This window comes from Apteryx mantelli, chromosome 7 (genome assembly GCF_036417845.1).
Source record: "Apteryx mantelli isolate bAptMan1 chromosome 7, bAptMan1.hap1, whole genome shotgun sequence".
Classification (NCBI taxonomy): Eukaryota; Metazoa; Chordata; class Aves; order Apterygiformes; family Apterygidae; genus Apteryx; species Apteryx mantelli.
Genome location: NC_089984.1, coordinates 15890080 through 16178437, shown reverse-complemented (window position 1 = coordinate 16178437; position 288358 = coordinate 15890080). Strand labels below are relative to the sequence as shown.

Below are 288358 nucleotides of genomic sequence, written 5' to 3'. Positions count from 1 at the left end.
GAATATGCTTTAAAATGACCGCATCCACATTAGATAATGCTCATACTGATAGAAGGGATGTAAGAAGGAAGGGGTAGTGGGTTTCTGCATGATCCCCTGGAAAACAGCGTTGTGTACTTCTGAAGCAAGGTGTGTCAAGAGGCAGGTTAGCTGAAGAACTTCATGATGCTTTGCTAGACCTGAAAGGTGGTAGCAACCATCTCCTGCTGAGTCCCTCAGCTTCAGCAATTTCTAGCAAGCGATGCACAGATGCCAGAGGGTTAGATGCCACATTTCAGATGGACAGGACTGTTTCTTGCTTTTATTTGTGCTGAACTTCAATACTTTTCTTATCTATTTAATAGTCTAGATATGACAATGAGATATTTCTCAGTGTACCAAATTTCTGCGGTTGGCCTCTGACCTTTGCTTTTGCTGTTAGTTCCTTCTGATTTGCTCATGCTAAGGAATCCACAGCCAGATGGCAGGACAACTCGGGAAAAAGAGAGTACATATGTACTCTATGTACCAAAAAGCTGTGTTATAGAATCTGATGATTTTATAGAAATCCTGGAAATATGAGTATAAGGTATATACACTGAAGTAACAGGAAATCATGGAGAAAGCAAGTCAAGCAAAGGCCACGATCTGTTGAAATAAATATCTGCCTTGTTCTTCAGGTATTTCTGTTGCTGTAGGAAATAAAGAAAAGATATATGGGAAAAATCTGGCTCAAGGCTAAGGTTCTGTTTTCACATGTTAAGTAGTTAGGCATGTTGTTTTCTCTTTTCAATTTCTTATGCAAAACTTTACAATTTTATCTTGTTATTTGTTTCTTTTGCCTTTCTTTATATTGTGTTACACAGGATATGAATGCAGTTATTCCATTTTAACTAAGTCCTTAATGAAACAACCTCTTACTGAATTCGGTTGGATATCTTCCCGATCCAAGAGTACCAATATGATCCAGCAAAAAGATGCCTATATTTTTGCCTGTTAAAGTAACGGCATTTTCTGCAGGATTAATAAGTATGCCCTGTCATGATCTTAAAAATCTTAGAAGAAAAATAAATTTAAAAGAGTAAACCCGCAAAATCCTCATTTTTAAAATAGATATCCTAAAGCAATTTGTGGAAAGACCTTGAGCTGGATGAAAATTTCTAGCTAAACAGTGGTGGTGTTTGCCATTTGATAGAATTTCTGTGGGCACATGGTAGTTTCATTTTCTGCTTTTATCAAATGCAATATTTTTGGTTTTGAGCAGTGTTGTTTTGAAAATTCTATTTTATATTATATTTTATGTTTCAGTTTTGATATTTAAATATATTTTGTATAATGTTTCAATTAACATGAAAGCTTATTGAGAAAATCAGTAACTTTTGGTATTTCTATTTTGAAATTCAGTGAATTGCTGAACTAGACTCCTCCAGAGTCAAAGGGTGCCTGTTTGTAGTTCTCCAGGAGGTTATTGGTTTTGATTGCCTGCAGAAACGGGAAGATTGCACAATGTTTAATCATCTTTTAAAAATTGTTTTGCAAATGTTAAATCTAGGAACTCAAATTCTGCTGTTTCACTCTACTTGTTATGTAAGAAATTAAGTGTTAGTGAACTGTAAAGAACATCTCAAACTAATCATTTGCCTATAGGGCTCAGAGACAGCATCAGAGTAGCAGTATTAAAATAAAATTCTGTCTAATCATTTTGGTGAGAGAAAGGACCTACTGTGGCATAGTCTGATTTTATATATACAACTCAGTTCCACTTTTAGCACCTTGACAGTTAGTGTTGGCAGTTCTGCTGAAGGTGAAAGAGCAAAGGGTTTCTGAAAACCTTTATGGCTTTTATGCTGGGAATTAAAAGGGTACACAGAAATTCAGAGTATGCAAAATGCTGTTCTCCATTTTACTCCATTAAAAAAAAACAAACAACTTTTGCAGAGGAATAAAAAAATTCATGATAAAACACCTTTCTTGGTTGTCCTTGACTTTCTTGTGGGGAGGATAAAAATAATTAAAATAGATCAGTTTTAGCCTAATCATCAACCCATTAGTCTTTTCTTTTTTCTAAAGCATGTCTGCTAATATCTGCTTTTTTTTTCTTTTTCTTTTTTTTTTCCCTAGGCTGGAAAGATTATCCTATTGCACTGTAAACAACCACTGAGCTTTCTGAAGAGATTTCTCATTTGGGCTGTTTTGCTGGTGAGTTGCTTGAAGCCTGATGCTATAAAGATAATAGAATTAGCAGACCTAGCAGGCCTCATTATTTTTAATTACTATTACTGCTGCTCACACACTACATGTAATTTGGTAAAAGCTGGCCGGGGGTGGGAGGAACCCAACAACTCTGCATTTCAAAATGGTCCGGCATAGAAGTGGCTGTTGTTGTCAAATCCTGCTGTGAATTATGTGTTTTCAGTAATACTTATCTTTCTAATAATATTCTAGACAAATCTCAGAATAACCAACAAAACAAAAAAAGGGAATGCAGGCTATAAATAGGTCAAAATCTAAGTACCTTCAGCTCACAATTTGGTTCATTTATCAAAGCAAAATCAATTGTTATTATTAGCCTATTATCATCATCCTTCCAGTGAGCTGGTTTCATTTTAATCAATATTTCTAATTAGTCTACATCAAATACAGTTTTAAATTGAAGCAACCTAGCTCAGTTTAGGCTAAATATATATGCATATCTCTATCCATTCTTTTCATTCTGTCTTTATTAATAAGAGCTTTCTTTACAAATAAATAAAAAGCAACCATGTTTCAAATAATCTGGAAGTAGTTATACATCAGAGTTGGCAATGGATCACTACTATGTTGAAATGCTGTTTGACTTTTATTTATGTGAAATATATGCTTTAAATAGCTTGGAAACAGTCAGTGAAGTGTCAGGTCTCAATGCAGAGAGACTGAAATCTAATGCTCTGTGCCATGGTCTCTGCTGGCTCCTTTTGACTCAAACTGAGCGTTTATGGAAGTGAACACAAATCACCCATTTCCCATTCCCCGGTATTGCCACTTTACACATACGTTGCTAAAAGCAAAAGCAGAATTAGTCCATACTTGGTCAGTCTCACTCTCATCCCTTGTACTGGTCAAAGCAGGGATTTCACAGCTTCTAAGCGAACAATGAAAGTGAACCTGTTTAAATTAGGTGTTTATTGAGGCTGCCTATGAGAGGATTCTGCAGATCGTCCTCTTCTTACCTGCCATTGATACAAATACAGTAACTGCTATAACTAGGAATAATTGTTTTGCTTCCCTGCAGGGATTTAGACATTTGTTAATCATGCAATAGCAGTTTTCATAAGACACACTTTCTAGAGACAACAATGTGGTTCGAGTTCAAATGTCCTGTAACTCAGGAGTATTCAAGAGCTGGATGTTTGTCCTAACTTACTAAAGCAAGAGAAGGCTTATCTCATTATGTTTTTCCTAACCACATGTGTATGTAGGTGTATGTTTGCATGCATTATGTATGTGTGTATGTGTTTGTGTATAGATCAGAAGCCTTTCTTTGGAGGTCAATGAAAAAAAAAAAGATTATGAGGAAAAGTATAATTCTATTGCCCATGCATGGAGGTCGTGTTGAACTGTGAGGTCAGCAAGGGCACAAACTGTACTGTGTGTTTCCAAATAATTCTGTTATAGTTTAATTGAATGTGACTGCAGGGCCATATTTTCCTTTTAAAAATAATTCTAATTCTTAGCTTATTTACTTATATATCACATCCAGTCATCCAAACATTCCTCTTAGAGATGGAAAAATCTCTCAATAATCAATCTTCCTTGACTGTGGTCTCCTAACTATGCATGTGCACGCTGTCTTTCTAAATGTGCACTTTCTATGTCTTTCACTTTGAAAAGCTATTTTATCTGTTTTGACTCCAGTAATTCCTCCAGTGTGTACTATGAAGTCAGCTGAAGTTTTCAGTAACAGTCAGAATGGTGCCCTCATAAACTAATGTAGGGAGGTTTAAAAGCATAAAGCCAATGTGACCATTATTCCAATGGTAATTTAAGGGCAAATAACCATATCAAAATGTTATGCTCACTTCTATACTATCCATATGTGCAGTCAGTATTTGTACGTGGAGTGTGAAGGAGAACATAGTTCCTACATCAGAAACGGGTAGAGTCTCTAAATGTCTCAAGGCCATGTTTGAATCTTTCTTCCCAAAGTGTCCTCATTCCCTTTCTTCCCAGGAAATTGTACAAACAGTATTGTTTTACTGTATAATCTAATATCACCCCCAGCCTAAATTCGACAGGTCTTGTGGAAGAAAAAGCTTGTAAAAGTCATGTATTCAGAGACTGTATCATGATACATAATATAGGACCAATCTGAAGTTAAAGTTGCAATAATTCTGGCGTTTCTTTACTTTTTAGCACATAATTCACAATGTTCATATTCTTTGTGTTTTTGTATATCTATTTGTGACTGACCGACTGTCACTTATATGGAATATATATGTCTGTGTGTACGTAAGGGTACAAAGGTGCAAGTTTTGTCTCTTGTTCATCCCCAAAAACATATGTGGATGTAGAACTCAGTTGACTCTTAATGCAGCTTTTGCAGACGGGATACATTTGAATGCCACTCATATCAGCTCAGCAAACCGGCCTGCATCATGTCTTGTGTCTCTTCTTCATTATATACACCTGTGCTATCTCTTTCCTGCGGCCAAGATCACAAACATTTGTGAGGGGCATTGTGTTTTCATTAGCACAGGTAAGCTTCCTATCCTAACTGGCTTAACTCCTTTGGACATCAGTGAAATGCACTAGTGAGATTATCATCTTATAGCTATACAGTGGATTTCTATATATAATGAAGTCAATCTATTGGAGTTGAGAATAATTTTATTCATATATGTATTAAACAAAATACATGATTTTGTGTAACTATGTTATATTATTCCTAAGATAACCAGTTGAAGTACTTTTTGAATATTATTTCTGTCCCAGGAGTCCTGTGAGTTAAAGAACTAAATTTTTCCGCTGATGATGAAACTGGTGCCCTGGAATATTATGGCTGAGATATGCGATGCCCTTATGTCAGAGAATTTCAGTGGAATTTCCCTGTGGAATTCCTTTAGGCTCCTTTACAAATCCCATCTCAATAATAGACCCATGATAACACAAAAGTTAATGGAGCAGCTGGAAGGAGAATCAGGAGTCTTTACAGACATCTTAATCTGAGACATAATTATTTGATGAGTTTCATCTGAAGATAGAATGAGCTTTGCAAACTTTAAAGTTGGACAAAATGATAGCATGCACAGTTAAGCATGTGAATAGTTTTTATAATATATTTGAAAGTACCTGTTTCTGTTTTTCTCTTTCCTCTTTTTTCTTTTGAATGTTTTAAAGGCTTTATAAAGTTCTCAAATAAAAATACTTCTGTATGTGGTATAAAACATTCTTTGTAATAATAATTTTTGCTGTTTAATGACCAAATTTCCTCTGGGATCCTAAGTGTTACAGACATTCATGAGGGATAGAGGCTTGTTTGTGATAAGAATTTTAGTTTCATATGTTTTAGAGCATTTTCTTTGTCCGTAGAGATGAAATATGGCAATTTCTCCTTTGACAGTGCTTTATGATTTAGAAAATCATAGTTATTTGAGGGGTGAACTAATCTTAGCACTCAGGACTCTAAGAACAGGAAAATCAAGAATGCTAAGCAAAACATATCCTCTGTAAAGGTCGATCATGATGTTTCTTAAATCATGTAAACACTATTTTGCATGTTTCCAATATACTCCTTAAACTGTTTTGTGTATTTTAGCGATCAGTTGTTGAATTATGGTACACACCAGCACTGATCAAAAGCTATCAAAATCCTCCCAAAATGTAAGGAGGCTTTGTAAGGGCTGAAGGAGCATATTCCGCATCATCAAAGAGCTAATAGGCACCAGCGCGCTTCAGCCTTAGTCCTTCAATCCCGACTTGAGTTTTGTTGCACCCACTCAGAACCTAGATTCCTACGTGCCGGTTTCTTCGTTCTTTTACGCTGTTGATGAGATGAGATGACTCCCTTGACAGAAGAGGGCTATGAGGTTTCTGATGTTTGTAGCAACATGCAGTCTTCTCTGTCAGGTCACCCAGGGTGCAGCTGCACAGCAGCACTGAGTAGAGTAACGTGATACTTGCAAGTTGAAAAAGTGTTGTACTATAGCTGGAAGCATTTTCTGCAACAGCTCGTTCCCTTTGACTCTTGGCCCTTTATCAGGGGTTTCCTTAGCACATGCAGCACAGGTGACTTAATCAGATGGAGTAGTGTTCACTCGCTGATTTTTATCTTAGTAGCTGTTTGTATCATAGCTGTGCAAGATAAGCCCCCGATTTTTTTTTTTTTTTAATATATGGACCTTAAAGCATGTTCAGAAGAAGGGTTAATATAATTTTCCTGATGGATGTGACTATGATGAGGTTATGGAATTGGGTAGGTGGGGCAATAAAGGCAGCAGCGTATAAGCACCTTTGAAAATAGGCTTAACAGCAAAAAAACCCTTTCTTCTACGTCGATCTTTGGGTTCCCCTGTCTTAACAGCCGGTTCAGGTAAGCAGACGCTAGAACTGGTAGCTTGCTGATGTACTTGTCACAGCATTCAAGACCAGGTATGTCACTGGTTGTCATGTACTTTGCCTGTGTACAGACATGCTACTTACCCCAGCTACTTATCAAATAGGTACATACATTCAGAGTTTGTATGAAAACTTGGTGATATGTAATATGGACTCGGGTTCATTTACATGGTGGGGGAGAAGGAAGGAGGGCAAGCAGGAAAGTTTTAGTGCCTCACATGATGCATGCTTTTGGTGTAGCCTTCCCACTCATGTCACAGCTGAATATAACCCCAGCTAGGTGGTGAAGTTTTGTTTTAGGTTGTAAATAGAAAAATACTGGAAACAGTATAGAGACTAAAAGATAATGCCTATAAAAGAAAAAAAACTTTACAAGACATGGATATTTGCTCACTCCTTTGCTTCTGCAGTTTTTCTTCCAGTTTTTGGGATGTTGAAATGATTTTAAGAGCATCTTGAGTCTGGAAGAAAGAAATTTAAATAGAGATTTACATGTTCATTTATGTTTCAGGTTAATTAAAGGTCAATATTTTGGGAGGGATTAAGAAATGAGTAGTTTCAAGGGGACAAACCTCAAAGAGATTTCAGTGATTTATCCATTCATGTGCATTTGTGTGTGCATATAAAGTATGGTACTTAAACACCTATTAGAGAAAACAGCACACTTGGGATTTGGATAATAGATCATTTTAATGTATGAATAGGTTACATTCCTAACTACTAGTTGGGGAAGTGATAGTTCATATGGTAAGGGGAATAAAGTAAATTGCCAAGAAGATTTATAGGATTGCAATTCAACAAAAATATTGATTAGAAGATGAGGAACTCCATTTTTATAAACTTAATCAACAATGATGTTTGATATTCAGCTACTAATCTGTAAAGGAGAAATAAAAGCTACAAGCCTGTGGGGAAAAAACAAGCAAGCAATATTCAAGAGTTCTTTAAAAAAAAATCAAACAAAAACACTAATACAGTTTTCCAGAAGATTCAAAGGATAAAGATTTAAAAGAGCGCAGAGGCAAAATTAGGCTGTCTTTGGGTTTGTTTGGGTTTTTTTTTTTGTTTTTTGTCTTGCTGTATAGTTGCTTGACTGGAAATGCTATTTCAACAAGCAACTGCTGTATTTAGGAAAATCTGGCTTATATTTTATTATGCTAATATTCTGTTAGTATCCTATATTTCCATAGTAATCATCTAATAATCAGATCCACGAAATAGTAGATTGCTGAGATCCGTTTAGAGCATCGAGTGGCTTGGCCAAGGGTCAGCGCCGGGGGAGTTCTGCTCCGTGCTGTGCAGGTGCCACTTGCGTCACAGCCATTAAGCAAGAAACCAAAATCAATTGCACTATGTCTTTGCGAGCTGGCAAACATAGTAGTCACCTCAGCAGAAAAAAGGCACAATTCTCCCACGGCATGCCTTTATGAAGAGCTGGACAGGGTCTGAAGGCAGTTTTAAAGAACCTGTATCGCTGGTTGTGTCTCTGAGAGACGCTGTCATATTTTCCTCCACTGCCACCGTTCAGAATTTCTCTGCTGCATTTTTATATTGCATTTGAAGTGATTTGTCAGTGATAGTCTGATAGATCTGTTTAGCATAATTAGTTTTACAGTGGTATCAGAGAGGAGGTTCTTCAGAATGTGGGCTCTGACTCTGGATTTAAAACTACAAAGTGTGGCTCCTTCTCGATATATAATCCATTGTGACTGTATACTTCCAGGCATTTCCATGCTAGATATTTTGCTCTTTTGGGCTGTAGGGAATGGCTTTCCTACTTCCTCCTCTGGAAAATTGCCTGTCCTCCCATCAGTGGTGTCATAGAGGAGATGAACTCCTGGAAAGCTTCATCTCCTGAAACTAAAATGATTCATTCAAAGGAAAAGTGATGACAACATCTTTCAGGTCGTTCATTGAAATGAGACCCAAATAATTGATATATCAATTAAAAAAAAAAAAAGCTGAACGTCAATTGTAAGAATACACAGTTGGCATAACAGTCTTGGTTATTTTAAAGTCAAAGTCTAACTCATGGTGACAGCAGTTGAACTAAAAGGAGGAAAAAAAAAAACCTAAGCCTGTTTGGGCCGTGAGTGCAGTTTGCGTTATAGGTGTATGATTAAGTTGTGTTCTGGTTCTTATGTAAGTAGGTAATTATTTTTTTCTTCAGAGTTTTTATCCTTACTTTATCTTTGTTGCTTTTATGCATTAGTGATTTACAGGCACTGTGGAATAAAGCACAGATGTATAGGATGCAGTGACAAGGGCCCACCTGCCTGGATTATGTCACACGAGAGTATTCATTTTTTGCTCCAAGGCCTCGAATGGCTTCAGTGCCCTGAACCAAAGGCTTTGGCAGAGCTATTTGGAGCAAGAAAAAAGCTGTAATTTTCCGTGGAGATCCTCCCCCTTTTAAATTATCCTTGGAATGGAAACTGGTCTACAGCTAAGGTGAAGTTAAGGTAGCAACGGCTCCTGCACTTCATGTTCGGGTTTGGGCTTCTCAGGACGCCTGTGTTACCTGTCGTAGTCTCAGCACAGAGAGGCCAGGCTCGGTTGCCAGAATAACATCTCCTCGTTCTCTCAGATACTTTGTTGGTTTTGGACTAACTTCTGCATCCCTTTGGTCACTTTTTCCTTTTGTCAAATTTATTTTGGTCAAGGTGGTCACTACCAAGCACACTTAATCTGATGGGGGTTTTTAGAAGCTATCAACAGTCATGAAAATCCTTATTTATCAGGGAGTGACCAAGCTGGAAGTTGGGTGCTTGCTTGGCCATAGCATAACAAGACTGCAGGACACAATTGACTGCAGTAAACAGGAAAATTCCTGAGCCATGGATCCAAGGGGTCACAAAATGTATGAAATTCAAAATGTAGCCTGTCAGAGGAAGTTAGACATATATTTTAAATTGGCTTCCAAAAAGCTACCCTTAACCATTGTTAATAGAAAACTTAGTACTTTTGTTGTTGTTCTTTTTTCCCCTACTGATAGGGACTGTTTGGGTTTTTTTTGTTTTGTTGTGTTTTTTGGTAGGCCAGTTCCTTTTTCACATTATAGCTTTATGTGTGAGCACATAGACATGTATAGTCATTTACATCAATGCTTTTCAGAGGCCCACACTAAAAAATGTTTATATCTGCATGGTAGGAATAAGCAGTTGGCAGGACAAGAAAGGGGATCAAGATCTGTTTAAGATGCACTGTCACCAAGAGAAATGAGCAGATAACTACAACCTTAGGAGAAGTCTAATGCTCTTCCCATTTGCTTTTATATCATGTTTGTAAATATCATTTGGCTCAGTAGAATTATTTCTGATTAACACACATGTGAAATTGCCCCAGAGACTCTTAAAGGTCTCATATATTCCTTTCCTGCAATTCTTCCCTCTCTTTTGAAGTGTTATTACTGCACCAGTGCTAAATTTCCTAGCACAGATTTCCTCCGAGCTCTGAAGCCTTTGTTGGAAGGTGCAGCATGCTGGCTCGGAGTAGCTTCTCACCCTTGGAATGGATTTTTTGTCTGATGTGCCAAAAGAATATATGAGCAGAAATAAGGGAGCTAGGCTGGGACAGCATCGCTGCCTTCTTGTTTAGTCCTTCTACTACTACTGAGCAGCAGCTGTCACCTTTAGTGTGAACCTTTTTGTCTTACGAAGTGTGAAGGGAACGTTAGCAATCCAGAAGCTGTAATGTTATGGTCTCTCTTCTGCCAGCTGAGGAGGAAGTGATGGCTGGTCAGACACAGACTGCATTTTGTTTGCAATCCTTTTACAGTTTGGGAAAATGTCTTTTTGACTGTATGCCAGTCTTCTACCAAAGTCTTTAGCATACAAAGTTCAGGGTTTTTTTTTTCTTTTTCAGCATTAAATTGAAGTAATGAATCTTATCCATATGTTTTCTTGTTTAATCTGTATGTAATTTGAGAAATCTGTGTTTCTGTATGTTCAGGTATGTACACAGATTTCACAATTTCTGCTATTTAGAGGTGTCTGTCTCTCAGGGAAAATGAAACAGCTTTAATAGATGTTTAATATCAGTGATGGTAATTACATAGAATATTTAAAATGAAAGATTTTCTGTAAAGGGTGAAACTTGCCAAAGAGATGTAACAGCTTGTTCTTGTAGGGCCAGTTAACTTTCACTTAGATTTGAGAATAGAGTATGATCAAAGACCTTCCACTTAACTCTTAGTGAGAAGTAAACAAGAATTCTAAATTGTGTGATGAGTTAAAGAATCAGCTGATGGTGGGAAATAATGAACTGTATCGTAGTACGTTATTGTGGTAAGAAATAGCATCAATTCAAATAATTAAAGTGAATCAGGTCATAAGTACATATGGCTTTTCCTACCACCTCCTATGAGTTTCTTTACTGTTGATTGCGAGGAGCATGGTTTTTAAAATTGTAAATATTCCTTATTCTCAGCAGCTAAGTAATTGACTAGAAAAATCTAGAAAATTATGATTAAATGTCTCATTTTCCATTTAGTGCTTATCCAGGGCACATTAAAATCAGTTTCCCAAGAATTAGGCCAGTCCAGCTGGCCTCCAAAGGTGGCTTTGAAAAGCCAAATGGTGATACTTTCTTTAAAAATTATGCAGAAAAAATCAAAAGTTGTCTTTTAAATATAGTCATTGAGCTAGTCAATTTTTTCTTTAATATTAGGTTCAGGAAAGGAGAAAGAACCTTTGGAGAGGAAAGCTGTAACATTTTCTTCCTTACATTGTGTACCAGCTGTAGTCTACACTCAGAGGCAGAAAGGCTGTACCTCCAAATCCAAAGATATTTACTACAGTTATAATCTTGATTAGAAAATCAGCTAGAGAGAAGTTTTTTATAATCATTTTATTTAAATTTTATCTTCCAGCTTGTTTTATATGTAACTAAACTGAAACTTAGTTGTGCGTGTCTCTAGCCTGTAGCCTTCAATGTGTCTATAAAGATTAGTTTTTTTCACTGTCATAGTGTTTCCAGTATTGCTGGTTCACATAGTCATTTACCCTTTCCATAAACCAAGTAATTTTGGTTAATGCAGTGTAATATAGATAAGTAGGTTTGCCTGGATTTCAAAATGTTCAAATTTTGCATGAAAAACTAAGAAATCATAGTAATTTTAATTATTTTCTGTTTCCCAGGAATGTATCAGATGTTGCTGATGTGGGGTAAAATGGTCCTTGCCTCAAAGATCAGTAACTTAAGTATCTTTATTTTCAGATGTGTGCTTCTCAGAAATTGTTCCAAAATAAGGCATTTTAAACTTTTGTGGCAAATACAGCTAAGGGCTTGCTCAGAACCAGCTTATTTCTTCTTCAAGCATGAGTCTAACAACTGGGGAGGCACAGGAGAATATGCTTTTTTTTGCTTTTGTTAAGTTTTATCACATTATCCAGCTGGGTAGCACTTCCATCATTCCAGGTGGTCAGCAGAGCTTGTTGGGAATTCATTGATGGTTTCATACGTTGTACTTGCTGTACCTTCCTTACATCACATGGGTTTCCTCCCTGAAGGGCAGAGCAAGTCAAATTCAGCAGTATTATACAAAGAGCACCTAATATATTCGAAAAGTCAGATAGGGAAAAGCAGCATGTGGCCCCTCACTAAGATACTCATTTTTTGTTGTTGCAGTGAATCATGGATCTGCCATCACACATTGCCTGATCTCGCCCTTTCAGAGTGCATGCCATTAATGAACATTGTCATGACACAAAATCAAAGCTAATTTCATTTTGTAAGGGACACCCGCAGCTGTGACTCTTGCTGTAAATATGATCATGTTGTTTTTCTGTCATAATGATGGGTAGACGCGTGTAATGTTAATAAGATAGTTAGCATCTCTAGCAATGATAAGTGAGAAAGAGGTCAACTTGTATTGTGTAAAGCTGAGAGTTTATGCTGAAATAGGCTGAGAGAGAAGTTTATAGTTATTCATCATGCTAAGACAGTTCCCAAATCACATGCATTGTTCTTTGGCTGCTTAATTTGAAACTGTTGGATTAAGTGTTTAAAAAAAAATAAAATCAATATTATGGATTATGAAGGAAGCCTACTATAAAGCTTTTTCTACAGCAAAATAGAAGGATAGCTCTGGAACGAGTCATACACAATTTATCAGTTCACCTCTGTTGTTTTTTTGGTGTCAGGTCCTCTGCACGTAGACGATGGCGAGGGCAGGGCCTGTATCTGTGTGATAAGATGGCTCTGTGTTATTAATCGTCCTTGAAACGTGATAAAGGGAATTTATCCTCCTCAGTTCTCAATTGAGTTTATCCACTTCTGAAATCTCCTGTCATCAGAGAGCGTGTTGTTATATCATGGTGTAGACTAGAGGACAGAAAGTTAAAATGAGCAACTGTTCCCAGGATCCCACAATCACATCTGGCCACCAGTTTTTCTTCTTTCTTTTTTTTATTTATTTTTTTCCTGTGACAAACCTATAGGGAAAAGTCTTGCTTTTCCTGTGCAAAACGTGCTCGCACATTGCATGACAGTTACTAGCAATAACTAAATAAATTAGAGATTAATATAACACAGAAAGTCATATCTGAATCTTCTAGCTCTTTCACTGGAGCTTTTTGAGAGTTAATCTTGAATTCCTACCTAAATTTGGCTGATTTGGACTCTAATGAAGCAAACCCATTTTTTCTGATATTTTTCCTGAAGATGATTTTATTAAGGGTTTTGCTTTTTTTTTTTTTTTTTTTAAATGGGCTCTGCTGCTGACCCCACAAATCAATACATAAAGGCTAGGTCAGCTGTTAACTTTGCATTATTTTGAGTATGTATACATTGTTGGCATATCCACACAGTACTTGGCAAAGTGAGAAAGATTTTTTTTTTTTGTTTACTTGCAAGCTTTAACCTTAAAGCTATGTGCCAGAATATTGAAGTTCTTTGAATAACAATATTGGTATTGGCTGAGTTATTCCATACTATAAATCTAGAATAATGCAGTCTATACCAGGGAGTGATCTCAAGTTTAAGTATATGAGGCCAAGATCAGAATTCTGCTCTATATTTAAATATTTAATTTATAACCAAACTGTGACCTGCAAGCTAAGAGCATATTACATTGAAGACCACATTTAAGCTATTTGAATATTATGTTTCCTCTAAGAATATGGGCATATTCATAAAATTCTTTCCCACACAAAAAGAACACACTTTAGACATTTACAAATGGAAAACTTTCTTCAAAAAAAATCCTTATTTTAAAATCTTCTCAGTCATCTTTTAGTTCACTCTTGTGTTGCTTTCTTACTTGCAGATTACTGGCTGAAACAGAGAACTGTTAGAAACAGTTGTTTTTGTTCATTCTCTAATTACAGGACATCTATCCTTTTCCCTGTCAATTGTAACCCCCCCTAGGTTTGATTTCAAAACCGTTGTAACCTTTCTCAGAACATGAAAGTGTTTCAACAAGTCAGCATCAACCATTTTAATCACAAGTCCTTCTTATTTTCTGAATATTGATACAAATAAAAAATAGCATTTGGCCAAAAAAAAAGAAAAGAAAAGAAAAAAGACTAAGAAGGAAAATCTTTATTGCTTTTTCTGAAAAATGATAATTAAATGTTTGGAATTATATTATAGAACTAGTTATTAACGTCTCTTATCTAGACCAGATAACAGATGGTTTTGTTAAGAAGTTTCACTTTCTCTTGAATGTACCATTACAGTTTGAACTTGATCTTGATAAATAGGCTGTTGACTACCAGGATTAAAGAGAAACAAAAGAACTGTTCAACTTCCAATATAAATAGGCTGCAACTATCTCGTAATTGTCTGAGATCTGAAAAGTAATCTAAAACCAAATGTGCTGGACCTCTGCTCTGTAATGTTAGTGTCAGTAAAAATCCACTCTTGATCTTTAAATGCTTAAGAATTGGGGGTTTTTTTAAGTCCAGGCTTTCAAAAATGTCTAACAAATAAAGGAATAGTGAGCAACAATGAATGGCAGGTATAATGATGTACCGAAGGCTGGCAGAATCAAGTTTAAAAGTAGGGCAAATGAGGAAATGTGAAGGCAGAGTAACACCATGCAACTTCTGCAGCTCTGTACTGACCCCGTTCTGTTAGACTGGCTTCTGGGAACTCTTAAATTTTAATACCAACTTTGATCATGATTAATGTTTATCTTAAGGTAGATGCATTACATCTCTTTGCTTCTCTAGAAGCTAGATGTTTCTCTAGAAACAATGAGAATGCAGGCGGGGAACTTGGGAGGTGCGGTGTAGTTGCATGTCGTGAAGTCTCAGTGGGAAAAGAAATGCCCAGCTCGCCCTACACCTTGCGCTCTGTGGATAATGCCAACATTAAGTGACACCCTCAGTAAATAAGGCTGATTTTGTCTCTCTTTTATTTTTTGTAGTGATTAGTATTTGACTAGATATTTATGAGAATGTTTAATATGTTGTCACTATTAATCCCGCTTTCTAAGGCCAGCTTTAACTGAGAAGGGGAGATTTGTCCCAATCTTCTAGCAGCCTCAAACTGTACTCTACAGAGCAGAACATAAATTGTTCCTGTTTGTCATAGCATGGTACTAAAGTATGGGCAGATTCCTGATTCCCTAGTCTTCCTTTCCCATCTGATTCATGTTTTGGAAGTTACTTTTGCAGCTCGCAAGAGCTTGATGACAATTTTCAGAGAAAAGTAAACAAACTGTAATCCCAGATCTATCAAAATAAGTGGAAGGGTTTGTATTGCCTTTGATACACTTCTGGGTGAGACAAGTCACTGCAAATCAACCTTGTCTCTTCAGCATTACTTTCCCCCTGCAGGAGGGGGAGCAGCATGCAAGCAGGTTTCTTCTGCTGAGGATAATGCGGTTTGCCCTGCCCTGTGCCATTTCTTCCTGGGAACCTGACGATGAAAATACAATCCAGGAGCTGCCTATCGCCCTCCTGCTCTCCCAAAGCACCATGTTGTTACTTGAAGGATAAAGTATGGATGAAAGCAGCTCTGGCAGTTCTCAGCGAGCTACCAGGGCTGCCATGAGCAGCGTGCAGGTCCACGCACAGTCGCTTCCCTTGCGGCGGGCTCCCTGGCTGACACTGCGGCCTGCTCCGGGCTTGTCCGCAGGCTCCGCGTTACAAACGTCTATTGGTTGTTCCTAAAGCAATTTCCCGGTCACCTCCATTTTCATCTGGGACATACTGGCTATTAAAAACTCTTTCTGTTTAGTGTCTTCCCTTTCTCCATGTTCACTTTGCATGTGAACAAGGTGAATTAATAAGTTTCAGTTCCAGCTAGCCTAAGGCAGGTGGTTTTGTGTTTACAAGCTGCCTGTGATGCACCAAATGCAGCATGCTTGTTGGTACTGAAGCTTGAGCTTCAGAGGATACAATTACCCTTGTTGAAAGTACTCTGTTTAATGTACAGTATGTAATGAGAAGACATCAGGGAGGACCACTGCACTTCTTAATGGACTACAGTTAAACTTAGAGCCAACTTTTGTCCTCGATTCCACCAGTGTAACACAGGCCAGGATTTTCCTTCTATGAATGAATGAAACGTGCAAGGTACAGTTCTGCAGCTGCTTTGCTTTCATGGAAGGCTTCCTGACAGTGAAGTACTGTGCAGGGAGCAGCTGCAGAATCAGGCCCTTTGTACACATGCACTTGTAGTAATCTTAAAAGAAATAGAATAGGACCAGCAAAATGGCACTTGTAGCTCAGAGAAAAATCCAGCGTCTTCCATCTGCTCCCTGCTCTTGCAGCTGCAGTGAATTATGATGTGCTGTCACATTTATAGGGTGATTTCATCAACTGATTTATTTAATTAATTTAGATTTAACATTGTACAAAGGGTATGTGATAAAGTGGTGTAACTCTTTCCTCAGCTACCGCACCAGCCAAGATTTATTTTAAGTATCCTCTGCCTGACTGTGTCCTCTCTTGTTCTTTTCAAGCTGCAGCCAAGACAGTGTTTGAAATAGCTGATCAGACCTAAAGCTGCTAGCTAACAGTGCTGCCATAGTGTAGAACTGGCAACTTTAATCTTGTGTTATAATGCTAGTGTTAAAGCATCTGTATATTCTCTCCACCAAAAAATTATCCATCACAGCAGTTAGTCCCTAGCGACTCTAGATTCCACAGATTGTTTCATGTAGAACTGTGGGTGCATCTGTGGTCAGAGCATTACTCAGGGTGTTGGTAATCTTAATACTTCTTGACTGTGATCATGAAACAGCATAGACCACTGTTTTTGTATTTGTATTTTGTTTGTGTGGAACAATGGGTGAAGTCTAGAGGTGCTAACAGGATAGAATTAGTAAGCAATATAAATCCACACTTGTCTTGTGTTTTGGTGTCGTGTTGGTTGCAAAAACAAGAGACTTGTAATGGTAATTACCTTGTAAGGGTACTGGTTTTGGTATGGCTGATATTTTATAGCAACTATTATAATAATACTAGATTTATACTGTCCTAGTATCTAATAGCTGTAGTAAAATTAGGGCCCAGGGTTTGGTAGCAGCTGTGTGTAGACATGGAAAGTGATGATTCATATGCTGAAAAGCTTAATATCAAATAGATAAGAGGGCAAGTTAGAGAAAGGAAGTAGTCCAAATCAAAAATATTCAGATATATCCATGTGTGTATGAGAAAGAGAGATGTTTCATTCTGCTTCTTGGCTGTGTGGGTTATAACTCTGAAACTTCAGAGGTAGTTGCAATTAAAAATTGTTCTCCAAGGCTTGCTTAAAACTGGATATTGGGGAGTGTTGTGCATAAGTAAATCCCAGGAATAAGTACAGTTTAAGTCAATTTAAAAATCAACACTTACAGCATTTATTCTGAAGTATTAATCATGCTCCAGTTATGAGCCATAAGAAGTTGGTAATTTACACTTATGATGAAATAAGAACATTATTTTCAGTGAAAGAGAGAATGTAAGGAGTCAAAACAAAAAAAAAAAGGGCTAAATGTTTGTTACAATATGTACATAGAAGGGGTCTGAGCATCTTTTGTGTGCTCCCAAACAATGGGCCATGCTTCGTGAAGCCAGAGCTTGTGGAAATACTTGTGTGCTTCATTTTTGTTCATCTTACTGCTTTTGTTACTGGTCTTGAAGAATGTTGTGTCTTCTGATCTATATTTTGTTGTTTTATTTTCCTATAAATGAATATTTACTAAAATCATAGTTTATTTCTGTGAAGTGAGAACAGAGAAATAAAAGCTTTTCACTAGTAACAGCTGTAAAATAAAAGCCCTCTCTTAAATATTTGTGCTTCATCTGAAAAGCTTAAATGTTCTGTATTGTTGTTAGCTGTTCTTATTTTACAATATTAGATAAACTCGGGTTGAAGGGCAAAATGCTAATACAGAAACCAGGGTTTTTTCCACTGTGCCGGAATTATGGTCATGACTCTAGAATCCTAGGCAGCATTAAAAAATAAATTTGAAATAAATACCAATAATTTAATGTGCTCAGATAATCCTGAAAAGAATCATTACATGCGGTCTGGGAAGGTGAGTAAAGAAAGTGTATGAACTACTACTTAATCTCAAAAGTGAAATGAGCAATTAAAAGTTGAGAATCTCATTGAGATACAGGCTCTCTTAGGCTTTTTGGAAATTCCTTAACTTCATAATTAAAAGGTAGAGATAAGAGGAAAAATTGCATAGACTATTCAGTAATGCTGAATCATGACCTAAGATTAAATTGCACAGAATATCTATTTTTGTAAATAATCCACATTTCTAAATAACTTTTACTAAATATCTACTGCTAAGTGTACATATCTGTGCCACAACCAAATTAGCTTTGCTTTCTAAGTCAGTGCAGATTATTGATCTGAGCAAATAAAATTGTGGGGAAAAATGTGTTTTTGTAATTCTGATGTTGCAAAATAACCACATCTAAAATCAGAGTTGGTTCCCAGTCACTGCTATATAGATTAGCTGTTGTTCTTGTTGAGCAATGCACCTTCTGATTACCCAATCAATAAGAATATTTAAAGCTTGGTATGGATGCTGATCCCTTCCTTCTTCCCTCACTGTTTATTTTCTGTGATTTCTACACTAGATATTGCCTGTCATGGACACATTTCCTGGTCCTTCTCCCTAAGGGAATTGTTTTGGCTGCACCTCAGCGTGTGCAAAGTAAGGATTCATTCTCATTTGAAAAAAAAATCTCTGGTAAGTGCTTTCGAACCCAGTGACTTGTGTGGCTTCAAGGCAGTCTAACTGAAACGTGTGTGATTTGATCCTTATGGGGGTAACAGAAAACGTTATGTTCAGCCAGAAACTATATCTATTAGTCTAGAATGGAGTGGGGGGTGATTTTATGATCATATCATGTTTGGCGGATGCCTTCAGGGGTGTGTTCAGTTTTGTTTAGTTTAATCCTCCCTAGTCCCCCCTCCCTGGTTAAAGTTAGTGTTGAAAACTAGTGCCACCGATATCAGTTCCAAACCAAACTTTGGTTTGTCTAGGAAATGAAAATGAAATGCCTCTGAATCAAAAGTCTGATTTCCATATGATTTCCCTAAATATTACCAAGAAGCTAACAAAAAATTATCCTTGCTTGTCAAACTTAATGTTTGACTTCCACATCTACTTTTGTACCACAGAAACATGTGTGAACCTGTGACATCAAGCAATTCACAGAAATCAACCTAATCAGTCAAAAGTATAACAAACCAACCTTTTAAAAATAGCCTCAAGGTTATCCTTTAGTCTGTAACAAACATCATATTATCACTGGATTATTATTAATATGTTTTACTAGTAGCAATAGTAGTCATCTGAGATGTCTTCATCAAATTGGACCCTATTTGTCTAATGAAGTAAGGATAAGAAATAATGTTATTGCCTTCTACTCCTTGTGGACTAAGTCGGACAGAAGAGAAAAGTGGGTAAGAGGGGATTAATTTTTTCATTTATTTTACTGATATTATGAAAAATCAGTATGGACAAATCAAAATGTTCTCTGTGGACATATCTATGGAATTTGCTTTTTTTTAACTAAACCACTGGAGGAGCTTGTAGAGCAAAAAAAACAAAACAAAAAAACTTTCAAGCTTCTCTCCATAGAATTTAATACATGCTGCTTGAGGAGATAGCAATTGCTTCCACCTCAAAATCAAGTATTGGTACAGCTATTCCAGCAGAAGACTAGGCATTTACATAGCTAACAAAAATATCCAGAGTCGCTGTGGTAAATATTGAAAATCATAAAATGCTTGAAACCACTGCTCACTCGTGGCAGCCAGCATCTAACTATTGGTGACAGAGTAAGACCTTGGTCAGAGTAAGATCATCTCAGCTAAAGCAAACGACTCAATGTGTGCCTAATATGCAGTTTCTTGCCAGCTGTCTCTAAAGAGTAGCATGCTGAAGACAAGACTCTTGTGGATCACTATTTAAGCTCTCTATTTTGCTACTTTTCTTCCAGTACGTATCTCTTTACATTCATCATTTGTGATCATCCACCCTACCTAGATTCCTTTTTTCTACTCTTAGATTTTTCCTGCCTCATGTACTCCTTTTTATAGCTGTCTTCCTACTTCTGTATTATATGCCCATATCCTTTCTCCTCAGTGTCTGCCTGTGCACTCTATGATCACTGGATTTTCTCTCCTGCCTTCAAATCTCATCTCCTGTATTGTACATTTTATTTCCACTGCTGGTTATACATCCGTGGTGAAGGGACCATCCTCTTCCGTGAGGAAAGCACAGCTTTAATGCTCTGTAGCCATCTGTAATGGCAGTACCCTTACGTGTACTTGCCTAGGCTTATAAGCATGCCACGCTTAAGCAAAAGGATTCTATGCATCACATTGACAGTAGTAACATACAGTGACTAATTTTGTCACTTGAAGCTGATGATGTATCATGAGCAAAAATACCCCCAAACCAAAACAAAGACGAAATGATGTGAAGATTGCAAATTACATAGTATTGGCTACTCTTGAGTATTCCAGTTGTGTAAATCCTTCCAATTGTCTTTCAAGAGAGGCAAAGTACCGCTTTGTTTCCGGAGATTCATGCAGTCTTTTGTTTCTTTTTACTTCCCTACCCTACCCTTAGAATTTCATGTTTGAACCTTTGCAGAAATACAAAATAAGTCATCCAAAATTGCTAAAATTTGCTTGGTTTCACATTAAATGATACAAAACCTCTGAGTTCAGCATCATTTCTACCCAAAATCATAAATCTGCTCACGCTCACTCAAGCTGGGATCGTGGAGAAAGTTTTTAAAGGGCCCAAATGTAGGGTTCATAATAAAACCTGTCAGCAGGTTTGGATTTCATTACAAACAGTTTGTACAGTTCTATTTCAAAAGCATACATGAAACTGAGAAACTAGCCAAAGGACAAAGCACAACTGAATCATGCAGTCACCAGAATAAGGACCTCCAGAATAAGGAGTTTTGCCTACTGGTCATGAAAAAAAATGCTAGTAGTGTTCACCACTAGTCTTTTCGGACAGAGCAAGTTGTATCACAGTGTTCAAAATAAGAATTTTGGCAGTTTATCTAGTCTACCAATACAAAAACAAACAAATAAGCAAAAAAGTCAACTTAAAAACTTTCAGAAAGTTGCTGAATATTGCACTGTTATTATTTCTAACATATTCCACAATGTAAAAAGGTGTCAAGTCTACCAGAAAGTAATGAATGCACTATGAGATATCAAACCGGGAGCAAGCTTCCTAAAACTGAAAGAAAGCATCAGGTTAATGTTATGTGTTTGGAAAAATGCCCCCCTATAGAATTATCTGAAACCATAAAGGCTGGAGTTCATCTGTCTGAAGTTTCATGTCTTTTTGTTCAGTATTATTGAGATGATCATTAAAAGAAGAATAATTCTTAAGATTTCTGTCTACTAAGAGTCATGCTGCTATTTTTAAAAATTAACTTTTTAATAAAAAGAAAGGCTTTGACCAAAATAGCTGATCTATTTTAAAAATGAGAGAATTATTAAACTGATGAATAGGATTTGAAAAATTGACATGAAACTACGAGCATTCTTGCAGATATATCATCCGTGTTCAAGATATATGACCAGACTCTAGGTACCTGTGTGTAATGTATCTTAAATGCCTTGCTCGAAAGGTCTTGCTAAAAATTCTGCTGGCTTTGTCTTCATAATTGAATGGTTCTAATAGGCACCTTTTAAAATGCTTATGCCCAGAAATTGTGGTAAGGCTACTGTATTTGTAGGAGTTCCTTATATGGGGAAAAAATTCAACTATTTTTATGTAATATTGATTATTAACACATGATATATCAGTTCACAATGTCCTTCTGAATATTTATTTCTTTAAGGAATAAAAGGGATTTCATTGAAGACAAAATTTCTTTCATGTTCTTCATGAAGCTTGAGGAAACGCATTTCTCTTAACAGAGAGTTAACTAGTTTTAAGACTCTGAGGTTCTTTGTGAAACTCTGTGTCTGTCTGTTATCTCCCAGTACTTTACACTGGGTATCTAAGAATAATATTGGAGAAGTCATGATGGTTTTAAAGGAGAAGTAAAAATCAATAGGCAGCTACTTAGAGTATTGCAGTATGCAGATAAGCAGCTTTGCTAAGTCTGAACTTTGTGCAGCAACATCAATACGACTTGTAGAACAATGAATTTCAGTACAAATGTTGAGGGGAGAGAGGGGGGAAATGCCTCTTACAAACAAAGATGTAAAAGGTGTTAATGCATGTTGACAAGAAACTGCCTGATTTATTTGCTGTGTTCAAGTACTTAGCAAGCAAAATCCTAGGAATAACTGCTTCAGTGAAAAGGGCATAGGAATTGATGTGGCCTACCTGTATGAAGTACTAACTTCTACTGCTACAAAACTGATGTGTTGAATAAGACTGCATTTCCATAGGGTTTATCAAGAGACTAATAAAGATTTTTTTTTAATTGCGTAGGATTCAATAAGTCTATAAATGAAGAGGTATTTTACGTATTATAAGTAAATTATATCCCTACATACAAGATTTGAAGAATTTTGTGTATCACACCTTCTTAAGCGTATGATATAAGGATTCTACTGGCATGTGTCCTGGATAACTGCACTACTCTTATGAGTAGAGAAGGCACAAGTATGTTATTGGTTATCCTAAGGAGAGGATGTGGCAAGGTATAACAGGTTTAAGTACCAACTCCTTATGCCCCAAGAAAATCATTCATTGTAAATCTAGCTATTTGCTCAGCTTTCTAAAATGCTGTACTGACAGTGATCTAGCCTAAAAGCTTTCCAAGTACTGTGCAGGGCCAAAACAGTTAATTCCAGTTGTCAAAGACAACTGTTTCTGTGAAAATTCTAGTGTAGCGTGGAAGACAGGACTCCTAGAAAGTTCTTGGGCAATCTTTTGCATGCTGTGTCCTCATACCTACGTTTGGATGGTCTAATAACCTGCCAAACTTCTGGGCTCTTAATTTTGAGGAGAACCTGAAAGCTGTTTTGCTGAGTTTTTTGTGTTTCTAATATGTTGATCGTAGATGAAAACAATGCTGGAGACTGGTTTGGATCAGTCAAACCAGTTGTTAAAATAGTTACTGGGCTCAGAACAAGCTGTTAAAAACTGCCGTCAGGAGGCTCCAGCTTCTTGTACCTGCTGCCACCCTGCCCTGTAAGCTGATCTGCCGTACGTTGTTAGGTGGGTGCTTCCTCTTCCCCTCTCTGCCCCTGCAAGCTCAGGCTTTGAATCTGCGCCCCATGCATCCCACCCCACCTTGGGAGCTAGCAGTGACAGCACTGCAGGAATTTAGTTTGACCTTCCCTAAGGTGTAGGGTTGGTGGGGGGGGGAGAGTTGTCTTTCTCTGATCTTTGCATAACCAGAATTATTCTTGTTCCCAAATTCTTCTGCTGCTCTATAACATAAGTAAGCACTAGTGCTCTTATCGCTCTTCAATTGTACTGTCAAAATCGGATGGGAAATCAGCCACCCTTTATAATACCAAAAATTAGTTTATATCAAAGGAGGCCCTGTACATATTGATAATGACAACATTTAAGTTTAAAATGGACAGCTATAAAAACCAAGGAAAAAAGTTAGAGGTGTGAAACAAACAATATAAGTATAGGAAGCAATAGTCTGGAGAGTATGCGTCTTAGTTTGATTCCCAAAGTACCACAGATCCTAACAGAGAAAATGTACTTTGTCGACTGTTAGCTAGATTAATTGTAAGCAGAAAATGTTTTCATTTTTATGAAAATGTAACAACTGTTTTTACTATTTATCTATTTCTGCATTTTAAAATTGTGACTATTGCAGTAGCAGGAAAAAAAGTTGAAAGTTGTTTTAATTAAAAACATAATGAAAATGGCACTTCATTATGGCATGAGCAATTGCAGCTACTCTCATTTAAATGTTCAGAATAGATTTAATCTAATATCCCATTTTTAGATAATTGTAGCTTTCTAAAGATTGCAGGTTTCCATGCATTGATCTTGGCCCAGAGAAGAAAAAAATCTTTTAGCAAGCAGTCTTTCCTAAGCTTTGGGGGTGGGGAAGCATGGCCGTTTAGAGTTCTGGAATAATGGATAGTAAGTAAGCACACTGTCATAAAATTGAAAACACACATTTATTTTAACTTATGGAAAAGTTCTAGTAGAAGCTTGTAGTGGAACTTTATTAAGCAATGTTCTGCTTGTTTTAGTAAAATTTGGGTTTGGTTAGACTGAGCTGCAATTCTTTCACTATTTTAGGCTGTTGTTATATAAAATCAAGTTTTCAAGTGGCCCACAAGCAGATTTTCAGAAATGCCATAATCTTCAAAATAGTTCAATTCATCACCCACCAATTCCCACTGTGACACTTGCAGCTGGAATTTTGAAAGAAGATAGTTTCAAATACAACCTTTTTTAAAAAACTTTGAACACTAGTGCTTAAGTAGAGCTGATCCCTTTTGAAAAATATAGCCTTTTATTATATTTTGCAAGATTGCCCTTAGGGTAATGAAATGTAATGTATAAATTAAGTTGTGTTGTTTATATGGGGCTGGTTAACCTGGCTGCACTGTGAAAACTAAAGGGAGAAAAAGAAGAAGCTACATTGCTGTAAGAAGCCCAAGATCAGATCCATGGATTCACTTGGACTTTTGTCCATCCTTGCAGATAATCTGATGTCCTATCACCTCGGAGAATGCTACAGATTTCAATCTTTCTATAAGGTGTTTCTGCCCTGGGGCACCCTGAATGTTGTCCTGAAAGTTGTACTTTGTCTACAGTACTTTACCCAAGCCAAAATGTTGTTTGTTGCTGGGAATAACTCAATTTAAGGTCTTTAAGGTAGTATGACAGTGTTCCAAAAGGGCCAGTTAGATTTTCCAAATTGTCTTTTCAGAAATGATTCTAGTACAGTGATACTTATTTTAACTTATTAAAGCCTTTATTGTTTTATGAGTGTTCATAAAAATATGGACTTATCAGTGTCTTGAATTAAGCACTTTTTGAGACTATTGAAATATTTCCAGTATTTCTGCTTCTACTAAGGTTCTGTGAATATTTTTTTCCCATGGTGTTCCTGTTTGCTGTTAGTGTGGTGTATATATATAACTTCCACTGTCTGTGGTGACAATCAACTGAAAATCAGCTGTTTTCAGCTAGCTGTCTGAATTCTGGCACACGCGCTTGGCTCACACTGATAAGAAAGCTCGGCTGTTCCTTAATGGTGGAATAATTTAAAGCTGACAGCAAATCTCTTCTTAAAGCTGAATCATTCAATCAGTAGCAAGTGCAAATATGAACCACTCTATTTGCTTATCCATAGCTGGGCTGTGTTTATACCCGCTTGAAGATCCAGATCTTTGGATTTTGTTGATCTTGTTAATGCCAATGCAATAGGATATTGTTACTGTGCATGTTATGATTGGTTTGCATACTTTTTCCTCCTGAAAGGGGAAAAGTAAATCTAAATGTGCACTCTAAATGGTGGTGGCTTGTAAGCATTCTCTGCAATGAATCTAGCTAGGTTTTTTGTTTGTCCTGTCTCTGTCCTCTGTGACTACAATGATTTGTTTCTTTTTTATCCTTCTGGGACTGATGTTATGTGATGTTGATTTGAAAAACTGGTAGAGTGGCCAGCCTTTCATTTATCTCGGAGAGAATACTGGAGCTAAATCATTACTCTGTTGCTGAAGTAAAAAGGCATTATGCAGGAGTTGTTCAGCAGTGAGGACACTAAGCTTGTTCCCAGAACAGTTTGGCTTACTGAAAAATAACTGCTGTGTGAATAAGCCCCCTGTTCCTAGTCTAAGATGTCACAATATCCATTCCAAATAAGTGGAAGGGCTGTTCTTTGATGTATTTTAAATGCTTATTAACATGAATAACTATCAGCACGTTGGAAATAGGGTGAATATTTCCAGGGGAAGTCAGGGATAAATCACTCATCATTTGTGCTTAATCCTAAATCTCCTCTAGAGCCATTTGGAAAAACTCTACTTAATTGTTTGTTTGTTCAAGGTTACCAATTTGTAATTTATGGAGCTGTAATGCCAAATGTACTGTTTCTGCAATAGGTCATAATTCAAGTGTCCAAGTACACAGCAGTGCGCCATTGATGCTCAGCCCCAAAACAGGTTTAAATTCGAAAGCCTGATTTCCAGGACTGAAGTCAGCAAAGAAAAATTTACATAATCTATCAGTTTTCATATCTTTCACCTTAGGGATCACTTCCCTTTTAATTCTTATGTTCCTATATAAATCTTCTTTCTAGACAGTCTACCTCTTGGCCTCGGCAAGCAAAGATGTGGGACTTTCTATACGTGTCACACTTTCATGTTTCAATGTACAAAGTTTTTCTTTCAGATTTTTCATTCGTGGTGTCTGTATGTGCAGCATTACTTTTTCCTGGGGAGGAGCAAACTGGTTAATTTTCACAGTTTTACAGGTATGAACTCTGTCATTTTGGGGCAGCTACTTCCTTTTCAACTACGGAATGAAATTTCCAAACATGACTTGCTCAGCTCCTCTTTCTGAGCCCAGTGGGCACATCTCTGTCAGATGCAGTCATGTTTTGAAGAACTTCTCCTCAGTTGCTTGGGAAATGGAAATGGAAGTATCTTAGATATAGCTAAAAGGTGCAATGTACAAAGCTTTGTAATAAAATACAAATCTAACGTGCAGGCTTTGTTCACCAATGTTGGCTTTTGTATGTATCGACAAACTAAGCCAGATTTTAGAGAGTTTTAATTCATGCTTATTCATTTGAGGTTTTGTGGGGTGGTTTTGGAGAAAGTGTTGGAACATGTTGTCTGTTTATTCTTTAAGAAAAGTGATCCTAATACTTTAAATTTTGTAGAACATAGGGAAAGTAATTTTAATTTCATTGCAAGAAATAGCCTTTTCCATCTTATATTTGCCAAACAAATTCTATTTGTGATAAGTAATGCAAAAAGAAAAAATGCTCAGTATTTGAAACTTGTTCTGCAGTAATTTCCCACCTAATTTGCCATTATGTTTTTCCAGAACTGTCTCTGAATGGAACTCTCTATACAGAGTCACTTGTGCATTACCAGCTCATAAGTTACTTGATTTCTGTGATTTTCCTGAGATAAGCAATTGAAACAGGGACATTGCTGCTTGAATTTTATTCAAGCTAATCAATCGGGACAGAAAATGAAGTCATTATTAACATTCAGACTGCATTTTCACTTCCTGCAAAAATGTTTTTTATTATTCTGGCTAACTGTGTCAGCAGTCGGACTAGACATAGACTCATTGCCAATTAATATAAAAATTCCCTTCTTTGATTTACTGGAAGAGACTGAGGGGACAAAATGTGTTTTCTTTCCCCAGGCTTTACCTGATTGAGGTATTGGCTCTCTGGGTCAGTGTACTTTAAAGTTATTAATTATTTCACTTCAATCTATAATACTTAATTAAAGCTTAAAACAAAAATAAATTGGTTGCGTTTGGCAAAAATGTTGTCAGCCAGATGAGATTTTAGCAACATAATAGAGCTGATAGGTTTGTTTTGTTTATAGCAATACTGGATGACCTTGAAATGTTCATCTGGCCAATGTGGCCTCTTTAAGATAAGAATCCAATTTCTTTTATTCTCTTTACCTGGGTTAGGATTAACAGTCTGCATTAGCAAAAGGATATTAGCACATGACAAGCCTACAGATATTTCTTATGTTACTTGGCTTGCTGTTCCTTGGAGCCAGCATGGAGACACTGTTAGCAGAACTCGCACAGGTTTTACTGCAACTCTGGCTTTACAGACAGGAAGGTAGCTTTAATATTCACTCTCCAAGGTTTGCTGTGGCATTTCTTAAAATCTCATTTGATGATTGAGCAGAAGAAAGCTCTGTAGTTTTGTTGCTCTGAGAGACACAACTTAGAAATGGAAAAGTTATTAGATTGAGACAGCCATTTCTTTGCATCCTTAGAACAGAGAGCACCTGGATTAAGAATGAGGTATTAAACCATTCCAACCCTTCCCTTCTTTGCCAGAATAATTAAGGTCCAAAGGGTTTTGTATCTGGGATCATTTAAAATCCACTGCGCAAGAAATGCCCTTTCACAGTGCCACAAAATATCCTGCCCTATTCTAGAACTGAATAAAGCTGCTCAGCTATTTCTGCACTTTGCAGCCACCAGTCAGGCCCAGGAACACAGCTTCTTTCTCTAATAATTACTGAAAAGGTTTTTAGTTTTAACTCTGTCAAATTAGGTGACCTCTTCTGTTTTTATCCCAAAATGCACATGTATGCAACATACCATGAAGCTCTAGCTTATATCCAGCTGTTTCTTTAAGGTAATTCTTTGAGGAAAAAACTTACTATTAATATCCTAGAGACTTTTTTATACCTTTTAAATAATATAAACACTTTTTTGTTTTGAGTAACATCTTTGCTCTCATGAGGTGTTTCCTTCCAGTTTGGTAGTACCTAGGCACTCCTTTAAAAGCAGCATTTGGGCAGAAGTTTGCTCCCACTTACATAAAACCAAATGTTAACAATAAATTTTTAAAAGGTCATTGTTTGGGCTATGAGTGCAAATCTGATGTAGGTGTTATTCAGAATCACATATAGGCAAGTGCCCTTTTGGCTAAGATCAAGTTTAGCATTGGTTTAATATCTGGTATGTTTTACATCTAGCATTTGCAGGGATCATGCTTAAGAAAACTGGTATGTAATTTCCACTAACTTTTGTTGTAATGTAACCATTAAAGATCTAAGATCTAGCTTTTGAAATGTTAGGTACATATCCTTTGGAAGTTGAATACCTCTGTAGCATCTTATAAATCTGACCCCTGAGTTCTCTTGCACTAACCAAACCCTTAGAAATTGGATGGTAATGTAGGTTGCTATCCTACTGACCCTTAAAGATAATCCTACTCCTTCTGCAGTGGCGCTTTCAGTATGTATGATCTTCACACTTGGAACAGTGTGAAGACTCATATTGTCAATATATATCTTGCTGGCTGGAAAATGCTCTCTCCTCCTGCCCCGTGGGACTGCTAACACTTCAGGAAGCAGGCTGAGCTGAGGTGCTAACAGACGCACCGGAAAGAAAATGGAATAATAGGAGTTTAAAGAAGAATGATAGTGTACAGACAGCAAATACTTAAAACATACCTGCATGAAAATCTCTTCTGAGTCTCCAAATCTCATGTTTCTGTCATGTGGCGTCTCTGCGGCGCAGCCTGGCAGGCCCCGCAGTGGAACCAACCCCTGGTTGTCTGGCAAGAGTAGAGGCGCAGCACAGGTTTGCCTGAGTCACAGGAAAGATTTGAAGTTTACTGAAGCACAAATTTGTGGTGTACCTTAAAGGGAAGGTGTGGATGCATAAGCAGAACTTAGCATTTATGTTCCCATTGCGTGAGAGGGATTTTCACAATCTCCACAAATGTAATATGTTACATTCAGTGGAGATGCTTGTCACAGAAAAGACTTGCACAAGGTGTGCAAGTCTATGCCTTCCTTGCATACCTGGCTAAGTTAATGAATATTAAGTCATGTTCATGTATGAGAAAGCATTGAGATAAGATATACAGAGGAACATAAAACTACATATGTATTTTGTACATCTGCAAATTTTTCCTGGGAGCTGACCATGTAATTGGCTTTTTTCTAGAAAAAGTGAAATTGGGAAATAATATAAACATCATAAGTACACACACAAGTGGAAAGTGAACAGCATGCAACCCAGAGAAATGAAACTCCTGTCTGTGATTATTTTTAGAAATTATGTGATATATGTGGTGATTTAGCCTGTGAAAAATAGATAAAAAAGTTCAAAAGATACTGTACAGAGAAAGCTTCCTCAGTTCAGGTTTGCAGTTATCTTCAGCCCAGTAATTACATAATTCTGGACTCTTTCTCCTTGTCCATGTACCCTCACAATTACTTTATTTCCCTTTACCCGTCATACCTTGAATTAGCTGACAATGACTTTGGTAGGGTCACATCTTATGTTTTATAACCTGTTGCCAAGTCTGCATCTGCAGTGGGCCTCATGGTATTGTATGGTGTTAATAAATCCACCCTGAATTTAGAATCTCTAACTGTTGAACACCCAGCTTAGATAAAATAGAAATTAATGATCTGTTGGTTAGATGCTGCTGCTGTTTGAGTGTCATCACCTAACAGGAAAAAGGATACTGAGTTTGTAAATAATTTGATTTCATTAGCCATCTTAGACACTACTAGGTTTTTGTTTTGATGCAAGATCTTTCCAGCAGCTTACTTGAAAATGCTCATATGCGAGTTTCTCAGCTGTATTCCTTTTCTCAGGGGCCATGTGGACAGTGCTTTCGCTTTCAAAGCCTCCTAACCTGGGGAAACAGGGAACAGCCCAGGAAGGATAATACTATCCACAGCACATCTCAAAAGTTGCAGGAAGAGGGACAATATTTTTGTCTAGAAATGGCAAACTTATTGTGAGAAAGTTGATGACAGCACAGCACCTGAATGCTGGCACAGCGGACAGCAGTGATAGATAAAGCAGAACTGCACAGTCAAAAGATCTCCCGCACGCCCAAAACCTGCTAGCAGTGCTATGGCTGACCAAAGGCTCGGGCAAACACTCTGATATTAGTCATATTCTGGTTCTTGGTGTTATAAGTCATACTGCATTTACATAAGGGTCAGTCCTCTGAAGGTGTTGTCATATGATATGAGATGCTGACATTACCAGAGCTCCCCTAACAGAAGGCAGTATGGGGGTGTGAAGAGGGCTTAGAGAACATAAGCTTTGTACAAACATTATGCTCTTTCTGCGGGTTAATCAGGTCTTTAATAAAAGACCACGAAAATGTCAGTAGTCTGAACAAATAAACCGGAATTGTAACTGAATGTTTGTTCAAACAAAGAAATATAAACCCTTTTTTTATTAATGTTCTTCACACAGAGAGGAAATGGATTAGAATTTTAATTAGGAAATATATATTTGTTACATGTTACCCATAGGCATCAGTACATACTTAAATATGCATTGCACATATTAGTCTTACAGACATGATCACTTTTGAAGGCTTGAGGTCCGAAATTTTTTATGAAAAATGTTAATTGGTAAATAGATTAAATAAATGAAAGAATCAACTAATTAAGCCACTCGTATTGGATTAAGTGATGATAATGATAAAACAATTTTTTTTCAAGGCCGAAATACAATCATGTCTGTCTTCTGGGCCGGTAATAGCTCTTCAGCCAATCTTTTCTTGCAGGTAGTGGGGAAATGCAGCTATCTGTGGAAATATTCCCTTTTCTGAGTACTGCATGACAAGACTGAAGGGTGACTAATAATATCTGCTCTTATAAAGGATCTCATATTTTATCTTTAATCCCAAATTAGATGTAATCTATTCTTCTTCCCGTTCAGTATTATTCCTATGATAATCTTATAGGAGTTTTTTTTTATATGGAAACTATCTGACAAGTTGATTTGCTTGCTTGCTCTTTATAAAATAATTACCTTTCTGTTCTTAAAACACTGTAGTCAACTTCTTTCTGGTTTGCATACCTGCAAAATGAGGTCAGAGGAATAACAGATCTTCTAATTGGTGAAATATAGGTGCAAAGAGGAAGAAAAACTAAATTTCTTGTCCATTGTGGACAGGTGGGAATACAGTTGTTAAAGCAGGATGCACTTAAATTGAAGTCAGGAAAATTTAGATGTGGTACAAGGAAAACATTTTCTAATATTAAGGTTATGAAGCACTGGAACAGAAAGCCTAGCAGGCTGTGAAGTTCACATTTTTTAAAGAAAATTAGACAAATATCAGTCAGGAATGACAGTCATGGCTGATCCTTCTCTGGAACAGGGAATAGCCTGGGTAGCCTTTGTAGAAAAATAAGTATTGAAAGAATCTTTGTGCATTTACCTGTCCTAAAAGACTGACAAGAAAGAGTCGGTATGCCTCTCATCATTTTTCGCCATGTAAAATGACTTCTGCTTTTCTTCATGGTCCCCTAATGAAAAGGAACAATTTCTCCAATTTCTCCTAAAGACATGCCATGGACCTTGTCAAAATTGGTCATATATTCAGAAACATGACCCCAGCCTCTGTATCCTCCCTATACTCTCATATTTCCTCCATTTGCATCGTCCAAATGGGGAGAAAGTTAAAATGAAGATTCATAATTAGTGATGCAAGGTAAGTTCTAATTCACATATAGTTTTGTGGGGCTTCTTGCTTTTCGTAAGCCGAACTCCAAGCACTGATGTCTGGGCGGTGATGGATATAGGTGTGGTGTAGTGATATGGTCTGGATTCAGGATGTGTGAGGCAGGAGGCAATAGGCTGGAAAGACAAAAGCAGGCATGGGGCAGGTGTGCCCGTAGTTTGGATCCCCACAGCCAAAGTCAGTGTATTATTTTAAATATTCAGGTTCCAAAGAGCCAGTCCTCCAAGATTTTTCTGATCCTGAGCTCCATTTAATCCATTAAGTTATTTAAGCAATAAAAATATTTATTTGTACTTGTCTTTGTGAGTAAAATGATTAATAAAGAATAACTTTCTGACAGTGTAAGATTTCTTTCTCTTCCTTTACTAGATGCTTTTTTTTCCTTATAAACCTATTGTGCTCAATGGGAATGCAGGTAGGTCTATATGCAAGTAATTTTTAGTCTTATCCTGGTAGTCACCTAACTAAGCTCAGTAGCATAACTAGTGCTGATAATGCTGGCACAGCAGTATGCAGAATGGGAGAGCAAAAGGAGATGCACAAAACAATCTACGGTACAAATAAGGCAGTTGAACTATAGACATTTGCGTATGTGCAAGCAACTAATACTGAAACGGGACTTTTCAAGGTGTCCACCAACACAAACCATGTTTTGAAATCACTATCATGAGAAGTACGTAGCTGGGATCACCAGGTGGGATGTGAAGTAAAAGTGTTGCAGTTAATTGTCTGTTGCAGGCAGACAAATGCCTTTGTGTGCTATGCAGAAAACAGCAGTGCGTATTTAGAAACTTTGTAATGAATTAAAATAACAATATGGAATTCACACAATAACAGATTACAACCCAGTAATGACTAAGTTATTTGATAGGTATCCTGCTATTGGGTAGCCTGCCTAGCTTACTGATTTAGGCCAAAGCTGCTTTTAGCAGTGTAACAAAGTTTTCATCATCATTAGTGTTTGCGGAAAGGTGTTTGATAGTCTAACATAGTTCCTGTCGGGTACTGTCCCTGTCACTGAACGTATTATCCAGACGTTAATGTTGATAGCTTTGCCAGTGTGTTTATCAGAAAGGCCAAAATCTGAAGAGGCACAGACTAAACTAAATCCTTCCTTCCTTCCCTTCCTTGTCAAGCCTTTGATACTGTATGTGGTTAGGCAACCTAATATTACCTCTGCAGTGCCTGTCTCATGGATTAATAGCAGAATTTAGTCTCCCTGCATGTTAACATGCAGTACTCTCTCAGCAGCAATAAATTCACACAGAACTACCAGCAGTTCACCAAAAACATTGAGTCCTGTGCTCTCTTGATTCACCTCAGGTGCACTATGCCTGAGCTTTCATGTGAGTATGTCTGCGTGATGACTAGTGCCTGAGGAGAGGAATATTACTGCTTTAATTACTTATAATGAAGGATCATGGGATGGTGATGTCATCATTTTAAGACTTGCTATGTCGAAGTGCACTGCCAGGAAGAGGAAGATGAATGATGATTTATGTACCTTGGACTGAATTCAGATAAAAACCACTTCAAAAATGTTAATTATTTGAGGTCGTTTTCTATTACATAGGATCTGTTTTTCAGAATTTCTTACAGGTTAATAGAGATGATTCAGGAGTGTTCAGCCTGCGTTGGTTTGACAGGAAAAAGCAGCGACTGTGCGGGGGAGGGAGAAGAAAGGGACAAAGGGTGTGATTTATCCATGTGCACTTTGCTGCTTGGGCCTAACAAAGAGACGGTTCACAAGTGTCTCAGGCTCAAAGCTGTGATCTGTCAGAACCGCTGAGCTGGGGAAATGCTACCATTGACCAAGTAAAAATAGATTGATCAGCTGTTACAGGCTTATCTGTAAGATGGTCATCCCATACTATCTGTATGTGCAGAAGACGGAACATTTTGCTGGGTCAGTAGTGAAATAACTTTGTTGCAGTGTTGTCTGCTATCAGTCAATGGTTTTAATTAGTTACATGATTGGCTAATAAAAATCCCCACTGATTAATTGATTTTTTGATCTGCCTAACGCGTCCGTTATTATGGGGTAATTTTTCCTTTGAACTAAATATTTTATTACCAAAATGCAGAGGGTTTTTATCATTTCTGAGGGAGTGAGGGAGTATAAGGGTGTGGAAGGGAAGGAATGCTGATGGCTGTCAGGAAAAGAGTTAATGATGCTTCTGATCAGTGCCAGCCTGATAAAAGAAATTATTTGGAGACTCTGAAACAGTGTGTGAGGGTTCACACTTTTTTTGAAACCTACTGCCATTTGTCACAAATCATCCTTTTTCCAATGTAAAGGATAGGGATTAATATTGTAACACTTTTCCTACACTCTGTAATTAAGCTAATTGCATCATTGTTTGCTTGTACAGCTAAACTGACCTGTAGATATTTATATATTTACTAAATAATAAATATAACAGTCTTATAGTTTTAGCTAGATAGCATGTTGAATCAAACACAGGTATACATGTACATCCATTCTTTCTGCTTTGAATATGCAAACTATTTTTGTGTGTGTGAATTTGCTCATCATAAATCTGAGCCAGGCTTTGCTAAAGCTAGCAGGAGATACCTGTCACAGTGAACAAGAGCTGACATTGACTTGGCTCTTAAGATCCTGGTTCTCCACACATGTATGTCATTGTATCTTGTGGTAGTACTGATGGAGTGGCAAATATGTTACGTATATTCCAGTCCAGCAAAGAGTTTGCAGACAGCCTGGAAATACCGAAAGAGAAACAATCTATCTTGCATGGAGCGGTTAAGCTGATATTAATATTAGCAATCTATGTGTATACTTAGAACATAAGCTGTTAAAATAAGCCTTCCAGAAGGAATGGACTGAACTGTACTACAAGCAGTTTTGTAGCATTTTTTGGATGCCAGATTTTAGAGTGTGAGTCTTAAATAAAACGGTGTCTAAGTAAATCAAATAAGCTAAGCAATTCTGCCTGGCATAAGGACTAAGGTTCAATTTCATTTTTCTTCATTTCAGTGGCTTACACTGTTCTAGCATTGAATACCTTTTTATTTTACATTCCAGTGACTGTCGCTGACCATGTTGGCTGTTTCACTCAATCAGGAAAATGTCCAGACTCGCTTGTTTCCCTCTTGAGACATGCATTTGATTAGACTAGTGACCCAGGACATCAACACAGTAATGTGATTGAGGTCCTCCAAAGACTAGCATCAATTCATCCACAGGCCTAGCAATGTGAGTAACCCCTGCATGATCTGAATGAATTATATTTTTATGATTTCCAAAGCATGGAGTCTTAAGCAAAAAACATCAAACTGACTCAAGCCAAGGCAACCCAGTGTCCAGTCTTCAGCTGTGTGAAGTAGGAGATGCTTTTTGAAGACTGTAAGACATAGGAAATGCACACAGTAAAGCTTACCTGGGTCTTCCAGGCAACTTTCAGCAGTCAAGTGAAAGTCTTTGTCTCCTCCTGCCTGTCAGATACTGTGGTCCACCAAACAGGTCTGTAGATGAGGCCTCCAGACTCTGTTCCCAGCTATGCTGCTAACTCTGGGCAACTCACTTTGTCACTGTGCATCACAGTCTACCTTTGTGCTTTTTACTGAATCCTGTTCCTGTTGAGAAGTCTAATTCTAATCTAATTGTGAGTAGATAGTGCACATGACAATGTTCATGGAACACCAAAAGCAATGAACTATGAATGAGTTATTTTCATGAGCAAAATTATATTTGTAATATAAATTATAAGCTTTTTCTCATAGTAGCAGCAAAGCAAAATATGTTACTCTAATACTTGCAGCATGTTTGCTCTTCTTCTGGCATCTAGATAGGAAGACATAGTAATGTTTTTGCCACATCAACTGTGTAAATGAGAAAGATTCCCTCGCTGCTAAGGGGCTATGGCTCTTTTCTTCTATCTGTTACCTGATGGTTTAACTGACTGTTATTGGTTGTAGGTTCTTGGGTCATTTGGCTATTTTGGATAGCTAATGAATGATCTACCTTCAGCAAATAAGGAATATTACCATAATTACATTATATGTGTAATATTTCTAGTTGCTAGTATTTGCTAAGCTTGAGATCAGCCTTTTGCAAGAGCAGTGAAGTAGATAATGTGCAAAAGGGAAAACTGTCTTTGCCAGGTCCAGTGTTTTAAAGCATGTCTGTGCACACCATGGTAGTGCAGCACAGCTGTCTCAGCCAAGCTCTGAACCTCAGCTGCTTGGTGCTGAACACGCTGGGTTTACTCACTGGGGCACACTACAGCTGATGAAGCTCTTCTACTTCCAGCTGCGCAGTTGAGGATCTCTGTGCTATGCTGCAGGGGATAGACATTTGAACAGGTGAAATGCTCTTTTGGAAAAGAAATTTCCTGACTCTATGCCCTTTGCTTCTGAATTTGATCATCATTCCTGTCCCAAATGCTGCAGGGTATAACACCTGGGGCTAGCTTTACATGCTGACTGCATAGATGGCAGGCTGATGCAAGCCACATGTGAGCTGCATGCCAATTTGTACTGGCTCAGGGATAGCAGCAAAACAACTCTCCCAGGCTTGCCGAGCAGCTCAGAGTGACAAGGGTACCCTTGTTGGCTTGGTCAGTATGCCGTAGGCCACTCTGACCCTGCTCAGTAGCTTGCAGCTGGGCTGTGGTCACCCAGTACTGGAGTACGGGAGGCAGCTCAGTCCTGGGACACTGAGTTCATCTGGCGGGTGGTCCTGGTAAAAGCTAAGAAGCCCTGAGTTGATCCTGATATTTAACTCAACATTGATGCCAGGCAGATGGCTTGTTGGGCAGGACACAAGCAAGGACTTAGCTTGTCCTGCCTGAGGGTGTCCTGTCGGATGGCATTCTCCACTCTGTTATGCAACTGATACATGTCCTTGTTTCAGGTCACTTCACTACATTGTGCCTCACATTAGCCTTTGTGGCTTGTAGGTATCTGTATTATGCAATTTTCAAGAAAGCATTTAAACAGTTGTTGGCAAAAGACTTGTATACAGGAGCGAAGAATTGTCTGGGAAAGCACAAAAAGATGTAGAAAACTAGAAGGAGCACCCAAAAGTTCAGGAAGCAAGCTGGAAATACAAAAGAGAAAAGTATTGTGAATTCTGATTCATGCAGGATTTTGTAGCAATATTAAGTCACCTGCCTAAGCTCTGAATCATGTTTATGAAGTCACTGCTTCTTTCGAATGGTAATAATCAGTAAAAACTTCTTTACAGTCTTTTATTTCAAGTATTTCCTGGAGGGAAAGCTAGCCTCAGGAGTGTTTCTGTCTTACTGGTAATCAGGAACAGAAAGTTTATAGAGAATAGATGTATTGCTGACCCAGGTACAATGGCAGTTCAGGATTTATTTAGAAAGAGCAGAGTATTGGATTCACAATGAACATGGCAGAGCTGAGAGCAAAATAACTGACTGTTTAAAAACATCCAGCAAATGGTTGGTTCATATGCTAAAGCAAGAGTCATACCATAAGATAACACCAACAGATTCAGCATCTCTGGGACACCATCAGGTGATGTGAAACCCTTGAAATCTAAGGTAGCAGACATCTAAGGCAGTAGGTCCTTTAAGATGATTTTTGAGTTTGTGATTTTGGTTTTTTTGTTTAATAGTGTAGAAGAACCTGGCAGAAGCTCATCAATACTGAGTATTATGAACTTCAAGCTCTGATACTGTGGTTCCAGCTGGATTGTGCTGGAGCATCTTGTCATTTTGTATTTAAATTTCTCCAAGTCCCCAGTGACTTTGAAATTAGTTGTGACAGCAGGCATTCTTGTTTTCAGTTTTTCTGTTGAACAAAATGTCAGCAGGTGACAACCCGTGTTTCTTTAGTGCAGTTAACTTGCTGAAGATTTTTCTGCAGCCCTTTTTTGTGAATGCTTCATTATTCTGGCACTGTTTTCCACTAACCTCTTAGATTGTGGGTATTGAGAACTGTCAGTTTAATGTCTAATCTTCTACTTCACTGCAAACTGCTTAATTTCATGTTCTATTACCTGTGGACCCTTGTCAAGTATTATTATGTCAGGTATGCAAAAGAACAAAAGTAGATTCAACATACACAGTCTCCCATCTAGCTTCTTAGAAGACCATATCAAGCCAGTCATAGGTGCTTAGGTGCACTTAGCCAATGCTTTTCTGTTTTCTGGCCAATGGCATAGAAAGGTACATGTACTTTGTTATAGGCAGGCAGTTTTTTTGTGTGCAATCAATACGTAATTGTTTGATTTGGCTTGCTGCCAAACATCTTTTCAATGTAGGTGTACGATATCCCTTGAAAAAAAGAAAAAAAAGAAAGTGCAACCCCTCTACAACTCTACAGTACTTTCCCAATAGAGCTGGTGTTGTGGTCAGCAGAGGCCAACTAAAATTCCCCTCAGAATGATGTACAAGTTCTTGATATTATACAGGGAATCAAATCAAAAAGATCACCCTTGTCCCTTTGGGCTGTTTCGCTGGCCCTATCACAATTTCGTGCATCCTCAGGAGAGCCACCCTGCCAGTACGACATGGGGCTGAAGTGAAACAGGCTGCATTCCTCTTCCAGCACTCCTGGCTGCAGAAGTCAAAATCCTGTATGTCAGCCTCTCTACAATTCTCTGTTCTGAGTTTTATTTCTTACAGTCTCCGTCATCACTGATTGAAGGAGGATGCAGCTTTTTTAAAACAAGACATGCCTTTCATTCAGTGATGCCCTATGCAAAGTATTAGCTGAGGAACCAACATAAAAAAATTAAGACAAAAGCTACTTTCCCCATAGGAGCACTTCCTAGGTGCATGTTGATGAAACATGTCAAGAGTCTCTAAATAGACTTCTTAGGTTCACTGCACAATTTCTCTTTCAATCACAATCTTTTATCCTCTCTCCACCTTAGCTGTATATATTTTGTTACTCCTTCAACAGCTGATTTATTGGTACAGAGACCAGCTGTGCCTAGTTTACATGAGATGTATTATAGGAGGGCTGAAAAGGTCTGGTTTAACTTAGAAATATTGCATCTGTAAAAATGCTGATTGCATGTTGATAGAGCATTGATTTACCTGCTTTTTGTTTCCCTGGGTCAGTCAAACCAGTTTCTTCCAGGTCTTAACTGAGTCATGTTCCAGTGTAGTAAGTATAATGGAAAAAATGATCATTTCAGAGCATATCTGTTTGCCCATTAGCATGATTTCTGTGTATCAGATTCTGGAGGGCAATAGCCAGTGTTCCAAAACAGTCGCTTCCAAGAGCAAGCGGTGTGCCTGCTCTACAACTATTACCTGTCATCACACACCACTTGCGTGGGCAGCCCAGTAGAGATTCACCCTGAGACAAGAAGGCCCCGACCCTCTAACCATCCTGCATGGCCCTAAGGCTCTATAGAGCCGAGAACATGTTATGGACAAATGGACCATTCTGGGATTTTAGCAGAAAGTCTTCAGAAAGTGCTGGGTTTGTATTTGCTGAGCTCTTAGTTTTAGTTGAATGTTACTGTACCTGCTGACAAAACTGAAACAGCTGTGCTGAATTACTGTGAGTTACCATGTAGTTGCCAGTTAGAAACAAGAAACTGTTTTCTCTATATATACAGCTTCAGAGAAATTCCAAGCAAGACAAGTTTCTCTGAGCTGAAATACAGGAAGCTGTGCAGCCCAAACAGCAGCAAACTTTAACTAGCTGAACCAACTGCACTAACTTAAAAAAGAAACTGTATTGCCATTGATAATAGGAGACATACATGACTGTCGTCTCATCTTGTAATATGCATAAATTAAGAATACAGCATTAACCTACTTTTGGTTATCTGCTTTAGGCATTTAAAGTTCCTCTTTTCTTTCTCCCCTGGGCTCTGATTCCTACTCTTTAAGTTCATGGAAGTCGAGGCACAAAGGAATAGTAGAAATGAACTTAAGTTTTACATTGTCTCTGAATTACACATCATGTGTGCAAAGGTAGACATAACCACTAAAACAGAAGTATTTCCTTCTATCTGAAAACAAGTAACAGAATAAATAGTAAACTGTCATTAGTAACTTAATTCAGTTTGTAATTTCAAGACAAAAAGTCATTTATAATTTTATATTTTTATAATATGTGTGTAATAGGCAGAGATAATAGTTTAAAGTTACATTGTACTGTTGCTGTTTGTATTGCAGCAGCTGCAGCCAGAGCCTTGTGCTAGACAGAGTCTCTGTTACAGTTGCGCATTGTCTCCTCTCCCTAAAATACAATTTATACTGCATTTTGCTCTTGTATATAAGTAAGCATCTTTTCTGAAAGAAATGGTAGGAAATGCACTTTCAGTGTATACTTTTTGAAAAGCTGTAGTGACTCTGACATTTTGAATAGGGAGCTGGGGAAAAGAGGGCTGGATTTTTCCTGTGTCCATGAAAACCAACCCCCATCTGCTTGTGTTAAGCCTCTGACTAAGGTAACTTGCACACCCAGCACTTTCTGAAGACTTTCTGCTAAAATCCCAGAATGGTCCGTTTGTCCATAACATGTTCTCAGCTCTACAGAGCCTTAGGGCCATGCAGGATGTTAGAGGGTCGGGGACCTCTTGTCTCAGGGTGAATCCCTACTGGGCTGGCTATGACTTAGCATCCATTTCTCCTTTTATTGGTCATAATGATTTTTAGAACTTTCTAGTCCTTTTAAAGCTCATATTATGATCAAATTCTAAAGGTAAGGGGCAAGCATGAATCATGTGGCCCGCCTAAAAATAGACCACAAGTTTGTGTTGTGCTTAGTTCATGTCTCATCAGTCACTGCCACATGGCAATGTTTTGTTTGTTTGTTCTTTTAGAAAAAACAAGTTATACCAATGTGCTTAGCGTCTTGTATAAGTGTCGTATATCCTATCTACCTGTAGTAACTGGTCTAACAGACTGCAATTTTCTTTTGAAGTGGTTACTTTCAGCCACTTAAATACCTGTGCCAACTTATGCAGTACTCAGTGTGGCTCCATATGATGCATTTCTGAAATTTTATTTAAAAAAGATTTTAGGAAACGACATACCAGAAAAGTTTATATTCAGAGACAGTATTATAATATTAAGCACCCAAAATACACAGGAACAAAGTTTACATTTTCCATGTGAATTCATCCCCTTTGTGCAGAGTATAAGCTACTGCATATTCTTGCACTTACAGGACCTCTAGCCTTACTCAGTGCACAAGATGAACAGAGCAGAGGCTCATATTAATTGCAGGTATGTTATTTAAATCATTATTAGTTAAATTGTTGATTTCTGCACCTCAGGAGCCTACAAGTTCCAACTCTACTGCTGATACTGACTTCTAACCATTCCTGAGTAAGACTTAAAAGGCATATTAGTGACCAAATAAAAAATGTATGGGCCAATCTCCCTTCTCACATTTCCTCACAGGCAAGCTCTTGATTTCATTTTTAATGTAATGTTCTTTAAATGCAGAGAGTGTGTATATGTGTAATAGAAAAACATATCCTGTTGGATCGATAGAATGTAGGGGGCAATGTGACTCTATAAACCATGGCGTGAATGAAGATGCGTGACCTGACTGTCTGAGTGCTTTCTTTTATGACCATGCTACTGTATATTTAAAGATACATTTTAGTGTGAATGCAGATCTCTTAAACTAGCCTAGGATCATATTTCCTGGTCTCTAATCATTACAATTTTGTAACATATGGTGCTGAATGTAAATCAGGTTATGTAGATCATTTAACCCAATACAGGTTAACTTAAAGGTGAAGTCCCTTGTAAGTCCTGGATCTGATATTTTTATACTAATTCCTATAGTGACCAAATTAATTTTTATTCCACTGAATGTGATCTTCTCTTCATTAACTTTAGTGTGCTTTCATGCTTATGGTCATAACTGAATAATGATCATGAGTTTGTCAGCTTTTCCCTGTCAGAATTCAACTTGATAATTTAGGACACTAAAAACAATCAGGCCACTGTTTCCACTTATGCTATAGGAGCAAATACCCAAGTGATATAAGTTGTCATAGCTCCATTCTGAACCTATGAAAGTTTACATCAGCTGAAGATCTTGCCTGCTATTACCATAAAGCTGTTGTATTACAAACAAGATGTAGACACTTTGCTGTGATTACTTCTGGGAGTAGATCATTCATGGGGGGTATCAAGGCCTAACACTTTTGCTACCAGTGACTTCTTTTGTGGAGGACAGGAAGATTTGAGAGTTCATGTCTGGTTTGTAAATCTGGTTTAGCAGGTAAGTGTCCTATACCACAACAGACCATAGCTATCTTAAGCACTGGAGAGGTCAGAGAGAAGTTTGTGGGAAGGGCCACATCTGTTCAGTTCCTCTGCTCTGTCAGATGTTAAGCAGGACAAGGGGGAGAATTGAAATGGGATGATGATGGGAGCATTGCTCCAACAGGAACGTTACCCACCTTGGACCTGCACACTGTAGAAGCTCTGCCATAGATTTCATTTGGGCACCTGTCTGTTTGGGAGCACTGTAGGGTGGTGGGTCAGCAGCTATCATGCGTTTCTAGCTACCTGATTCTCACCCTTGTATCCCATCAGGGCTGAAGACCTCTGACTCTGGCAGAACCCCATCTGTGGCTGCAAATGATGTTGCCGATGGCACCGTGACATGTACCAAACCGTACTGTGGGCTGTAGGAATTGGCTGGAAGAAGTGCAGCCTTCCCATGGCTGGGAAGTCTCTCTTAGCTCCTGTACACAGAGAGTGAGGCCTCTTCCCAGTAGCAATGTGGCAAAGGTAAAGCTGAAAAGATTTCAGGGCTTCACTGTTGAACTTAAAACAACTCAGATTTTATACTGCTCAAGGAAGATATTATTTTGTCAGTTTAATTGAATTATGTTTCATACTGAACCCAAAGCATTTATATATTTTGAGTTGGTTTCCCTATATTTTTGTGTATTAAGAAAATGCTATATTTGAAACTTAGAATTTCTTTCCGTATTTGAAACCCCTAGGGTATGCTGCGGTCGTGTTTTCCACTTCACTGTCAACTTCTCTGCAGCCAAATGTATTATTTAAGGAAGAAATATAATGAAAGCTGAGATTCACAAATATTTGCTGGGCGTTTAAGAAAGTATCACAGCTTTATGTGGCTGTTACTATTTTTATTAGAGTTGATAATGCAGTATTTTTTAGGATCATATGCACACTTCAGAAAAGGTTCTGGTGAGTAGTGACACGTGGTGGGCAGCCCTGAGTGTATGTTGAACAGAATAATTCTCTAACACATTCACCTCCCCCAGCTCACTATGGGGACACTTCAGCTGGGCAGCGAGCGGGAAGCTTGCCTTGGCAATAGCTTGAGCTGTAATTCCTTTATGAATGAGTAGGGAATCAAGGTTTCACATATCTCAGGTGAGCTATTATATTCAGCACCAAATTCAAAGAAACAAGGATGAAAATAATCTTTTTAACATTACAATCATAGTAGTCTATTAACTACTGGAAATGGACATGGAGAAGAGTCAACAAAGGATGTTTTATGTTTTGTTAGCTGGTTTTAATTTATCAGCTGCCAATTTCAATATATTTCTCTAACTAGTTGGAGAACTAACTTCTGGAAAAATATCTACCCCCTACCATTCAAATTCTGATGGGGGATGTGTGAACATGCATGCGTATGTTCGCAATGTTTCCAGGCAGGTTCAAAATGTTTGTTTAAAAGCTAGAAAAATCTGGTCTTCAAAGTTAGGAAGAACTTTACTGCTCATACTGATGTGGAGAGATTTATCATATTAATGCCTGTTAATACCTCAGGGAAATTAATGTCTCTTGAGTAAGAGAATAAATGTTGAGTCTTGATGCCAAGGTGCCTGCAAGTTACAACTGTTGGGATTATTTTGTAGTATGGTTCCAAGCAAAAATTTATCTGTGCAAATGAGATAATTGTTAGTTATCAGCATGGCTGCTCTTTCCAATACTAGCCTGGGGATATTCCCATGGCAATGGAAAGCCACCGGCATAGTTCCACTGGGTGCTCTGCAACATGCACATCACAGCTTGCAATGTTGTGGGCTGTCTTGCATGGAGCTGGTGTGCATCATCAGTGCCAGAGGTTTACATCCTGTTTTAATCATACTTCTATAATCTTAGTGGTCCACAGTAGTATACAAAATTCAGATCTGTGTTTGAATCTGGATTTTGAAACTCATGCTATTGAAAGTCAGTGTGAATTACAGTGATTTCACACTTTGTGAGCCTTTTAATTGATATCATAGGTAGTATTCATGGCATTCCCAGGACTAACCTTAGAACAATGATATGAAAACTGAGCAATAGTGTTCTGTCGGTTTTCAGGGCTAAAGTAACCGGACAGGTGCAATACAATGTGAGCTTCTTCATGGAAGTGAACCAAGAAAAAACATATTATTCCCAAGCGTTGGAGACCTTGTTTCGTCTTTGCATGGAAATGTTATAACATTGTCATCCTGTACTTCACATAAATCTGCAGCAATAAAGTCAAAAGAGGTAAAGGTTCAGATAAATCAATGAATTCAAAATTATTTTATTAATGAGTTCTGATGGCATCAGACACTGAGGTCTGTTTTGCACAAAATAACAGAGGGCAGATTATTTATGGTTTTGTTATGTTTATAATATGCAAGTTTATGATTTCAGTGAAACAGTCCTATGGCCAGAAATCAGGCGTTGTTGTTGCAGATATATGTATTCAAAAGCTGTATATTATATTGACAGTGATGCAAACTACCCTTTGTTGGAGGAACTTATGATGTTATTGTCAAGAAGCAGCAGCAGAGTCTGATGAGGGTTGTCCCAGTGGCAGCCTGGCATACAGGAGGGATTGCGCTCTCAAGTCTCTAAAGAATTTTGGCTCTTCCTGGTCTAGCCCAGCCCATGACCTGCTATTCTGCTTTCCCTGTCACAGCATCTCCACCACTTTTGCCAATCCCCTCTCACCGTTTTCACAAGACTCTTGGTTTGTCAAGACATACATCTATGTCCTATACATCTATGTATAGGACAATGTGGAGCCCTTGCTTAAATGTCTTGTGATCTGGGCAGTTGCTGGCATTCTTTCTGCACAACAGGCAGATTTGGTTTTTATTTTCTCCTAATGTGAAAGAGACATCATCTTGGTTGCTTCTCCAGGTGCTGTGATGTAGAAGACATCTCTTAGAATAGGTGTGCTGCTTTCTTATGATAACAAGGCTTTCTGACCAGGTAATAGCACTTTTGGATGAGCACTCCAGGAAAACTGCTATTCTTAAGGTCTTTCAGTGATTTAAGCTAGGCTAAAATGAAATAGGTGCTGTGGATTGCTGGATGGTTTAAACGTTAGCTGTATATAACAAGCAGAGAAGAAGGTATCAGACAGAAGAATAGGAAAATAAAGCCTGTATGATGTACAAACAGGTAAACAACAGCTTGAATTAAGTCTGCCATGCAGATAAATCATTTGTGATTGTCAGGATCAAAATATGATCTGTCCCTTTACCATTAGCATCTAACCTCGGAAAGAATATCTATTCAGTGCCATCCTAGATGTAACTGTATGAAAGACTTGACAATTTGATCACAAAGTAGAATTAAGTGTTACTAAGTAATTTTTGGCCTTTTTTAAACTCATTTTTTCTAAAGTGATAAGCAGTATCACTTCAGATTTTAGAGACTCCACAACAAACGACTTCATAGCATGGAGAAATTTTCTTTTTTAAGTCCCGAGCTGATCAAGAATGATATTTCAATCACAATGTTCTAGGAGGAACTTCTATAAAAATCTCTCTGTGTTCATGGCCTGCCTTGATGTTAACTGAGCATGACCTAAGATCTCTGATGCAAGCAAGAAACAGTTATCAATTAACATGAGATTCAGGAAGTATTATCATATCAGGACATCTCAGGGTGCCTTTATAAAAGAAAATATACAATAATTTAATAGCTCAGTCTGCAGTGCCAAATGAATGACTCAAAGCAGAAATAAATGAGTATGAGCTATAGTTTCACAACTGAACCAGCCTGCAGGAAAGTGCCAATTTATTTCCAAAGTATTTTGCTAGGAGAGTGATGGGAGATGCCATTACAGAGCTTGAGTTTGTCTGGAAAATCAAGGACATCTAGATTTTTATTCCCATTTAACAGTGCTGATTTTCACATTGGTTTTCAAAAGGCCTTCAGACAAAGAAACCAAGTGAATGACATGAACATGTATGTTACGTCTATCTGAGCAGAGGTTAGCTGCTCGGAGGAGATAGTTGGCAGTAGGCTTGTATTCCTCTAGTAAACTCAAGGGCAGATTCTTCATAGTCTATGTTGGGCTTCTTAATGAGTGTGGAAACAGGGCTGGGCAGGAACTGTTTTGCTTTGTATTTTTTCTGCTGAAGTTTGAATTCTGGGCAATAGATCAAAACATCTCCGTTTTGATAAGCAACTGCTGCATTTCATGAGATGTGGCAGTTGGGTTATTTCAATCTTTCTGATGGTAGGCTGTGTTTCCGGACCAAGCTACATTTCCTCAATACACCATCACCTTCTCTTGGTGAAGGTGTGTAGTGCATTGGAGAGCACAAGGCAGAACGGCTCCATGAAGGCTCCACTGGCACTGGTGTGATGAGCACGCTGGCTGCATACTGCAGATACTAATATTCAGTCCCTTTCTTATCCAAGATGGCAACTTCTTCCTGCATGTGCTGTGTGTAAGGTATGATCCTCTAAGAGCATATAAACCTGCTTAACCTGAAAGCCTGGAAATCAAATGAAAAAATGCTTGTGGTGACCTTTTTTCTTCTCCTTGTGTGACTAACACAATGGCATCTAGAACCAGGTTTAATGCGCTGGAACAGAGCCTGAAGCTGGCAGAGGAGTACAGCTTTGGCTTCAGTTGCTGAGATGCCAGAAGAGATTGGAAGCCCTTGAAATTCTTCCAAGAAGTCACTTTGGCCTGGATGGAAACTGACATTTATCGGTGCAGATGATAGTGCTGTATTTTAGATGGCATCAGTATTGATTTGTATACAGTGTGAGCTTTTAAATATGATTTAAGATAAAGCTCAACTTAACGTAAGACATTTCTCCACAAAGCATTGATTTAATGTTGATGTTTTATATGTTGCTTTCTTTGCTATAGCCTTTCCCTTGGCTTATGGAGACATCCCAGATATGCTTCTCAGTTCCCTCTACTGGGCATCTCTAAAAGCCCCGCAAAGACTTAGGCACGTGAGTAAGTACTCAAAATTTTAATTTATACCATCTGTCAGGTTGCTTCAAATGCAGTTAACTTATGAGGATTGCTACTGTCCATCTCAAATTCATTATTATCTCTTCGTGTGCTTGCACTTGGCTTATTGTTTTCCCACAACTGGTTAAGAACACAGGAGTTTTTGATGGAGATCTAACAGAGAAGAGTAGGTTAGTGGTTCTATCGGTTTTGTAGGGTAACTGTGTATTTTTGCCTCTTGTAGTGTTGGGTATCTTAAGTAGAATCCTTATACACTGGGCTAAGAAGAGAGAAGCTAGAATTTCCTATTTGATTTGTATTTAAAGTAGTCCATAGCAGTTCTTGCTAGGTGGCATTACATTTTACACTGAGCATCATTCTAATGTGTACGTCTGCTTCAAACGGCAGAAGGTTTGCAAGCTTTCTGTTTGCTCTTGCTTGGGCATTTCAAAGTCTGAAGGTTGGGAAAGATGAGGTCTTTAGCTGCTGATCTGTGTCTGAGTCCTGATGCCCAGATCTCCCAAGCGGCGTCACTGTGGCTAGGCAACATCAGCTTGGGGCGAAGAAAATATTTTTCCAGCAGGCTGAAATGACCTGTAACTGCAACTCCGCGCTGCTCACGGGGAGGAGAGGTGCAATGAGAGGAGCAGGGCTTTCCTTGGGCCAAGAGCTGTGGGCAGCGCGGAGCTCGCCGGGCCCCGCGGCGGGGCTGCGCGGGCGCGGAGCGGGCCTGGCCGAGCCGCCCCTGCTTCCGGGGCCGCGGCCGGTGCAGCCGTGCCGGGAGCGCTGCAGGCGCGCAGGGGCCGCGCAGGGGAGCGGAGCGGAGCCCGGGCGGCGCCGCGGCTCGGCTCGGCTCGGCCCGGTCCGGCCCGGCCGGACGGCGGCCGCTCCAGGCGCGGCGCGCGGCCCCGCTCCCCAAATGCTTGGGGCGGTGTTTGCTGGCAGCGGCCTCGTCGCACCGCTTTCCTCAGCGAGCCCGACCTGTTGTTAAGGGGTGTTTTTGTTCTCCCTCCCGCTTGCGGTTTAAAAGTGCCGTTCGGCTGCTCAGCGCGATGCTGCCTTCCGGGTTACTTTGGTGCCTTGCCAGGTAGAGATGATCTCTTGCAGCATCCTCCTGCCATCAAGCAAAAATTGTCTCCTCTCCTAAGGATTAATTATTCAGCACGTTTAATGTGTTGGGGTGGGGGGGGCACTCGGGCGCATCCTAGCGCCGCAGCGCCTGTCCCTGCTTTGTCTCGCACCTGGAGTGTCTGTGCTGCTCGCGTGTCTTCCTCTCCCTCCCTCCTCCTCCTCCCCCGCCCGCCCGCCCGGCACACCTCTCTGCCTCCCCGGCCCGTCTCCGCGCCCCGCTAACGCCGGTGCGCAGGCAGGGGGAGGAGGCGGCGGGAGGCGCGCACCGGGACGCCGCCGCCGCCGGCCCGCGGGATGCCCGGGGGGCGCTGCCGCAGCCCCCGCCCCGCGCCCCCTCCCTCGCCCCCTCGGGGCGGGGCGGCAAGTGCCCGGCAGCGCCGACCGGCCGCTCCGCTCCGCTCCGCGCCGCGCTGCTCCGCTCTGCTCCGCGCCGCTCCGCGCCGCGCGGCCCCGCCCCGCCCCGCCCCGCCCGGCCGGGGGAGGGACCGGGCGGGCCGAGGGCCGGGCGGTGCCGCCGCCCCGGGCAGCACGCTCGGGGCTTGACGCCAGGCGCGGCCGCACCGGAGCGGCGCTTCCCCTTTGATTTGGGTTTCTTCCCGCGGAGCCCGCGGGGCAGCGCGCTCCCGCCCGGCCCAAGGCAGCCGGCGTCGGGGCCGGCAGGCGGCCCGGTCCGCGCGGCGCTCTGCTCCGCGCCGCGCCGCTCCGCGGCAGCTCGGCCGCCCGCCCGCCGGGGCCGCCCCGGGCCATGGGCCGGCCCGCCTGAGGAGCCGCAGGACACGGCCCGAGGCGGCGGCGCGGGCCGGCGGGGCGCGGGAGGCGGCCGGCGGGGCGCCCGGCAGCGCGCAGCGGGGGACGATGCCCGTCGCGGGGCGGACGGCGGGGCTGCTGCTGCTGCTGCTGCTGCTGTGCGGAGGTAAGCGGCGCCGCGCCGCGCCCGCGGGAGCCGGCCGGCCCCTCATGGGGGCCGCGGGCGGCTGGGGCAGCATCGGGAGAGCGCTTCCAAAACGTAAATATGATAGAAATAACCCCAATACTTTTTCTTTGCCTTTTAAGCGCTGCAGCTAAGTTAGAACAGATGTGCGTTTCCTTGTTCTTTAAATTTATGATGTGAAAGAGAAGAATATTTAAGCGTGTTCCTATTTTAAGTTTCTAAAAGAGTCTTCCTTCTCTGCTGTCCCCCTCCCAGAGCCTTTTGCACCATCAAATTAAATGGGGCTTGGACTGATGAATGAAAACGACCAAAAGATGAAAAGTTATTGGATCGTAACTTAGACGGTGCTATTCGCAGATGTCAAGTTTCTAAAGCAAACAGAAAATCCATTATATCTCTTTCTCTTCCATATGGCTATGTTTGCCAACGCATTTCTGATGTTTACATGAATAAATCAAAGTTGTTGTTTGCTGGAGAATGCAGCACAACCCTACATGTTCACCAAAATGCATTTCTGAAAAAAAGCAAGCCCCAAAACAGCATAGTAAATAGTCTGCTGGTTGATATAACAGAGTGAAGTGCAATATTAATTTGGTACTTGTGATTCTCTGTAAAACGTGCAACAACTTGCTCCTTCTCGGTATTGCTTCAGATTGCTTGCACATCTTACGCTGCTGTCAGTAGCTCGGAAAGATTCTAAAGCCTCTATTTTCATTTCATTTTTTCTTTACTACATGAAAGTACTTTAAGTTGCTGTTACCCTTTTTATTCTTAATACATTATTGTTAGGGCCTTCAGATCATCATAAAAACTTGCTGGTACCCAAACCTAGGGTGTCTGGGGAAAAATAGGTGGAATCTAGTAAGTCTAAACACTCATTAAAATAAATAAATAGAAAGGCTTATATCACACACCATTTCACTGTCAGGAAGAATTAGCCATACTTGTATTACTAATGGATGATCTTTTGTACCTCCTTTACTTTTACCGTTGTTCTTATGGCAAATCTATTTTCTTTAATGTTTTTTGCAGAATTACTAGAAATCTAATTTACCTAAGTTCTTCAGTGCTCACATGCATTTGCTTGAAAATGATTTTCTGTGATTTCAGTTTAAGCTGGACAGATAAACTTGCTCCTGTTCATTTGGTGATGGCCCAGAATATAGAATGTAGTCAACATAACTGGCGTTTAGAGCTCCTGAGCTGCTTTCTTCTACAGTTTTTTTTTTCCTCAATTTTTCCCTTTCAGTGGAACTGTTACGTGATTTTACTTTCAGTTGTATAACTTCCTTATACGAATTGTACTCTGAAAGTTGGAGGGGACAAGGGAGAGAAGAGGGTTGTCTCTGTTTCTCTTCCCACTTTATCCATTTTCTTCTCTGAGTATCAACCCTAAGCAGCTGGGAAATCAATTACGTGAAATCAGTATATTTATTATTAAATACAGCCATAAATTGTTAACTCCTGGATTTGTCCATAGCTTGGAAGGGATATTATAGGACTTAATTTATTTGAGTAGGATAGACTACTGGTTAGGACTTGTATACCATTTGTTTATACTTGTAATTGCAAACATTAATTTTGTTTACACTCAGTTTTGACTGGCAAGGCTTAATACTTGATCCCCCTTAATTTTTACTGAAAATATGGGGAAGAAGGGAAAAGTTACATACATATAAGATCACACTTTAAGGTAATTGTATTCATAGTTATTTCAAGAAGTCTAGCATGTTAGCAGTGTTGTATGGGTGTCTGTTGCTGGATAGAAGTGCTGTTTCACTTTGCTTAGATGTGTGACGCTAGCTCTTATTTACGTAACATAATCTGAGTTGACAACAGGGGTAAGATGAATCGTTATGTCTTGGAGGAATTAGCGAAATCCCTATGTGCCTGGAGTTCCGCTTTAGAAACTGAACTGTCTCCTGTGTGATGCTGCGAGTCTCCGGCGGGGGGAGGAACGCGGTGGAACTTCAGAGGACTCCATCCGAGAAGGGAAAGCCAAAGATCCCGCAGCGGTGACTGTGTCGTGCTCTCACCAGGGGGGTGAGGAAATCTCTCACCCGTACAAAACCTTGTCGCACAGGATTCCCACCCAAGGTTAATACAAAGTGATATCCTTGCACTCAGTTCCTGTTAGTACATCTTTGGTTTATCTGACTATGGGGTTTTTTTTGAAAGCCTAGCATTGCAGTAGTTCTTAAAACACATCCTCACAATTAAACTGAAGATTTCTCTAGCTTGGATAAGATTGGTAAAATACAAGCTGGTGAGCATGCTGTTATCTGAAAGGGTTAGGTCTGATTCTGTCTTGGCAGGTTTCGAAAAGCACACTGGACCGTTTGTTCTGAAACAGAGCGGCTGGACCCTTGCTGCTTTTGCCTCATAAGCAATGCGCGAGTCTCCTGCAGGCATTGATATTAGCATGCGACAGCCTAGAAATAAAGAAAATAAAAGGAATGTTTCTTCTCAAGTTAAGACCTCTGTGTCTTTCAGCATCAGTTAGGAGAAATGCAGATATTTATTATGGACTGTAGTCGTGTAATTTTCAAAAGTTTACAGACTTTCAGTTGTAGGGCTTTGGGGTGTTTATTTGCACAATGCACTGCATGACTGTTTTGCACCAGAGTTTTCAGTCATTTCTGAAAGCTCATATTGATATGAGAAAAGGACCTCACTCAGTTAAGAATGGAAAAAGAGTGGCTGTAGGAAAGACTTAACAAGATAGCGTTGTCTGGAAAGTAATTTTTATTATTAAAGGAAATACTTTATAAATGGTAATGTATTGTCAATGAATAAAATGAAGTTTATAAGAACTACAGTGTATGCATAGCTAGTAAAAGTGGAAGGAAAATATGCTATTATGTGGAAATAACTAACAAAAGTGCTCTTGAATACAAACTGTTTCAAACATTTTGTTATTTCATTGACTGTGATATGAAAAAGTGACGAATGCATTTGTTTTGGTATTCATTTAGGCACTGAACTGGATCAGTTCTTACAGTGCAGTTCCCTGCTGCTAAGGTTACTGTTAATATTCTGTTTTGACTGGTTACAACTTAGGAGAAGTTCTGGCTCAAGTCATGCATTCAGAGCAAGGACAGACTTTAGAAACCAACTGTTCAAATATTGACATTCTTCTCCCCAAATTTTAGATACTTTGTGTATATTTGTATTTCATCACAGGAAAATGGTGTTTTCTGTAGGAAAAACACCTATATGGTTCTTCTAAAAAGATTACCTGGGCATTAATATCTTTAGATCAAAACAGTGCTAATCAGATCAAGTGGTGGAGCACAGGCCACTGAGTTGAGTCAAGGACCAGGCTAAAGACGGACATAAATTTGTCTGTGTGCCTGTCATCTTGGCAGTGATCTGGTCAGACAATATGTGATTTCTATTTTAATTTGTTTAGATTGTAACCCTGACTGTAGGCCAAGAGAAGATGGAATCTGTGGAGAGAAGAAAGTGTGAGGCACTTCATTAAGTCTTACACGTCTTATTTGGGGAGGGTATAGAAATCATGAGAAAATTTCAAACCCCACAGTTCCTGTTAGGAAAAAGAGGATTAATAGGACACTTTGATTCTTTCCTACTCTGTTATTTTTATCTGCCTCTAGATACAGCAACTGCTCTGGCTCTTTCCCAGACACCGAAGAGCCCACTAGTGATCCTAGTGTTTCCCCTCACCAAAGGCACCAGCTTCTGCCTCTGTGGACTGGGAAATCGATGCTCCACTTGTGCAGAATTGGTTGCAGGGTTAATCCCAGCCCTCCTGCTAATGTCAGGGGAAGCTGGCTGGGCCTGCTGTGTCCTCCAGCCTTAGTGTCTCTCCTTACTTTATTCCTATTCCCAGCTCCTTCGCCTTCCAGTTCTTCCACAGATCAGCTTCTGCACTGAAGTTCATAACCTGCAGCCTTTTCCATTTCATAAAAAATTATGGGACTGGGGTTTTTTTGGGGGGGAGGGGATGGAGGAGTGATTTGTTTATTTTTAAACAACAACAACATGCTAATAGGATCCATATTTTGTGTTATATTTAACTACCTTTCCTTCCTATTGTTTGATGGTGTTTTTCTTTTTCTTTTTTTCCCTGTAGCTTCTTGTAATATTAACACAAGCAGTCAGTTCATATGACAGTGTTGGTTCAGCACCTAAATACTTAAATGTACATTCAGTAGCAAAGTAGCATTCAGTTTTCCATCTGTTTGTCATATTAGAGACTTATATATAGTGTGTGTATATGTATATAAAATATATATTATATATATATACACACTATATATATTTATAAGTCTATAATATAATATTTTATATATAAATATATATATATTATATATACACACACATAGTATTATAAATAATGTTTTTCTTGTTACTGAGACAATAGACATGGCTGGTGAGGAAACTTGTATTTTGTTCACTCTGTGTTTCTCCCTCTCTCCTGCTTTGACCCCTGCAGGAGGGAAAGACTTGTTGGTTTGGTGAGGCACTTGCATTCTTGGCACCTGCGCTCAGGTTGGTAACGAGGCAGGTGCTGGTTCTGGTCTTTTTAGGACTTGAACTGAGGTAACTGGTTTGGGGAAAACCAAATAGTCACTAACCCTCTCCCCAGCACCTCATTTGGCAACTTCACTGTGTTGTGCGTGCAGCATATTTAAGGAGTGTATATTAATGGACAAAAATAATCTTTAAGTAAGAATTCATAATTCCCACTCCTCCTGGGCTGCTATCTCCACCATGATGTGAACTAGCAAATACAGATATGTCATGGGTTGGAAAAAATCTGTAATGGAGGAACTCAGTGTTTCCCAGAGAGCCTTTTTGCGTAAGGTCGCTTAGAGTCCCTCCGCAGGGATCAGCAGTTTTGCTCTATTCATACATTGGCATCCTTCAGTTTTCTGGCACCAGAACCGAGAGTGATATCAGCTGGTGATTGACTGGAATTGTCTCTTGTTTTTGAATGTAATAAATTGTCCAACATTGCTTTTTGGGTGCACACATTTATATTAGTAATATTGCAAAACCTATTTTAACATAGACAGTGATTCCCTGAAGCGAGCAAGGTGTATGTTAAGAGTACACTGTTTCAAGACTGAGGCACATTCATGGTGCAGCGCTGGGAACTGTTCTTAGTTCCTTTTGCTTTCTTTTGGTTTGGCAGCAGCAGAGCGTTAATATCCACCAAATCATTCAAAAGAAACTTTTTTAATAGTTGTCATTTGTTTTCCAGATTAACAACTTTAGATAAAAGTCATTACAGTAGGAGAAGATGGATCTGAAGTTCGCATATTAGATTGGGTAGACCAGGATTCAAGTTTAGTTAACAGCTGTGCTACAAATTTGTTTATTCACTCATTCTGTCTTAGTTTTCTCTTCTGTAGAATACTATCATTAATAATAATCTCCTTTGCATGTCATACGTATTGTCAGTTGCATATAACATAACCCCATGGCAAAGTGGGGGGAAAATGTGCTGAAAAACTTTACAGAATTTCTAGGGTGCATCAGATGCATCAAGAAAAAACAGAGCGTGGGAGAAGCGCTAGGTAGCTGGAGAATCAAGTCTGTTGGGAGGCTTTGTACAACGGGATTTTGTCCCTCACCAGTGAGATCTGTTTGCCACTTCTGCAACAATGCATAGAGAATTCACTGTGTTGTGAGCCTTTTGACAAGTTTTCACGAAGAGAAGGTTACTAGTTAATAACGTTATTAAGAAAGCTTTTGTTAATAAAAAATAAAATAGTAAGTCAGGTGAGGCATGAATAGCCAGACGGATATTGCTCTTTTAGAACTCATTTTTTTGAAAGGACCGTGAAGGTATTTAGAACCATGTTGCTCTTCAGATGTTTTGCCTTTTTGTGCCACATAAAGAGAACACAAAACTCTTTTTCCTAATGATCATTTCAAAATAATAGTTGAGTAGTTTCAGATTTCTGGTTCTTGAAATGGGACCATAAACATACCAGATGCCTTTTTTACCTGAAAGAGGTGCTATGTAAATCTGCTGAAATGAAGATGATCAGCAGCACTTGAAAGCTTAAGGGGAAATTGCAGTAATCCCAATCAAAAAAGGGAATTAGAGACTTTACTGAGATAACAGTGCCAAAAATGTTGTTTGACTGAAATACTTTAGGAATCTGGCTAACTAAATCAGGTGATCGTAAAAAGAAAATGGATATATTACTCATAATGGTTGTCTAATGGCTTTTCAGTGTATGCATTTAGCAAACTAATTAAACATTATATTTAACTGATATAACAAAGTTGCTTGTGTTGCTGTAATGGGTGGTTTTTTTTGGTGTCCATTATGGCTTTCTTCTAAGCGAGACAAATTTCACTCTCAGATAATAGAATTAAATCTAGTTTTCTTCCCAATTCTTAGACAACAAGTTGCTGGTTTTCTTATATGGACTTTTTCATTAGCTGTTCTATTTATGTGTGAAGGCAAAACTCGTATTGACATCAGGAGACCAGAATTTCACGTATCTCTGAAGCCTCTTAAAGACCAGTTTCACCACTGAATTAAAACAGGCATCCTTTAGTCCTACAAGTGCTGCTCCAGAACTGTCTTGGAGATGAGACTTAAAACTCACTGTGGCTTAAAGACCCAGAGATGTTTCTGTATTTTTCTTAATAATAGATGCATAATTTCAGGTGGCTCCTTATCCATTTCTATATCAAGAGCTGAGACTTTCAGATTACCAGTGTGAAAATGGTGCCTTTGACTTCCCCACAGTTCCCTTTTGCCAGCTCCCATTGACTTCCTTGAGAGTTATATTTCTGTTGATTGACTTCTGGGGGTTTTTTGCCTTTATTGGTTAGGTGGCCTTCCATATCCTGTCATCTAGAAGTAGGCATTAAAGAGCATTTCTATGCAAGGGGAAATGAGAATGTGAACTATATGAATGGTTTACAAAATGTTGGTGAGAATGGCTTTGATTCTCTTATGTTTTCGCACAGCCTTTCCCCCCCCTCCCCCTGCATTCCTCCAAAGTTACCTTTCAGGCTGAAATCAGCTCTCTGTATTGCTGCTCTGTGGTTGGGAAGAAGCTGCTGACCACTAACGTTCCTGGTGTTCTGCACAGAAGGGAAACAAAAGAATTTAGTTGAATACAAATAAAATGAAATGTAGAGTCAAAGAAAAGCTACAATCAAAGAAAGGCTTACTGAAATTTAGCCCGTATCATTCATCTATACGTATCTAAAGAGCAGAATTTGTTTGAAATGAATTATGTATGTTTGGCTGGGAATACCCAGTATAGAATGATTAATACATACATTATGACAGTCAGTTGTCTCAAAGTAGAAAAGGGTTTGAAATGTGTATGTGCTCTAGGGCTGTAATCAAGCTTTCTTTTATAAAGAATAAAAACAGACACTGGCAAATTGGATGAAAATATTTCTAAATTACATTGCCATTGCTTTGTGGTCTGCAAGACTATAAGATAGAAGGACTCTGTTCACGAAATCTAAATACCAGGGAGGAGAAAGGAAGAGGGTGCAAAAAACATTCATCAGGAAAAGGCTTACAGTTCTCATTGATTTTACTAGGAGAAGTTGTTAACTTTCCAGAACAAATGTTAAAAAAATTAAAATTGGGACTAGGGAAATGAAAGTGGATTTGAGTAGAGGGTATTGTCTGTTTTGATTTTTCAGTGTGGATTTGCGCTGTGATAACTGGGAATTTCTGACAGCGCTTTTGGATAAAGCATACAATGCTCATTTTTCTCACATATATATATGTGTGTGTGTGTATATATGTATATAAAATGGCACTTCTTTGGTACCTTTGATATTAAGAATGTGATTTTGTGAAGGACTTTAATTGAGCCTTTGCATATTTCTGAAGTATTAGGCCAAGTCTCAGAAAGGCATTTAAGCCTGTGCTTAGGGTTATCCTATTCCAGAAGAGCATTTTACAGTAGGATTATATGCTCTGAGTAGATAGGGACTGCTGAATCAAAGCCCTGCAAAGAAATGCACTGACATTCCCCAAGTTAAAGCTGTAGCGGTGCATTCGGGTGGCAGATTGCCCTTACCCTTTGCTGCAGGTACAACGTACCCCTTTCATTCTGTGTATCTGGACTTGCAAATGTCGTGGCTCCCAAATGCAGATTTTGCTGTCCTATGAGTACCACGTCGCGATTAAATGTAACATCTCAAACTTCCTTTGCTGACATTTCTCTGCCCCCAGAATACAAAGATTCAGCTGTTTTGAAAGCAGTGCTTATTTTTGCTCCGGAGCAAAGGTTAGGTGGCTTGCAGTGAGTCCCTGTTGCCTTGTTAGTTTACAGTATCTAGGTTAGTATATTTAGAGCTAATTTGGATAGCTGCGTCCTGCATTGTTTTCTGTGCGGGAGACACAACACGCCCGGCCACTTTCTCAAACATTGCTAAGGTAGGTACTTGGGATACCTTTCACTGACAGCACGAACAAAGATCTGTGCACTCGTTGTTGTCTGCTTTACTGGGTGGCTGCCTTCTTAATGGTCTAGCTGACTCCCTAAGTTAGACTGGGTAAGATCCACCCCCAAACCTTTGTATAAGCCTGTTGTTTCTTTGAACTGAAAACATTTGGCAATGGTTTATGGTGCTCCACTATTTTGGATCACTTGTGCTGCTTTTGAACTGTGGCTTATGGAACATGTGCCATGTTTGCACTTTGATACAGTGTCTTTGGAAAGAAATACAGAAACAAATACGAAGGAAATATAATTACCTATTACTGCTTTTGAGCAATTCAGGGTAGAGGCTTTCTCTAGTTGAGCCTGTGGATGTTGCTGAAATATAAAGGACTGAGGAAGATATTTCTGTACAATGACTCATCTCAATCCCAATTATGGAAAAAAAGTAATAGGAATGTTTAAATTTGGGGTCTGAACATATAAGTTTTAAAGTAATGAGGGGGAGAACGATATGGCTCTAATATAAATTTTATTGCACATTTCAATTTAGCATTGCTGACATGCTCCAAATGAGAAAGTATTATAAACAGTTTTTATTGCTTTGCTAAGCTTTTGCCTTTGTGAAGATCAGAAGAGTTGTCCTAAATTGCTTTGTTAAGGATAGTCAGACAGTTTATAACACACATTTTCCAGATTTCATTATATTGAAAAAAGAAAAGAAAAAAAGGTAATTTAAAACTCAGTTTCTGACAATTCAACAAGCAGGATGATCTCAAGAGGCTGACAGAGGTCCTGTAAAACCTCTGTAAGAAAACAAAAACACTTAAAAAATGATCATTTTCTTATCATGTTTGGGGCATTCAGACCAGCCTGTTGCTGTTGTTATTGGGGAAACAGTCTTTATTTAACTTTTGCTCTTCTTAGATTTTAGTCTAATATAGTTTAAAATGAAAACTGGATTGATTGTGAACTCTAAGTTTCAGGGCAATAAATGCTTAAAGTAGGTAAGAGTAGAAAGCCCTGGGGTTTTATTTCTTGCGTTTTTTAAAATCTGGGTGCCACAGACTCTATTTTTGTTTGGATTTCTACAGTTTTTGAGATTTATTGTAGCCTTGTCTCTAGGCATCATGCAGTTAGGTGACAATTTTCTTTTACTTGGAGAAATTCTGTCCTTTGGCCCTGCACAGGAAGTCTTGGCATCATGACATAGCATATCGTGAGGACCTGAAAACTGGAAAACAAACGAGAAGAGCCTATACAAGTTTATGCTTTGGACTTTCATGATTGCCCATGACATGACTTCTGTGACACATTAAGGGAAAGGCATGTTATTTAAGTATTTAGGTTTTTAATTCCATACTCAATTCGATTGAGCTTGAATATAGTATTTATATATATCAGAGTAACAAGGAGATTGTGACTCTTATTTTATAAAATGTGTTGCTAAAAATCCCTATGACAAAAGATTTGTTCATTTTTTATTTCTGTGTTAATCCTTGGCTAATAGTGACGATGATGTAAGAATTACTTCATGGTGTCCATCTAGAACAGTGTCCTATCTCTTGACTCTGACCAGCACTATCCAGTTTTGAATGGTGCAATCTAATTAGCCATCATACTTCTTGCTGTGCAAAGGATAAAAAAGTAGTTTAGGAAATACTATTTTTGAAGAAAGATCGAAATAATTGGAGACATTTATTCTCAAAGACAAGACTACTGAGGAAATGCTGGATAAAAATTTTCAAATTTATGAAGAAATATGACAAAAGATGAATTGAGTAATGGCAAAACAAGACACAAGGAGCTTAAATTGTAGCAAGGAAGATCCAGGGAAGCACTTTGGTAACGGAGTTACAGGAATCAATTGTCTGCAGTCGCTATAGGATGTCTGTCACTGGGGGTATTTTAAGAAGTGGGACAGCAATCTCTGGTGGTTGATTAGGTATCATCAGTCCTACCTTGGGTGAGGTGTGTGACCTCCTGAGGAAAGTTTTGACTTTATCTTTTGATAATTTTGTGTTTAGAGTGTAAGAAGTAGGGCAAATGCAGTCTCTGTATGTCTGGTGAAGTTGATTTCTGGTGTTTGATTAATCAGAGGTCTTTTAGAGATCATGATAACTGGGGTCTGTGTTCAATGCAATTTGAGAGTTGATGTCGAAATACATATATTGTTAATCATCAACAGCTGAATAGACAGGAGCTAGATGCCTTTGATGTCAAGCCAAGCCTCTGGAGTTTCTGGTTTCCAGAATATCCCCCGGGATATATTTGATATGTGGTGGTCTTTTTTAAAAATCAAGTTCTAATATCATGCTAATCATCCTGAAATCCCGGTAAATGAGCTGAGGACCTCACACTGGTACTGAGCATTTCCATCTAGCGTTTTGAAAATCTGTTATTACTGGGATATGTAAAACTGATAAAGGGCTGGAGTCTTCATACACGTGGACTAACCTTGTCATGCTGAAGAACAGAGGGAGCAGCGCTTTCTTCAGACTGCTAGGGGAATGCACTGAAATAACATTATTTGTTGAAGTCCTAGTAGACGCGGGCTTTGGAGATCCGTTTTCTTAAGAGTTAGAAACTGGATTTGTGGTTTGGTAGGCAATTCTTATGCTTAAATGAGAGTTTAATGATAGCACAAAGGCTGTGGAAAATCAGAGTTTGGATTATAAATGTCCTGTCAATGTTTTCCATCTTGAATCCTACACTGCAATTTGCCAGGACCATTTATCTGTCCTTGACTTCTGCTGAGAACTCTTCTGTAATTTTCCCTTTTATCAATGCAGTGCTTTGCTAGTTTTAAATTTCTGAGGAACTGCAGCTTGTACTTCAAGCTTCCTTGAAGAAGAGGCTTCCTACAAGCTTCCTTGTTGGTTCTGTTTCACAGTTAATATGTTTCACTGTGACAGTATGTTCATTGTAATTCACAGCATTTTCAAATTAACTGTTCAATTTTAAATGATCTTAATTTAAGATGGGGTTTGGGGCATCAGCTACTTAACTGCTGTTGGTTGGCTGTAGTGGTCTCGTGGAAAGAATTGATAAGGTCTTTTAAAAATAATGCTATGAGAAAAAGTGGTGCAATCCTATAATTTCATCCAATTTCCCTTTCTGAGGTGGTCTTCATTTCCCCCATTGATGTGCCAGCATGGCATAACAATACATCCCATCCCATTTTGAATGCAGGATAGAGGCAGAAAATCAGTGTGGAGAAGAAACAGATTATTATTGCTCCTTTCCAAGGACTGAATTTAATCCTAGTTAGTTTTGATTTAAAGCAGAATTGTTACCTCGTCACCTTTTCTGGCATTAGAAGGACAGAAACCTACAAATGTGTGGAACTGCCATTGCAAATGAAAGTGCACCAGGCAAGGTGATTAAGTTTCCAACCATGCTGATAAAGAGTGCAGGCACTATCACAGCATCTGTGATTTTTAGACAGATAATTTTTTGTCTGGGAAGATTTTTTTTTTTCATCTAGCTTTTGAATAGCTTGCGAGTACCATTGGTCTTACAATAGAATGAAAACCGTGAGCTGTAACTCCTTTTTCATTAATTAAAATGATAGGAAGGAGGATTATTCTTACAGATTTGACTTGGAGAAACTGCAGAACACCTCATCTCTCCTTTCTCAGGATAGACACTTCCTCTTAGCAGTTTTAGTTGCAACCACCTTTAGTTTTCACCAGATAGTAGATGCTGATAATACCCACGCAACATGGAACGTGTAGCCTAAACAGTAACAAAGCTGCAGGTATTTTTGCAAAAATCTGCCTGTACCTTTGTTAGAAGCCCATATATAATTTGGCTTGATCAAAACCCCCCAATACAGCACTGCTTAAAAAGAATGAATTTAAAAAAAGTTCTCAATAAGACAAGAATTACAAATTAGTTCAGCTTCCAGCGTATATCTTACCTGTGTGGGGAAATTCCAGCAAAGTTAGTGTTCAAGTGTCCATTTCTTTTCTGTTGCTAATGCCAGATCCACTCGAGCAGGAAAAGCAGACCTATGTGTAAGGGAGATCTCCCGACTTCCTGTCAATGCACAAAGTACTGTCAAAAGCAGAGTGGGCAAGATTTTCATATAATGGTTCACCAGTGCATTTAATGGGGTCATAGTCTTTATCATCATCAGTTAATGAAGACTTTTTTTAAGATACCATGTTTGCTTTGGGAGAGTGTGTTCATTGAGGCTGTAATTTCCATTCCTTCTGCTGTGGTAACTTCTCCCAACAGTAATTGAGTGAAAACAAAATTTAGTGACAACCTCCAGAGTTTGCAAATTACTTTGGAATAAAAGCTGTGAAAGGGATGGATTGTCCCATTTATCTCAATGAGGCAATAACATTAAGTCATAAAAAGTCATTTAAATGTGGTCATTGTCAACACTCTTATTGCTGATAATTTTAGCAGAGTTGTCTAGATAACTGATTTACCCATTTGAATTTTGTGGGAAACAAGCAGACGGTGAAGAGGGCATAGTGATCTCTGCTAGAGTCAGGTGGATATTTAACTGGGTGTTCGAACCCTTGAAAAAGAGTCACTAGCAATCCTACTAATGGAATAAATAAAGGAGATTTTGCACAGACTCTCTGTCAAATATCTTTGGTTGTTTTTAAACAACAAGATGTTCTCAGGTTCTCTCTTGCTCTCTCATACATGAAGTGGAAAGCTGCAAACTGACATAAAATGAGCATGCTAAAAATTAAATTCAGTACAGGGGTTCTGCTGATTGTATCTCACTAAATAGTATCACTGTTGTTTTGAAAATGCAGGAGGAGAATCAGGTGTATTTTAAGGTGCTTCACACTTGCAGAAATCTGGGTTTCTCACTGCAAAATTAAGAGCCAACCTGTCAAGTACACAGAGAACTGTGTGCAAGATTTTTGTTTTGTTTTACTCTTGGTATATCATGTGGTGGTCTTAAAGTATGACTCAGTTCAATACATGATCGAGAGTTGTTGTTGGTGTCTGTATTGTGCCCCGGTAGCTGAATATCCAGGGAAAATACGTTATGTTTTGATCACTGGTTCATCAGCTGTGAGTTTCATGCTACTGATGATCCATCAGCCCTAGTAAAGAACCATGAAGCCATATTAAACAACTATTTCAGCAGTGCTTGCAATTAAAAGTTTGATGAATATGCATATTGGCCTAAAAGAGAGGATGAGAACTGATGGAGTCATATGAAACGTTGGGAACCCCTGTTGTAGGTGGTATTATTCCATAGAAAAATTTTTGCTAATCATTTTTGAATACTGTAAGTCATTAAAATACTGTCATCTTGTAAAAGAAGTTAAAAGAAATATGTATATATAGACACCCACCACACACCCCTACATCTTTTTTTGTTTTACATGAAGAAACTTAGTGTTTGTGTTTAATAGTACAAGATACCTACCAGGAAGAACAAACCTTTCAGAAAAAAGGGCCAAAACAAACAAAAACTTCTGATTGGCAGATGACTTCAGGGCACCTGTCTGCTGCCGTTATTCAGGACAGACACACGGAGCAGATTCTCAAGTAACTTGAAGAAGAAACAGTGCAGCATCTTCATTATAGGAGACTTAAAAATATGTATAAAATAAATTTAGAATCAAGTTTTTTTCAAATAATAAAGGTTTGTCGATAGTGTGTCTGCAGCTGTCAGTTTATTTGGTTTGTTTAAATTAGGAATCCGTAAGGTAAGGATTAATCTGATTAATCTGTAGGGTAAGGATTTCGTCTTAGTACGTTCAGCTCTGTCAGATCTGGTCCAGGGCAGTTTTGGGCACTGCTGTCATACTTTTTGTGTCATATTTTAGTAATTGTTGATTAACACCTATTCCTGTCAGCCAAGCAGGATACATTTGCCTAGTGAGAAAGGGGTGGGAAAAGAAGCTGCAATTTCTCATTATATTGTCACATCTCCTGAGAAGCTGAGTTATTCAACCCTGCTTTCCTCAAATTCAGGGTGCCGAATGACTGAGGCTGTTTTAGTATGACTTCTGTTTTTATAGTTAACTGAGCTTTGAAATAGTCTCCTAAATCGTCTTTGCCAATAGCATTAACTACCCTTTTGCTGGTAGTCAGAGATTATTCTACAGTGAGTTAAATGGTAACTCATCTTCTTTTGTGATGACAGGAAACATGGAGGGATGTAAAAGATAATGGCTAATTCAAAGCAGATCGCTCCTCTCCGCTTCTGGAAATCCATCAATCCTATTCAAACACAGATTTGAAATTTTGCAACAAACTTTGAAGGCTCTTTCCCTTTCACTGCTTCAGTAAATTGTTATCTGGGGAGGAGGATGCAGATGCTCTTGAATTATGATGCCTTTCATTACCAGGGTTGAATTGCATATTCTGTCTGGCACTCAGAAGCCGGAGGGATTTAACCACTGTGCTTTTTCTGCTAAAAGAAGGTAAAGGGGGATGTAAGACTAGTAAGTGGTGTGGTATTAAGGAGAGGTCTTTATCCTTGCTATGGCTTTTGCAGAAACAAAGACCTGAAAATACATCATTTAAAAAGGCACTCATGCAAAGACAAGCCATCTCAGCTGTAAGGCTGGGCTGGGTAGCGAGGGGACGGGGCAGCTGCAACAGCAGGTGAATTGATCCTTGAGTAAACACCTGTGTTTGCTTATTTTTAAAGACAGCTGCTGTAAAAGAACAAGGAAAATCTAATGTAGTAATGAGCCATATCCCACATCCTCCTTCCTTGTTCATCATTTGGGGTTGCTTCTGATACGCAGAAGCAAAGCCTAGTTGTTTTGCTTGACAGCCTGGTTGTTACCATTGTCGTTATCTGCTTCGGGGAAATGATGTTGTTTATTGTGCTCTGGCATTGGGATGAACAAAACAGTCTTGCTAAGTTTGGACTCGGTCTAGATCAAGAGCATTATCCCTTGCTTTCCTAAGTTCTTCTGGAGCAATATGTCTTACAAGACCTAGAGTAAAGCACAGGAAAATTCAGGATCAGGTTGTGAAAAGACTGGTCTGAGACTGGAGCAACCCACTGTCTAAATGCTCCTAAAAGCCTTAGAAAATTCTGTGTCCAAGGCAAAATTTATAAAGAGCCCCCTGTTGTACGGGGCTCTGTTTGAAGATAAGTCCAAAGACCAGATTCTTCTATTACATCCACTCTATCTTTGAGTACAGAACTAATTTACTTAGGCAGCATTTAAGTAAGACAGTCACGAACACTATTTAAAAAAAAAAAAGTCTAAAGTAGATTGTTTCTGCCAGGCTATGATTATAATTACTCACAGCTCTTGATATGTATCATCTACTGTGGACCATTTTTAATTTCCTGAGAACAATGCAACTTAAGATATCTTTTTTCATCAGGCTGTTTGATTTATTAGAAAACTGATAGATCCATGTATCAAAAACTCTGTTAATGATTGGTCTGTATTGTTCCTCCTGTGAAAAAGTGGGAAATGTGTAGCTTGTGTGTGTTAAAATGTGAATATACATTTTAACATGCTGTACATCTCCTTTTAACCAGTTCTGTCAAAGATAAATAAAGCAAATATTCAAAGCCATCCCTCCACAATCATTCTGCAAACAGAATAGAAGAGCTGCTTTAATAAAGTGATACATTTCTATGTCTTCCTTATGCTACCGCAAGCAAAAGAGATTTATTGAAAAAGGAGTGAAAAAACATGAATGAACTAAGCAGGTTTACAGTGAAAATCTTTATCACGTTATAGCTACATTGTTTCATGAATGCTATATGGCAAACAATATGCTATACCAGCAAGGCTGTGTTTTTATTTTTTAGTATTTCTTTACAAGCTGATCGATAGAGCGCTTCATAAAATTAATCTTGCTGTGGTAGATGTATTTTCGTTACAAGTAAGTCTAACTAAATAAATGAACTTGTTTTACTTTTGCCTTACAAAGTCAAAATGTTACTTGAGAATCAAGTGGTTCTTTGTTGCCAGTATTTTAAATTATAGAAAGCGAAGGGAGAAAAGTGGGAAATAAGATAGGCATCCGCCAAAGATGTAGTTTAGGATTTAAATTTTGTTCCAAAGCTTATGATAAATTCTGCTGCCTTTGGGGGCCTTTAGATCAGTCCTTATAAGCCCTCTCCCCCAAGTCCCTGAATGTCTGCATCTACAAATTCATCATCTGTTTTAGGATAAATCAGGAAAGAATATTTTTCACAAATTTCCCATTCTATGAAAAGTTTATAGCTTTCTAATAAAACAAGTAATGGGTATATTTTGAAGAATGTACGGTTGTTGTTTTTTTTCTTTTTCTGGGTAGTACGATTGCATGCTTTCGACTTGTGGTATAGTTCAGACTTTTTTTTTATTGGCAGCTTTCATGATTCATGGCATGCTGAGTGACATTTTATTTCCTATTCAAGGTAGTAACAGCTCAGATTCTTCAATTAATCACTTTGATAAGTAAAACTGATGCACTGGATATTTATAGAGCAATTTTCAGGCCAGGGTCTTTGAGATGCTCAAATTACCAAGAAAACCATGTGGACAAACACAACCTGGTGTATGCAGATATATGTGAGTCAGAGAAGATTAAAGACGGAGGCTGTAGATGTAATGTCTAGACTAGCATTTGGGACTTCTGATATACCGTTAATACAAGTCTGTCTTTTTAAACAGAGATGTTCCAAGGGATCTTAAGGTCTATTATGAATTTTCCCCTTGTGATAGAAGGGAAATAACTTTGGATAGGATCAAGCTTTATAGATTTCAGCAGTAAGGCTCTCATTAACTTCAATTTCACCTTTTGTGTTGATTTGGAGACCCTGTCAGAATTCCATTTGGCACATGGAGTGTAACAAGTTTGGTGAGGAAATAGAGTTTTAGAAACCATGAATGCTTTTATAGCTATGTGGTATGTAAGCTAGTGGCATGACTGCCTATGCCTAAAGATGCTCTAGTTCATTCACTGCATTTGTGATTAGATTTAATTTCTTAATAAAAAAATTAAGCATGATTTAGGGAAAACACTGCAGTGTCAGATGATTAGTGTTGGAATGAAAAGACGTGCTCTTACTGGAAATCAAGTGCTTTCCTCTGATTTTAGGGCAGTGACAAATCTGATACCACCAATGTGCTTTTTTCACCTTGAAGTGTGTTCACTGTTAGCCTTGGAGGTATAGGAACACTTCAGAGCCATGTGACTGTAAATGCCTTAAAGGGAAAAATACTGTAGGTATCTGAGGAGAAAAGGAGGAGGTTTGTTCACGATGTGGAAAATAATAAGAACTTGTAAGAACAGGTTATCGTTGGAGTAGTATGTTGGGAGCTTTTGAATATCAGGATTCTTTGTGTGGAATGAATAACCTGTATGATCTCACAGGATTTTGATCGCTTAGATGGGATTACACTGACTAGTCGAGAAGTGCTGGACAGGCTGCAGTGGACCAAATGTCAGACGAGCAGTTCAGAGAATTGGTTTCCTTGTCATCTCAGTTCTTGGCCAAATATCTTCCATTTCATCCTTCATTTCCTCCTCCATTGTATGGGGATAGAGAGACAATATTGTAAAAGCTCTTTGTGATCCGTGAATGGAAAGGTACCGTATATAATGATGGCTTATAGTTGTAACAACTAAATATTGCAATATTCTTACTTGTTATTTTCAAGTATTGCTGCAGATTTTTTAACCATTTCTGTATATAGCTTAGTGGAAAATCTCATCCCTATTTTTTTCTCATATTTATATTTCTTATCACTTTTATTATGTGAGACTGTGAAATTTATGGTAAGAGTGGTGGAAAAAGATAAATGCTGCCAGTTTGCTCTTTCATTGGTCTAAGCAGTATTTTCTCTTGGGCTTTACTTCCTTTCCAAAGAATCACACAGTATTTGTGTCTGTTATAATATAATGTTTGTTTAAAGGCAGAATTCCAAATACATTTGTTGGCTTTTCTCCTGAAACATGACTGTAACAGGGACATGGATACCTTAGAGAGCTAAATATTCTGCAGTCTGGTTTGCTACTGATGTGCATACATAATTTCCACTGACAGTAATGGGAGCTACATGTGTATAGAAAGCAAAACAGACCCTTAAAAAATGTTGGTCAAGTAATAAAAGCTGGTCTAAGGAGTGTGTGGAAGTAGAGTGTGGGAGGGTGACTTTTTTTTTAAACTTGCCTTCTCTTTAACTTATCCTCACTCCGCTTGTGTTGGCTTAAAATTATGGATTCACTCCTGATTCAGTGTGGCATGAGAAGTAAGATGAGATCCATGTGGAATAGCTAAACAGAAGATGATTTTAAAATATACTTCCTCTAAAGAGAATGAGAGAGAAAATTAAAGAGGCTGAAAAAAGTTTCCCTTCCCTGCCCACACAAGAATCACAAGAGAAGTCTTTTCATATAATAGTTGTATGGTGGTAGAGTTCACCAGAGTGGTGTGGTGCTAAATATTTTTTGCACAGTAGCAAATAGTAACACTAATTTCTGTGCTGCCAAGTTTCTGGGCACAGCTGTTTTCACTGTGGTGCTGTCAGGGGTACATAGAGCCCCAGTATAACTGAATTACTGACACCACAGTATGGCACACTGCCTGCAGGGAAAGCGCTTGAGCATCCCTAGCCACTGCAGTGCCTGATGATTGTGCTCCATGGACGCTGGCCTGGCAGTGTAAAGTCACAAAAGAAAACTTAGTTTCTGTTCAGCAAACTGAACCAGCAGCCCAATATCCCAGTAGCATCTGCTGTCCAGAATATAAAACTGTGTATCCCAGTGTATTGCGAACTTTATTGTACTTCTCATACTGCATATTGTTGTGAACGCTGAAAACAAGAGATGTAATTACTTTGAGTGCAGTCAGGATTTTATAAGCGTTTTCCTTGAGCTTCAGAAGAGAAGGGAGAGGCAAATTCCTGGATAGTTAGACCTGGCAATCTGTAGTCTCTCTCCTAATTAAATTCTCTGCAACCCATGTGTCTTCATTGTTGGTCAATGGACTTCTACACTCAGAAGAAACTAACCCTGGGAGAGAAGAAAGGATAAAACTGTTGAGAAATCCAAATGTCACACAAAAGACGCAAAAATCGAATTGTCTGATTTCAGAATAGTTGAACATCAGGACATCTTAGTAAAGGGAGGGCTAGAAAATGCTCTGCTAATAAACCTCAGTAAAGCCTCTAAAAATAACTGCACAGATATATTCTAAGTTGATTAGCAGTAATTGAACTGACTTAATGTAGTTGGATGATGTCATGTATAATATTCCTCTAAAGTAATTTCTGTAGACAAGCCATTTGAAGTCCTCTTGCAGCCAGCATAAACATCTTCATGTTGTTGAACTGAGTGCTCGGACTAAAGCACTCAGCAGGAGAGCTCTGACATCTGACGGTTTTATCTTGTTTCTCTGAGCTACTGTGGCTTGCCTATTAGAAGCAGCTTTGCAGTGACAATCTCATCCCTGTTTTTAATGAAAATTTAGAAACTATATGATTGTATAACACTTTAAACTTGTTATTTGTGGAAAAATAATAGAGTAATAAAGTTAGAGGTGGAAAGGACCTTTAAAATCATCCGATTTCAGTATTTCCCTGCAGTATGCATTTCCAGTGTTTTGTCCAACTTGGTTCACAGTGTCCCAAGCAATGAGGACTGTTTCAGTCTAATACATCTCACTAGAAGGGAGGTTTGAAAACTATTTTCCTATGTTTTAGTCTTGCTTTTGCATCTACTTATATGTTTCCTTGTAGCTCTACTTTTTTGTTTTTACAGTCTTTAAAACTTGTTGGTTATTGCATATGGTCTGTTCTTCCAAAATTTTTGTAGCTTGTATTGTTGCTTTGTGGAAGGGGTTTCATTGTTTTTACGTGGGGTTTGCGTTGGTTTTTTGAGAACCAAGCCAGCCGTAACTGATTTTAGTATTTGAAGCTTGGTACACTGGGTAAATGTGCCTTCTGTAGAAAGAAATTAGTGTCCTTGCTCTGAGATTCTTTTCTATTTGCTGACCTAGATTGCTTTAACTTAAAAGTGCCTCTCAGTTTTTCTTCATCGGTTCTCTGTGTCATTGATGGTTTCCCTCTTTGTGCCAAGAGATACTGGGGTGTATCAGTCATTCTTTGGCAGTTTTTGACTGTGGCAGCAGTGTATCAATTACTGAATATTCATTTTTGCTGATACAATGGAGAAATTCAACTACCCGAGACTTGCAGCTGCCACCCTGCTCTTTCCCACATCTGAAGTTCAGCAGCAGTGCCTTATGAGCAAACTTCATAATTTTGCTGATATATTTCTGAAACCACAGGAATTTTCTGTCCAGAATGGTCAGTGATTCAGTAAAGCGCCGATGTGGAAATCCTGTCAGAAATTTGCACTACCCTTCTGACACTGTTAAAGTGCCAAAGGCGCTGTTAGTCACAATGCTGCCCTTAATCGAGAGGCCTGGCAAGGCCAGGACTGTAGCTTCTGTTCCTGTATTATTAAATATAAACAGCTAATAGCGTGCTTATTTAGTACTAGTTGATTCTTTAAATGATAGCTTAGGGGGGGAGAACACATCCTGTAGATGAGGAGAAAGTCATTAACTTCCCCTTGAATAATGACATTTTAGGAGCAGGCTTCAGCTTGCTCTCATTTTGCCCCCTTTCCTTTTAGCCTTTGAGGAGGAGATTTCCTCTTTCTCCCATATTTTGTTTTGCCAACTGTCCTGGATTGCCTGCCCAGAGCACTCAGTTAGGTTTTCCCAGAGGGCTTGAGACATGTTTTTCTGGCTCCTGATGGAGCAAGGACCTCACTGGCTGAACAAATACTTCTTTTTAAGACCTTTCTTCTCTGTGTGCTTAAGTGACATGTCAGTTGTGACCTTCTGCAGAATCAGATACATGTCTTATAGATTTGAAGAGCTGCTGGTGAAAGCTATCGTCTTCCTAGGAGTGGAATGCCAGTAGGGCAAGGATTGACAGATTTTGGAGTCTTTCTGTCTCTTAAAGACAAGTCTTAGTCATTCAGATCAGGATTGAACCTATAGCATTTTCAGAGAGGCTGACAATGCCATTTTTATGAGCAACAGTGCACTCTCTATTCATCAAGGAAATGACCACAGAAATGTGTATCCAGCTGTCTCCATATCAGTAGCATCTATGCATAGCAGCTGCTGATGTTTGCAATGATCATTTCCTATCAGACCCTTCTGATTTGGGTAGAAAAGTACCAAAAAATTAGTTAAGATCTTGGAACTCAGGGACACCTAAGAGCCAGCTTCAAAGCTGTTTCCGTGACACCCCTATTGCATTGCCTTAATCCATCAAATTTAAGCCAGCATCGGAAGATGCATCCCCTGGGTGGCAGGGATCTGTGCAGTGTGCCCTGCAGTCTGTGTCCTTGAGTTGCCTTGCTGCAGCCTCACCTCCTGGTCCCTTAGACCAGAGGAGCCCCTGGGGGGAGTGCTGCAGCCCCCTGCAGCCGCCGGGTACTTCTGGAGGTGGCCATGCCATGGGGGAGCACGGGGCTCACACCTCCCCCAGATCCTCGGTGAGGATACCCACGGTGCTTGCTGCAGAGAGCAGCCTGTCCTCCAACAGATAGCATCTGAGCAAAGTCCTGCTCTAACACGCTTTGATTTTGTTGTTGTTTTTAAATCTTTATCTGCTTTCAGGAGACTTTTTTTCGAACATGTTCTTTATATGATTTCACAAGAACCACAGCAAGAAAAGAGATGGTATCGTGGCCAGAGCTTTAATCTATTATTTATTAGACCTCAGTTAAATGAGGTGCCTGTGACAGAGCAGGGTGTGCGGTTTTCATTAAGTCCCCTATGTCCCCTGGTATGCAGTGTATTAGGACTGTCAATGCAACACAGTCTTAGAGAGGAACTTTATATTTGGACCATAACTCCCCCTATTGCTTCTGGCTCCTCTTTGCAATGGAAATTATGCCCTTAAAGACAGAGATTTGTTGATGAATTAAGTCTGTTGAAGATGTGTGGAGACACATCTATGTTAGAGATTTTACCTAGAGATTTTTTGCCAGCAAAAAACATTTGGATTTGGTCCTTAGCCTTTCTGTGCCTCGGTTCTCCAGGTATAAAATGAAGATAAGATTCTTGACTACTCAGGGAGGAAATGGGGATGGATATATTAAAATATGGTGAGACCATTTAGTCCTACAGTGATGGGGTGGGATTCTGTAACCAGGAGATATTATTTCACATTTATATTTTTAAGGGCTTAAGAACAGTAATTGATGCAGAAACCACCCTGTGTAATTATGTTCATTGTTCTATGAAAAACTTCTGCACAGAAGAAACCTTCTGCATCTTAGAATAGCTTATAGCTGTTTGGAGAACAGTAAACTCAAACTGTCCTCTGCTTTTCTGATTGTGCAAGTAACTATCAGTCTGGTTTGGGGAGTGCTTTTTCTTGTCCAAAGTGAAAAGATGTGAAAACAGTACAAGGTTTCTGAAAAGGGATGATATAAATATGCCAGGGGATTTTAAAACTTTGTTTACAGTACCAGACAAGTACAAATGTGTAAACAAACATGATTACTTTTTTCATACTGTTCATCTTTTAGTAAAACATTGGAGTAATCAGCCAGTTGTCATGAAAATTATTTGATCATTTTATGCTCTTGGGGTTTGGGCAGGAGGGAATGTGGACTGAGACCTTGGAGAGTGAGATTCTTTGTGGATGTTTTGACACCCAAAATGGTATTACCCCATCAGACACTTGTCAGACCCAAAGGGGATAATGTTTTTTCTTCACAAGCCTTAAAGCCATCTTTAAGCTCTTTGTTTGAGAACAGAAGTAACATGCTGAATACTTCCAGGGTATTTGCGGCAGAGGAGCAGGTTAGCTCAGGTTTGTCTTTTTCTCAACCAGCTGACAATGTCCCAAACAAATGGAGGCTGAAATGGTCTAGCTGACACTGCTGGATGATGCAGGAGGCCACTCTAAGTAGGTGTTTTCCCAAGCAGCTGTTAGAGCTCCCAGTCCATGTTTTGCTTCCCCAGCGGTTGGAGCTTTCTCTGTTAGATCAGTGACTTGGAACACTGATCAATGCAGTGGACTTCTTACTGCAATGGTTTCCTGACAGGAGGTAGACTTTCTTAATTTCTAAACGCAGATAAAATCAGGACTCAAATGTTATGCTCCAATCCTACATCAATGTCAGCCATGTATTAGTAGGATACCTTGATTTTTCCAAGGTGTTTAGGTTGATACTAGAATGTCCTCAGTGATCCTCCCATGTCATCTTGACAAAAATCCTAATAAACTGTTCATTGAAGTTTATTTTGACCCTCTGTTTCCTATGAATAGTATTTAACCAGTAGCAACAAAATATCTTAATATTTGACTCCCTCCCACCCGATTCAGGGAATAGCTATAGTAGTTACCTGGAAGACTGCCAAATACTGCATTTACATTCATTACAAATTTAGTTCAGAAATCAAAACCTGAAAAGGGGAAGAGTTCATCAGTATGCTTCCCATAATGTTTTTTAAGGATGTACAGGCAGATGCAGGAAAAACTTTGATGACGGAAAACTGGGAGAGCAATTATATTCCAGTAGTATATACTGATTAGAAACAGAGATGTTAGGCAGAAACATTTTTGTATTTAGGCATAATATTTGATGATGTGTACTTATACCTACCTAACTATACAGCAGTATCTCTTGTATGATGCATTACTAAAAGTGTATTATTTGAAATAGTCTGAATATTTTAAGAAAAGTAAAGAACAAATGCATTGAATAGAAAAGTACTCAGAGTATGGTGCTTGCCTGCTCAATTTTTTGTTGTAGTAGCAATGAAGATTGTTTTAATAGTGTTTTCCTCCTAAGAAGTGTTCAGGAAAGCAGTTTCCCATTTTTTCCTAGCATGTTGTCCAGGAAAGCAGAATTGGAATGAATTCTGTGGAAGTTATTGGAAAAATCATGGCTGCTCTCCTCCTGGAAAGAATAATGGCAAATTTCATTGGGACATCTGTTTGGTTATTTGAAAAAAAATTGGCCTGAAGTTAACTTGACTTTTTTTCCAGAGTGGTTATTTAAGATGTTATTTGATTGAAAATAAATATTTTGGATTTTAATTAAAAGTACATCCAATGCTTTTCTGGGTGCACATGTTTAAACACATGCAGGGTAATAAAAAGTAATCTTTGTCTTAGCTGCTGCTTTGTGACACAGTTTTTATTCCATTCATCAGAGAATAACTGGAAAAAATGTAACTATAAACCAAACTTTATTGTGGTAATGCCTTAAACATCAGAAATCATCTGGAATCTGTGGTCAAATTACCAGGTCACTGTTATCATTATTTTAAAGGCCCATTTGATGTTCCCATGTAAATAATGGCGAGCAATATGGAACCAGTATATGACGTAGCACGTTTGTTAGTAATTTTTCGCTGGCATTAAAATAAATAAATTTAAAAAAAAGTAGCTGAGTGTTTGAAGATAATGTTGACTTGGAGTAAGCTGATGATGATACTTCCATTTGGAATGTTCCAGGGAGTGAAGTACAGACCCAAATTAAACTGTAACGTTTTTTAAGGCTGAAGCAAACCAGGGGTTAAGATTTTTCATGTCTGTCTCTTGAATTGTGGTAATTTTATGAAATTGGTTTGCAGCTGATCTGGGCAGGAAACCAAAAGTCTCAGTCCAAAGTCTGATCCAGATCTGTAACTCTGAGGGCAAATTTGAATATATAGGACTCAGTATTACCTCTTCACTCATTCCAAAAGTTTTTAATTAAGGCATCTTTTTTAGCTTGGTTAAAATTTCAGAAGTTTATTCCCACTGATTTGCTAATCTGTCTCTATCTCTTGCCTTTACCAGATTTATGTAACAAACAAATTACCCTCAATATAAAAATACATTCAAATTATTTGAAGCATTATAAACTTCACATGATTTGACCAGCCAGCATAATTTTTAGATGCTTAGAACATGTTGTTCAGAACAACTTCACAAAAATAACTGAAGAATCTCCAACCACACAATACCTTGGAGGAGGAGGAGGAGGTCTCTGTATTTCGCAGTCCATGTTACCAAATTGACATTTTCTTCTAGGAGCTCCTGTAATGTAAATAAATAAGTGGAAATTACAAGAGTGCAGTCAACCTGCCGAAATATTCTCTGAATTCCTCTTGAGATGTTTGCTGTTATGCTTTAAGGTCAGAAAGGAGTGTGGTAGCTATCTAGCCTGACTTTTGAACAGCCTGTGGTGTGCAGCCTTCCCTGAATGAACTTCTGCTTCCCAAGGCCTGTTGCTGGGATGGAGTATATAGATTTCTTAAAAAGCATGATGGAGAATCTATATTATATCCAGATAAGGCCTTCCAATGATGTTAGGTTTTGTGCTTAAAAAAATTAATCCTATTTCTCTAGCTGTGGCACCCAGCTGTTGGATTTGTTTTATCTTTGTTTACTAGAATTCAGTATTTTCTTTTGTCTTGTAGGTTCTTTTGGTTTTTGATGAGGTACCCATTCATACATCTTTGACATAAGACAACGTTCATTGTTTTTCAGTGCAACTGCCCGATTAGATGTTGCATTTCCTCCAGGTGCTATTTTGTAGGTATCCAAACAGACCATAGAGGATTTGGGTATTTTGTCTGTTTCTGAAGTAAAAGAGCTGTAGTTTATTCATTAGGCCCATCAGGCTCAGGGTTACAGATTAACCAGCTGCACTGCCTGCGTTCATGTGGTCACAACCTTCCAAATTTACCCCATCATGAGAGGAAGAATTAATTATAGTCCTAATTGACTGTTTCCTTGGATATAAGCAGGAAGGAACTGCTAGGAGGCAAAGTGATTAATCAGTTAAGCTAGTTACATCAATCAAATGTGTGAGGAAGTTTATCATTCCAAGCCCAGAGTAAAGTAATGTCAAAATACAAAAGCCATCAGTCTGTTCACAGGGGTTTTGCTCTGTTTCTTTTGTCAGAATTCAGAGGAATCATAAAAAAGAAAAGAAAAAAAGCAGCAATTGACCCGTCTGTGCTTGACAGTCTGTCTGGATTACTGTGGAAGAGGTGATGCAGCAATCTGTTCCCTTACTAGACCTCGCATGTAGTCCTCATTAAAAGACCTTAGCATACTTTTTTCATGTGAATGGGCAAGTCACATATATCTCCCAAACAAATAACTCAGTGCAGCTATCTCCTAAATCTTAGCGGTTGTGCCAATGAAGTGAAGTCTCTTGGTTGCTGTCTCAGTGAAGTACTATTGAAAGAGCTTGATCTAGCAAAACCCGTAACGCTTTAGCTCACAGATGGCAGTGCCGTGTGGTGTCTGCACTGCCTGCCTCCCCAGGCTGTCTGCCCTACCCCTCCGTGGGAACTTGCTGCTCTCTGAGGGGCGAGTGAAAAACTTGCAAAGAAATCTTCGAACCATGATAATTTTTAACTCAGGATATTTTGGTTTATCATAATGGACCAGGTTGTTAAATGGCAGCTTTTAAAAGAACAGTTCAGCTTCCCTAGCTTTGGCTGGCAAGCTCTGTCAGAGAGAAAGGGAGAAGAGAAAGGAGGAGTAGCCACTCCAGCCACGGGGGTTAATCTGCTGCCGCACATGAATTGCTCTCTGGATCCCTTATAGTTGCATCGCTTGTCAAATTTGGCTGGGCTCGCCGTTCCTGTCCTTGTGCTGGCTCCTCCTTTGTCCTGGAGCATCTTTGTATGGCGCTAAGAATCCCAGAGCTGAGTTTTCCATCAAACCTTTTTTTGGGGCAAGGTTGATTTAAACCCAGCTCACTCCTTTAGGCAGAGCACAGTTCTGTGATGTGCTGGAGTGCAAAAGACTAATTGAGGGTGAGGACTGCCACCAAAGAACGGGGCTTTGGAGCTAAGGCCCCAGGGCCTTGAGGTGCGTGCTTGAAACAGAGCACAGGAGTAACCACTTCAGGAGAACTACTCATGCGCTTATATTTAGCCACATGAACTGTGGTTTTAAGGTTGGAAACTTCATTGTGGAGCATTATTTTAGAAAACAGTCCAGCTTCACTCACTTTTATCTGTTGATAGCTAGAAGCCCAGTTCAGATGGAAAGAAAAGGCTTTCTGTTTTGCCAGAGCTCTGGAAAGCTGTGGCTGCCAATCTTATGACAATTAAAAGAAAGCCTAGGAAATAAGGCTGCCTAGGAGGCTAGAAGGGATGTGAAACAATATGAAAAATAAGGTTTTTATAAAGTTAACATTGAAAAACTATTTAGGATTTTATTAGATCCACTGGCTGTGTTGTGTATTCATACATAAAATGCTAAATGAATATTCTGTTTACAAAACAGAATGCTAAACATTTCCTGACTGTAGCTAACAGATTAAGGTTCAAAGTCTGTTTGCATATATTTTTGTTACTTCTTTTCATTTTCCCAGATGTGGATTCATGTTCATGAATGAGCATGTATTACCACATAAGTCTAGTGTGTGGGAACAGATGAAATTTAAGTGTCGAGATGTAAATTGTTAAAATTGGAATAGGAGCAATGTTAATCTTGCCCTTGCTTTGTTTCCTTATGTTAGACATTGGGCTCTGATGTGCAGAATATTAGCTAACGGTTTCATTTGTGAACTTTTCAGAGTAAATGAATTGTTTTAGAAAGCATGGTTTTTTACATATTTAAGAAGAGACAGATTTAATCCAACCTGCTCCAGAAGAAATGAAACTACTTTTTAAGAAGCACTTCAGTAAATCTTTTTGCTTATAATTAAGATCTATGTAAGGCTGTCTGCATTATCATGTATATTTATTAAGTGTGGGTTTTATTTATATGTTTTCATGTATAAATATTAAATCCATAGTTGCATGAGAGAGATGTTACTTTTAATCTTTTACTATGGCGATACATCTTTGGCAGGTGGTTCTTATTTCATAAAATGAAACGTTTCTAAGGAAGGTCATTTATCCCTACCATATAACTTTTCTAACTTTCTTGAATGAAAAGTAAAATCTCGGAATTAATATTGTGACTGTAAATATGTCCATGTGATCAAAATGTCTATTTGTTTCAGTGTTCTTTTGGGTTTATGGTAAAAGAGATTATCATAATGACAGTTGTTTTTGAAAAATCTGTAGCGCAAGAGAATATTTTCTGAATAAGTGCCATCTGTTTATGCTTTCTGAGTTTTCCTGTAAAACTGAAAAAGATATTGGTAACTGCATATGCCTAAGAGATGGACAAGGTGTCTCAAAAATACACCCATCTGCCATTACTGAGGCAATACTGAAGAAACAGAGAAATAGTCTGCAGGTGAGCAAGCTGTTCTATTCTGGACCTTAGTCTTGTGACCATGGAGGAGGTCTTCTATTCTGTTCTGGACCTTAGCCTTATGGCCATGGAGGTCTGCTGTATAGCTCCACTCCCTGTCTCTTGCTCCAGAAGAGAGTTATATTTTACTCACACAGTTGTATAAGTTGATTTACTCTGGCTTTATTCAGAGAAAAGTGAATTAAACCCATAATGAATAAATCTAATTTTAAAATTACATTGTTGATCATCACTGCAACAACATGAGAGATCCTCTCTGAGGTTTGCCAATCAAATGCATAAAGAACAATAAAAAATAGAATTTATGCAACTAGGCATTCCCATCAGATGGTGATTTTAGACCAGCTTTTGAGAGTCAGAGCAATGTGATCTGTGTTAAAAGTGGTATTTTAGCAAAATTAGGTCAGCCAAAGAGCTCTGAGTTGGGTAAGTCCACAAAGTCATTATGGCATCCAATAAAAAATGGTGTTTTTAATGATACATGTAGACTGACTGACTCCGCTGGGCTTTTTGATAAAGTAACATTCATTCAAATGGATAAGGATCACTGAAGAATTATAATCAATGTGATATATTACTTTTGGTTTAAAAGAGAATACTGTCCAATTTTAAAAAACAAATATTACTGACTTCCCCTACAGAGAGACACATTAAGCACATTAAACTCTTAGAATAGTGCAAATAGTCCAAATACCATTTTGAAACTAAATTCTGGATGAAGAAGTTTAAAACAACATATATCACTTCCCTTAGAACAGGAATGAGGAGCTGAGAATTTGCTATGAGCTTTTCTTAATATAACTTCTTAAAACTTAGCACTTTCTCTCTTTTTTTTGACTGAACATTTTTATGTGACAGTCATCAAGCCTACATCTCTCTTCCTCAGGTGCCACCTATGCTCACACATGCACATTTTATGTCATTGCAGATATGCTAAAATTTGTCTTCATATCCAGTCTGCAAGTATTTGCAAAGTGTTGTCTATAGTCTCAAACCTGGTGAAGTCTATAGTGTTCTTGACCTCAGCAAGTAATTGTTTTGTTTGTTTTTTTTTTTTAAATGGGTAGTTTCTTAAGATGTGCCTGCAATGCCAGCTAAGAATGATCAGAGTCCATTGTCCAGTACCGACTCAGCTTTATTTACACAGAAGCATGAACTCAAGTGTGGATTTAACCTGTGTTCTTTGAGGAGGAGAGCTGAAGTGGACTGTGCCCAACCTCTCCTCTGTGAAGTTTGGACAGTCTTGGCACAGCAATGCCAACTGCGTTATCTCCTGGTTAACTAGCATACACCTTCAGCTTGGCTCTTCTCAAACTCTATTTTCAGTCTAAGAACCAAGAGCAATGATGAAAAACATGTGGTCCATGTTTAAGGAAGCTTTTGAGCCTACTGTGTGCCCTTTGAGACATAGCCATCAATCTGTGGTTTTGAAGGTGGTTTTCTTCCAACAAGAAGCATGAGGTGGTGGGCTTGAAAATTCCTCCAAAATCTTGACTGATAGCAGGCCTACTCTTATGCCTCCTCTTATATGTAGTAACCAAAATTTACATCCATAATGTAATGGTAACTATAATCCATGTAACACTAAGCATCTGATGTCTATTAGTTGTTTTCTGTCCTTCTAAGCACCAAGTTTTATGTGTAAGTGTACAATGTATGTGAAAGGCCATGCAGTCATTAAAGGAAGCGTGTTGCAGCTGCATTACAGGAAAAGGGGCCACAGGCTGAGCATTTCCACTGCTCTTGGCTTTTTGTTGGATTTTTCTGAGTAGTATAGAAATGTTGTACATGTGATGTTATCCCTAAAAATGTGACTTGGGAGTGGGGGGAGGACAATAGCCCTCATCTAAATTGCTTCCCGCAATTGTCTTGTCTCTCAATGGACTACTGTATCTGCAGAATTAAATGGAACTGATGTGCTGAAATACTTGGACACAGACCTAGGTATCCTCAGAGGATGTGGGCCAGTGTCATCAAGGTGCTAGGCTTAGCTGGTAATTCCCTTGCACCAGAAGCCAAGGTCTTCTGAGTTCTGTGTTATGTTCCAAATGCACTGGCTAATTGGACTAGGTAGCTGAGCAAAGTCTTTTCCAGTGCATAGAAAAAGGTAGGAGGTCAGAACTTTTCTTAAAACATATAAAAGCAAGGGAATGTTCACGGGAAACTACAGTGCCTTTGGACTGATCATGCAAGCCTAAAGCCACAGTCGTATCTCATTCCTTGAAATCAATGTTTATTAGATTGGTAATGTGTTTTTAAAAGTGGAGAAATAAGCAAGCAACTGACATTTATTTATTTATTTATTTTCCTTCTGACCTCTTTGATCTTTGCCAGACAGCATATGGGAACTCCCACAGAGTGTCAGCCAAGCTTGCCAGTGTTCGTTCCAGAACAGAGCAGCAGGAAAGCCACAAAATACTTTTAGCAATTTTGTCATCGCTTTTCTCAAACTGAAGTCTCATTAGAAAAGCGTGTAGTTCTGTCGTTCTCTCGGGAAAATATTTTTACATTAGCAAAAGAAATGCACACCAAATATATGTAAAAACTGAGCCCTGTGGTTGGCTAATGCTCTAGGGAGCATCATTAGCGCTCATCAGAGAACTCAACTGTAGATACTTTCTTCAGTTCTGAGTCATGAAGATTGATTTATGCATTGGACCTTCCCTCTGCAGCCCCAGACTAGGAGTATATTATTCAAAAAATCTCCCAGGTACCTGGTTTGGTCTGTACTTGTACGCATTTTGCATCATACGCATAGCAGCAGAGTTTGGAGTCAATCCAAACCCATGTTAAAGTTGACACTGAGTTCCTTGTTTTCTATAAGGCTTTGGTTAGCAAATGATGCCTTCAGTCAGATTTTTTTTTCCAGAAAAATCATCTCTGTAATTCTTCTCAAGTTTTGAATACAAAAATACAGGTAACATTTTGTTAGGAACATTTCACTATGTTGCAGAGATCATATTGGAGTTCCTTCTGCTTGCCTCTCTCCTTTTTTAATTTTAACTGCAAATAGCAAGTTTGATCAGAAATTCCCTGATCCGGTATGGCTCAATCCAGTGTGGCATGAGAATCCCAGGAGCTTAGTCAAGCAGGTTGTTTTTTCCTAATTCTTTTCTTTCTGTCACACTTATTAAGCAAATCCTAGGAAAATTTAGCTTTAGTCTTGAGTCCTGAAACTGTAAGCAGAGAAGATTTGTGAAGGGAAGAGTACATCCTAATGGAAGTGTTTTATTGGTAACTGCAGCATAGGAAAAAAAATTATAAATGTTTGTATATTGTCGTCTCTTTTTGGCATGAAATTTAATACTATCACTTATGATAGGGCATACTCTTATTTATTCACATTTTAAGATTAAACTCTGTTAAGCTTCTACAGTACATGCTTACTCTTGGAAAAAAGCAGCCAGCCAGCCAGCTATTCATCCTTGCTCCAGGGAAACACTGTTTCATGAAAAGCATTTATGGAAAAGTCAATGCACTTGAGTCTTAGCCATGGCATAAAATCATGTTTGGTATGTTCATGCCACTGTGTTTTTAAGGAACAGGTAAAAGTTTCTGAGCAGACCTATGTTTCTGAATTTACTGTATTCAGTTGAACACTGAACTTCTACTTTCATTATGCATTACTGTCTTTCAGTCTATATTATTGCCTCGATAGGGTAAGAAGGCAAAGGGAGGAAATGAGGTATTTTTCTGATGCTTACATTAAAAATGTGAGCTGTAGGTGAAATGGTGCAGCAACCACCTTTGCAGAGTTGGAAAAACAAAATGTCTTGGTAAAATATGAATGGAGATACCAGGTTGAAACAAGACTTGATTATCTCTTTGTGACTGGAGATGCCACCTGAGGTGTTTCAGCTTGTAAACAGAGCAGAAAGACATAAATTTCACCATCTGAGAAAAATCTGAATGTATAAATTTTGTGCTTCAATTTTCTTTTTGTGTAGGGTTGCCCAGAGGCTAAGTCGCTGAACTGCTACAGTTTTTCTTTGACTCTGGGAATGTCACTTAGACTTTGTCTACACATTGAAATAGTGTGATCAAAATGACTACTTTGGTAGTCTTACAATTCAGAATAAATGTCAACCTCAGGGACTATCTGTGTGTATCAGAGCAATCCAAGACTCAGTTTAGACCTGTATGGAGTAGAAATGACTAATAATTAAGGATAAATGATCAGCAGTCTCCGAACAGAAGTGCTTCTTTCTGATCAGTGAAACCATTTTGGAAAGTGACTGTATGAAAAAAACCACTTGTTACTCATTTTCTGTTTGCTATCTGGGATTACAAAATGTAAAAATGAGAGATATAAATGAATTGTCTTCTATTGTTTTGGCAGTAGAGGATATAAGTGTAGGACAAAGTTCTAACTTACAGGACTATATAATGAAGAAGTCTTAGAAATAGCTGGGAAATATCTTAAGCAAATTCAGTCTTTAATAATCATAGGAGGATTGCTTTGGGTCTTAACATGCCCAGTAGAAAAGGGCTGGGCTAGAACACAGAAGTTCACTTAAATGAAAATAAAACTTTTGTAAAGGCCCTTGCTATCGCACCTGTTGCTGCGCTGTAAGAGTGAACTGCGTATCAGAGCGTGCAAATGTTCTTACCCTGGATATGAAAAGTTAGAGGCAGTTCTTTCTATCTCTGAATATTACTTTGTTTCTTTTACACTTTACTGATTTCTCCTTATAACTTCTCCAGAATGCAATCTATCTTAAAGTCAGTTGGTAAGAGCAGTCTAGAGAAACTGTCACCGTCAAATGCATATCATTAGTGTTACGTCAGCCCTTTCCCAAGCCTTGTCAATACAATTTCTGCCATTTTGCTGACATTATTTATGCTTTAAGACAACAGCTTAATGGCTAACTACTATGGTGTAATGATTAAAAGTTCCCAAAGGAAAAGTTGTTCTGTTTAATTAAGCAGGGATCTTCACAGCTGAGATAGGGGGGTTTCATGTCAATTTTGGTTTTTGTTTTTTAAATGATGGCAGGCGTAATATAGGTTTCTATGAAACTGCTTTAAAAGCAGGTCTGTTTCGTAAGGCACTTAAGAAAATGTATTCTCTGCCACAGTGTGTTAAGGAATTAAAGATTCAAATACAGCTGTGTTGTAACATAATTTTAGGTTTTCTCATATCTTGTCATTTGAAGCATATATATGCATTTCTTAGAAAAGAAATAATATAAATTATAAATGAAAAATAACAAAACAACAACACATTTTCTCCTCCATTTCATAGATTGCCTAATATATAATAATATGTCAGAGTGTTCTGATAATTCATAATAGCAGAACTTTAATAATAATAATAAAAAAAAGCTAACAGTTACAGTGATACTTCACTTCCTGGATTGAAAAATTGAATTGCAGGCTCATAGCTCCCTTGAGTGTTTGGAAGGAGAATAGCAGCTCTTAATAACAGAGCACTTTCCTGTGAGAGGTGCACATTCATGTCATTATTGTTTGTCTGGCAAATTTTCAACCACCAACAGCCAAAGTTTTCATTGATTGCCTCCTATTGTAAGGGAGTAATGATTACTGCTATCCTTAGTTCATGAACTGCATGAATGGGAGAAAATGAGAGAAGCTAGAGATATTAAGTATGGATAAAACACAATTCAGGCTGATCTATTTCCCATGTCACTGCATAGAAGTGACCTATCCTAATTTTTACACATCTGCATTAAATACAGAAAATAGGTTTTCCTGTGCAACAGTGAAAAATCCAAAGTGAAATCAATTGAGATGCTGTGAAGTGGTCCACTCTTCAGCAGATGAGGTGGTGCCACCTGCGCCTGTTCTCTGAAAATCAGACCCCTTTGACCCATGACTTGGGTAGAGAACCCACCGCTGTTGATTCCCTTTGGAAGAATTGGCCATTGTGTCCAAAAACCAAAATCCAAAACTAAAAATGTTACCATTTGGTCAAGGGTTACCTTTTTGCTAATTGTTGAAGTCCAGTCACAAGGAGGGGGAAAAAGCTACTTCTGAGAAACGTCGTTATGTGTTTCACTGGGCTGTATTTGCCATGTTAAAATGGCTTAGGAATAGGAAGAAGATTGAGGTGTTTGCAGCCATTAACTTTGACAGCTCAGTGCAATTTTGATGTTATCTGTGGTGCCTGATTCCATCTATTTATAATTGACAGTAAAACTCGCATTTATTTTGATGATGCCCAATCAAGTACAGCTGGAGGAAAGGAAATAGAGAAACTTGAGATGACGTAATAATGCTATTCAGGAGTTTGTGCATATACAAGTCTTTGTTCTAAATCAACAGATAATGTGAAGTTAATTTTTTTTCATTTGTTTTCATGTCTCATGATTGTGAAAATTCAGTATTTTATATTTATTAAGGAAGCAGCATTGTGATCTAAATCCATATCTTATGCAGAAATGCATTGCAATACTGATGTCATTTTAACTAAGATGATTTAGGCTTACTGGTCTTTTATGTTCAAGGATCCTTTCATCAAGTATGCTGCCCAATTCCTGTGAATGAGGTGGTTCTATGAGTTATTTTTATTTTTTGTGAAAATTAAATTATTTAGTTTTCAGTACTTTGTTCTGCAAAGCACTGCTATAATGCTTACTCTGCCTATGAGCTCAGCTTTTTTGTAAATATATGAGAAATATATGAGAAAGCTAACTGAAGTATAACAAGAGTTTAGAGTGCTTGTATCTCACCACATTATTGAGTATTTTATGATTTTGAGATTTACAACTGAAGTGCAAGTTTTAGTACAGAATGGTGATACCTACATTGCTTGTCTGCTCTGACTTCTCACACACCATGATCTCTGCATGTAGGTAGTGCATAAACACACTCCAGGAGTTACATAGAGTGCAATGCGCATAGAGGGTGAATAGAAAAGAGTCCTTTATTGTGAGAATAAAACAAACAAAAAAACCCTAAAAAACAAAACCAGCAGACCAAGTCCACCTTCTTGTCTTGGGAGACCTCTTGTCATATAAGGCAGAATAATTTCCTTTGCCAGAGATAAGAGCACCACAAATGAACCTAGAATGTGGTGGGTTGTTTCAGTTCATTGAAACTAGTGAGAATAAAAGAAAATAACTAAAAAGAAATGGTAGACTAGGGTGACTTAATGCTTGCAAAGCCTGTCTATAGCAGAGCTGGGAGTGTTACACAGTTGTTACTGCAACATTTATTCTCAGTTTTGCCTTCTTTCTCAGTAATCTTAGCCACTTTCTATGAACCTATGTAATGCAGAAGAGAGAGGATAATTTGAATTGTAAAATGAAGAACCTTTGATTAATTCTTGATTCTCTTGTACATCTCCAGCTGTGCTAGCCCAGACCCCCAGCCCAATCCATCTTCTCTTTTCTGCTGGGATGGACTATGTTGAGAGAATATGTGCTATGAACTGTTAATCTTCCAACATACTTTTAACAAAAAATGCTGTCAATATTTAGGAAAAGAAGTACATTGAACTGTACAAGATGTTTCTTGTGCAGGATCTCAGTGGAGATGCTTCCTGATTTCTGGTGCTTGAAACTGCTGAAAGCTTTGTCTACCTCCAAAGGCTGAGCTACTATTTTTTTAAAATAAATTTTTTTCCTATCAGTGTTGCTTTTGTTTTAGACTGTTTTGCACAGAAGTTGAACCTAAATAAGGTGCTATTTCATTCACAAAATATGATTTGCATTATCTTATGCAAAAATGAAAAATCAAATTTTTAAATATTTCAAATTGACCTTCCAGATTAACATTAGATAAGGCTCCATGGTTTATCAGTGGGGATACAATCTGAACCTATGATTTATCCTGTTTTTTATTGTTTGTAGAACTATTAGACCCACATAGGTGCAACTTCTGGATTAGGTAATACAAGAAATAACAGCTTGACATTTTGGATTTGTGAATTAGGATTTCTTTTATGTCTACAACTGTAGGCTTTATGATCGTGCAGATGACTGCTGAGATGCATGGAAAACCCTTTATATTGGCATTGTAGTGTAACTGTTTCCTCTTGCTTCTGTGTGTATAAAAAGACTGAGACACCTCTGGGTAGTCCCGACAATTCTTCTGGCTGAACTTTTGAAGGAAAAAAGTGGCTGAAAACATAGCTGTGTGTATGCGTGTATACATTCTTGCATATTCATAATCCAACAAAAAATATATATTTTTTTTAATTTTAGGATCTTATTTTAATCTTGTTACATACTTATCTATGTACATGCACGCATGCACACACTGGCTAACTCTACCTTCACAGGTTTTAAGTGCAGATTTTTACCTGCAGTGTACTGTGAGCAAACCCAAACAAAGCCTCAAGGTTTGCAGCTTTTAGCAGGAGTTCCCTTTGTAAGATCTCTTCTCCCGTGCTCATGAACTCAGGGTTAGCTGTCAGAGCAAAACACAGACAGGTCACTGGAAATCCAGAAGTATGTAACACAAAATAAATTGTGTCTATGGAGAGCTAAATTGGAGTGGTATAAAAATGAAACATTATGTCATCTTCACTCTTTTTCTGCTGCCTTGTAAACCCTCTGAACTTGACCCAGATGTGAGTAAATTCCATTAACCATTTATTAATGTAACGTGATGCAGTACGATCTTCAGTCAGTTTGTCTTACGCTGCAGCTCTGTACTCATACAGAGTCAAGTTATACCCAGGTATTCTCAAGCAATTAAGCCACACTTAAAAATAAAGGATTTTTAATCACATAAATAATGAGGAGTGGCAGAATCAGGATCTGAATAATTTGCAGAACCCCCAGCAATCTCTTAGAGAAACCTTTCCTGTGTGTTAATGCCAATTTTTCTATAAAATTCTGACTTCTTTGTCACAAGAGTATCGTACAGACTACAGCATATGATAAAACCAAGTAATTTTGACTTATCTTCCCCTTTTGTCATTTACTTCCTGTCATGGTGTCTAATTCTCAATATAAAATAAAGCCTTAAAAATAATTCTATTGAGAGCACTTACGTTTTAGTAATATTGATATTTAAAGCAATGAAGCATCAAAAATTTGCCTTCTTGCTGAAGCAAAAAATTACGAGCCATAAGAAGGCAACAGAAACGAAGCTTCCAGCCTTTCCTTCACTTAGAAGTTCAGAAGTGCCTTTCTAAAACTTGCCTAATAACGTGGGCTTTGGAAAGAAAGTGTAGGCACAGGTTTGACCCTCAGTCTGAACTGGACACCAGTTAACCAGCTGTCAAGCCTTCGGAGAGTGCTTGCCCTGCTCCCCGGAAGACTGCGTTATGCACACGCGCTTTTGCCCATCTTGAACTGAGACACAAATCAAAATTTTGACAGTTCTTACAAATTTAGAATCCAATTGAAATATTTCCTTTTTGACAACTTTAGGGTCTGTCTTTGATCTTGACTTTTTAAGAATTGTATTCAAAATGCCTGATACAGGAACAAAACATTTTTTCTATCTTACCTATTTGCTTTACTGTGTTTGTTTTATTGCTCTCTTGTGGAATTCATTTCGAGTTTCCTTACTAGCAGGTTAATACAGGTGGTTGACTGAGCGTTTGTATTATATTTGTATCTACTTAATTTCCATGTTTTCAATGCAAAATTCAAATTTGTTTTCAATCCGGGCATGGGAATCTGGTGAGGAAATCACAAGAGGGGCAATTAACTTAAAGCAGGCCAGTTTATCAGGTCTGGAATATCTTCTCATGAAGTCTGGTGTCTGCTTCCCATCACTTTGTAAGGACCTGTTCCCTCTGAAAGTATCATATTCTATAAAATGTGTATTCCACTGTTACTGCTGCTATTGAAACCCATGCTATCGTTTTCTAACAATTGTGCTACTTTTAAACGTACACAGCAGGTGAAATTCAGCAGTTACTTGCCCAGCTCCATAAAATTGGCACATACTTTCAGAAAGCTCCGTATAAAGCTGCACAGTGGCCCTGCCCCAGGCCACTCTCCTGGGCGTTCAGAAGAGCAGCTTTTCAAAAAGCAGTTTCATTTCATTTTCTCTTTAAAACAGTTTCTTATGTTCTCTGGTTCACATCTGTTATAACTTCTGTGATGATTATCTTAAAGATAACGTACCTGAAAAGGGCAGTACGGTGCTGCTGAGCGGCACTGATGGCCGGCTAGCTGCTGCTGCGTCTGCTGGCTCTGCCCCTTGTCAGCGCTGCGCAAGCTCTCGGCGGCTTTGGCGCCCGTACGCAGGGCAGCGGTGCTGCAGCCTGGACGCGGCAGAGTTTGCCTGGACGTCCACCTGTGTGAGACCAGGAGTGCTCTTAATACTTTGCCTAGGCACTACGTGTAAGAGCGACTGAAGGGCGCTACAGGCATGACTGTACCTGCCTGAGAAGTAGTCCCCCGGGGCGGTGGTTGTACACCCTGTGCGGGCAGGGGAAGACGGGCGGCCCTTGGTGGAGGGGAAGACGGGCTGAGGCCTGCCACCACCAACTTGACTTGTGTCCTCGTATGTACTGTAGGTGCTAGCTGAGCTCCAGAGCAGCTCTTTTTGCCAGATTTGGGGCACTGAACTCGTCATTAAAACAGTTATGTCTTGCCTTCAGGAATATTAGTTCTCTGCCTGGGTGTCTCTAGTGCTGTGCAGCCAGGTGTATTGGACATAGTTCCACTTTTGTGATTATCTTTTAAATCAGTCCCAACGATGGCCAGAGCTGCGAGGAGTCCTTCATTTAAAACCTTGCTGCAGAGCTCAAGGTGTGGTTGGAGCAATTCCCTGTGTAAGATGGAGATTTTTCTCTCTGCTAAACCCCCTGTGACTGAAGAGGCATTCATCTACATGCTGGCAGGAACATTTTGATTTTTGTGGCAAATGGCAGGTACTGTCAGTGCCCCTCTTCTGGAATGATCATCCTTGCAGGGTATTCGATCCACATAATGTTTCCAACGATGCTGTTTCGTGCCACCTTTCCATCAGGTGGCAGCAGTTTTTCGAAGTGACTTTTCAGTTTATGAGGATAAGTTTATTTCTTCGTTCTGGAGGGCCTAGAAGGGCATTAAGTGGGCAAGTCCCTTAATTTACAATATACAAGTGCATTGCTGCTCTTGTTTTCCGATGAATCAAACACTGGATATATTAATACTAGTAATGGAACATAATGGCCACTCATCAGGAGTAAAGATAATTATTTCAGGAACACAAAACTAACCTTGCCAGATAATTGCTTGTTGAAATCTGATGCTGTGCCACAAATGGAGGATTATTAATAGCAGACTCCCATGTTCATCTGTTATATCATTATCTCCTTTATCTTACAATGATAGGGTTATCATGGCATTAAAAACACCCTTTTTCTTTGACATGTATGTAAATTCCTCATTCTGGATTTTGATCACAAGAGAGAAAGGTCTGTTCCATTCTTTATAAATTCTTGTGCTGTCCTCCAAAATGCTGAGGCAAGGCTGAGTAAAGTTTGTTAAAGATTTATGTAGGTGTATATCACTTGTTGAAGGAAAACAAATCCTTGTTCCATTTCCATTTCGGTGATTTTTTTCCATATGGCTTTAACACGCAAACAAGTACTTTTGTGGAAAACGCACGTTAATCTCAGAGACCTCATGAGATTTGTGAGGATTTTCATCTAGTGGAAAGAGGCACGACATGAAGCGGTGAAAAGAAGCTGAAAGTCACAAACATTCCTGCTAGAGACAGAGTTCTTTTTTTTTTTTTTTTTTTTTTTTTTTTTTTTTGATGACTAGGGTAATTAAACCCAGAATAATTTTCAAGATGCATTAGATTCTCGGTCACTTGAAGGCTTTAAATCAGGACTGGACCTCTTTCTCAAATACATGTTGTAACTTAAGCCAAGTCATGGTCATTTCAGCTCTTAATTTTCTTCAATGAGCTGTGCAAGACACCTGTCTGCTTAAACTGAGGCTAGTGATTTGGCTAAATGATGGGCTGTAAAGCTGAATATTGGAGTGCTTTGACCTTTTCTGTGGTTTTAGCTCTTACCTTCTAAATCCCAGTTTCAGAAGTGAGTTGGTTGCCACATTTCACTGCCTTTCAGCTCACTGTCACAACCTGCATTGGTTCCTCTTCTAAAGAGGATGTTTGCCTTTGGAGGCCCTTTGGACCAGGGCGGTGGGATGCTTTCGAGTAGCGGCCGGGCAGTGCCCTGGTTGTGCTTTCTTGTCATCATGTCCTGTTTTCTTTGAGTGAAAGATCACCCTGCAAGTGATCCACACAGAGCTGAGACAGTTTTCCAGTTATCTAAGCATGTCCTTTTCCAGAGCAAATCCTGTGACTGGGATAATTCACTTCAAAATGTGTTATCCAAAGTCAGCAATTTTACCTTGAAAGATGATTGCATACTTTGTTTGGGAGACTGCCTTTCACAGTGAAGTCCTCCCATTTGCAAATAAAAACATTTCATGCCACTTGATGGCATGACTAAAAAGTTAAATTATATTTTTCTTCCTCTTGGTTGCTGACAAGAGGAATGGTGCTATAATCAGTTTTCATAGTTTTCAACTCATGTCTATAGTGGTAAGAATAAAAAGCATTAAAAACATGTTTTTCCACTACAGTTTTCCACAGTGTATTTTGTACAAAAAAATCCATATCAAAAAAGGCATTATTTACCTAATCATTCATCAAGGAGAAAAGTCACATGAGAAATTGCTTTATTTCACAAGCTTTGTTTATGTCCGGGCTTCAAAGTATATATAATCTCATTTCTCCACTCTTATTTTTATCTGTTTTCTCTCCTTGGCTTGGAATAATGTCATCATAACTGTATCCCTTTCCTGTAGGAGCTATTAGACGGTCGCATTACATCTGTTTAAACATGATCACTTTTCTCATCTATATTCTGCTGATATGCTATTACCATGTTATATTGCTAATCCATCAGATGCATTGCAATGTTTCCGTGCTGATTGTTTATAGAATAGAGAACTGGAGCATTCTGCAAAAATAAATAAATGATCCTACAGAATTACTTCAGAGAAGTTGAAATGTTACTATATGTGTGTGTGTGTCTACACATACATGTTACTGATTTTAGGGCAAAACCTTCTCATGGTGTATTTCAAGGTTGTGAAATATCTTTCTGCTTTTAATTCATAAGGAAAAGCACTTTAACTATCAGTTTTGAGCTTAACCATCTCAACTCCTATTTATTTAAATGGCAGATTCAATAAAAGCTCCATCTGGCTTCTATAGGAAGCTTGTACAAGTTCCTGAAAATTGATTTTTTTTTTTTTTTTTTTTTTCCAGGACACAAGAAATTGTGGCCATGATTAGAACCTCTTCCTCCTGCAGCATAGTTGCCAGATGGCAAGTTTATTGAATCTGGTTTTAACTTACTAGAGTTTAAAGGAATGAATGCAACTCAGAGAAGTGGGTGCTACATTTTTACTTCAAAGGTCTCCTTCAAAATCATCCTCCATAAATTTATATGCACAGTGCAATTGTGACCTGGGCAGTCTGTTGCATACCTCTCTTTCAGTGCTTGAAATAGAATTAGAGTGACCACTTTACAAAATCCCAGTAATTTCAAGATCAGCAGCATTGGGTGAATCTTGTTACAATAAGAAGGCAAAATCAAATTTTTAATTTTCTAATTATTTTATTCATTTTATGAAGGAATCCTCCTCTCTTTACAAAATACAAAGCATTGTTTTCCATTTCTGTTCTCTATGGACAAATCAGATTTTTATATTACAGGATTTTTTCCCTAGCATGGTCCGTGAAAATTCTGAGGGGGTTTCTGAGAATGGAGAAGATTGATCCTGTGAACCCATGCCAAAGAACTGCAAAGAAGATTCTGCAGCATATGTACTTTTTTTTTCCCCAGTGCTGAGCAGTCAGGACACTGATCTGTGCTGAAATGTAGTTGCAGAGTTCCAGACATTTAAGTAGCAATACCTGTAATAATTATTCACGTGCTTAAAGTTAAATACGATGGTGTATACATTAGCATGTAGCACAGACCAAGAGGAGTAGATTTGTAGAGCAAAGCAGCCAGCACTGAGGAGTTGACAGCCACACTGTCAACATTTCAGAGCTTTTTACTTTGGACCAGCTCTAGTCTGACACCATGGACTGAAGGTGGTTAATGGTTGGAGCATAACTTCTGGTTTAGTTTAATCTGAAAGGAACTGAGTTCATGTGCTCCAAGACCCTTCTGCAACAAGAGCCAAAGCTCTGTGAGTGGGGCCTCTCTGGAGATTCACTTCGAAAGTTTCATTCTAATCCAAACAGACACTCCAGTATCACTGTTGCCTGTTATGTGCATCAGTGTTTGCAGGACTGACTCTGTATGCACTTCTCAATGAAGGTTTTCTACCTGATACAAAGTCTACATTTAGTACATAGACGGTGATCTTATCAGTATCTGTGTGCAAATAAAGGTTAGCACATTTGTTTAAGACAAGGAAATAAATAATTACAACCCTAAAATGCCCTTTTTTTCCTTTTTCTTTGTCTTTTCCAGTTTCACCCTTTATACGTATGTACTGTTTATACAGTACATACTTTCTGTATACTCCTTTTACTGGAGGGGCTTTCATGTCTCTGCTGTGGTGCCAGTTTTCCCACTACATGATATGTTTTTGATGCTGAACAGTCCCCTCCCTCCTTCCTCACTGACTTTTTGTAATTCTAGATTCAAGATCTTATACAAAGTATTTCAGGGAAAATCCATTCCCTTGTGCTAGGGCTAGACTTGCTGTTTGGATATCATCTTACTCCTGTCATTAATGAACCTGTTTGTTAGGACTTCTAGTGGTACAGCTTCCACAACTTTTCCTGCACTTTAAAAAAGGCAGTTGGAATGGGATTCTTTTAACAGGATGTGTGACTGGAAAAAGACTTGAAATTTAAGAATGTTCAAGAATCTAACTTATGAACAAGATGGTGATGGGACAGGAATCAGAAGTAAGTTTTCTTCAGATAGGGGGGAAAATCCTTCAGGAACCACTGGTTAAATTGCTTTTCTAAAACTCTTAAATAGAAGGTGATTGTTGGCTTCTCTTTGAATTAATTACTTTGGAGAAAATTCACCTACTGTATTACTTTAGCACTTTATTCATATATTGCAAAGTACAAGTAGACCAAATAATGGGCAACTGTAAATCATATGGCTGTAATTGCATCCAGGGATTCTGATGATGTCATGAATCATTACAAGGTACAGTGGTTTCTGTGGTATTTCCAAATGAAATTAGAGGTCTCTTGTTTACAGTTTGTTTGCGGTCTTCTCCCTTCTGTAGAATAGTGCATGGATCCAATAATAATAATATAAAATAAACGCCATAGCCTGATGCTATTTTGAAGATGTTTTGGCATTATATCCCCAATTTTATTGCTGTATTACCATCATTTCCAGTTGTATCTGGCTTTATTTTAGCTAAGATAGTCTTCTGTTAATAACATATGGGAGCTGTTATTATTTTCATTTGTTGAGCAGATGTGTGAACCTTTTTTATGCCTTACATTTTATTAGGTCAGAGAAAATGATGCAAAGTTTTGCAAAATGTAAGTGTTCTGTGGGAGCAAGTTCTGGCTGTCAATGCAGACAACAAACAAGAGTGAAAGTCTGTTCCAGTATTTCAGTGTACATGGCACATATCAATGAGTCTCACTGTGTACATACGTTACAGGTGGGATTTGTCTGAGATGCGTTCCAGTAGTGGCCTGGCTGCGCACCCAAAGAAGACGCTAACCCTTGTGCAGTCAGCTGCAGTGGGTACAGAGGTTGGCCTACCTTGTGTTTCTGAAAATCCCACCCAAACCTTAGTTTTTATCTGTGGGCCTTCTTTGCAGCAGTGCTGTTTTTTTTTTAATTTTGAAGAGTGGTCCTGTTTGATGATTTTAACACTATCTGGGGCTCTGTCAGGTTTGCTGCTGTTTATGACAGCTCAGTCAGACTGCTTGCACTGTGTTTCGTGCTTGCTTTTACTGACAGTTCCTTCATTGCATATCAGCCATTCCACTGTGATCAGACTTGCAAGCAGTAGAATTGGATGAGAGGCATAGGAAAGGAATGGAGAAGCAAATGCAAAGTGACCTAGTAAGATGAGAGCATCTGAAGTGACAGGCATCAAGGGGCAGTTGAGTCCTACTCGAAGTAAATGTCTGCAATGGGAGAGAACACAAAACAGCAATGGGTCGATCACAGCCATTGTGTTAAAAATAGATATGCGTTTCCCTCCCCTGTTGAGGCAAGCCAGTTCTGAGCTCCCCCCATCTCTAATACTTAAAGTACTTATAGGATGATAATATTAATTTTTTTTAAACAACTCCTATTTTCTGTACCAAAAGTGTCAGGTTGGCCTATTTAGGAAGGGAGGCAGCCACAAAAGAACTTCTATTTAAGGGAGGTTCTATGTAATCCAGTAAAAGGTTTGAGAGCCATTGATACATTTCTGTGATACATTTTCTTGGAATAGAAAGTGTGTTTAGGCTTTGAAAGTGTGTGATTTCGTCATAGGTTTTTTCTTCTCCGAATATCATCTGTGAGATAATGGAAGAACAGCTGAGAGTTGCAGACATGAACTTGAGTAAAATCTGGCAAGCAAAGCTTCATTAAGCATTCTGCTCCAGCTATGGCCATGTTTACAGTAAAGCAGTTCTACTCCTAAAAAATAGGAGATTTTGTAACTTGAACATAAAATGGGCCAAATTTTTGCTGGCTGTGTCTCTGCACTGAGTGCAGTAAAACTATACTGATTTATGCCAGTTGAGGATCTGCCTGTTTTGGTGTCTTCTTTAATGCAATTACAAAATGAAGCTTTCAGTTCTTTGGAAATGCATCTCTTAAGAAAATGTCAATGCAAAACTCATTTAACTGGGAGCAACTCTCCTGTTGTGTGCCTTCCTTTGCAGCTGCCTTTGGTCTCTACTTCCCCAGGAAAGAGTACTCAGAGAATGTCTACATTGATCAGGCAGCAGGTACGCCGCTCCTGCACATCCATGCCTTGAGGGATTCACACGGGGAAGTGGCCCACTTCCATCTGTGCCAGAATCTCATCATTTCTCGAGCAAGATCCCATGAAAATCATTGGTTTCAAATCAGAGAAAAAACAGGACTTCTCTACCTCAGCAAGAGCCTAGATAGAGAAGACTTTAATATGCTGTGTAAGTATGAGAAGACTAGCTTTTCTTGTTGAAGTATCTCTTGTTAAAACAAAGTACGTTCAGCTCATGAGACTTGTCCAGCAACATGTAAGCATCAAATTTGGAAAAACCATCTACATGTTTTAAAAGAGGATCCAGACCCAGCAAAGCCCACCGTGAACGCAGGGGACTGTATGCCAAAGTAAACACTAACCTGGGTCAGATCCTGTCGCTCTCACTTTTGACTCTAATACAGCAGGAAAGTTGTACTACTTGAAATAAATTTTCTGTTGTCCACAGCTCTAATAAGTCACAGCCTCACATTAGGATTTGCCATTTGTTCATCCACTAATGCTGATTAAGCCAATTCCACTGTGGTAATGTTGGGGGTTTAGTGGCCAGACCAAGGCAGTTAAATTGGTTCAAACTCTCACCAGACCCTTGAACTCTGGTAACATGGACTCACAAAATACATTTGCGTGTAACACCAAACAGTTCTTGGAAGAAATGGTTAAGTGTACCTCTCTTTATCTCTTGAGATTTGGCTTTTTTAAAAAAAAACTTACTTTTGAACTACAGAAGTGAATTATCTCATTTTTTTCGCCTCTTTTATGCTCTAGCAGTAAATTGGTTTTGACGATTTTGATCTATGAGGAAATTAGGTATCATTAGGTGGTGGAGGAGGAAATGGGTGAGAAGTTAATGGCATACCACTGTGATCAGTTGGAGAAATTCTGCTCTAAGAGATACTGTAGTAACTGTAGAGTTTGTAAGGGCTATATATCAATACTGTCCTTTGACTTACATTCCTTAAGTTTAAGTGTTCAAATTCAAGCACTTACTGCTTTATTTTTTGAGTGTTTAAATGCTTGATATCTCACCCATTTTCACTGTGTTTGTTGGTACTTGGTGTTTATGAATCATGAATGTGGTAGCTATTTGTAATTGAACACAGCTAGAACAGCTATGCACAGCTTGAGAGTCTTAGGGTTGTTTTTTTTCTTTTTTTAGTATGGATCAAAGTGACCTAGAGAGTCTTTTCAAGTGAATTAGATCTGTCTCAGAGATACTATAATTCTGTCTGTAGTTGAACCAAGATAATGAAGCCAATTTAGGCTTGAGGATATCTTACGAGATGCCACAGGCTGATTGTAGCTTCTGTGTTATCTTCAGCCAACTCTTTATTTCAAAGTGATGCAATGGTTTGTCCTATGCAGTTTGGCCCATATCCTCAACTGCTATAAATTGTTAGAATGCTGTGACTTAAAAGACAACTAATAGTTGTGAGTCTATCCTGGATGCTGGGATCCTGGTCGCTATTTCACTCACTCCTCTTTTCCCTCTGCCACCTCACTCTAGTCCATCCAAAAACAGTCCTGTCAAAAAGCTGATTAGTGGTAGTGACCTGTTTCATGTCAGCGTCCTACAGACAGAACATTGGCATTATTCAGTGGGATTCTGTAAGATAAAATTGGGTGGTAACACCTAAAGTTTTTTGGCTTATTGAGGTTATTAAGATTTAAGGTCTTCCAGTCAGTAGGTGATGTACTCAAAGTTGTTTTGTTACATGATAGAACTATGTGGCTGTTTGTGGAATAATGGATTAAAGGACGAAATGTGTAAAAGAAATCTTTGCTTGTCTTCTATCAAATATTTCCTTTTCTGTGTGTTTTTTTTTTCCCTGTAGCTGTAGGAAACTGGATGTCATTATCAAAGGTGATGCTGTATGTCTTCCTTTCATCCCACCCTTTCCAAGAGAAGGAATGTGAGTCTGCTACTCGTGCCACAGTATACCTCTCCTTGATCAATGCTACTGCACCAGCATGCAGCTCCCTGACAGCAAGGCAGCTTTGCTTCACAGAAATGGATCTTTCCTTTCACATCAAGGAGAATAAACCACCTGGCACATTTCATCAGCTCCAGCTGCCCTCAGTTCATCATCTGTGTCAGAATGTCAGCGTTTCCTACAAACTACTAGCAGGTAAAATGGGACTGAACCACTCAGGTACCAGCAATATTTGTAAACAGCCACACTATTAAGATCTCTCTTGTAGTAGATGCTTTAGATTGATCATATACAAGGAAATCCCATTGCAAGTGTGAGCAGAGCCTGAAGATTTTGCCTTTGAGATGTACAAAGAGGATGGGAAGGAGGACTACCTTCTTCCCTGAGGAAAAGATTGGTTTTACAAGTTGCACCTGCCAAGAGCAGATTGGGAATATCCTGAGCTTTAAATTGTGCTTCTTCTAGATTGTAGGATCTTCTCATCAATTCCATTTGTTTTCTGCCTGCCCTACTACAGGTCTGCCACTTTCTTCCATTCACTTCTGAGTCTGCCTTTTATCCTGCAGTCCTGACAGTCTTTTCTAAGCTATAATAGCTATGTCCAGTTGGATTTACTGGATTGTGAAAGAATATTAAAGAAGAAAATTCCCAGAGTCCTATAATTGGAAGTGATTGTCCCTGTTTATGCTGTGACTATGTTTTTCAGCTGAAGGTTTACCATTTCGGTACAATGAGAACACCACCGGGGTGAGTGTGATACAGCGCCTAGATCGAGAAGAAAGAGAGAGATATGAACTGATTGCCAAATGTACTGTGAGAGAGGGCTTCAGAGAAATGCAGGTTGAGGTGCCCTTCCTGGTGAATGTGTTAGATGAAGATGACTCTGCTCCCTTCCTTCCCAATGGCACTAATACTGCAGATGCTGTTGTGGAATTCAACAGAAAAGAGGTAATATTCTCCTTTATCTAGTCTCTGAAGTAGGAACACAGCAGTGGGAGGCATGCGTACTGGGAAACTCTATGCTCTGTATAACAGATTTTGGCATCAAGCATATGATCACACCATACTCTTCAAAGCTGTGTTTTTACAGTGCTGAGTCTGTAAAATAACAAGATTTTTTTCCCCGAGTTATATCTTATTTACATTTCAAATAGATAGTTCCTCAGGTCAGGACAGACCACTGCTGATATCCCAGCAGCGATCTTTGTATTTCCCAATCCTGAGTTCTGCTCTGGATTTATTCAGGATTGTTTCCACTAGGTGACCAGAAATTGAGTGTTATTAGAACAGATGTATGCATGTATCATTCTTACATATGAGAATCTATATAAGATATCAGAAATACATTAAGAACATTTATTAGGATGCTGCACCAGTAACAGGAAGTTAGGAGAAGCGGGTGTCTATGCCGCCTTAATTCTGTCTGTGCAAACTTCCCTCTCATCTGTTGTATGAGGAATAAATTTGATTGGAAAAATAGTATGCAATTTTGTTATTAAGAACTTGATAATAAAATATACACAAAATGGAGAGAAAGGAAGATTATCAAAGCCCAAAGTGATATAACAGCTTCTCAAAGTGTCAGGGCCATGATAGCACCAAGAGCCCTTACTGGCCCTCCCCAGGGCCTCCTCCCCTCCAGGCCCCAGCCCCATTTCAGCCCATCCCAGGGCCATCAGTCCCGGCCCAGCAATGCTGCAGCGGTGCCAGGCTCCAGCCCCGTGAGAGCCCTGCCCGGTCTTGGCCCATCCTCACGGAGGTGCCTGACGCAGGGGCTGGGGCCGCCCCAGCTGCCCTGCTCCCTCACCAGTGGTGGAACAGGCACTGGCAGCAAAGCCTGGCCCTGCCCCACTGGGAGCCCTGCTGCTGCCAGCCAGGGAGCCGCTGGCCCCTGCGGTGCCCTGACACAAAGGAAAGATTTTAAGTGTTCATTTTTGTTGATGTAGAATCTTCAGCAGTCCAAAAATGTGGGTGCTACCAGTTTCCTTTGTTACCTGAACTTGTGAACAGAGACAGCTATTTTGATTTATAGGCCAACAGAAGCAGTGTCTCTCTGCTATTCCAGGCACTCTCGCCAATGCTCAGGGAAGCAACACACTGAAACAAAACTAGCAAAAAAATCCTGGAAGGGAAGTCACCTCCAAATATGAGTTTTCTATAGGAGTACTATCCCTTTTCAGATACCATTCAAAATGATGGATTAGGCAGAATTCACTTAATGTTTTCAGGTTCAAGCTGTTAAGGGAGATCTTTATGACCTTGCTTTGAAGGTGTTCTCCCACTTTTCCCCTACTACACTGAGGTGATCTTTCAGAGGTCTGAACCCCTGGATGCCTTTGTGTGCACCCCCGGCACCTGCACGCTCCTTGCCCCAGCAGAGAAGTCTATGGCTTGGCTCTCCAGCTCTTCACACCCTAGCACCAACTCTTAATAAGTCCGTGTTATAGTTAAGGCACACCTTTATGGGCGTAAATTATACATCTTTCGTGAGAGCACTTCTGTTTCATAATAGCAGTACTTTTTTGCAGTCATTTTTCCCTTCGAAGTGTCTTTTACTCATGTTGTATCTGGAAAGGGAAAAGTGTGATTTGGGGAGTTTGCTGCCACCTGCAGACAAGCGTTGACAAGACACCTGTGAACACATTACATTCACCAGGGCAGAAAGTAATTCCCTTTTCCTTTTGAAAATTTTGAGACTTGGAAATTTCATTTAGCACTGAATGAGAGGAAGGAAATGTCTCATAAAAGTGTCTTATGAAGGAAAATATTCTAATCTGCTTTATTTTGATTTGAGATGTTTTTGCATGAGATTGAGATAGAAAAGCTTAAACAAAATATTTGAAACTTGATCATTTCTCTTTGAAATTATGTGCCCGCAAAGCGTTCATAATTTAGCAAATTTCAGTCATTTTGTAGTGAAAGAAAGCATTATATTTGGAAACTTTCAGTCTTTTCTAGTAACTAGATAAGCTTGAAACCATGGAAATAATGTTAATAAAAATCTTAAAGGCCTGATGGTTCAGTGTCCAGTTAGAGAACAGCAATCTAGTAGAATAAGCAGAAGACAGATGACCCAGGCTACCTCTGTCACTTACTCAGTGCTATCTTGGGTAATGAGTCTGACCTGTCTGAATGTGCTTCCTTGTCTTTTAAGTACACATATTACTAACCTACTTTGTCAGTAGTGTTGTGGAATAATATTGATTTAAAATAAATAAATAAATAAAAGCAGTGCATGTGCACTCATTTTGTACCTCAAAAGTTTAACATTGTATTGGGACATAGACTGAAATGATTATATGACAAGGGCTTTTTCACTGCTGCGTTGGTGATTGCCATCTTCTTTTGAGCCTTCTAACTCTTTGTCAGCTCTGTATAAGTAGTTAAGGATTCTCTGGTGTGGATGTTCGTTAGCATGTGTTCCTGCCTGTCCTATATACCCAACTGACAGGTCCCTCAATTTCTAGATATACAGTGTGGTGTGGATATACAGTTTTGTTACCGTCTACTTATAAGATTGGGAGCTGTAAAGTGATAGAGTTGATGCAAAGCAACAGCCAGCACCCCTGCATTCCCATTCCTTTCCTAGGGAATACTCTTCTAGTTGCAATGACCTAAGCAAAATCTCCATCACATTTGGGGTAGATTGCTAGCATGTTCTGTCTTTAATTAAACACTTTTTGTTTTGTTTTGTTTTGTTTTTAAACAAAAAAGCTGGTCATTATCTGCATCATGAGGCATTTGTCTGGAAATTCAGAGTACTCTAGCTGCACAAGCTGGGGACAGTCTGCTTTGAGGCTTGAGTGTTTCTCCTCACTACTTTACCCATTTGGCAATCTTTGAACTGGATTAGGTGGAGGTTGCTGTATCTACAAACTGATGTTGAGGCTGGATAAGCTGTCTCTGCTTCAGCCCTGAAAGCGAATGGAACAACTAACTGTCTTTCTAAAACGCTGCTGCGCATATTCTGCCGGTCCAAATGGGTGTGAAATAGTGGTATCCTGAACCTTAAAAAAATTTTGAATGAAAGTGGACTTGAGTGAAAGTTGGAAGGCTTTATAGAACAATATTTTAATCCCCCAATCCTGTATTAGGGGAAGAAAGCTTCAGGGTCATTCAGCAATGTTATTTATGATTTTCTTGCAGGGAACTGTCCTTGCAACGCTAACTGTCTGTGATGCAGACACCACACCTATTTATCCCCTTGAAAGTAGCAGAAAGAAATACACAGGAACCATCATTACAAATGATCCATGGATAAATGAAACATTTCGGGTGGAGCACATCTTCCATGAAATCCACTTCAGCCCAAATGGCAGCCAAGTGAGGGGAACGCTACATGAATACAGTAAGGTCTACTTCTTCAAATAAAGGAGAATTTTCCTGTTAATAATTGACCAATAATCATTTTGCATTTCCAAGCATTGTGTAAATAATGATTAGAAGAAAACTGAGCAATTTCAAAATAGCAGAACACTGAGTTCTAAACATATTCTGAAAAAATGGAGTTTGTGCATCCCTGAGATAGGGACCATGTGGGATGATGTTCTGTGCAATAAGCAAGAGGTTCTGATTGTAGGATCTTCAGAACAGTAATTAGAAGGGAATAACATCTCTTCAAACATCTTGAATGGTACATAGTATAATTTTGTAGAAGCTATATTTTCATATTTAACTATCTCCTTTCCTTTCCCATTAGGATATTTATAATTTGGTTGGGATTACAGAATCAAAAATACATTTATAGATAATGTGGGTGTGTGATATGACGGATTTTTTTCTTTTGCAGAACTAGTACTGAATAAAAGTATTTCAGTCACAGAGCATCGTTCCTTCCAATTGGATGTTTTGGTGAACGACACAGAATTTCATGGTCCGGAAAGATCAGTAATGCTTCACTTCAATGTCTCCATCCTCCCTGTCAGCATTCAGTTTCCAAACGTGACTTACCAATTCACAGTGAACAGAAATGCTGAACGTTTTGCACAAGTAAGAACTGTGTTAATTATACTTTTACTTTTTGTTAGAGACTGAGGTAGTAGATACATCACTGTGGTAAGATCTAGGAAACCTAGATTCTGTTCCTTGATTCTGACACTGGCCAGCAAATCAATCTGTCTTTTGTACTCAGGCTCCTCTGTGAAATGGAATTACTATGTTCTCCTTTTTAAATTGCTTAAAGATCTGCTAAAGAAAAGCCTTATAGAAAATCTAAGCAGTGATGTTATTTTTATGCATCAGAGCTTCCATGTGCATCATTGCACAAACACAGAGTAGGAGACAACCCCTGCCCCAAAGAAGTTACAAGTTAAACAGATCCCCCACTATTCCCAGTAGTCACACAGTGTAACATAATTTGTTTTGCTGGTCAGCACGGTAATTCATATACTGACATATCTGTGGCTCTAGGAAGAAGACTCAATGAGTACTTCGAAAGCAGAGAATTTTAACTGTCTGTGTTTTGAGCTACACTCCAAAATTACATATTAGAAATGAAACATGAGTCTTCTAGAAGTGTTTCTGAGCTTGGCTGCTCCCTCACTGACTTGGGTCCATACTGACATTATCGTTACTACTATTTCACTCTATAAAAACAAAATTTGAACAATTAGATGGTTGTTTCTTCCTGCTTCTGTGGTGCAGCTGAGCTCATTTCTACACATTTTCTTTGCCAAGCACATAGCTTTCAGGAGCTGTCTTAGAGTTGAGACATGAGTGTGTTCTCCAATATGCATATGGATAAAACTTTGGATGGAGCTATTTTAAGCAGAATAAATGAAAAAAGTGATATCAACACGACAGTTTTGCTGGATGCAGTCACAATGGATTCCGGGTACACTGGACACTAGCCTCTCCTCTCATATAATAACAGAAAGGAGGCCACACATGGAAGTATTAATAGAGAGAAAAAGAGAAGTGTGGTATAGTCAGAGGGACTTGCAGCCTTTAACAGCTTAGGCATAAATAACTGGAAGAAAAGGGCAAAAAAAGAAATTTGTTCCAGCTATTGAAGTCCCAGCTCTACACATTACAGTATGTTTAATGGCTTTTCCCTAGATCATGGCTAGTTTGTAATTAATGTGTTTCCTAATTTAACCCTCATTTTAGCTTAATCACCATCATTGCCATTAATAATGCCTTCCAGAAACACTTTCCAACAGGTTGACATTGATCAGGTGAAAAGTGCAATGTAATTGCTAAGGAACATGCACGTTAATAGGCAACTAGTTCAAGATAATTAATGTTATGAGAGTGAATATTAAAAAAAATCAGTCACGAGCCATTTTGGGGGAGCTGCTGGAATGTACACCTCAGAACTAAACAGAGCTATAAGGATGCTGCTATATTTATAGCACAGAGAAGGATTGATACTAAAATTTGATCATCCCAATTGCAGAGAAGACCAATTCATTATATGTCTTTTAAGGAAAAATTCTGTTTTACTCATCTCTAAGCCTCTGGCTAATTGAGAAAAAGAAAGAAAAAGGAAAGCTGTATTCCATGGCCTTGCATTTAATCTGATGAAATGTGCTATAGACTGATAGCTCTTGAGAGTACAGAACAGCCCCTGCATAACCAATTAAATGCCACTGCTCAGTCAAGGGTCACTTTACCCACAGTCTGCACTGAATATCTTAAATAAGAGAAGGATATCAAGTGTGCTCAAATAGTGGACTACCTGCAAAAAGCTATGTCCTTATCATACTGTTGTGATTCCTTGTTGCTGCAACTTTTAAATTTGCAGACATCAGTCCATTAGAAGCTTCAGAACATCTTCTGTGCTGTTTGTGCAGATCACAATACTTTCAGCTTTGGGTTTGGGGTTTTTGTAGCACCAAATTGTGAAAGCTTTATTCTCAGTGATATAGAAAACTCTTGTCTGGAGACAGGGTGGAACCTGTGGGTTTCCCCTAATAGAAATAACAATCTGGGTGTGCAAGACACTCATAGTCTGACTCTTAATATCTAGAAATGGGCCCTAGCTCTATGTATGTCATAAAGTGACCTGTAACTAATTGTAAAAAAAAGTCAAAACTTGACTGTTAGGTATACATGAAAATATATATAAATTAATTGATTTTTTGCGTGTGTATTCGTGTGTATATATGTATACATTCATACACAGATTTTATACGTGTGTGTGAGTGCGTATAATAATAATATGAACTAATGAATTCTCTGCTGTCCAAATTAAATTGGGTTAAGCCATGTTTACCTGGTGCATACCCTGGATTGTCTCCCCACATGCTTCTGAAGTTGAGATGTATACAATTTTCTCATTCCAGACTGCAAAACCAAAAGAAGTTAATGCTTTAAAACTGCCATTTTTGCGTTTTGTCAGGACAATCAAACATTTGAAATGGAATTTAGGGTTTCTGGAAATTATGCTGCTTTACAATAACTATGTAGTTTCACTGGGTGGCAGTAGTAGCAGAGAAAAACTCTCTTACATGAAGAGAGAGCTCCAGGGCTGTGGGAAGAGATCTCTTTCTGTACCGCCTAAATGCAAATTCACAAAGAAATTTTGTTCTGATTTTCAACCAGGGAAATGCAAAACTCATCCTCACTCTGGAGATGGTTTTCTTGATCAATGAAGGTGTCATCCACTCATTTCTGAGACTGGATTTGAATTTCAGTGTGGTCTGACTGGAGCACAAGTCAATGCAGGCAGCTCAGGCCCCAGCACTCGGTGTTATTAAAGTCTTCTGCATAATTAGCTAGGATGTGCCAGAGCAGTGAGGAAAAGTACAGGGCCAAATCGATATGAAGGTTGAACTGTGTCTTGCCCTAAGGAAAATACAGGAGCATGAAGAAGTGATTAACTGCTGGGCTGATGCCATTTGTCTGTTTGAGCAGCTAAATGAATTGAATAACAGAAGCATAGCCTGATGGTACAGGCTCGCCCAGTGGCATTTAACTTATCAAAGGACTTAGAGCCCTATTGACATTTCCTGAGACAAATGCTGAGTAATACAGGCTGAGATTTTTAAAGAGGTTATATGTCCAAATGTCGCTGGAATTCAGCGAGGAGGAACATTATCATTATCCAGACTTTATTAAACTCTGGAGCTGACAAGATGAATTTTTCTGTTCCTATTTCTGATAATCATATTTCTGTGTTAAATATTGGATGTCTTGCAAAATGCATCTTTGCTGGTTCTTTCTCTTTATGTTAATGTCAGTCCTGATTACTATGCTCTTTTCTACCCTCCTCGATGAGAAAGAGGAACTGGCTGTTTCTACCTCATTCCTATGAGGCTGTGCTCTCCTACATTTATGATCTGTGCTCTTTCCAGAAGCTGTGATACAGAACAAAGTTACAAACTTCAGCATTCCCTAATGGAACTGGCAAAAAGAGAAAGCCCATCTTTCTTGTACAAACTATTTGAGAGGGGCATTTTTAGCTTTTCCTTAAATGGTAAAGCGAAAGCAAAACTGACCTGTGCTCTACAGTAAGGATAATCTGCTGCTCAGGAACTCCCAGTTTGCATGGTCTTCTCCATCCCCTTTGCAGGAAATTGTTGTTGATCAAAAGGCTGCCTGGAAAAAAGCAGGTATGACAGAGTAGATGGTGACAGAGGACAGTCTCAGTCTAGTCTATGTCAGTGGTTAATGTGACATGGGACATCATTATATTCTCTTACTGCATCAAAGAAGCACTATCTGAGGAGCTGCAAAACACTACTGATTGCAATGCAGCGCCAAGGCTAAGGTGACCTGGTTCTGGAAGGGACCTTACTTTTCTTGTGTCTAGACAAGAGCTTATGAGCAGGTGCAATCTTTTATTTACTACTTTTTCTTCTTGCCAGTCCCAGAGTGCTGTGGAGAAGAGGCAGCCCTGAAGCTAAATACCGGAAATGGCCTAGCTTGTGATTGCGTTAGTTGTCTCTGTGTGTTATCCTGACACAGAAAAAACAGATGGTGCCAAGTGACCAGCCAGTGATGTGAATGGGAATAAATTAGATGACGTGGGCCTATGCTGGGACAGAGGATGCTTCTAGAACTGCAAGAAGCTCCTCCCCGACTTTAAATAGTCCAAATTTGTAGGAAGAGGCCTTAGTACAGAAAACTTTTTTAGTATTCCTTAATAAAAATGCTAAAACTAAAATGTACAGATATGCTTTTTCCAGCAGTGGTGTTACTTGAAAAGACATCTTAACTGCAGCATTTGAAAAGAATCCAACACCAAATTCCCTTAAATAATACCCCACCCTTCCCATTGCGATTTTCCCCATAAGGAAAGCCAGTGCCTCCGGACCTGATCCGAATCCCACTCTAGCAAATGGAAAAAAACAAAGTGAGCTTTGGATGAGTTCGTATAGGAGCTGGACAGGAGTCAGGGCTTTACATTCCTGTGCTGCTTAGATAAACGTTTTCAGACTGGAGAGTGCTTGAGCATAGATATTGTATCAGGCAGATGTTCATATATGGCAAATCCATGTATTATTTTCATTTTTAGATGAAAATGTTTTGAAAAGCTTTGCCAGTAGGAGACAATGAGGTTCTCATTTCTTTTAAGGCTTTCCGAGAACTCTGTTGACCAGAAACTTTTGACTATAATATTATGGAACGTAGGTATTAGCAATTTCCATTTCTATCTTATTGAAAAGAGTTTCCCTTTTGTTCACACTGAACTGTTTGTTTTGTCAACAAAGTTTTTCTCATGGATCAGCCTGGGACAGAGCAGGGACTGAACCCAGATTTTCCCAAATCATAGGGTTGTGTTCCCACTGAATATTGCCCACCATGAGCAGCAGGCACCTGAATATCACTGAGTCTCTGGGTCATAGCTTTTGGTGTCTCCACTGTTACCTGAAGACAATGCTACTACTTTGCCTCTCAATTTTACTGAGAAAAAGTCACATTTGAAGCATTCAGATGCTGTGTTAGTGGTAAAATATCATATCAGGTGATCTCTGCAAGTTGAACACTGCTCAATTTTCTTTGATACTTTTGAGAAGCACAGAGTATTTTTGACATATAGTTTTGTTTCTGTTGTTTGTGATTTCTTTGTTGGTGTTTGAGCCTAGATAGGAAAAATCTGCATTGAAAACTGTATGAAATTCTGTGGTGTGAACATCACCTACAAGTTACTGTCCCCCAATGTAAGCTGCTATGCTGTCAGCATACTTCAAGGCCGAGAAGACAAATATGGAAGCCTTTACGTGAATGATTCCTCTGTGCTACGCAGACCTGAATGCAAGGAAATACAATACACTATTCAAGCTGCAGACAGGCAGAGCAGGAAACATGCCAAAACCCTTCTCTCTGTTGTATTGGAAGGAACTCGTAAGTACCTGAGTCAGTCAGAACAATTTACTTGCTTACAAGTGTTGCCAGTATTAGGTGGTGTATTAGTAGGGTGATCTATAAACCTGCTGACATTAGCAATGAAAATGAGCCTGAGCTACAAGATACAGACCCAAAAGTTTGTGTTTTATTTGGAGTTTTGAGTCAGACCTATCTGTAGTAGGTATTTGAGTAACTAATGTACGTAAAGGTGGTGTATCATGTACAATTCCTAACGTTCATGATGACATCTGATTTAGAAGAATATTGCTGTGCATCCTTTATTTTGTATTTCACATATTCCTGTGGAAGAATATATATGAAACCACAATTCATCTGCCTAATCTGCCTAAATATATTTATTCAGCCATCTTTTCTCATCACTTTTTCCCCCCATTGTTACTTTTTTTTAATTTTGCTCAACATCCATGTAGCACTTGCACTGACTTCGTTTTACTGAAAAGTTCATAAGGGCAGAGTGCAAGAAATTCTGTAAGAACCATGGCAGAGGAGGATTACACTAGAAACTTGTAATCATTTCTTTCCAGTCAAATTGCACTTTGTGTAGAACCTTAAAATTCTACCTGGCCATTGCTTCAGCTCCCTCGTCTCACATCATAGCTCTGTTGCCGAGTGGGAACAGGCTGAGGAAGAAGAAACAAAGCCTGCAGTGGACTTTCCCTTTTGTTAGAGCTGAAATCAGACATACCTAAATGTTGCTTTTGGGCTACTAGTGTATTAGCCCAGGCACTAAATGTTTGCCTTTAATTACAAGTTTTTGTACAAAGCCATAAGTATTTGGGGTCCCTCTTTTTCTGTTATTAAGCTGTTAGTGCATTGCTACGATTCCAGCTATTGACAGCGTGCCATCAAGCAAAGATAACAGTGCCATCATGATCATACTGTTTATCTTTTATTTTACAGAAGAAAAACACCTGGACTTTTCTTTAATTGTTGTCTAAATTTATTGATGGTTGAGTCAGCGTGCACTCTTTACTTCTCTTTTCTTCCTTCCTGTCTCCTCCCAAGAGAGGATTTTGTCCTTCTGACTCAAGCTGACTTGCATGTGTATTCACCTCCCCTGTACTATACTGACAGCATACATTCTTCCCAACAGTTTTAAAAAAAGAGGAGGACTGCCCTGACTCTTGTGCTGTGAGTAAGCACCACGCTGAATGTGAAGAGTGTGGTGGCCTGGGAGTGTTAACAGGAAGATGCCAGTGGAGACAGGGGAGTGGAAAAGGTATGTTCCTGTTGTGTGAAACCAAACTTTTGTTTAGCCATTACTGCACTTTTGACTTTGGTGGATATGCACCTATTTATTCTAGCGGGACAACATGGTATTGTAAACTACACAGAAGCTGTGGTTAAAAAATAAAAAAAAAAGCCCAAATAAAACTTTCACTAGGAAGAGGAAAGGTTAAGTGGGAATGCAATACATACAATACAAGATACTAAGTTCCCTATTATTGGGTTTGCACCTTTGTAACTGTAACAAATGGCTTACAGCATGCAAGATAATCTCTGCAAACATGAATTGACTTTGGAGCGTACCAATAAGCCTGTGAGCAGATATGACCGGGCAGATACAGTTAGCACAGAAGCAGTCTCTCTGTTTTCTGTGGCCTGTAACACAGATCTGACAGGTGATGGTACTCCAGACTATTCCAGAGCAATGCTTCTGTGTTGATGCTTTAACCCTTCAGTCTGCGTGAGTATCACAAATTCATTTCAACTACCTGTAGCCTTCATATTCAAACATGTGAAATTGTGTGGCGATATCCTCGGTTGTGAAAGCCATTCTTCATTCTCAAAATGGTCTGCTAGCTATTTTTCAAGTATTATTCATTGTAACTCCAAGTGACATGCCTAAAGAGCTGTCAAAGGCACAAAGCAGAAATCACAGTGAAAAATACATTCTTCCCAGTTTCTTTTAGCTCTTGTCTTGCCTGCTATTTTAGCAGATGGTAAAGTATTTATAGATAAAATCCGTAGATGTTTGTTTAAAAAGTGACCTGTGCTTTGGTGTATCAGCAAGCACTGAGAATTCAATAAGCTTTTCTTCAAAGCCCTGTGATATTTGTGCAGCTGTCTGTTTCTGTGTTAATAGGAATCACTACAAACTATTCCACGTGTACGCCGAGTATCAAGACTTGTCCTGATGGCATCTGTGATGCGATTGAGAGCAGAGATCCAGCTGTGTGCCCCCAAGACTGCACAAGTACGGAACTGTTTCAGGATTGGCTTTTCTGTGTCACAGCTGATCACTGTTCACCAAGTTCTAGTTTCATGATCCCATATATTTTTACCAGCTCAGCATTGACATACCTGCATTTGAATCATGCGAGAGAGTTAAGGTTACGGGGAGTAATCCTGTTCTTTTTGAAGCCAGTCAACCGACACCTATTGGCTGATACTCCGTGACAGAAAGATGAGATTTTTCTCAGTAATTCTCTTCCTGCTCCCTCTGTTAATTTTCAGGAACCATTTTTCAGCAGAGGTAGTTGCTGAAACCAGCTATAGGTTTTAGGAAAGTTATTGCCATATTTCCCAAATTCAGCATAATATAATAGAAACTGTGCCAATTTGAACTCCTATTTAAATTAGGTAAAAAGAAACAAATTTCATTTTAAAATAAATGCACTTTAAAAAGGATCTCTTTGGGTGGGAAATGCACCTGGCCTTATTTGACAGGTGACCATCAAAATGATTCAATGCCATATCTGTTTGAAGATGCAAGCAGAGGTTCATATGAACAGCATTTACCAAGTAAGGATTGAAATGTATGTGTGTGATTTTTCTTGAACACGTCTGTCTTCATTCCACTTGCTTGTACCTGCTCATACCTGCAAGTTCACAATCACCCTGAAGATATAAAGGTTAGCGAAACAATGTATTATGCTTAGGCAATTTCAGTCTTCCATAAGATGATTTTTTCTTAAGTGGATTTGTTTACACAGCATCCAAGATCTAATTCAGAAATGAAGATACAATGTCTTAAGGTTTCCTGCAAAATTGTTCTGGCTCTGGCATTGTGTACTCCAACTTTACATTTTAAAATGGAGTCTTTGAGGAACTAGTACTTTCTTATGGTCTAGGACTTATGTCTTTCTATAATGTGAAATAACAAAGAGGAACTGTTGTATTTCTTACATGCAAGAATGCAGTTGTGTTATCTAAATGACTTTTATCACAAAGAAATATTATTTCATTAGAGTGCATAAAAAACAATCTTTAAAGTGGCAGAAATGCTTGAAATGAATGCAGGAAATTTCATCTGAAAAGAATTTTGCAATGGTGATAACTGGAATCAGTTGTCATTCCATGAGTGGAAATCTCTGTGCCAGAGACTGCAGTGATAAAACGTGTAATGTGCAACATGTAGCATCAGATGTTTTACTTGACAGAAGCCTGAAAGAAACACTGTCTTATTAGATAGCAGAAGCAGGCAAGTAAGACAAGCTTTCAAGATGTTATGTATGCCTTGTTAATGTCTGAACTGGAGAATTTTATACATGATATGAAGCAGTTCAGAACTTGGGCTGGTGCCCATAGCCAGTATATTTACAGACGGAGAAACGAGTGCATTTTGGGATCTCAGAGGTGCAGGACTACCATTATATCAACTTTTACTGGCAGAGGACATTTCTTTGGAAATGGCAAGCAATAAATAGCAAAGCCCCAGATGCCTTAAAATCAAGGATGCTCTTTAAGTATAGACAGTTGCTAAAATATTTATTTTTATAATTCATCTATCATTATGATGGCTATGTATTTGAGTCCCAAAATTGCTTTCTCCCACTAAAGCTATGAATATTACATTCAAGGGCACTCAGCTGAAACAAATGGTGCTGTGGCTGTGCCTTTCAAATAGAGGCAACCTGACTGCATTCTAAGCAAGAGACTTTCTCGTAGTGACTGCTTCAGGGCCAGTCACACTGTGTCAATCTAGCTAAACGTTTGTAAAGGACCAATCTTTGTAGGTTCACCTGAACTTTGGCTTTCTGATAATGGAAAGAAAATACAGTCTTTAGGACTCTGTCTTGCTTTGTCTTCAGCAGTAATCAGTCTTATTCTCTTTGGTTTTGTCCAAGAACCAGTGTTTCTACTTTTTGAATTTCTGGAGTTTCTATATGGTGTGGAATATAGGACCACTGTTGTTCCTTTTTCCAAATGATCTTGAAGCAGGGAAAGCTCTTTTCCATCACAGGACAATGGAACCAGCTGATGATTTAAAAGCTGAGCATGTAAAATACTACACAGTTCAGAACAATGCTGATAACTCTTGGAATTTCCCAGTAGCAATTCATTGGGGAAATGTGCATTTCTGGGTCTCTGGAACACGTATAGGAAGCTCCATGTTTCCAATGTATGCTCAAGGTGAAATTGTGTTCCTACTTTCTCTGCTATTCAAGAGACCTTTGTCTTCAAATCCCTCGTTCAAGAACTATTTAGATAGAACCTGCTCATCCTGCACTTCCCCCTACCTCCAGGTCCTCAAATATAGATAGATAGACAGATAGAGATAAATATTTATGTTTTTTTCTGGGGCTAATAGATGCTTTTTTCATTACCTTTACAGAATAGAGAAAGTTGGGCTGTAACCAGCTGAGCTGCAGATGATTTAGTAGGTGACCCCTCTCTGGAAAAATGGTCACAATCTATTTTGCTTGGATACTCAAGTCCCTGTTTCACTTTCTCTTGGGAAAAAAAAAAAAAAGATATTTGCCTTCATGTTGTTAAAAAATATCCTCTTCCTCAATTTTTGTTGCACATCCAAAAAAAAAAAAGCAAAAGAAACAGTCATTCACTCTGCTACAGAATTAGGTAGGATGGAGAAAAAGGAGCTGAATTAAAAAGACTGTTGAAAATATCTTGTTCACTGTTTGAATCCTTTTATGGTTTAGAGGATCTTTTGAAGCACAACTAAATTTGTAGAATGTGATTGGCTTGTTCACTATTTCTGTCTGCAAATGCTGTTTGTGATTAAAGGTACTTTACAGATGAAAAATATTAAAACTAATAGTCATTTTTATACTATATGCAGAAAAAAAATTGTTTTCTTAATTATAGTTTGGACTCAACCTTGCAATCACTCTGCATGAGGAACTGTTTTGAAATCAAGAATAGTCCTATATGAGTTACTACACTTTTTTCCTGATACTAAATAATGCATCCTTTTAGATAATAAAAGATTCATTTTTTTCACTTACACTTGGTACTTACTCTTAGCGCTTTCATTAGACTATCCCACAGCATTTTACAGAAGTGATTAAGTATTATTATCTCCATTTGACAATGGAACAAATGACGTATAGAACAGTATGCTAACCTTTTCAGTATAAGAGGAAATTGGTGTCAGAACCAGGAACAGAACTCAGGTCTGTAGACTACTGGTTTTCTGCTCTATACCACTGAAACATGCATCATCTCATATGCATAACAAATACTTAAGACAGTGAGAAATTAAAATAAATGAAAAAAAATAATAGAAGATATTTTGGGGAATATTTTAAAATGTAAGACCACCTCACTAACAGAGAACAGTAATGACTTATGAAGAAGCAGCCAGGTAAGGTATGAGATGATAATTTGAGGTAGAATTTTACCATTAAATAATGGGATTATATATAACTTTTTAAGGAGTACCTGAAATCAAGAAAGTATCCCAGCTATACAAAGAAAACTATTACTTTTTTTTTTTTAAATCTTAGCTACCTCTTCCATAATGGGAATAATTGCTAATCAGGGCTAATGTTCAAGAAGCCCAAGGTCGCCTCATTTCAGGATCTCAGAAATTTCAGAATTAAGGATCCCCTTAATTCTCAGCAGTCATTGTCATTATTGCTGCACTGTGCCACCCTGTCAAATTTCAGATGCATACTGGGATAAGCACGCAGAACACTCCTTTCTTTTTCTTTAACTGCATGTGAGAATCTGAGCTTGTGTCTGTATTTGATTAGGTGGAAACATTATTGGTGGTCATGGGAAAGGCACTGGAAATCTTGGAATTAAGTCAGGACATGGGATTTGTTACTGCTTCCCAAGACAGAACTGTTATTGTGAGAAAGATGATATCAAGGGTAAGTCTCAACATTATCTTCTGTTGTCACATTAATCTTTCCCTCTTTTTATATCTGCCCTGTATATACATGCAACAGTCTAAACTCATGGACAGGTTAATAAGCAATATCTTTGGTGACAGCCTGCTAATATAAAATTCATTAAGAACTGTCACCTTGACTTCTACCATGGAAATTAAAAATCTCCAGGGGGTTTACTTCTGTCCTTGGCTAAAGATTCTCTTTTGTCCATTACTATATAACAGATTGACTGTCCTTTGCTTTCCTCCTGCATTTGCATTTCCATGGGACTCACCTGACATTTTTCAAAGATAGCTAGGAGAATAAGAACAACTTCTATTATCTTATAGTAATTCAGCCTCCTAATCATTTCTGAAAATCTCAGCTTCAAATTGTCAGAGATAGCCAACATTTATTGTGTTAGGAGGAGGAGTGGATTACTTTATTCCTTGGCCTTTGTTCAAAGTGTAAAAGCTTCTATACAGTTCTTTGAAACATGTTGATGGAGGTTAAGGTGTTTTAAAATTGTTTTTACTATTGTTACAATAAACTTAATGTGAAGTATTTTGCATCTCTAAAACTGAATTATTAATAATATATTGCTAATATATTTTGATTTACTCTATTCTGTGGCATAACAAGAAAGAGGAAGCATAAGACTTCTGACTTTTTTTTTCCTTCCAAAAAGACTTGCATATGATACTATGCTGTTTCCACTTAATTCTGAGTTAGTGCATGCTGATGTAGCTAAGGTAACTGTGTACCTGAAGTCGGGATTATCTGATGAACAGCAGTGCAGGGAAAGTATTTTGGTCTCAGTTCTTTCAGGAAGTGATGCCCTAGGAATGATGTCTTCAGGCACTTAGACTTAAAAGCACTTGGTTCCCAAAGTAAGACACTAGAAGTGTTTCTGCAAAAGGGGCAGTAGTAAATGGAGAGAAAAAAATGTGTATCACCTTAGAAGCGATTGTAACATTAGGCAATATTTTCAGAAACAAGTATTTTGTTAAACACAAAGCAGAAATATTCTAAGTCTCTTTCTTTTGAATCTAAAAAGATGAAGAGAAGCATTTTTTAATGTCTTAACAATTATCATAATAAATTAAAATTCACACCTGGAGGAGATTTTAGTTGATGGGCTGAATGGCTCTACCATAAACTGTTGTCCACATGCAAAATCCAGTCATAGGTCTTTGGAGATGTAAATGGTATCAAAACGTCAGTATATGGTAGACTGAGTTTTAAAGAAGAGTCTCAGAAGTAGCCTGCACTTGTAAAACTAAGGAATATGGGGTCAAGCTGGCTTGCTATCCTTACACTTCAACTGCAGATAGGCAAACAATTAACAGGTGCCTGAAATAAAAAGGAACTGGCAGGTGCAGTCGACACAGACCCGTTCTACGTTCTTTGAGAATTAGATACTAGGTTTTGCTCTAGCTTTTTAAATAATTTTGAATTATGTTCCTGTTACAGCTGTATGTGTCACGTGAACTGCCAAATAGGAACTAGGCAACAACCAGTAAAGTTCTAATAAGCTGTTCTTGGTCCACAGAGCAATTATGTGATGATGTGTGCAAGACTGTGATAGCAGGGGCGGTGCTGTTGTCCTTCATCATCTCTGTGCTGCTTTCTTCTTATTTCATCCATCGTTACCACAAGAATTCTCCAAAGCCGCCTATTGCCTCAGCAGAAATGACTTTCCGGCGCCCAGCCCAGTCTTATCCCATCAGTTACTCTTCTACTAATGTCCGTCGACCTTCTTTAGATTCCATGGAGAACCAGGTGTCTGTAGATACCTTTAAAATACCAGTAAGTTTGATGTTCTTTTGCATGCTCTTTCTGGATGCCTTTCTTGTTTCTAAAGAAGGTTGTTTATTGCACACAGAAAATGTTATGGAAATCTATTCATAAAAATATCCAACTCAAATACTGAAACAGAAATCACACGTACAGCAAGGACCTTGTGTTCCATTTGCTTTAATTTCTTGGTTGGTTTGTACATCTGTCACCATTCTGCAACTGTAAGGCTCAATAACACTCATTTCATAAGAGAGTTGTCGTCTCTGATGAACTCTTAAGGGAAGGTGTTCTTTCACAGGTAAAACTGATTTACTTGTCTGTGAAGTCCAAGGTCTCATATTCATAGTTATTCTGAAAGAAAGCATTTATCCTGTATTACTTAATGTTTCATTTGTACCCTGTTTCCCAGACCTGTAAATATCATCCGTTACCCAAAGACTACATTTACAGGCCTGTTTTTGAGGAGGTGATTTCAAGGTAATGGAAAAACATTTGCAAAATGCTCAGAGATTCAGAAGATTTTGTAGGAATACATTGATATTGATTAAAAGAGCAACCAAAAATTTTATGCCAAAGCATGCCTGTTTTTGAAGGATGGCATCCTATTAAACAGTAATGGTTCAGGTGTAGCTAGCCGCTCCTGTCTTGCTTCAACTTATAGGACTCCCTTTCTCTCCTGCAGGAAGACCCAAAGTGGGAATTCCCTCGGAAGAACCTGGTTTTGGGCAAGACTCTAGGGGAAGGAGAATTTGGAAAGGTTGTTAAGGCAACAGCATTCAGACTTAAGGGAAGAGCTGGCTATACCACTGTGGCAGTGAAAATGCTAAAAGGTACATTTTTATCCGAGTCTGAAATGATTTGGAAACTATTTGGAATATCCTCTGAATGGATTTTAAAAGGGGCTATCATGAAAGTAAAAGCTCAGCTGAAAACAGCCAGTGCCTCCATTTCTTCCAGCATTCTGGTTATATTCTGTCAGATTTCTGACTGTAGGAGCTAGCATCACATTTATACAAACAAGTAATTTCCACAAGTAATTCTAACTCATGTTATGCAAGGACAGTGTCTCTTAATGTAGCAAATGCATTTAATTTTTTTTTGGCATTGATGGAAACATTGCAAGGGCTCATTAAAGCTTTCTGATTTTTTTTTTCCTCTGCCTCAGTTTTGTCTGACATAGCTTTTTAAGTAAATCCTGTTATATTCATGTCCAGAGACAGAATATAACTACAGAGACAGAACTATTAAGTTGTCCACTTACTTTCCCAATTGTGAATTCCAGCTACCCTTGTACTTCCTGGTCTGTTATTCAATTACTAGGAGCTCTGCCAAACTGGCTTGAATAGCCCAGTGCTGTCTCATGGTGTCTCAGTTTTTCCTGAGGCTGTAAAGCTGGGAAAAAAATGTGTAACTAGACAAGTTGAGATGACAGTGTGAGACCTTGTGGTCTTGTCCTGTCTGTTTAGTACTTTTTTTAGCCTCACATGTGCCTGCTTCTTTCCCATACTGAAAAGAAAAATATATTGAAGGAAAAAGATGAAAAAAATGAATGTTTTGCTTGTTCTGCAATATAAAAAGTCTCCAGTATTACTGTACTTTTCAGGTGGAAGCTGTTGAAACCCATGATTTGTGCCATTTTTTATAGTTATATGTGACTAGCTATTTTACACATCTAATGTGTGGACCTGATTTCTAATAATGACATCACTGGACATCCAATGGTAGTGAGGAAGGTCAGTGGAAATGTTTAAACCTATTCCCTCAAAAAGTCATTTATTCTCCACATCCCGAAAGTTGAAACAGATATGAAAATGCAGTTGTGTTCTCTGTAGTCTTGTATATTAATTCATAACTGCATGTAGTCCTAGATATCAAGCACCTGGGAATATGCGAGACAAAGATGAGACACAAGAACCTTCAGATACTAGAACCTTATGGATACTAGAAATCCTTTCTGCTAGGCAACTAGGTCTAGCTGGATGATCCCATCCATATGCTGCTTATAAATAAAAACATGTAATTATAAGGAAATGTTATATATCTTATTACCATTTCTATTACATGCAAGTTTAAAAAAAGATCCATCATGTCCTGCTTGAGAGCAAAGATGCTGCATACTCCATCCGTTTACCAAAGGAGTAAGTGCATTATGAGGTGTATGGTTCAATTCTAAGAGGTTCAGTGGAGATAGGATATACAGAGGCAATCTTGGTCCTAAGTCTTTTCAGAGATGAAGACTAGTCAAGCACTACCTGTGATGCTCAAGTAACTTCCTGTATGTTATTATGAATAGAATAGTCATAGTCATTGCTTTATTTTGTATTTGTGCACTTAGTGGCAGTGATTTGCTAGCACATTTTCATCAACAACAGGTGACTGAGCTAAGATTCCAAGATATACTGGTAAAAATGTTGCTTTTACTCACAGATGGTTTAACATTCAGCTTTCCCTAGCTAATAACAGGTCAGAATTGATAGCAGGAAGGAATAACCCTTTAAGAACCCTGTTTTAATAAACTGATCTGACATTTATAGTAATACTTCAGGCTCTAAAGAATTCCTTTGTAACGTAAATTTCTTTGCAAATCACCTGAAAAATTCCATTTTCCAAGTTGATTGCGGGGAACATTTCTCATTATTACAAATATTTCTATGCTGTTATTGTTTTGACTTTATTGTTAACAAATAGCAACTCAAGTACAAGAAATACTGCATTCGTTCACAGTGGTCTTTAAAATACTGTTGGGAATTATAAGGACAATTATTTTGGATCAGGCCAACATTACCCATTCTTTCTGTGTTAAAATTAATTGAAAGAATCAGACTCATACTCACGAACAGATGCTGGGGTAGTTCAGCCTCGGATTAAGGACTCTATACTGCTTTACCTTTAAACGGAAGTGGCATGTATACCAGCACATTGGTAGTATAGAGAAAGCCTCCTGCTTACTGCATAAAGGTGTCTGGCTGCCTGAACTGTGTAGATTGGCACCATTTGTAGTCAAGAACGGAACAGGGTAGGACTGTCTCTGCCTCCTCAGCTTGGTGTAACAGTCTGGGCAGGGAACAAGGAGTGTAAGTAATTAGTTGCCACAAAGCCAAAGCAGACTTGGACCTATGGACTGAAGTTTAAAGGAACAGAGTGAGAATTTTTTCAGCACATTATTACCACTTTTCTCACATGAACCCAATTATCTGATTTCCTGCATAATACGAATGGCCTCATCAGAATCAAATTAAAGGGAAAACACCAACCAACAAGTAATTAGTCATTACTGTCAATTTGCTAAAAACGAAGGGTCATAAAGCTTCAGAACTAATTGAATCCATTTGGGGGATATAGAAGGTGGTTGTTCCAGAAGGAGATGGTCAGGGGAGCATGAGGTGCTCTGTTCTCTTCTTGCAAGTGCTTCACGTTTCCAGAGCTAGAAAACCAGAACTTTCCCGTAGTCATTATGTTCATATTGTTGACTTTGTTTAGATAAAAACATATTATTCTCATAGTCACTCTCAGTAGTGAGAGACCATCTGATATTGCACTCCTTGGCATGGGAGACTGAAGTCTGAGTGCCGGTTCAGGCTATAAGAGAGGATATGGCAGGCATATACCAGTATATAATAGAACAGTATCAAAGACTGTCATTACCAGGGCAAACTATTAGCACATGTATTTTAAATATTCATTTAAAATGTAAATAAATTCTTTTCAGTCTGTTACCTTCATGGAAAAATATACCAATTATCCTCAAATAAATTAATTAACAGTATGGTACCAAAGATCAGAAGTTGAGTTTGTTTTTTATTAGCCTTAAGTAAGGGTTACCACACATTTGTCAACTGCCTGGTAATAACGCTCTAGGAACTACCCAGGCAGGTTCTGTGTCAGAGAGATTAAGGATAAGTTCCCCAGAGGTTTATCTCTGACATCTGGTGTCTTTATGGCTAAATACTTCTCTGGAGCCAAGTGTGTTCAAAGAGGAAGTTTGTTAGTCAAGAAAACCCTGCACAAACAAAATTCTTGACAGACTAAGAAAGCCTCTGGGGACTATATATTATCATAGTATTCCCACGGGCATAGGAAAGTCTGCATACATATCTCCCAGTGAAATCGATATGAACTGTATGTTTAGCCTCTGAACTCTAAATGTGGGTGTGTGCTGCAAGTGTAAACTAGTTGATAAGTGGATTTTTACTTCATCAGAAAATGTATTTGGGAGGAAGAGTGCTATATGATGGGGAGGCAACTGATCAAGTCCTTTTTTGTTTGATCAACAGAAAAATCTTGGTTTTCTTAGACTTCTGAAGTTTAGATTGCTCTGATTTACCCCAAAAAAGTTACTGCAGAACACTAGAAAAAGTCCATTGGAACTTCATGGCATCGGCAAGGCATAGAAGACTCTGGTCCTAATTCTTCCCTGACCTGCTGTTTTTGTATCATTTGTATCAGGGCAGAGTGATGATCATAGCAGGTTACCAAGCCAGTCCCATTCTCTTGGTTCTGATATGAGTGACTGCAGGACATTGGCGATGGGGAGATTTCTCTTATCTGGGAAAAACATTCTAAGGTCAAGATATGCAGAACTGCATTCTCCAACCTCTTGCTAATTCCAAGAGAAAAGTTTGATCTCATACTTTAGAGACTATGTAGAAAATTCTGGGATAATGCTTCCTAACCACAATTGTTTATCTTGACATTTTCTGCAGAAAATGCTTCCCAGAGTGAGCTGCGAGATCTACTTTCAGAGTTCAACCTTTTGAAGCAGGTGAACCATCCTCACGTCATCAAACTTTATGGAGCCTGCAGTCAAGATGGTAAATACTAGAATCTCATTGTTAAGATGAAATTCTTATTAGGTGGAAGTAAATAGTTCTTTTTAAGCAGTGCTTAGAAGTGTGGAATACCTTATAAATTTTCTGCTAGCTGAAAAATGAAGTCATATAAGGACAAGCAATGTTTGAAGGGAAGGGGAAGTGTTAATTCAGTGTAACTAAGTATTATTACCATGGGTATCTTCAATATGCATTTTGATTCTGAAACTATTTTAAAATTAACCATTGTATTGCCAATTCTCTTCCAATTAATATATATGTTTCTATTATGCTGATGCTCAGTAAATGTTTTAAGTTATGGATTATATTTAGAGTTTATTGGGGTTTTCATTATTGCTATTATTTGTACTATAACAATGCATTGAGTCCTAAGTCAAGGCATGGGATCTCCTTTTTTAAAAAGACAACTCTACCCTGCAGATCCCTTTGTTAAAATACAACTTGCTAGTCAGATTTATACTCGGTTTTCCTGCTCTGTCACAATATCAGTGTCCCTCTTGCTGTGATATATTTGCTGAAAACCACAGTCATTGAAAGGTATATTTTACTGAAAATGTAATTTTCAGAAAGAGGTATTATAAACAGCCAATAGGGCAAATTTTCATTGTTGTGCATAGGGATTTATCTGAAGAATTTCTGTTCATGTTAGGATGTTGCCATGCAACTTCTTTTTTTTTTCCTACTATGTCTATAATTATTTGGTCCTTCTCACTTAAATAGTTTGTGACATTTGCAGCCTCAAATCACAGTATATATGTTACAACCTTGGGCCCTGACTATTTTGCCCACCCAGTTCTGTTGCAGATGGCACTATTAGCTGTAGACAGAGAATATAATTCAGCATTGAGTCATCTCTGAGTCTTAGTAAGGTAATGAACCAGCAGGCGGTTTTGTTTTTTCTTTTCAGTACCATGTATTTTTTCCATCATTAGGGAAGTGAACTGTTTCTGAGTCACAGGCTTTTAATAAATATCAAGTTAATTCATTAATGTATGGGGTGGGAGGGCTTTGATATAGCAGACAAAGATATTCAGCATTAAGCACTGAGTGGATATTATTCACGCAGATAATGGGGAAGAGAAGCTTACTAATGGATTGAAATGCCAGAATGTTTTTAAGTGCTTTGAAAAGGCACTTTAAATAAAACACTGGAATTAGCAGATGATTTGTAATCTCAGTGTCACACACTCCAGAAAAGAATTTTGATTTGGGGGTTTGAGGGGATTTGTTTGTTTGTTTAAGTTTCTCTAAGTTATGTTGTTTTACAGATCTGATTTTTTTAATTAGGCTGTATTTCTTTTTATAATCTCAAATTATCCAGGTGAGGGAATAGGTTACAACCTGAGTTCTGCTTTGATTTAGGCTGAAACTTGCTCACTTTGCATGGAGGACGTGGTCTACAATTATTCTGTGGCTGATTCAGTGCCTTGTGCTTGAAGGACAGAGGTGTCTGGAGCCTCTGACTGTTAAAAACAATCTGTGCTGATTAGAAGAGACTTTTGGGGAAAAAATAGGAAATGGCTATATTGGTTTATTAATCTATCTGTTTGTTTATTTCAGGTCCTCTGTATTTAATTGTGGAATACGCTAAATATGGTTCCTTGCGCAGTTTTCTCAGGGAAAGTCGAAAAGTAGGACCAAGCTATGTGGGTAGTGATGGCAACAGAAATTCAAGTTATTTGGATAACCCTGATGAGAGAGCCTTAACAATGGGAGACCTGATATCATTTGCATGGCAGATATCACGCGGAATGCAGTACCTTGCAGAAATGAAGGTAGAGCTGTGTAACAGTAATCTGAGCATGCCCTTGTGATAGATGGACGTATCAGCAATCGGTTCCTCCACAGGCAAATAAACACTAGTGTTGGTTTCTTTCAAAAGCTTGTCCATCGTGATTTAGCAGCCAGAAATGTATTGGTGGCAGAGGGACGCAAAATGAAGATTTCTGATTTTGGCTTATCTCGTGATGTATATGAAGAAGATTCGTATGTCAAGAGGAGCAAGGTACAGTGCCCATTGAAAACAGTACTGGGAATTGTTTCCTAATTGAGAGAATTAATTTATACTGTAGGACTTAAGCACAGAAAAGATAATAGCTAATTGTTACTAACTATGAATAACTGCCTATTAAAAAGAAATAAACATGAAGATGAAGCAAAATGATTAGCTTAATTAGTGGGACAATAGTATATACATATGAAAATGTCATATTTAGGTCACCATTACCTCCTCCCCCTCTTTATTCTCCTCATTTATAAATATACCTATATATTTTAACTTTCTCACTCATCAGCAAACTTGATTGATTTCTGATATGTTAGTAGTTGGTTAATTAATATGTTAAAAGCTAGTTAATAAAAGTTATAGAAGGGCCACTAAGATGATTAAGATCTTGCAGCATCTGACATACGAGAAGAGGCTTGAAGGGCTGGGACTGGTCAGCCTGGAGAGGGTCGGGCAGGATCTTATCAATCTGTATAAATACTTGATTGGGGCGGGCAGGGATAAAGAAGACAGAGCCAGACTCTTAGTGGTGCGCGGTGACAGGACAAGAGGAAAAGGGCACAAACTGAAATATGAGAAATTTCATCTAAACATGAGAAAAAGCTTTTTTTTATTATTTTTTATTAAAAAAAAAACAAACTGTGAGGGTGGTCAAACACTGGCACAGGTTGCCCAGAGAGGTTGTGGAGTCTCCATCCTTGGAGATACTCAAAACCTGACTGGACGCAGCCCTGAGCAACCTGCCCTAGTTGACCCTGCTTTGAAGCAAAGCCCTCTGACAAACACTTGCAAATGTATGAAGAATACCAAGTCTTACTCAAAATAGTAGATTACAGGCCCATCTCTAATGCCATCCAAAGGGAAAGAAGAGAGTCTGCTAGTGCTACCTGCCAGAGATTATCTAAAGCAATTATATTTTGCCTGTCACAGTAAATGATGATCAGCTGTCTAGATACAGTTCTTTCTGCTCACAGTGCTTATGGCAGAATTCAGCATATGGTAATGTTTCATCTGTAGGACGGTGTAAAGGATATTTGATGGAAAAGGCTCTTCTGTGGCATTAGGAAAGTTCCTCTTGTTGTTGAGCCATATCACTGCTTCCCTGAAAAAAAACACTTGGGGGCAATGACTTCGAGACTAAGAAGATGAGTTAAAACTTGTCATTTATTTATTCTTGTAAAAAATACTGTTAAGCAATCCAAATCTTGTTTTCTGCTTGCATGCATACACCTGTCATTGACATCAGTGGAACTTTTATGTGTCAATCCAAGGCCAGAATGTGAGGTTCATTAACACTGCTTTATATTGACTGCTTATAAGATTAGTTATGCTGGTTGAGTTCCTTCTGTGACTTAACATGGAACAATTGCTGACAGAAATTTTTGCATGTGAGAATTTTATAAATTTATGCAAAGATTTCCATAAATACTGTGAATTTGAAGTTTAGTTTTCTCTGTTTTTCAGGCCAGTAACAATGTTTGTTTGAATGTTTCGTAAGTCAAAATAAGTTGCTAAGAAAAAACCCTCTGGAAGATGTGATCATATGCAAAAAGAATTTTGCCATATTCAGTTAGCTGTCTGATATATGTGTTTTACACTGAGTGTTAGCTGTCTATACCAGTTACTCTGTATTTTAAGAATGATGTATTTACATAACAATGTTCTTGATAAGTTAACAAGGACATTGATATAAGTAGAAGATTAAAAAAGCTTTGTTGAAAAATTCTTTGCTGATTTGGCAAATCAGAGGAATTTAGTGATATTTGGCTGGATCTCAGCTGTTTTAAAGTTTTGCCTTTTGTGAAGACAGATTAAAAGTGGAGGAGGAGGAGGATGGAAAGCCTTTTAGTTTTATCTGGAGGGAGGAAGGAGGAAGGATGTATTGAATGGCTATTCTCTTTTCTTCTGAGACCTTCATCACTGTAGTAGTTTTCAGAGCATAACAAGCATCTGTCTGCTTGCATAGGGAAACAGGGATAAGAGAGAAAGAACTGAGAGGAAGGAAAAAGGATATTTCCAATCCTACTAGAACAGTTGTTGCATATATATGAATTTCATGAGAACAAGGAGAATCTATGAAATATGAATGCCGGTAATATTGTGAATGTTATGAAACGTCTTGGATATTTTGCACAGCCAAGATTGTCATGAATATCTGGGACAGGTTTCTGAGGTTTTATCAGTTAATTCCTGACAGTGGAAAGCAGCAACTTGTAGACTCAGTTTAGTACCTAGTGACTGAATATACTTGTCCGGGTACAGTTGCCTTCAGAAAGCAAAGGTGTTTTGATTTATGCATCATCATTCATATGAATGAGATGGCTTTTCCTCTTTAATCATCATTCTCCATCATCTTGCATGTTTCCCCCAAGCAATAGAAGTGTATCCTGTTAGGAGAAAGGCATTCATGTTTGAAGAATATAGCTCTTTGGATGAAGCTCTTTGGGAAGAGGAGAATTGAGTTTACCTGCCTTTAACTGGTGACCATCTGAAAAAAACCTTATTGTTCATAATTAGATAACTTAAGTGTGTGGAATGAAATGAATGAATGAAATTCAGTGATTAGAAAGTTGTTACAATTGTTCTGTTCATTGTTTATTTTATGCAAGGTCAAGTCTTTCAGTCCATTGGAAAATATGAGAGGTATGCTTGAATAGAGAATCTGTCACAGTTTTGAAGATAAATGTGTTGGTTTTCCACGGGGAACTTAATTTTCTGACCAGTAATTATGTTGCTGCTTTTTATCTCCTAGGGTCGGATACCTGTCAAATGGATGGCCATAGAATCCCTATTTGATCATATCTATACAACACAAAGTGATGTGTAAGTGTAAATTCTTGTATTCCTTATGGTTTATGTATTTATTTAAGGAGATGAGGGAGGAAGTACAATAATGTACATAGTAGCAAAAGTTGTTACGCTTGCATGGAAACATAACAGTCTGGATGGAATCATTCACTGGCAGTGATGGGATACATGGAATTTTTGCTACTGAATTAAATCTAAGAGAAAGATTGTCAGAGGTTTTTAGGTACATAGCTCTGTTTGAAACCAATGAGAGCTGGATCTGTAAGTGTGAGCTAATTGCCTTTGAAGATCTAAATACAAATCATTAGCCTTTGCTAATGATAATGGTTGTACCCAAACTGCCCCGTTCTTGTTCTTCATTTGTCTGCAATACTTGTTGGCAGACACAGAAGTGGGGTGGGGGAAGAATTTAGGGGCCTCACTCCCATTGAAATCGATGACATAATTCCAGCTAATTTTAAGGACAGCCAGTTCAGACTTCAGGGGAACAGTCTGGTTCCAGTGCCAAGATGCCAGGTTTTTTGCATGGTTAGGGAAACTGAGTTCTTGAAGATGTGGCAAAGCCACCACAGCTAAGCTGGTTTCATTACCTGATACACAGAGCAGGCAGAGGAGCATTTGGATGCATTTAAGAGCTCCATGGAGCACTTGCTGGCTTCTCGTGTGGCCCCGCTGTATTTCAGTCAGGCCACAGAGCTCCCTCACATGGTTCCCACACAGTGGGAAAGGGCTTAAGGCACAGAGCTGCCCAAGGCGGCATTTACTGAATGCTGAATCTGTGTTGGGCTCAACTCAGGATCAGATACTGCTGCTCCTTTCTCTCTGAGATGGGTGATGGTGGTGACTAGTGACCAGGCAGACACTGTAAAACAAAGTATTATTTATTTAGGAGAAAAACCTCTGAGGGATTGCAAAAGCGGCAATACTTATGCCTGATTTTCCCCAAGGTAGCATTTTGATAGCTTCCAAGTATCACTTGAAAGAGGATCTGACTAAAGTAATGTTTTCATTAAACTCAAATGGTGTAACGCGTACAAATCTCAATGACATTTTGCTTTGGAGGACAACACTTTGATAACATCCTGTTGCAGTAAGTGCAAATAGGAGCCTTTTGCTTTTTACCCTTCAAGTTATTTTTTTTATTCACTTTGTACTCTTCTCTCTGCAGGTCAGACTGTTTTAGTGAAATAAAATATTTTGCTTGACTTCAAAATATTTGAGAATTTCATTTTGTGGGGCATTCCCACTTACTTTGTTTCATGTGGAGTAAGAAAAAAAATCAATGTTACTCCCAGGAAAATACCACTTTTACTTAGGTCTTTTCTACAGGTTTTGCTGGATCTCTTTTGCATCTTTCCTCAAAGCATCTGTTGTGCTGACCTGTTTATCTACAGTGACTTTTCCCAGAGAATTTTTAAATGTCTTTTAAAAAAAAAGTCATGGCATAATTTCAATTTCTTCATTTTCTACAAAACACGTGTCACTATGGTTTGGGGCCAGAACAGATTGTATTGCCGTGTAATTGCCTCTTCTTTGGTTGCTGATTGATCTTCTGGATCCACCGTCATGCCTCCTTGTTTGTTTTCCTGCTGGGCTCCTCCTGAGCTCAGGAGCACATCTCTCATGTATATGATACAACACAGTGCAGAGATTGCCCAGCTGGTGTCAAACAAGCTGGCTCGGAGCGCTGGGCAGCGTGTTGGTGCTGTGTAGCTTTGCTGCTGCCCAGATCCAGATCAGTATCTAAGTGTATGGCCATGCAGATGTACCAGCTGGCTTGGAGATGCATCAGGTGTTCTTAACAGCACTGCACTGTGCAGTTGCCGAAGAAGTCTGATTATCTGCCGTAGCTGTACAGTGCCCGTGACTTGCTGGTGAGGTCTCCGTCATTATTCATGTCATTACACATGTCAGTGCTCTCAGATTGTTACCAAGCAGCTCCTCGTTTCGCAAAGACCCTACAGAACAGTATTGAGACATACATAGAGAGCTGTAAAGGAAATCCTCTCCAGCACTAGGTTTGCAACTGCCTTTCCAACAGTGTAGCAAACTGAAAAATTAATTACCTTTTTGCAGCACTATTTGTTATTTTAGATAGTTGCACTCGCTGAAAATATTTTAGGAATATACTTTGTTGTTTGTGGTGAGGCAATTAGCTTTTAGGTGAACATATAATAATATACTCAATAACCATTCCAGAATGCTGTTTTTCTGTGTGTTTCTATTTTCCAGTTTCTTCCTTTTAAAGCCTTTTTGTATAGCTAGTGGTTAGCAGTGCTTAATAGCAGTACCACTTGCCAGCATTTACAAAATTCCTTTTTGCTTCAGAGGTCGATGACATCAGTGGAAAGCTAGCCTACCGTCTTCCTGTTCGTGTTTTTTTTCTTCTTTTCTGGCTTTCTCTGATCACATATTTATTAATCAATAAACATAACACAATGGGAATTTTTTCATCTCCCCTTTCTCCCCCATAGTACTTAACCTGTATAATGATTTGAAAACATTTTAGCATTCTGTAGCATTCTATTCTAATATGCCCATTTACTAAACAAGTTGAATTAATTAAGAAATTACTCATCTAATGCCTCCTTCCACATTCTGAAAAATTCATCTTAAACGGAAGAGGTGGGTTTTAAAAATAAAACCTGCAGCACAACAAAGTTTATTTGACTTAATCACAGGCAGAATTATAAGCTGATGGCAGAGCATAATTGGCTTCATAAAGGACATGAGAAGGTATATTAATAAAGTATAACAAAATGTTATAAATATTCATTAGCTTTCAAGAATGTGCAAATTAATTAAAAATGAATGGTATGAGGGAGAAAAGCTGCTACATATCATTTAAGACTGTGTGAGACTGGCAGTTTGGCTTCTCCACACAGTCATTTTGGAGATGTTATTGCTCTACTTTTGGGGTTACCATTTTTCTTCTTTAAAATGTGAGAAATACCAGTGGGATGTAGTCAGAAAGAGAGGAGTGGTCTTTTTGCTAAAATTTTGAGATGGGATTTTTAGAGGGAATTAGAGACTTCTTTTCAGTTTGGCATTAGGTGTGTAACACTTCCAAAAGCCTTCTTAAAAGTGGAGTTTTCACAGAAATTACCCAACCATGAGAGTACGAAAGCTGACATTTCTTATAAATTGTATATAATTTTCTTTCCAGATGCATCCCATTGAGCATCTCTGAGTAAAACACAGCGTTGGCTGGTTTCCTTCATTCTGAACATCCAAATTTTGGCAAGTTCTATCAGTCAAGCAGATTTAGAGTAATTTGTAGCTTGTCTCTGTCTGGAATAAGGCTTCCACTAAGGAAGAGAAAATAGTCTTGCCTCCCTTCTCCTGTCCTGGCCTCCAAAAGTTGATGAATTTCATCTGTCTAAACAGTTCTGACCCACTGACCAATGTCTTTTTTTCTTTTGAGCTCTTCAGTAGCACAGGTTAAAAAAATCATAATTTCTTCTATTTATTTCAAAAAACAGTTTCTTCTGATTTCTGTCCTATGTTAAGCTTTAAAACATTTTTAGGCATTTGATATTTCCAAAATAAATTACTTCCTCTTCTTTCATCATCTCTAAATAGTAAATTAAGTCCTGAATCACTGAACATACCAAATAGACTGGCTGAAATCAAAGGTGTTGCTTGTGACTGAAATAAACACCTAGTACATATAAAGAAACACAACCCCTTAGTTAAGACAGTAAACCAGGCCCTAGGAAACTGGTTGAGCCACCCTCTGTAAACTTAGACCATTCGTTTTGAAGTGGACTATAAGGGCTAATTTAGGAGGTCAGTCTCCCCCCGTAGTCAGTGGAAGAAGAGCGGCACCTCCCGGAGCACTGTACAGGACAGGAACCAGCCTTTGGGCTGCGTCACCACGCAAAGGACCCTCCCCTCTGCTGTCTGGAGAAGATGGGCCTTCCCAAGATGCAGTTAGCCTTTGTAAACGGATCAAAGAGGGGTGTCCCTCATCGCTCCTTTCTTGGTTCCTAATCTTTTTACCAAATGGGTGAGAGCTTTTCCCCCCAGGCTGTTTTTTTTCTTTTGCAGTATTTGGGAACAAGGTTGGCCCTGTATGCACCTGTAGAGCCCTGCTACCTCTGGAGTGTCTTGAATTTGGTTGGATTCTTAAAATGCTAGAGAGAGATTTGTTGGATGAAGGCCACGCTACGCTCTTGAATCCTACCACTCTAAACGAAAGCTCATTTTTCTCTTTTTCAGATGGTCGTTCGGAGTTCTGCTATGGGAGATTGTAACTTTGGGAGGCAATCCCTACCCAGGTATTGCTCCTGAAAGACTCTTTAACCTCCTAAAAACAGGTTATAGAATGGAGAGACCAGAAAACTGCAGTGAAGAAATGTAAGTCATTCTTGTTTTGATCAAATTCATAAAACATCTCTTGAATGGGGAAAAAAAAGGTTTAAATAAATACCACATGGATATTCTTCCATACAATTTGCAGTTGTAGCTCAGAAATGTAATCAAAGGATGCAGTACTCAAAAGAACATAGTGAAAGTAGCAAACGTTAAACTGCAGGAGAATAATTACCTGCTGAATGCTTGCAGCTACAGCCAAAATACTCATAGGATATTGAATAACACACTCAGCAAAAAATGAAAACATAGCTTGAATATTCAAAACTTTTGGGAGTGGGGTGAGGAGGAGAATTTCATAAAACATAATGGTAGCTGAAACATGCAAGAAAAAGTTTGAGTACTTTTCTGCAAATGAGATAGCTGTTCCATCCACTGAAGTTATCATTAATTGTCTGATTGTCCTGGCATTACACAGGAGAAAAGACACCTTGACCCAGAAATCTGTACCCTGCGAGACACGAATCCTCTGACTTGATAAGCCATTGCAATTTCTTCGCTGTTTCGAGACAGTTCATATTTTATTGGCATATTTATTAAAACACCCTTTGATGGGAAATAGCTCATCTCCATGGTTCTTCCATGGCATTTGAAGATGAGGCTTGATTTTGTGTTCAGCCTGCACATCTGTTTATGGCTAATTTATTAAAGTTACCAGGCTAGATTCACTGTGAAGTCTCTCTTGACTTATTTTCAATATGAAGTATGCTTTGGTCACATCTGGGCTGAGAAAATACAGTATAAATAATATAATTATCATTTTTGTTGTATACCATATACAGAGAAAAAAACATTACAGGTTTCTGATTTTAGAACAGAGTATAAATTTACAAGTTTCACTGCTAAATATCCTCCAGCAAATATTTAATATTTAAAAATTTGTTTGTTTGTTTCAACGCAACAGAGAACAAGACCTCATTCCTCCAACACATAACGTTGATACTTTTTAGGTTAGGCAAGCTGATGATGTCTGAGGTTTTTTTATTCAAGTCACATCATGATTTTCTGACTTTTTTCTGTTTTGCTTAGACATTTATCTGACAGTCTTTGAAAGCCCACTTTAAGGACCATTTTTTCTTAAATTGCACATTCCACATTATCCAGTCAAGTAAGGGGAAGATCATGGATAATGACAAAAAATGTGATGTTCTTCAAGAGCTTGCTGTAGCTCTTGTGGGCAATTTTTTCCCAGTTAGGAACACTTTTGTGACTAAATCACTTGGTCTTCAATATACTTGAGCCAGAAAAATGCCATGAACAGGGCGTTAGGTTGGAGAGTCACACCACCAGAATTCAGAAAATGTCAGATATTCACTTGGCTATAAAACTTTAATTCTTCTCCCTTTTGTTTCCACGCTGAGCACTAGAGAAGGCAAGGTGACTGTGGAAAAATTATTAAATTAAAGGCAGAATAATAATCAAATTATGAGATGCACAACACTGGTGGTATACAAACTTCTTCAAAGTCATACACAAACACAATCAATTAGAAATCTGGCATGCTGCCTACACACGAGACAGTCCTTTGAGAAAATGAAAGTGATGAAAGAAACCAAAGACCCTGGTCTTTCAAGGAGAGCCAAGTGCATCATCATTTAAACTCATAAAGAATCCTATGAAAATAAATGCCCGTTCTTGTGATTGTCAGTTCTTGATTCAGGGGAATGTTGAACAAAAAAACAGAAATGAAAAGATTTATGTACTTGTGAGTTGCCTTCATGCTACAATTGAACTTCTGTACTATAAATTACCTGAGTAGAAACATGACCCGCTTGCAAATATTGATTTTTTTATTATTTTTTTTATTATTATTTTTTTCCCACCACGTGGCGGGGTGTCACAGGTACAACTTGATGTTGCGCTGTTGGAAGCAAGAGCCAGATAAAAGACCAACATTTGCTGAGATCAGCAAAGAACTAGAGAAAATGATGGTAAAGAGTAGGGTAAGTGTGTGCAAGCTTGAGTTTTTGAAAGTTTTTTGATCATCTGAGTTTGAATATACAGAAATAAGGATCTGGGGTTTGGGGGGGGCTTGGTTTTTTTGTGTTTTTTTTTTTTTAAGTAATTTAATTTTCATCAGGTTTTAAACCATGTAAATATCTAGTTTCTTCCAAATGCATCCAGCTTTTTGAAAGCAGCTGTATCTCGTATAGTGGCTTTGTTGACTGCAACCCTAAACGTGCGAGATGAATTATCCTTAATCTGTCTAGCTTCCTTAACCAAAAAGAAACAAACTACTGTGAAAAGTTACTCCTGAATTGCAATGCTGAACAAATAACTCGTGAGTGAGAAGCCTAGAACTGAAAGAATGCAGTACTTCTTTGAATGTGATTTAAAAATATGATGATGGCAACAGAGAAATGAGAGCTGTGTGATTCCACCAATCTGAGCTACTTGAAAGCTATTAGAATTCTGTAAAGATTTATCTTGGAATTTCCAAGCGCCACGTCCCTCATGATACTTTTACAGAGTCTCAGCTATGGCTTGTTCTTCCAGCTTGCTCAGCAATACAGTCTTGGTTTTGGTTATCCCTCCCACATACCAGAGCGTAAGCCCTAATCCCATATGCATACCACACACATACATATACAAATTGTGTCTTTTTTTCCAAAATTGACATCTAGCTGTGTCATTAAATCTCTGACTGAATAGAGCCTCAGCTTGAGAATTTCCTTTCTGGGCCCGTGAGAAGAACATGCACAAATGAATGTGTGCTGAGGTCTAAAAATAAGCCCAGGTTACATATATGTATAAAATGCATACATGCATGTGCATTACTTGCACATACACATGTAATATTAGAAAAAATCTACTATTCCTATTTTTATTTTTGTTACAAATGGTAAATACAAGGTAAATACATTGGCCATTATAAGATTTGAGAATGTGATGGCATTTACTTTGGGTGCAAAACAGACTAGTAAACAAATGGGAATAATTGTTTTCAAAATGTGAATGTGAAGATAAATTCTAAATTAATAATGGCAAAAGTCAGAGGTCTAGTCTGTACATTAAATTATATCACTCTGATTTATCAAGTACTACCTTACAGCTGCTGTGACTCAGTATGGAAATGATCTGCATATCCAGTGACAGACTTGTAATACAGAGGTTGGCAATGTTTCTGAAATTATCATTGTAATTAAAACGAAAGCCAGTCCTAAACAGAGCTTTATAGATTAGTCTTTTTTTCTTGGGTTTCTGGACTAAAAATATTTTTCAATTCACAAACAAATTTGGGTAACTTTACCTTTTTAAAGTTAAATTTAAGTAAACTTCCAAATGAAAAGCCATTCTAAAAGGAAAAAGTAAAATTCAGAATAGTTGAAAATATGTTTCCCTTTTTATCAAAGCCCTTCAGCAGCATAGATGAAAACTTGTAAATTTTTATGGCTGGCACAAATTGTTGGTTTTAGAAAAACAGCAAAAGCTTTATTTGAAAACATTTACACAGTTCTAATTTTATACACCATTATGTAATAGATTGTGTACAATGATGAGAAGAGCTGAATACCTTCTCCTTCAGGCTTACATATATATCAGGCATAACAGGAACTGAAGGTCAAACAAATGAGCACAACCCTTTAACTTGGTTATCTTATTGTTATGCAGAGTTAAGTAAGGGAAGTATTAATATGTATGTAGTATGTCTAGTGTTTAGGTAAATAAGATCCTTCCGACGATGCTATGCTTGCAGAAAAGGAGAGGGTAATCGGGTGCTGCAGGTACTATCAAAGGACAAATGCAGTGGAATATCTGGTTACTGGGTTTAAAGAAACCAGATGCATGTTTAGCATTTATATCCAACCAGTAACACTGCCACTTACTTTAACCCAGCCTTTTATGCATTCATTCCTTAGGATTACTTAGACCTTGCGGCTTCCACACCTTCTGATTCCTTACTTTACGATGATGGGCTCTCAGAAGAGGAGACACCACTCGTGGACTGTAATAATGCTCCCCTCCCTCGAACCCTCCCTTCCACATGGATTGAAAACAAACTCTATGGTAGAATTTCACATGCATTTACTAGATTCTAGCAACACAAAAAAATGATTTTTCTTCTGCACTGTTCTCAGACTCTGTAACCCCATTAGAGTGTTCCTTGTCTGAATGAAGCCAATCAAAATTTGCTTGGAAGCTTCTTTTGGGTTTTTTTGTTTGTTTTTTCTTTTGGTAAATGTCAAAGTTTGCATCAGGATCATCCTTTAGTCATTTTGCAGCTGTGTTTAAAATAAACATTTTTAAAAGGATGTGAAAATAAGTAAAATTACTAGATATATAGTAAAAGAAAAAAGATCAGGGAAGTATTCTCAGGGGAAATATAAAATGCTAATGAGTATCTAATTCAACTATCCTGTTGGGGGGTGGGGGCTAGGAACATTTAAAATATGTTAGATTCTGCACCTCTAATTTAAGCAATGGACTTTGTTTTTTAATACCATTTGTGCCACAGTTCAATGATAGGACCCATTTGCAACATTTTTAGTTTATCAAGATGGATTCCTAAAGTTCATCTGCTTGTTAATGCAATTTGGATTCATAAGCTGAAATGTCTATTTAATGTGTCATAGAATGAAATCAGAGTATTATATACAGAAGGTACGAATAACTGTATATAAGTATTATATACAGACTAAATCAACATATAAAGTCTTTTGAAAATTGAATTAACAATGGGCGTTTTGACAATGCACTCAACTATTTTCACGTCCTTTGATTTATTATGAAAATGTCAGTACTAAATCCTGATTGAATTATGTAGCAAGTGTTTTTAAAAAGAACATATGCTTTCATATTGTGATGGTGAGATGGACAGTAAAAATGGTTCTTGCCAAAACTCCTACATTTTGTCTCCTGATTAAATATTCTACTTGGTTTTAGATATTTACTAACATTATAGGGTTTTTTTTATTATTCTTCAAGCAGTATAACTTTTGAAAAGCTGGATCTTTTAGCTTAAAAGTTGTCATTAAAATATAGCTTTGGGTCTATTTTTGATCTACACCCTAGCTATAACTTTCTAGCTATAATTCTCTTTAATAGGTTCCCCCAATTCAGGTTCACTTTGGGGCACTTAGTGGCCAGATTGTCAAAAGAATGAAGTATCTGAAAAGTCGCCACGAAGGCTGATGGCAGAAGCTGAATGTTTAAATAAGCAACAAAATCGGATTTCTGTTTTTTGAAAATCTTGACCCTGGTATGGTTCTCTGCTTGTACAGCTGGATCAACCTGGTGCTAAGCACTCTCTTTTCAATATGGTGATCACTTGGGCCTGAACTGAGAAGCTGAGACTCAATGGAAATAATTACATGCTTGAAATACACTTAAATGCTAAATCAGGATGAGAGTGCTCAGGACTTTGTTGGACTTGACTCAGTTGTGCTCCTGAGATTTCCTAAAATTAAGCAGGGGATCCCTGATGAGGGTACGAGAGTGTCCCCAAAAACTCATTAAAGCCAAGGAAAGGCACCTATTTAAGTAAATGGAAATACTCTCAGTCATTGGAATGGACTTTGGATCCTGTCCCAAATAGGTTTATTAATGCTTGGAGCACTTCCTGTATAGCAAGAACTTCCTCTTGTAAAGCAGTATATTGCTACATGATTATTAAAAGAGAAAATTACGGAAAGCTGGAGGCTCATCAGAAGAAAAATTATTAGCTTTTATTATGCAGGTGTGCACGCATGCGCATGCATATATACACACACACATACACACTTTTTTTTTTAAGAGAGCACTTTATTTTTTCAGGGTTTTTGCCTACAACTGAATTTGTGCTGCAGGGATTTTGAAACATCATTTATATCAATTGATTTGGGACAAAATCCAGTGGACTGGCTTAAAATATTGAAGGGAGTTTTGCCAAGGGCCTTACTGTCTGCACATGAAGTTATGGTTCTTCAGTGCAGAAAAAATTATCTGTTTTCATTTTTAGGCATGTCATACCCGAACTGGCCTGAGGAGAGCCCCGTTCCACTCACAAGATTCGATGGCACTAACTCTGTGTTTTCAAGATATGCAAATGATAGTGTATATGCTAACTGGATGGTTTCACACTCAGCGGCAAAATTTATGGACAAGTTTGATAGTTAAAATTTTCTTTGTGAAAGGTAATGGACTCATGAGGGGAACAAATATGCAAAGAATGGAAAGTCCATTGTTTCGTTCTTTGTACAATCAACAACTACCTTTTAAATTGGCAAACTCTTTTACTGATAGTTTCTAAAGTATGTTATTCATGCTGAAGACTATAATTGGTGATTTCCCCTTTCAGAAAACATATCAAGCTGGATAAGAGTTGTAGTTCCAGTACTTCTTTTTAGACTGCCATTTTGCATATGGTTCCATTTGGCAACTGTTTATTGCTAATGGCCTTGCACTTCATTCTCAATGTTTTTCAGATTAACCGTCCTGTATTACAGCTTTCTTGGATGGGAAAGTACTCGAACTGCTACTTTTATAGTGGCTGTTAGCATATGACCACTTGATCTAAGCAGGAAGCACAAACAATATATGGAGGGGGGGGGGGAAATATGCTCACAAATTACTGAGCTTGGTACTGAATGAGGAGGGTTACAATGATGTTAGCACTAATGAAGCCTGTATCTTGGTTTGGAAGCAAACATTAAGTAACTCAGTAGAGAACTTGAGATTCAACATTTGAAGTCTTGTAAAATGTATTGTCTTGTCTTAATGAGAAGAGAGTTTGTTTTATTAGTCTTAAACTACTCTTACCTTTAGCACAATGGAGATAAATTTGATAAAAGATATGCTGTATAGACTGATGGCAATCAACTGTGCTCATCTGACAAAATTTATTTTCCATCACATACATCTTACTAACGTTAAAATGTACAATCTTGTACAATCGTAATTCCTCTTATGAGTTCAATACAGATTGTACAGGATTTTTAGACTGAATTAAAGTAAAGAGATTTTGTTTGCAGTCATGTTCAGTGGGTTGGAGTCCTCCTCTCAGCTCAAAATTGGATGCACTGCCATACACAGGACACTGCCGTGACATAGTCCAAATAAACCTATTATCTTGGGAGTCATGAGTAAGCAACACTTGCACAGCAAAACAGTGCACATACAAATAAAATGTCTCTGAATTTGTTAAGGATAAAGTGAAATATAAAAATGTGCTACAACACTGACCTGATATTTAGGAAAATGATCTGCCTATGGGTCATGCGTTCTATGAGGAAGAGTAAATGATCAGCACTATTTTTGTCTTTATTTGTAATCTAATATGGTTAAAGATAACTTTTTCTATGCTAAGAAATATTGGGACATAAATCCTGAGTGACTCATTGTTAGCATTGTGATGGTTATTCTAAATAATCCAGTTCTACCAAAGCTTGCTCCTGTCACTTACAATCCAGTTTAGCTGTTTTCATATGTTGTTTTGTGTGTCAACTTTATGTTTCCATTAAAGTCTGTGATTTCAGAAAAAAGTGAGTCAGACTGCCAAAACCTTAACACAGATTTTCATATGACAAAAACTGGGATATAAAGTACTGTGTTGGAATTTAAACAACTTCACTACTGTATATCATACTTTAGTCTGTCCTGGTTTTTGACAAGCACTATGAAGCGTGTTTTTTTCTTTGTATGAACAATTACCATGTTGTGTAAAACTTATGTACAGAAAACACATATAGCTATGTATACAAAAAGGGTTCAGTTGGGATATAATGGTGATCTTCACTGGCATGACACAACTCTCAGAACACTGTAAGAATGCATACCTTTAAAATAAACGGCACTGAAAATTAAGCCCATTAAATGGGCTTTTTTTCTATTGAGATAACTATGAAAAAGGGAAAGAAATGGCACCTGTAGTAACTTCGTTTTGTCCAGTTCTCTTCCTGTATTTTCTATCTATAAATGAGAATTCTTTATTTGCCATGAGCAGTCAAGGCACCAAGATTTTTATTTTTATTTTTTATTCTTTTTAAGAATTTCTTTTTATCAGCTATCTCCAGCAACAGTATTCAACTGGGAGATGCGAAGTACACAGTTTCTAATCTGAAAAGTCCTGTGACAACATTGTTCAACAATAGGTGAGTGACATTGTAATTAATACTGAAATAATCAGTGTAAGAAGAAAGTGTGTCATGGTATTTCAGACTTTCAACATGAGCCAAGGTTGTTTCAGTCGTTAATTCCTGTGGAAAAATTTCACTAATCATTATTTTGTACATATGGACATCTGACATAGATTCTGCATATAAAATACATAAACAGTTCATAATTGCAGTTGTGTCATAAACAATAACTTGCACTCTGAAGAGCAGCTCACTGAATAATTCTTAACAAAGATTTCCTATTACAACTAATTTAGACTCCCTGCCTGCTCAGGAAATGTTGGTAAGAAATAGATTATGACTTTGTAGTAAGCGTTCATCATATGAAATAACATGGAGGTTTGTCTTCTGTCTTGTGTATTTTTTTTAAATATTTCCCTTGAAGTGTTTCCCATTTGTTCTGTGTTGCCATTAGTAAGAACAGTGACAAGCTTGTTTCTGCTCCCCAATCAGATGAGAGTAAATGTCCTTCCCACGTGGAAAAAAGCAATAATGAACTTTTTTTTTCCTAGAAAAATCTTAGGCACTTGATTGCCCCAAGAAGGTGAATTCAAAGGGAACAAATGACTCACCTAAATATACAGGTTTGAGGGAATGTTTCTAAAAACTATTCCCTGCCTTTTCTGAATATCAGCAGATGTTACATGGTTTACCTGTTGTGTGCTTTGAGTTGTGACAGATGGGGGAAAGGGTGAATCTCATCATGTATACTTTTAGTCATTATAGCAGCACAACTAAATTATTTTAGTATTTGTTTTTATAAGCAAACTTTTCCAGAGTTATGACACTCAGCAAATCTACTGTGAGGTGACAGATTTTAAACTGCAGCTATTAGTGTGTTTCATATAATAGAAATTTAAAAAAAAAAAATTCCTGTCCCTTAGATGCAAGGTACATAATATTGCAATCATGTTTTTATCTACATTTGTAGTGAAAACTGTGTAGAGTGTAAAACTTTATAGTATACTCAGTTGGACCTGTTTCAAGTAGTTCTCAAAAACATTCAGTAAAAGCAAATTCTTTTGCTTGCTGTTTCATATTCAATCTTGTTTGAATATTGCAACCTTCCAAATATATCTAAAAAGGATATTCTTACTGTAATTTTTACAAAATTCAAACAAAAATTGCTTATTTTTTTGAAACATTATATTTCAAACTTCATCCCACCTAAAAGGCCTCTTACTGAGGCCACAAGGATAACTTTGTAACAGAATAATAGACATTAATTTAAGTGGCACCAGGTCCTAGAGATCACTAGGCAGCATTCCCTGTCAACAAGGGGCAGATTGTTCATAATGAGATGAACAGCATGACCCTTTCATCTTAACCTGCCTTTCAAAAAAAAAAAAAACAACACCCTCTATTGTTCTCTAACAGCATATAAAAGTATTTAAAATGTTAATTTAAAAAAAAAAACCCTAAGTGCCCAGCTGTTCAATCCATGGCGTCTAACTTCATAGACGCTCTGAAGTTAGAGGGACCACACAGTAAAATATTTGCAGGTCTAGGCTCAAATATTGCAATAATCTGTTAGCCTGCTATTTTTGATAATATGGATAAAGAAGCAATAGCACAGATCTACCCATCCCTAGCACAACATTTTGTCTATCTAGAAGCCATATCTAGAAGTAGGTACACACTAGTAGACGGATAAACACAAATATATCTCTAATGTACACCCAGAAGAGAGAGTGGATGAAATATTTTTCAATATTTATCAAGTTCTTCAGAAAGATTAGCTATGAGCAGCATTTCATATTTATGTTTCTCATTTCTAATTCTATTGGATAGCAACCTGTGTCTTCCACTTGTGATAGATGCATACATATTTTTAATGCACTTTTGGAAGATGATGACTTTTTTTATGGTGTGTTTTTTGATTTTGCCTTGTTTTATAAAGAATTGCATGATTTTTTTAACAAATTTCTTGCTAAAATACATTCTTTTGGGCTGATATGCAAACTCATTTTACTGATAACTTTCTGAAATAAACTATAATCATTTTCCCTAGCTGAGTGAAGACACTTACACTTTGCCTTAAGCTCATCTGAAATAATTAGTTCCTTACTTAGGGCTAATAAGGTACATTTCATAATAATCCAACCTCATCTCATCTGGAAGCTGTTTCATATGCATTACAGGACAATCCCAAATGGTATGAACAATTTAAGAGTACTGCAGTTGCACATTACATGTCAGGAAATAACTTTGAAAGTTTCTGCATTAAAAAAGAGAACGCAAGAAGAGCGTGTTCATTCCAAGGTGGTTATAAAATTAGTAGCTTGTAAAATGAATGGCAATGTAATAATGGTTGTTGTCATTAGGCATAAGACTGAGAACTTGATTCTAGCCTGCTGAAATAAGCAAATGTTTATAACATACAAGACAACTGTTTTAAGTGCATTTTACTTTGCTACAAGAAACAAGTTTCCACTTTATCAGTTAAGCATAGAAGTTTGTAGAAGTTAAAACCGTTACACTGATAGCAAGTAATGTGCGTATTTTGAATAAATATAGTGATGTTTACAGTAGGTGTTTCTGGTAGGTGTATGTCTACAGCGGGTGTTCTCTTCTATTCGTATTCTGACGGATGGGTCCTCTACCTTCCTGCTCTTTAACCCTGTGAACTGACAAGCTCCTCACAGAACAGGCAGGACACAAATGTCCTGTCCCCCAGGCACACGGACGCAGTAGAGCCAGGCAGCGCCGGAGTGACCAATTTAGGGCCTGCAGGGAAGAGCAAGTCTAGTCTCATCATCTATTTAGATATATCCATTGCTGTTATGACAGGATAAGTACCTAATAAATACGGGGTGGTTTGTGTTTGCATACACTCAGAGCCGTGATGTTGTTATGAAAACAAAATATTATCCTTACTTCTGTGGGTTTGTAGCTAACACATCTCGTCCCCTTAAAAGCTACAGCTATTAAAACCCCTTGGCACTTCTGACACTGGGTTCTCACTGTTAACCATCTCAGTTTGTGACTTGTTCTAAAAGTGCAATTATCACTGGCTGAAAACATTTGCATTTTTAATTTCAACAAATTCCCAGCAACAAAAGGAAGGTTTAGAAATGCCGAAATAAAATTTCTGCATCTTTAAGAGCTTCAGAAATGTGAACCAGATCCAGTCTGTGTTCAGATGCAGTAGAGGTAATGTGGGTAGAGCACACATGTGTTTCCGTAAGTTTTTGTCTTATATTGGTAAACATCTCAGTCAAAACAACTCAAGGAGGTGTGGACCGCTAAACTTGATTTTGTGGCCCTTGTCTTGATAGAGCCTCAGGTTTGAATTCCTGTGGAAACTCAGTCTATGTCTGGATCTCTAACGTTGCCCTTTCCAGTCTGAATTTTCAGCATTCCACAAGTCGCATAAGCGCTTGTTAAAGCCCTTACATGTTTCAGCTATTCGGCTTTGGCAATAGGGCTTTCCCTCCTTACATCATCTTAGCTGAAAGAGTTTGATGTGTATGCTGATTTACTATTTTCTACGTGTGCCAGTTTCATAACTCCCTGCCAATGTAATTTCCTGTCTAAATTTACAATGCTTTATTTTAGAAATCAAACTGAATCAACAGAAACTATTTTATAATTATACAGCATTTCTTTACTAAAAATTTCAGTTGCCTAGATTTGAGGAATTTTTTTAAGTTATTCTGAGGGGAAAAAAATGCAATTCCACTTCCCGATGTTTCAGATTTCATTAAAAGAGAAGTAAGCCATAGCCCTACTCAAATCAAAAAAACCTAGCGGGTTCTCTGATCCTACCTGTATAGCACAACACTGCCAAAACCAAGAATAACATCCATGTATTCAGAGTATTTCATGTAAGTTCTAAAATAATGATGAAGGGATCTGGAATAACTTCACATAGACATTGCAATCTTACAACTATTGGGAATGAACATGTCAAAAGGACACAATCCCCAGTCGGCAGAGAAGGCCGTATCTTTCCCTGAGAGAGCTGGCAAAGGGATGATTCTTTAAGACCACTGAAAAGCTTACAAGAGTGTAATAGAAGTGAAAAAAGCCCAGGGAAATACGTGGGGCAGATAAATACCAGGTTTATATTTTTAAAGGTGTATGCTGCTGAAAGAATCAGCTGGCAAGCTGATTCACTGTTCTCCAAGATTTCTCCAAGAAGTTTTTTGGTCAGGAGTGTCAGTGATTGATCTGACACAGTGGAAGACAAGAATGATTCTTTCTGCTGTAGGGTTGATAAAATAATTGATAGAGATTTTAGGTTTGAGGCAGGAAATCATTTAAACACTTAGTTGGCTTCCCTGTACAAAGTGGGTTTCTGAACAGTGGCCTGGTCCAGAGGTAGCACATAGCTGATGCTATTATAAGGATTTTTATTTCAAAAATGACAGTTGAAAATCTCATTCAGTGTTGCTCTTCCAGGATCATTTGTTAAAATGAACTGTGAAAAGTGGTTAAATACTGAGCAGAAACAGATGATGTGGGTTTTTGTAAAAACACTACTGAAAATATTTTAATTTGTACTGAAAGACATTTATCACCCATTTTACAGGCACAAAGATATTGTAAATAATCAAATTAGACAGTAACAAGTTGTCATTAGAGACAACTTTTTAACCAAAAAGAAATCATGTTTATTAAATCATTTTGATTTGCTTAACTGAGTCTTCCTTATGGTTTACTAAAATTACTAAATTTGGAATAAATACTTTGAAAACCTAAGCTTTGAGTAAGAGACTATTTGTAAGAGTTACCATTTTAAATGATGATTTGTATTTTAGGCAACACAGAACACTACTCATAGTGCTGTTAGACTTGGAAATAGGCTAATGTGAAGACCACATATTATCTTTGTTGCTATAAAAGACTTTAAAAATATGGTAAAGATCTTTCATGACAAGATTTGAACATTGGTCAGGGGATTAGAGGGAGAAGGTATTGTACCTTATATTATTAGCCATATAATCCATGTTACAACAGAAAGCACACAAAAACATCACACGCTCTTCCCAGCAGTTAAGCAGCCTTTCTGAATGGGAGGGTCACAGGGGAGCCAGAGTAATGATACTCCATAGTGGATCTGGATACTGGAGTTTATTTAAGAACCAACAAGATCAGAGCTTTTACCTCCTACTTGATTATTTCACATGTTCCCCACCCCCAGCGTCTCAATTTCCCTCCCCTGGCAGGAAGATTGGCTGGCCCAGGAAGATGGGGCAGAAAGTGGTGTGGGTTCGTGCTGTGCCGCTGCTCGTGCTTACCTGTCTTGGGTGTTACCGGCTGAGGTCCCTGGGCAACCCCTGGCATTCATCTCCATGCAGCTCCCTGATCTCCAGGATCTTCCCCCACTTCCAGGATCTTTCCTCCAGCCAAGATCTTCACCACCTTCTTTCTGCGCCCCTTTCTTCTTTCCAAGATCACTTCTTTCTGGGACCCCTTCCTTTCAGCACTCCCTCTTGAACCCCAGCCCCCAGTTTTCTCCAGTCTAAATAGTGTATGTGCACAAGTGCAACACACAAGCAGCATCCTAATTGTTGGTGGTCTCATGTCTCTTTCTTAATCGCAGGATTCAGGATGTGCCGCTTTAGCTCAGTTGTTACCAAAATGCACAACCAGCCCATACCAGTTGCATCTAGCATGTAGTGGGCTCATGCTTAAGAGTTCAAAGTTTCAGTATTGAACATTCAGCCCCACATACGTATATACACAACTATCGGCAGCCTGTTAGCGTCCACAGCTGGAGCTACTTCTTCACCTAAGACACTTGGCTGAATTTTATTAAACATCAATCTGTCTTTGTTATGAAGATCCTTACATTTTGAGTATACTTGAGTGGCTGTAACACAACCTGCAATTAATCGCTCAGTTTCTAAGACGTATGAGTTGCAGAAACACAATCAATATTAAAAAAAAACCTTTTTATCTCTGTGTTTATCCTTTCATAGATATAATGTGTTTATTCAATACTACAAATCATTGCTAGTCTAGTAATGGTAACTGGAACATTCTTGCAATTTAAATTAAAGCGAAAAATACCAGTTTTTTTTAAATCATGGAACAAAAAATGTCATTTATAAGCATTCAATTCCTTCTAATGAATAATGCTGAGCTCATATATTCCTTTATTTAAAAGAGTAGTAGGCTGGCAGATCAAGTCTTTGTCATTTTTGTTCTAAAAATAGAAGCTGGAAAGGAGAAGCAGGAAAAAATTTTCCTTGCTCTTGAGAAGCAGGAACAAATTCAAGAAAATTTCAAAGCATCTTGCTATTTAGCTGTCCTATGATTAGCTCTAAATTGCATTTCTAATGTAAAACTTGCTTTGAATTAATTTGATGTGGATCTCTATTTTATTTACATGGGTGAGCTGGGGGCAAGATTTTTGTTTAAAAAAATAAAGACAAAACAACTGTAAGTCAAAAATTAAAGAGGAGCTTGTGAGACAGTTAGGAAGATAGTGCAGGAACATTTGATTCTGGCTTTATAGATTAGTCCATGTCTTTGCCAATAGATATTACGATAGTAAAAAAGTCTCAACAGTGTTTAAACACGTTTCTCAAAATCAGCTGCTGTTTTTTTGCACATATGATGAGATGCTGATTTCCATGAAAATCTAAATACAGTGATTTCAACTGTTAAATTGAGATATGATGTTGGTAGTTTCCACTTGTATTTTGATACTGTATGGAACCCAAGCAGGTTCTCTCTTGATAATGGAATAGCATATCCTGTATTCCTGTAGCCCTGTCTTTCACTGTTTTAACACTGTCATTATTTTTTCAACCCTTGGTAGTAAAGTACTACTACTGATAAAGTCATAATGTGAATTTATTATTTCCATTCCATGTTATGGAGGTAATAGCTTAAAAAGATTGAAAACATTCCACTTAAAAACATTTTAATTTTGTATATGCAACAACAAGTGGTACAAGTAACAACAGGAACATTACAACTTAGTTTATAAATGAACTGATGGGAGTTTAGACTCAAAGAAATGGAGCAGTTTGTAGGCAGTTGCAGACAAGCTTGTAGCTAACGCTAGCCAAAAGCTGGAGTGGAGTAGGTATATATTGTCAAAAATGGGCCAGTATTGTACAGAACAATGTCTGGCATTTCTAATCCATTTTAGCGAACACATAAGAAGTTTCTTTGTCTTTGGTCCTGTCTATTGTACAAAAAACCCCCAAACAACTGTTGTGTACCAGCTGTTTGCTAATCTCTCAATGTGGATGATAGTCTCTATACTGCACCTCCTTGTAGTTTTGTCTTTGCTTTGTGTGGAAGACAGTGGGGTTTTTTTCTGTCTGCTGGATAGGTGTAGTAGGTACAACACAGATTATGCAGTAAAGCATATTAAATACTGATATGCTGAGTATTTTGTATTAAAAATGAAGCATCTCAGATTAAAGTACAATTAATTCCCTTGGTAAAGATACTGTATTTAGTTTATATATTTAATATTTATCGTAATAACTTAAGCTTTGGTACATAAGTTTTAAGCACGAAAAGGAACCCAACCAGATAACCAGCCAAAAGATCTTGATAATTTATATTGTTATCTTCTGAGTTAAGTATGGCTCACCACAGATTGGATGGCTTAAATCATCTTTTCATGTATCCTGTTTTATTCTAAACATGACTGATATTGCCTCATGTATGGAATGATCAAATTTCTTTCTCAACTGCATCTTTGACAGTGAATTCTACTGTTTAAAAGGTAAAAATATATATTTCATAGATAGGATTGTTATAAAATATATTACTCTATAATTTTAACGGGCTACTGTTCTGTAATTCTGGACAAGGAAAAAAAGAATGTATCTTTTTTGGTATGTTTTTCCTAGTAGTGAGGTTTGTCTTTTAGTCAAAGTCCTCTTAATTTGTTTTCCATTCTAGGTACAGAATACAGGTGCTTGGACCTTCTTTCAGACCTGCTTTGTAGTCAGTATATTTGTGACAACATTGTCGTCTTTTTAGAAAAATGCCTAAAACAATTTTTGGTGTCATTAGAAAGAAGGTATATAATAAAGGCATCTTGGAATCTTTAAATAAACCAATATAGAAATTCAGCGCTACATATTTGGACTACATTCTATACATGTTCTTTACTGGCTATTCTGGTGTGAATATTCTAGTGCAGTTCAAAATGAGTGGTGGAGCCCTTCACCATATGACCCGTTGTGCCTGCCAGAACAAACAAGGCCCTGCGGCCAGGAAAACGATCAGCTGCTGTGGCAGAATATTGCAGAATATTGCATATTGCTTTCAGCCGGAACAAGGAGTAGCATTTGGGCATTTAATACAACTCTTTGGAATTATTGCTGTGCATTCCTGTTCATCTGCAGCATAAACACCTTTATTTCTCATATAGTACTGTTTCTGGAATCCATTTTCTACCATTAAAGAGCTCAGCAAGCACTGGTTGCTAACAGTAACTATATATTGGTTTAAAAAGAGAAGTTCTTTTAAGAAATTTGATCCCAACAATTCGAATGCATTGCTCTGTAAGCTTCTCAAGTGGCCAAACAGTCATACTATTGATAAAGTTAAACTAAATTGTCACTACTTAAAGAAGAATCAAGTGGACTATAATATGCATTCTTGTCACCGTAAGGAAGCCTTTTCAGACAGAAGAAAGTTATTCATTCTTGTTTATACTAACTTACAGTGAACTGTGATTGTATCAATTATCTTTCCTAATAAGGATTAACAGAACTTCTTCTGTTTATAACAGTGAGTATAAAAATCAATGAGTCTGCTTTAATGTACAGCAGGACTATACAAGAATTTAAAGTTAGCTGATACTGTGGCAAGCCTGTACAGATTCTGTTTTCTAATGGAAATTTCTAAAAGGGAGTAATTTAGCAACTCTGATCCCAGAACACCAGCAAAAGCCAATCTATAGAATCATTTGCCAAATATTATATAAATTATATGTATCTGGGTCCAAAATTTGGTGTGTTATGATGCCAAAGAGTTAGCATTTATTTGATACCAAAACACTATGCAAACAAATGCAGTTCTTCATCATTCAAAGATGTATATGCTAAAAGTTTGAGGTCTGCCAAAATCAAAATGTGGAACTAATGCAGAGAGGAACAGTAACTTTAAATATAGAAAGATTAATGCATAGTGTAGTTACACTGGTGGGTTGGTACAAAGTAATTTTACATATGCAGTCTCTCCTATACCTATTCACAACTCAAGAGATAATTTCAGCCTCTAAAGCAGTGAAGTAAAATATCCAGAGCTTCAAAGCACTTTTAATATTCACAATAGATGCCCCATGATGAGGAGAAAACAGCAGTAGTGTCCCTTTTACTTTGGGAGGAACATACACATAAAGAACAAAGTTAGCCCTTCAGTGACTTGGTTGAGGCTCGTGCTTCAGAGTCATTAGCAGAGCCTGAGGTAGAGTTTAGCTTTCCGCAGTCCAGACTTAATCAATTCTATTGTAATGCACTACCTCTCCTATAACCCCTCATTTCATAGCCCATAGCAACAGGATGTATGTGGACAGGATGACTGACAAAAGGGTTATGGAATATAATTTGGAATAAAAGGTCATAATGTGGATTTTAAGGGAACAAAATAGAATTCAAGATGATCGAAATGCTGTAGGATGGTTTATTTTAGAATATTAAAAATTCTTTATACTTTTGTTTGCATTGTTCAGTATCTCTGTTATAAATAATTTGCAAGAATTAAAATGAGGAGAAAGAAAGCAGCTTCACATGGGATCGATGTTGGAATTGTGCCATCAGTAAGACTGAGCTGTGGTATTTGACAAAAAGCCCTATGTCAAGGCAAACTAATGACTATTGTTTGGCAATTAAAGCTCTAAAATCCTAGGCAAAATAACAGACCATTTTTCTTATTTCACACACACATTTCATTTTGACTCAAGAGGATAAGAGAACAAAAATATCTAGTGTTGAAGGATTGCTTTTTTTCTTTGTTCTCATTTACATTACTCCTTCATTTGGCATCATGTTCTCAGATCAGCTCCTCTCTCTTTTTTCTATTGTTTCTTCCCCTCCAGCCCACGCATATGCTTAAAAAAAATACCCCCAAAACCACTAGAGGCTGGAGCTAATGCTGTTCTGGAAAACTCTTCTTCTTTTTAGAATCAGTTATTGCCAGCCACTTCCCTTCCCCTAACTGTAGCAATTTAAGAACACCACTGCCTAAAGTTTTAGCAAAACATTTTTAAAGTCTGCCTCTATGTCTATAAAATAATCATCCTATTGTAATATTTCTAATTAAATACAAAGCTGTGTCACCCTTATATCCATATTTATTGCTTTCAGATGTTAGGACGCCTGCAAATACTTCTCTAAGAAGAATCCCCGGCGAAAATGAATTGCGTCTTAAAACACAGGCATTTCCTAAATGTTTTTATTGCATTATTTATTCACAAACCAGAAATTCCCCCGGCGGCCTGTAAGACTAAGACCAAATAGAAACTACACCATCTGTCAGCATAAACATAGGTCTGAGTTATGAAGGAATGTCTAATCTCTGAATTTTGATAGAAGAGTCTGGAACTTGCACCTAACGTAACTGCAACAGCATAATTTTTCCTGTTGTGGTAGACCTCCCATAGAGATGGCTATGAATACCAAGCTTCTTGTTACTGGAGTGCAAGAAACCTATTCTTTTTTCCTTCTCTTGATCTGAAGAAAAATGAAATAATCTTTCTGGAAGTAGAACACTACTCTATAAAATAGAGGAAGCTGGCACTTAAAGAAGAAAATGTATTCTGTGGACAATCTCCTGTAAGTCACTGTAGAGATCTCCACGTAGTGGCAAACTAGCCCTTGCACAGAAAACTGGCAGCTGAGGAGCTTGAAGGACAGTATTAGAGTCTGGTTGCTCTTCACAGACAAATCAGTGGGTGATTCAGGGTTGCCAGAGTTTGTTTCAGACCTACATTAGAGCATTAGTTAATGAAATTGGCTTGGTGGCAGTGGTTATTTCCATTCTGTTATCTCCTTGTACTTGCAAAGACTATTGTGTCTAGAGAACTTTGCAGTCTCCAGTATCAGTAGAGTAACATGGTCAAGTGTCTAGTAAACTCCTATCCACTTATCACTACACAGAACGCAAACAAGAGCTGGGAGATGCTCAGTCATCCGTAACATGCAATACTGAAACCTAGCATGAGGTCAGATTTAAAATAGTATTTACATACTGTTTAAAAAAAGAAGAATGAACCTACCTTTACCTAGTTTCAGGAGGGCAAACGTGGAAATCTAAAATTTGCTGATGTCTCTCTTCTCCATAAGCCTCTCCTTATTTTGATGGATATCTATCTTTGAGAACCTAGCTTCACGACAAGCTTCAAATGATAGGAAAGTGCCCACATCAACAGCTGGTCACACCAGCCAAGCCATTCTTTTAGCAGCAGTGCATTTTCCCTATAGGCTGCTTTGCTATCTGTAGCAAACCAGATGTTAATGGAACAGAGCAATGAAGTGGACCCTGACAGCAAAGAGTGGTAAGACAGTTCTCAGTCCCTATGGAAAACCCCTGATTATTTAAAATCACACTTTGTCCAAGGCATTCTCTGGAAAGGCCATTTTTGCTCATGCTGTTTGAAGGCCTGGAATCTCAACTGAACAGACATCAGTCCCTTGAACATTAAATCCTCTTTCAGGTTGTGCAGCATACAGAGCATGTAGCTATTTATGAATGAACTAGTTGAAGTGTGCCTGAAAACAAAAGGTTGTTCCATATTAAATACGGTAGATGACATACCAATAATGTGTCAGAAAAGGCAGCCTCTGGTGTTGAGAGCAAAGTAAGGCTCTGCTGCTGAAAGCACTTAACATCTACCTTTGTTTCATGCAGGTAAACAGTTACCGTAAAGCAGTGACAAGCAAACTAGCATTACTAGTAGTGATGTTAAATGGGGGAGTACAGATCTTTATGGGATGTCTTTAGCAGCTTTTGACTGTATATGAGTCAGTTTTTGATTCAGAGGGTTAGAACCATTTGATGCATAGTTATGAAACCACATTACTATCTGAACCATTTCCTGAATTGTTCTTGGCCTTACCAAGTTGTTACAGATCACTCTTCATGTAGGACAGCTGAAAAGTGTACGAGATCCTAAACATCCAAGGTTCAGCCCTGCAGGAAAAAATAAAAAGATCATGTAATGAAAACATTCTTCTGGAAATGCAGAACTGTAAATAATTATTAAGATAAGTGGAAAATAATTATCAGTAGATCTGCTTGTTACAGAACCTACATCATGACCATAAAAGCAACACCACAATTCTATGGTTCTGTTAATGTTTGAAAAGTTAACATAGCTGTGCTATTGTTGAAGTTGTACTTCTACTAGCAGTTGATTTTCATGGCCTGGACAACAGCTTCTGCTGTATTTATGCAGTGCTGCGGATGTACATAGAGAGGAGAACAAGTGTGCTGTGCCAAAGAATAAAAAATACCTGTCCAAAATGAATAGCTTTACAAGACAGAGGGCAGCAGGTACAAAACAGCACAAAACAAATACAGTCCTCAGCAGTGCAGCTATTTCCATATATTTTATGTGCAGTGGCGCAATTAGTAGGATGCCTGGAGTGCTTCGTGTGAAAACCAGCTGAGAAAAGTACGTTTTAAGAAGGCAGTGGATGCACGTGGACCTCCGATCAGATGTCCTCTGTCCTTGGATGAGACAGCTGATTAAAGCACAGCTTGCTCCCCACATGTGGAAGATGCATATATGTACAATATATGGTCTGTAGCATTGTGACACATATATATGAATAAAAACTTCCTAGATGAACACTCCTTGGTAGATCTGAATGCTACATATTACTAGTTATAGATTGGTATGCTACGTTTCTAATACGGAGCATTGCTAATTAAGACAGAAAGGGGGATCTCCCGCTGGAGCATACTGTCTTCACTATCTAGCTCCCAGACTTACATAACGTCGTGTCTGTCTCACGTTTCCAAGGCGCACCGAAGCCCAGTGCGCCGCGCTATTACTTTAAGGTGTGCGGAAGACACCGGGGGCGGGGGGTCTCCCCGCACCCCGCAGCTGCCGGGCAGGGAAGCGCCCCGGGGACGCGACGGGGGTGGGGGCAGCGGCAGCGGCAGGCCCAGCCCCGGCGGTGCCCGCGGGGCGGGAGGGCGCCGGCCGCGAGCGGCGGCCGCCCCGGCAGCTCCGCCAGCCCCCGCGCTAACGGCCGCGCGCTAACGGCCGTCCCGCGGCCACAGACCAGGCTCCCTCCCCGCCCCGCCCCGCTCGCCGCAAGCGGAGGCGTCCCGGCAGCCCCAACCACCGACCTCCCCTCCGCGCGGCGGCCCAGGCAGGGGCGGGGGGTGGCGGCCGTTGCCCGGCGCCGCCCCCGCGGGCGGCCTCCTCGCGGTCTCCGGAGGGCGGGCGAGGCCGGCGCCGGCCCCTTTAAGGGCCGCGGCGGCGCCGCCCCGCCCGCTCATTTCCTAGCGCACAGGAAGTGGGGCCGCTGCTCCGCGGCACCGGGGCGGCGGCGCCCCCCCCCCCCCCCCCCTCGCCGCCGGGTGAGTACGGGCCGCGCCGCCCCGCCGCGCTCCCCCCCTCCCCCGCCGCGGGGTCCCCGCCCGGCTCCGCTTTCTGCCCACGCGGGATCCGCGCTGCCGCGAGGTTTCCCTGCGCGGCGCGGCGCGGCGGGTCTCCCTGGCCCCGGCCCCTGCCCCTGCCCCGCCGGCCGGGGGCCCCTCGGGCCGCGCTGAGGGAAGCGGGGCACCCGAGAGGAAAGGCACCGAGCGGCGCCCCCAGCGCCCGCCCTCCCGAAAGTGACATCTCGGTGCGGCAGCGCCGCTCCCGAGTACAGGCACCGCCGCTGTGAGGGGCGCCGGGCCGGGCGGCCGCGGCAGCCCTCGTGTCCCGCGCGGGGCCTGGGTGCTCCTGCGCCTCCTGCGAGGAGGCGGGGGAAGCCCCTGCGCTTTCCTTGGCGAAGTGCCTTTGCCGAAGCTGTGGCTTCCAGACCGTGCTTTGCTCGGAGCTGAGTCAGTTCACGGCTCCCCTTCTGCCTTATTGCCAGCGCTGTACCGTGTCCGGTTTCGCTGCGTGCGTGTGCGCTTGAAATTTGTGCTTTGTGCACTTAGAGGGGGCTTAAGCCCAATGTTGAAAATCAGTACTGTGGTAAAAAGAAGCGGTGCACCGTTAGCTGTATTTAAAGTCTGGGTTTGTTATGTCCTGTCCGCTCTGCAAAGCGTAGTTGTCACTCAGGAGATACGCAGGTTGGATCTTTGTAATCTAGACTTTTTCGGATCTTTCTGATGTCGGGGGCCTTAAAAATGTAATTTGGTTTTATCTTATCTTAGCATTATCTCAACAATAAAGTTTCTGTCTCTTCCTCTTCACAGTTATGTTTCCATTGACTAGCATTTAATATGCCGAAGAACACATTTTTGGAGATCCAGGCATCTGGAGATAGTATTGAAAACAATGAGGTTAAATATCTGTGCAGAAAGCATCGCTGCTGATTTCTCCTATCTCATTGTGACTGGGCATAATTGATGATAGTGCAAAACTGGAGTAATCATGATCACATTGCTCTGTGTTAGTGTAGAGGCGGTTTGGGGTTTGCGTTTTGACTTGATGCTCAAAAACTGCAAGAAACCCCCATTCCTCCCCTTTCTCTTGCCCCCCCGCCCTTCCCCCCCCCCCAAAGTAGAAGAAAGGGTGATAAGAGGGAGAGCATCTACTCATTTTCAGTGGAATTTTATTTAGCTTTGCTTAGTTATGATTAGTATGGCTTGCTTTTTGTCAGCTTGGTTCTCGCCTAGTAAATCCTATGCTGTTGTAAATTGTGAAAGTTGGAAACTTGTGATATTGTTGAACAACATAAAGTAAAATTCTATCATTGCTGTCTCATATATTCTATTAATGCTGAAACTAACTCATTTATCAGAGGAAGACTAATGCAAAAATGGGGGTTCCAATTTGCAATTGCAAGTTAAAATTCTTAAAGCTTAGTATAAAAAAAACTTAATACTCCTTATTTTCAGTGAAATATCATCTAGATCTGCTTAATTAATATATGTTTTAATCTGTGGGGTTTTTTATTTGGTTTTTTTTTCTTGCAAGTCCCTCCATCAGGCAGAAATTGAGACACTTATCTATTTCTTCTAAGATTGTGGATGGTTGATAAGAACAAAGTGTTCCGCTGTGATGGGGAACTTGAAGAGGTGCAAAAAAGAGAGGGGTTTTCTTAACACAGTAAATGTCAAATATCCCTTAAACTTAGATCGCACAGTAAAAGTTCTTTTTTTCTTTTTTGTCTTAGACATGGTAGATGCCAAGGCCAATGAGTAAGATAGTTTCTTCCTTTCCAACTTGCCTTAGCTGAAAGTTTCTATTCTGCTTCAGCATGTTTGAAGGAAACTTCTGTCTTCCCTTTATTTATTAGCTGGATAGTGAGTCCTCAAACACTCTCAAAGACAGTAACTTGGAAATATTCCCAGTAGTTGTCAGTGGAGGTAGATGCATTTTGCTGACAGGGTGTTTAGCTGTGGGCCTCAGTTATACCCTGAGGCTTTCATGGGAGACGCTTGCCAGTGGGTCTTTATCACTAGCATCAGGAGACCCACAAGTGTTGCTACAATACCATGGTCCTGAGGCGCCGATAAACTGAGGAGTTAAGAACATAGTGAGTTTAAAGTACAGGACTGTATGGCACAAATAGAAATTGTCTGGCTTATCTGTTCCTGAATGGAATGCAGGCAAACTTCAGTGCAGTTAAGACCTGATGAGTTTGAATAGTTCCTTCCTTCTCTTCTTGATCCCATGACTTTGCTTCAGTCTTTTTCCAGTCTTTCCAAACAAATAGAAAACCCCAAACCTGTCATTAAGGCTGCTGCATCATGGTAGAAGTTGCACCAAGTTATTCTTGAATTCAAATTCTTTGCTTTCAAGTTCCAGCCTCAGGATGTGGGTCTTCCAAAGTGAGCGCGAAACATCATCTGAGGGCATAGTTAAGTGATAAGTAGCTGTGGTCTGTTGCCAAGAAAACCCACAGACATATCTGGCATAACAATTCCTACCCCTGCACCACAGTCTGCTACTTTTTTAATTGTTAGAACTGTTTTGTGGGCCACTCTGTAAACTGGATCACCAAAATGACCTGAATTTAAGTAAATAAATAAATAAAACTGAACTTGGGGGAGTGGGTATGGGAAACATGAGGCCAGGTTTTTCACTGAAGAAAACACATTGCACAATGTTTTTCTCAACTCTGAAACAGTTTCTGTCATTATGAAGCAAGTTTCATGACTTGCATTATTTTCCTTTTTAAATAAGGCTGAATCAGGCTCATGGAGGTCGAAGGATATTTGGGCTTTGGATAAGGATTTGGGTGGCATTGGAACTGATAACATGCTCAGTGCTTTCACTTTGCTCTTTTCTACCCTCTTAAAGGACTAGCCCTCCCATAATAAAAATATGGGAAGACACCATAACAATCTTGCTGCTGGAGAAATAAAATAGTAAACAGACAAGGATTTCAAGTACAAGATGTATTTTATGTTTAAAAAAAAAAAAAGGAAAAAGAAAAAAGTTCCCAAAGGGCAACTACAGAAAGAAAATGTTTCAGGAGCATAATGGTTTTCATAAAAAAAGGTTTTGTGCTTTATCTATGCAGGTAATTATGATCTCGCAAGCTTGGTGCTGCAAATGGGAAATTGAGGTCATAAATCACAAGATGTTCCCAGAGAAATGTAATCCTTGTGTAGGGGAATGGGAATGTAATGTTACTTCTGAGTTAGAGCCACATCTTATAACTGCAGAAGAACTTGCAAAAGGACACTTCTTACCATCTGCCAGAACAGTTTCATTTTGAATGATAATAAAAAAGCCCAGCACTCCATTGTATTATTGATTATTAGAGAAGACTGAAAGCGTAGGCTTATTTTAATACTCTTTTTCTTTTTTCTCTACTACTTTTGAAAGAAAACATTCCTGAAGGTAGGAGAAGTACAGCAAGTTGTTACACTCCCTGTCACCAGTGTCTTTTGATGCAAAAGAAGTGGAACAATATAGGGAGTATGGCCTTTTTTACCTGCATCTAGCTGCTGCTTTCATTTAAGCCTGTTTAAAAATCTTTATGGTACAACTGCATATACCTAAAAATGTAGACAGACAGGCTAGACAGCTTAATATTTCTTGGGCATCTTGCAATTATTGTGTGCCTAATCTAAATAGGTAGTGCTGATGGACACTGGTAGTTGAGAAATGGTTCAAGAAACGGTAGGAATAACTAGATAATCAGTGAAAGGTATATGTAGTCACTGCCACTGTTGACATATTACATGCAGGACAGTATTGAAGACCAAAGGCTCAAAGGGAAGGAAAGATGAACCTGCCTTCCTAATCCTCATGAATTTTGCTGAAGTAAAAATAAGGCATATTAAAATAGGTATGAGAAGCTTGTACTCTTGTTGCATTGGCTCTATGTTGTCCAGTGTTTCAGTTTTGTATATTGTAAGATTGGCAAGAGATGCTTACTGGACAGTTATTTCCGAGCAGAATGTGGAGGGGAGAATGTACATGTTCTACCTTAATTGTTTTTAAAGGCTTATCCCACTTACAAATACAAACCAAGTGTTCTAAAACTTTTTTTTCGTTTATTGATAGAATTGGCAAGCCATTGTAAATGTGCTGGAATGCAAACATGAGTTGGAAAGAGCATATATGAAGCATCAGTGTTTCAAAACTAAGCCCAAAGTATCCAAATAAGCCTGCAGATAGGCGAGGGGGCTATCATATGAGGAAATCTTGCATATATTTTTTTATCTAACCATTTCCTGCCATTCTCAATCATCTCCCACTGTAATCAAAAATAACTGTAGTGATAAACCCGTTTCCGGACTAACTTCTACCCATGGTACAAGTGCCTTCTTTGTTCTAATCACGTCTTTTAATCCGCACTGTAAATCTGACAGGGTTTTTGTCTTGACCCCTTCTGCCCTCTCTGCTGGTACGTTCCTTTTTCCAGGGTCTGTAGCGTCTATTGAGAACGGCTCCTCAGTAGATATTTTTGAGGATATTGCTGGCTGCTCTGTGGTTGAGTGATAGAAAGGGTATGCCTGTGTTTTTCTTTCCCCTTCTTCCTCCTTCTTATTAAATATTACTTTAGCTTGTGGAAGAGGAACAATTTCCTCTATGGTTCGGTGGTTTCTGGTAGGAATTGCGCTTAGGAAAACTATCTCGAAACTCTGGATCAGTATGCAAGGGCCAGCATGAATGCCCTTCTGGTGCCCAAAATGAATGTTCCCAGTAACTCCTTAAGTTATGGCAAGAAATAACCTAAACTATCAATTAATTCATTATTGCAACAGATAGAGGGATGAGCATGATTTATATTTGGAAGTTTGAGTGCGAGTACGCAAGAGGCGAGTGAAGAAAATGTGTGCACAGCTGAAGTAGTATAGTATTCTTTGGTAGCATGAAGATTGCTGGAGTAAAGCTGGAAGAGGGCTGGAGGGGCAGACACATGGAAATTTGGAACTTGTTCTCCTGAATAATGGAAACTTAATTTTGCTATTCTTGTGGTGGTGTGTTTTTTGTTTTTTGTTTTTTGTTTTTTTTTTTTTTAATGAAATCCACATTGCAGTTGTAGAACACTAGTGAAATTCTCCCACGGCTAACAAATACTCTGGAGGCAGATCCTGTGGCATATCTAGTGGCTGTCACAGAGTCCTTTCTTTGAGATGAGTATAACTCAAGATTGATTCTCTTGTGTTCAAAGGTAAAATAATACAACACAAAAGAGCTCGAACTAAAAGGTAAACTTAGAAATACAATACTTGCACAAATTAAATATTTCCAGGTAAAGCTGCTAAACAGCCTTAGTTTTTTTATCTCTATATATGCATCTGCCTCTTATTTTTAACTTTGGAGACAAATGATCATCAACCAAAAAAGGGGCTTAATATGTCTGCAGTATTAATCATGCTTTTTGCTAAGACAGTAGGTCAGCATTTTCATAAAAGATCAAAACTGTAAAACACCTGAGCTCTCCCAAAGTTTGTATATGAAGTGGTAGTAAGACATTAGGGTGACAAGCCCCAGCTCATCTTGCTAGGAAAAATGCTAATAATTTTCCAGATGCCAATTGCAAGAGAAAGACAGCGAAGGACAACTTCTAGCTTGCAGGTATCTAGTTGCAGAAGTCATGCAAGTTTAAAACTGATGGCTGAGGTGCTGTTGTGAAGATGTGCTGCAAATAATTCTGTTGTCTCTAGATGTTTGGAGCTTGATTTTTTTGGGGGCATATCCAGTATTACATTTAATATGTGATAGTTATTTGTAATGATAGCAAACTGTATGCTCTGTGAGGGTATCTTCCTACTACCAAAGGTAAGTTTTCTTCTACTAAATTTTGCACGTCTGGGGTTTGCATCCGTTTATCTTCTCTGGAGAAATAGTAGGAGTAATACTTGAACAATTCTTCTGGGTTGCGTTTTCTTGCTGTTGCAAGGGAGTGTTCAGCAGCAATGCCCAGGAAGCAACTGAAGCCTGTTTAAAATGCTGCTGTGTTAAAGCACGGCTGAGAAAATGAGGTAAACTAGCTCATGTTTTGAAGTACATGCTGAAATGCAAAGTGCTAATCTTGAGCGTAATTTAGGGTCTGTGGAATTATGTGGAGGGCCAAGTCATCAGTTTCCATAAAATTAAAGCTCTTCTGAAAGAACGTTTTGGGCAATAGCTTTCAGATGATGTCTGGTAGCACTTCTGCTGTCCCTTAAAGGTTTCCCCAAGCAGTAGTGTCGGAAATGATGAGACACTTGTCAGCACTGTTGATGCTACTCACAGTCCTGTGGGCAGCATATGGCTTTCAGCACCTTCTGCTGCTGGTGCTCTGTTAGACAGGAAATTAAGGCTTCTAAGTGATAATAGTTTAGTCCACCTTTCCTGTGATCTGGGAGTTTTTGGTATAGATAGAAGTCTTCTGAAGAAAAGACTTTGATTTTACAGACTACAAGGGACAATATCAGTTGTAGCTGGTACAGGCTGGCCAGAGGCTGGCATAGGAGGTGTGCCTACCTCCTCCCCCAGCACAGTCTGGAAGCAGCGCTTTGGTAATAAGCCTGGGCAGTGCAGTCTCTTCCCCCCATGTTCCCTGTGTTTGGAACAAGGGCTGAGTTCTAGCATGCAAAATACTACATTGCATTTGGCTATTAAGCCCTGTTTCTGAGTAATTTTTCTTCAGATTTCAGATGTAATTCACTCTTTTTTCCCCCCCACCCACTTGCATTTAACCTTTCAATGTTGCTTTTTATTTGCGTATGTTCCTGGGCTTCTACTGGAACTTTACGTGGGTAGATGAAAGAGGTGGAAAAGTGACAGGGGTTTAGGCTGATGGTCTGAAGGGACAAGAGGAGGAAGTAACAAAATTTAAAACACTACTGAAATAGTGTAACAGAAGCTTTTGTCAGTGCCCTGTGTTAAATAAGTCACTTGAATAAACTGTTCACAGTAAGTGTCTGCAGTAACCACTTATCTTTCCCTGTCATGAAGCTAGGCTAGCAAAAACGTGGAATATCAGCACCATGAAAGAATGGCACAAGAGACCAGCAAAACTTATCACAGGAGGGGGAGTTACAGAAACTCCAGGCTTCTCGCCTCTCCGAATGATCCTTATCTCTCCTTGAGAGAAAAGGAGGAGAAGATGGTCCCAGTGTTCCAAAGACGAACTTCAGGGACTTAAAGTTTTAAAATGTTGTCTTGCCTTGGAAAAAAGGAATATCAAAATAGTTTTGACAAACTGTTAGCTTCTCTGCTTCAAATGAAATCTAGAATTGCTAGTCCTTTAAGAGTAACTTTCAGCTCAGTTATAATGTAAAACTGAAAAGATATAGATGAAATAAGTGCATCTCACTGTACTTCTGGAACGCACCAGATGTTTCTCAATCACTTGGCAGCTAGCTGTCATTTCATTGCTGACTTGTGCTGAAAGCAGAACTTAAACTACTACTGTAACTGTTAGTTACTCTAAAAATATTCGTAGGTTGTGTTCCCCCTTCCATCCTAGATTTATGGACTGAGGAATAGCAAAGTGATCCTGTTGTTGAATCGCACATGTGAACTTAAGCTAGCTGATTCTGTTTATTAAAAACAAACAAAAAGCCATCTCTAAAACGACTGGTTTTTTTAAGGCAATATTTTTCTTGGAATTTTTATATCAAATTGTATTTTTTAACTAGTTTTAAATATTTTGTAGCCCTCAAGCCAAACTACCAGTTGGGCAGAATGCACAGAAATGTCTTCCAGTGGATGACTTCAGCTGTTTTATTGCTCTTCAAACTTGCAATAAAAAGATTTCTATGCAAATATTACATGGTCCAGTGTACCACACACAAACTTTGGCAGCAAACCTTAAGGAAAACATTGCTGTGGTAATACTTAGTGCATAGTTGTCTAATGAAACTGCTTTTTTGTGAATTAAAAGCATAAGTGTATCAAGGCAATTGAGTTAGACTGATATTAATAGATGCCTCAAAGCCTTTTTTAAGAAAGATTCAGCAGTGTTTGAGAACCTGACTTCTCACTGCTTTTATTTTAACTGCTACAGATGCAGAGTAATCTGGATTTGTGCCTCCATCAAAACATTGTTTCCTGCTATAGACAAATAATGGGGGGGAAAAAAAAATCCAACTGCTGTACCAGATTGTGTGTCTATATATATATTTTTTTTAACGTTGGCCAGTTAGCTGTGAAACTGTTAGAAGTAACACCCCGGCTAAGGACTATTCCTTTCCATCTGTGGGTTGCTTTTTATTTGGTGGGGTAAAAAAGAAAACCATATACAATAACCACCTCACTTTCAGGTGTCTTTGCGAGCTTCAAAGGGAATTGTTTGTTCTGCAGGGTTCTAGCTTAGTTTCACAAGTGTGGGGGGACTGTTGAACGTGTGCCCCCTTTCCCTACCTCCCACAACGGGAAGTGTGCCTCTGCCTGTGCAGAGGGACTTGGATGATAACTGCCCTTTAAATATAGTGCAAGGTCCTACATACGTTGAAATATATATTTTTGCTGTGGTCGGGCTACAATAACTACAGGATCTAGATCTCCATACATAGAGAACTAAATTATAATTGGAAGAGATGTGAGAAAGCAGAATAACATTTGAATCTGCAAACATAGACATGGTAGATTTAGGTGGAGTAATTCCCCAAAACACACCATCTTCTGCTCTGTTTTTGCCTGCTACCATTCTCGCCACTGATAGACCTCATTTTGTGGGTGTGTGTTTTTTGTTTGTTTTTTCTTGTATTGGTGGGAAATGGCATGAGTAAAAGTGTAGATGAAACAAATGCAATGTAAATACTATACGCTTGAGTTAGGATCAGTAGTCGCCTTTGCATATCTGAAGAGTATTTTACCTTTCCTTGTTCATTGTAAGGTGATGCACATTAAGTGCCATTGGGTTTTTTTCTTCTCTTTTGAAAACCAGCCATGTTTTCCTGCACAAAAGTCTCCTAAAAAAATGCTGTGGAATTAAGAAATTAACAAAACATCCTACGTTTTGTTTATGCTTCTTGCAGCAGCTGTTGCTCAGTCGTGCTGAAATGAGTATAAAGGCTTTTCTTCCTAACTCAGTAGTTCTTGTTTTGAATGAAGACAGACAACCCTCAGCGCTGCCCCACCCCGGAGTACAGAGCCGCTCTTGAAGCCTCCAAATCCCGCTTCCTGCAGCGGTTCGCTTCTGACAGGCAGCCTTCGGTGAACAGGCTTGAGCGCTCCCGACTGAGCAAGGGTGCCGAGGGGACGCGCCACTGCCCCTGGAGTAAAGCAGGCTGCTGCCATCGTAGTTGCCCGCAGAATTTATGCAGCGCTTCATGGAGAGCGTGCTGTTAATAACGTTATTGCAAAGCATGTGGTGAAAGTAGGTCAAGTTTTTGGCCTGTCATATTAAATGCTTATGTTAAAGATAGCTTACTGTTTAGGGGATGTTAAGAATACCAAGAGAAAGTGCTTCTCTCAAGGTAGTAACTTGAACTTTTGTTACTATTTGTAGGTTAAACTTTAACAGCCTGTAAGGTAGGCGGTTGGTAGACAAAATAATTGTAGCCATATGATACTGCTGTTCCATTAAGTCCCTCACAATAGTGGGAAAATGCCTTGCTTTTCCAAGTTTGGAGTTTGTTTTTATGCCAGATTTAAAATGAGAATAGAGGCTACAGCAATGCAAAAAAACCACGAGTTAATAATGTAACTATAGGGAGGTGTATGTAAAATAGAAAACTGATTTATGTCATAGAAACTGAAGCTAGTCAATCTTTCAGGTTACCTATTCAATAATAATTAAAAATGAAACCAACAAAACCCTTCAACCAGTCTTACCAAAGACTTTTTTTAACACGGCTTCCTTCTTGCCAAGCAGATGTCAGTTTTCATAAAAACAGCGAAACAGCTGAGTTGACTTTTATTTCCATGCCTTATCTAAACTAAGGATAAGAATTAACAGCTTAGTTAAGGTGCAGCTCTTTGTGTTTCAGTTCAGCAGTTCCCAAACAAACGGGCTTACTCTGGCTTCAGGGGAAATCAAAGTAGGTCTCCTATTACGTTCATTGCTTGCTTTGGATTAGGTAGAAGGTAAATCATGTGAACAACATTGCTCTCTCATTTCCCCATTTTAGTGTGCAGGGGATGCTGTTTTGTGTAGGAACAACAAATGCCAGGACATGTGATAATTTGCTTGCTTCTGTAAGCCTGGAAGATAATACCACTTAAGCAAAAGGCCAGGGGGGGTTTTGTTGTTTTTTTTTCTCCTCCTTGTCAGTTTGTGGTAGATTATAAGTAGTAGAATTAAACTGTTTCAGTGCATTTGACATTTTCTTCATTTCCCTGGTTTTCCAGGGAATGTTGTGGCAAAAGTATCACCGTTTCTGTGCTGTTGTATATTATCTTGTGCTTGCTTTCTCCGCTACTTTAGCTGTAGTGCTGAAAGTTGACTCTAAAAACCATATGCCTTCATGTACTGTCAGACTGTCTTGCTAATTTATCTGCTGGTTGTGAGAACACTAGTGGCAGCCCACTGGATGGGGATGGGGGATGTGGTGGGAGGGCAGGGCAGCTCCCTTGCACAGGCATGTTGCTTTATATTGACTTGAGCCAACTATAAAAATACACACCAGGAAACTGCTGAAAATGAGGCAGAAATTCAGGAGGGGGTTTTGAAGCATATAAAGAACAAGACCTGCTCGGGTGTCCTTCATAGGATAGATGTAGGTAGACTCAACCCTACCGTGATACAACCCTGCTGTTAAAATGAAATCATATTTTGATTTTGCTTGTCTTCTTTTTAAAGAAGACTTCTAGATAGTATAAAGTGTGCTCCTTTGGCTGGGTCTGCTGAAAGAATGTGACTAACGTACAAGCTCAGAGCCTTGGTTAGAAGTGGAAAAATGCAGAATTCCTTATCGATAAAGCTATGAGGTCTAGCATTGAGAGGGAGCTGAATGTAGCAAGGGAAATACAAAATCTCATGTATTTGCACAGTGTACTGGAGTCTCTAATGTGAAAGTGGAGACTTGCGGAGGATTAGTCCTAATTTTTAAAGATCAGTGTTTCTGCTGGCAAGACCATGATGCTGCTTTTGTAAAATAAACAGTTTGCAAAGGGACTGCATATGAAAATATCTTTCTTAAGCCTGTCTTTTTTGAGCAGTAAATCCTGTGATTTTTGTTACACATCACTGAAGTAATGCTTTTTTGTACCAATTCCCATATCTGAACTACACATTTTAATACAATTCTTGTGTCAAACATCTGGTTCCCCCTGCCCTGGTAGGAACTAAACAGATGTCTGAAGTTACCTACTGCAGATAAGCTCTGGCACTTGATACTTAATTACTGGCTTTTCATAATGTATATAGTAGTTTTTGTTGTCTGTGGTTTTTTTCCAGATCCTTTACTAAAAATGAAGTAGCATCCTCTTCAGGTGCTGGTGTGCAGCACCTTCCCCCCCACCAGGAAACTCTGTGTTTATCAGTGGAGGTTTATGACAAAGAAAGCGGAAGGAGACCAAGAAGAAAACATGAGTGAATATGAGCAGTGCTGAACTGACGGCTCGGTGTTATCCAGGCTGTTAGCTGACAGCTGAGGCTGGCTGCAGTAACGTGGAAGACTACTGTTACTGATGCTGGAAGTATCTGTTACTGTTTAGTCTGCAGCATGGCTAATGGACAGGAGCTGAAGGCACATGTGTAACTCTTGCATATTCGTCAGTCAGGTGGAGGTGGTAAGTCCATAAGGATGAAAGAGCGCGAGTTCAGGGTTTGAGTCAGATCTGACGTGGAGCTGATTCTGCCTACGGATCCTCCCAGTCTCCCAAGGAAGAGAATTTCTTCTAACTCTTGGACTTCTGCTTTGGATCTGCAATGCTCTGGAAAAAATAATTTTCTGTAGGAACTGTCCTGTTCTGTCTGAAAACTGCTTCTAAATTCTAAAATATTTGCTTCTGTCTCTGATATAACTGATTGTAACTTATACGAGCACCGATTGGGATGTATATTAACGCAACTTTTGAATTCTTCTGTTTTATTATTAATTTGCAAAGGTCTAAAATATTTAGTGATTATGTTCATTTTCTCTCAATACAAATCTTTTGATAATTTGATGGTGGTTTTCAACTTCTGTCCTGTCCAGTAGCGTCTATGCGTACGTGTGGGTGTTATGGGGGCCTGGAATGGAGCTGTAGCTGAATGTGAATCAGATCGTGGAACTGTGATAATAACATGCTGCTTACAGTTATAGTCCAATGAAGATGTGACTAAAAATCTAGTTTTCTGTGGAAAAGTGAGAGAACTATGGTCTCTAATTCCTCTTTTGGATATTTTTTTCTCTTCATTACTTTTCCCTTTCTTTTAACCTTTTCAACAGCACAAAAGTTTGGCTTCGGTACTGATTTGACTAGAACTGTAGTACAGCATTAAACAGCTTTCTTTTGTGTGCCTCTTCTTGAGGCTTTACCTCAGTGGACCAAGCTGTGTAAGCAGAGAATATGCCTCTCCACATACTTGAGGTGTAGTTTGAGGTTTTTCATTCTAGAGTTACACAAAGATAGTCCTGGACAGCAAAGACAACAAGCTTTCTTTGTGTTGCTTTCAGCAAGTGAGAAAACAGCTGGGCTTGCCCAGTGTTTCTCTAGCCTTCCCAGGCAGTCTGGAAGCATAGAGTGTCACTGAAAACGGAGTGAGATGAAATATTCAAGGGATGATACTGGCCCTTATGTTTTCAGTATATGACTTCTCAAGGAGAGAAGGATGTGTGTGTGGAGGGATTTAAGACAGTGAGTATCTGTGGCATCTGGTGAAATTACAAACAGTAAAATAACTATGAAAATCAGCTGGAATTTCAGAAGCAGCTCAAGTATGACCGTCCAGGGCATGCTGAATGAAAAGGACATGTCTGAAATAGAACATGTTAAAATGAGGAATGTCCACAGAGTCTGGCATGAAGCAAGAATGTACAGAATTAGGTCACTGCTGTAAATGTGAATGTTTTCCCTCTTTAGAAAGAAGCACTCATCCTTTGCACCAAGGAACCAAAACAGAATGCTGATATAATAAAAACAAATTAAAAAGCATTTTCAATTAGCATGCTGGTCTATTCCCTTGTGCTTAGAGAATCAATGAGCTCTTTTGTAAGGAACAGAAACATTTCCATAGTTGAATATACATAAGGCCCTGGAAATGCAGAAGGAATAAGAACCAGTTGCTTCTGGAAAACTTGCAAATCTTTGAGCATTGTGTGACCGTCAGATGTCTTACTCTTTGGAGATCATAGGGATTTTTGCAAATAGACTTATTTCAAAGAAATAGAATAAAGTGAAATATCAGCATGTGCAGTTTTAAGATATCTGATTTAATCTTTAAACAGTGGAATGCTGATCCAGGGGCTGTATGATTACTTTTTATTTTTCCAGGTAACCTTATTGTACAGACTTTAGAATGCACTATATTACATCGAATTCACTTTCATAATGTGGTATTTGGGATGCTGTGTGCTTTTGCATTGTGTTTCATAGCCTGCTTTCTCTTGTGATTGTCTTCTGCAGCCTGGAAGAAGTTATTGACATTCCCATAATGGTGCTGTGCCAGACCTAACTTAAGGAATTTAATTCATATCAAAACTGAGTTGTGAATGCATGAAACTAGTGCTCTTTGAGAAGAGAGGGTAGTGAAACAGAGGGCTTGTTAAACCACCTCTTTTGATGGGATGAGAATTAAGATTCTTCCTGGCTTCCCTTTCCCTTCTTAGGGAAAGCAAGATGAAACAGGAGTGCTTTTTCCGGAGTAAACTGTTTAACTGTTTAAGAAAGGTTGTAGCAGCAGTAATGAAAAACTTACACCACTGTATGTAGGTTGTGCTATTCATGGGGGTGACCTCTTCCCATATTGCGAAGGTGTTGGTATGTCAATCTTTTACTGGTAGTAGAGCAAGTATGAGAAGACAGTGCTGGGGGAGAAATGTGCTCAGTCCTGTTACTGGCTGTTAACTATTACATCTTTGGAACTGTTTCACAGGATAGCACTTGTGAGGGTTGTGGACAAGAAAAATTCAAGTCCTTTTAATGGTGGGGGAGGGAGGGGAATCAGGCTCCTTTATGATTACTCTTTTCTCACCAGGAGTAATACTGAAAAAATAAAAAGACAGGATTTCCAGATTGGCTCAGTCTCTGCTGCTTTAGCAAACTAACTTACACCTTTATCTCTCCATGTGCAATTTACAACCTTAATGTTGTTTAACATATCTGGTTGCATGAACATTCCTTGCCTTTAAAGGCCACAGGGAATCAGTAGTGGGAAAACTGCCTGTTCTTTACGGTGTCGCACTAAAACTGTCAAAGGCTTATCAGGCAAGACCTGTCTCTGCAAAAGGCTGCCTTATTGACAAGGTTGTCACCAGATCCCTGGAAAAGGATTTCAACTAATGAGGGAATAATTAAAGCCTAGAAGGAAAAGAACCAAATGAGTTTTCTACAGCCCACCTAATGTGTAGTTTCTAATGCTTTAGAAATAGGCTTATTCTTTCTCTTCTCCAAAGTACTCTTTAAGGTAGTGCTCCATAATAGAGATCTCTAAGGTAGGTAGGTAAGGTACCAGTAGATAAGGCTCAAAAATCTGCAGTTATTCATAATCTTTTGTTCTTGGGTTTGCTAGTCTTGAGACTAGCAAATGGCTAGTCTGTGTGGGCATGCTGATTTTTATTTGTGCCTACCATAATGATGTAGATTTGGCCACAGTAAAGGAACTTGTTAAGAACAGAGTTGTCCTTTCATGGCCCCCTGCTAATCCTCTCCGAGGGCTTCTCAGTCTCCTAATACATTTTGTCTTCTTGAGACCACATGAGGAAATGTGTTGTCATTTGCTTCTAAGAAATGAATAAGACCTAAAGAAATTTAGTGACTCATCAACATTGGTCACAGGGCAATATATATTGGTAGATCAGCGAATTGAATAAAGGCCTCCTAGGCTAATGTTCCAGCTTCAGGGGCATCTGTTTCTCCCTTAACAATAGTTAGTGATGGTTTAAAGCCCACAGTGATAGGAGGTTGCATGACTTACTCCAGTTCCTGTCCTATCCCCAGTACCAAAAGCATCTCTTTCTAACTTGCAATGCTAATTTCTGTGTTGACATGGTAGCTGTGTTTGTGTATACAGAGATATGGAAATGCTATTGTTCTTGACAGTTAACAGCAATAATATGGTTATGCAGTAAATGTTACTTGGGACAGGATTTGTCAATTTTTTTATGCAGGATAGTTTGATCTTTGTTCTCAATATGCCTTGGCTGACCTATGATGTCTCAGCTTCTGTGTGGAATGGCTTTAGTACAATCTAGCTTTTTTTTTTTTTTTAATCTAGATTCAAAGAAACATAAGGTTCTTTGTTAATTGTGGCTTTACCTCTTGCTTCCTAAAGTAACAAGCAATCAGGACAAAATGAACAAAAACATCATAAAGGCAACTTCAGTAAAAACTTGAGATGATATTACATCATTTCTGTGAACTAGTCTTGTCCTGTAGATTGTTTTTTCTTCTGTCTGCCTTGATTCACCACATTTGGACTCTGGTCAATAGTCTGAGGATACATCTGGTATTGATCACTTTATAGGCATTTAACTTACATTTATATAATGTTGTACTTCTTCAGTGAAGAGTGACTAATTTCTGTCTTATTTGGACTTAAAAGATTGTCTTCTAGAATTCAGTTTAGATAAGTTACTTATTTTGTACCAAAGTGCTCAGTAGTTTCACGTTAATTCAGAAAGCTTCAGTTTCAGTTATCTATTGCCTTTAAGTCGTTGTACTTAGAATTTCTACATAAAGAATGTAATTTATTCTTAAACTGGCTCATAGGCAGGGATTCTAGCAGTAGAAATACTAATAACTGTTTCAAGCAGTCCTAAAGCTTCATCTGGACTACTCCTGGGTGTGCAGCTCACACAAAACCAACAGTAATATGATATGTATGCAAGTTTAAGATCAGCAATTCTATTCATTGGTGTGAATAAGTTATTTAGTCTTTCAGGCTCTGTTATTGGAGCTTACTTGCACATGAGGATACTGAATATCATGGCATTGCTGATGCATGGTACCTGGTACTCACTGAAGGTACATCCTGGTGCTGGAGGCAGAATGGGAAGGGACAAAAGTTGCAAGGGCATAACTGGTGTTTATGCCCCTAAACACATGTAGTGCATTGTGGCCCTATGACTTTATTTGCAAGAATTGAGGAAGACTGGGTTTCTGGTTGGTGCCAATGTTAGATAACAATCTGTTAGTCAAGCCATACATAGGGAGTACTAGAGAGTAGTTTTTTTCCAGTTTTTCTCATTCCGTAAGGATTTTGACGTTAAACTGCTGTTCAAGTCCCAGAACTGCCCCCAAACAGTAATTATACAACTCAGTCAAAATGGACACAGAGCTAATAGATCCTTGGGTAAATTATAAAAAGCTTTGCTTATTTTCTACAGCAAAACCTTAGACACAGAAGTATTTTATTAGCCTTAGGAAGGAGGTTAACATGCATTCAGTTTGTGTCCCCTCCCCCCGCCCCCAGTTTTAGTCTTTATGCTATAATTGAAATAGACCCATAAACAGTATTTCACACTAGGAATATCATTTTTGGTACCCCCCTCTTATGTAACTGTTGTCTTTTTGCTGATCTTCTCATAGCCTGTTTGGTCAGTAGTATAAGAGGGTGACTGACCTTCAGACTATGAACTTCACTCTGGCCTATCCAAAAAAAGAGGGAGAAATGTTTGGAAACTGATAGTCTGAGGATGCTTTTTCTCCATCAAAAATCTGGATTTGAATTTGAAATTCTGCTGAAATTTGACCTATCCTGAAAGGCTGTTTGTGTGACCTTTGCTTAAATCTTCAATGCTTTATTTATGAGTGAATATTTATTCCCTGAAAGATATTTACTTAAAGTAAAAGCAAAGGGAAATGCAAGCTTCCTCTGCTGCTTCAAAATGATCCTTGGATTTTTTTTTATTATTTTTTTTAATCTAGAGAAGTAGGAAGGGTATGTGTGGGTATTTTGTTTCTTGGGTCTTTTTCTGTGGGAGAGGGAATGGGCAGTTTAAAAAAACAAAACAAAGATACTTTATGAGACTAGAAGAACCCTTACTGCTTTAACTATCTATGTGAAAAATTGCAGTAGATTGTTCATACTGGCATTTTCCAGACAGTATGTCAGATGGAGTCACTGTTGGGTAATGCAATGGAAAGAAACAATGTTTTATCTTTCTTCTTTTCCTACCCCTTCCCCCAGTGATCCTCTGTGTCCATATGTTATAACTTTCTTCATGTGTTTTCCAAATTACCAGCTGCTTTGTATTTCTAATATGCACCTTTCTTTTAATTTTAGGTTCTTTCTTCATTCTGCTGACTCAAACCACAGATTCCAAAGAAAGGAGGGGGAAGTGGAATAAAATACTCAAGTGCCAGAGGAAAATGTCAGACTAGTCAATGAAAATTACTATTACTAAATTGTAGACTCCTCTGATTTTTACATAGTGGGGAGAACTAAATGCTGTGCATTCGAAGCTTATAAAACAGCTTTTGCAGACTTTCCTTCCTGAACTTCAAGTGGGCTAAATAAAAATCCCATAACTATTCCTCTTAAGAAATGGAAATATGATTCCTTGCTTGTGTCTCCCTTCTTCCCCTTTTACGGGTTTTTGTTTTTTCTGGGGTGGGACATCCTGAACAAATTGTTTGGCATCAGTCATGCTTACAGTTGATAGTCATGGATGACATAGGAACTTCAGATTTATGTCTCTGTAATGACACGTGATTTAAGGCAAAGGTTGAAAACTGCTCATATGCTGCTATATCAGAACTTATAGTAGCCATCACAGTCATGCTTTCATTCACTTTCTAAGATTTGGACTCTGGGGGGATGTTCCCAGAAGGGTATGAGCAGAGAAGTCCTCTTTTTGGATGGGAAACGGAAATATTATAAGGATGCCCAGAAGAGGCTTAATAATTCAAGCCAGAACTCGTTGGCTGTTAGTGGGTCTGGCCTTATTATTCAGTTTAATCTTGCTCATGTACTTGCTGGAGTGTGCTCCACAAACAGAGGGTAATGGATCTCTGCCTGGGATCCTAGGCGAGAACATGGGTAAAGAATACTATCAAGCCCTTCTGCAGGAACAAGAGGAGCATTATCAAAACCGAGCTACCAGTCTGAAACGTCAGATTGCCCAGCTAAAGCAAGAGCTTCAGGAAATGAGTGATAAGTTGAAAACCCTGCAGGAGAAAAAGAGCCCCAAGATCAATGGTATGAACTACCAGGGCACCAAAGAACAAGCATCTAATGATCTCCTAGAGTTTCTTCATTCCCAGATTGACAAGGCTGAGGTGAGCATGGGGGCTAAACTGCCTAGTGAATATGGTGTGATTCCTTTTGAAAGCTTTACGTCCATGAAAGTATTCCAGTTAGAGATGGGGCTCACTCGGCATCCGGAAGAAAAACCTGTTAGAAAGGATAAACGAGATGAATTGGTGGAAGTTATTGAGGCTGGCCTGGAAGTTATCAATAATCCGGATGAAGAAGATGGACAAGATGAAGATGATGGAGTAGGAGAGAGGCAGCTGTATAACGAAAATGATTTTGTAGAAGGTATGGTAAATGTTTATTAAATGCTTTCCAGACAGTTAACAGAATGTTCCAATAGACATTTAATGATGTTTGTATTTCTGGCTTTTTTACCTACTTGAATAGGGTCTTGAACAGAAATTGCACAGTAAGAATCTTTAATTCTCATAATCAGAATATTATTGCTTCATGATGTTGTGAGTAGGGAGCAAGAAATGTGTTTCAGAAGAAAGGTTCACCACAGTAAGCATACAGCTTAAAATATTGAGGCATTTCATAGTTGATTTTAGCTGAAGGTTTGTGTTTGTCCTTATGGTACTAAATAACTGAAAGACTTCCAGTGAAACTAGTGGTGGAGAGAGGGAGAAATGGATTCTCTTGCTCTTGTTCCTGCGTAATTAAGCTATTCAGCTGTGAAGCTACAGAGTATTTTTCTTCACAGATCTCTATGCCACCTTTAGTATTCAGACTTGATTTTCATGGAGTTGGCACACTCATGTTGAAGGGAGAGTATTGGTAGATTAACATGTCTTGATCATGTTAGCTGAAGAACTTGGTGTCCTGGATAGACCTTTCGGTGGGGAGACTGGTATACTACTCCTGAACTCAATTAAGCTATGAAACCTTGAATAAGGCCTAATATGAAAAATGTGCAACTAATGGACAAAACATGCATTACTCTGAAACATATGACTGTTAATATTAGCATTTGTTTACATTCTCTTGTTGTTGCCTCAGTTCTTTTTCAATGCTTGTAAATTTAATTACAAAATACTTCTGTAGAAACAAACAGAGAAGGTGTGCTTTCAGCACTTCTAGTGGCACACCTGGAAGATGTAGTAGCTGTAATTCCTGTAGAACTTGGCTTTCAAGGTACAGTGTAATGCTGAAGGAGATAAGTATTATCAGAAACTGCCCTAGTACCTGTTTCTTGTATTTACAGTATTATACAGCTCATGCTGCCGTAAAAAACAAAAGTTGGAGCATGTTATAAATGCAAGAGCATTACTGTAAAAGGGAATCTGGATCTCAGCAGTACTGCTGTCTGTACTATTAAGCAAAGACATGCTGGAGAAAGGTACCATTGGCCTTGGAATAATCAGTTTCTTTCAGTCTGCGATGTTGCAGTTGGTCTGTAGCTCAGAAAGTCTCTTTAATAGCAGCCTGTTTTGCTGAACTGCTACTTTATTGGAAGTTTAATGCAAAGTACATCTCATCATTCAGGAAGGTGGAGCAGGGTGTAGAATCCACTTAACTGTGTCAATATAATACAACCAGTGTGGTATTAGGCCCTAGTAAAGTTTTCACCTAAAACTGTATTATTTTGCCTGAACAGTCATTCCTGCAGTGTCTTATTAATGGTTTTCTTCTCATATTAACCTAAGTGTGTGACTGCTTTTCTTTAGCAGTTTTAGATACTGCTTGCACTCTAGTGGATTCTTTTTTCTACTGCTGAAACAGTGCTTCTTTTTACTTTATGTACTGCCTTTAATGACTGCACACTTCCCAGAAGGCAAGCTGATTTAGGGCGTTAGAACTGCACTTCATACCTCTGCCTCCATTCACAGCAGTATATTGATAATTAGGAGCCAAAGAGCATGTCTTTTGGAAGTTGTACTAATGTCCTTTTACTGTAAAGGCAGTATCCTCCAGCATAGGCTAGAGGAACTGTAGAAAAATTTTGCGGTACTTAAACAACATGTATGATATACAGCACAAATTTTTAGTAACTAGCCGTAGTGAGCCACAGTGAGATAGATATAGGATTGATACCCTTGTCTTGTTTCAGCCAGCAGTTGTGGGTTGTGTGGGTATTCTGTGTTTTTTATGTGTATGTAAAAATAGTGCTGTCTGTTTTAGATACTGAGCCAGCAAAAAAAAAAAAAGCTGCTTCTGTGTATTAGCTGCTTTTTTTTTTTTTTTTTTTAAATTTAGAACTAAGAAATGGAACCAACTCAAAATGTAACCTCCTATTCCCTAATGCTTAAGCCCTGCAAGAGGCCCTGGTGTGTTACCCAATTTGTCAGCCTGGTGTTGGAAGCCCAGTTGGAAAGTTGCTGCCTTTCCATTTAGAAAATACTGTTCCCTGAAGCTATCATAAACAGATGGGTTCAAGTTTTATAGCAGACCCAGTGCCTTTACTGAAGTCACAACTGTAACTGTAAACATCCTAAGAACACTACTTTGTTGTTGCCAAATAGGCATTGTTTATTTAGGGAAAGTCTGTTAAAACTGACTTGAAGTAAAACAACTTGTCATTTAAGTTCTGTATCCTCTTCAGTTCCTGATAGATTGTTTTGTAACAAGTGGTTTAGGGCTTTCAAGACTAGGATGAGACCTTTAGGCAGTTTGCTACAGGAGGTTGAGAAAGTGTTAAAGGGTTAGGGTTTTGGTGGGGGGGGGGGAGAGGGCAAAAAAACATGATATTGCATGACTTAATACATAGCCATCATCATTTATGCTTAAAATAGATGTACTGATTTTACTTTTGTTTTGACTTGCAGGAATGTTTTCTCAAAACTACTGCATATCTACCTGCAGAAATTTACCCACAAAATTGTGCCACTGCCCACAAAATTGTGCCGCTGCCATAAGCTATACTAGAAACAGGCATGTTTATTTTAGGAAAGTGTTCTAACTTCCCACCTCAACAGTCCAATTTTTCATGTAGGTAAATGTTTGGTTCTGGAAATTATTTTGGCTCTTTCCTAGTCTTGTTAAATACTAGACTAAACCTTGAGCTCTGTAATCTCCTGTGGTATGTACTTTCAGATACATTAGTAAATCCTTAGAGAATTTGGTGGCTGTTTAAATAAGTTTTGAATCTTTCATGTTTTTTATAGACCATTCCATCTAAGGGTATTTCTTCATTGCCACTGAACATGTCCTAAATTATTCTTCCCTTGTATTTACATCTTCTTTGAAGCCCAGTGAAAAGAATATCACTGTCTTGTTTTGTAAAAGCATCAAAAACTTATTTCTTACTGTGTTTTAGGATTTACCTATTTTAGTCACTTGTGACAACCACAACTAAAGATGTGAATTGAATCTTAATCTGCCTTCTTCCTATTTAAATTTGTCTAAATTTATTTTTTTATCTTTATTTTAGTCTTTTCAGAAAAGGCATACCTAACTACTCCATACGTGGTAGAAAGAATGTACGTTATTTTACTACCCTAGTACCACACAGGACAAAAAAAATTCAAAATATATTCTGATGGATGGTAACATCCCTATTGCTGCTCTGTTTTCCACTCTGTCTTTGATCCAACTGTTCATGCAGTTCTTCCACAGCCTTCTCAGCCTCTATGGTCTCTTTACATGAGGATATTCTGACTCTTTCCACTGATGGAAGGAACCTGTACCCATGTTAGGGAGCAACCTTTTTTAAGTCTTATCCAAACTGATGTTGTATTTTTAGGGTTGCAAGATAGAGCAGTGTTCCACACCTGTTTTGGAGCTGTGATTGGGCACAACTGCCACAGCCACATGATGGCTATTGGTAGTGTAGAACAGTAACAAAATAGAACTGCTTCTCAAACATACATTGCAACTGTAAAGATACTTGCTGATGAAGACAAAACCATCAGGTTTCTCTGATCTGTAGGGCTGTGTCTACCACACTTACTTTTTTCTTCTCTCTGCAACCCAAAAGGAAGCTTCTAAAATTCTCAAGGTAATATTAATAGAACAAAATCTGACCTTAAAAGTCTTGTTCAGCAACTCCTGTTTGAGAGGCACTTGCATTCTTAATATTTCTATTAGATCTTCTGACTGTTGTGGGGATATCATGAGAAAGATTTTTTTCTTTTGTATTCCTAACAATATTTCCTTTGCCGAAAGAGCACCCCTGAAGGTGATAAAAGTTGTGATATTACCTATTTTCAAAAATGAAGGGGTTTAGGACTACAAACTATGAACCTAACTGCTGAATTAGACATTCTAAGAGATGTCTTGATTAAAAATAGAAGCTTTCTTTGAGTTCCATGTTTGTTAATATTGAGAAGCAGAGGATGAAGAAAAGAAGAGCATAAGGGTGTAATTCTGTCCATTCCCTCTCTTCAGAAGCCTGTGTCATTTGAGTCTTGCATAGTGATGTGAACTCTGCATGAGCCTTCCTGGGCATCTGTATTTTACTTTCAGTTTAGCTCATGCTCATTTATTTGGAGTATTTTAGATTGAAAGCTCTTCCATTGAATAGCCATTTAAAAATAATCGTTGGAAAATAGAGGCATCGGTGTATTTTCAGAATATAATTCTGTTGCAGCTAGGAATTTCATTGCACTACTCATTTTTAACTAGAATTTAATCTCTCATTAATATCTAATAAAGATATTGTTACTGAATGGCTACCAGAATTTGCTGTTTGAGCCTGTTTTCTTGCTTCTGTGTTTCCAGCTGGGACTGAACAAAGTCCAGAAACCATCTTTAGGTTTGAGTCTCAAGGGAAGACTCCCCACCCAAAATATGTCCTTGGGGTGGAAATATAGTGTATCCCAGTGCTGCATGCTCAAAGTCAAGCCTTTTTCGGAGTCCTTGCCATCCTTAGAACCCTGTGGACTGTTTGTCATGCAAACATCCCCTTGAGTATCGCCATACAATCGGAAAATAGTGTCCTGAGAACTTCATCAGGGAATTTTAATAAAAAATGGTACCTAGACCTTCAATTCTATAGACAAAACACTTTCTTGGTAACACCAAATGTAAGACTACAAGCATTCAAGGGAATAGAAGAACAGCTTTGGCTTTGATGAAACGTTAATTGATCCCCAGTATTTCTAAGATTAAACTTACCTAGTGAGAAACAGAACATCTCTGCAAATTGAGTAAAGCTTCATGGACATAACAGCCGTTAAACTATTTCTGCTGCTTTTTACTTCTTTGCTTATGGATCTCCGTTTTGAATGGTAGCCAGTGTATTCTAGCTGGAAGGTAAGATAGCAGCGATTTTATTACATAATGAGTCATTCCTGAATGTTTAAAACCTGTATATACTAAGAAGTAAAACAGATGTTAACTTTTTCTGGCTGTTCTCAATTCTGACTTCTTTTGTGCATAGAAGTTTTAATTTCATAAAATCATTCAAATCTGTAGATTACCTAGGGAGGTTAGCTGATAGCAAGGAAAGTAACTTCAGGAGCACACACTTGCTACTGAAATAAAATAAAAAAGTGGGGTGATAGTAGAATGTTGAGACACAAGTTTGGAATCTTATATTCCAACACGTGAATGTTCACAAGGCTGTATTCAAACTTTGACTTGTATGTTTAAAGTCTCTATCAAGTTACATATGTACAGCAAATACAGCAAAAAGTAAAGCAGTATTTTAATTATTTTGAAGAATTCTTTTCTCTCCTGTACCACCATCATGTTGTAGACTGAGGTCTAAGCTTATCCTTTGATTAGAGATAAGCTACTGGCAATTGTGACAGAGGCTTTTTAAAACTTTGCTTACCATTTAGGGTGTATTTTCATCTTTAAATAGCTATTAGATACTAGAGAAAAGAATATACAATATTGAATGTTAATATACCCAGGAGTAGTGGTGTAAAGTATTTGCTGTATATCACATGAGAACATGGTGTGAAAACACTTACTGTGGTGCATCAACTACTCCTCTAACCAAGAAGCTGTTTTCAAGATACAACATTGGACTACTCTACACAAGAGGTGGGAATGGAAAAGGACTGACAGGGATGCATGGGTTTGTTTTTTTTCCTACTTGTAACAGTCAAGATTTTGTGAACTTTCACTGTTACACTGAAACACCCTTTTCAATACTTGTAATTAACATGCTAATTTGAAATTGTCATGCTTGTCATCAGTATTAAAACATTGTGCTTGTTTTATGTAGCTGTGTGTTCACGAAGGAATAAATAAGAGTGCATTGCAAAACTTTGTTAAACAGCTAGAGAACATCTAGTCAAAAGGTTTTATTTGGTCACCAGTAACTTTCAATCGTGGCATCAGCTTGTTCTGCTACACCCTGTCTCCCACTGGCCCTCACTGATAGTAATCAACATTTCCTGTAAATTGTGTTAGTGCATGTGCTCACCTGCAAGAAAGTGCATTAGAGAAGTAGCAAGATAGTGAAGTGGAATAGGAAAGTTACTGTTAAAGAGGCAGATACAGGATGGGCAGGAGAAGGGGAAACTAGATGTGGTTTGGGGAGTGACTGGGGGAAGGAAGCTGAGGCAGAAGGATGTCGCAGGAGTTAGGTAGATCAAGAGAAAGGATGTTGAGCAACTGGATGGAGGTTGAAGGTAGAGGGGGAGTCTGGGGTGCAGAGGAAGAAAGTTGGGGCAAGACTGTGTACACATACCTCTGCTTTTTGTGTGGAATGAGAAAGTAATGGGAGGAACAGAGTATGGATGAAAACTGACACAGGAAAAGCCCTGAGGTATGGAGATAAGTTTCTTCAGAGGAAAAGTAGAGCTGTAAGACAACTTGTTTCTAGTTCCTGAGCTAGAAAGAAGCAAATTAAAAACAAGCTGCTCTTAATGTGAGGGCTGCTCCCTGCATACATTCTTAGGCCCTCATTTCATTTGCAAAAAGCCTGAAATAACTAAAAAGACAGTATCAGTACTGCACACAGAAGACAAACCTCTGTTTCACCACTTCACAGTTCATATATCATTTCCTGTCACCACCTTTCCAGGCAGGAGGCTGGAAGAGTATTTTGGAAGTGAGGCTAGAACAATTGCTTGGCAGGCTTGCTTGCAGGAGAAAAGGCAGGTCAGGCTGCAACCTGTCAAGTGACTGGAAATACACTGGTGTTTGTCCCGTTTTGGGATATGTAGCTATTCATTAGCTTTTACAGTGGTTGGTGTGGCCTGCTCAGCTGAAAGCTGTTTGGTTCATTACCTATCTTATGTTCTTTAACTATACTCTACCTTTTTCTTCTGTGGGGAGAGAGGAGAGCTGAGATGGGATGAACAAAGGGCAATTCTGTTGGAGTATCCTTCCTGTCATCAATTTTTACCCTCAGGCTAGCATGAGGTAATACAGATGTGGGATTAGCAATCCAGTCAAATCCACGGATGAGTCTTGATCTTTTCCTTTGTGGTTTAACATTGGAGAGGCTATTTGGTTGGATTTAATTCCTTGATGGGTCTTAAATGAAAGCAGTCAGCTAACTTTAAATATTTGTCCTGAAAGGGGTAGATTCAGTTACCCAGTAAGCATCTTATGGTAAAATAGAGAGTAGTAGTAGATAATGTCATGTTATATGTAGCAGTAGATAATGTTATTTATAGCAGTCTAATTGTTTTATCAAATAAAAAGTGTCATAGCTACATAGAAAACTTGTTCTGTCTGTCCTCTGAATGCCATGTCTGTAGTAAAATGCCACTATCCTTGTATATGGGATAGAAAACAGTGTAACTTGCAGTCAGCAACCAAAACGATAGTTTTAAAGTATTCCAGCATTTATCACATAGGGATTTTCTTTAGGTATCGTATTTCAGACTTCATGGGCTTTGCCAAGCAAGTTACTACGTTTCATCTGTTCTGCCCACAGCTTGTGTTGTGTCCATTGCTTGGCCAGATGATCTCCGCTGTTACTGTGGAGTAGCTCAGGGTAAGGGTGGCCCCTTACTGAATGGATTAAGAAAAGGCAGTATTAGATAACGAGGCTGAATTCCTCTTTCAGTGGGAATGCCTGATTCTTATTCTGCTTGAAAACCTGCCTGAGAAGTTGATGTAGGACCATAAAACATATTTCTGAGCTCTGAGAAGCAAGGGGGGAGCTACTGGTTTGAGATTGTTTTTCAAATCAGTGCTAAGAAGGCAGAAGAGGGATTGTAATTCGTAGTGGTTTGTGGGATTGTTTTTGCTTATTTTAGGAAAAAAACAGAGAAGCTTTTCCTAGACAGCTTTATTTTTTATTTCTTTATAGTTCTCAAGAAAAACAGTGTTTCTGAAATAAAATTGATGGGATCTTTGACTTCATAAATTACTTGTGTGACTTATTCTTCAGGTTACTATCGTACAGAAAGAGATAAGGGGACACAGTATGAACTGTTTTATAAGAAGATGGATGGCATGGAATACAGGCATGTCACATTGTTCCGGCCTTTTGGACCACTCATGAAAGTGAAGAGTGAAACAGTCGATATTTCTAGATCAATCATTAACATTATTGTTCCTCTTGCTGGAAGAACTGAGGCATTTGCACAATTTATGCAAAACTTTAGGTAGGTGTGTTGGACTATCCAGTGAGCTATGTTGCTGACTTTCAGGTTTTTTTCCATTTTCCAAATGAATTTCTGTTCTGGTGGATTTATGATAGAACTAATGATTCCAACATTGTGTGCAACTGCCTTGGAATGTTTGCAACTGAACCTGTTGTATGGAGAAAATGTTCCTTCTAAATGGATTTAAGAGCTTCTCAAACTACACCAAAACCCCTTTTAGATTAAATTCCAGGGCCATTGTGAACCTGGAAATTGATCTTGAGCATGCTCATTTTTGTACTTATATCCACTTCTGAGCTTCTGTTTCTAAAATAAGGTGTTGGAATGAGGCACACAGTATTGGTACCTTCTAATTCAAATGGGAAAGATGGGGAAAGAAGTGGGAAAACATTTTTCTTTGCTTTCTTTAAAAGCTAGTTGAAGTCTCACCAAAATACTTGTATCTGCTAATGTTTTTTAAAGTACCTGAGGTTTCTGTTGTGTGGCAAGTAATAAAAGCAGCTCATCTTTATGCTTATAGGGATGTGTGTATTCATCAGGATAAGCGTATTCATCTCACTGTGGTATATTTTGGACAAGATGGACTGTCAGAAGTAAAAAGCATCCTAGAGTCTGTAGCTAGGTAAGTAAGTATATCCAACATCAGTCAATACAGACTATTGATTGGCAGTTAGTGATTTTTGAAAACAAAGAAACAATAAAATAAAGAATTTTATAGGCTGTTACAGGTTGATAAGAAAAGTAAGCTTTACTTGCAGTGAATAATCTTTCATTTGGCATTTCACAGCTTAAGCTGGAAGTGTCCTGTAAACTTTTAGGCAGTGTTTTGAGTTTTCTGTATCTGAAGGCATGCACAACTAAAAATCCAGGCTATAGGCCAAGAAAGACTAACAGCAGTGGCTTTGAGGTTTTCATCTGACAGCACCAAAAATTACAGGAATGAATTTTGCCATGAATATTCAGTCACCTTAACAGACTGTTCAGAATTAATGGCACAATATTTAATTGCTACTGAACTGGGATGCGCATTGTGACAGCTCTTTCACTGGAGAATTTATTTTCATGATGAAGAAGAGAAATGACTGGCTGCTGTAGTCAGGGCTGGTGGACTGCTGAGTCTGTCTGGTCAAGAAGTTAAGCTTTGTCCTCTATCCTCTATGTACGATGTAATGGCTCCAGCATGCCCCCTGTATTTACCTTTTTCCATAGAACAGCTTCAGACAAAGGGTGTTTCGTCAGTCATGACTTACAGCAAATAGCATTACAGCAGTTTGGATATAAAATTCCTAAATGTTGCTTTTCTGTCTCCAGAAGAATGGGACAGCTTTGCCCAATTAGGTGAGAAACCTGTCTCGCTTTCAGATTGAGTAGCTGTGTCCATCAGTCTCTAAGGAGTTAGTTCTCTGCCTGAGCTCTTATTCTCTTTCCTGAGCTGGGAGCCTATTAAATTTGTTAGCCAGGAATGAACCTGCAGCCTGCATGTCTCCGTCGTACAACGCGGCACCAAGGCTTTTTTAATGAAATGTATTTGGCAGACTATTGTGTTGCTGGATTAAAATGTCATGGTGAATTGGTCTGTCATGCATAGAAACCTTTAGGTAGCAATGAATTCTTCTGTCTTACTCCTGTAAAGCCACCATGACATTTAGCTTGCTGAATGCTGGCTTCTTCTGTGTCTGAGGTGCTTTCTGCCCCCTGCTACGCTCGCCACGAGGCTTTCTGTTCTTCTCACCTAAAATTGCGTTCAGTGCAGCAGACTCGCTGTGTCTTTATCTGGGTCTTTACCTTTTTAATGGTGCTGCTCTTGAATATCTTTCCTCTGTATCTTCAAGAAATTGCCCTGCAAAGTGTCTCAGAAGTAGTAGTTTATTTTGCTTGAAGATATTCCCCAGGTGTATTTCCAGCTTCCCTTGCTACACTTTCCTCCTTCTGCAGCAAGTGGGCACATGTGTGGTGCTGGTATGAAATAGTGAGGAAGAAGTAATTTGACTAGGTTATGGTGGCATCAATGTACAAATGAGCTTTTGCCTCATGATTTTGGTGGAGCCAGGACTCTGGCTTTCTTGGTTTGAGCTCCTTGAAGATTTCAGAGGATCAGAGAGGGATATTGTCCTATTAGTGAGGGATTCTTAGTTTGTGGGGACAATTTTCAGATGCCGTCGTAATTTCAGAGAACATTTCAATTCACATCCATTGCCAGAAGGCTTTTTTTAATCTGTCTGAATAATTAAGTGCAAAATTAAGTTATGAAATAAGACTCAGGTTCATCTGTTTGCATTGTCTAAACTCTGATGTTTTAAGAGAGAGAACTAAGTGGAACTGATTCTTTCTGATCCTGATACAGAACTGGATTTTTAAAAATGTCCGAAATGAAATTACTGTAAAATGCTGGAAAAGTATAAAAGTCCTTCCACCCCACACATGGATTTATTTTGAATTTGACTCTGTTTTTCTTTTCAGAGAAACTAACTTCCACAATTACACGCTCGTCTCTTTGAATGAGGAATTTAACCGTGGCCGGGGACTTGACATGGGTGCCAGAGCCTGGGAGAAGGGCGAGGTCCTGATGTTCTTCTGTGACGTTGATATTTATTTCACAGCTGAGTTCCTCAACAGTTGCCGCTTGAATGCAGAGCCTGGTATGCTCCTTTTAAGTTGCCGTAACTGTGTCTTGTCTTGTTTGGCTTTTAAACTGTTCTGAGTTGAGCACATAGACTAGTTTGAATGGTAGAACCTGTTCAATAGCATGCATCTAGCAAAAGGAAAAATAACTGTGCTTAAAAGAAAATACTATCAAGACTGAGAAATAATTTCTGCCTTAATGTAATTTGTCTTGAGATAAGAATTCATTGTATTTTTTGCACAATAGATAAGTTTTCACATTTCCTATTGATTTAGCTAAATAAGAAAAAGTCAGACAGTTTAATTTGTAGGAGACTTTGTGTAACAAAACTCTGTGTGAAGTCTTATGGAAGAGGAAGGTTATTTTGTTATACAAAAATCTCCAGCAAGTTGGTTTTATCTTTTCTAGCATTTATACTTGTATGGCCAAGACACGGGTGGTTTGCAGTAAAGCTATACAACGCGTTCCTTACAGAGACTGAGGCAGAGCTAGGGTTCCATGTTTACATCCCAAGCTCTGAAGTTTTCTGACCAGGTTGTCTCAAGTTTATGAAGCTTACTCGTTTTACAAGCTTCTACAAGAAGAAAAATGCTTTCTTGAGTTTTGAACTCTATTCTCATGCACTCTAAGGCCTCCTCCTGTCAAACATATTTTTGTTCTTTTTTTTAATGCTTACTCTTATTACAGATTTGTTGCAGCCAGAAATCTTATTCTTCAAATATCAGTTTGGAATGAATAGATATTTTTCTTCACATAATGAATGGACAAGGGAGACTGCTATAGATCAGATATTTGGATTCTAATTCGTGCTCTTTCTTTTACTTTTGTCTGTGGCTGCACCTCGTGAAATGGGTTGTATAAGTAATTGGGAAAACTTTGGAGAGGAACGCTTTGTGAACTTTCACAAGGAAGGCAGTTTGCAAGACTGCTTGACAGCTTGTGCTGACAGTGTGCCACCTCTGCTTCAAGTGAGAGCTGAAGACATCTCACACATGGTCAGAGTTGGTGCCCAAATCAGAATATGGTGTATTCTCATGGGCTACTGCTGATGCCTGTGCACTACTGGCAATGCAAGAGAACCTTGAAAAACATTTGTCAGATTTCTGTAAGAGGTGAAAAATTGGTGTCACAGCATAATCAAGATACTTACCATGCTTAATGACCTTGCAGGGCTCATACATGCTGGAAATCACATGCCTTTAAATAAACCTCAGGCTATGCAGAGTGTTACTTGGTCTTGGTTATTTTTATAGCCTAATTGCTTACAATTATTTTAGGGTTTTTTTGCTGTGTCAGCCAATGTGATATTGTGCTATTTTTATTTATATGTATATGTGTATATGTGTATATATTTTTATTTTTTTCCTGTGGGCTCTGCCCCAGAAGATGTTATGGTCTCCCTAAGTGGAAAATTTTAGCGGATAGACTTTATACTTATTGGTTTTCATTAGATGGCTAATAACATTTCACATAAAGAGGAGACTTCTACAGTTTCCTCTTGCCTTCAGAAAGGGGATGGTCATAATAAATAATTACCTTTTGACTTCTAGGAAAGAAGGTTTTTTATCCTGTGGTATTTAGCCTCTATAATCCTGCTATTGTCTATGCCAACCAAGATCTACCACCCCCTGTGGAGCAGCAATTGGTAAGCAGCCTGATTTATTCTGAAGAGAGTTAGTTGTGCCCTGTATTAAAAACTAATTAAGTGTGTTTGGGATATCTTAGAACCTTTGGCAATGTCTAAATATCTAAGCACTTGTATCCATTATAGGCAAAGCACTTGGAAAAGAAGCTTATCAAACAGTACAAAAGTCATATATTCTTAGATAAAACCATAGTTCTACCTAGATTTTAGAAAAACGTGCAACTAATGAAAGGAAGTTGGTAGTTCTGGCCTAATGCTTAATTCTGGTTTTGAAAGACAAGATTTTATCAGGATAGGGGCATTAACTGTACCATGGCAGCAACTGTCTCTTCATTGTGCTCCAGCAGCCAGAGAAGGTGTGAACGAACACTGAACACTTCTTGACAAGCTTTCCTCAGTGTAGACTTCTCTTTGTTAACTACCAAACGATAGTTGCAGGGTGAATTCCACGTAAGTCGAGGTAGGCAAGATGTTCAGGGTGTTCATGCTGTATGTAGCTGTCCTATTCATGCAAGTTGTTTTTTACCTCTGCTATCCAACATCCACCAGAATCATCGGTTGTTAGGAAATTAATTACATCTTGCTTTCTGATTGAGAAACACTGCTGCTCAGGGGAGCTTGTAGTGAAAATAAATAAAACCCGCAAACATTCAAGAGAATATGTTCAAGGATAATTTTGTGCTCAGCAGAAAGGAGGAAGGGCTATATTTCTGGCCCAAAGATGGAAGGGCTGCAATTAATGTCCAGCCTTATCCTCTTTTTTAAGAGGCTGTGTAAATGAAATGGAGGTTTTAACAGCTGGAACTTCTGAAGTAGATAAGTTTGGAGGAGAGAAAGGAAAGAGCAACATAGTCTTACTAAAAAAGGAGCACCCCCACCCCAGCCCCCCAAAATAGTTGTTTGCCAGAATACTGCAGAAGTTAGAAGGGAAACTTTTACTTTTGGCCTCAAGTAATCACAGCTGAGAGAAGAGTGAACTTTAGCCTGACAGCTATATTATTTACTTTGAATCCTAACAGCTGTATGATTGCTGACTTCAACCATAAAGCTTACTTTTCTTGTAATATCAAAACAAGAGGGGACAAATGTGGCATTAGAAAATGGGTAGGAATTGGAGTACTGGGAACAGAGGATTTGGCAATAGACTACCAAAAATTTTCTACTTGGTCTGAGCAGATATATAGAGAACAGAGGAGTAGAGTGGCAGAAAGGTAGAAGTGGAAACTGCAAAGAGTAAGTATTTGGAATTGGAGAAAAAATGATGAAGAGAGCAACAGGTAATTAGGTCCACACGTATGCAATATATATGACACAAATATTTGAAGCATTATATGCTGCATCCTGCATTTAGCAAATGATCAGAAGAATTTAGGTTTCTACAAAACCAAGTACAATGTACTTCCTTCATTGTATCTTACATTTCAAAACACTAGCATTTTAAAATTGCAGGTACACAAGAAGGATTCTGGTTTCTGGCGGGATTTTGGCTTTGGGATGACTTGTCAATATCGGACAGACTTTCTGACTGTTGGTAAGATGTAATTAAACTAAATTGTTTTGTAGCAAGGTATTCAAAAGTTGATTCTCTATTCTTATCTAACTTCAAGAAAGTAATACATTTGTCTCATACTATTTTGCTGAGTCCAGCAGTCAGACTTGCAGATTGTCAAGTTTGAACAAAGAGTTAGATTAGTTTTTTAGATTTTGACATGCCATCTGACCAACAGTTGTTAAAAGCCACAACATTTGTTAATATCAACAGCATTTCATTCAGGAACTTCTAAAAATACTTTTCGATTATGTGAAGCAAATTAACCAAGTTCCTGAAGCACATCTCCCAAGTAAACCTCCCATAGAAAATAAATGTTAAAATTCCCTTGTTTTTTAAACTGCTTGAGTAGTAATAGTTGGATATAGCGGTTTAAGGCTTTAGAAATGTACTTTGGCACCCTCTTGTGGCATGCCATTACAACTCACAACAGCCTGATGTACTTCAGTTTAGAAGGCTGTCTTGAAAATAACCTGCCGGAAGTAGATGGTATTATATTGCTTGCCTTAAGTGCTATATAGTTATTTAATGCAGCCTGATTTCTAGTAGCAGTCATATTGCCATGTGTATGTTATGTGCTAAATGAAAATGACAGAATTCTAGAGTTTTTCATTTGTGCGTCAGTCTGGATTGATTTTTCACTATGGTCCTGGTAAGGCAAGAGAGAACTTAAAATGGTGGAATTGGATTCCTTCTCTTAATCCAACATTTTGAGTTGCGATCTATGGAGTAATTGCTGGCATTCATAGAGAAGGCTTTTTCATATGGTGCATGACTGCTTCATTATCCAGATGCTAAAATCCATTGTGATTGCTAAAAATAACAGAAAAGCATACGCAGTAAGGTTTGCTTACCACTTGCTGCAGCTGTCACATGGTATGTCACGCATAATGCGATTTGGAGACTGTTGTAAGAGACTGCTTGATGCCAGCAGTGCATGATCTATGTCCTAGGCAGTTTCCACCACAAAGAATGCAGTATGCTTGAAGCTTCTCTCCCTCAATTTGCCATGCTTTGACATGGAGTAGTTACAGTTAGCTGCTTCAGAATTTCTGGTATGTCATATAAGATTCCTTAATACGTTACACAAGGACTGTTGCTTTTTTTGCCTTAGATCTAGCTTTTATACCAAAATAATATTTTCTGATGTTGTTTTATAGGGGGGTTTGACTTGGAAGTGAAAGGCTGGGGCGGTGAAGATGTTCACCTTTACAGGAAGTACTTGCATGGTGACCTTATTGTGGTGAGGACACCAGTCCCCGGTCTCTTCCACCTCTGGCATGAGAAACATTGTGCAGACGAACTGACTCCGGAGCAGTATCGCATGTGTATCCAATCCAAAGCCATGAACGAAGCATCTCACTCGCACCTTGGCATGCTGGTCTTCAGGGAGGAGATTGAGACTCATCTCCGTAAACAGGCTTATAGGACTAACAGCGAAGCAGTGGGTTAAATGAAGCCCCGCGGCAGGGTGAAGATGACGACTTCAAATTCACAATGAACCAGCATCATTTTACAGCCTTAATTCAGCTTAAAAATGCAGTGCCTCTCTTTTTCAGTGAAGAAGAGTTTAGGGTTTTTTTGGTTCTTGTTTCTGTTTTCTGAGTAATTCTTTGATTGATATGCTATTACCTACATATCTTACCAGTTCAAGCACCTGAAATAAGAATCCAGGAAGCTTATATAGTTCAAGGAAAGTGTCTTCAGTATTGACTGGAAAAACACATCAGTGGAATGTACAACTCAACACTTTTCCACATAGTACATTGTGTTTCTTATATCTGCATTATTTTATGGATTAAATTAAATAATCTTTTGTGTTGTCTGCAGAATATTTTCAGTCTTGTATGACTCACTGCACTGTACCTTTAGAGGGATGCTCTATTTACATTCCATTGTAGAAACAAGAGGAAGGTGTGGAATGAGAAAAGTGTGAAAAAATCTCACTGCAAAAGGTATACAAGATATGCTGATTGGTATGCTAACTCTTCAGGTTGCTGACTTCAGTAGCTTGGTGTTGTATTTCCTGTATTAACAGACATTGACATTGTTGAATATGGAATAATTTATGTGAAAGGGGGAAAAATTAAAATCTTTTAAAGTGAATTTTTAAAGCATTTAATGTAGTTTCACATTGTAAAAGAGACACCACTTTCCCGTCTTGGTGATGGGTCAAGCAGGTTGGGAACATTCCGGTTTTATTTCTGGGTCTAGTCTTTTACCACAGTAGACACTGTGTCTTAGGCTCTTTTATAAACTGAGCTGTGCTGGTAAACAAACTCGGTTGCTTAAGGATATTTGGCCTCACTACACCTTCTTGAAAGGTCCTGCCTGTACCTCTCAGCCTTAAAGTTGAGAAACTGTCTTTCATTTCAATACATATTTGTTAGTGGTCCACTTGCTGCTATGCCGTTATCGTCCCTTTGCTTTCTTTCCCTTCGTCTGGCATTTCCCTGGCATGTTTTTAGAAGGCAGTCATAGACTGTTAGTTGTTCCACTAGATGGAAAAAGCAAGTGCTGTTACAGTCTTTCTTCACAGGATACTCTCCATTCCACTGATAATCCTAGTAGCCTTATTCTTCACTGTTTCAGTTTGAATTAATGGTTTTTGAGCAGGCATGAACAGAGTTACACGTAGTGTTTCATGTATGGTCTCATTAGTGCCTTGTACAATGGCACTGCTATTTCCCTACTTTTCTTTTGGATATTTCAGGGTACATAAACAGTTGAAATGCAGGCAGGGCATTTTTCTCCATGTTGTCTTATATGCTATCATGTGGCATGCCTCTCTTTTGTATCTTTGTTTTTAAAATGAGTGCTGAGGATTCTAAATTCAGTGGAGACCATGCAAATGGTTCAACCACTGAATTAGCAGTTAGCTGAGAGAAGGGTTTTCAACTAATTAAGATCTGTTTATCAATTCAGTTTGTTTCAAGAATTCTGAAGGCAATTAAGAGATTTAAGTGTTTGATTTCTGAATAGCAGATATGCTGTGCAAATAGTTCTGGGCACTGATCCTTTTTACATGTACATAAAATTTGCCTTTATGTAACTTATTGTGGAGAACAGTGTACTGTATTGTACTTAAAGTGGAGGGAATGCATTGCAAGACTTCTTGCAAATGATATTCTCTGTAAATAAATTGAATGTCTGCATTTTAGAATTTGTTTTAAGTTGTTTCATTGAAATAATTTTTTTACGATAATACTTTACAAGGTGGAGGACACGCCAGATTCAAATAACAATATTTGTAGCAAAAGCTCAACTAGCTATTTATTGCATCTCAAGTGAATATTCAGACAAGTTATGAAAGTCTAGAGTCAGTTCCCCAGACAACTTAAATTTATACCAGATGTTATTTTGTTCTTGGGAAATCACCATTTGGGGCACATCCTTTGGACTCCTTCCCACTACTTTAAGATACTGTGGTGATTCCTAACAAAACGATAAGATAGTGAGGAAGTTAAAAGAAAATATTTTATACATAGGCACAAAGACTTGGGTAAAGATGTAAGCAGACCATTTCCTGAGACCCCAGCCCTTAAAACTTCAGCTGCTATTGCTGTCCTGGCACCATTGCACAAGAGTAAGCATCAAAAAGGCATCTTGCAGCACTGCTGCTGGCGCACGCTGGAGTGAATGCCAAGGTCCTACAGAAGTGTTGAGTACTGCTGCAGCTCAGCTCTTACCATCCAGCCACTGCCTCAAAAGACTTCCGTTGTCCTAGTTCAGAGGTTTGGCACCCAGCAGACTGTCGATGCTTCTACTGTTTTCTGCCAGGTAGTTGTGCTCATCACAGATGACGTTGTTCTCCTTCCTTATTTCAGCCATTTGTCTGCATCTGTAGATCAAAAATGGTCTGCAGCATCGAAACTGCAATGCAGTGAAGGAAGTCTGGAACTGAATGGAGTCCACAGGAACTTGGAAGCTTTTTTTTCCCATTCTTCATCCCAAAATGTGGAAGTCAATGCATGAGAGTTAAAAGGAAGTCAGAACTCTTGGAACTAGTTAATGTTAGGGCTGGCTGTAGGCACAAGTAGCCAAAGTGACTGATTATTTGAGGACTCCTGAACTTTTCAGGGCCCTACAGGCCTGGATTTCCTCTTCCCCACAATTGGCTCTGCTCCCTGCAAGAGCTGCCTGGGTAAGACCACGCTGCTGTGGCACGCGCAGGGTGGGCAGCTCATTAAGAGCACAGGCGGCCATGGTCTGCTTGTGCTGCGTTATGAAAGTCGGAGATGCTGATATGGGCTGTGTGCTATGGTAAGTCATTGCAAGTGCCTTGCAGTACAACGGTGGTAATGAGAAGTACAATTTTAAGCATAGAACGTCCTCAGATTTTGCTACTGCATAATAATGGTTCAATGCACACACCTCACAAAGTGATGATGTCTTTTATTCTGCGAAGATGATTTTACTACTGGGAATCAATCTGTAGAACGCTTACAGCAGGAAAATATTCCATTCTAATAGTGCTTTGCAGTTTATGGGATGGTTTATTAACAACTTTGACATCAGAAATTGAATCAGTTACTTGAAAGCTGTTATTCATGACTTTAAACTTGCACTTCCAGGTAATTATTACTAATCATGCATACCTCATGAATTATTTCACTTTACCTACTAAATTTTCTCTAAACTATTATTTAGATTAGGTTAAAAATCATAAATAACCACCTTCAATTTGTTGCTTTTATTTAAATGCAAAAGTCTTTTTTTTTTTTTTAATGTTCAAGTATTTCAACTTTTGCTCTCAGGGTTGGTTGTGGGCCTTGAGTATTTACTTTTAAAAGATGTCAGAAGTGAGAGTTTTAAATTCATGATGATTGACCCTCAATGAATTAACAGGTATTTTCAGAAAATAGGATGCAATGTTTTCCTGTAAGTAAGGCCCTCACTGAACGGAGTTAATTGATGAATATTATCCCAATGGATTATTTTGTCTATTTTAGCAGGGATTCTCCAGAAGAGAACAGGATGCCTTATATATCTCTGCATATAACGCATTCAAGATGGGTAGGGAAAAGCTTGAGAAATACCAATGACAGAATGGTACTGCTCCAAAAGGTACTCAAAATTGCACAAATACATGGTAAGATCAGCACATGCCCGCTGCTTTCCTGCTTTTCATCTGCCTTTGGCTATGAGTTTTTCTGTTTCCATAGAAGCTCCCTGACAAAAAGTTCTCTCGAGGCCTTTCTTCCCTCTTCGCTTTTCGTTCTTCTCTCCTGAGCCCTGATTAAATGCATGGGTAGAGTCAAGTTCTGGGTTCAAATTCTGCAGTTGTTGCCAGTTTCCACTGCAGCGCCCAAAGCTGACTAAGCGAGTGTCGGCTCCAAAGGGCTCTCCGCGCCCCCTTCCCGGCCTTTCCTCCGCTCGGCTCTGCTCCCCGGCCCGGCCTTGTCCCTCCCGGGGCTGCGCAGGGCGCGGGGCACATCCGCGGCCCCGCGGGCAGCCGGCGCGGGGACCCCGGGGCGGCGCTGGCGCTGGCTCCAGCCTGCGCCCTCCAGGCGCCGGCGGGGACCCCGGGGCGCTGCTTTGCTCTCCCTCTCTTCTACTCTAACGGGAGGCGTGAAATTGGGTTACTTGAAGGAGAAGTTAAGCCTCAGGCGTGTCTCCGCCTGCAGAATAAGCTCAGTAACGTGACTATTAAGGCTTCGGTGTGGATAACGAGCTCTCTTTATCGGCAGTTAGCTGCGCTCGGACCCTGCGCAAAAGCGAAAACCCCCTAGCGCGGAGGGCTGAGGCCCTGAGGGCGGAGCACAGGGAATTCCTTGTGGAAAGGGGAATAGGCCTTTTTGAACACTGTACCTGGGTTGCTGCTGACTCTTACAAACACAAGGTCACGCGATAAAGAAAAACAGCGTTTTGCAGATGGAGCATCGGTGGCTCGGGCCTTGGCCTAGCTGTGTGACGTTAACTCCCGAGCAGCCGACAGCGTCCCCGTTTAACGGGAGGCGGCAGGCAGCAGGCGGCGGCGGGAGCTTCGGGGCTGCCTCGCTTCCGAGCCGTCGGAAAAAGGGGTTTTTACCCGCACTTCGCCTGGAGTGACGGTGCTGGAGCCGGAGCTGGCTCCCGCTCTCCCGGGGCGCGTGCTCTGCCCGGCTCGGCGAGCGAAGCAGTGCGGCCTGCTCGGCCTCACGGCCACCGGAGCACTGGAAGGATAATTGAAAATATTATGCTTTAGACTCTGAATGAGCTCTCTGCCCACATGAAGTGCTCAGGTTACACGTCTGGGCGTCAAGCTATGTGATATTTTGACAGATGCTGTTTGTATAATATGCTGTTTTCCTTTTTTTAAGCTGCAGGCCCAGTATAAAAAGCCAGCTGTGTTTTCCTTGAGGAGTCATTGCTTTTAGTGTTAGAGCAGCAAATATAGTGATGTTTGAATAGGAGCATGCTTCACTGAACTAAGATAAAATCTAACTTTTTTTAGCTGTTTTATGCCTTAATTATAACTTTTCTCCAAGGAACTTGCATCTGTGGAGGAAAGTATTCTTGGTTAGAGAAGTCAAAATGAGACCAGCTCAGGTCACACTTTTTTATTAGATGCTTCATAGGAATGAATTCAGGTTGTGCTTTAGTGTATACTTGAATTCATTTAAAAATATGCCAGTCAGTGGGACTAGAAGATAATGGTTTTGAGAATCAGAAAATATAAGTGGAAAAAGTACATGGAAATACTTTGTCCTGGATCCACTGCATTCAGGAGAAAATACTTAGGTTGCTTTTACTGTTTTTTTCGTTCCATAAAACCCTTTCCTTTGTGAACTGTGAGATGAACCTGCCATCCAACCTAGGGACTCTTCCTGAACCTTCTCTGCAGCCTGGTTAAATTGTCTGGATGTTCAGCACTTCGCAGTATTTAAAACTGGAGACTGGGATGAGGGGGCAAAGAGGAGTCGTGGATCAGCCCTGAATTCTCGTTATGCAGTGCCGGCAGGCGTCTAAACTACAGTTCTTAATGCATGCTGGAGTACTAATTTTAAAATAAACAGCTTTTTTGCTTTGTCAGACTAAATGGATGTCAGTCTCTAAATGAAAGGGAAAGAAGTTCAAATAGTGTTTAAATGGTGATTCGGCATGAAGGTAGTCACTCATTGACTACTGCAATGGTAGAAAGCTCTTTGCCTAGAGAAGCTTGCTTAGCTCCAGCCTGCCCACGGTGCTTTCGCTACCTTTATGATCCCCCAAAAAAGCAAAAAAAGAGCTGAGTCGCTGGAGCTTGACGTCGCTGTGAAGCTCAGCGAAGCACATTGGGTGCAGCGGTGTTCGGTTTATGCTGCCAGGATGCTCGCTTGCCCCGCTGCTAGGCCTGACTGCCAAGCACGGGTGTCAGCCTGAGCATCGCGGCTTTGTTCTTAGCAGCAAAAGCTTTACTGGAGAAGCAAACAGGATAAAATGCTTCTCGTGGCTGCACCAGCTCTGCCTGAACTGCTGGAGCTCCCACCGCTGTTCTTTACCGGTGGTGGTGAGCAGCAGGTGGGACCAGGCACCAGCTGGCCGCAGGTGCTGCAACCCTTGGCTAACGGAGAGGAGTGACACCGGCCACAGCTGCGCTGCATTTCAGCTCCACGACCACCGGCCGTGGGGTGAGTGGGGCCAGCTGGGAGAGCCAGGTCCCCTTCCCACGAGGGGCCCCTGGAGCTGCTGGCTGTCCTCTGTCTGCGCCTGGAGCCAGCAAAAGGAGTTTCTCCTGCTCCTCTCCCAGGTAATGCGCTCTCTCTCTCCTTGGGGGTTAAAATAATGCAAATGTTTTCTTGCCTTTCCGGGAGGTACTACTCTTAGATTGCACCAAACGGGGTGAAGTCATATTTTTAGTAAGAAATCTTATGTGTTCCTGCAAAGCAGTTGATGGTTAAAGACACCTTGTACTGAGTTCAAGGACTAGCTGTCCTGGTTTGTATCTCTGTGGCATTGCTGTGTGACAAACTGTATTTTTTAATAATAAGGTAGACTGCTGAATAAATCCATTTTATGTTTAAGTCTCAATGTTTGCATAAGGCTGTATTAAAACACAGCCCTGTTTTGGCCAGCTTAGCCATGTCCTGAGATGGAAGTGAGATAAGTCACTCTTAACTTGAAGTACGGTGCCCAAATAGGAGGTTGCAGTGATTTAACTGGTTTGCTTGGGCAGCTGTAAATCTGTGTGTGCTGTAGATGAGTTTTTCAAAGGGAGCGTTTTAACCCCGGCAGTGCCAGCGTGGCCTCTCGACTCTGGGCCTCTGATGCCCCGTGTGACCCTGCAGGGGCTCTGGCCTCGTGTCTCTTCCAAGCTTTCACTCCAACGCTTATAAAAAGCCTTTGCTGATGCAAATGAACTTAGTTAAAAGATACCAAAACGTACATCATTTTCCTCCCTCGGCGACCGCTTTGTGCAGCGCACCTGAATTGCACGTGGAGCAGGACGTAGCCCGTTCCTGCCGCCAGCGGTGCCAGAGCTTCGTCGTCTTGCGGCTGTGACAGTGATGCTGTCGAGCTTCAAAATTACAACCACCAAGAGCTGGTTTTTTTGGGGTTTGGTTGTCATCCACGCGCCCATGCGGTGGCGCACGTGCTCTTTGCTATTTCGTAGGCTGTCCACGTACTTTGGCTTAAAAAGCCCTTTTAAAAAAACCCCTGTAACTGGAGTAAAACAAGATCCCCGTGACCGAAGGGGGAGGCTGTGACACGGGGCGGCCCCGCAAGGAGCCGGGGGAAGCGCCTGGGGCCGCGGGAGCCCCCGCGCGCGGTGGCGGCGGTTTCGGCTTCTCCCCGATGCGGCTCCTCGCGCCTGTGCTGCGAACCGGGGGAAGTCAGCTTAGACTGGCTAAAGGGACAGTTTGGGAGTTAATAAAATGTATTTGCAGCAGGTGAGCTACCGAAGTTTGGTCCCCGCGAGTCCTGGTTTAGGCTACGGCCGACTGATGCTTCCCAGCCCTGGTCTTGCCTTGACGCGTTTCATTAACGAGCCGGCCTTGCCCCAGCGGCCGCCGGCGTGCGCGAGAGGTGCCTGGAGAGGTGCCCGGACGCGCGTTCGCAGGGTAGGAGCGGCGTGCAGCTGCCCAGCACCGTGCTGCACGCGCTGCTGGCGGTCATCAGCCGTACCAACGTTGAAAAAACAGCGGAAAAACCTCTGCACCTCTAAAAATTGCCGGCCTGCCCACTTACAGCTGGCCGGCTGCGTCTGGCTGCCGCTGTCCTCCCCTCTCCCGAAAACTGGGGCACGTAAGGCATTTCGTATCTTAAAAAAAGAAACAAAAGCTCTAGGCTAGTTTCTGGGGGGGGGTTATAGTTTCGTTTCGGTTTGGTTTCAGTCCAAGCGCGAGGCCCCCGTTCCCGGCGCCGGTGCGAGCGGGGTGGCGGGTGTGCAGGGGCGAGCGGGGGCCGGGGCTGCCGCCCCCCCTGGGGGTCGGTTCCTTTCCCCCTTTTGGAAGGAGACAGTTGGCGACAGAGGAGACCTTTCCTAAATAATTCCTGTTCCAAACGTTAGCTCCTTTTCCAAGAGAACAGGAATTCCCCTGATTGCTGCGGTTGCCTTCGAGGTCATCATCCATGACCGAGCTTAGTAGGGAGAGCCGGTTTCGCGCCTTGCGGACCCCGAGCACTGCATTAGCAGCGACCTGGCCCCGAGCGCGCTCCCCGCAGCCGACGGTCTCCTTTGGCCTTGCGACAGCAGTATACGGCAGAGCTGCTGGTGTGCGCTTGTTTTTTTTTGTTTTTTTTGTTTTTAATAAGAAAATGAAGTTCTTTGGTACATTCTCGTTGCACGGTGAAATATATTGTACTTCAATTCTTTACTAAAATTTGACTTGGGGGGGGACAGGATGGGTGGTAGTATCTTGTTTGAATTGAATGCGAACAACTGAATATAGTTTAAATATTAAACCAGTTAAAAGGAAACTCTGGATGTGGAGCACTGATGGATAGCACGACTCGCTGAATTTATTGCACCCCAGATCCAGGAGAGGTCTTAAAGTGCTTCTGTGGCAGTGATTAAAAGGATGTTTTAAAGCACTGTTCTCTCTGTGTGAAGGGATCCTGCTGGATCCCATTACGGTTCTGTCGCCAGACAAACAGCACTATATTAATCTTCAGACAAAGTTCAGCAGCTATCTTAATCTAAAGATATAGATGAAAATAGAAATATTGGGAACAAATTTGTACTAATTTTAAAGTTCCTTCCCTCTTGATCCAGATAAGGCAGGAATCTTTGAATCCAGTGGTTTGGTTTGTATTTGCTTTTAGTTTTCTTTCAGTTCTGTAAAATAGTCTTTTTACAGCGTTTTACATTGAGTTGGGGAAGTGACAGCTTCAGTCCTCAGCATGTTGACAGCTTGGGCTTGACAGCCTGCTTTCAAGTACCTGTATACTGGTTTTACAAAATTGTCCCTTTTACAGAACTTGTATATGAAAAGTATCTTTTATTACTTGTCAGAAGCCTAAGTATTCTTAATATCATAAGGTATGTATCCTAGTAGATCAGAAATAGTATATTTATTGGCTTAATATTTTAAAATGAATGCTGCGTTCTCTGGTTGTCCGAATTTCTTCCTCATCATCTCTTGGAGAGGCAGAACATATACCTGAGACTATGTTGGCAACCCTGCAAGACACAGAACTCGATTGCTTTTTAATCTTGCAATGTGAAAATTCACTAATAACCCAGTTATTTTGCATCAAGTAACTGCAAGATAGAGATACGCTCCTTGCGGATATGAACCGCAAGATAGATGTGTGCAGAAGCCAAGTGTGGTGTCAAGAAACCACAAAACTGGCGACATTAGAAATTGCTTACAATGTCATAAACCTTGGAAACATTTATATACTTTACTGTTCTGAATAATCTCACAGAAATGGCTGTGCTTCAGATTGTACCCCAAACTACTGCGGAAATATACCCCCAAATCTTGTTTCTCTCTCTTCCAAAGCTGTAGGCCTGCCTCGAGGAGGGGGTGGGTGTGCGTTCGCGGTGCGGAGGGAAGAGGCCCCCGGGGGAAGCGGCACATGAGCAGCTCTGCAGCATCAGGGAAGCAGTGCCGGTGCCCTGCAGAGATGTGCCGAAACCCCAAAGCGCAGCCAGTTATCTCTGCCTTGCCAGTGATGAGTGTGGGAGGAAAGATGTGAAAAGAGCTATTGTGAGTACTTGCATGCTCACTGGTCTGGAAACTTCCTAGATAGCATGCGCGGCTGACTTAGGATAATGTCTTTCTGTAGTTTGATTTTCTGTGGGCAAGTATCTCACTGTTCACATGGCCCTAGCTAATGGCTGCGAGAGCCAGAAGACAGAACTGTTTCTCTGAGTGCTGTTCACAGGATACATTTCGGACTGAGGAAGGACCTGTGTCTGCATATGTCCTCTGAAGAATTACTAACAAGTCAGCTGAATTTTGCTATGTGGGGGTTATTTGCTGGAAAAAAAAAGCTGTTTCTTGGGAGCTATTAACTTTATAAATCAAGTTGCTGCTAATATCACTAAAAATATCTTACTGGCACTGAGTTACTGCTTGTTGCAGTTGCATTGTATTTTAATGGAAGTGAAGTGTCTGGAAAGCGATTTTATTGTTTACTCTCATGCCTGTGTAAATAGCTAATTTATCCTAATGACTGGATGGGACATAATTGAAAGTGAGTTTTCAAGTATGTAATATGCATGTTAATTATGCACATGAACTGGCCATCAGGAGGACTCTTGTCTGCTAGATCCTCTTAATACTGGTAAACATCATTATCTTTCCTAATGAGCCATGATGACTGAAAGTTGTACTGTTCTGCTCTAAGTGTTGTGGACGCCTTGTTACCAAAACAATCCTCCCTGAGTGTTTTAAACAGAAAAATAATGCTCGTGTGACCTCCAGAGCTCTGCAACTGCAAGGTCTAGCATTTTGTATGGCTTATGTCACTGGGAAAGGAGGTCGTGTGGGTAGGCCTGGGACCGTGCATTAGGAAAGCTGGATTCGCATTGAAGGTCAGTGCTTGCTTTACTTCCAGGGTGACCTTGGAGAAGTGGCTTGGCTTTAGGGCAGTGAAGAAGGGTAATGGTTGCAAGAGCCTTCTGCTGTCCCAGAGTGTTGAAATGCCACCAGCATAGTGCTACGGAAACCCTACATGGAGCTAAGGCCAGCAAACACTTCCATGCTTTCTTGTTAACAAGATAAATATGTGGGAGAAAAACTGAAACTTAACTTTTAGGATATATAAAATGTTTTACACAGTGGAATTGCTGCTCATTTTCATTGTGAGAGTGAAATTATTCCTTAGCAGACACACTGTATCGAATTCAAAAAATACTATTATACAGATAGCACATTACAAGTGGCAGCATATTGTTGGGTTAGTATTGCGCTTGCTTTTGTTTGAAGATACTAAAATATTTCATAATGTGTCTTATAAGTGAGGATTTAAATTTAGGTAACCAGTTGGTTCATCAAAATTGTATTATATTCTACAGTTGGCTTGTTCACCCCATTCAGCCACTTGTTTGTGGCTTGATCACTTTGCAAGTGAAAAATAACCACAGAAAAAGTTTAGCCTGGTTGAAGCAACTTTTTTTTTTTTATTAATGCAAGCACATCCAGTCAAACACAGAATATCCTGCTTTATGGTACAGCTTTATATTTAGCATTTCAGCTCAGAATAGCAAAACACAGATTTAAGGAATGTATCAAACTGAGGGAAGAAAAATAAAAAGGAACCAATGTAGATACTGCATTGATTTCAAGTATATACTAGGACTGATTGACCAGTGAAGTGCACATTCATGTGAAAGCTTTTTTATACATTTACAGAAAGAGTTCTAAAATTGCATTTCAAATATATATTTTTTCTTAAATTTTAAGCATCCCTTTTAAATTTCAGTTACATAAACAAAGCTGATATACAATCCCTTTTATAGTGTCTGACAATGTTACTAGCTAGAACATCTCTGAAAGTGCAAAACACTGTAATAATACAGTATAAATATTCTTACTCTAATCCAGGGCTGAAGGTCAGTACTTCAGCACAGGAGAAATAGCAGCAGATCACAAGAAATATCCCCTCTCCTTTTCTGGGCTGTTCTTGTTAACAGTTAGTATTCCTTCTGCTTTATCATGGCATTTATCTAACGTTTTTGTTTGTTTCTCTTTGATTTCAGTTCTATGGGAATAGCAAAATGTCCCCCCCCCTTCTTTACCCCAGCTTACTGTTCTTATTTTAAGTGTTTGTCAAGGAAGAAAAAAATCAGGCCGAGAGGGAACGCTCTTTTATTTTCATTCTGCTACAGGGCCAACACAGCAAACGATTACTGCATGGTGAATGCAAATGCTACATGAAACCAATGGGACTGCTCATGGTTGTAGGCATTCAGTGAGAAGAGTCTACCGGACTGGAAAGAACCAGACCCTTGGTCCAGCTAGTCTTGCCCCCTGCCTTCAACAGAAGGCAGAATAAGATGTATTAGAAGAGGGCTGCAACCCACCTACTCAAAATTGACAGTTTTTAAAGAAGCTTGCACAGAGGTCCTTTGTGAGGCCCTAGTGGAGAGGCAGTGACCCATTTCAAGCTTTAGAGGGCTTTGAAAAAAATTCTTCTCTGATATAACTGTCTGGATCAACTATTTTTGTAAATATCCAGCCCTGAAGCCATAAGAGAACAGTTTTTGGAAAGGATAGTGGATATTCATGGGTAGTAGTTCATTAAACAAAACAGTTTTTAATTTGAGCTTATTGTCTTTTTTCCTAACTCGGAGATCAAGGGAGAAAGAAAGTTCTGAAATGTGTAATTTTTTCTGGAGATGGAGAGCTTACATCTTAATATAAGATTCTCAGTTATGCTTGCTATGATAGCCAAATTAGTCATAACCTCAAGGTTAAAAGGAGAAATTAGACACCGGGTTTACAGATCATCTCTAATTTTGATACTGTCCTGGGTTCGAAGGCTTGATCTAATTCCTCTGGTGTTTTCCCATAGATTTCAATGTTTTGGCCCCCACTTTTAATCAGGGCTTTTAGAATACTAGAATATGCTTATGATGTAAGTTGTTCTTTGTTTTAATTGTCTGTTAACGTAGAGTAGCATTTTCAAAGGAATCAAGGCAATTAAAGGCCTAATTCGGTGGAGATGGAGTATTCAACTCTTTCTAAGCTTCTTTGGAAATCTTAGCCTTAGCTTCAAATTTGACATCTGAGTTTAGTTCCCTTTCCTTAACCCATGCATGATTTTTTTGCAAACAACTTTTTGGAGAATAAAACGCATCAAATCCGTTTTGCAGAGATAATCTAGGTTAGACATCCTTCTCTTAATTAAAAAAAAAAAATCCCTGATTTTAGAAAAGGAAAACACAAATTATTCTGACAACCAGAACTTAAAGGATAGTTCCTAGGAGTATTAACTGAGGCATGTGTGCATCTTCACACACGCACACACACATACATGCACACAAACGCACATCCTCCAGCAGTTACCCTATCTTACCTTTTTAAATCACGTAACAAAAATATGTTTGCTGCACCGTCAATGTTATAGGCAGGTATACTCTACTTCATGTGCCATACCCTCCATTTTATTTAAAAAGTACATTGTAGCTGGTTTTGAGACATCCATATTTTTATTTTCTTTGCTTCCAGTCCAGCATAATAGAAGGTACACTAAACAATTCCAGTACCTTGTAAGGCACTATCTTCTGATGTAGGAGAGGGACATTCTTACTGCAGATGTCTAAGGCCTTGACTCCACAAACACTTAATCATGCATATGAACAGCCTCACTGATTTGAATGAGATCCTTCACTTCAAAGCCAAGGAAATGTATTGAGTGTTCTGTAGGTTATTGGTCCAATGGAGTATTTAACCTGAATGCTAGCTGTAGCTGGGATGTATGTTTTAATTTTTTTTTGGAAGTAATAAAAAATAAAAATTTGGATGCTGATAGAATAAAACCTCCCCAGGGATACCACCTCCCATGATACACTTCATCTCTGAGAACAGGGCCCTGCCCTTGTATTAAAATAAAAACCCCAAACCCTTCACTTAAGTGCCTTAAGGTTGACATGTGAAATATTTACCATGTTTTATTCATAAAAGGTACTATATATACAAAACAGACCTCAGCCAGTGAGGTCTTTCTTAGCTCAACCCAAGTCTTTCAGGTTTTAAAAACGTGTTCTTTCTGTGTGCTTCAAAGTCTGCAGATCAGATCTCAAAATCTCAGGCTCTATTAAGCAGAGTTGTCCTAGAAAAAAGAAGTAATAAATAACTGAAATTATTCTTTCTATCATAACAAAAAGTTTTATAGTTTTGGTAAAGGTTGGCAACTGTACATATGTTGTATCAGTAGCTGGAAGTCTTTCTTCAAGGGACAGATTTTTTTCAACTGCTATAAACTGAAATACTCCTATGAATTCCAATAAAGATGCTGACTTAATATGAAAAGAAAATTTAACCTTCCTAACATTGCTTCAGGTCTCATAGGATGTGCTCAGGTAAATAAAGTACCTTCCTCGTCATCCTTACTGTTGCTTGATGAACAGCACTGGATTTAATATAAGGTACATTGTTTTCCATAGGTGTCATAACTAAAAAGCTTAAGTGAACTTCCTAAGAAACACTGGGATCATTGTCTCTTCTAGTATAATATAGTCATAATGTGGCTCAGCTGTAGCTCTGGACACATCAGCTTTGGTCTTTCTTCAGCTGGTACTGATATGTCAAATCTAAATGTTTAACATGGCTTACAAAGGTCTAAATTTCTCTTTCTGTGTTGGTCTGAGTATTAGGAGAGCCCTGTTCTTAATTAACTGATCTCATCATGCACACAGAAGGGTTGCTTCCCCCTCTAAAGCAGCGAGGAGGAGTCATTCCTCCCTTAAAAGTAGACTGAAAATGAGGGCGTTCATATCAGGATTTCATCCCTTTAGAAGATCTGTAATTACTTGGGTATGATGCATAATAGCACCTTCTCACTATCTCTATATATTTTATTCTCGTGAGAAAAGTATTTCTGTAAACTGCTACAAAGGGGGACTGTTCTGTTGTATTTGATGGCCTAAACAAAGCATATTCTCTTTAGTAGTCCAAGTAGTGATCTTATAGTCTGAACTGGCTGGAAAAGCTCTTTCAAAATCTAAGCTCTACTGCATTTTTTCAAATTTGAGTTTTGGAAGGGGAAAAAAGTAGAAACCCAACATAGAATAGACTATGAATAGACTTCATACCTGAGTGTTTTCCAGCTGTCTTTTTCCATGTGATTTTCTGGACCTTCACTTTCAAAGGATGCAATAAACAGAGCTAGGCAATAAAATAAGAACAATCAGATATACGGGTTCTTTAACTTAAAATAGTAATTCTAATATAGCAGGTACAGTTTAACAGATGTGAATAATGAAGTTTGTTATCCTCATTTGAAGCCAATGTGAGAAGTGGTAATACGCACTTCTCAGATACTTTTCTTGCATGTTAATTCTTTCATCTCCATGCTCTATGTCTGCACTTAAACAACTGGAAAGACTCGCTATAATATTCAATAAGGGACTTTACCTTCTTCACTGTAAATGGGTGCCGTGAGTAGATAACTCTGGATCTTCTTGTCCTTTTCAAAAGGGCACTCGACCTGCTTCCATGTCATGAAATCATGAATCTGTCTTGAAATTTCCCAGAATTTCTGTATGAGGCAATTAAAAGAATATTATTACAATCATAGTTGTTTTCTTTTTCAAATACTAGTTCTTTGGTTTTAATTTCAGGGCCCCTCTATCTTGCCCTCATTTGTGCTTCTGCTCTTAATATCCCTTAATCCATCTTCTTCCTTGTTATCCTTTCTTCTTATTGCTTCCTTCATCTCCTTCTCTTGTTCCTAGTTCCTCATCTTCTGTTAGTCTCTCAAATTTACAACAGAGTCCACTCACTAGTTCTTTTGCATTCAATTCTTTTGCAGTCATCAACCTTTTTCTAATATACAATAGACTAAAGGAGAATAAAATGCTGTTGGCCCGTTTTATGTCTTATCTCTACATTAACCTGCAAGTGGAACTGGTCAGGAAATGTTTTTCATTAATTTTACTTTTTACATTTCCAACTTTGAACTTAAATGAAATATGACACACCTGACTGTGCGTCATAAAGCACTTTTAATATTCAAGAAATAATCAAAGTAATGTATAGAACTGTAGATATTGTTCCTTCCTAGGATTTTAGGAAGTATATAACTATTTAGGGTTTGTTTTGTGTATTTTGCCCCTCATGATCTTAATAAAGGCAAAATTTCGAAAGGATGTTGACACGCTGTGGTCCCTTGAACATGCCTGCTTATTAATCAGGGAGAAAGAACCCAAAATTAGTAGAAATTTTACTACATAAATCTTGCTCAAGAAATCTACCCTTTTCAAACTGGACTCACAAGCAGGCATTCAGGAGTTAAGTGCTATTTTTAATGAAAGTCAGTGTTGTCCACTTGAGGAAAAACCTGGCTTGTTCCCAGTACTGAAAAGAAATCCTGCATTTTCTTGTTATATGTGCAAGACCAAATACAACTAGGTTACAGGCAAAAGAATAGTAGCTTATATTTCTGCATATTATTATTTCTTCTTACTGTTTATTCTCCAGATAAAATTAGGACTTGAGAATCATCTAATCCTTTACAAGTCAGGAAGATTCTCTTGCTTTAGAAAATGTGTGGTTTGTTTTTAATAGTGAAAAATGGAAACTATTTATACCAGAGAGACACTTTTTAACAGTGAGAATTAAGAAGATATCTACATTCTCTAATATATAATTTCCCCACAATGGGTAATTTCTCATAAGGCCTTTTTAATGAACAGCAAGCTTTCAAGTCTTTGTTTTTCCTTGTTTGCTCTAATAGACTGCAATAACCTCTGTTAAATTTCTCTCCTGATGTTATATTAAGCTTCTAATTAGAACTGCTGCTCTTGACCATCGCAATCTTTTTCCATTTCCATTTTTTATTTAGCAAATCTTTGTAAAGAAAGAATTCCTCGGGGCTGTGACCTTTACGTAACTTTCAAACCCTCCTCCCCCCACCTTTGCATCTGACATTTGACGCTAGTGACCATAGTGCTATAGATGCTATCCCTTCCCTGTCCCCTTCTTAAATCTCCAAATGACTGAATGTCTCCACTAATTGCTGAAATAAGGTACACTGAGTGGTGTTACCTTTTATGTTTAGAGACTTGGGAGATTCTTAATCTCTTCTGCAATGTTTTCCTCTATAGCAACCTGTACCTCCACCTTGAAATTAACTTAGAATTCTAAATTGTTCTTCAACATAAATGTACGTCGTCAGCTTATGCAAAAAGACAACTGCACTCAATTTTTTTCACCTACTGGAAGAGTAAATTGTGTATTTCTTCAAAGACAAGAAACTCCCTTGAAAACCTGTTAAATACCATTTGCTGGTTGTGTGTGGTCTTTGTAGCTAGCTAACCCAATGAGAATGACTCTGAAGATTTAGAATGAAGTGGCTATTACAGTCTGATCAGCTAAAGGCGTGCTGCCACCAAAAGGCTTACTTTCCGTACTTTACCCTCCTCCCTGCTTCCCCCATTCTCTTATGAACATAAGGCAGGAACAGAGTTGAGAAGGGATAAACTCTTCTCTCTGCAATCATACCTAATACACTAAAATTATTGTATTTCTTGATTTCAAGTTCTTTCCTTTATTTTAAATGTTGCATGAGCACAACCTTCCTTGAAGAGATTCCCCTTTCCAATTAGCTAATATCAGATTATTTCTGTAACATTTAAGTAATTTCTAATGCTTGGGTTTTGGCTTCTGAAATTCTTATTTTCTTCTCAATCTTTCTGTGCACCACTTTTGGTAATCAATTAATATTATTAAATTATTAATATTATTAAAATATTTTCTACTTATGTATATTTTGTTTTGCATTTTGTCCCCTGCTTCATGTAAAACTAAGAAAAATTGATCACTATTTTGGTACATTTTAAAAACTAATCTTTTAACAGAAGGCAATTACATTTCAGCAGTTTTATGTATTCCCTTCTGTATATGCAGTGGTGATCTCTGCGATATGCAATACAGACACTGTAACTGCAGTGCTAGCTTTCAGAGAAATTTGGTATCAAGACCTTAAAATCCTTTCCTCTAGATAAAAATATCTCTCTGTCTAGATTATAGCAATGCTGAATAATTTAAGGGACTCAGTGAGATAATGAGCTAGAAGTTCAAAACTGCCAGTAAAGTGTTTGACTAGCATTACAGTTTCTATAATAGCAAAGTCCTACCTTGAAGTTTATCTGCCCATTGGGCAAACGGTTTGTATGTATTTTGTGCAGAAAGTAGATATCTTTAATAAACAGGTTGAAAACTGGGATAACAATTTTCTCTCGATTGCTGTTGGCAGTCTGAGATCGCTGTGCTGCTCCTTGCAGGGCTGTGCGGTAATTACAAAAGTTGCTGGATGGATCCATGTGATGCTGTTTTGATGGGGGCAAAAAAAGACAATCAAATATCACGTTTCATAAACAGAAAAGGTGTTGATCTAATCAAGAGAGAGGTTATTCTTTATGACTTCTTTGGGCTCTTTTTTAAACTTTCAAGGTAGAATACCTAATACTGATGAAGTTTGGATTCAAATTTTATCTAATTCCTATCCTGTTTGAAAGGAGGGTACTGCATGGACTTCACATCTACATTTTGTATTTCAATAGTTAGTGAAAGATTGAAAGGAAATAATAAATGACTGTTGGGGAAAAACAATTATAATTCTAACTTGCTGTCACTAGTCTTGGCTTGATGCTGATTTCAATTAACTTAGTTTTGATCCATATCTCCACTAGATGGAGTACTTTAATTAGATTCAAGGGTAGCAAAATGCCTTAATTTGCATGAAGGGTGAAAATAGATACCCTAAACAGTTGGGAACTACCTTGATTTTCAATTGAAAAAATATGCTGAGAAGGAATAACCTAAAGAAAACTTGCATCAGCTTTTCCTTGCACCTAAGTAGGGAGTTTGAAATTCAGGAAATGCTCTCTCTAATGTTTATATGCTGGTGATCATTGACAGAGGTGCTTGTGACCTTTAATTTACACTGCATCCAAACCTCTCCTTGTGGAATTACCATTTGATGGATTTTTTTTTTTTTTTTAAACAAAGTCTAAACTTTATATGTACCTCTAAAACATCAAATTTGGCTGTTTTGACCTTGGACCAAGTTTTCTTTAGCCGTGCCACAGGACTCAAGTTCATGCCAGCTGAATGGAGAGAGGAGAGACAAAGACAAAAACAACTGAGTTAAAAAACAGGGCTAACAACTCTACCTTGTGTTTGTAGGTCAGCACTATGCACTTGTGCTTTGGAAGGCAGTTCAGCTTGACAAACAAAACTTGTAGCTAACACCCACTGCACTAATCTATCACTGGTACCCCTGCAGGGGTGTGCATACTGATGGAATCAGCCAATTTATGGCAAGTATGAGTGTAGCTTTGCCAGTTGGGTTATAAAATGGAGCGCCTTTGTCATCTATGCCAAGGTTACTCACAGATAATAGCCATCATCGAGTTAAAGTTTCCAATATTGAAGCATTCTCTTGCCACATCGATGAAAAATTCCACCATTCTCGTACGCTGCTTTTTCTTCACAACCTGAAACAGACAAGATGTGTTAAGAGGGAAGGAACGGCCTGAAATGTGGATGGGTAGGATGTTCAGCCAAAGGCATTACAGTCAGTTGACTGAATAAGTATTTTGAGACTCTATCCAGATAAGAGATCTTACAATGATATAGGCCTGGGGGTATTTTGTTAAGGTTCCTCTTTTAATAAAATACCAGTAGTATTTTGGACTACTATCAATTACTTATCTGTGTTATACGCTGTATGTTCCATCCCTATATGCAGCATAATTGCCAAGAACCATGTATGCAATTGGGGGAGTGTAATTTTTTTGTTTATACATGTTTATACATAAAGTTCAATGTCTTGGGGAATCTTATGTAAACAAGCTGGACACTTTCAGCAATTTCCTCTTACTGGAAAAGGGAGAAAACATGAATCTGCTATCAGAATGAAGAAGGTATGCAAAAAATTTAAGCCTTAGGAAGAGAAAAAACCCATGCAAACACATATACCCATAGACAGACTTAAGATCAGGGGCAAGTAGCCTGGATGTGAGGAAAAACAATTGCCGGGTCCTGATTTTTCACATTTTACACTGTATACTCTTAAATGACCCGTTGAGAGCAGGTAGTGATGACAAAATATACAAATTTCCACTCATGCAAACATGCAAAGGATCTAGCAGGTGATGCTGGACATCTGTGTTGCCAATTTTCTTTTATATCTGGCAAAGCATAATTAATATATAGCACTGTCGCCAAATACTGTGTTTCCAAAAGTCATCAATCTCTCTTCAAAAAGCTAGTATTTTTTCCTAGATTTCGTTTACTGATCAAAATCTTTCTCATGTTTTGATCTAGAACTTTGGTCTGGCTCATATAAAAATGGTTCCTGAGTGGTGACTACAGAGTACTTCTTGACTAGGGAACTCTTTTTTTTCTTCTTTTTTCTTTAATAGGATGCACTCTGTTATCTAAATACTTTTGCTTAGGTATCATATCAGAAGAAAATGGTTCAGTAGTGAATGGCTTAGCTTAGCCTTTGGTATACTAAGAATTTTTGTTTGTCCATTTTAACAAATGTATTAACTATGTCAGACAACTCTAGAAGATGTTTTGGTTGTGTATGTGTAATATGTTTCTCTGGGAGCAGGAAATCTTTGAGATTAGGGTTAACACATTGAGACTTCATGAAACCGCAGTGAGCATATGAAAGCTGGTTTCCACAGAGGGGCTACTGACCTTGTAGGAATAGAGACAAATTTCTGTTTTGCCAAAATCGGTGCATATTAATAGGAATCTTAAAAGACAGAAAATATATGTGCAAGAAAGGGTTTCTGAGGAAGTATATTTTTGGTTTCTTTGTTATAGATGGTAGAAGCTGCATTTAACCTCTAATACGGATGTTCTCCCTCTCTTGTTTCTTTTCTTTTTTTTTTAACCTCACCAACAGTTCACTTTTCTTCCACATTTCTGCAGATTTATTCCTGTTTTTTTCACAACAAAAATGAATATATGGCAGCACTAATAATATCTAAATGCAGTGGAAGGACAGCAGTTTACCAAGGAAACCTCTGCTTAAAGATAAATAGTTTTGAGAATTGATGAATATATTATTTAAAAAAAAAAAAATCCAAATGAGCTTTGTGACTCAAATTTCACAGAAGTTCCATTTCACCACATGACTGATATTACTATGGAAGCTACACAAAACTAGAGAAAACATACAAAGCTAAATGTAGCCCCAAACACACAAGCATGCAAATAATGTAAAGCCTGGGTAATGCCATTATCTTTAATTGGACTGCTAATATTTAAATCTCTACTAGACCACTTCCTGCCTTTTGTCTTTAAGGACAGGATTATTTTGCCATCTTGTCTTCTACTAGTACCTACCCTACAAATTTCTGTAGCCACCAGCATGCTGAGACAATTGAACCAATTGTCATAGGCCTCCAAATTGTAGGTTTTGGTAACATCTCCTCGGCACTGTAAGAGAAAAGGCCATGTGTTAATCCTATCCTGTGTCATGATACAGTCAGCATATCAACAGATAAACTTCTGTTTCATGTCTTGATAAAATCTTATTGGGTATTTCTTAAGGCATGAGCTCAAAGAAGGTTAGAAAATGGCAGCTTTTCCTGCATGTAGAAAACTTGAAACATTCTTTATCCTGGTTATTCTTTGTTTCTTTTCCCTCCATACCCCTTCTTGTACCTTGTGATTATCCAGGGAGTCCATGTGGCTGACAATCTGCATCAGGTCCTCTGGGTAAATGTTGCTCACTCTTTCCTACGTTCAGGGAGATGAGAGATACTGTCATTGTACAGACAGACAGTGAGTTCAGTGAAAAAACACATCAATAAATCCAAAATGAGGAGATCATGTTGGTAACTTTCATCTTCCTTTAGCTTTCTTTACTGACCTGAAGTTTTACGGTGTAGATGCGTGAGGGGTTTTTTTTGTTTGTTTGTTTTGTTTTTTGTTTTAAATCAGGGTGCCTAATTGTTGTTGTTCACCATTTGGTATTTTTTGATTAAAACACAGAAGGCTTTCAGCAAAGCCTACAGCAAAGTTCCTAGTGATAAGCATATGAATATTTAGTAAATGGAAAATGAAATAATTCACACAAGTTAATGTCTCACCAGTTCAATATGGGTCAGCTGCTGAGCCAAGACCAGTGGGTCACAGCACACACTCAGGATGTCCTTTTGAGTTGACTGTGGCTTATTTTTGAGGATGGTTCCTTTGTCAGCAACAGGTTGCCGGAATTTCTCTCTGATTTCTTGGTACTGACTCCGTGCAGAGAGGGCCATCAGGAGATTCTGTGTCATCTGGCTAATGATCTTTTTCACTGTTCCATTTTCCTAAGCAGAAGATGGAAACAATGACTACTGAAGACCTCTAACTCTCTCACAGATGCAGATCACCGAAGAATTTCTGACTGCGATAAATAAATGTCTTTTATTCATTATCTTTCATCTTATCATAGCTGATTATCCTGTGTCAAATGAACTTGTATCCTAATTGCCCATGCAACTTTGTAACAACATTGTTATGCCCGCCTTCTTTCCCAGCTCTGTTTCACTAGCTTGGCTGGTCCACTGCTTGCAGCAATTTGTTTTGACTAGTAACCCACTTCAAGGCTTCTGGGTCAAGAGCTTAAAACTGGGTGTAGTGAAAGGTGGCTGCTGAGCTGCTTGCCACAAGGCTTCTTGGATCCTCTGTATAGAAAGTGAGAAAAAGCTCTTTCTCATTCTCATCAGACCAACTGATCAAGTCAAGTCTACCTAGCACAGAATCCAGGGAATGCACACTGTATCTAGGAATATAGCCCTAAAATACCCTGGCGTGGCATTGAGCTTCAGATAGCAATTATAGGTGCACCCGAAGATTTTGGAAGGAACCCAATAGCCATCATGTTCCTGGACAACTAAAATGCCCTTCTGTTTGTCAGGTGCTGATTTTAAATGTAGGGTCTATAAGGAAACATACTGGGAAGTAACAGAAATATCAACACGCTGTTTTTTGACAAATAAGGCAAGTTGAATTCTTTCTGCCATGGACTGTCTGTGTCCTATAGACACTTCCTTACGAGGTCAAAGAACTAAATTCATCTCTCTTCTACACCTTCATTGATCCTGTAACTACTTTAAGGGACCCAAGATCTCCGACCCTGTTTTTCCTGCTGCTCAAATAACTGATTCTATCAAAGATGGTCCTTCTCCTCTTCCCCATGCTATTGTTCTCTTGGTTTCAACCAGATTTTTCTCTTGAAGTTAGCCACAGCGTTAACTGTTAGTTTACAGCCTGCTGTGTTGGTTTCAGCCAGTCAACTGGATGCACTAGAAAGAACTGCAATGAATCTGTGATCATTCAAAGAAGCCACTAATGTGCAATGATGATTGAAATTATGTAGCAGATGTGAGAGACGATGACTACCAAATACTTGTATATTGCATGGTATAATTAAGCAATAATAGTGTCAGAATGTTGCTTTACAAGGCAATAATCTGACTCCCAAGTGGAATCAAATGAAAAGCTGAAGGCAGCGTAGCTCATCTTGATGAGGCAACTGGATTACTGCTAAACAGCAGCTGGTTGGAGCCATTTCGGATATTGTGCTACAAGTGTTCAGAAATGCCAAGGGAGAGTGTGTGTGTGTTTGTGTTTGGAAGGGGGAAGAGGGGGCTGAAATTGAAGAATTAATTCTGGTCTCTGATATTCTTTATATTGTGAATCATTGACTTCAGTCAATGCCTGACATGCATGTGTCTGTGAGGAGGCAAACTTTCTAGATATGGATCATAAGGAATCAAATCTGAAGATAGCTGAAAGTAACATAGATGCTACGTAAAAGCGAACAAAGAAACTGCAGTGACATAAAAACTATGACTTACCTAAACTATTCTGAATTTAGCAGTATCTTAATATTTAGACAAATGCTATCAGAGTTTTAGCTGTTTCCTTTCACTCGTAGTCGTACCCTAAATTTTCTTTCAACTTTGAAAATAAAGACAGAACTTTCAGCTGGTCTGAGCATGTACAGTTCTACTGAGTTTGGCTTCCAGTGTCAATGAGTATACAAGAATTTGTCCTTGTTTGACTTCAAACAAGATATTTTCACTCTATCTGGGGCTCAATCCTGGCTGTACATATGTGATCAGCACTGGCACTGCCCTCGTGAAGGTGTGAGTGTTATCCTTAGTGGCCAAAGCGCATTTTGCTAGTCTCCTAGTGGTCAGATATAAATTAAATGTGAAGATCATTGAGGGTCCACCCAGGACTTGACCACCTGTGTTGTGTGCTATGATCAAATCCCTCCTTTATCTTTAATTATTCAGGAACTATAACTATTCGTTATGTTGTCTCATATCGCCAAGACAAGATCATGACTGCTTTGTATGAGTTCTTTGTTTATCTCCTATCCTATAGCGTTCTAAGGGGATCTGGAAAAGGTTTAAAATACCAAATAACACCCCGCAAGCATTCCCATAATCCCTTGCTGGAGCACAGTAACTTCTTAGAACAGAAAGGAGGAGCAAACAAATACTGAGAGCAAAAGCTGCTTTTTGTCAGTGTCAAATTACATTTCCTAGGGGTCAGATGTGGCATAGCTCTTCACTGATCAAACCTGACTTGTAGCCTTGTTAAGCAGATAAATACTATGACACTGTAATTAATGAATGTCATCAGAAACCTCAGACACCAGAGCACTGAGCCACTCTATGAAGACATTATTTTCCCCAAATGACAATTTATTCATGCATAATAGAGTGCGAGGGAAGAGGAAGAAAAGCCACAATGTTTTTCTAGTTCAAAATAATAGACAAATTAAATACAGTAAATAAAACCCCTGCCATTTTGCAAAGTCACCTTTCAGTAGTATCTCAGCCAATGTACACCTCTTTGCCCTTGTCTAGAAAGGGAATAGAAGGCATACTATTTCCTTTTCCCCTCCTGCGAAGGCACTGACACATTCGTAGTAGCATCCAGGTAAACTGCATTGCTGATGCAACAAAACCGACATACCTCCTTTTGACAACTTGGTAACACCTAATTGCATTGTGTCCTATCACTGATTCACACAGTACTGTCAAACCTGTTATTTTTCATTTCTCTGTACTTGAATCAACAAAAACACACACATAATACAATTGTCTTTCCATTTCCTGCTAACTGTTCTTAAAAATATCTCAATGTTTTGGGGATCCCAAACACTGGGAAGCATCCATTTTAGTTGGCCTTCACATTCCCACAAACACTCCTCCTTAGAGTTAATGCCCTTGCAGTTCTTGATTATATCCTTCCTTCTGTCTATTGGTACTTATAATGACTTTCTCAATGAGAAGTGTAGGCTTTGTAAATTCTTTAAAAAAAAAAAAAAAAAAAACGCAATAACACTTGTTTTATTTGAACTTGCTTTATCCATTTGCTTTGGAAAAAAGGTCTCTGTGAATTCTAGTTTTCGTCATAGACCTGAAAACTCATAGCTGTTAAGCCTGGTGACTGACTAGCTAGTAGGGCTCAAGGAGCTTTCTTTGTCACAATGCTACCCATGACACCTGAAATATGGCAATAAAAAGTCATTGTGATGATTATTAGGAGCTGGAACCAAGCTACTAAATCATAAGTATCTTCATCTTGAGCTAGAGTACATCTGATACAGCTAGCTGATAGATCCTAAGGGACTTGGACATACAGAGTAGTAATAATGTACGAAGGATGGTACATAATTCGTCATGGAAGTTAACCACATTGTGCCTGTATAGTCTCTCTCCTTACAGTTCTTCTCTCCTTTCTCCTCCTGCACCTCATCCATTGTTTATATCATCACGGATATTTCTCACTAAGGATAAGAGGAAGAGATGAAATATAGAAAATAGAGCATTCAGGAGCAAGTGAGGAAATCCTTCTATATAATATGATAAAGTATATGTAAGGGTTGACACAGATATTAGTTTCCCACTTACGATTTTTCTCCCTCACCTCATCATATTGTGTGATCCTGTGAGCAATCTCCTTCAACTCTTTCATAGATTTTTCATCTTGGAAATCATAGGGGAATGTTTCAGTCCATTCCTTTAGGAGCTGAATGATCTTGGCAGCAAAGGATTTTAGCTTTGCCTAGAAAGAAATAATGAGTTAATTACTGACCACAGACCTTTCTTACTCCAGAGTGAATGAATACCTGATGAAGCTTAGCATAAAACTACAGACAACCTTGAAAAAAATCTTTGCATTAGTAGTAGGTGAGGGGGAGAAAAAAGAACATGTTAAACTGTGAACCACATCCCTAACTGATATGATTTAGTCAGCTTTCATTATAGCCTGGCAATGTCTCTGACCAAATACTTTGAAGATATTTTCAAGGTTAGTTGTATAAAGCTGGGAAGATGACAGGATAGTACAAGTGTCTTGTTTGATTGAAGTCAATAAGACTTAAGTTGATTTATGCCATCTGAGGCAGCAATACCTTAGCGTTTTAATTCAAATGCATACAAACTGCAACGCAGAACCAAGAGTCTTTCACAAGAAATGTTCACAATGAAATTCTTGTTCGATAGAACTTATCACTCTCCAGATTGAGCTGTATTTTAAAATAAATAAATGACAGGAAAGACGTGTGTGTCCTCTCCATAACACCTAAGTTAAACTGGACTTTGAAAATAAAATGTTGGCTCTTACTCAAAAAGCCATGAACTACAGAAAGGGGAGGGAGAGCTATTTTCTAAGTTCCGTTGTTACCAGTGAATCTTCTAAGGCTTTTCATCAGCTAGACCTGATCTGGATGCCAATTATTCCAGTATCATAGTAATAGAGAGCTGCACCAGTAAATCCAAAGGAGTACTCTTGTAAAATTGGGAGAGTGTGTGCTAAGACGACTTTTAACGAACAAGAAGAAACAAAACTTAATTCACATTATGTCTATCTCCCCTCCCAACTTGTGACACACTAAGAAAATGAGGAAGTTTTCATTTGTGTTTACCTCCCTACTTGTCTAAGCTAAAGAAGTTCCATTATACAGCAGTTCCTCCTCACTGCGAGCAATGTACTTTCCTCCTTGTGCTCTCCAGCAGTCTCTTAGGGGTTACAGAAAGTGACTTACCATATGAGTGTCACTACAGGAAATGAATGTTTTCTTTTAAAACAAGTAGAAAATGTCTTACAAGAATTGGTAGGAATTTCTGCCCCAAAGCATCTTCTGATCACAGTATCTCCCTGTTTATTTAATCAAAAGCAAAAGTCCACCACACTAGACTATTCCTTGTATATACTTTCTGTATCTCGCTGGCATACTCTGGCACTGGTTCTCATTCTCAATGGGAAAATTAATAATGGTTAATATGAACTTAAAATTAAACCATGTGCATTTGAATCTTCAGTCTGAAAATGAACCAGTGCTGCTTGTAAGTCTGAAGGGAGTTTTATCATTTTTTCAGAGCTGCGAACTGCACTCTGATAGCGTGCTTCTCCTAGCTCTTTTTATTGATAGCTTTTCATTGGTCCTGCTAGTGAGAGAAGCACTGAATAGCTGGACAGTGCTGGCAAATGAAAATGTCACCATTCTCTTTGCCATCAATAGGCATTTCTGCAAAATATATGGATACATAGATGAAGGTTCCAACAGTGCAACCTCTGCCAATGCAGCTCCTGTGAAGCCCAGTTTCGTGGTCTTTCTAAACAGAGTGGGACAGAGCTTCAGGTTATAGTCATCTGTGTTCCAATTTTCCATCATCATCTACCTCAAGGGAAATGCAATTCATACTTCTTTGCCCAGCAAATGCATGGAGCCTGCTATTATTAAAAGAATAATCTGTAGGTGATGTTAGAGAATTAATTAATTAGCCAGTTAGTGGGCTTATATTTGATTAATGTGAACAAGTACATGCCCATTCCCCTTTTGTTTACCAAAAGCTTCTATATAACTGTTTTGGTATTAATTATCTTGACTATCCCTTCTTTTTAACTTTTGAAACTGGAAAGGAGGGGTGGGGGGAAGGATCCAAAATCCCTCCTTTGTCGTGGCAATTAGCTCTATAAGAACGCTGACTTTTCTTGTGCATTTGTACACATGAGCCATTAGGGTTTGCCTTCTTGATGAAAAGCCAGGCATCTTTTCCAAGACAAACTGCAAACCATATTACTCTTCAGGAATACAGGCATAAAAAAGCTTAATATTTCATCAGATGCTTTTAATGCTTATGAAAATGAGGTGTTCTTTCCAACTGCAATACTGAAAACCATCAGTACAGCAAAACACAAGATTCCTGTTTCACTTGTATTTTGATGAAACACAAAGCAGTGCGACAGGCTTGGTGCACATGATTTGTGATAACCCAGATAAAAATCACACACCTATAGAGGGCAGCAACACGCACATTCATTTATGTCATGCTTGTAAGAAAGGTACTAACCTACTCTTTCTATAGTTCTACTCCAGATTTCAGTCTCCCCTTGTGAAGCCTGATATAGAGTTGTCTGGAGTGAATGGGAATATTTCTCCCATAAATATTTGTTTGACAAGAAAAATGCTTCTATTAACTTAAAGTACTTCAGATCAGACCTGTTACGCGTGAGACAAAAGACAGACAGAACCGAGAAATGACTACCAGTTAGAAAGGAGCAGTAGTAGTACAGTACTTGCAGGAAAGAGGTTTAATGAGAGTGGCCTAGCTGTATTGTTTTCATTTTTTGGTTTAAAAAGGAGAACTAATTGGAGATAGAGATTGAGGGAAGCTATAGGCTTTTGAAGGGACTGTCTCTGAGTTCATATTGAATCACAGCAGACCCAAATCTCACTTAGGATCTTTAAGTATTCCAGAAGAGGCAAGACAAGCTTAATAGAAGCTAACGTTTTTTCTCTTTTGCTCTTGCTCTCTTTCACTCTTTCTCTCTTTCTCTGGTTTTTAAATCTTTGATTAAAAATATGTCCTCAAGCTGTGGAAATAGTACACCACAGTTTTAGCAACCATTTTAACACTGAATAATACTAGATGAGAGCTTTTTTCTCAGACAGTCTCATTTGGCCCCCTTCCAATCTCTGATGCACTTCTGGAGAGTTAAATTTTATTCTTTATGGTCAAGCTTAACTACTGACTTGTATATTATAGTTGATGCCTTAAACTGTGAAACCCTTTCTTTTTATGATTGGCCAAAAGAACTCTAAGTGGGCTCCAAGACAACCCAGAGAGTTTTCCTTTTTTAATCCACTTTTCTCTGGGTTGTTTTCTACAGGACTATTCTGCTAGTTGGTGACATCAAAAACAGAGGAATGATAAGTATTGTGGTGCGTAACCTCAAAACCTGGCTCCTTGCCATTTCTTCAGCTCACACGCTACTTGGACAACAAGTTAGCCAGCTTCTTGCTTTAGAATTTGTTTATGCCAATCTCTTATCAGAAATAATCAACTCTGCTTTAACTCTTTTTGCCAGCTACTTCCTGCTACTGAGGCACTTAATTAGAAGATGCTGGGAGCAGATGATACCTTAATGAGTTATGACTGTGAATATGTAGAGTGCCTTGGGTCAATAATTTCCATGCTGCACATGAGATGAACTTTTATTTGTTGCCAAATAGAAAAAAATAAATGTTTGTAAATGCTAGTGGCCAAATTAATCTGTAATACATACAGGTGTTTGTAGTAGAAGTATGCTAAGCAGTCATTTGAGAGGGGTGTCAGAAGTTTATGTAGTGTTATTTCAAGAATTTTGTGTTTAGTGGGCGTGAAAAAAAGTGTAGTTTATACTAAGGAGGTAGGAAGGGATCAAGGGCATAGTAAGAAAAGCAGCTAGCAAAGCATGTAAACTAAAGCAGCCTCCCAAACATCCAAGTTTTATTGTCACCGTGCTGTTTGTTGTTTTTTCTGTAGGCTCATTTCCCAATTATCAGCAGAAGGTGCAAGAGTGTAGGTGTTTGGAATATGAGCTGCTCTATTTTACATCCTGTTGTTAGGCTGTAATGCTATGTCATTTCAGGGTGGAAGCTGTACTTCTTTTAATGTCTGCTGAAAAGCCAGTCACACTACCTTGCCACTAACACCTTATCTCTAAACAGCCTGGTAAATTTAGTCTCCAGCTACTGTTTTGTTTTTAAAAACACAACAGTGTACTGGTATTTACACAGAAGAGTTTCATATTATATCCAGTTATTTTAAAATCCAAATATTTTACATATGGATTTTGACACTAACTACTGACAGCAGTCAGTCTTCCTCTTCGCTTGTCTATGGAGAGCTTTACTCATTTGATGTTTCAGACAGTCCCAGCTATCTGCTCCACCATCTCTTACAAATTCCTACCTCTGCTGTTTAGCTGTGGAACAAGTGCGATTTGCAGAGCACCAGTTTGGGGCTGCTTGGTCATGAAATAGGTTGGGGTGGTGATGGGAACTATTATCACCTCCATGTACAAAGCTGGATGTAGTAGATCTTGCACTTTCCTTCCTCCTATCCCTTCAGTTCCCCAGCACCAACATAACTAGTTACATAGCTGTTCGGTGAGTAGATCAGGGAACTGACCTGGATGAAAAGTCAATCTGCACCAAGTGGTTTTTTTTTTTTTTTTTGTGGAGGAATACAGTATTGTGACATAAGAGAATACACCTGGGAGCAGTAAGGGAGAGAGAAGCCTTAGGTCAGTATTGCTGCTGAAAACTCTGAATTGCCAAACCACAGGGTTACCTTCTGTGCTCCCCACTCAGAGTCCTGATACGATAAGGAGAAAGGAAATGGGACTATCAACATGCTGCAAATTAGGAATGTGAGCATGTAGTTTTTCACAATAAAAAATGAATCCAAAGCAGGCCCAGGATTTGAACAACAGTTTAGATCTTTATATATTTGCTTAAAAGAATCTTTGTTTCTGTTGCCCTTATATGCATCCCAGATTGAACTGAAATTGAAGCATCATTCCTTCAATACACTTTTTCCATAATGGTGGGACTTAAATGGATTCAAGTGCATATCACAAACCGAGCCAGTCTGGTTTAGTAGTAAACCAAACTAGTAAAACTGCACATTTGCATATGTAAGCACAGGCTACCATTTTAAGCAGTGCATCCCCAAATTTTGCTCAGAGGCAATTTTACTGATTTACTATTAAACCAACTTAAAACACCAATTACAGTTTTCAGGGTGCCTATAGCAAAGTTCTCAGCTTTAACAGTTGTGATGAGGGTGAGTGGAGAAAGAAGAATCAGGTTCAGGAAAGAATCTAATGAAAGCCCAGAAGTGCAAAGCAGCTTGCTGGGCAGGTTTCATGCCAGATACTCGCTGCTCCAGTGCACAGCACTGACCTGTAGCTTTAAGAGCAAAGTCATGACTCCTACCACTGTATCTGACTGTTAAGCTACTACATAATCTATGTTTATGGCTAGCAAGGAAGCAAAAGTGCTTAAAGGACAAAGACACAAATAAAAGTGTATTCAGTAATAGACACTGATTACAATTTCAGTTTATTCTTTATCAATCTATTTAGCTTTACAATGAAAATGAGGGATTGGGAAATAAATTATAGTAGCACAGCTAACTGAGGAAATAATGGTTCATTTACCTTTTCTGCCTCAGTCCCTGTTTCCAGCTGCTGCTTCTGTTTAATGCAGATCTGCCCCACTTTAGCCAGGAGCTCATGTGGGTGAATGAAGACTCGTGAGCTCAACAGGAAAGTGAAGATGTAAGTCCTCTGTGGGAGCAGAGAGAAAAAAAACAAGTTGAATAACTTTAGCAGAAATTATCTGTCTTCCCTGGAGACTAATAATGAAAGCTATTCCATAAACCACAAATGTGGTTCCTTCATTTAAACTTTGTATAATTTTCCTTCCTCCAGAGACCCAGTGGTCTTTTCCAGCTCTGTTAACAGCATAGAAGCCTATAGCATTTCCTCTTAACAGAGCTGTTGTTTTCAGATTCCCAAACTACTTGTCTCTTTAAAACACCAAACTTCTTATGCCTAACTAGTTATCACTCACCAAAAAGGCAAATGAAATATGTTCAATGTAGAGTGTTTTGCTTCTTGAACACCACTATTTATGCTGCTTTGTTTCTTTAAGAGTGATTGTTTTTCATTTGCTGCAGAAAATTGCTTCATGTGTATTCCAAACCACAGCAGTAATTTTTTTCATGTATGGGTTTTTTTCAGTCCTTTTTCCCACATTCACTGATACAGGCTTGAACTTAGATTGTGACCATATGACAATAATTCAGTTTTAAGTCTGACTTGGCCTATTTGGAGCCTGTTTCAGATTCTTTTGAGTATAAACATTGCTGCTAATGCCAATAATTATTATTATTTCTCATTAGAAAAAGGCTATTCATTTGTATTTAAAAACTGTGATGCATTCTATTCTAAATCACACTCTGGACAGTTTAGCTGATTTGAGAATGCCTTCATGTCCTCCTCTTACTGTAAGCGGTTGAACCTTGGCTTCTGTATTTGAATGTAATCTACTGAGTAACTACGGGAGTGTCTCAGTGTCATGGACTTTTGTTTTTTCTTCAGACTTTTTGACAGAATTTGGAGTTAGGAAATTGTCGGGGATCTCCCGATTTCAATTAACCTACATTGTTTGCAATGTTTACTGTTACTTTGCACCGTGCTTTTAGAAATGTAATTGGCAGGTTACAACCAGTTGTGTATATAAACAGCCAATGTGTGTATGTACTATCTTGGATTGGGCAATTAAAATGAAACATCTAAAAATTTAAGACCAGCTATGTAAAATATGGCATCTGTGGTATTAACTACTGAATTCTACTGCTTGTAGTCTCTAAAACATGCTCATAGTCAAACAATAATGGTATCCTAATCACTTAAAAAAGATTATGGGAGTTATCTCTTTAATTACAGCAAAATGTGCTATTAATAAAAAATACGTTTCCCTTTCACTAGTACCATTGTGCCCCATAATATAAACTTAGCACTAAAATCCCCCAGATATCTGAGGGGGAAAAAGGTATATTTTATGCCTTAAAATTTTTAACTAGAAGTCACAATGTTCTGGGAATGACTGACCTGTAGAATAGATTAAGCATACACCTATTGAAGGTCCAACTCTGTCCCCAGTTAGTGGAGGAAGCTGATGAAGGAACAGAATGAATGGGAGTGAGATAGAGCAGAGGCATTTCAAATGTTCATTCTGATTTGAAGATCTTATCAGCACTGAGGTTCATGTGTTAAACTAGGAATAGCATTAATTCTGGCTGTACCATTAAAACTGGAGTTAATTTGTAGTACTTGCCTTGTTTATTATTTATGAATAGAGGAAGAAAGGAGGAGAAGGGTTAGGTTAATCACATGAATAGTTTGGGTCAGGTTCTTGACTAGCACTTCCACTGAAGTGTCTACAGGATGCTGGCAACTGAGGCCACCTAATGAACGGACTCTCCGCAAATTCAAGCGGGCGGCCAGGGCAGGTGACAGGACATATGGATAGCATGGCCTCACATTATGATGGTATGGTTACAAACATTCTGCATATATGTAAGTTGGGATAATTTAAGAAATCAGGGTTTTGTTCAGTGTTTTGTTCATGTATCTCTTTAGAATTTCAGAGTTTATCTTTACATTCACAATGGCACTTACCAAAAAAAAATAAATAAATTCAATGTAGCTCTTACACCTGCATCTAGAAACAGTCGATGCCATCATGTCAGCTTTGGGGAAGCTTTATAAAAATCTATGGTAGTGGATGCAATGTGTTCTGGACACAATTAAAAATTAGGCTGAAGAGCTAACCTGATCCACAAAAGGAGACTTGGTTGTGTTACAGGACAACATATCAGATCTTTTCCTCTTATGCATGTGATAATGATCCTTAAACTGATACACTCCTGATTCAGAATTAAAGCCTGAGAAAGAATAGTGGGAATTTTTTTTTTTTTTTATAGACTATGCCTGGTTTTCCCCTATTATTTTTATAGCCAAGTTCTGGGCTCATTTCTATCAGTGTTGTCCCTGAACTTAAAGCTGTGAGTCTGGCCTATCTGGGAAAGGAATTTAGCTGTTGGGTGTGTCAGCTGTCATTAGGTTATGTGAAAATTTTTGTTCTGGAAACATGAAGCAGTTCTTGCTTTTACCCTGTTTTGCAATTATGGGAGTAGCGGAATAAAAAAACACTATGGACTTTGAGTGAGACTTTCATCCTTTACCCATTTTCTTGTGTTTTTGGAGTTTAAAAGCCTGTCAAAAAAAGATGCCTTCACATGTAAGTAGCAGGCAACCAAAATGTAAGCTGCACTGCCCTGCCAGTGACCTTCACTCTGATAAGCTGGAACACATTCTTCTAAGGAAAGATATAATTTTGCTTCTCACACTAATTCTAGTCTAGGTCTCCTGGCTGGAAGTTTGTATGATGTCGGATAATGTTTATCCAGAATGAATCTGAGAAAACCTCACTTGGAGTATCATATCTATATTCTTATATTGTATTGATCTAGATGACTTGTGCTTTTGTTGGGTCTCTTTGACAGTGTTTTATGTGATCTTCAAAAAAGTACAGAACTGGCAAGGTACAGGAAGATACATGAGCATAAAAGTATGTACTTTCCATTTTAGGCATATTCGTGTCTCTCTGTAATCAGTAATATCTGTACTGGACCCCTGCAATGCTTTCCAGACAACAGTAGACTGCCAGGTTTGAGAAACAAATTATTGTACTTCTGGCCCCCATCTGGTGTATCTATTTACTTTTTTTTTTTTTTCTCCTTATCATCACTTAATAACTGGGATCAGATTTGGTACTTCAGAAAAGACTTGTTCCATCTTGGCCAGAGATATTGGTTTACAACATCTGCATGTCTGGTCCTATTTCTTAGGTTTCTATTTTTGATAGTGCTACTGTTTATGCTGGCATAGATGAGGAGTAAGTAAAATTAAGAAGCAAGTTAAAATCATAGGTTTGACAGAACTACTGAGCCCCATCTCCCTGCCTTTATGCTAATAACCACTTCCTGTCCAATAAAGAAAATTCAGGTTGAACTAAGCCATACACCTCAGCTTCGTGGTAGGTCTCAGTGGTTAGAAACATAGTTGTTTGGGATAGAAAATATTTCATACACATATCATGTGCCTTATCTAGGTTGAGGATTTCTGTGATTTGTTACACCTGTAGTACTACTCGCATTATAGGCAAGATGTGTTATAGCAGTGTAAATGCCCATAATCTCTCATAAGCGGTCCCTCTGATCACGAAGATGATGATTTGGAGAAGGAAATTTAGCTATGAAGCTAGCTGGTTTGACAAAGAATGATTTTAAAATGCTTCCATAAGCTGTCAGATTGAAAGTTAAGCTGTACTTATCCTACAAAAGTGACAGGTATTCGGGAGCACAAGAAAAAAAAAATCCTCCCTGTACTTGGAACAACTTAAACTGACACAAAAGGGGCTTGTGCTTTACAGGAGAAAAAGAAGGCAGATTCCTCTAGTGCTGAAAGTTGTTGCTAAGAGATGAGCTGAATTATATTTAAAAAAAAAAAAAAAAGCGAGCGAGCACACAAGACTAAAGAAGGAATTGTTACTCTCTGACCCAAGAATGTACTAATGTCATCTTCGGGGGGAAAAAAAAGAAAAATATTTTCTTTGTGCACTCACTGCTCATTCTGGAACTTCTTGTTTGTGAAATATTTGCTTGAAACATTTTCTTGCTTGGGCACAAGGGTTGCAGACTGGTACATTCCATTCCTAACCTCCCGAACTCCTCTGTCTCATGAGTATACATTTTCCTATGTGCTGAACAAGTCCCTGTACACAAACAAGCCTCGAAAGAGCAGTACACAAGTGTAGGCCCTTATCTTTCCTGTCCTCCCTCGTCTGTCTCCTGTTCTGCCAATATGGCAAATGAATTTTTGTTTTGCCTCTGTAACCAGCACAGAAAGATATTCTGTGGTTGCTTTCTCCTTCCCCCTCCCTCCCTTTTTTGTGTCTCAAAGGTTACTGTGATCTTTAGATTAATGTCGACACAGGCAGGAATGCTTTCTAAGCATGGTACTCAGATGTGTGAATCCATAAGTTTGGGTGAGTACAGCTCCTGTTCAGCAGCTTACAAATGTGCCACTCTGACACTAAGGTAATCTCTGCTGACGTTTCCAGTAGTGACTCTTGGTAAGAATGATTTGGTGATACCTTGCTGCCTTTCTTTGCACATGTAGGCAGTGACATGAGACTGAGAGGTGTTGATACCTTTCTCTTGAACATTCAGTATTGACTACTCTTTTATGACAGGATATCAGAGCAAATGGCAACTGCTCTAACCCTTTATGGCAACTTCCCTGAAAACGGAAATGAGCATGAAATTAAGTACAAATGTATGAAACTGAACTGAAATAGAGAACTTGGGTCTGGAGATGACTCAAATACAGCTCATTCTTTATGTTGTTCAAAGCTTATTTATCTACTTGTTTTATAATTAACCTTTTCAGCTAAATTAATGGAGTGATCTGATTTAACTAAAAGAATATGCCCTGCTTTATGGGGGATAAATTTTGTTTAATGCTGTTTTCCATCACTCTTTCCCAAGAGTTCCCTTGATTGTTTTTGTTGTAGCGCTCTCCCTTGTCAGCCTGTTGTCTGTTTAAACTGTAGCCTCCCAAAGCGGGGTCCATGACTACTTGGTTTGCAATGTGCTCTCACATAGCATATGGGATAGCACCATGGAAACGAGCAGGATTCCAAAATAAGTCTTGGACCCCTTAAGTAATGCTCACCTTATGGAACCATTTTCAGAGTAGCTGTGTTATAAATAGATCCCATGTTACAATAAGGAACATGCATTAGCAGCTACTTAAAGACTAGCTAGATTCAGAAGAAATCCAAGCAGCAAGTAACTGTGCTTCGATACTTAACAAAAGGCAAGGAATTGACTCCTTGGAACGCTTAACTACAGCAGCCTAAAGCTATTTAACTGTTACAGGATATTTCAAGGTTCTCTTCAAGCTCCACCTGCTGCTTTCTTCTGCATCTGTTCTATGATGTGTATTGGGGGGAGGGGGGTTGACAAATGGAGGTTTAATGCCAAACAATTGTTGCCCTTCTGTTTCTTCCAAGCACTTGGTACTAAGTCAGCATCTGTCAAAGGTAGTGCAATTGTACGTAAGCATATTTAAATGTGAGGTTTAGGGTTACTTTGAAGTGGAAAATTAAAACATCCTGGTTTTTCTTTTTTAATCTTTTATTGATAACTTGGCAATTCTGCCACTTACACTCACTGAACTTTCATATAGTGAGTGCCTTTTTCATGCATGGTGATTGTGAAGATGGGTGGTGTGTACCTGCGAATTTTGGGGGATTTTATGGTAACATAATGTGAAACCAAAGAAAGAAGTTCTACATAGATTAGACTGAGAAACACTGATACAAGGTATATTTTCTGGCACAGACCACTACAGCAAGTGTAAGTTCAATGTATCAGTCAATACCAATTGCAATTTCTAGTCACCCTGTTAGTCTTTAAACCAAGAGTTAGGATGCTTCTACCATAGCTGCTGCTTTCTCAGAGCTCAAATGGGACGTATGCTACATAATCTCTTTGATCTTTGGCAACTTGTTTAAATAAAACTTTTCATTAATAGGTACAAGGGATCATTTTAAGTGTTAAAATGATCACTTAATAATATCCTAGTCCAGAATCCTATTGCATGCACCGTAGTTATACATAGTATTTACTTCAGCAGGTTGCAGTGAGGATGTTTAATCAGTTGTAAAATCATTTCCAGGCTCAGAAACATAAATCATTACAGTGTTGGCCAATGAAAATGTGTTGAGAAAAAGAGCATTTTAATTAAATTCTGTTTTTATTTTCTGATGATCTAACTAGGAGATGGACTGTAAAAAAAGAACTAGAGCTGATTTCAGCTGAAAGAGTTCATCTACTTCCCTAGGTAATCTTGGCTGCATTAGAGCCAAAGCAGCTTAGAGGGACTGAAAATTGTTGTGAATGCTGCTTTTAATTGGTTCTTAAGGTGCCCATTTGTGTTCAACAGGGCTTTCTTTCTAACAAGTTTTCTTATTTAAAAGCAGAAGGGAGAGTGTCCCCAGTTAGCAACATCTTTTGTGAATGGTTACTGCAAGCAAAATAAACACATCTTTAGCCTGTATCTTAATCTTGATTCAGATTGGGGTGGAACTTCCTGAGGAAGCACCAATCAGGATCTTAAGACAGGAAAGCCATGGGAAGAAAAACCCACCAGTGTCTACTTACATCTGGATAATAGTCCATGGTGGGCACTAGGCGCTCTATCAAGGCCTCCAGTGATCCAGAAATAAGGTTTCCATCCTGATAAACAGGATCGCCACACCTTTCTCCCATATCGGGCTGCACTTGTCCACTACAACTGGAACCAAGCATGCTGGAAAATATTGGCGTCTGGGGCATAGTTTCCTGCAGAAGTGGGGGGGAAAAAAAAGAGGGTTAAGCTCTCTTTGAGGATGTCTTATGCATGGGTTTTACAGAGGCATACATTTAACATGATTACATATTTGACTGAATGCAGCCTGGGCATTAGAGCTAAGTTCTGAATCCAAACAGTCACATATCTGTAAGTTGGCTTTTGGGTTTGAAATGCACATTAAACTGTGTTACTAAGGCTGTAGATGCAGAAGCTGTAAGAACTTTTTTTTTTAAATATACTTCACTCCTTTTCTCCTTTCTTCCCAGTTTTCTCTTGATTCTTTATGCATAAAACTATACAGGGACAAAAATGCAAAAACCTTCTGAATTTTAAAATTGCCAAAACAGTGCCTTACTGAACAAATAAAAAAATGATTGTGGCTTAATGTTCCTCTTTTTACTCTTTTTGAAGTCTGATTTTTGGGCAAAGTATTTGATTTGTGATGATAAATCCTCCACCACTTCTGTTCTGCTAGATGTAATCCAGGCCTTGACAAATGTGCATCATCTTCTGCACATATTCTTGACACATGGATGTCACCAGAAACAGTGGGGGATTTACTATCTGAACAAAACTGACTTTTTTTAGTACGCAACACCATCAATTGGGTGGAACTGAATGCATACATTGTAATATATAACTAATAACAGTCTCTTTGGAGATTTTTGCTTAGGAAAAAAACCTGCTGTTGTAACACAAAAACCACACGAAGGTTTTGGGTTTCTACCCCCGCCCCTTGGCCACAAGCTATATCAGTATGTTGTAGTTACCACTTGTAAGCTATTTTTTTGTTTTTGTTTTTTGTTTTTAACTGACTACCACTTAAATATATGCTGAAGGCCAAACAAAACACACTGCTACTGTATGGAAAGGTTGAAATTACTATTAAGCATCAGCACCAAAGCAACTCCATGTGCACTGCTGAAATGGTTAAGATCATTTAGAAAGCAAAGTGAAGGGAACATCAGCCATGAACTCTTTAGCTGCTGTCTCACCCTCTGTCTCAAAGATGTCACACTCTGAAAAGCATTTACATAGACAAATGGGATTAGGCCATTACTAGTACCTTTAAACTGGCACCTATTTCTAACTGTACTTGAGTCTTAGACAGACATAGGTCCTCTCTCTCCTTTTAGCAAGTCTTCAAAAACTAGTTTAAGAACTGAAAACCATAAATGGTATAAGGATTTTTTTTAGGCAGCACTTGAGACAACTGCAGAGCAACCCAGTGCTTTATATTCTTTTAATGTGATGCACATTTTTCCTTTCAAACAAACTTTGAAAAGTAATCATTCATGTTTACAACCTGTGATAGAAAACATGCTTTCTTTTTTTAAGCTCAGATGAACATTTTAGGTTTGGGGGGAAAATACCAGTATTAACAACATTTGTTTACCACAGTGAAGGTTACTTATATAGTAGGTAGGCTGGTAAAGTGAATCGTGTTTTGCGGCTTTAACCAGAACGTCTTTATGTATTAATATTCAATACAGATCCAAGCCATAATGGAAGTGTAGCTCCTGTAAGTTAAAATATAGCAGCTGTTCAGTAGTGACCAATACGGCTACTTTGCAGAGTGGAGTTCAGGACACAGAGTCTTGTGTCCTGGCGCACACACAGAATATGCAGGATCTAATGGCATTTCAAAAGAAATGAAAAATGATGCTACTGCACAAACTGAGATGTCAAGGATGCTCAGTATTTCATAGACTTGTCTGTTAGACCTAAGCTTTGCAGCACGCACGAGTTTGACAAATCACTGGAGCATATGACGAAGAAGCCAGCTTTGCTATGCGTATTATGTAACTTGCCAGTAATTTGTTTTTTTTTTCCTTTTAAGGTCCATAGCAATGGAATCGATAGCTACTTTCAGGCTGGACCAGGGTATGACGGGTGCTTCTGGCTAACGATAGGAGGCTGCACAGGGTTTGAAGGGAAAGTTAACCGCTAATGAAGCGTTCACTGAAAAGATGTCTAAGGAAGAAACAGATCCTGTTTTTGTCATTAACCGTTTTAAGCTCATTTAAAGCGTTTATTGTTGCATTGCTTTTGTTTTCAAAGACCCTTTTCGGGAAGGGGATGTAATGATCTTTGCTGCTCTTACTGGGCTGAAAACGCGGACAGCCTGAGCGGGAGCTCTCGCAGGGGAGCTGCTTGTTGGTACTAGCACTTGTTACCTGCAGTGCCACCTCCAACTTCCCCCCAAATAGCAAACGACCCAAGTGCACCGGGCTAGGCGCTCAGCTCTGCTTCTCCCGAAACCCCGCTCCGAGGGGGAAGGCAGCTCCTGATGAGCGCGCTCTGAGGGAAGGGACAGCTAATGCCTCTGTAAACAACCAGCGCTGCAATGCAAGCCTGTAATCCAAATATTTCTTTGAAATTCAGCATAGTCTGGGGCGGACAGGTGCGGGCCGGCGCCGGGCAGCCTCGCACGCCTGCGGCGCCCGTCTCCGCGCGCCGGCCGCTGCCCCCCGCGCAAACGGCCCAAACGGCCCCGGCCGCGCCGCGCTACAACCGCCGCAGCGGCCGACGGCCGTTAACTGACCGCAGCCCCCGGGCGGGGGGTCGCTGCCCCGGGCAGGACCGCTCCGAGCCGCCCCTGCGGGAAGTTTTTAGGCGAGCAGATCCTTCCATTTACGCTTCCCCCCCCCCCCCCGCTTCGGTAAAAATTAGCCCCTATCGCCCCTCCCGCAGCGCTCACAGGACGGCGCGGCCCCCCGGGACCGACCCGACCCGACCCGCCGCCGCTCACACGCGCCCCGCGAGCCGGGGGGGCACGGCAGGGGCCGAGCACCCGGCTCTTACCCTCATCTTCCTCGGCGCTATGTACATACGCCTCGGCGGATGCGGCTGCCCGGCGGGCTCCCCGGAGGTGACAGCGCTACCGAGCCATGGTGCAAGGGAGGGGAGGGGCGGCGCCACCGGCCCGGCCCCGCGCCGCCCGCCCCCGCCGGCCGTGACGTCACGGCCCGGCCCGGCGCCCTGTTGGCTGAGCGCGAGCGTGGCCCGTTCAAACGGAGCCGAGGCCGGGGGGACGGTTGGGGGCTCGTGGCGTGCGCGTGCTCGTGCTCCGGGGGCGGCGGTTGGAGATGGGAGGGTGAGGTGTTGTGGGGGATTTGGGGGCTGGCGTGTGTGGGATGAGGTGTGTGGGAGGGATGACGTGTGTGGAGGGGGATTTTGGAGCGGTGTGTGGAGGTTGGGAGGGGGGTGAGGCGTGTGAACTTTTGAGGTTGTGCGGGGGAGGGAGGGACGTGAAGTAAGTGGAGGTTTTGGGGGGGTGTTGGGGGTGCACAAACCTTCTACGAGCTTGGAAATAAGAGACCACCTTCTCTGCGCCCTGCCTGCAGCCCGACTTGTCCGACAGGTTGGATAGCTTAGCTGTATTTTCCCTCTCTGCCCTTATTCTTTTAGAAAGGTCGTGAAGCCCAGGCCAGGAGCCTTTCAGCCCTTTACACTAATAGATAGTGTCAACAAATAGCTCCCTGCTGGGGAGCACAGAGCAGCAATCTCTCCTGTCCAGCCTGGGCCTAATGGGGAGACTGGCACTGCCTCAGAGGGGATCAGAAAGCAGCAAACAGCTAGAGTGGGCAGCGCTGTAACGCTGTGCTTCCTAAGCAAAGCTGTGAATTCATTTCTCTCAATATGGCGTGCAGAGATGGGGCTTTCTGAGAGCAGGAAGTGGCATCCACAGGCAGTATGTGGATGAAATACAAAATTGAGCCAAGGCAGCTGGCAGACTGCTGGGGTAAGCGTGTCCAGAGCTCTTTCTCCTACCCCATGCCTGGTCATAGGGTTGCTGGTAGTCAGAACTAAAATTATGTTAATTGCAGAGGAGTTTGGCTAATATTGATAGGTTTAAAACAGGCAAACCCAGCCACTGTTATTTTTCTCAAAAAGTACTTTTATGAAACATTTATCTTCCTGGAGTTTTCTTCAGGAAAAAAGTTCTTGGAAGACTTGACTGCTCATATCTTATACCTAAAGCAGTGTTTGCATTTCTGAAAACTCTTCAGCTATGTATACTTTTTTGGTTATGAGAGGGAAATTACCTCCCCAAAGGTATGGTGTACTGTGTGAGCCTGCCTGTCAGGTCCCCATCCGCCAAGAGCTCACATGTTTAGAAAAGTGTAGATGGAGAGTGAACCTCTGAACTGCCTATGAGGACTGTGCTTACTGCGCGGTGTGGCTTTGTGTAACATGATGCGTAAAATGAAGTGGCATAAGAGAATTAAGAGAGTCTCCCTATTAAGCTGTTTACAACTGTGTGTGTGGTAGCACCCACCATAATTACCCTACCACTGAGAGACTGCTACCCAACCCTCCCTTCTAATAGCTGTTTTTATTCTTCTTTCTAATAGAGTTGTTTCTCCTTTTAAATTGCCCAAGCACAATCATTTGATAGTTCTGGGCTAGTCATAGTCTGTAAGGTTGGTGCAGGACCAGCCCTGTTTTGCATGCAGGCTTGGATTTGTAGGTAGTCTGATTATCCATGGAAACATGTAGTGGGCACGTCCAGCTGCCCCACAAACTTCCTCAGCTATATGCAGGAGGAACTGAGGGTTTCCATCTTTGTGGGCTTCCTGCTTCCCACCCTGACCCCCCAACATAGTTTTACATTCCTGTTTCTCATTTGCTTTGAATTGGGATAATTTAGTATTTGCCCCATTGTCTTCATGGTTTCCTCATTTATTTCGGGCTCTGTTTGAGTATGTAGCAGAAAGCTTAAAGACTCTTCTCCACAGTGATTAATGTGAAAAAAAGCCTTTTTGGAAGTAAGCATGCTGGTTTAGGTAGATGGGCAAGCCAAACAGATTCAGGAACATACATCCTCAATTGCAAGAAATATATTAATGTATGCCTTCTAAATCCTATATCTGAGGACAAGCGCTGTCATCCATCCTAAAGGAGAAGTGTCTTTAAAAAGATCTGTAGTTACTTTACCTCTTCACTATTGCAAATATCTTTAGTCCCATCCACGCTTACTTACTAAATCCCTTCTTGGCCTGCAACTCTTAACAGATACTTCTGCAGAGTTTATTTTCCGTATGTAAAATGAACTTTTCCTCTCAAGTGACAACCAGAAAAGTCAGTTCTTTTCCTCTCTGCGGAGTCTGCTTTGCTCCTGAAGTCTCAGCTTCTGTATCTTAGCTGTATTCCACAATCTCTAGAGTATGCAAATGTTGCAGCAGATCTGATAGGTACCAGATTCACACTGGGGTTTTCCTCAGTTACAGCCTGTTGCCCGCCTTTGACAACAGGGAAGTCCCAAGATGCATAAGCTTTGAATCCAGCAGTCCGATTTGTTGAGATACTACTCTAGGATGTTAGTGTATAACACTAGAGAAGTGTGATGGACAAGTTTTGTCAAGCTTATTGTAATGTCTAAGATCTTTGTAACAGGTTGTCAGAAGGTAGGAATGCATAGGTTAATGCTGTATAATAAGATATGATAATATTCCTTTTTAACAGCTGCGAACACTAACTCATCTAATATTTACAGCTAAGAACACCAGCAGTATCTGAAAATAAGTACACATGAAAAACAGATGTCAGATCTCATTCCAATTCTGCTAATCTGTCCTTCCACCCTACTCAAACATTTGCTGAGGCTTGTAGAAGTATATGTCAATTAATGTTAGCAAAACACATTTATTTGGGTTCTATTCACAGATTCAGATTCAATCAATTGTAAAAACAACCCCTGTTTGGAGAGGGGTGTGTGGATTTTTTTGTTTGTTTGTTTGTTTTTGACATGTTAGATGACAGTTATGTTAGATGTATCCTGTCACCGGAACTGAGAAATGTAAGAAATTCTGAATGTCTCAATAAAATTAAGAGGAACTATACTAATTAGGCGCAGATCTTCTCTGAGGGTCTATGAGCAAAGTACAGGTATTAAACCACTGCAGCATAAATACGGTGAAGAGCACCTATGGCTTTCAACACATTTTGGGTTAGATTACCAACCATATTCCTTCCCCAAAGTGCAGACTGTACAGGAGCTAGTCTCATCCTAGCTGGATAAAACTCAAATAGAGAGACTTATCCTATGCTATATAGGTTCTTACATTGTTTTTACTGGCACTGTATCAAAGTGTTTTTCCATCTTCCTCTTCTCCATTCTGCAGTCCAGCAGATTTGGGTTGGAATTTTTTTTTTTTTTTTTGCATATGTACGTAAGGGTGTGTGTGTGTGTGTGTGCTCATATATATATACATACATATATAATGTGTGTCTCTGTGTATATACACACACGCATATGTACATATATTTATATAAAAATAGAAGAAATACACACCCTTACATACCCCTTACACACATATGCAAAAAAGGGTGTATATATATATGTGTGTGTGTATATATATATATATTTATATGTGTATGTATGTATGTTGGTATCTACGTGCTGGAGAAAGCAAGTTTAGGGAGATGCATCTTGCCTTCTCTAACATACGTGACGCTTAGCTTGTGGGGCACCATATTGCACAGTCTTGGGATGTTAGAAAAGTATCTCTCATGGACCAGAAAAGCTGAGGACCTAAATTCAGCTCATATAGTACGTAACAGATAAATCATCTTATCTTTTTATGGTTCTGTTCCTCAACAAACTGCTTGTGTTTTGAAGATATTTCTACTAGGCAATGCCTCTTGTTTCTTGTTACTGGCAGGGAGGCACTAGAGCAAGTTTAATCAGTGGAGTCAGTATTTGCTCTGTACCTGTTGCTACAAAGAGGACTTGAAGCAACTTGTGGCTCTGTGGAGCTGGTCAGAGGAGTCTCTCGATGCAGAGTGAGTCAGCAGTAGTAATGACACAGCTGTCTTACCCTGAATGTTGCTTCAGCCTGTCTTATACTAGCTACTCTCAGTGTGTACAGTATAACAGGCTCTATTATTTTTGATTAATGACCTAGACTGGGACTCATAATATTTGGGTTATATTCCTGCCTGGGCCACAGACTTCCTGTCCAAATCATTTAATCCCCCTGTGCCTCAGCTGTCATCTGTGAGATGTTGATGATGGTACCTTTTCACACTGTTTTGCTTACTTTGTAGGTTTTCATATTTCAGCAGTAAGCTCTTCAAGATAAAGTCTTACTTTTACTGTGAGTACAATTTCCTGGCACACTAACATTTTTACCTAGGAAATTGTCAATAACTGGATAAAACTAAAAAACGTTAACAAAGAAAATGGGTGAAAGTGAGGGAGAAATTGATTCCGTAGTGAAAATTATCAAGATTATAAAGCAGCATTTTGGAAATAACTTATTCAAATGTGATTGTGAGGATATTTAAAATATTAATATACTTTAGAAAAGAAAGTAATTACAAATATCGTGAATGCTGATTTTAGGCTATAACTTGAGTATCAAGGGGACTTTCTCTGAAATGCTGTCTTTCTAGTTTTCATTGTCAAGCTACTCAAGTCACTTGTTGGTCACCTTCCACACAGGTCATTATTATGTTTGGCTTCAGACAACAGATTGTGTCCACATGATTTAAAGCCCCAGCATTTGTACTAGATGAAGCAAAGACAAAAACAGAGGAGGCATCAGGGAAAGTGGACTTAATTGTGCATGGCATTCTTCATAGTGTTCATTAAATAACTAAATGGGATTGAGCCTTTAGTCTGTGCATTCCCACCCTTGTATATAAACAGTAGAGTGAATATAGTACACTGCTTTGGTTTTCTGAAGCAAGGCTGAGTTTAGTCCAAAGCCTTGATTCTTATTCTGAAGTTGAGTTTGAACTGTTACCTATATATCTATGTGATCTCTAAAGTGACCAGTGTATAGAGGGGTTAGCATTTTATATTCTATATAGTATATATTCTATATATTATATATAGTGCGTTATGTCCACAAAGCAGTATGATTTTGGAAAACATTTTCATATGCCCACAGTCATCTTTACAAGCATAGTTGTAACAGTATACTCTAGGTTTTACATTTCAGAAGACTCTAATGTGTATAACTTAATGTTGTCACTTAGAACATGAAAGAAATTGGTGAATTAAAAAAGCATATTATATTCACACTTTATAACCAAGGCCATAGATCAATACAGACTGCACTGTTTTACCTGGACCTGAAATAAGGAATTTGTCTGGGAAACATCATCAAATGCCACAAGCCATAACAACAGTGGCCTCAGATGGAGCTTTTACATGGGTGCAAGTTAGTATGCAGTGTTTGTAAGAACTTACAATTTAAGGAGCTGAATGTAGATAGAGCTCCAAAGCCTCAGGCTAATGTCTTTAGGGAACATTAGGTTTTAGTCTTATTTGTAGGGCTGCACAGATGATCCAGGCTTCCCTGTTTCATAAAAATTTTAAGATTTGAAAGCTGCTCTCAAACCACTTTTGGATGAATTTGAGGTTTTCCAAATTTCAGAGATTCATGCTGCAGAATAACTCGATGGCAGGTTAATAACTTGGCAGCAGATGGGAGTGGGAGACAGTTCCAAATCTCTTGTGAGCTGAGTAAAACTAGTTGAGCTTGGGACTTGAAGTGGGATTGAATGCTTTTACCATCACTCTGTAGTTATTATCAACCATGCCCCTCTTTCTCTCTGACCTAGGCACGACAAATCTTTCCACATAATAGTTTTGTCAGAGCCAATGTATTTTGTAGGTTGAAAATGGCATTTTCCATTTTTAAAATGTTTTGTTGAAGAGGTCTTGACCGGCTCTTCTCCTGAGATATATAGCAATTTTCAGAGCAAACCAAGCTGAAAAAATAAGAACAACTTAAGATGTGGCTCTTCACTGAATCTGTTTTCAGTAATACTTGAAATGGAAAAGTATTTTCTGAAAATTAAGTCACGTTTCTGTGGCTCAAACTAAGTTTGTACTGGCATAAGGTCAACCCTGTGACCCACCATTGAGAATAACTGCATGCTGAGCAGTGAGAAATTAATCTGATGCTCAGTACTGCATCTCCCCCTTGGACTGAAAGGAAGACTCTTTCCCAGGAATTGAAGAGGACATGGTGCTTATCTCCAAGTTTTGCGCCTCTGCCAGTATTGGAGACTCTTAACATAATCTGGCACAAGTTGGCTGTGATACTGGTGTGTGGCTCTTAGGTAATAACTGAGATTCTAATGATTATTTTAGCACAGTTGTCTAATGAAATTAGCCATGTGATTCCTTATTTTCATAGATGCTCCAGTCTTAGCATTTTGTAGTTTTTAGGAATTAGCTTGTCTGCTAATTGGAATTTAAGGTACATCCAATTGGGAAACATCACTGGAGTATATCGTGGATGTCCCTATTGTATTATTGATTGCTATGGATGAAGAAGTCAGTAAAGGACTGATAAAAGGGGTGATATTTCTCTCTTGAATCAATGATGTGGCAACAGAAACACAGTATGGGTCTGATGAACTCAGAAGGGTAATCTGAATGTGTACAAGATCTAGCCAGAGAGTGAGTGAAGGAAAAAAAATCTTGGAAAAAGATAGTTGGCTTAGCCAGCTTCACTTAAAGAAGCTGCTACAGCATGTCATGTGTAAATGCCAACTTAGGCGATCAGTGTGTAGTTGAACAGCTGCTCCTGCTATAGATATAGATTTGTTCCATTCTTATTTGTGTTATATGTTTTCTGGAAGTGATGGAGTCTGCTCGCTGTTTCTTATGTCGTCTTTTCCGAGAAAGGGAAGAAGCAGCATATAAAAACTGCTTTTAACGTTTGTGAGTGCTTCAGTTTGATTTTTGACTGTAGCATAGAAGAACAGAGATGTGTTAATGTAATATGCACCCTTTTTATTAATTTTATCTAGGGCCTTTTTAAGCTGAATTTTTAAAAACAACTGTTAATCAAATTTAAATTGGGTTCAAGCTTAAAGATGAAGGAGTTCTGGTCTTATCCTAGCTAGTTTGTCCTTCACTTGCATATTCATGCTTCCTGAGACACCAGCTATTCCAAGAATGTGCCACCATGCAGAAAGTGAAAATCAATTATGCCAAGAAGGGAGCATGTACATACATCAGCAATTTGGTGCCCAGGGGAAGAAAAATCTGCATGTCTGCTGATGTCAATCTTCTTGATACAGTATTTTTGTAAGTGCACGTGGGTTGCTATTTTTTTTTAACCAGCTCAACAAAAAAGAAGTTTATTTTTAGTGTTCTAAGCTTCAGGGCATCACAATTAGTGGATCAAAATTGCGAATCTGATTAGTCAACCTTCTGTTTGCTTTAGCAGAAGCTAAGACAGCAACATTTAACATTCCCACAGGTATTTTGTAAGATTCATTAAGGTCAACGAGGGGGAGGATTTCTTGTTTTGTTTTTTTCAATCTCTTTGGATTTGTGAATTTTCTTTCACTTAATGGTGAGAAATGCTAGGCTGATGAGCTTATTTGCAGTAACTCACTTGTTCATACACTGGTACAGCTGCAAATAAATTTGTAGTGGGCATGTGATATATCTGTCTGACTTGAATTATCACTAGTAATTCAGTTCCTGCACACATCAAGAATTCAGCAGCAATTATTGGGGAAGTTCTAGAGTGGACTAAAATTTACCTAGTTCACAGGATAATTAACAGCTGTTGTTTTAATTCTAGTGACTTTATTTGGAATAGAATCTAAGTAGGAACCTTGAGGTATGATAGTCTTAATAATATCTTGAGTAAAAGATTTTAGGAAATACTGAGAAAATAAAGTTAAATTTGGCTTAATTTTAGCAAGAACTTGTCACCAAAATAATAAGTCTTCAACATAAATTTATTTTGAAGAAAATATTCTGATGTACAAGAAGAGCTAGATATAAGCCTCCAAACCTAATTAGAAATGTGTTTGTATGTGCGACTATCAGCTTAGGTGTGTTTCAGCATAGTTTGAACTACTTGGGAAGTGCTTGCACTACTTTATCACAAACATAGTGAATAAACAAATGTATTCTGAGTAGATGCCAAGTAATGCAGAATCTAGGATTTTGTTATATATAGGAGATTATATATACATATATAAATTCTACATGTGTACATCCTAGGAGACAGCCCCAGACTGTCCAATAATAAACTGTTGAACAGGAAATGCTAAAATATGATGACCCTGTATGGTCAGATTTTGCCCTGGACAAAGCTGAGGACTAATCTGCAGGTGAAAAAAAAAATGTTGCTATATACTTAAACTTTTTTAAATTTTTAAATGTTTTTTTTCTTTGAGCTACCGGTATGTTAGCGAAATTAACTTAACAACTACTTAGTCTTCTGTTTTGCTAAAGCAGTTTGACATAAACCAATCAAAGAATTAACATGACTCAGCTACTTTGGCCCAGCCCTTTATGACATTATCTGTATACGGAAATAAACATAAGTGAACTACAAATAAATAAGATTTAATATCTCCCTGCAGCTTTTATTTTTCTTGTGCTCTGTATTGACCAAGTCACAATTCAAATAACTGATGATGAAAAATAATGTCTTGAACCTTTTTGGCTTTACCATTGAGGACTGACACTCATTTAAAGGTTAGCTATTTCATAGGATACCTAGTTACAGTAATTTCCATATAAATATTTTTTTTCAGTGAGGCAAAACACTTATTTCAGTGTCAGTAGGATATTAAATATTGAACTTGTCACCCATTTCTTTGCCTTTTTGAAGTTCATTGCTCCAATATTAAAGATCATCTGGGGAGCTTGTTTTTGTCATTTTACTTAAATATTACAATTTATGTACTTTCCTTCCTTCTCACCAGAATAAAGAGACTCAGATAGTATAAAACAGAAATATAGTAAATTCAAGAGCTCTGTATGTTCTGGTATGTCTGAGACTCAACCTTACTGTTGCTGTTTGCCTCGCTCCAGTGGCGTGAAACAAATGTCACCTCAGCTAGCAACTTCAAAGGGGATTCCCCAGGGCATGAACATGTGGGTAACTTAAAACTGATATTGTTTCCCCAGAGGAAGCTTCATTTTTCTTGTACTCACTTGTGTTCCACATTAGACTAGGTTCTTGGGTCTGCAAAAGCTTTACATGCAATGAGGAGGGCCTATTTTACTCTACATGCCTCTTAGCTGAGGTTTAGGGACTTCTTTATTTATCTATGCATTTGAATTTTTAAATTATTTTTTTTGTGGGGGGATGCCAAAGCTCCCTGAAATAATAGTCATGTTAGTGAAAGATTTTGGAATTAGAGTTCACAAGTCTGTAATCTTTGCAGAATTCACAGAATGCTCCTGTGATTCATGCTGTTTTCCCTGTATTTCCTGCTTGGATGTTTCCCTTTCCTACCTCCTTTTTTTCCTCCAGAGACAGACAAGCTAGAAGTGGTCCAGGTCATGGGAGGTCATGTAGGGAGACAAACTATAAAGAGATATAGGTTGGGTTTATGAAATGGCTAGCCATCTTTAAGAAATGGCTGCAATGAAAATAAATTTCATGAAGAACTAATAATGGATGTTCAGAAGAGTGGCTGTTATCCTCCACTTATTCAGAAAAATAGTCTTCTCTCGTATTTAATTTTCTCTCTGTAACTTCTCAAAACAAGCCAGCATCACTATACATGTAAAATATAAGTTATGTAAAGCTCATGCTTGCATATAGTATGTAATGGATAATATTAAAAAAATTTGAAAAAGATTTAAATTAATTTAGTTAGCAAGAATGAAAGGGATTTTTTTTCCCTTTCCCACCCCTCCCTCATGCTGGTGGATGTTCTAAGCTGATACACAGTGTGATAATAACTTTCAGTTAGTTACGCTCTCAGTGAGATTTGATGTAATGGCTTAAGAGTAAAAACTTTCTATGTCATTTCAGATTTCCTGGACAATTTATTCACAATGCCCTTAACTTTCTGAATTATAAGGGAGTTGTGATCAGATAGTACTGTTACATTTCTGAAAGATCTAGAGTCAGGAAAATAATTTCAGAATGCCTTCCCTTCAAATGCAGCCACTTAATAGTAATGACTTAAGTGTTTTGCAGTACTGAAAATTTGAGAACTTTCACTAAAAATCTTTTTTTTTTCCTTGTGTAGAAGAATAATTCCTTATGAGCGTTTTTTGGATTTCCTCTTTTCTCATTACATTGCTGGCAAATCAGGCGACCTATACCTGAAGTTAAAGATACAGCTTGGTTCACATGAAGCGTTGCAAATGTGTTAAGTTACTAAAATAACTGTCTTTTAAAATTCATTAACAAAGTTGAGCCTAATTTTAATCACAGAGATATAAAAATACTTTATTAGATGTATTCAAAATGTGTTTTATAGACATACAAAAATTGGGAGAGTTCTTTACCTAGCCAGAGACATTATATTGTAATAATTCTATATGCATTCCAAGAATGATAATGAACACAATATTAAACATTATAGACAAAACTCTCTGTCGATTACACACCAGTCTGCATTCCAACATTGAGAGAAGTAGACAATGGAATTTTTTGTCATATTCTGCTTTGTGCAAGACGAGCCCAATAAAGGGGAAAAAATAACATTGTTCCTACTTTCATATTTCTTATAGGATCTGCTGTGTTTCACTGGCATAAAAATTGGGTGATGCAGGAGGAATTTGAGACTATAACACCATTCAGATGTTGTCTTCTTGAACCTTGCTATCATAACTTGAATACAGTACTGCTCTATGCTCTAGGTGAGTGCCTACCCCCCTAAGTTTATGTCTGCTGAAGTAAAGAAGGGTCTGTTCAAGTGGAGCAGTTGGTCCTAAGAAATAGAATTGTAATTTTAAAACAAAATATGAAAAGGATTCTATATGCTAATGGTTTGCATTGGTAGTTATTTTCTAAGGCAAATGAAAGCCTAGAATTGAACTAGTGCTACATGATACAGCAGAAGATAATGATTCATAATAACTGGTACACTGATTAACTTTTATAAAAGGTATTCTAGGAATTTCTGTTTCTTGAAATGTGTGCTTGATTGTTTTGCAGTTTGTAGTGAGTCTGTTGACTGATACAATTTTTGTTGTGGCAAAAGCTTGTGTATTGCTACTGAAAATCTAGGGAATGTGCGATTCTTTTCTACAGTCAGTTCACTTTACAGTTTGCAAAATACTAGCAAACTTAAACTGAAGTCAACACAGGATTTCAACAAACGCATCTATAAATACCAGTAAAGATAACTTCTCGCACACAAGAGATGAAAAATCATCTCTGGCCTGTTGTCAGTTACCCTTGTCAAAACTGTCAATAGGGTAATAAGGAACTGTGCCTAAGTGCTAGTCATTGCCTTACCAGAAAACTTTCTTCAAATTGCCTATGGTTATAAAGGACTATGAAGATACGAGATAGATAATGGAAAACATTTCTGATAAGAGTGCAAAAAACAAAGAAGAAGCCATATGTATCTTCTCATTGTTACAATCTGTTAAAACATGATCATCTCCTGACATCCAGTCTTTTTCACAAAATCCACAACATAAAGTAGAAGAATTGCAGTAATAAAAGATAATGCTGGAATGCCTACTGGGTATCTTTATCTGGAACGTAATATAGACATCTGAGCAAGAGTAGCTTACCCATCTAGAAGCATAACTACCTGGAAATAGTTTATTTCCTAATTAAATTAAAAGGCTAGATTTTTCAGGAAATTGGTAAGCATTCTGAAATTACCAGAAATCGACTGCCTACCACCCTTTGAAGATATGGCCCAGTGTTCTGAGGTAGTGTCTGCTGTCCCTTCCCATATGCATCTTTTGGCTGGAAACCAACTTCTAGGCTAATACAATAAACAATAAGGGCTTTGATACTTGCTTATATCTTCTAAAAAGCCTCATAGACAAGTTAGAGGAAGTTTCACGGAAAACTTAGGCTTCTAATATTATTCTGAAAACATCAGAAGTGCATTTGAAAACAATTTATAATCTGTCACAAAACTCTATTCTGACGTATGTTTTAATTGAACTTCTGAAAATGTGCAGTTCCAAATGTGTCTGTTTGAGAAAGCAATGTTGCTTACCTGTTTCACAAATTCACAATTAAGCTAAACTTTTATCTTTATTCTACTCAGCATTGCTGTTTCTACTAAAACCTAATACATTATTCATAACTGCTTCTTATTTTGGCCTAACTTTGAACTGGAGAAAATTGGAATGTCTCCAATTGTCTTATATGTTCACACATCAAAGAACATCACGTCAGGAATCAGGATGGTTCTTGTGGTATATGTATGTGTGTGTTTTAAAGAGTTAGGAAATATTTTTTGCTAGCGATATTGGGACATTCCCCATTCTTTAAAAAATAAATAATAAAAGAATCATCATCTTTTAGAGGGGGTGTTGTAGGTTGTTGTATCCAGTCCTGCATATATGGGCCTTGGAACAAAACTCATTGTAGGCAACAGAATTAAGTTAGATGACTTGAGTACGTATTAGATAAAGCCCCCAATAAAGGTTAATTTTCTGTGTTATCTAATTACTCCTTTCGCTTTGGTGCTGCAGAACTGTCCTCCAGAAATCATCACCACTTCCAGGCATCCATTATTTATTTTTCTTTTACTCATTTCTGTTTCCTCCTTTCTCCCTCCACCCAACCCCAACCCAAACTTGGATGAAACTGATGAGGACCACAGTGAGAATGGGAAGCGGTCTGCTATTGAAGCGATGGGAGTTGCTGGGTAATTTTATTGACCCCAGCTTGGGAGGAAGCAGTATGCTATCTGCTGCTTTGCTGTACAGAAAGTTTATGGATTGAAATGACACCTCTTCCCCAAGAGACTGGGAAAGTAGTAAGACATATGGGTTCTCCTGCAGGACTAGGTGATATGTTGAGCATATGAGAATTTGAAAAGCATGAGGAAAGCAGGTTTAGATCTGGGCTAAAGGCTGCTGCTTGAACTGCTTTGGATTGTGTCTGGTTTGAAACTGGTCGCATCAAACCAGGGGAAACTTGCAAAGGCTCAAGGACATCATGTGCCTAATTCCTTTTTGTGATTTTGCAGAAGTCTCATAATAGCTACAGTTTGAACCTGACTAATTTATATGCTTCATGCAACCCGATAAATGTTACAGTGCCTTTCTCTCCCTGCAACCTAGTTGCTGTTATCAAAGCCTCTCACTAGCATATGCTTATAACCATTTGCAGTATATGAAATGTTGAAAGCAAAACTGTCTTTTGGGATTAACATATTAAGTACTAAAATGGTCTACTGCATAATTTGTAATAAGCCGTATTACTTTTTTTCTACCATCATAAGTCACTATTTTTATTGCTGAGATAGGTGGTCTCATCTTTTTTATTATTAGTTTTCTTTGTTAAACCCTTTCTCTATGTTGTGATGCATGACTCTTAAAGTCTGATTCTTCATGTGTTTTGTTTTTTTCAAACACAGATATAAATTGTCTCACTGATATACCTAATGCAAAAAAATTAAAGATTCTGCTACTTTTTTCTTTAGCTTTGGATATATTATCTCTGTCAAAGTGATTGTTAGTATTCTACACACTTAAGAGCTTTGCAGAATTGAGACCATAGCACTCTGCACATTACAGCACTGAACTCCAAGTCACTACACACATGTAGTACTTGGATTTATCTTGAAGTTTCCCATTAAGGTTCCTACCAAACTCTTTCTGCTCAGTTTAGGAAATAATAACCAAAGTTATTACAGACTGCAAATGGCTGGTACATGCCCCTTGGCAGCAGATAAAAGCCAGCAAAGTACAGTTTGAACTGGATTCAGACATCCGTAGACATCAGTAAGAGTAACAGCTGTAACTGAAAATCTAATCCCTTGCTTTATAAATATATCACAGTTCTCTTCACCTTTCAATTTTCCTTTCATATCATTGATGAAAAAATACTAGAAAATGTTCTTTTTTTTCCCCACAAGTTATTTATAGCATACCCTTGGGGCAGTCAGGTAGTTTGCTTAAGAGTCTCCTACTTGTTTTTAGAATGCAGTTATTGATTTGATAGATTTATATATTCCTTTTTAGCACTTTGGTTTCTTATTTTTCCATTATGAGACTTTTTACAATTCTTTTTTTGAGGTACTGAAGTAGTTAAAAAAGGAGAAGGAGGGACATTTAACAAGTCCATTGTTGAAAGCTCAGGTGGCTTTCATGTGCAGTTTTGAAAATGATAGCTCTATTTTTTCTGTTTGACTTTGTATAAGTTACATGTCATCTTGAGTTTTATCAGACTTTGGGCTAGATCCTGTACACGCACTCATCTGTACAGCTACAGAACTCTAGTAGTTAATAATTCAGTATTTCTTTGCAATTCTTGTCTGAAAGAATTTTATAAGAAGTTATCACACTTATCTGTGCTAACCAGGTAGCTTGTAGGTGAATACATACCTGATTTTATGAATACAAATTATAAAAAATTGTGTCCTCTATTGGGTTTGTGAGCTCCAATCTGAAAAGTGGTCTGAAACGTTGCAGTAGGATAAAATAATCTGCACTTCACCTTTGAAGAATAAAACAGCTATTCTCAAGAGGTCCAGTTATGGATTGATCGAAAGACTGAAACAGCTGAAGACTCCTTGCTTCAACAAATCTGGCTACAAGGGGGTGATTTTAAAGCATTTTCTGTAACTGCATTGCTTATTTGAATACCAATTCTAATACTATCAATATTCTATCTTTTAAAAACATCAGTCAGGTCTTTAAAATTTTACGTTTCACGTTACAAATGAAGTATACTTACACTGCTGCTATAATAATCATAGTGATAATTCATATTATTTTTGAGTGAAGCTTTTTTATGCTTTAAATATCTTAAAATTCACTTTTTTTTGAACTTTCAAATTTTATTTTTTTCAAATTTTTGAATGCATGATGTAAGATTCTGTCCCTTTTGAAGTACATGTTCAAGGCATAGCATTGTTGCTATGTTGCAGTTCACCTGCAAGTACGTATCATGAAAATGTGCAATATGTGTGGACAGATAAGAACTTCTTCCTATTTTCTTTTTTCTTTCTTCTTTTTTAATATAAAATTATATCCTTTAACAGAAACAACTAGCTGGCATTACGGTGCTCAGAACTGAGCAAACTAAATAATCTGCTTACATTCCTAATTGCTTTGAGGAGCATGCCTATGTATTTATGGCAAATGTCCCAACATAATTTCTTTTATATCCTTTTTAGTATTAATCTATGTTCAGCTTTCAGCTGCAAAGGACTAAAAGAAGAACATTTCAAGCCCACACGAAGTCTGAAGAGAGCTAATGGCTGTGTACAAGTCAGAACAGCAAGTTGCATGTTCCCTGTTGCGGCAGTGAAGATGGTCAGGATTTTATTTATTAAGTATTTTTCTTAGCAGTACCCAAATACAGGTGGTATCCACCAGAGAAAATTTGAAAATCAGCAATTATTTTAGTTAAGTGCTAACAGAATAAATATATTTGATCAGGTTGTGAGAAAGTAGGAGGGTAAGGGTGGATTGAAGATACAGAGAAGTTTTCTTAATTAACATGTCCGTGAACAATAAGAAAAGAAAAATCAACCCAGGAAAGGCATCGCTTACCTTGTAATCTTTTAACCTTTTCCCAAAGGCCTGTCCTGCAAATCCCTTGAAGTCCCATGTTCAGCTACCAGCATTTTTTGCTACCCATCTTTTTCTTCCCCTCCTCCAGCCATTTTCTTCCCCCTTCCCCCAACTTCTTATTAAAAGGAAAGCTACCAATAGCTCATAAGTAACAGGCTCTTGCTTTCAATCAAAGGAGAGAGCTGAATAGCCTTCCACTCGGTGCGAGTTCAGTGGATCTAGAGTCAGGGCCCCTTCATTAATGAGAAAGGAATCTGTCCACCTTCTGAAATCTTTCATCGCTCCCTGAAGCTGCCTGAACCACACATCTTGTGTTTCTCATAATTTTCTCCCTGTGGTCACAATTCTATTTCTTTCTTTCCCTCTTTCATCTCTCGAAAAATCAAATGTACAAAGGTAATTTCCCTGTTCTTGCATGAGTAGGTCCTGAGGTTTCTGATCTTTATTTGCTCATTAGGAGATGCCACTTCAAATTAGTTCCCTCCTTCACCCGATCTCCCAGTCCCTTGATTTCAGTGAAAACTCTTAGGCTAAATTAGTTGGGTTTAGAGTTACATACACATTTGCATCGTGTTTGCCAGGCATGTGGACAGTGCAGACCTGAACACTGGTTTTGATTCTCAGGCTCAGTGGTTTCCACTCTCAGGCTTTTCACTCAAACCTCTTGTTTCAGTTCACACCCAATGAGTTTTGCTTTGAGTTTATAGGGGTTAGAATGTACCCTGAAAATTCAAACGCAAAGCTCCACTGGAACAGCTGCTCTTGCCTCTCTTGCCCCAAACTACTTTACCACCTAAAATGCTAAAATCATCCTTGCTCCTGAAACTTTGCTTGGGTTTGGTGAAAACCTCATTAACCTAGTCCATGTTTCAGATTTGTAATGAATAATGGAACCTGCTGAGTTTGGCTGTTTTATTATCTGTTTTTTACACTAATTCCTTGTCATATAAAAATGTTATTAAAACCCCAGCACTCTACCATGTTAGGAAATATATACCTACATTCCACGTGTTGTCAGAAATGAAATGCCGTTATTTGCCATGATTTCAAAAATGAATTTTTTACTATGTGTGGGTCTATACTATGTCTGTAATAAAAGGATAGTTACTGTCAATGAGAAAATAAGTCAGTCATACATACCTAATAATTTTTCATGGTTGAGCTCTATTTGTTGTTTTATGTTGATTGTACATACACCTTGAGGATATGGTGACTAACTAAAACTGAAAATCTGAGGGAAAAATAGCCAGGACTTTTGAATAAAAAACAGATAACTTGTCAAAACAAGCTGTATACTATAAAGATTTCGACAGGAGAAAAGAACAAGTAGAGAATGCACAACTGAAGTACTGCATTTCTGTAATGTTAATTGCTGTAGGTGCTGATTGATTGCTAATTTAAATAGATATTGTGAGTACTCAAAACCAGAGTATGAAGTTCTGGCATGACCATTCTCTGCCTGGCAATCATGTAAAAGAATAATTTGTGGTTGGTATTATGGATATAATTCTAAGATTATAGGCATGACCAACTGTTTACCTCTTCTCCCCTTCCCAGTTATTTTTTCATGCCTAAAGTAACTTAATTGAGGGTTGAAAATAATTGGAACAGAATACAGGGGTAAAGGTTTCCTAAGTGGAGGACAATAATGTAGTAATAAATTAAGATTGTAGTGCATTGCAAAGTGCATGGCTGCAGCAAGTGACCACAGAATTTGTCAGACTGGGTGCTAGTTTGTCATGGCTCAGTCACTTTCACATCAATGGTCTGTCAGTTGTTCCTGATGTTGATAGTGAGTATACTTAAGGCGGCATATTTGTGCTTCTGATGATGTCTGCTGTTCCAGCTGTTCAACAGCAGGGTCTGCTTGGCACACTGCATAGCACAGGAACCAGCAGAGCAGCAAGAGAAAGCATTCACTTATACTATCCAGGCTTGTTTTAATACTAGCAGACATAGCCGCTTCTCTCCTTGCCACCATTTTGAAGCCGGGATGGTAGCTTGAACTGCATTCAGGCTGCAATCTTTTACAGCACCTGTAACCTGACTCCCAGAGAGACTCTCTTCTGTGTGTTTGCCTCACCTTCGTACTGAGTTCGGCCTCCCCCACCAAGCCTCCTACAACAATGCTTTGGAGTCAGTTGTGTAGTCTTACATTGCTACTTGCTACTTTCTGCCCTTTGAAAAATCAAGAAATCAAAGTCTTTAAAGCATAAAACTCCTCCTCTTTTACTGCTTGGCACAAGGAGCACCTTGAAATGTAGCTAGTATTCTTTTGTGTTTCAAAAAGGGCACTGAAGCACTGAGTGAGTTCTCATTACACGCCTATTACTAACTGATTTGAGTGTGTGTGTGTGTGTGTGCACGCATGCACTGTAGGAGTCCCTTGAGGCCCTATCGCACAGATGTTCCAAAACCAGGTAGGAATGGGCTGTGCTGTCAGCTGTTCACAGCCTCTCTGCTTTGGAAACTGAGGCAGGTAAAAATAGAAGTAGCTGGCTTGGGTTATACAGTAAGTGAATTGCTGGGCTGGAATGAGAGCCCAGGTGCTCTGGGTCTTTGCCCAGTGGCATCTGTCTTCCTCCCTTACCCTAGCTCTCATCTGAATGTTCGTCTTCAATTTTACAGTCTTTCTAGGCTTCCTGCCCTTGGAAGTGTTCAGATTTTTCAAGACCCTATCATGCAATGACCTGCTTTTTTCAGGGTTTTCTAGTTAAGCTCGCCATGAAGAACAAAACTAATAGCATAGCTGAAGCTCCTGATCGTTATTATAACTGGCCTGGGCCCACAGCACATAGCGCTAGAGCATTTCAAGGGCTGCTTGATTGTGAACAGTTCCCTGCAGCTATGCACAAAAGAAGTTTATTTAAAACTTGTTTTCTAAGGGAGGAAGGTTCAGGTTCTTTAAAACTGCCAACTAGAAACTAAATTAAATTTTGCTGTCATCTGTCTTCTATATTCTTATTCTTTTAGAAAGCTTGTTTACTGTTATGTGGGCTGCTCTGGGTTTTCAGGTAGGCAAATAATGTTATCCTTTGAATTTAAGGTTGTGTTGGATCAGTTGCCTATTTACTTTTTTATTACTATTAAATTTCAGAAGAAGCTAAGGGGGGAGGGGGGAAAGGCCTGTGTTTATTCATATAAACAACTCTTCAAGTTCTAATGTTACCACACAGGAGGACGATCCTTACTTAAACCAATTTAAAATTTGGGTGCTGTGAGCATCTGCCTCCTGTTTTGTTACTATGGAGGTTAACAAGTCAAGGGTCAGGGCATTAATCAGTGACTATGGTGCAGAAAAGAGCTACTGAACTTGTGGTGAAATATGAGCTGGCTGTCAAGGGAACAGAACGGAAAGCACAGCCTGCCAAAAGAGCTAGCCTTACAAAGCCACCAGCAAGGGAGAGAGCCCGAAAACTGTAGCTCTGCTCAAGAAGCACAATTTATTTTGGTGCTGATTTACATCCTAATGTGTATGTACTCTGCATTTAATCTTCATTTTTATGGATTTTTCTGTACCTTTCAATAATTCTGTAGCCTGTTAGGCTTTGTTCCTTAAAAATTAAGATTGGTCACCAAATGTCTGTTGCCTGGTCTGAATGGTGAGAAAGTACGAAGTAGTGAGGGCAAACTCCAGGACCCAAAGACTCTGAGATGTTATCTTTGTCCAGCAGTAATTGAAGCTCTAAAACCTTCTTCACTCACTCTATTGACAGGGCTCTGTTTCTTTTAGCACAAACAACCTTTTAAGAAAGGAGCTGTTAGCAGAGCATACAGTTTTTACGGTGCAGTTCTGAGTCATGATACTGGAAGGTGCTGAACAGATGTAATGCCTGTCAATTTACCATTATTAATTACAAAAGAGAACTGCTTTGTGCAGATAACCTCCCATTCTTTCTTACTGCTAGATTGTGGTAATTCTTCTGTTTGTATAATTCCAGCTCTTTAAACCATATATCTTGGTCTCATATATTCAAAGACTGCCTGCCTTGTTTATTTATTTATTTCCTATTTTTGCTGTTTAATTTGTGATCAAAATGGAAAGATGCTGCTTCTATAATGAGATCTATCTCAATTAAGAAGTTATTATTTATTTTTTCAGAATAAGCAAATAAATTGCATGTTCTCCTTCAAAGAGGAGATTCTTTTCTCCTGGTATCATCAGTCTACAGGGAAAGCTATTACAATTATTTAATGTAATTCCTGAACCATTAGTCACACTGACTAGTGTTTTGCAAGAGCCAAAGCTTTAGTTACTTACAGTCCATTCTTTAAATTTAAGCCATTTATTTACTGTGCACCCTCAATCCTCTTCTAAGACCTTAAGAAATGAAAAATGGAAGGAGATGCGAGTTCCTTCTCTCATTTGAGTATGCAAATACTATTTTTAGAGCTTTTGTCCATAGAAAAGATGTGGCAGAAGGTAGTAAAAAAATAAGTCGATATCAGATTCTGGTTATAATTTGGAAGTGTTCCGTGCAGCCAGACAGCACTGCCATCCCTCTCTTGGTCCTGAAACACATTTCAATGCCCCATAGCACAAGTCAGAAACCTGACAATTGCTCTAATTTGTCCAAAGTATCTGCGGCTCCAAGGAACCCATGCAGAATATAGAGATAACTGGGGTACTGGTCATACCCCACTTCAGCTTACTGCTCTCAGCTGCTGCTTTGCTGTTCTATCTTTCCCATCTCTCTTCTCTACAAGCAGTGCAGATTTGCTCTCCTCATTTCAAATGAATATGAAAGCTAGCAGTACACGTTTTTCAGCGCTACCCTGCAAACATCATCAGCATATGACAAATAATGCTACCCTTATTCTTAAAAACGAAGATTGGCTAAAATAAAATATTGCATCTGTTGTTGAGAGACTCAGTTTTAGGGTTGAGCTACTCTGTCATAAGACAGTCCATTACTTGCATAATAGATGAGTAATGTTCATTTCCGTTATTGCTTGGTGGCAAAAACTATAATGAGATGCCTATTGCTGATGATAAACATGTACAGTCCCTAAAAGCAAATTAAATTTTGGCCAGACTACTCCTAGCCTATATTTTCCTAACTTCTTGCCCTTTGGTTGGGTGGCTAAATTGTATTGGTTTTATGTTTGTGGATTATTTTATTTCTTTTTAAGGTCTGTTTCTCATTAAAAAAAGAACTAAAACATATCAGAAAATCAGGCTTATTTTCAGCATTTCAGATCTGATATTTTTCACTGTCAGTTTCCTAATCTATTTCCTTCCTCAAGAGCCTTAAATATATGAACTTCTAAATACAGAGATATGCACTTTTTCCCTTCTTCTGTTTCTCTTCTTTTTAAGGCAGTTTTTTAGTGCCTATGAGGCTGGAGCCCTGGAGACTTCAAGCTTCTTTCATCCTCCAAAATATCAGCAATATCAAAGAAGTGGGTAGCTGTACACATCTTTTTACATGTTCTACAGCACTCTTCAAACTTGACCTGCAAGCTCTTTCTCTGCAGGTGAGAAGGGAGCTCAATCATGGGACCTATATAGACCTTAGACTCTCTGGCTGAAGTGGTCACCAGGGAGAGGAGTGCACCCAAACACAAGCTAACAGTCCTTAGTCCAAAAGAATTATATTGCTTTCAGCATTTCAACCCCCTTTTTTCCCGCCTTCATTTGAAGTTTGCAAGTAACAAATGCAATGCAGCTGAGAGACAGCTAAGTTAGGATGTCTTAGCTTTCTGTTACTGTAGTTGAAAGAGACATTAGAAACTGTCAAACAAAACCAGCAATGTCAAGCTGATTTCTGGAGTAGTCTGTGATCTATAAGCTTGAACTACAAGAACTTTCAGCCTGCAGCAAATGTTTTTTCCTGGGTTACAAACTACCAGTTAAAAAAAATGGAGATTTGTAGACTCATGCGTGGGTATGTGTGTGTGGCTTTAATGTGATTTGTTCATTTAACCCAGGAAATAGGGGTGGGGAATGGGAGAGAGGAAATAAATCCTATTCTTGGTAACCAAATCCAGCAGTGTTAACGGAAAAGCCAGCAATTGATAGGAGAGGAATGTGATTAAGAAGAATGCTGCAAAAGATAGCTGGGCTGCATATTTAGGTTAGCATGGAGAAGGGAACAAGGCGGAAAGCAGGTAAATGCTTGGGGGAATAACAGGAGAAATGGATGAGTTGAGAAAGTATTATGGACAAGAAGTGAATGCAGAAAGGAGGGTGAAGAGAGAGGAATGAGGAAGTGGGACAAGAGGAAGTAGAAAAATATTAATTTCTCCATGTATGCGCGCTGCATATTCCTTTATTAGAGGAAGAAAAGGCATTTCTCATGCTAATACACATGAAAGGACTGAAGAGTTCCAAGACAAATCTCCTTTTACATTTGTGTGATCTATACTGGGCAAAAACAAATGATTATGTGTTTAAAACACATACAGCAAAAGTATTTTTGTTTAAAAAAATTAACAAATTGTATATGGTGATGCTGAGGAGTGTCCCTTTTTTCTTTTGTTCTGAGCTCAGGATTTGCTTTCCTATTTTATAGTGTGTAAATGATGCAGCTGTTGTATTGCTTTTATTTAATAGCGTGAGTAAAGGCATAAGTTAGTGCAATTAGAGAATATTGTTTCAGAATTCAAGAGAGGATTTTCTGAACTTTTTTCTCTGGGGGATGACTTGGACCCTACCAAGGAAAAATTTTATAATTCTGGCTGAAACCTTCCTCATAAATTTTCATCCCTTAAAGCACAAAGAAGTCAATCATTTATTCCCAGGCATTTCTCAGAAGGTCAGTTCTTTCAAGTTCTCAAGGTGCAAACATAGTTTTTGGATGTAAAAGCTGTTATTGAATCCTAATTGAAGCCTGCACGGTAATAACCTACAGGCAAGGTTCTGCAAAGCATGAAGATACATTGATTGAGTCTCTTGGAGCTTAGGGTAATCTTTACAGCTATAGGTAGACGAAGCTTTTTCAAATGAAGTATCCTTGAGCATATTTAAAGCAAGTTTAATTAAACTAAGTCCATAAGCAATTATTGTTCTTTCCCTGCCCTCCCTCTGTTTTTAAGTCTTTTTCAATGTAGTGTTAATTCTACCTTGTCAAATCTTTCAGTAATATGCAAAAAGTTTCTATTAAAAAAAGCTAGGATTATATAAAAGAAGCCTACTCCTTTTTCTGATGACCAGAAAAAATACATGACCAGTTTAAGAGCAAGCCAGAGTAATTTCTTGGGCTTAACTTTGAAGAAGGTTTAACAGCTGCAAAAAGGAAAATAAGGTGCAAGATCAAAGTAGAAACCTGAAACATGTATTTTCATAGGTACATTTAGATAATAAAGTTTTATACAGAGGAAAATCCCAGATTTCTTTTTTTTTATCTTGACTTTTTTAAATTTATTTTATTTCTATGTCATCTAATCATGGGTGGTGTTACTGAGTGTGACAGTTGTTATAGAGTGTGACAGATGTACTACAATTTCCCTACTGCAAATAGGAATGTTTATTTTACTTAAAGGGTGCTAACTGTTTAGTTATCTTATTTTGTAAAGCTGTGTGAAGATGAGGAGGAGGAGAAGGGAATACTTGGAAGAAAGAAAAAAGAAAATCTTAGTTTTGGTGCTGCTGAAGGAGTGGGTGTTATATGTGGGAGGTAAAGGCATAGGAAAAAGGAATGACATTTACTGAACTTATTGCTCAGACTCCCTATAGTTCAGATGTGCCTACTTATGGTATTTATAGGGGTAGCCCTTGTGTGATAGGAAAAATGATCTCATGCTTAAAAAAAAATAATAAAATAAAATAAAATTCCCTGGTCTCCATTCTGTCTAAGACACAGTCTTAGCAATGCAGAGTAGTCCTTTGTGCCTTCAGAGCTGTCAAATCTGTCACATACAGAGGCTACATCAATGAAAGGGCATGTATTACATTAGAAGTGTTTAATACCAATAAGTAAAGCCTGTTGAAAATGTAAGAACAGGTATATGGGTCTTTAACAATTTACTGCTGTGATTAACCAAATGCCACAGTTCTCCAATTTGAGACATCATCACCTATTCTGAATGCAGTGTAATATCTAAAACTAAACATTCTGCAGAAGGCAATTGATATAAGGCTCCACAGAGATTGAACCTACCTGGTTTTTGCTCTTTAAAAAATATGGGTGGGTGAAATGAGCTAGGCAGCACTTCAACCATGCTATTATTTTTTATTGTTAAAATACTCTAGTGAATGAAGTAAAAAATATTTGTGTTATTTTCCCACTATTAAGCTCCTGAAAGCTAACTGCTGTGAAGAACATAATGTAATAATTAGTTGTCAAGTTTTGGATTAATGGATTAAGATTCATAGTTAGTAAAAATCAACACACGTCACATCTATATCAGTCCCATGAGCTATAAACATCTTTGAACATCTCCATTGTTCTAGTCATTTTCAATTTTGTTTCCCACTCTGCAGAATTTCCCAGGAGAATGTGATGGGTCAGTAGCAGGCCAAAGATGGGCTTCAGACCTAATCTAATCAATATTGTGACAAACGTAACGAAAGAAGCTATGTCACCTTGGAATCCCAGTATATTTTATCAGCTCTGTTACTAATGGGATGTGACAGCGATGTTGATCTGTGTATCCTAAAGAAAGGAGAGAAGTTGTGCAAGGGCATGTGCAAGGATGGCTATGTGACAAAGGGTAATCTAACTCCATTAAGATCAGAGCTAGAGGTCGAAACTAGGGATCCTTACTCAACACTTCGAGCATCAAATAGTCTTTTTAATAACCCCCATTTTCAATAAACTATTTATGCATTTATTAGCTCTTCTAACATATCACCTATATTTAAAAAGATGGTAACTTTTTCTGTTTCAGTGGGAAGGTTCTGAAATTGATTTCACAAATTAGAAAGCAGTAGTCACTGGCTTTATATTTATTCCAAGCAAAGCACTTTTACTTTGATCATCTGTAATGGCTTTATATTTTATTCTAAATTGCCCCTTTTTGTAGTGATATACAACTAGTTCACTAGTTCTAAAAGTACATGACATTTCTATGAGATGAAAGTGAATGACTTTTACTTCTTTTGTCCCATATTTTTCTCCTGTAGTGCTACTTTATTCTAAGTCCTGCTGCCTGGTTTCTTCTCTTTACTAGCTAGGTAGTCTTTACGTCACTGATGTACTATGGCATGCAATTACAAATTTTTGTGCCCTTCTGGTTTTGAGGTGACAGTTTTGCTAAAGATTGTTTTTATGATAACCTCATTCTCTGTGCTCAGGATTGTATATATCATTATCAAATCTGACTATTGCTGTCCTTAATTCTAATCATCCTAGCTTCTCTGCCCTTCTAGGTTCATTGAAAACCTTTATGATTTGACTTATCTTGCCTGTTGTCCTTAAAATTTCTCGGTTCGTAAGTGTTTTCCATGCACTGTGGTACTATCCTTACCAGCTTATTCTCAAGGCATGTGCTTGCTCTGCCCTTCTACCTTAATGATCCACCTCAGGAAGAATGGCAATTATTGTCAAAATATTCTTATACTTAGAAATCCTGTGGACTTTTAGACTATAGCTTGGATATCTAGAAACTTTCAGGGATAATACTATCATAACTATTAGTGTTGGTCAATATCTTATTCTTTTTCCTTGGGAAAATAACCTTTAATAAGCTATCCTGTGAAAATTTACCTGTTTCTTCTCTGCACATCATATTTTAACATGAAAAATTTTATTTCCTGTCCTTTAACTTGATCAAGCTGTTTCTGAATCTCAATTTCAATTATTAAAGTTTTCTTTATGAGGATTTCCATAAATTGTCTTGTTATGTAAATAGTAGAGCAAAGCTGCCTTATGCTTTTTCTTAATCCTGCAATTACATGGTTGTAGAGCCTTTTTGCTTTCCTTAACATGAAACTAAACCCTCTTCTCACCTGCTCCTTTGCATAACCAATGCACTAAGAATTATGGACATGAGAGCAAAATCCGGCTCTTAAATCCCAGCCTTGGTAGCTGTATGCTATTGCTGCTCTCTGTTTCGCTCTAATAAGCTGTAAGCAGTACAATATCTTATTAGTTAATCTGAAAATCGTTTCTCAAGGGATTGCATGGCTTATGTGCATCAGGTCCCTACCAATCCACTTATTGCTTAAATTCACCAGACTGAAAAATTCAGTGTTGGTTTGGATCTTATTGACTATAGCAGAAACATTAACTTCCCTGTAAAGCAGTATGATACTATATTTGATCTAGCAGAAGCTGTACTGAAATCATCCCTGAAACTCATGTCTGAGCTCTCACTTTCTAGCTGGTTTTACTTATAATGTATCAAAACCTGCTATTTTTTGATCTTACAGAAAATGTATTTTACGCTGTTGTATACACTAACAAAAGAAGATATTTTGTTGCAGTTCAGATGCCCTGAAAATCCAGTGTTGTTATTGTTCTCTAATTGTTTAACTAATTGACCTGAAATAAAAAAGAGACCGAGGATGAAATCTTAAACCAAAATACTTAAATTTGACTCAGATATCTGGAACTTGATTGTTGATGTTCTAGGGGCTACTGCCTGAGTTTGGGATGAGCTGATCCCAAAAGGTAGATTCATGCTTCCCTTGAAAGCTGAACTTTGATTCAGAGGTTAGGGTTTCTCAATGTACTACATCACTTCAAACTTGTCTAGCCAATCCTGAAATCATCTCACTTGGTGAATACTCTTTCAAATCAGTGGTACTGTCTTTTGTAGAATTCCACACTAGCTTCAAAAGGAAAAAATACTCATGTAGCACAATAACATGAAATGTCAACCTCTGTTTCCATTCCTCTACAATAGCATTGTATAAAGCTGCCACCATGTAATCTTTCTTATGGACGGAGTCAGTTCATTACATATGATCTAATTATGACATAATACATAGAGCAACCCATGAATTTATAAACTGCATCACAATTGTAACTTTGTTTCCTGTATAATACACTGTTACAACATTCTGCCTAAATCATGCATGGCTAGCTGTCTGTTGAAGAAGTCTCTGCTGTAGCGATCCCTAGCACAGAAATGTTTTCACTGTAGTTTGCCCAGAGGCGCATTTGACTCCTCAAACACCAGCAGCACACAAGAACAGATAGTATAAAGCACAGCACTGCACAAAACTTACCCGGGTCTCAAGGAGCATGTCTTCTCACAGCTGGAGCAATCCAGCTGGGTCAGTCTGTCCCTGCTTTGTGCTGCCACAGAATAGATTGTTCAGAATTGTCACCAGTCTTGCATGTGTACATTAAGGCAAAGTGTGTTGGGGACTGTGTTTTCCATTACAATTATACCCCCGAAAAACTGAAAGTACTATGCAGGGTAGTGCATGAGAGGAAATTCTGACAGTCTCAGTCTTCCACTACGTAGGTGTCATGTGTTGTGTTTCTGCGTAATGACTGGGAACTTCCATTCCTGCCACGGTGTTTATTGAATTATAGTGAAACTAAGGTTGTTTTGCTGTTTCCCCTATAGGATTATAGGAATTAATACGCCATTTAGACCAGCATACAAATGCTGTGAAGGAAAAGAAGTAAGCAATGGGTAGGTATTTGTAATTAACTTACTTCTTATATCATTGCTGTTATAATTTCTCTGAAATTCTATTATTGGTTTGGTATGATTTTAGAGCAGCATTTCTCAAATTTTTAACTTTGATCATCTATTTGAGTAAAATATAAAATTCCTATAAATATATCTGGAAATTATTTATAATATCTTCCATGGAAATCTAACAGACAGGAACACTCTAGAATTAAACTTGCTGTATTTTTAAATCAATTTTCAATCAACAATTCTTTGTGCTTTATTTTTTCAAAGTAATATGCACAGTATACCAAGCACTCTTCAGAAGCTCACTTAAATCAGATAGGAAAATACTAGATGGATTTTGGCTGGAAACTTGAATGAGTTTCCCCAATGGTATTATATTTTTGCTAAATAAAGTAATAATAAAGAATGAATTTTCTCTTTCTGTATGTGTCCACAATGTGAAATATTCCATGCAGAAACAAATCAGAGAATAGAAGAAGGAATTTTCTATGTATATAATGTCAATTTTGTAGATAATGAAGACAGCATTTGTCAGGGAGTGTCGGGGAGAGGTATTTTTTTTTTAAATAAGGGTATAGAAGTTTAAATAAGGATGTAGAAATAAAGAGATTAGGGAAACTGGGCAATTGGTAACAGAAATGAGGAAGAAGGCACAAAGGTGATTGCTAAAGAGGATTCACATACCTTTGTGGAAATGCAAGCAGAATGGAGAGCAGTTTAGAAAGGGAAGGTAACAAGATAAGGGCGTGATTACATGCTTGTAGAATATATTTGGAAGAGGTTAGTGGACTACATTTCCTCTAATCTTCTGTGGGGCATGGTATTTGAGGTGAACAAAGGTAATGGATGGGAAGGATTTGTCTTTTACAAGTAACACATGTATTTAGATGAGGTCTGAGAAGTGGATGTTGAAGTGGGCACCCGAGCAGCATGTAACGAGTCCCTTACCCAGTGATTTGTGTGGGGCGATGGAAGGAGAGGCACAGATTGGATGGCGGGGGGGTGTTGAAAGCAACTATCAGCAATACGGAATTTTACAATGAACCATTGCCACTGTTCAGTGTCTTTTGCCTGCAATTCCAAATCCACGGTTGGGCTTCAGATTAGTCCAAGATTCTTTCTGCACCAGCTTACATAGTCTTTTAATGGCTGGGATAATTTTATTCAACTATAAGACTGCCCAGTGTGATTCCTTAGCAATATAAATCTCTAACTGTAAATTAGCCTTTCAGTGCTTTCAAATAAAAAAAGGGAGTTTTACATAAGGATCATAAAATGTAAAATAATACTTACTTTGCATTTCTTTACAGCAGCATTGCACAGTGGTTCTGCCATCCAGCCTTTCTCAGTGGGTGGACTTCCAGCTATTTCACTCTATGATTTTTGTCATGTGTCTTGCCTCCTTCCCCTTAAAATGAGGGGTGCAATGGATTACTATTCAAAACATACTGTTATTTTCCACTGAAAATGCATGGTAGTATCAGAATAAAATTTGACATGGATAGTTTTAGAGAGGTGAGGATCATAAGAAGGAGGAAATAGCACATTATTATTCTGCAATAACAGAGAGGGAGAAAGGCAGAATTTTAAATGCTAGGTGCCAGGAGAAGAGGAATAGGAAAAAATTTGGGAGGGTCAAAAGAAAAAAAGACAAAAAAAAAAAAAAAGACAGCTGTTTTGGAGGGTAACCTCTATTATAAAGTACTGGAAAGTCATTAAGCAATATCAAGTATAGTATCAATAATATTTACATTGCAAAATTGACTGGTTATAAAATTGCATGATGAAAAGTGTTTAACAAAAGCCTTGGAATTTACTCATTCGTGGAGTTATTGTGGTAGAAGACTAATAAATTTTTTTTATTTTAAGGAGTACTATGTCAAGATAAAGAAGGTGACAGCACAATCATATCTCATCAGAATGATGGGTAAATTGTTAAGAATATATATTCAGTATTGACTAAACTGTCTTAAATGTGACATAAAAATAAAAAAAAATGGCAACCATTCTATTGACACCTAAGATAAAATGGGCTGAAGAGAATCCAAGTCCTGAAAACCAATATGAACCTAAGTTTGAGCTGATTTTAGTAGTAATAAATATAGAGAGAATTCATCACAGACCAACTCTGAAACAAACTCTCGTAGGTTTTTAGTAGGATTTGGGTTTTCTTCAAGTTTGTTACTGGAAATTCAGTGTTTTTACAGTACTAAGCTGAACTTTATGTTGTAATTAATACCACTGATTTTATGGGCACAGGTATTTATACTTTCAGGCATTTAATTTTATTTTTCTCCTAAGTATGAGATTAAAATAGTTTTTTTTAAAGTAACACCTGCCAAAATGGAAAAAAAAATCCTCAGTTTACTTCCATATCAAAGTAATCTCTAGTTTGTTTGCTTTTTATTGGAGGATAATTTTTTTGTTTGTCCTTTCCTGATCCTAATAACTAATAAGTACTAGATTCCTAGAGCTATAAATTTAGAGGGCCCAAACCCTTCTTGATTGTGGCTGCAGACACTGAAAAGATTCATTAAGGACTATTTTCAGAAGATCCTGTTGTGCCTATGATGTGTCTGTTGTTGTTATATGGCTATTCCTTACTACTATCTACTATAAATCGTAAGGTATCAGTACGGCTGTTTTGTGGTGCATTTGTTTGCGTGATGAAAGTACTAAATTGTTTGGCTTGGATTATGAGTCTATAAAAACTGTTCTTCAGTAATTCCATGCCTAATGTTTTGGTGGTGAAATTTATTCATATATTTATGGAAGTGGAGCAAATGAAACCTACAATGCCTTATGCGAAGATAACCCCATGTCTCTGCATGTTTCTGTATCATAGTCACCAAGCAAAAGACAATGTGCAGTGCGCTAGTTCAGAGCTGAGCATACTGGCTGGCACGAGCCGAATGGAGCTGTCACAGCTGAAGCTCTTTCCTTCAGTGGTGGCACTAATTTGAGTTCTCTCTGCTCTTCCCCCGCTCTTCCCCCGCTCTTCCCCCTCTCTTCCCCCTCATTTTTTTTCTTTTTTTTTTTTTTTAGCACTGAGACCTCTACGGCTTTCAAATTTGTGTCAAATTACTCACTGGAATTAAATAGTGGGGGAGCTGCACAGACAAGTGTTGTAAACACACAAAGCTCATTTCCCTTGGAAACCAGACTAAAAATAATATTTATTCATTAAAAATGGTATAAGAATAAATGTATAAATATTTTATAATGTTTTAAACCAGATAGTACCCTGTGCAATGAGTTGCAGTAGTGATAGTGACCTCATGGCCATCAGAAATTGAGGACTAAATCTTCACACACTTGCAGCTTGAAGCCTGAATTTTCACGAGTGATTCGGTGTCACCAGTGAATTTTTGTTTTCAGTTGGTGCTTGTTGAACCTCCTAGTTAGTTTAAACCAACTTTTAAAAAACTTCTAGGGCGCTTGTGGTTTCAATTCATTTATGGATAATTTTGAACTGAAGTGAATGTTTTCAAATCAAAATCTGATTTCTTTGATTTTTTTCATTATCCAAACAGGATAGGAAGTAAACAGGAAACATGAAAAATGCAGTGTGGAGTTGGATGTACATTGTTCTGTTACTTTTATATGATATAGTGTTTTTCCTTAGTAATAGCAATGAAGAAGTGCTTCTTTACTTTTGTGTTAACAGCTGCAGATTTTGACTAGAACTGGAGTGAAACTGTTGTTTTCTTTTTAATATGTTTTAAAATTTTTCAATAAATATGTTCTTGATTCAGAAGAGCATCTCTAATGGCTTTGAAGATGAAGATGACTTCCATATAAATAATTTGAGCACCTTCTGGCAGGTCTTCCTAACCTCTGTTGCAAAAGCCATTAGAAAGTAAAATAGTAATAGCATACATTTGTATTTAAATCATATTTTTAGTAAATATGGTTACCTAGAAGCCAGCTGTGTTTGTGCCCATTCCTTGTAAAGATGTATACAAATTCCTGTTAGTAAGGCCTGAAGTGCTTTAATGGCAAATGTACTGACTTCCCATTATAGGGTATCTCTTTTCATTTTTCTCTATTTACTTATGAGGATGAGAAAGAAAAATTCTATAGGGTAGGACATCCTGCACTTTGCCTGAGAATGAGAGAAAGCCTACTAATGCTGTAGCCTAACTGCGATCCAGGTGCAGTTACCAGGCAAAGTTTGTCTTGACTTTTAGCATTAGCGAGATGCGAGCTACTGTAGTTGCTGCCTTATGAATTAGGCATACTCATGGGTGCAATCAGCACTTACTCTGTCATTTCTTATTCTGCTTCTCTCTGCCACATGTCACACTTCAAAGCACTGAATGGGCTCAGTTTCAGCGGAAGCTGGATGTGCCCATATCGGGCTAAGCTAGGCTGTAACTTCAAAACATGCAGGCAGCCAACTTCTCTTTTTGTAAAGAGAACAGTTTCCTGTTAGCACAGATAATGAAATGTACCACTGTTCATACAAAGTGGAAACCCCCGTGGCTCTCAAAATTTTATGTAGTGGAACCTACAGCAAGTGTAAAAACATAACAGTACTTCTATTTTTGGAGAAGTGGGAAACTACTGTGGCAATAAAAAGTCCTCATGTTTTTTCTTCACCCTCCACCCAGCTACTTTTATGTAGTGATTTGGAGGAAAAGATAGAAAAAGCTAATAAAGTCCAATACACATCACTGTATTTGGGGGGATATTTTTGCAGTCAACTGAAGATGGTACTTGGTTTTGGAAGATAATTATGTCAGTGATATCTCTGTTGATCCATATTCCTTGTTGACATATTTATGATAGCATAAAATTAATTTCACAAATATAGTTTTTAAATGCACAAGTACTATTTATTGTTGAGCACAAGTGGCTATGATTTTTCCTAATATCAAAGATCCATACATGCTGCAGGCTTAAAATTAGATGTGCTACACTTCCTGAGAAAGCTATTAGAGCGCTGTTGAACAAAAGATGTGACTTATCTAGATAGATTGTGATTAGTATTTCTAGTTGTGAACACAGAGCCATATTTTGTGATTGGAAGTGGCTGACTTTAGAAGGAGACACTTCCCCCCCCCCCCCCGCCCCCCCCTCCGTTTTTGACATATGTGAAGGTTTGGTTCAGGTGTTTTTTAATAGATTATGTTTCTGAATATTACTGTTGCAGTTTAGTTTTGATGGAATGTTATCTTTAAGCAATGTCAAGGTCACTACAACATATGAATATGACTTTTTTTTTTTTTTTGATACCTACATGGCACCTGTATTTTGACTTACAGTTCATTATGACTCAAAAACTTGATGCTAAAAGTTATCTTGGTGTCGTCTTGCTCAGTGCTGGTTGATGGTTGTCATTTTATTCACCAGTGCTATTGATTCTGCTGTTAGCAAAATGGAACACAAGCAAAGCTTTAGGAAAAGAGGATGGGAAATCCACAGAGTTTAACAATTTTGTAATTACAACTAGTTGAGAACCGTGAGCAGTTGGATAGCAAAAGATATCTTGGTTAGCAAGTAATTGTCATGGTGTGCGTTTCTTGGAAGTCCAACAGGTTTGCAGGCAGCCGGAAGATGGAGTGGTGGTAGAAAATAGTGGAGAGAGCTTTTCAGTTGGCTGGCTGCTACTGAGGAAGCCAGTGAAGTTTTACAGTCTGCAGATTTTGATTTGATGAAATTGTTGTGCTTGTAATAGTTATAGGTTATTGTATAAATAAAAATTGAAGCTATTTGCTGACTGTTGGGAGACCAGCAGCAACATTCATGGTACTGAAGGCAGTACAAGTAACATTAGAGTGCTAGCAAGGACAGATTGTGATAGGTAGCATATGGAAGCAAATAGACTCAAACCCCTGATGATGGCTACTACTGTTTACTTCTTCAGGTAGTTGAAGGAATGCCTTGTGGTTGGAGAGAGCCCCAAAGAAGGTCAGGGTATGTGCCCACTTCTGAATGATCTGAATACTTGTACTCTGTGTACAGGTACGTACATCCTGCAGTGGCTCCAGTAAGAAAACTTTCCAGTCTGATACGCTTTGTGGCTGGATCGAACTGTGGTCCTTTCATGGTACTTACTAGCACTTGTGGGGCTTGTTTCATTGTGGACTACCTGAAGGTACGCTGATGTGTGCAGATGTACAAGGGCTGCCTCCAGAAGGCTCTGCACTCAGGAGGACTCAGCTGCCTCTCAGGGCCACCCGCTATGTTTCAGTCTGGAATTGCATCTGAGTAACCTCAGTAGTGTCTCACTGGATATCGAGAAATTAGACTTATCTGGCACTGTGCTCATCTGTGGTGTTTTCTAGATACTGGAGACTGCTTCAATGAATATTACAGACATTGCAAGACACTACATACAGCTTTGCTAGCAGATCCTGATTTGACAAATACTGACCTAGAACATGGAGATGTTATGGGATTTTCATTGCTCTTCCCTTCCTGTATTACTAAAAGGGAGAAGATGCTAGCCTTAAGAGAGAGGAAATTCCAAACAGGATATTCTGATATGGGAGGGGAAGTAACTTGGCCTGGAAAAGTTTGTTATTATTCCATTATTCTGTTACTTTATCATTACTCTGTTACATTAGAAAGTGGTTTGCAAGAAGTAATGCACAAACTGTACTACTTTTAAGCATAATTTGATGTTGAACCTTTTACTTTATTTTGAATGTAAACTCAGAGTACTTAAATTAACAGTGAATGAGAATAGTCATGCTTTTTCAGCATAGAGGAATTCTTAAATATTTTAAATCATTTATTTAGTAGTGAAGATTTTGAGGAATGTTTAAATTTGTCACCTTCTCTTCACATATATTGAGAATAAAACCATGTTCACTTTCAGTTTTATTTAAGGCGGGAAGAGGAAGTAACTTAAAAAAGACCCAGAATACCATTGCATGATGTCTGATTTGTGACTTTCCAAAGTTGATCTTTGATTGCCCAATGCAACTTGCTGTTTAACAGAGTGTGGATGAGAAAGAGAAATTTTGTGCTTGAAACCGCTGTCTATATTTGAAAGAAAGCCACTTCTTTATTTTTGATAATAATGACAACAGGATGGAAACCAAGTTTGATTATGTTTGCCAGTTAAACAACATCAAAAATACAGTAAACCTAGAAATGTGTCAGGAAAACATACAGATTGTGAATAATGCTATCTTAAGACTTTCCTTTAAAATAGAGGTAAGTTTTCCTATAGTTATTGCTGGTGCAGTGCTTACAGGATAATGCCTAGCAAAGGAAGTGAAAATTCATAGTTGTTTACAGGCATCTAAGAGCACATCTTCACTCCACAGTGCAGAATCATGCAGGTACAGGAGTTTCTTGTGCTGTTTCAAGCTGGTGCTGCTCAGTGCCCTTGGAAGTACTTGAATATATTTGGAAGCAGTACAGCAGCATTAGCATGATACTGTGCCTAGACTTTAGGCCAGGTAGTGGGACTTAGATCTGTAGAGCTAGCTGCAAGAATCAGAACTTTAAACACTGGACAAAGTGTGTTGGGAACATTACTTACCCAAGATGGTCAGTTTATATGCACATAAGCAGAAGGAGTTACCTTGCTCCATTTGAGTGTGCACTCTGAAGTGACCCTCTTCCAAGAACTTGGAGTCCTTGCAAGTGGGGAGATGCCACACAGCAAAGACAACCCAGGATGTTGTATTTTAACCTTGGGCTTTATCCGTAGTTCTATTTCATTCAAAAAGCCACACCAATTTGCTGAAGAAATTTTTCATGTAATATTGATGCTGTTTTTTGCAGGGAAGAGATGGCATTAAATGGCTTTATTATAGCAAGAGTACTTCTCAGAATGACACTGTGTAAAATAAAGACACAGGCCTTAGTTCACAACTGGTATGATCCCACTGCACCCTCTGTTCCAGGGCTAGGCAGGAGCGAGCCAAGCAGCGCCATGCTGTGAATACTAACTAGACAGATGCTCCTTGTGGAGAGCTTTCAGGGTGACAGTAGAGGTTTTGGCCATCTGAGTAGGGAACAGCTGTGCTATCAACAGCAGTGTTTTGCCCATATTGGTAGTGCTGCAAAAAGCATACAGTTCCCTGTTCTCCAGGTGTTGTAATAGATCACGGCAGTACGTTGGCCCTTTACAAAGAAATGTAATGTTGTGCTTACCCCATAATCATTACAGAACATACAGTAATGCATATGTGCACAAAGATAGTTTAGATATATGCTGGTATTAAAAATATGGTTAAGATAGAGCTATGTTAAGCAATAAAACGATGTAATCTTGGGAGTGTCTTAAGACATGAAATGAGACCAAATCCATTTTCTGATTCTGCTATAGATATCCTTTGTGAGTTGTGGAAAGTTAGACAGGTAAGTTGTATGCCTCCTCTGCATTTCCAGTCTGGTATTTGCATGGCTGCTTTAAGTACTGACTCTTTTTATTTTTCTGAGGAATTCTTGGAGAAGTGGAAGATGGCATATATATATTTTTATTTATTACAGTTTCATCTTCATCCATGTCCTCATGAATACTTGATTTTCATGACTTAAAAGTGGAAATGGGCATTTAATTGGCAAGGCTGTACTATGTCTTTCTGTTTCATTGTGTAGAATTCTTTAAGATGTTGAATATGAGGGTTAAATTATTTGTACTGAGTCTGCTGCTTTTTTTTGTTTAAAAGGATTTCCATTTGTAAGTCAGAAGGGGAACTTCTGGCTGTAGAGCTGCTGTACACTTTTCAGGAAATAGTCTATTTACTGGGGATTTCCTTGGTGAAACGGATTTCTTGGCACGGTCTCAACATTTGCAAGTTTTGAGCCAAATTTTCAGTGGACACTATCTCCATTTTCAATCATCTTTCTTAGTCCAAATATTTATTCTCAGATCACGCTGGAAGATTAAATTCCTCTAAAAACAAGTGTAATCACTGGTGAATCACTTTGCATTTGCATTCAAGATGAACCATCCTTTGTCTGCCTCTAAACATTCTCTGGTTTAAAAGTTGAGTTAAAATGCAGCGTACTTTTTTTTTTGGGGGGGGGGGGGGGGAGTCTTTTGCTTTATTTACATTCTGGTGGTTCTATATAGCCTGACTGTTCAATTAGATCAATCTGTGTATGACCTGATGCTTTTACCTATTATTTGTTGCCACAGTCCTGTATTTTCTGATGTCCCACAATGTGTGTCCCAAAAATAGAATGAGGATCCTTAGAAGAGAATGAGGCCTCAGACTGTAACCCCATGTGACCAAAGCGGAAGCTGTGGAAGAAATAACTATTCTGAAAGAAAAAAAACACAGCAGCTCAACTGCAAAAATCCAGCCTGGAAAGCACCAAACAATTTCTCACATAAATCTTCAGCAATTTCCTTGCTTACAGGCAATTCCAAACTCTTTGATGTCAAAATAGTTTATACAGTCACAATATGTGAGTTGTTATAAAAGGTGTTTGAATGCGACAGAGTGTGGAAGAAGGTGAATGGGTTTGAGAAGCATGCTTTATTCCAAACAAAATGGCAATATGAAAGAGGGTGCCAGAATACTTCTAGAAAAACGATGGGGGGAAGTATTGTGTTGGACTGAAGTGAAACAGAAGAGAAGATGAACTTGGAAATGCAGATGACAGCTGCACACCTGTATCCATGAAAAGCTGGACATATATTATGAATTTGAAATTCCCTGCAAATACGTTCATAAAATATTGCCATTATGGCATAACAATCTTACAAAATAAGCACCAACGTTTTGGAGTCTGGGCTGAGGGCCAGCAGACTGTGAACTCTGCTTCTAGAATGAATCACTGCTGTTGTTTTTCTCAGTGTCATACAGTTTTCCTAGTAGATGCAAAATGCCGATCTATGGAAAATTAATTTAAATGAATAAATAAAACTTGCTGTGACAAACAGGATCAAAATCAAAACAACTTAGTCATCATTCCATCTCACCCTATAGAAAATGTACAAGGAATGCTTCAACTGGAAGCTCCCATCAGATTCTTACCTTATGGCTGTGAATAGTGTATAGAAGAAAGAACATGCTATTAAAAGCATATTAAATATAAATTAAAATTTATATGTTTAAATATCAGGATAAGGTGGTATAAGAAAATGCCTACCATAAGGCACTTTACCCTGAAAGACCAAGGGGTATATTTTATTCGTCATGTCCTTCTGTTTTTGAGCATTTCCTTGAGTTTATTTTGCATGTTTGTTTTGGCATTCCTTTGTTATATAATACGAGGCTGAAGCATTCCCCGCTTTTATATTTTATGTTTCTGCATGGAATTGTCAGAATGGAGCAGGCAGTGGGAACAGACGGAGAAAAGACTACTGCTAACATGCTTTGGCAACATGTAAACTTCTTTTCTATTTCAAGGGTCCCTAGAGCAGTATCAGTATCAGCAATAGATTTCAAAATAGTAATAAGAAACAAGAGTTGTGGCTGTGTTAGCTGGGGTCTGCGTGGCGTTCTTTTCTCCTGTGTTTGAAAGTTTTTATGGGCTTCATGGGAGAATTAGTAGGGAAAATTATTTGTTCCATATAATGTGGGAAGTTAGCTTAGATGATGATTATTGTACTAGAACAGGTTGCCCAGAGAGGTGGTGGAGTCTCCTTCTCTGGAGATATTCAAAACGCGCCTGGATGCAATCCTGTGCAATGTGCTCTAGGTGACCCTGCTTGAGCAGGGGGGTTGGACTAGATGATCTCCAGAGGTCCCTTCCAACCTCAGCGATTCTGTGATTCTGTCGCTTTCGGCTTCCAGATCTCTGAATTGTTTTAGCAGGAAGTGAAATTAATAACAAGGATTAACAGTGGTTGCTGCCTGAAGACTGATTGATGATGTTAGTTTGAAAGATTTTGAACTTGTTTCAGTTCCCTGTGGATGAGTACCTACATTAAAACAAACTTAACACAGATAGCAGTGGTGTCCTTGCTTACTACTAAGTGCTTGCCACAATCCTGTTCCCCAGAGAAGCACACTCCACTCAAGGCATATCATCATGGTTAATATGGAGGAATCTTTCTTAGCTAATGCCCAGTCTGCATCTATTCATTTGATGGAGAGTTTTAGTATCCCACACTGTACTGTGGTATTTTTTTAAACAGCAAGTGCTATGCTGTGCCTCTCATGCTTTGGAGGAAAACTGTGTCTCATAATATTATACCTCTTGTTAGACTGCATGGAAGTGTACGGGCAAAGCTTTGGGAAGTGATGTTGTGTTGATCACAGTCTGCAGGCCATAAGAACTACATCACATGAGGTAGCATCACTGATAATGTGTGGCAGATGCAAGGTATTGAGATGTTACTGAATCCTACTCATTAGACGATGTCCTGCATTCAAATCAACACCTTGCCTTTAAATTAGTTTAATGAAAGTTCTTCTTCTAATGTTTAAAGGTATAGTGGATACTGTCACATGCTACTGTAAACAATTTGAGAAATTTTATGGACCAGTTTTAGGAAAGTAATCTTCAAAAAAAAAAAAATCCAACAATCACCCTTCATTTGAACAACCCTCCATCTCTTCATCCTCCTTCTTTTCTCATAACCAGTGGGTGAGAGGGTAGTTTATGATTTGATACTGATGATTGTTGAGCCTTTCTCACAACTGAAATGTCTCCACCTATCCTAGTTTGCGGTTTGAAAAACTGCGAGCATGCATTTCTTGGAAAAACTTCTCATTTTTACTACACGCTGTGATGAGGAAAATGTGCAAGAAAGACAGCCTTGATATTAAAGAAATGGGACAGTCATCACAACAAAGACGCGCAGCAACGGAAGAAAAATACGTAACGGATGGTAAAAAGGACTATTTGTACCCATATCTGACCATAGAGGAAAAGACCTGTACTGCAAAGCCTCTGTTACAGCAATGACTTGGTGCAGCAGTCGTCAGCACCTGCTAACAATTCTTTGCATTTAGGTTTTCCCACAGTGCAAGGTAACATCTTTTGGGGTATTTTGTTTGTTTGCTTTGGCTTTGCTTATTTTCTTTTCTGCTGTGCTCTCCCTGCCAGTGGTGATGTGAGAGGCGCTGGAGGAGTGAGTCAGGCGTAGGGAGTGCTTGGTACCCAGGGAGCAGTTTCCCTGACAACAGCAAGCCGGGGAATGACGCCCCAGCATCTCGTTCGTGCACCCGCTGCAGCACTGCGGACAACGGCCTTGCCAGAGCTGCAAACTGTCAGATAAGCACCTCCAACCCTGTCATCCTTATTTTTTTATCCTTTGCTCAGGAGAATCAGTCTCAGTCTGGAAGTAATGTATTGAAGCTCAGAGTTGAACAGGCAACCCAGTGCCTGTCACTGAGCTCATTTAGCATACTGTAATGTCTACTTTTTGTCATACATTCATATACATCTCAGGAAAAAGACATGCTTACATGTGAAATGAGTACTCACAAGCTAAACTAATCAGGAGTAAGAGTGAGAAGTGCAATTTCTGTCCTGCCTGATTATTTTAGGCATATATTTTCATAAATCCTTGTTTTGGATTATGTTTGGTATTTTAGTGTGAGGTTCATGACAGTAGTATGCGTGTTCTGATCATACAGCTTCGAAAGGTAGCATTGGTATTTAGCTGAATTTGACCTGCATCTATTTTTATCAACTAATATTGGTGGCTACATGAGTTGGCCAGCAAAAATGCATCAACTAACTGATTTATTAATACATCAGGCAGTATACATGAGCTGATGTACCAGGTATATGATGTAGCACTCATGACTGCTGTGGCCCAGAAAATGTCAGGGGCTAAAGCATAATCTTAATGCAAACTGTAATAAGAGTAGACTTCAAAGCCGCCATTAGAAATGACATTTTATTTTAATCTGCAAATCTGAGAAGATGACAGTATGTCGGATTCTCAGGTGAATTAAATACGTTAGTTCCAGTAAAATCACTGCATCAGCTGAAATTTGGTCTCTGTGCCATGGAATGTAATATAGGTAAATAGATGAGTCATTGGAGCTGTGTATCGTGTTCTCTCCTGCCACAAACCTGCAGCGTGATTCTCACTTGCTGACTTGGGATATGTCTTCATGTGTGGGCACAGAGAGATTTGCTGTGCCAGGAATGTGACTGGGCTGGATAAAAGGAAAATCTGGTCTGAGAGCTATGTAACAATTCTGGTACACTGCTGTGCCCAGAGTGGTAAATCCCACTGAGGCCAAGCGTGTTGTAGTTCTAATGTTTTTTGCTCTGCAGATTCCAGGTGGCAACTGCCTTACATCCAGAATGATGTATGAAGTACTTAAAATATGATGCAAAGTTACTCAGTAATGCTCTAGTATTTATTATATTCTTTGCCTTTCAGGATAACAATAATTTAGTACTTTTACTTCATAGACCATGAAGGGCTCCAAAAATATACCACTTTATTTTTCAGATAAGGAAGTTGGGCTCTCTGCTTAGTGAGTTTTATCTGATGCCATTTTGAGTTAATGCATAGTCAGATAAAGAATCCAGTTCCCCTGACATTCAATCCTGTGACCTATTCAGCTAATTTATTAGTACAAAACCCCCAAAGAAACCCAGAACAGTACTGTCTTTTTTTGTGTGACCTTTCATCTCTCCTTTGTGGATGCGTGTGGGAAAACTCTTTTTTCATGCAGATTTCCAGTAGAACTTAATGTTTAGTTTGTACAAATGAAGTGATTTCATGTGCCTCCTAGCTTTCACTGAACTGAAGAGAGACTTCATAACAAAAAAAAAAAAGTTTTACAAAGCTTATTCATAATTAATCATAGCTCTATGACAATGAGGTCCATATTCTTATAGATAGTTAACACAGGCGTATGATCTCCTGAAGGTCTGATTAATCTGTATTAACAAGCCTGATGCAATTCCATCCATGGAGGTCAGTGCCAGAGTGGATGTTTTTGAATAGTTTTCCTGATTCTCCTTAAGTTCTTCCTTGTCGTCATTCTGTGACACTAAATATATCTTTCCTTGGTGATTTGGAAGGCAAGTATTAGTATTCTTCTCTTTATTTTTTTCTGCAATTTAGAGGAGTTTTCCCTGGATTACTGGATGTTAAATCTGAATTACTAATAGAATTCTTTTCTCATTTTTTCATTTCTATGATTACTGTAGCATGTAGGGCACTAGCAGTGATTGTTCCCTTAATACAAGTTCTCTTACATTTTTTTGCAGTATTATCTTTTCATGGTGTATGCTTCCCTTGAGAAGAATGTTATATAGTTTATTTTTTAGATTAGATGCTTGCTGATTAAATAGGTTTTTCATTTTGACTTTTGAATTATGTGGATTACCTCATTAAGTTGTTATCATTTACAAGTTTGTCATAAAAAACCATCTGCTTTTCCATCTATTTTATACAATGAAGGCATTCGATGTTTTTGTTGTTGGAGATATTTCAGGAACAGCATCATAAAAATGGGGCCTGAAGGAGACCTTAGCTGTCACCTAAAATCCACCAAAGATAAGATAGACAATATTCTTGACACACAGTTTTGAAAAGGTTCTTTAAAGATTTTAATGAAAGAGACAGGGTTTATTATTGTATCTCCTCTGCTCTCTGATTTGTGTGTGTGTTCTAAATAAAACAATTACAGCAAAATATCCTCATAGGATATTTTTCAATATATTTCACTTCACTTGCTTTTCCCAGGACACTTTGTGGATTTTTATAGTTTGGAGTTCAAATTTGGACACTGTATTCCAGATAGTAAGACAACAGCAGTGAAAAGAATGGAATAATTACCACCACTGCCATGCATATAACATTCCTCTTATCTCTCAGAATTACTTTTTTTTTTTTTTAATTCGTCTCACTGAGTTACAGTATTGGCTCATATTACGATCTACAACAACTACTGCTTACTGTGTTTCTCTTCTTGTATTCATATATTTGCTAGCAGTACTCTGGACTTATCATGTACTGTCTAATTTGAATTTCATCCTTTTTTTTTTTTTTTAAATTATCATTTTGTTAAAATTTTAAATTTAAATGCTATCTTCCAGAATATATCTCCTGCTTTGGTAACATTCCCAATTTTCTCATGTATAATTTATACCATTGTTGATGATAATGAAATATGGGATACACCAGGCAGAACGCAGTATAGACCCTGTGTAACAAGCCACTGATAACTCTGACTCCATTATGATTTTTTAGCTGATTGTGCATCCTGTTTATGGTGATTATCTGCAGAGAAAACTTTCTTTGGTTCCTTATGAGAATGTCCTCTGTGACAGAGCAAATAACCTTACCATAGTTAAGGTATGTCATCCTTCTGCTCTATCCTAGTCACTAGGCCATTTATCCTATTGGAAGTTAGAATGGCTTGACATGGTCTGTTCTTGGCAAATTTGCGTTGGCTATTTCTCATCACTTTATTATGCTCTATTAGTGCACAAATTGATTGTTTTCCTCCTGGGTCTTCCTGAGCATTGCAGTTAGCATCCTTGTACGCAATCTAGTGAGTCCTTCCTTTTAAAATACTGTGTTTATCTTTCTCCAGTAATCTAGTATGTTCCCTTCTATGTTCTTTGCTGGATATAAAATAGAAGTGTCCTGGAATTGGCACAAATGGAATACTGGAAAACTAATATCTATTCTCATGAGCTTCTCATCTGAATATTGCAGCTATTAGAGGATTAATTAGCTTGAACAAACATCAGATGTTTACAGCTAACTGATTTTTCAGCTTTACATCATGCACAATGCTATTATGCTGAATTTGGTGTGATTTTTGCACACAAACCTCAGCAACAGCAGCAAATCCTTGGTACAATACTGTTAGTTTCCAGGAAAACTTTTGTGCTATTTTTACACTAACATACTAAGTTATTCAGCCTGTTCCATGCATGTTTCAGCCTGTTCCAGAGAAACACTTCAATCTGTTCAACAACTCCTAAAAGAAGCATGTCTGCAATCCACCTTACCAGCATTTGTTCAAGTATGTTTCTGTATGTTTGACAAAAATGGTTAACAATGAAAACTGATGCTGATCCACTTGCATTGCTCAGATCAGAAGAACACAAGAAATAAAGACCAAAACAGAGGTGTAAATGAAATGTCAAAATCCAGGGCTTGTCTCCTCTGTATTTGCATCATATATACAAAGTATACACTGCTGTATTTCACATCCTTTCTAAGGTCCTCATGTACAGGAAATGTGTGTAATCGTTCGAAAGTTTTTATTGTTTTATTGAATTGGAAAAGATTATTCACAAGCTTAACATCTAGGCATACTTGCTAGCAGTTGCAGGAATGTGCTTTGTTTTCATCGTCACATCATTTCATCATTACTTCCAGCAAATCTGTTAGATTTCTTGGGAGCATTACCAAGAATCCAATCAATGTCCTTTCAAAGAGCAAAACACTTTGAGTTCCTTTGTACCCATTCATGGTATCCTGTTTTGTGAACAGATAGGTCCTCTTATGGCCTCCTGTAACTATCAGCTATGCTCCTTACCCCTCAAATATATCAATTTTTGTTTATCTCAGGAGTACCGATTATGATGAATGATCCTCTGACTACATTAGTTGTATCAAAAATGTTAAGATAAACATTCATTCTCTGGATGTAAACCTGTTGGAGTTATATTTGCAGAAAGAATTCATCTGTGTCATTTAATGTCAACTCTACTTTAGAACTGAATTTGTAAACAGAAGCTATCAGCTTTCTTCCTGGCACCTTACAAGCCAGCTGTGAAAAAGCTTGTCCTGAACAAGTACGATTTATCATTTAGAACTTGTATTTTTAAGTAGTCCCTGTCAGCCAAGGACACATGGTCTCTTGCTTCCAAAGAGGAAACTATTTGCACTGAATATCAAAGCATAACAATGGGGAATCTGATTCAGAAATATTAACGAGTTGTTCTGATATTTGATTTCTTGCATTTGGATTTTGTTCTCTTGGATTTGATCTCCTTTTGAAGTTGGTAGGGGGATTTCTGTTGATTTCAAGGGAAATTTAATCAGATTTCTCATAAACAGATCCTGTTAAAGTTCACAAATTTAGCAGGATTGTTGTGGATTAAAGATAATTGCCATCAGCTGACCGTAAATGGGGCAATCCTTGACCTGCTAGTGTGATTTACTCACAGACAATCTCTGTCTCTTGACTAATGTTTTCCTCTTAAGGGAAAATGACCAACATCATTAATAACAGATGCATGATGATTTGTATGCATTGATTTCATAATATAATTCCAATTTCTGGAAAGAAAAGGACCATAGTTAAGGAAGTTTACTAGGCCACTAATTTATTTTTCAGTATTAACAGAAAGGTATGGATTATTAAACAAAGTGCTTTGAAAATAAATATGAGTGAGCTAGGAACCAAAAATACCATTGTGCGTTCTTCCTGAACACATTTACAGGTAGGTCCTTCGCCAGATGTTTGAGGGAAAGTGTCCAGGAAGCCTGTAGAAGCTTGCAGAGTTACATCTTAAAATACATTGGAACTGTGCTTAAAGAGAGGAGTCTTGTGCTTGGTGTTGTAAATAAGCTTTTCCCTTTTTTGAGTGTAAATTGACATTCTCTGACCTTTTGGGGCATTGTTTTAATTCGCACTTAATCAATTCTGAATATACCTTTCCATATGTTCAGACCTTGGTTTGTTTCTTTGTATAATAAAGTTTTTTGTAATTATATAGGCAAATGTCTCTGCTTCTTTCTCAGCTTAGAAGAGAGGCATTCTTTATTTGGAGATGCTTGCAATCTATTTTGTTTGTGTTCATTTATTTAAATGTTCTTGCTGGAAATTGTCTTTGTATTTTGTTTCTGCTAAGTTTATCTGACGATTATGAATTTTTAGTTTGCTAAATCAACTGCCAGCCTGGCTCTCTGTGCTGTAGTAATGATGATCTTTAAAAGGTAAAAGCGATTATCTCATAAATTGATTTTTAATTTCTTTTTAGATTAACAGTTTGGCTTGTCAAGACTGTTCTTTATACACAAGCATAACAGTATTGTTTTTAGTCACCCTCAGCAATTTTGTTGCTTCTATGTTGTTTTCATAATGTGCTGAAGAAACCAAAAAGAAAGAAGTGATTGCTGAAATAGCTTGTACTTTAGAAAGTAGGAGATGGTGTTAATATATTAACTCTTTCACTTTGGTCTCAGTTCACAAATTCGTCTAAAGCATTTGCTTCCATATGGTTTAAACATGTGCTTACATACTATTCTGAACTGGGATATTAGGCTTATCTGAACTAATATAAAGATTGGCCCTTTGTCTTAACTGATGGTAAGAGTGCTATGACAACTTAGCGCTGTGTCATCTGAGAGTTAGAAAGGACTTTGTGTGTTGAATGGGAAACACTATTGCTGAAGTAATGTGATTGGTGTGTTAACTAAAATGTGCAATATTTCAGTTCTTTGTGCTTCTTTGATATTCCGTCATGGTTTGTGGCATAATAATAATTCAAAAAAAACACTGCTGCTAATTATAAAATAGTGACTCCATCCAAATGCAGCCAGCTAGTATTTGTCTTTGTCACTGCTTTTCTATTCAACCAGAGGTTGAACAGGCCATTGAATAGGGGAGATGTGTTATTGTGTGTGATAGGTTGGTGTTATAGTCTAACTAGTTTTGTTAAAATTGTATGAATATTGATATAGATATATATCAATTTAATTACATTATTTACAATAGTTTGTTTTTTTTAAGAGCTCAGTGCTTGTCTTAATCTCATTTAGATTAATTAATTGTACTTTACTGGTTTTATATATGAAAAGATGATGATGATCATAATGTAGGTAGAGAAGAGTGGAATGCAATGGCTACAACGAAGCTGTTTGTATTCCAGTAGTCACTCAGAAATATAACTTGATATGAGGACAATAACAATTGTACAAATATCTAGCAATAAATTGATCCTATAGGACTATACACAGTTTGAACACTTGAAATAAACAACAGCTTTTTTTTGACTTGCTTTTTCCTAGTAGATCTTTCATTGTTGTAAGGGAGGACAGGCTACAGTCCTATCTTTCAGTCACAGCTGGTCTGCAGAAAGAAATGCGGCAACATTGTAGGCTAGGGAGTATAAAAAGCCACAGAGCAGAGAAAGATAAGAAATACCTTTCGCTTTGAAGCTAATCTTATTTGCCTTTTGAGGGCTATCACACTGTGGTGCTGTTAGTGGTCTCTGATTGTAAGATTTCTATCATGTAGATATGAAGTTGAATGTATGAAATTTTTTACTGTGCTCCAGGTAGAAGTGCAAAGAGTACAGGATTTGGAGAATTCATTCCTTGAGAGAAAAAAATCTGCAGCCAGAATTTGAGCTGTGATAATTTGGAACAGGCCTTATAATACTTTCATTAAAGGAAAGAGGTTTTTTTATTATCTCAGTTTGACTTTGCGACTATTCTGCAAGAATTGTAGTTTTTGTTTATAGAATGGTTATTGTTTGTCCTCAAGTGTTGTTCTTTCCTTAGTCTTCTAAAATTGATACTCTGTGTATTTAGCATATAGAATACAAACTCAATCAGTTTGGTTTGTTCTGTGTATTTCATTAGTAAAGCTAAGAAAATGCATGCTTTTTGCTTGTGATGTATCAAGAAAAACATGCACTTTCTTTTTGCTGTGAGGATATTTTGCTTCATTAAAATGCATTGCTACAATAGCTATTTTGATATTTTGTAATGAGTAAGGAATGGTAGATATCGCTAAACATGCATTGAGTTGCTCTTAATTGCTGGCTCAGTGAATAAAATGGGTAAAAGCAGACTGGTTTGTTTGGCAGTGCACATTTTGGGCACTGCCAGGGGAGAAACCTTTATTCGGTTGTCTTTGCACCTGACAAACCTCCAGTTAGAGCTGCTGAAGAAAGTAAATATACTTTCTTCCTCTCTCCTCTGGTCCCTGTTACTATGGGGTGGGTAGAAGGAGAGAGAGGAAATTCCCAGAAGCATGGGGCAATTCCGGTCCTTTCCACTCTCAAGAGAAGCAGATGCAAGTCTTTGGCTTTTTCCTATATCCCCTACTTCTCAGCCCATCAGCACAGAAGAGGAAAGCGAACCCTGGGAACTTCAGGAAGGAGAGAGGTAGTATTGGAAAAGGTACTGATGCAGAGCTCCCTATAGGACCTGGTCAGCAGAATTACTTGTAGGGCACAGCTTGCAGTGATTATAGACTGAGATATCTGACTTGGGATTTCTGCAGAGTATTTTAGATTTTTAGCATTCAGTGTCGTCACTAGATGTTGTGAGAAAACTATTTGCTTTTTGACTGTTGGGTTAGCTTCCAACCGGCTTAGCATGTTGAAGTGGCTTGGTGAAGAATGTGATCAGTGCTGGGAACTGACGCAAAGGAAGGGATAAACTATATGGCCAGGAGCAGGCTAGGAGGTGGGACTGTGGGAGCCAGCAATCACGTAGGCTTAGGCTGCTGTGCAGTTGCAGTCTCAGTGGCTGCAACAGATATTCACCTCTTCTGAATTTAAATTTCCAAACTGAACCAACACCTTTACCCCTTCTCATTTAAATTCAGAGGCCTCTTTTACATATTCCAGCCCAGGAGGCTTGATTAGAGTTGTACTGGGAAGCTGTAAAAGAACTATGAGCAGAACTCTGTCCGCAAGCTGCAAGATCACTCTCTGGTGTGGCTTTCTTCCTGTTCTGCTCCCACTGTTTTCAAATCTGCAGAGGACCATAAACAATCTGTCCTAGTTTTATTTTGTCATAAGTTTCTAGATGAGGTTTTTGTTGTCTTTGGCTAGCAAAAACACATGCTATAAATTTTATTAGTGAATATGTTAGCAACTGAGTATCTCACATAAGAATGCATTTTGACCAAGTTAATACTGTGAAGCTTTTCATAAAATGTGGTAGTCTTTAAAATATGCCAGGTTAGTATGTGTCTGATAACCAGCCATCTTCAGGGGTCTTTCTTCAGGGCTTTCTTTTTTTGGTCATCATCTGTCACTGCTCATCATAAAGTAGGATTGGGATTTAATGATGTGTCCCAAATCCCTACCTTGCCTGAGCATTCAGTACTGTCCCCATACACATTCATCTTGGTGTGACTTTTGGTGCAGTAAGACTGTACTATGGAAATGTAGATAATGCATATTAGTATTTCTAGTTCTTTCCTAATGTTCCATTCAGCTTTTAATCCTCAACATTCTTCTCTAGCTGCACCGAGTTACACCAACATAATTCATGTATATGTGCAATAATCCTAATGGTTTATTGATTTCCTCATACAGCTCTCTTTCTCACTTCTTAATTGTCACTGTGAATATATTTTACTTGGAACCTATGAAAGTCAAATAGCTGACTTTGCTGTTATTGGTGTTTGATTTTTTGGCTGCCTAATAGGATTGGCTATGGTTTGGAGCATATTTTTCCTTCAGTTCAGATGGATGAATTGGACATTATTACTTAGCAAATTAAAAGAAACTAAGAAATTTAGATTGATTTAAATTCTTTTAACTATTTTCAAAGACAAAAATTGTACAGCTGTCACTTCGCAAATAAACAGAAGAAAATATTATATGGTTTCGCAGTGAAGAGGTTTTACGTCCTGTGTTGGAAAGCCTATTTGCTATTTGACATGCATTTCTACACTCCCTTTCTGCCTGAGTAGGCTTGATTGAGAAGCAGTGGGTTGAGTCATTTGTGAGCGGAAAGGTATCGCTATAATAACGGACCGAAGAAGATGACCTTTTCTCATAGGTTTGGCAGAAAGGCCAAGGAGCTAATCTCAAGCTTAGAGGTAATCCTTTCAGATCAGCAGGAGGGCAGCATGTGTAAGGGAAACTTGCCCTCAGGATGCCTGTGCTGTGTCTGTCATTTAGATAAACAGGCTGCTTTATTCACAATAGCTGTCAAACTGTCATTTCCTATAGCTATGAACATTCACTTTAAGATATAGTAAAGAATTATTCTCATTAGCTCTGGAAAAGTCAACAGGTGCAAAAGAAAAGTGCAAGATTATCTTATTTGTTTTGCTTTTATTAAAGTATGTAATAGAGCTTCTGATAATTTTATGTACTGTGTTTAGTGGGAATTTCTGGCTAATCCAAAGGAAACTCTGACAAGAATACTTGCAATATTTTTGGGTGTTCATTGCTCTGCAAAGACATTTCACAAGCTTCTCTAAAAGGATTTTGTACAGAGCTGATGAGAACCTGGTCTGTAAACGGTCTCTCACTGAAAGCAATGTTACACTTAGTTTTTATTAATTATGAATTTCCCACAAGCAACAGTATCTGTGATTTTAATATTAAGCTCTGTGAAGGGAGCCATAAAACTAGTTGCACGATTACAGTGTGTGGATAGTTTAACCCCTTTTTTGTCTGGAGCTTTTAGAGCCAGCACAATTGGAAGATGATGCCAATTATTTTAAATGATGTTTGCAATTTGAAGGAACTGTGTTTTGCCAAGTTGCATGAATATGTACTGACAATATAATGTGTTGGTTCAACCAAGCACTGCTCAGCATATAATTTTAGCCTGGTGAATCATTTTATTTTGCTGAAAGCTTGCTGCAACCTTACTGCTCTAAAGATTGGTGCAGTGGCTGTAGGCCTCCATCTCCATTAAGTCAAATTCTTTTATAAATGAATCCCTAATGACAAGCATTTTGCTGTGGACTAGCGAATGCTTTCTTCCCACCATGCATATCACTTCTACAGAGAGGGCACTTTATGGTAAGTAAAGGTTATGTGAATTAATGTGATATGGGAGATGGTTAAAAATCTATAACTGAATCTTCCTTGTTACTCCCATCAGCTAATGCTTTGACTGGAAATCTTACAGATGAATTCATTAAACAGCTGAGCCATATGGCAGTGATAAAGCATAGCACATGCACTGCAACTTGCACACACAAAGCAGTAATTTGAAATGAGAGATAACGCAGAAGTCATAAATGTTAAAAAAAAGTAAAATAAATAAACATCAGCTAAACAGCCACACAAAATTACTGACTTGTGTCTGCGTTTCAGGGTCTTGTTGTTTTATATAATTCATCCTTTGGGCGAAAAAAAACCCTAAAATGGAAAGGTGTAATATATGTGTTAAATCTAATGCTGTTTGTACAAGTAAATATGTAAAAGCTGAACGAAAACAGATGCTCATAATTTAAATGCAAACTACTTGGTATCTTCCAATATTAATGTACTTTGAAATTATTGGGAATTTGGAAGAACCCTAAACTTTCTTGCAGGCCAGTTTTAGTAAATAAACTGGCTTTTTTGGTTTAAAATCTTTGGCTGGTTGTTTTCATTCAGAATAAAGGGTAAAACTTAAGCCATACAAAAAGGAAAATGCATTAACCATTGTTGCTGTTTGACTTACTTATCTATTAAATACTTTGAATTATGGTGATTACTTAGTCATCAGAGGAAAACAAACCACCAAAAACCACACTGCTACGTTAAGGTCTCAAAGTTATAGCAAGGTTTCATCAGGACTTGAGCCTCATTACTCTCCTCTGAATAATCTCAGTTAAAGCTGTGGTTTAGATTGTATAACTTATCTTGAAAAAGGTTTTTTTCCTGAATCTAATAATAACTTAATAGAAGGAAGGCTGGAATCTTTCTCCTCAAGAGATTACCTAGTTCAGCACCCTACGCTGAGGAAAATCAGATCTGCGTGCAATGTTCCTGGTGGTATTTTTCTAAACTATTTGCAGATATCAAGAAAGCGTTGTACTAAGAAAGATTGTTTAGCATCTTCTTGTTATTAGGGAGTGTTTTTTGTAAGGCTCCTCTTTCCATTCCTCTTTTATTCCTCCTTTGTACTGTCCTATGATGTGTTCATTTCTGCATTCTGCAAAGCTTGTACTCCTGTGCCAGACCAAGACTGCATGTTACCTGCTCTGCTCAAGTGATTCAGTTAGAACAGGTCAACATTTTCACAGTATTTAACTCCTTTATTTGTATTTATGCTCCTTGCTGCAAATAGAGATCTTTTCTTCTTGACCTCCTTTTTGCTTCCCTTCCCACTCCACAGTGTACCTGTGGGCACTGAGAAAAATTAGCAATGTCCACTTTATAGTAATATTCTACTTACTGGAAAATGAAGCTTGGTGCTTTCTAAATGAAACAATCCAGCTCCATTTTCCAAAACATCTTTTCATTTCTGCTACTCTCTTCTGGACACTTAAGATTGTCTATATCCTTTTTAAAGTGAAGAACTCTAGTTTGAGCACAGTATCCCATTTGAACATATTGAAAAAAAGGCGTAATTACCTCTTCTATCTTGCATATAACATACAATATTCCTTTTATTACCCACCAGAACTGCTTTTATTATGTGTGCAAGTGTCACAATTGACTCAACTGTGATTCATATTAGCACTCTGGTATTTTTCAGCAGTAGCGCTGTGTGGGCTGACAAGACTGTAAATTCTTAGTTCTTCTCCTTAACGTTTTAAAAAATGGATGCAATGTGTTGTCCTTTAGTCAAGTGGACTTTGTGCTCTCCGCATCCCAAATGTGCAGATTGTTCAGTGATTGCATTGGTTGGTCCTTTAAGAATTGTGGAGTAAATTTCCACATGTCCTGCTGACTTGAATCTTATCTATGTCATCTGAATAGACTCCAAGTCACTTTTTTCCTATGTTAATCTTTGCACTTGACCCCTTGATAATTTGACCAAAGTCAACCTTTTCCAGGATTTGAATAGTGATTTATTTTAGTTTTTTAAAGAAATTATAGGCTTTATGACTGTCCAGCAGTAACCATTCCCTTAAAAGAAACCCTTTGTTAAAGGAGTCCACTGGGCACAAACATCCTTCATAACCCTATATTCTGCTAAGTTATTTTTGGAAAACAGCTTTCCAAGCTCTATGTTGTTGCTATAGACACTTCTGCTTTCTGGAGAAATGGATGTATTTATTTATTTACTTACTTACTTTTAACCACAGGGCTTTGGACAAGTTTTTAAAAATTGCTCAATTCTCTAGTGCGTCTTTGGCCCCAGTGACTTGTTAAGCAATTTATGGTTTGTAACAGGAACGTTTAAAGACTTAATATTAATATTAATATTAATTTCACAGAAAACTGTCGCATCTATTTCAAGTGAATGTTTTGTCTCATCTGAAGGAAATCTTTTCCCCTTTAGATACCTTTGAAAAAGTGTGCATATTTTAAGAGTTGTATGGAGATATTGGTGTTCTTTCCAGAATTTTTGAAGCCTCCTACCTCCCACTGTTTACTGTCTTATGGAAAGCTCAGCTATTAAAGATACATCTTGGGGTAAATGCTAGTCTTCCAAGAGAAACTACTTGTAAATACTAATGCTAAAGTGGTTGGTTAGTTTTAAGCTGAGTCATAAAACAAATGTGATTCTTCTTGTTGCTGTTCAAATCAAAGATATACATATATGTTATGTCTACTGAGTTGCCTTGAAGTGCTAGCTGTGGCTGAGATATGGTATTTTTCAGTGCAAAGCAGTTGCTTGTGTAGGTCAGCTTAGAAGTGACTACTCTTACTGCTGTAAAATATGTTACTGGTTGTGTCAACTCAGCTTGAATGGCTAGGAGTTTGTTCCACAGATTATCAAAACTAGTATCTTTGTTGTAAGATTAGGCAGGGGAGGCAAAGACCTTGAATCTCTTGAGTTCTGTCATCCTTTACAAAGATGATCCTCTTAAGCTTGGTCACATTTGTTTTACAAAGTACCTCAAATGTATCTCAGTTTCTGTCCAAGTATGTCTTGCCAAAGACTGAAGAATTTCAGTCCTATTGCTTTCATTGGGGAACTGTGTTAATAGCAAAAGTACCAAACAAGTGTCTTTTTTTTTTTTTTTTTCCTCTTCTGTTTTTTATTTTCTAGTGTGATAACCTCAGCTTTTCTGGACTTGTAGAAGAAAGGACTAATATGTTTTAAAAATTCTTCCTTGGAGGTTCTTAAGCTATTGCTAATGTGAATATATTCCATTAGCAAACACTTGACTAATTTTGCTGCTTAACTTGCTATGAAAATTGGTCCTAATATGTTTAATGTTGTTGCTTTCCTTCCCTTGAAATACTCAGTCACCCAAATGTTATTGGTATAGTGTATCATCAAGTGATTTTGTATTATACTGTTTGTTTGAGAAATATCCACTCAGTGTCTGTATTAGTGAAACATAATTTATCTTAATTAGAGTACTAGAATTTCCTGCCCGAGAGGTAAAATCTCTTGGATCATTGTACTCCAGAGAAATTCCTATTCTTTCACAATCTCAGCTATGTAAACTTATCTTCTGTGGGCTTCCAGTATCTAAATATTTTTAAAGCAGTTCTGTGATAGCAATAAACAAAAAAAGAAACATGTACATTTTGCTGCCTCAGAGTCAACTAGCAGCACTCGAGGACCAGACTGAGGCCTCAGAAGAATTGCTCTAGTCTGAGGGGCTCGATTGCCATCCTATTTACATTAAATGCTTTTGTGACTCATATTACAACTACCTGTGCTGCCCTGGCTTTTCCACATTTATTTCGCTATAGTCGGTGAATGCTGGAGAAATACGTGTCTTTATATGTCAAGTCGCGCCCAAGAGAAAAGCCTACATTTGTTAAGAAGCTCCTCCAAGATCAGAGAAACCCTGGTTTAGGAAAAGAGCCTACTTATGTTGCTGTCATAGGTTCAGGAACACTAAGACATGTAAGTCAAAAGTAAACTATTATAATGTGTACTAAGCAAATAGAGGCCAGTGCTTGCTGAATTGAAGTAGACATGTCAGCTGAATGGCATGGTTACAATTCAATACCAAAGCATAACTGGTTGAACTGGTTCCTTGGTCAAAAAAAAGTGGAATACCTGCCTCATTTAAAATAAGCCACAGATTAAGCTTATAAAAGTTTTCTGCCCAAGCACTTTTTCACTGAGAAATCCAGATTTGGATAAAAGAAAGTATTTCACAAATTGTCATTTTTTCTATATTTTTCAGTCATTAAAAGTCCCTAAAAATTGAAATAGTATTTCCACATTTTTGTAGCAAAGAACTTTGAAAATTTATTTTTAAATGATGAGATTTTATGATCATTTCAATTTTACAAAAAAGAATTTTAAGACTGTTTTAAAAATTCAGAACGCACAAAAACATTTAATTTCAGTTTAAGCAAATACTTGAACAATTTGACTTTCTTCAATGAGTGAATACAAAAATCAGCTATTTGTACAGGTCATTTGAGCTAAGTTATGGCACATGTCGCTTACAGAAAAGCAGGGAACGATGTCAAAAGGAGTTTTGAATTTGTTCATCAAAGTTATTTTACTTTTTTCTGTTTAGAAACCTTTCTTCTTGTTCTTTTTCTTTTTACAAAAGCATTCCATGGTTTCTGTAATGAAACACTGAAAAAGAAAATGTGCTGACTAAGAATCTCTATACACTTTTGAGATAGCTGTTGAACTCCTCCTAGTCTCCCATCCACACATTGAATATTTTGGGTCACAAGGTGTTGTTCTGTAAAAAGATTGGGGTTTTTTTCTTTACTGATTTCTTGAGCAGTTCTCCTTCAGTTTCTTTAAACTGGGAGTGACTTGTCAGTTTTGATTTTTCTCACAGGGAGCAGTTATTTCTATTAAAAAAGGCCTAAACCATTGGATAAAATATTTGGCAAAAGAAGGAATTAAAAAGTACTAAAACTAATGTCTTCAGAAGCTTATATAATGGGCAGATTTTTTTTCTTTCTTACCTTAATTCTTGCTGCATTAAAAGCAACATGAAAAACATGCAACCATGGCAAAACCTTTCAGAATGGAAGAGGAGAGAATTAGAACTACTTGAAACCCATAGGGAGATTCAGAGATACTCTGTTGATTTGTTCTCCAAGGCCAATATGGTCTTTTTAATTCCAACCCGGTAAAGTAAAGGAGAGCTTTGAAGAAAATGGCTGAGATGGGAGGATTTTCAGAGAGAATCCCAGGATTTATTAGGTCATGGAAGTTCAGAGTGATTTCAGTGTTTCTGATTCTTCAAAGAGTCTCTAAAAAGTTAGGGACAAAGATGATTTTGCTTAAAATGAGACAGCAGCAATTAAAAATATGCTTTTTGTTTGAAAAATGTTTCAGTAGGGTGTTACTAATGTAACTGAAACATATCCTTACAGAGATTAAAATGAAAAAATTGCTTGGGGTTTCTGTTACTATATTTACCTGGTGCTCCAATCAACAATCTGTGAATCGCTTCCTGTGTATAACTTACGTGTAGCATCACTATTTTCCCCACATGATTAGTGGCTTCTGCTTTTGTTCGGGTGGATTGATACTGATTAAAAATACTTCTTCTTCCTTGTGCCGAGATTTCATACCTGAGGCTGATATAGTCATATAAACTATACTATTCAGTGTTGCTAACTATGATTCTTATTTTTTCAGTGTTGGATCTCAAACTTGCAATTCAGTTTGATGCAGAGTAACAAACTACATGGCTACAAAGAGGAGGTAATAGTGCCTTCTCCCATAGCAGGGTGTGATAAAGACTCTTGTCGAAGCACATAGATATAAAAGTGATGGATATTGTGGGAAAGCTCTGGCAGAAAGATTCCTGTCTTAAAGCAGTTTTTGGTTAGTTTGTCATTTGTCATCATGTCTTATATCAGTATGGTGGCAGTTTACGCTGAACAAAGAGACTAAACCAAATTTTTAATTAATGACTGGTTCACAGAGCACTGCTTGTTGTGTACACACAGTGAGCAAAGCATGATTGTATTATTTAAAGACCAGATCATAACACCCCACAGGCTGAAGTCAAGATTGTGCAGACCTCTTTAATCGCAGCCTTTCCTGACTTTTGAATGCTCTTCTTGCACATGAAATGATTTATAAAATAATTTTGCAGCCTTAACCACCTTCTTAGTGCAGTCTTTTGCTTATCATTTTATTTATCATCTCTTCTTCATATGTAATATACAAAGACAGATGTTCCATTTTTGCTCAACACCGATTTAGTACAGATTTCCCAATCTATTTAAATGAGAAGGAATAAGTGATCAGGGAACCATAACCTGCAATACCACAAAAATTTTTGTAGAAGCTCTGGAAGTATGTGTATACATTTAATGTTTTTATTATTCAGGTATGTGTTTCTGTACATAAGCAATCAAGAAAGTAAAACCTCTTTAATATGTATTATTTCAGCCATTGTAATCACTTAGTCATGTGTTTCCTCCCCTCTGTCGTCTTCCCCTGCCCCCAACTTTTGATCACTATGGAATGAGAGATGTCATCGAACCATATGTAACTTGTGAAGCTATCAATGAAAATCCCTCACATTTTTCAGGGGAGGAGAGTTATCAGCATGCATCATCAGTTTATGCAGTGTCTTTATTTTTCACAATGCTGCAGTTTGTTTAATGGTTTAGGTTGTTTGGCGTTGTGCACTGAAAAAGAAATGCATGATAACAGTCCTTACTGATGCAATGTTACCCTTCCAGCAATTTAACATAGAGGCTTCTAATATTAAGCCATTCACTGTACAAAAATCTGCTATGGTAACAGCACAGCTGAACAGCTTGAAGACTGGGCTGCAGTAGCTGTCATGCTAAAGCAGTGTAAATTGAATGTAAGATTATAAGCTTAGTCTTGCTATTTCCTGAAGCTTCTGATATTTGATGATATATATTAATATATTGAACTTTTTTTACTGACTGATAACAGGAAATGATTTCACAAGCAGTTACATGTAGGTAGGAGTAAGGGGACTTTTAGTTGCCTGGGCGAAGCTCTGAAACGGCAATTTTTGAGGGGAGAAGTAATATTTGATTCTTTCTTTGGGACTGCAACATGCTCTAGAGATATATATCTGCCAGGGATTTTTTTCTTGCTATACCTCAGCTTTTAGAAAGGGGCAGAACTAAATGTAGCTGAAGGGGAAAACAGAAAGAGTTTTAATGGGTAAAAGACATTTTGTGTGGAAAATCATTATGAGGATTCTCAGGGAATTTGGACCCTGAAACCCTGTTGGTAGGGGAAAAAGTCAGGGTCATTTTCATGCCTCCAGGTCTGTTCCTGCCCCTTTCACATGGAGCCTCCCTCATCAATCTGCTGTCAAGCTACTTTTTCCTCCTCCTTCCTCTTCCTTCCTTTCTTCTAGATTTCTGTCTATCCAGAAACTACTGGGACAAGCTCTCAGTTAAGAGCAGAGAGACTATCCAAATTGCTGGTGCCTGCCCAGGGCCTGGCAGACAGGCAGACACGGATCAGGAAGTGCTTGGCTACTGTCCATTCCTCTCTTCGCTAGCTCAGGAGAGTGCTGTGAGAGTCCAGACAGGAACAGGTGGACACCACGTGTCAGGCGTGCGATGCCAATTGCACCAGCTGAGGCTGCACAAGAAGAGGTGAGGGGAAGGTTGGGCTGGAGGCTGGCCGAGCTACAAGCTGCTGTGCTGAGCTGAGGTACTGCCTCTGCTTCTCTTCCTGTCTTAGTCACGTGCCCTAACCACTAGCCTTGCTCCAGCTCTGTGCTGACTGTATCCCTCCATGAAATGATTTGACTTAAACACACATGAGGAGATTTACTAAGTCTTTAGGTTAGCTTTGCATTGTGAAAGAATGAAGTGAAGTTATATTGCTGTTCATCTGTACCCCTATGTTCTGTTCTCTGCGATACCAAGCAAATACATGAAATCATATGGATGGAAAAGAGTTTGGAGGGGTTTTTTTGCTGGCTACTGCTGTTGGTCTGTTGAGGAACAGCACTGGAAAGAAGCTCCTTTCAAGAAAGCAGAGGAAAATAGTAAAGTATTAGGCACTTTAAAAATCCTTAGTGGACCAAGGGATGAGAGAAGTTTTCTAGCTTCTAACTGCTTAGTCTTTTGCAATTAAAGCATTTTCCAAATCCAAAGTCTTAGTAAGGTCAGTGGCTATATTAAAACGTACTGTTGCCACTGATTCAGCAGTAGCATGGAGTATTTGATAAATGGGCACATATTTCTGCAGGGAACCAGAGAAATCTCTCTGTTAGTACTGATCAGGATGGTGTGCATAAAGTGTTGTTGCTGCATGATTTAGACTGGATGTACATCTACTCCTCAACTTCCTCATTCACTGAGCGGCTGCCATATTTTCTCAGCAAGACTCCACTCCATAGTCGTGGTATCTCGGGGACATAACTGTTCAAGACTGATGTACAGAGCTTGAAACGGTACTTCAGCACCAAGGTAGAGCCACTTTTCTATGCTATGCTAGAATGGCCCTGGAGTTTGGCATTCCTGGGGCCTCCCTTAAGCAGCAGGTCATTTCGACATCAGTGTGAATATTTAATGTAGTACTTCAGTGCCAAAACATTGAAGTTTGCTTTCGGATCAGATGTTTCTTTTGTAGGAGGTGTTATTTAGAGTAGATCAGAATTTTAATATCACTCTCTAGAATTTAGATTCTGTTCTGTCCAATGAAAACCCTTTTTTCATGTATTTTATTCATTAAGTAGAGAAGGCTATTTTGCTATTTCAGATTAAGATGACCAAAATCAGTTTTTTCTTCAGATTTAACTGTTGTTTGCACATAAACAATCATCCAGCCTTCTTTCTACTAAAGCAACAATATTGTCATTAAATGAGTAGCAGGCCTGAAACCAGTTATCTTGAAGCTGATGTCCATTGCTGACAATGCAGTTGAGTTGCTGCTATCCTGGTGAAGTAGAACATGAAGAGGAAAGCAGCAGATCAATTCTGCTTTTTTTTGTCTTACTAAAGAAAATAATGTTACCCTGGAAATAAAGTTAAAATTTCTTTGATTGGTGCCATATGCTTGGATTTATAATAGGCTTTTGTGTTCCCTCTTAGCTGGATCAGACTGAAAGTGGGATAATTATCAGTGAGGGTTAGAAATAAAATGATCAGTTTGCTATGTCAAAATATCTTAATTTTTGTGTCAGTCACACTGTCTTTTTAGTATAGTGAAAAATGACTCCAGGTTTAACAGCAACAGCATAGTAATTGAACTTCATCCCTTTCTGAGCAATCAGGTATTGGTTGTGGAACTCACCTGCACATTTTGCTGTGTGGACAGGGGATAGGGCATACGTTTCTAACTACAGCTGGTATTCTGGTATTAGGGCTGTAAGATTTTTATTGGTAAAAATTATAAAGCCCCAAATCAGAGAATAATTAAGATGTGAGTATTTCTTTCTTATTTGTTTCCATTTTTTCCAAGACTCAAATAAAAATGTTACTACAGAGTTTGATCAGAACTGTATTTCTGTCAATGTTAACTTTGAATGCTCAGATGCTTTAATGGACTTGGACAGTTGCACTTTTTGAAGAGAGATCAGTGAGTCTCTTTGGTATGTCAGATTAAAGATGAGTTTATTGACATTATTTATACTGATGTAACTATATTTGTAAATGTATACCAAACAAGACAAGTGAATAGTGTTCATGCATGTCCTGCTGTGTGCTTATGCTTCCCATCCACGTTACGTTATGCAGTCAGCATATTTTCAAAGGAAAAAAAGCAAACATTTAGGTCTTGTAACTGTGGTCCTCTACTGCTTGTGACTACCTTACCCTATTGAGTTTGTCACAGGAAATGTAGGCCGACATCATGTGGACCTGAGCCTAGAAATCATGGAGTTTTTAATTGCTTAAGAAATGTTATGACCCAAATGCTCTTATAAAACAAGCATCTCTAAAATACATTGGGGAAGTACTAAAATCTCTACTGTGACTTCTTAAATTTCATTCTTTTAAGCAAAGCTCCAGCAGTTTTAAGTGTTGGCAAAAGATGGTGGGAGATGGTTGCTACAAATGACTTATATTGCCATGGAAATACTGTTCTTCAAAAGTAATAAGCCTCCTTCCTATGGTGCATAATAGAGTGCTAACACAGCATATAAAAAAAAAAAAAAGAAAAGAAAAAGTAAATGTACTTACTGGAGTAATAATATCACCGAAGGTAATACTAGATGGTTTTTAGGATAATGAAACAAGATTATATTAAAGTCAGATGGCAAATTTGTTTTTCTTTTACAGTATACAGTACAATTATCAGATGATTAATCTTTGTACATTTTCCAAAAACAGTTGGTACGGAAAGATAGAATTTGCTTTTGGTTCTACCACATTGTGATTCATTTCATAAAATCAGTGTATCAGAAATCTGTTTTCAATATTCTCTGGCTGCCTTTTCCCCCCTAGATTTCAATTATGCATATATTATCCCATGGGATAATAAAATAACTTTTGGTAACTAAAAAATCTGACATGATTTTTATAGAATTTGTTCCTCACTCACTCACTGTTTTGATTTGCATAAGACTATATAGTTGTAGTTCTGCAGCAAATGGATAATAGAATCAATATTAGTGTGAAAGTGTTTGGGAAGTGTTCATTAATGGAAGCATTCATCATTTTTAATTCTTGGAAATTTCATCTATTAATAACTGAGAACAGAATCCTGTCCTGTCCCTAATATTCTGTCACACTGCTCAGAAAGCCTTAAAGCTATTTCCAGCCAATTTTAAAGAATTTTGTTATTTCCTTTTCACTATTGTTTGTCATCTTAAAATATGGGAAGAAGAATGTGAACAGAGATGTGCTCTATCTTATTCTTTAATCCTCTGAAGTCACTAAGAGTCTGTTGGTTGACTACTGTTAGTTTTGAACTTCCTAAGGTGTGAAAAGAGATTTTAGTCCTTCCATTTTCTGTGGTCTACATTATAGGGATAAAAGTATACAAAAGGAAGTATATTTAAACAATGTAGGGCAGATAAAGTGTTACTATAGTTAACTGTTTGAAGGAGCTGTCATAAGACATTACCTAAGGGAAATAATTTATCTTTGTTCAAATAAGAATTAGAGAGAGAATTCTGTTGCCTTAGCTAGCATAACAACAGAAAGACAGGACAGTTCCTGCTAAATGGAGAATCGTCTTTTTGTGGAAATCAGTCTGATTTTGATGACTAATTCTTCAAAATTGTTGTTGAATTGGAGAGGTTCATCATTACTATTGTATGTCTACTGATGGTGCCATGAAACTAACAGGTAAGTAAAATTCTTAATGCCATAGTAATAATTTCAGTTATTTTAGGAAAGATAATCTCCTCTTTACTGTGGTTGGGTATGAGATAAATGCTACAGATTTGATCCTTGCTTTGGTTAAAGTAGTCCTTCAGCTATCGATTCCCTTGCTCCACAAATACACAATATTTTAGATCTATCAATATTCCCCTCTGTTTCTTTGTTGTCTTGAAAAACTGAGGAGAGGCATCAGCTGCTTGCATGCAGACAGGGTATGAGGAGCTAGGATCCTGAATCTTGAGCTTTGTTGCTTTGGGGAGAAAAAAAAGAAAAGCCTAAGTGAATGAATTCACAAATCCCCAAAAAACCATCCTTAGTGATCCTAATAGAAAGTAATTTTCCTTGTATTTTTACCAGTCCTTTTAGATGTGTCCTGTGATTTTAAGAGAAAGAGCTATGTCCTGTTTTGCAGTCTTTGCCCTTTATTAGAATTCTGGACCACTAATTCTATTAAAAGTACAGTATATCCACATCCTTTTGCTAAATCAGGCTGAAAAAAATGGTGCTGTATAGGATTTTTTTTTTCACCATATTTTTTTTAAAGAGCTCTATAAACTCATTATAAAAAGGAAAAAGAAGAAACAAGTAAAATGTGCTATAAGCATTATTTTATATACTGTGAGGCACTATCTTACTCTGAAGTATTTCGATACTCTGGTTGCCATGGTGAGAGAAAGAAGAAAAAATTCCTGCAGCGAATACCTTTATAACTCCAAAATCATCACTCAGCAGGGCTGTGTGCTTAATAACTCATAAAAAATATTGTGGGTTTTTTAGAAGGCTGGGAGGGAATTTCTTCACTGATTTGTCTCATTCTGTTCAGATGATTGCACATGCTGCTAAAGAGCAGAGGTTACCGGGAGTGGTAACTACATGATGGCGTGATTTTTAGCTTTGACGTGGGTGTGAATGTGTTGAAACCTTCAGGCGAAGAGAGCCTGCTTCACTGGTCTAGCCTGGCACGGAGGAGTCTTGTGGGATCGCAGTGGAGATGCATCACTCCCACCAGCAGCCGCGGAAAAGATGTGTGAGCAGCGTGGGAAGACAGGGAGCCTGCTAGTGTCCCGTATGCCTTTCGCTCTGTGGTGAAGAGGAGGAGGAGGAGAGGAGGAGAGATTGGTCAGTGGATTCAGCCTAGGGACGATTTTGTTAGCTGACATGTTTGAAGGATTTAGTTAATGCAACCTCCCACTCAGCGAAGGCCTGTTGAGTGCAAGTACCTTGTAGCTCCGTGGACGATTCGAGGTGCGGCAGGTATCTTGTCAGCCACCACAGTCCACCGCTGTGAGTAATTCCCTGTGCCAGTCCCAGGTGCACCCCACTGCACACCTTCTGGTACACTACCAGGTCTGGGTATCTCTGTGTGGTTTTGGTATGCCACGTAGAGATATCCAAGATTTCCAAAAGCTCTGGGCTTTATGCTGGGAGGGGGGAAATTTTTGCTCAGTGAATACGGGGTGCAAATTGCCAGGTTCATGGGTATTTTAAAAAACATCCTCAGTCCAACTAAGCCATAGGACTATAATTTGTGAAGCTTTTCCAAAGAAGCCTGACCCAGAGGCACTTGGTACTCAATAAATCATGTGAGTACTTGGAGCATTTCGCAGAGTTCAGACTGAGACCCACACTGGGGTGATACCATTTCTAGACTTTCAGTGATAGATGAGAGTGCCCATAGTCATAACAACTTCATGCAGCATCCTACTGCTAACACCATCTGCTGCAATTTTTAAATATAGAAGGGAATTTTTCTTAGTCAGCATGTTTCTGTCAGAACTAGCTCTTCATAGACCTGATCGGAATGCCTCTGCAGAGCTTCAGACTTCATCTGCT

General features: G+C 38.6%; 3 protein-coding genes and 1 long non-coding RNA gene across 11 annotated transcripts; 2 read left to right on the top strand and 2 right to left on the bottom strand.

Moving 5' to 3' along the window:
* The first annotated feature begins 95000 nt into the window (after nucleotides 1-95000).
* On the top strand, nucleotides 95001-149833 carry RET (ret proto-oncogene). Its single transcript, XM_013960215.2, has 20 exons — nucleotides 95001-95053; nucleotides 96720-97013; nucleotides 97525-97766; nucleotides 100965-101166; nucleotides 101608-101807; nucleotides 106850-107108; nucleotides 108226-108351; nucleotides 109219-109329; nucleotides 113072-113191; nucleotides 114744-115000; nucleotides 115674-115821; nucleotides 119695-119802; nucleotides 121381-121595; nucleotides 121703-121825; nucleotides 124578-124648; nucleotides 128855-128992; nucleotides 130851-130950; nucleotides 132868-133015; nucleotides 134946-137076; nucleotides 149645-149833. Exons 1-19 carry the CDS (start codon nucleotides 95047-95049, stop codon nucleotides 135101-135103), a joined length of 3027 nt encoding a protein of 1008 aa, XP_013815669.2. The 5' UTR covers nucleotides 95001-95046; the 3' UTR covers nucleotides 135104-137076; nucleotides 149645-149833.
* On the bottom strand, nucleotides 147426-150418 carry LOC136992456 (uncharacterized). The gene is made up of 3 exons (XR_010884703.1): nucleotides 150382-150418; nucleotides 149141-149214; nucleotides 147426-148793 (listed from the first exon to the last, which is right to left on the bottom strand). It is a non-coding gene; the product is annotated as an uncharacterized lncRNA (long non-coding RNA).
* A 76-nt stretch (nucleotides 150419-150494) lies between these two features.
* CSGALNACT2 (chondroitin sulfate N-acetylgalactosaminyltransferase 2) lies at nucleotides 150495-186368 on the top strand. 7 transcript variants are annotated; one of them, XM_067299844.1, is made up of 10 exons: nucleotides 150604-150615; nucleotides 151444-151530; nucleotides 161988-162322; nucleotides 167961-169217; nucleotides 177172-177388; nucleotides 177909-178010; nucleotides 179849-180027; nucleotides 181562-181656; nucleotides 183106-183187; nucleotides 184366-186368. In XM_067299844.1, exons 4-10 carry the CDS (start codon nucleotides 168536-168538, stop codon nucleotides 184656-184658), a joined length of 1650 nt encoding a protein of 549 aa, XP_067155945.1. In that variant the 5' UTR covers nucleotides 150604-150615; nucleotides 151444-151530; nucleotides 161988-162322; nucleotides 167961-168535; the 3' UTR covers nucleotides 184659-186368. The 7 variants fall into 7 exon arrangements, with proteins under 7 accessions (XP_067155948.1, XP_067155947.1, XP_067155945.1 ...); XM_067299846.1 differs by lacking the exon at nucleotides 151444-151530 and having other exon boundaries at nucleotides 150598-150615; XM_067299848.1 differs by lacking the exon at nucleotides 161988-162322.
* A 9354-nt stretch (nucleotides 186369-195722) lies between these two features.
* RASGEF1A (RasGEF domain family member 1A) lies at nucleotides 195723-225522 on the bottom strand. Of its 2 annotated transcripts, XM_067299843.1 has the most exons (13): nucleotides 225445-225486; nucleotides 222450-222629; nucleotides 215809-215937; nucleotides 210244-210381; nucleotides 206400-206621; nucleotides 205972-206046; nucleotides 205651-205743; nucleotides 203681-203783; nucleotides 203314-203393; nucleotides 202422-202613; nucleotides 199699-199822; nucleotides 199377-199449; nucleotides 195723-198394 (listed from the first exon to the last, which is right to left on the bottom strand). In XM_067299843.1, the coding sequence occupies exons 1-13, from the start codon at nucleotides 225469-225471 to the stop codon at nucleotides 198370-198372; spliced, it is 1461 nt and encodes a 486-aa protein (XP_067155944.1). In that variant the 5' UTR covers nucleotides 225472-225486; the 3' UTR covers nucleotides 195723-198369. The 2 variants fall into 2 exon arrangements, with proteins under 2 accessions (XP_067155944.1, XP_067155943.1); XM_067299842.1 differs by lacking the exon at nucleotides 205972-206046 and having other exon boundaries at nucleotides 225445-225522.
* Between the last annotated feature and the right edge of the window lie 62836 nt (nucleotides 225523-288358).

Excerpts from the sequence above, each read along its gene's own strand:
- RET (XM_013960215.2), top strand. Across the intron at positions 97,014-97,524 it reads TTCCTACAAACTACTAGCAG|CTGAAGGTTTACCATTTCGG; the intron begins GTAAAATGGGAC and ends TATGTTTTTCAG. Across the intron at positions 115,001-115,673 it reads TAGATACCTTTAAAATACCA|GAAGACCCAAAGTGGGAATT; the intron begins GTAAGTTTGATG and ends TCTCTCCTGCAG.
- CSGALNACT2 (XM_067299847.1), top strand. The coding sequence starts at position 168,536 with ATGGGAAACGGAAATATTATAAGGATGCCCAGAAGAGGCTTAATAATT. Across the intron at positions 177,389-177,908 it reads CAATTTATGCAAAACTTTAG|GGATGTGTGTATTCATCAGG; the intron begins GTAGGTGTGTTG and ends TTATGCTTATAG. Across the intron at positions 183,188-184,365 it reads GACAGACTTTCTGACTGTTG|GGGGGTTTGACTTGGAAGTG; the intron begins GTAAGATGTAAT and ends GTTGTTTTATAG.
- RASGEF1A (XM_067299843.1), bottom strand. The coding sequence starts at position 225,471 with ATGTACATAGCGCCGAGGAAGATGAGG. Across the intron at positions 215,938-222,449 it reads CCATGGACTATTATCCAGAT|AGGACTTACATCTTCACTTT; the intron begins GTAAGTAGACAC and ends CTGCTCCCACAG. Across the intron at positions 198,395-199,376 it reads GACAGCTGGAAAACACTCAG|GACAACTCTGCTTAATAGAG; the intron begins GTATGAAGTCTA and ends TCTTTTTTCTAG.